This window comes from Euprymna scolopes, chromosome 32, assembly GCF_053919585.1.
Source record: "Euprymna scolopes isolate OS-2025 chromosome 32, ASM5391958v1, whole genome shotgun sequence".
Classification (NCBI taxonomy): Eukaryota; Metazoa; Mollusca; class Cephalopoda; order Sepiida; family Sepiolidae; genus Euprymna; species Euprymna scolopes.
This window is the reverse complement of record NC_136513.1, coordinates 57,652,315-57,940,672: the sequence shown is the minus strand read 5'-3', so window position 1 is coordinate 57,940,672 and position 288,358 is coordinate 57,652,315. Positions and strand designations below refer to the sequence as shown.

The following is a 288,358-nucleotide window of genomic DNA, read 5'->3' as shown; positions in this document are numbered from 1 at the left end:
CTTTCCATCATGATAGAAAGCATGACCAGTCCTCACTTGTACCAGCTGATGAGATGGTAGGTCGTTTGACTTTTTCTACCTTGTTGCAGCTCGCAGTACTTGCGGGAGTTGTGGTGTGCACTAGCCCATAGGTTGTCAGAAGTGCTGCCACAATTGCTGCGTCAAGATCAGCTGGCTCGAAGTCACAGTCGGGAATCAGGGATTTTACCACTGGCATCCTGCTGGTGTTGTTGATCTTCTGCTGGTGATGATGTTGGTCTAGTGGTCTCTCAGTTGGTGGAATCCGTCCGTTATAGGCATTACTGTACCTCCATCATAGATAAATAGGCCGATACTATTTTCAGATAATAATTTATTCATCCAAAATGATGGAGGTCTGAAACATACAATGATATTATGATAACATGAGTATAACATAACAATTCAACTATCTGTTGGATAAATCTAAGATGCACTAATGGCTGGATTATTATTATGTAATACACTATCCTCTAACATTAACTTTAGCAACAATTAATTTTTTTTTAATTATTTGAAAATATTAAATTTTAATTTAATCTGTAGCATGAAAGACACTCTGAAAATACTTTATTCAAACTGTGTGATACTATCTCTGAACAACATTCATTTATCTAAATTTATTTTGTTTAAATAAATTTTATTCTTTTACATTAAAAACATCTCTTGTATTTAATTTGCCCTTGTAGGGAGGTAAGCAAATAGCAAATTTTTTTTATGAAAAATAAAAGTTACAAAAAAGATTTGTATGTTGTGATACTATATTTAATTTATATAAAAATAAAAGTTATAAAAAGATGTGTAAATAAAATAATGTATTTTTCAAATCTCGTTTCTTTATATTTTTTGCTTGTATTTCTGATTTTATTATGCATCAAAAATTACCTCAATCTAATTTCCTTCTTCACTGATCTTCAACAGGAGACGTAATTGTCATGAATTTTCAATTATTACGTTGGTTTCTTTTATTATTATTTCTTTTTTGTAAATATATAGACGCACTTTACATAAAAATCAATCCTGGTCGTAAATAATTTTATTGATGTTTTTATGGATAGTGTGTTTATTTGCAAAGTTTTATAATAAAACTATTTCATCCAAAACTGAAATTTTCGACAAGAAGCGAACTACCAAAAAGCCTTGGGTCGCACCAGACTTACCCAAGCTATGTGACGAAAGGATAGACTGCAAACAAACCAAGTATAAAAGTGGTGAGTGAGCAGACAAGTATATGCGAGCAAACAAGTAAGTCAAGATGAGCATGCTTAAAGCAAAGAAAGACTGGATCACTGATCAGTGCAACGATATTGAACGGAACCTCGAAGCAAACAACACCAAGAAGGTCTACCAAGTAGTGAAGGACCTCACCATCAGCAAACAAGGGCGGCCTAGCACCATTTTCGATAAAAACGGGAACACTCTGACCGAGTCCAAGGACATCTTGAACAGATGAACAAAGTACACCACAACTTTATACTCATACTCTATTATCGTTGCGCTACATACAATCTGCCAGAAGATCTGGGAAACAAAAGAGTGACCAACACAATGGACTCAATCTTTAATGATCACCCTACCTAAGAAAGACAACCTACAGCAGTGTGGGGTATATGGTTAGAAAAGAAGAAAAAAAAAACGTACCGGGCATATCTGCATCGCTCTTTTGTAAAGAAGAAGGAAAGGATGGCCGGCGCATTTGTATACACAAAAAGCATCTTGGGAAGGCAGAGCATGATGGGAGAAGCTATTATTTTTTTTATGTCTCTTCCTTTTTTTTTCTAGATAGGAGAATATAAAAGCAGGGAAAAATTCCCTGGGGGAGCAGAGAGAAAAGAGTCGTGAACATCTTCTCTTGAAAAGAATTTTGTATTGCTGACATTCGGATTGTGCGGTGTGACATTGGTGGCGAGAGGCCAGGTGTGGTCGATTGGAAAAGAAGAGGGCAGAAACGTGCTGTTGTCGAGAGAGTGACTCACTCCTTCCCGAACCCCAGAACCGAATCCTGATTATAGCCCTAGAAGCTATTTTGGCGAGAAGCAGATTAACATGGTTGACTGGAGACTCTCAACTCAGATGTTGAGACTCTTCACTGAGGAGGGTGACCTAATTAAATGTCTGGAAAAATTAAAGATGGTGGCAAGGTTGCAAAAAATCACCCTGCTGCCACTCTACTTAGAGGGGGAAGCCCTCACTATTTACCAGCAGATGTGCGATGAAGATAAGGGAGACCTTGCCTCAGTGGAGCAAAAACTGAAATTGGCTTTCGCCGAGAGTCCATTTGAAGCACTCGGCAAGCTTGCAAGTTTGTAGGTCGACAGGCGAGTCTATTGACGTCTTTGCTGCAGAGATCAGAAGACTCGCAGGATTGGCTGGTTACGTGGGGAGGAGTCTGGAGATGACGGTAAAGCTATACCTAGTGAATGGCTTCCCAGAAGAAATCTCCGCGAACATGCAGAGAATCACTGAGATCAATACGATGGAAGTGGACGATCTCTTGGTCCACGCCAGAGTCCTAGTCAAGAATGTCAAGGGCCCAATCGTGGCTGCACCTGTGAGTGGAAATAAGTGCAAGAGGCCCCACTTGAATGACGAGAGACAGGCAGCGAGGCGACAGGAGGGGATGCCTGCTATCAAGTGCTTCCGGTGCCAGGGTCCTCACTTGCTCAAGGACTGCAAAGAGCCGAGATCGGGGGTCATCTGCTACCTATGTGGACGAGTGGGGCACATTAGCCGCTATTGCGTTGCTGCATGGGACCAGGGAAACGAGTGAAGGGGAGCCATTGCGCCAGTGGTTCCCCCTTCTATGTGCAAATGGTGCACAACAAATTGTTGCCTCAGTTACTGGTAGTAGTCAATGGGAAGAGAGCCATGGCCCTTGTTGACTCAGGCTGCACCACGACGTTGGTAACGAAGAATGTCGCTAGATCATGGAGCAGAACCAGGAGTATTAAGACCGTGGATGGCAGGGAGGTGAAATGCCTGGGAATACAACAGCGGAAGTACTGGTGCAAGGTGTACCTATTGGACTACAAGCCCTGGTGTTGGATCGTCTGGTTGGTGATGTTGATGTGGTTTTAGGTGTAAGTGCGATCAACCAACTGGGGGGGGCGCTACGTTGAGAGTGGGCCAAGTAACTTTTGGACGCCTCAGCGCAGTAGGAATGGCAGGAGTGGAACGTGATAGAAATATCAGAACACAAAAACCAGAGGCTTGCTGCATCGAGGAGGAGGATTTCCTGGCGAAGTTCGATGGTGAGAGGCGGATGGTGGAATGGAAATGGATCTCCGGGCCTCAGGAACTATGAAATAAAGTTAGCTGCTACGAGAAAACACTGCGAGGAGAAATAAGAAAAGGATTCGAGGAAGAAGTGGAGAGGTGGATACAGAAGGGAATTCTGAAACCGTGGACAGGGGAAGAAAAAGGAGTGCTACCATTACTGGCGGTTGTTCAACCCACAAAGAATAAAGTTAGACCAGTACTGGATTTCAGAGAATTAAACAGATACGTAGCCTGCCACACTGAAAAGGGAATTGATGTATGCAAAGAGGTGATGAGGAAGTGGAGGAGAATGAAGCAGGCCACTAAGATTGTCGACCTGAAGTCAGCTTATCCCCAGATCCATGTAGATGAAAAACTCTGGAAACATCAATTGGTCCGATACAAGGGGAAGTTGTATTGCCTGACGAGGTTAGGCTTTGGGCTGAGCTCATCCCCCAAAATTATGACTGCCGTGCTGAAGACGGTGCTGAGTAAAGACTGTACAGTGGACAAGGCCACTAGTTTGTATATTGACGACATTTTCGTGGAGGAAGCAGAGGTAACAGCAGAGAAGGTGAGAGACCATGTCGCAAGATATGGGTTGATTGCAAAACCGGCAGAGTCCTGGATGGAGGAACAGCGTTGGGGTTGAAACTATGCCGAGATGGCAAAAGAAGCCTTGTCTTTAGACGAGGGAATGCAATACCCGAAATTGGAACCGACCTGACAAAACAAGAACTCTTCTCAGTCTGCAGGAGACTGGTGGGACACTATCCAATCGCTGGCTGGCTCAGGATAGCATGCAGCTTTATTAAATGACAAACGGGCACTGATGGCTGGGAGGGCCGTGTGACTAAGGAGGTCACGAACATGCTACAAGAAATCATTGCGACTGTGGTGTTTCTCACTGAGAACGCAAACGCCAAGTTTGTTTTAAGACTTTATTCAGCCGAGAGCCGACCGCCAGTGTCTACATGCTGTCTCTTTCTGCACCGCCCATTTTTTCCGGTGTTCCCCCTGTTATCGTCCCCTGTGTACCTACGTACATTACATCTCCCTCAAAAAAAGAAAGGTCCATTTATCATGGAAAAAGGTCAGGGTAGACTGCCCTTGTGTCCCTTTTGTGGTCGAGGATTATTCTGCCTCAGTATGTGACCATTGAAATCCCCCCCCCTTTTTTTTTTTTTAAAGTTAAGAAAAAATAAAAGGTAATTGTTCAATCTTTAGTCAATCCGGACTAAAAGAATTCGGTGGTCTTATTGTACGGCCGATCGTCGTGGCAGGGCTAGTGGGGTATGCTCACTCACTTCTCTATCTGGCTGCTCATAATCGGGCGAATTCTCATGTGTCAATGGAGTCTGTGGATGTGTGTTATTTTCTGTTGCCATATCTGGAGGCATGTTTAGTTCCATGAAAATGCGTTCTGGATTGTTTTCACTTGGGGATTGAGGTACTGGCTCGGTGATACAACGGCGAGACCTGATGTGATCCTGATGACGACGAACCAACCAGCCATCCTGCAATCTGATTAGAAAGGATAAAGGAGATACTCTTTCCAGAATGTGACCAGCCAACCACATGGATCCGGAACCAAAGTTCTATGCAAATACTGCTTGGTCTTCATCAAATGAACGCATCTGGGCAGATTTGTCATGGTGAAACTTTTGACATTCTTGGTTGTTATATACAACACTTGAGGTGACGGGCTTCATACGATCCAGATTGGTGCGCAATCTTCGCTTCATCAACAACTCTGCTGGGGTAGATCCCGTTGTTGTGTGAGGCATTGTCCGGTATGTCAGCAGAAAACGGGATATCTTTGTTTCCAGAGTTCCTCCCGACATTTTTTTAATACCGTTTTTAACCAGCCCAACGGAGCATTTGGCTAGACCATTTGATGCCTGATGATGTGGACTGACAAATTTGTGTCTGATACCATTCCGTTTCATGAACTCTGCAAATTCTGAACTGGTGAAGCATGGGCCATTATCACTGACAACAATGTGTGGGAGACCATAAGTAGCAAAACAGCACCTCAACCTTTCAATTATAGCGGCTGAAGTAGCTGCACTTGTGGTATAGACATCAACCCATTTTGAGTGTGTATCCGTAATGACAAGCAGGTATTGGCCATTGTAATCAGCATAATCAACGTGAACCCGCTGCCAAGATTCAGCTGGCCATTCCCAGGGGTGTAGTGGTGCCTTAGCAGGTAGGCTTCTGGAGCACTGGCAAGGGTAACAGTTGTTCACCTTTTTTCGATGTCAGCATCTATTCCAGGCCACCATACATAGGTCCGGGCGAGGGCCTTCATCTTGACTATGCCAGGGTGGCATTGGTGAAGCTCGTCCAACACTCTGTGCCTGAGATGGTGGGGAATTACCACTTGTGAACCCCACAGCAGGCACCCCCCTTTCAACACTTAGTTCGTTTTTACGAGTGTGAAATGGTAAATACGGAGCATCATGTGGGAGATTGCACCCTCCATGTTGTGTGGCTTGAACAACCTAAGAGAGGATGGGGTCTTTGCGTGTATGAGCACAAATGTCAGTCAAGTCAACGGTGGAATTGTCCAGGTGATCCATAAGATGTATAATGCAGCCTGGTGTTGGGACATCTAATGCTTCCTGTAGGGGGAGACAACTCATTGCGTCGGCAGTGACGATGTGTGAACCAGGCCTATATTCTATCGTGTAATCATAAGCACTCAACAGTGACCAACGTATTATTCTTGGTGGCAGGGTGTCCAATGTTGGCTTTGTTGGGCTAAAGAGGCTGATAAGTGGCTTATGATCCATAATGATACGGAATGCACGTCCAAATAAGTAGTGATGAAACTTTTTAACCCCAAAAATAATACTCAGTCCCTCCTTGTCCAACTGACTATAATTTTTCTCAGGTGACATTGTTCTCGAAGCAAAAGCAACAGGACCGTCGGCAAAGATGTGCGACAAAACAGCTCCGACACCATATTGACTGGCGTCACAGGTCAGTACCAGTTCCTTCTTTGGGTCATAGTGAACCAGGACATTTGTGGTCTGCAATGCATCTTTGGCTCGCTGAAAAGCTGTTAATTGGGGGGTGTCCAACGTCCAAGAGATACCTTTCTGCAGTAGATAATAGAGGGGGCCCAACTTATCTGCGACGTTGGGGACGTACCTAGCGTAGAACTGGAATAAGCCCAAGAAAGCCTTAAGTTCAGTCACATTGCGTGGGGCTGGTGCATCCCGGATGGCACGGATCTTTTCTGCTATAGGGTGAAGGCCTTTAGAGTCAATCCAATGACCTAAGTAGGTTACGGAGGGTGCCATGAACTTGCACTTGTCCAGATGAACACAGAGACCAGCTTCTGAGAGTTTCCCTAACACACGCTCAAGAGTGATCAAGTGTTCCGCGTCTGATGATCCTGTAATTAGTATGTCGTCCTGATAGCATACGACATGTGGTTCATTTGCCAACAAATTGTCCATACAGCATTGATAGATACCAGGAGCTGATTTTACTCCAAAACTGAGACGGTTGAACCTGTAGAGACCCTGTGGTGTATTGATTGTAAGGTACTGCTTTGAGTTTTCCTCTAACGGAACCTGCAGGAATGCTGATCTCAAGTCAAGCTTGGTGAATTTCTTTCCCTGCACCAATTTTGCATACAAATCATCAATCCTGAGGATAGGGTACTGGTCGAGATTTGAACATTTGTTTATTGTAGTTTTATAATCTCCACACAACCGTATTATTTGGTCAGTTTTGACAACTGCTACTATAGGGGCAGCCCATTCTGAGTATTGTACTGGTTCGATAATACCCAGATGCTCTAGTCGATCCAGCTCCTTGTCAACCTTTTCATGCAATGCAAAGGGCACATGTTGAGCCTTGCAGAATATGGGCTTTGTTTTCGGGTCAACACTAAGTTTTGCTGTGAAACCCTTCAGTGCGCCCAATTCATCCTTGAAAACATCGGGGTATTTTGCAATAATGTCTTCAATTGCAGGGGTAGCATTTACTGCTTTCAGCTGATGGATGCGTTTCCAGCTGAGCTGCACTACTCATAAACAGTTTCTACTAAGAAGTGCAGGGCCAGAACCAGGAACAATCACTAATGGCAGACGAAACTGTCAGCCATCATAGTCTACCGACACTTGACACGTACCACACGGCGTGATACTTTCTCCCGTGTAGGTTGCTAGTTTCTGTGACATAGGCTTAAGTACCGGCTTATCAGGTTCACACCATAGTTTTTCAAATGCATTGCGGCTGATCAATGAAACAGCAGCTCCGGTATCGATCTCCATGTCGACATTGCGACCATTTATGCCCACCAACACCATCAGGGGCTCGGTTTTGCTATTTGCTGGCAGGTTAAACAGCCTATGCACCGAGACGCAGTCGCTGCCTGTATCTTCGTCTACTGGTTCTTCACTGGTGACCTTGTGGGTTTTACGATTTCCAGCTCTGTCGTTGTACTTCCGCGTCAAACAGGCTGGTGAAATGTGACCGGTTTTGTGACAAAAATTACACGTTGCCTCTTTGAAATGACAGGAGTCGGGGTAATGTTTTCCATTACATCGGAAACATGGTCTTTGTTTTTGTCTCCGTAGTGGAGTAGGCTGTTCAACCTGGTTGACTTTCGTCTGTATTGTAAAATTGGACGTTGAACAGGCTGCCATGTCACTAACATTCCTGTCTGCACTTTCCATGGAGAGAGCTATCTGTCGGGCATAAAGAAATGTTAGTTTCCTCTCGGAAAGCAGTCGCCAACGTATTCGGTCATCCATCAATCCAACGACGAGCAAATCTCTCAACATCTCTTCTATCGCATTTCCAAACTCACAAAACTTTGTAATTTTTTTTAAATGAGCAATAAAATCCGAAATGAACTGACCTGGTTGTTGGCGGCACATGTAAAAGTTGAATCGCTCAACAATTACGGACGGTGTTGGGTTGCAGTGCTCTTTTAACGAGAGCGAGAGTTCCTCATAACTTTTGTCTCTTAAGCTGTGCGGCATAACGAAATCCTTCAGCAAAGTAAATGTTTCTTTCCTGGATCTTGTATTTCGTTAGCCTCAAAATAATACTCCAATCTTTCTGAGTATGTGTCCCAATCACCTCCACTCGGCGAGAATTCATCGATTTTACCATAAGACGTCATGTTTTTAAAATGCGTGTGTGCAGGTAGAAATATGTCGCTATTTAATTTCTATTAAACGCGATGTTTTTCGGAGAAAAAGTTTAAATAACTTTCCCCTTTATGAGAAATGATCTCATCCTCGTTGCCATGTGGTGTTTCTCACTGACAACGCAAACGGCGAGTTTGTTTTAAGACTTTATTCAGCCGAGAGCCGACCGCCAGTGTCTACATGCTGTCTCTTTCTGCACTGCCCGTTTTTTCCGGTGTTCCCCCTGTTATCGTCCCCTGTGTACCTATGTACATTACAGCGACAGTGACGAAAGAAAACCCAGTAAAGGGGAAATGGTACATCAGTGGCAGAGACGTGGGGGGGGGGATTTGGTGCGATGCTAGTAGTCTGGCATTGGGCATCATATTAGAGATGGGAGGTGTAACTGTGGAAGATGTGGCATGGCTAAGAAAGAAAAACGACTATTCCCATATCAACATAACCGAGCTAGAGGCCGCTATGAAAGGAATCAATCTGGCCCTGAAGTGGGGATTGAAAACGATTGAAATCAAATCCGATTCAGCAACAGTAGTTTCATGGATCAGGTCGGCAGTGACTGGCGTTTAGAGAGTTAGGACCAGAGGTGCTGCAGAAATGCTGATCAAGCGCAGGCTTGGAGCACTCGCAGATTTGATAGCGGAATTCCAGTTGAAGGTATCTGTAGTTCTGGTCCCATCAGAAAAGAACAAGGCGGATTCGATGACACGGGTAAAGAAGGCCTGGCTACAAGAGAGAAAAGAGGTTTCCTCAGTATGCTGTGCAGGGGAGAAAGTTAAAAAGTTACATGAAATGCACCACTTTGGTCGAGAACGGACGTTATACCTGGCAAGAGAGATTTACCCGGAAACAACCAAGAAGGAAGTCAGAGAGGTAGTGGAGCACTGTCAGGAGTACCAATCAATAGACCCTGGACCATCCAGACATGAAGCAGGAGAGTTACACATTGTGGAGGACTGGAAGCGATTGGCCATTGATGTGACCCATTATCGCCATAAGCTGTATCTGTCGATGGTCGACTGTGGACCAGGAAAGTTTGCCATATGGAGAGAGATCAGGGCAGAAGCTGCATAGGTGATCAAAGGCGTCATCGAAGAAATATTTTTGGAGAGAGGGCCAGTTGAGGAACTATTAATGGAAAATGGCCCTGCTTTTCGATCAGAAGCCTTTAAAAAGGTGTGTGATAAGTGGGGAGTAAGGCAATTTTTTAGGGCAGCATATCAGCAGAGCGGTAATGGGATAGTGGAGAGGAATCATCGCACCATCAAGGCTGCTGCGGAAAAAAAGCAACATTTCACCCATGGAGGCGGTGTTTTGGTACAACATCTCACCAAAAAACAGACAAGATGAGACAACTGTACCTCATAAAGCCATCTTTGCATATAAGTGGCAGCACCCGTGCAACAAACGGTAGGAATTGAGTGTGAAGAAGCTACCATTAAAGTGGGCGAGGAGGTGTGGGTGAAGCCCCCCAATACAAAATGTACCACTCGCTGGGGGAGGGGGGTCGTAATGGGAATGCAGTCGAAGAACAACGTGATGGTGAATGGCATTCCCCAGCATATCCTAGACCTGCGTCGTGTAACCCTGCAAGGAATGGACGAGAAAAGTGACACCAGTGCTCACAGCAGATGGAAGCACACTTAGCTGCTGTGGAATAGGAATGGTGCAAATGAACCTTGGTGTAACGCGAAGCATTAGCATAGAAGTTTTAGTTGTGGATGGATACTTGCTTGGAGTTGATTTATTGCTTGGGCTGGATGAAATCAAGCAACTGGGAGTAAAGGTGAGGTGATCTTCCCACATTTCAGCAAGACCAATTTTGCTGCTATAACCAAGCCTGACTTCTCTGCAGAGTATGAACAGAAGGCTCGGAAGTGGACTACATCATGGAAATTGGGCTGGCGACCAACCTCCACTTACATTGAGAAATAGACTTGCAGCCCAACACCAGTTCATGTGGAATATGATCACGAGCTGCAAACGTGGATTGACAGTGGTTGGCTACTGCCATATCCTGAGGATGAAATTGCACCCCAAAAGATCTAATTCCCCTCATGGCTTTTGTGCAGGAGAACAAACAGAAAGTTCAGCCCATTATGAATAACTGGGAGCTAAATAAGTATGTGGACGTTCATATGGCCAACGCGGATGTTTGCTTACAAAAATTGAGGGAATGGCGACAACAGGGACCAAACGTTGCAGTGTTGGATCTACGCCGAGCCTATTTGCAAGTACATGTTGACAAATCTCTGTGACCGTTCCAAACAGTAGAGATAAAGGGACAGCGATATTGTCTCACCTGCCTCGGAGTTGGGCTTAACGTTGCCCCTTTAATAATGCGGGCCATTGTCAATACCGTCCTCAGCCAGGATAAGACTATAAATGCGGCTACATCTTCGTATATCGACAACATTTTTGTGAATGAAAGTATGTGTTCTGCAACCTGTGTCAAGGAACATTTGGAGAAGTTTGGTCTGGAAAGCAAGAGCCCAGAACAGCTGCAACTGGGTTCATACGTATTGGGATTACATGTCCAGGAGGAGCACGGAAAATTGTTATGGCAACGTGGAAGTGACCTTCCAGCAGTGCCTGATAAACTTACTTGCCGAATTGTATTTTCAGTGTGTGGGAAACTAACTGGTCATTTCCCGGTGTGTGGCTGGCTATGCGTCGCCACAGCATTTGTAAAATGAAGAGCAAATATGATGATGACTGGATGGGATGATGAAGTGCGAGACCCTATCCTAGCATGGATGATCGAAGACATTTGTTTGAGAGCAGCCCAGGACGATCCAGTAAAAGGTGATTGGTGTGTCTATGGAGAAGATGTTACAGTGTGGGTGGATGCTAGTTCCATTGCTAAAGGTGTGGTTGTGGGAAGCAATGGTTCTGTGGCAGAGGACGCAAGCTGGCTCTGAACAGTGCATGAAGACAAACACATAAATTTAGTTGAGCTTGATGCTGCGCTGTGAGGCGTGAACCTTGCATTACAGTGGAAAGCCAAAACCATAGATCTACAAACGGGCTCTGCCTGTATATATTGGTGGATAACCGACACCTTGTCTACACAGACGAGAGTGCATGCCAAAGCAGCCTCGGAAATGTTAATTAGGCGTCGCTTGTCCACGCTCTGAAATTTGGCCTCAGAATATGCACTAACAATCGGTGTAGGGCTCATTAAGTTTCACAATAACAGAGCTGACCAACTTACTTGAGTACTACAGCGGTGGTTAAATGAAATCTGTAAAGTGACAGAACCCAGAGAACTTGTGTGTGCTGTGGCCACTGAACATGAACACATGTCTCTGATGCATACAATTCATCGGTCTAGTGGACATCCTGGTGTGGAAAGAACATGGTACTTTGTTAAGTTAGCAAATCCACTAATAACTGAAACTGAAGTGGTTGGGGATTGTAAAGAATGGCAGTCCATAGATCTAGCCCCTGTGCATTGGAAGCTAGGTAGGCTTGATGTTCCGGAAACCTGGAGCAGGGTTGCCATGGATATAACCCATTTTGGCACTCAGTTGTACTTTATGTTGATAGACTGTGGCCCTAGCTGTTTTGCCATTTGGAGGTAGTTGTACCGACAGGATTCTGTTAATGTCATTAAGCAGTTGCAAAGTATATTCTGTGAAAGGGGGCTGCTGACCGAATTGCTTACAGATAATACCATAGCATAAGGATGACAAGACGGCAATGATGGCACCTGCAAATGTGCTATACAATTATAAGATCCGTATCAAGGGTATCGATAAAGTTATGGTGCCTGACACAACAGTTGCTAATCCATACAAAGAGGGAGATGTGGTTTGGGTGAAGAATCCACAGGGAAGATGCAGGACGCAGTTCGGCACAGGAACAGTGACAAAAATAAATAGCCAAGACTCGATCTCAGTTAATGGAACCCATGCCACATAAAGGATGTGTGCCCAGTATGCCTACGTGATTGCATAATCAGTGATGAACTCACCTCATCAGATGATGAAGCCTCACTGCTGTACAAAAAAACAGATGAAGAAAGCTCTTCAGAAGATGACGCACCGAATGATCCAGAGCAGGGAGAGTTTAATGATGCGGTAGACACAGGCACCACTGAGGAAGCTCCTGAGATTTTACCCTTAAGGCGAGGTACCAGGAGGAAACAGCCTGCCCAGCATTGTCATTTGTGTGATCTCAAGATCAGGGAGGAGTGTGCAATCATGTGCAAAAGCGCACAAGTGTAGGAGTTGGGCCTACTGCAGTGAAAAGTGAACCTTTCGATTATAAATCAAGTCCACTAATGAACTACACCCATCATATCAATGTTTTCTCAATCATTAAATCATTTCTCTCCGATAGGCTCATAAGAGTAGTGGTAGATGGACAAAAATCGGAGGCCTGCAATATAAATGCTGGAGTCCCTCAGGAGTCAATCCTGGGCCCAACTCTCTTTCTGATCTACATCAATGACCTCCCTAAACACATATTTAAATCATTCATTGACATCTAAGCTGATGACACGACCATCTACGGCAACACATCAAAGGCTGTAAATGACAAAGTTCTCTCTGATTCTCTCTCCTCTGATCTCGAGCGCGTGGTTCAGTGGGGGAAGATGTGGCTGGTTACCTTTTAATGCATCCAAAACCAAACTCCTATCCTTACATCATCAACGCTCTGATCCCCATCTGGCATCAATTGTGATGGATGGCTCTCGTCTGGGAGAGACTCCGTGTTTTGACAAGTTTCTGGGTTTGACCTTTACTCCTGATCTGAAATGGAACACGTACATCAAGTCTGTTGCCAAGGTCGCTGGAAAGATGGTGGGATCTTTCTACCACTCCAGAAGATATCTCACTACTGATGCAATTATCTATCTATATAAAAGCCAAGTACGTCCAAGGATGGAATACTGTTGCCATATCTGGGCAGGGGCTGCTAAAAACAGCCTATCCTGCCTTGACAGAGTACAAAATAGACTTCGTGGCTTAGTGGGGGATGCCCTTTTCTCTACCCTGCAACCTCTCTCCCACAGAAGAGACATTGCGAGCATATCCTTGTTTTATCGTTATTTCCATGGCAGGTGCTCGTCTGAACTCCAATCTCTGGTCCCCCCTCGCCAATCTTTCACAAAAAACACCCGTCTAGCTGAATCCACTGTGAAAAATTTCCCCCACTCTATATCTGTGCCTAAATCAAAACGCGGATTCCATGAACAAAGCTCCTTTCTTAGAACTGCACGCCTGTGGAACTCTGTTCCGTCTGCCTGCTTCCCACCGGACTACAACTTGGATGTCTTCAAGTCCAATGTTAACAAATTCCTAATGAATCGCCCCCTTTAGTAAACACTTCATCAAATCTCCACACTAACGTAATGTACTTGCAATAACCCTTATCCCTGAGTGGCTTCCGGCCCTTGATAAGTGGTGATCACTGTGTAAAAAAAAAAAAAAAAAAAAAATGCCCCAATGAAAAGAACAAGCTGATAAGTGATTTGGGGGTTTTGAAATACACTTCTTTAATAACGTGTTTCGCGTTATTGGATTTTCGTATCATGGCGTGTCGATTCAGCGGGATTGTTTGGTTCTGCTTGGGAACGTGTGTTTCGATTCAACAGTATTTGTTCATGGCATGGCATATCGATTCAGTATTCAGAATTGCGTGGACAAATTTGTTAAAGACTGTCTCGTCATATGTGAAAACAAATATATATATATATATATATATATATATATATATATATATAGATATATATAGATATATATATATATATATACTCCTCTATATATATATATATATATATATATACATTTTTTTTCTGGCACTCTCTCCCTCGTGTAGTGACATCGAACCTTAATCTAGCAACGTTGATATAACAAAAATGTAAGGGAGATAACTATTTAACTTGTATTTAATCGATATAATCACCTATTTCAAACTCATTTTAGTGACGTTAAAGTAACAATAATGTTATATTAGGAATAAGTGTATGGTGGCAAGAAGGAACCAGACAAACAATATAGGTTTAAATCTTAAATGATTGATTTCTCAATCGTTTATTTAGAAAAACAAACTTAATGAAACCAAAAACAAACTAAAGTGTTTAAATTTCGTAAGGATGTAGGAATGTTCAGGAAAGAAGATTTTTGGCATAAAGTTAATGTTTGTAACTTCTTAGGAGAGAAAAGTCGGGCGCTAATAGGAAACATGATGAAATAAGAAATGTAAATGCTAATTCTCGCTGTTGTTGCTTCCATGTGGAGAAGTTGATGAATGATGCATGCGAAAGTGATTTTTTAACGTCGAGAAAAAGAAATCTGACAGAGCCAATGATTACCCCGTGCTGGTTGAGTGACTATGATTCTGGGCTCAACTGATTGGTTTTGGCACGTTTGCCCCCTTTTTATAGTGGACAGACTGACTCCAGCGAGGGCTGTTAGGGAAAATATTTTGATATTCTCTTTCCTTGCAATGTGATTGGCTGAAAACACAAAACCCTGTGCTTCCAACCATGTCAGCGAAAACAAGGCGAGCTCTAGCTTTTACGATCACGATAATTGCATGGGTATATGCAGCAACTGTATGCGCCACTGAAATATTCAATGATGTATTTGCTGCTCCTGCTAATTTTGTTGCTTTCTCGCAAAGAAAGCTTCACAAATCGAAATGAGATCTCGTATGCACTTCGTAACAATAATGTATGGGCGATAACACTGTTTACACTTCTCTTGATCCATACTTTTGTGAAAATCAGTGGGATTTGAGTTTACATTTGAGCGAAAGTTGATTTAATCAATGTAATCCACCATTTCACTATAATAATGTCTATAATAATGTAAGGGAGATAATGCTAAATAATATTTAATCAATATAATCGCCTAATTCAGGGCCCTCTATTTAAGGGCATTAATTTAAAGAAATATGTACGGGATTTAACTAATATCAGCCATTAGAACCTATACTAGTGGCGTTAATATAATAAAAATGTAAGCGAAGTAACTGTTTAAGTTCTAGGTATGTGCAAAATGAATGGCTAGTGCTCAAAATATATAAACATTTTGATCCCTCCCTTCACTTAAAAATTTACCAAAAATTAGGAAATTAACGAACCTATAAAATGCAAATGGTTTTAATTGTTTACGCTCTTTCTTTATCCAATTCATTTCAAATAGGCTCTCTTCCTCACTATCTAAAGCTACCAACTTTTAACATGAAGGTGTTAAATCAAGAATTTTCAATCAATACAAATCTTTCAAAAATCTCAAAAGTAATACCTATATGTATATATAGTGTTGTATGACCGGTTTATATAACGTTTATATATAAATATTTGTGTTTGCCTGTGATCTTCTATATATGTTGAGTGTATTTATGTGTTAATATGTGTGATCGTCTGCGGTGTATAATGTTCGCTGTGGCTGTGTCAGGGGTGTGACTGTTTACACAGATACATTATACTATGGTACATGCAAAATGAATAGCCAATGCTCAAAATGTATAAATATTTTGACCCTTCCCTTTACTTTATTTTATTGAATTTTACTCATCAAAAATCAGGAAATTAACCAATTTTAATGAAGCATTTATCAAATAATGATCATGGAATATAATGAACCCATTATTTTTATTTGAATCTTAGTGGAAATGTATTATTTTGTTTAAACAAGAAACACCTTTACTAAAGTTATGGTTTTCAGTACTTAAAAAAAATGAATCAATTTATTTTGGCTTTTTTTTATGAAAATAAAGCATCGTAAATCGTAACAATAAAAACAAAAATTTTTTCAGGCACATTACGAAAAAAAAGCCTTTACTAAGAAATCAATATAACTCAAAGAAAAATTAATTTCTTGAACTATCGATATTATCATTGAATTACGCATTGTTTATTTAATTTTCACACAAAAAATATAATGGAAAAAAATATTTCCTCTTTATAGTTACATTTTTAGCCTAATTTTTATATGCAAGATTGTAATATTTTCTTTGCATAACATAATTTTTATATAATCTTGAAAAATACAAAAACAATGAAAAATTTTAAAGCAGAAACACACAAAAATAATTGAATTAAAAAATAGTCAAAATTATACAAACGTTCACAATAGAAATGTGCGGATGCACGGTTGGAAAATAAGGAAAAACAGTCGGGTTTGCAACACCCCTCCCTCCCTCCCTCCAACCACCCGATGTCATTTTCAGATAGCCTTTTTACTTCCTGATGTTTTACGCTTCCATAGAACTCATGCTAGACGACTTTTCATTAGTTTGATTGTGCGAAACCAGAATCTCTTGCTCTTGGGGGCTAATTAAGCTATTTTTGTACAAACAAAGTGTTTTTTTATTCAATATCTTAAGACTTTACTTTACTAATTATCTTTGAAATAGTAAAAAAACAACTAATATTTATCTTTCAAGGTTTTTTTACAATGAATTTATTTAACTTTAAAATTTAGCTGAACTTGTCAGTTTTCAAATGTCTTTGTGAAAACATTTTCTATTATAACTTTTTTTTTTTCACGTGTAAATTTTTTTTCCTATTGGAATTTCATTTTTCGAATACAATCATTAGAATTTCATTTTTCGAATGCAATCAAAAAGTTATCAGAAACGTACAAAAAATTATGATAACCCGGCTTTCGAAACTACGTCCCTCTATCAGTTTTCACCATTAATGCACGTACCTCCATTGCATATATAGATACAGTTCCCATGAGACTTATGACAGTTTATAATCAGTTCCTTATGAGACGAATAAACATACCTTTTTGTAATAGCAGCACATTTACATATCGTTCTAGAAATGCTTCTGAAAATGCAAACAATTTTCTTCTTCCAAAACTGATGACAACCAAATTAGATTTCACACATTTAACATATATTTGTGGCTTCACAAAGAAAGAGAAACTGAAAAAATTGTTATCACACATGGCAGTACGACTGCAACAACCCTTAGGTCAACTGGGCAATAAATGTAGACGAAATGCTTCCATCTATCTAACTCAATATGGAAAATACTGCCGATACAAGTACTGTCGACATAACCCAGCATGATCCAAACAAGACCGTCTACACAATCCGGCATGGTCCTGAACAATTTTATCAACATGACCTGATACAATCCTGAACAACTCCATCGATATGATCCCGAACATCTCTGTCAAAACAACCTGACACGATCTTGAACAACTTTGTCAAAATGACCTGACACAATCACAAACGACTTCGTCAAAACGACTTAACACAATCCCAAACAAATCTGTCAAAACAACATAATATGATCCCAAACAACTCTGTTGAAATGACCCGACACGATTATGAACAACTCCATCGATGCAAAGTAGCAGAGCAACCTCATCAGTCACTTACTGAACGACTCTGGCATTGTATTTTATTGCCTTTGGATGAACTCATTATCATCTTTGGTAGGCCTGACTAAGACAGTAACACATCATTCTTGAGTGCTTCTGCTGATGCTCGTCTCACTCCTCCTTGAACACACAAATAGCAATGTTGGGCAGCCTGCTTTTTCCTGGTACTTTGCCTTAACGGTACAGGTTCAAGAAGTTCCTTAGTGGCGTTTTCGTCTGTTAAATCATTGAACTCCTTCTATTTAGATCCTTGGGTGCATCAGTCTCTGAGGAGCTTTCTTTAGTGGTTTTTTGTATGGGACTTCGTCATCTGAAGAGGAAATGTTGTCACGGATGGAGCAATCATTTTGGCACGCTGGATCCACATCGTTTTTGTTAGCTATTGATTTTCATCACTGTACTCGTGCTGAACTTCAACGTATATTTTCCCATCAGATTCTTCATGCAAATAGCATCTCTCTCCTTGTATAGAATGCAACTGCATTATCAGGCACCACCTTTTCATCGATACTCTTAACATGAATCCTATACGTGTATATACATTCGCAGGTGCAGTCATAGTTGTCTCATTGTCCTTAGGCGTAACATTGTGTCCTTACACTGCCTCCAAGATCGTGCACTATTTTCTTGCCATAATATACTTTATTGTGCAATGGGACCTCTTGATTATTCCATATCTTGATGGTATGTGAGTGTACTGAAATCCATGTAAACTTGGCAAATCTGTTTCCGCAAAACTAAATTAAAACCGCTTTCAGGACTGCCAGCAACCACTGTAAAAGAGTAATAAAGAATGCAAGTGAGTTTTATGCTCAGTCCTTAAAGTCCAAAGTAGCTGAGCAGCAGCTCGCTTCCCACCAGTTTTGGCAAATAGCAAACAAGGTCCTGAACAGAAGCGTGTGCTCTATCCTAACCATCATTAGTGGACCTGATGTAATCTCGTCAGCATCAGACAAAGCCAAACTCTTTGCCAAGAACTTTGCAGCTAATTCTACCCTATGCGATCAAGGCCACCAACTTTCCACCTGTATCTGAAAACATGCTATACAATATGCAAATATCTGTGTGTGATGCTGCCAAGCTAATCAAAAAACTTGATTCCAATAAAGCAACTGGCCCTGAGGGCATTTCAGTTATAGTGCTGAAAAAAACTTCAACTAAAACTAGCTCCCATACTTACAAAGCTGTTTAAGCATTGTCTTAAGGAGAATTGCTTCCCAACACTCTGGAAAACCTCATTAGTATGCCCTGTATTAAGAATTCAGGTGATCAGTCATCTCCCTCTCAATGCAGACCAATAAGTATCCTATGAATCATGAGTAAGTTGCTGGAATCTGTGTTAAATAGAGAGAAATAGTCAACCACCTCAGCAAAAATAAACTTCTTAGTGACATGCAATATGATATCCGTTCTGCTAGATCTACAGCAGATGTGCTAACAGTTATATCTCAAAGGCAATTGCTCTTGACATATCAAAGGCCTTTGATAGGGTATGGCATAAAGGTCTATTCTACAAGATCTCCAGTTAAGTATAACTAGAAACGTCTTCTCACTTGTCAAATCATTTCTCTCTGATAGGTTCATAAGAGTAGTGGTTGATGGGCAGAAATCAGAAGCTCATGGTATTAATGCTGGAGTCCCTGGGGAACTCCAGCATTAATACCATGCACATCTACATCAATAACCTCCCAAAGCACATCCTAAGATCATTTGTAAACATTTATGCTGATGACACTACCATCTATGGCAACACTTCAAAGGCCATAAATGACCAAGTTATCTCTGATTCTCTCTACTATGATCTTGAGCATGTGGTAAAAGTGGTGGTTGGTTACTTTTAATGTATCTAAAACCAAGCTTCTGTCTTTTTATTATCAACGCTCTGATCTCCATCTGGAATCAACTGAAATGAATGGCTCCCGTCATAAAGAGGCTCCATATTTTGACAAACTTCTGGGCTTGACCTTTACTCCTGATCTGAAATAGAACACGTACATCAAATCCATTGCCAATGTAGCTAGAAAAATGGTGGGATCGTTCTACCACTCCAGTAGATATCTCACTGCTGATGCAGTTCTCTACCTATATAAGAGCCAGGTAGTCCAAGGATGGAGTACTGTTGTCACATCAGGGCCGAAGCTGCTAGAAGCAGCTTTTCCTGCCTTGACAGAATTCAAAATAGACTTTGTAGCTTAGTGGGGTATGCCCGTTTCTTTTCCCTGCAACGTCTTTCCCACAGAATAGACGTTACAAGCCTGTCTCTGTTTTATCGTTATTTTCATAGCAAGTGCTCGTCTGCGCTTCAATCTATGGTTCTCCCCTCACCAAACTTTCATGAAAAACACTTGTCTAGCTGAAACCACTATCAATAATTTCCCCCAATCTTTATTTGTGCTTAAACCTAAACGTAGATTCCATGAACAAAGCTTCTTTCTTGGGACTGCACACTTGTGGAACTCTATTCCGTTTGTCTGCTTTCCAGCTGACTACAATTTGGTCATCTTCAAGTTCAACATAAACAAATTCTTGATAAGCCGTCCTCTTAAGTAATCCAATTTACCAAATTTTCACTACTAACGATTATTACAATATTGTGACATTGACTACTGTACACTTATTAATCTTTATCCTCGAGTGGTTGCCGGGCCTTGATAACGGTTACTACTGTGTAAACAAAAATAACTCTTAACAGTATTACTATTTCTCTCTCTTTTCTCTTTCTCTTAATCAACATCTGTCTTTAATTCTTGTTTTCCTTTTTGTTTATTGCCTTCAAACTCTCTCTCTCTCTCTCTCTCTCTCTCTCTCTCTCTCTCTCTCTCTCTCTCTCTCTCTCTTTAAGCCCCTTTTTTCTTTCCCTCTGTTTTCCTTTTCGTTAAATTTATCTATCAAGCCTTGTGGGAGATTTGCCATCCAGCCAAACAACCATGACAATCTTTTACTGTACGTTTTTAAAATCAAATGCACGAATAGAAAATACAGCCTGTCTAAAATCCTCTTTAACAGATTCTAATCGGTGATAACTTTTGATATTTCACTGGAGATTGTCATCTCAATTATCACTGAGAGGCCTATTTTTTTCTGCTATCTTTGAAAAATACATATTGTTTTATTATTCTTCTAAAGCATCTGGATTCTTTGACCAAGTGTCAATACCTCCGATAGCACCTAACCCACATGATCACTAGCAAGATAATCTGGTGCGTCCAGGTAAATGAATATCTCGTTACTTCCAAACTTATCTTTCATAAAATCTTCTGCCAAACACTTGGGCATTCCAATGAAGACTGTTATCCAAGCAATGAACCCTCACTTACTTAGTGTGTGACTGATCTTGTAATAAGAGCTTGAAAAACTTAGGTCAGGTGACGTTCTCTGTATTATGATATTTTCCAGGCAAAATCCCATGTGCAGAATTTGTGATTCTGTGACATTAACAGTACCTCCCACATTCTCACAAACAAAAGGAAATATCAAATAATTTGTCAGCCAGAAGAGTTACGGCCCAATATGACACATTGTCTCAATTCAGACCAGTATCCTCATAAAATAACCAAGTGAAGCACACAGACAGTATAAATGACTGAACACAACCACCAAGATATAGATGGAGAATACTTTTATTGCATAATAGGTTTCAATCTCTCCCCAAAGAATCTTCATACAATACTCAATAGGCCTAGAGAGGGACGAACATAAGAAGTCAGTAAATAAAATAAAATATCTCTGTTTTCCTTTTATCTATAAGAAACGATTACTCCAATCCAAAAATAATAAGAAGCATATTTAAACATGAATCTTATATGCAATTAGCTTGGCTATCCAATGGGAGTGAATAGGGCTTGGAGGAAGGGGGAAGGTGTTAGAAAACACAATGTACTTAGCTGGATGATACATGTGGTATTTAGATAAAAGTGCAATGTCTAAAAGAAGTAATATTCCAATTCCAAAGATTTCTGAAAATTTAGTACATGACAATATCGTTCAGGTATAGTCCAATCTTTTGCTTACATCTCCTTCAGCGGAATCCGCATTCTCTCTCTCTCTCTCTCTCTCTCTCTCTCTCTCTCTCTCTCTCTCTCTCTCTCTCTCTCTCTCTCTCTCTCTCCAGCAAATATTTCCGTAACATAGCGGAAGATCAGTTCTTCCATTTAACATTACTTTCAGCAGGATCAAGTGTCCTTCTCTTCATTAAATATTTATGTTGGCTTCCCTTTGGTGAATAATTCCTCATAGCATAACAGAAAATAAGTTTTTTCCAGTTCACATCTCCTTCAGTAGGATCAACATTGACTTTCTCCAGTAAGGGTTTCCATAGGCCTTCCTTTGGTGAGTAGGTTCTTCGTGGCATAGTGATAGATCAGTTCTTTTACTTCATATGAGGTAGCCACGCCTTTTGCATACCAGTGCCATGTAGCAATATCTCTTTTTCATCCTTGTGCCATGCAACAACAGCTCCTTTACCTGCTTATGCAGGACAGTGAAGTCTATATTTAGTTTTGCCCTTTACTGTTAAGTCCATCCCTTGTGGATCAACTTGGGCTCATGATTTTTAGGGCAATTACACCATGAATTCACATCACAGCACAGTCAATGATATATCAGACTTTCTGCATTTTTACTGCCAGCTGCTGCTGACTCAAATGAATTCTTTAAACGATTTTTGCGCAATGTGCTCTGATTCGCACCAAAATTATTCTCGTAATTGTTTCATTCCTGCTTGCTTTATCTTTGGGAGGGTGGATGGCATAAATAGTGAAAGAGAGAGAGAGTGGAAATACACTGTGATATGTAAGGAGTTATATATTTATGTTATTTCTGCTGCAATGTTACCTGTGAGTGTTTGAAGGAGGGGGGGGGCTACCTGTTTAATAATTATAAAAGAGGGCAGGGGTCGTCTGGCTTCTGTATTATGGCCTACTGTGAGTCCCTGTCCTGATATATGTGTCTCTGTACAAATCTAAACTATTCATCGACCCATTGATCCTTGAAGTGCAAGAGAAAAAAATGTTCAAAATTCAAAATTATTTGGAAACTATATTGTCTTTTATTCTTAAGAATAAGAATATAAAATATTAAGTTAAAACATATTTATTTGCAATGTTCATATACAATAATTTTTGTACATCTATTTTTGTCTATAAAAGCGTTGACGTTTTCTTTTTGTCTGACTCTGCTTAAAGTAGTATATACCTGGATATGTTGAAATGCCAGTTTCTTTAAATAAATCGATATTTTATCTAATGTTTGTCCCTGGGATTTTTTAATTGTGATTGCAAAAGCAGACATTAATTTTTCTGCTGTATAAGTAGTAATAATAATAATTAGTTTACTATCTAACATATTGAACAATTTTCAATTCAGTATGTATCCCTTGCTAATTACATATACATTCTATCTAAAGTATTGAGCACTGTTCGATTCAACATAAAACTTAATAAGAGAAAATTATATTTAAACACATACTAGCTGCATTTACAGTATATAAGTAAATTTGCATTCAGAATCTACCATGTTTCATGTGGCTAACTGCATTATTACACATACATCTAGGAAATTAATCAATATTTTGTCTTCACTGTCGGACGATTTCTCGTATCTAAGAATTTTAAGTTCCGCCTCTTTTAGTGTTTGACTCACAGATGGCTTCTCAGACTAATCTGAGCATAGAATATGCATGGGTAGAGAAGGTAGGCAAAGGAAGGAGTGACTGTTCTGCTTGTTTTGTTTTGTTTTTTTTGTTTTGTTTTTTTTGCCTGCTTCTTAACTTCCACCATTTTTTTCCTTTATGTTTTATATTGTTTAGTACCGGATATGATAGATTGGTGCCACAGGTGCCGATCCTGGACTGTTGTTCCCCAGGTGTGAATGTCAAATGCAGTGTTTTTTTAGGCTGGTTTTGAGTTGGTCTTTGTAATTTAGAGGATGGCTGATGGGTCTTTTTCCTGCAGCTACAGTGTTTGTCAAGGGAGCCTACTCTCATCCATTTTGAGGATGTGCCCCAACCAATGGAGCCTGTGTCTCATGATAGTGTCGTTAATACTGCAACTGTTTGCTCTCTCAAGGACACTTGTGTTGGTTATGTAGTCATACCATTTGATGTTCAGTATATCTCAAAGCATGTCCTGGTGGAATTTTTCTAATTAATTGAGATCACGAAAGAGATATTTTATATATGTTTAAAATGGAAGGTTTACAGCAATAGGAAAACAAAGAATGTTTGTGAATATTTTAGAGTTCTTGTAAAAACAAGGACGTTCATTAGCTGAGACATTCTGGATTGATTAATTCAGAGCTGTGAGTTTCAGGGGTCAGAAAAATCGTATTCAAAACTTCTCTGCTCATTTTTATGAATTATAATTCATTGAAAATTGTTTATAAGAGTCAATGTTTATTTGATGTTGTATTATAATTGGACTTCAGTGAAAAAGATTAGGATATTTAAATGAATAAACTTTATACAGATTTGCAAACGATAATAAGTCAATGAATTGTGAGTGTGTCTGTGTGTTCTTTAATGTTTGTATGCATGTGAGTGGATTGAGATGTTGCAGTGATGGGTGCCCAGCGACACTGATCTACAGATTCGGGTCAACTGGGTTCCACTGGTTTATTGAAGAAAATTTTGGCTTTTAAATAGTTTAGGTAGCTCCCAGAAAAACCATCCCAAAAAAATTCAGAAAGTTTTCTGATTGGTCCAACATATAATTATTTGTTTTTATTCAGGATAGTGTATGTGTAGACGACATGTACAAACGTTTATGCATTTTGATATTATATGTAGATGTATAAACAATGATCACCACAGAACTTCCTGCCGAGATACGGAGTTGTATTTGTAGTATTACATAAATAAATAATTTTCTCTTTTGTAAAATAATCTTTTATATATATATATATATATATATATATATATATATATATATATATATATATATATATATATATATATATATATATATATATATTGTTTGTTGTTAAAACAGTTTTGTTTTTTTACTGAATTTTGTAAGTTGCTTTTGCTTGAGTATATATATATATATATATATATATATATATATATATATAGAGAGAGAGAGAGAGAGAGAGAGAGAGAGAGAGCGAGCGAGAGAAAGAAAGAAAGAGAAAGAGAGAGAGAGAGAATAAATGACAAAAATTTATATTCCAAAATTCATGATGTTGACCATCTTATAATTTCTTCCTTTAATTCAGTTGGCTTATAAAATTCCTGACAGTATCTTACAGTATATATATATATATATATATATATATATATATATATATATATATATATATATATATATATATATATATATATATATATATATTGGATAGGAAAAATGTAAAGAAGTATTTAGCTGTGTTTAAATGATTTTTATTTAGTTATTGAATTATATTTTTGTTTCATGAAACGGTATTTTTGTTGTGTTTTGAACGATTACTATTTCTTTATAAGAATTATTTTCTTTGTTTTTTTCTTGGAAAATGAATTGTTTTTGTTTGAAACGTTTTACTTTTGTAGCTATTGTGAGCAAAACGTTTTTAGTGAGGATTGTTGTTGAATTTTAAGTGTTTTTCTTTTGGAGTTAAGCAAAACTTTTTTTTTTTTTGCTCTGTGAGGGTTTTTGTTGTTGATTTTCAAGTGTTGCTTGATTTGTGCGATTCTTCAGATAGGATTTTCAAGTTAAATTAAATTTTTATAGTATCTTTTGTTTATTAAATAATTAAGTGAAACTATAGAATAGTTAAAACAAACACCCCCTCACCATGTTAAAAATAACAAGTGGGTTCCTAAATAACATTATTTCAGCATGGCCCATATTCTGTATAAGTACCATTTATGTACTAAATGTGTGTGCATGTGTGTGGGGGCACATTGAGATAAAGTGTTCATTGAGAATTTTTCTAGTAGAAAGTCTTGGCATTATGTATGTATATATGTATGTGTTTGAGTGGAGAAAAGTCTCTACATACTAGTGTTCTCATTTGTGTGTGGAATAGAGAGAGAGATTCTGGTAGATATTGTCTGTAGAAGGTTGACAAAGAAAAAGAGAGATAGTCTGTGCATCATTCAGGAAGCCGCCAGCCAGATAAAGGAGAGATAAATCAAGTTTAATGCCACCTAGTCATATGTGTGCTTCAAGAAGGGAGCAAGTGTTGCAAGTATCCACTTCTTATTGAGAAAAAGTTATTTCAGAAATTTGTTTTCATGTATTTAATAATTTATGTGGGCTTTAAAAGTTGTATAGGAATGTGACTTTCTTCCCAAGTCTTGTCTGTGTTTTTGTACTTTGGTCTATTGAGGTATATTCACGTGGAATATTCAATTCCTCTCTGGAGTTGGAATCAGTGTAGGTATCATGTATCTGTTGGCTTAACTGTGATTTTTCCATGAAACCAGATTTTAGTCCATAAATGGATTTTTTTTTTGTCATTTTGGGAGGAGGATAGCGAAATTTTTTTCTCCCTTTCAATTACTTTTAGTATTGTGGTTATAATGACAAAAAGTCAAAAGACTGCATTGCCACAGATAAATATATATTCAGTATCAAATAGTGTCTTGAGTATCTGTACTTGTCTTACTGCTTGTCACACAAAGGTGAAACATAGTTTTGACATTCTTACTTTTAAGACATATAGACATGTAGTTGTACGGTGTACATAATTTTTGTTGTCAAAATATTGCCCAGGCAAAGGTAATGTTATCCTGAAAATTATTTCAGCTAGTGCATCACTTAATGCATGTTTGATAACATTTCTATTTGATAGCAGGACTAAAGACAAATTATTAATCAATTAGATGTGTCAATCTCAATGCAAGAAATGCTTTCAAACATCTGAAATCACTTTACCAGACCACTGGAGCAGTTGTTCGGATGTGTTTGGTGCCTAAAAGAAGGTTAAATTTAGTGAAAAGCTTTGACTGGAACTGTCTCTCTGTCAGTTGTGATGAGTGCAGGTATACCATATGTAGCTATTCACTCTTTCAATATGCTTTTGGTTACTTTATCTACTGTAATGTCCTTTAATGGGATTATAATGGACCAATGAGAATCTTTAGCAAATAACAGTAGTTATGGCAAAGTGGAAGAGGCCAAACAATGTCAAATCATTTAAACTGGAGTCCACGACATCCTCAACACAATCGATGTTCACACAGCATTCTTCCTCTTGCAAACTGTTTTGCAATGTCCAAACTTCTATTTATGTTAAGAAGTGGACCATGTTATTCTGAAGACAACTGCCAAAATTCTTTGTCGTTTCCACCAGATAAATTTATAACATGGACTTCGACAATAAGCGATACACTCAGACTACTCTCAACTAATGATCTTGGAATGTTATTTGGGATATCATTGATGATTACCATTACAGATATTCTATAACTAGTAACCTTATGAAGCAGGCCTTTGATATATCAAGAGCTATTGCAATAGATTAATTGATTCTGCATGATATTATAGCCAGCATATCTTATGCCACTGATACTGCACTACCAATATTGGCTTCTTCAATCCATGTTTCAGCAGGTCTTGTTGATTGGATTCTTTCGTCGTGGTTTGAAATCCTTGTCTTCAAATTAATTAACAGCTATTCTAGCAGCTGACTGATCTCAACTAGCAATCAATTCCAATATTTTCCAGATTTCGATACAATTATCGATTCCAATTCTGATTCTTTTAAAAACTTTAAATATTTAGTTACACAGTTGTTACTTTTTTTTTTCGGACAATCATAAAAACCCATATAATATATGCATAGATTTTCCCAAACACAAAAAAAAGACCTGAGGAGAGGGATCTATAGATTTTAGTTTTACTGAGAGTTTAAAATCAATAAATACTTTTCATTTTATCATTAGTACCAATTTTAAATGAAAAACAAGTGAAAAATCAATTAAAAGAATCGTTTTTTTTTCTGCTTCATAATTCCAATAAATTGTGTCGATACTAGTAGTGTGACGGGACACCGGACGATGCCGGGTGTCCCGTTCAGCTAGGTGAAGATAAGAATGCTTATGGCCGGGGGGGGGGGTGCTGATACTGTGTCAAAGATTAAGACAGACGTTTATGAGGTTTTCGGGAGACATGGTATCTGTTTTAATGGCGGAAAAAAAGAGATAAGTCTGAAAATGGGAATTTCTCACAAAGAGATTATTTTGCTAGTTGGATCTGGCAAGAATGAGTTTTAACTAACGTAATTGATTCGGACAGTCTCGAGAATTTGGGTTCCAAAATGTCTGCGCGGAGTCGGGGACCCGGGGTGTTTTAACTCGGAGACCACCAAGCTAGTTTGACAGATATGTTCACAAAACAATAGAGAAAGGGAAAAGAATAAGAAAATAGGGGGATAGAGAAAGAAATTCACAAAAGAAGAAAGAGGGGGGAATAGAAGATAATGGAGAAAAGGAAGGAAGATGCTTTTGATAAACAACGATCGCCTACTCGAAAATAGATAGAAGGGTTTTGGCAGTCTTTGGCTAGTGAGCGAAGCGTACACATCGGTTCTCGCCCCGCCTGGGGTGAGAGGGGCAGAAATCTCAATAAGGACTAACTTGAAAAGATCTTGTTCTTAGCTAAAGAATTAACCTGATATCTCAAGTATACAACCTGCATCAAGCGTGGATAATGAAAACATGACTTTAAACAAATGTAGAATGATTGCAAATAATTATTTTATTTGGTTTAAACGAAAATGACCTCAGAGTTTTTTCTTTGTTTTTCGATTGCCGGCATAAGTGAAGATGCAGTTTATTTCAGGTATGCCCTGACGCCAGACGACGAAGACACATACACAAAACCAGAGTGACGGCCGAAGAGGACAATGTTGCCACACGGACTTGGGGTCATGCACGTTTAACGTGCCTTGAGCAGCGGAGGTATGTTTTCCAGTGACCAGTGCGAGTCTGGTCACGCTGGAGGGGTCCACCACTAGAGGACGCATGCCCGGGACACGAAAGTGTCACATTCACGTGCCAGTGACATATATCTGTTATAATCTGGTGCCGATGACTATCACGATCTGTTGCCGTGACTCTTGTGTCACAACGTGATGCGCGTGACACGTCCCGTTACAGTAGTAAATATTAAAATGAAGTGTGGGGATTTTTAATTCAAAAGGAAAGTTGAATTCTCATATGTGAGGAAGTAGGGATTGTACCCAAAGATAAACACAGACAGTTGAATTGAGAGCAACAGCTTTTGAAGATAAGGAAAAACAACAGTGCATATTAATTGAACAATTTAACTTGGGCAAGTAGTAAAGAATGATATACGACAGAAAGTGGTGAATATACAAAATAAGAATTTTTGTAAAGACGTGTCTTTGCAAGAATTTATATTGAAGGAGATTGCACACTCGTTTTCTTCAATTTTGATTCTTTAGGTTGTGAAAGATATGGCTTTCATCTTCAAACTGTCTTCTGGAGCAGAATATTATTCCCCTTATATGAATATACAGAGTAGGTGGACTTCTTGTAGGCGAGCAATGAGGAGACGTGACTTGATCTTATTAGCAGGTAACTATTTGCATTGACTGAACAGAAATATTTAGGGTTATTGACTCAGAAATTTTAAAAATTCTTTTATTTTGATGAAGCATATGGCGCCTTCTTCAACAATACATGTAAAGATGGAAAAACCAAACATGGGATGATTATCTTCCGTCGTGGAAACTCCATCAGCATTCATTCAGGGCCACTTCAGATAATTAGTAATAAACAAACCCCTTCTCAAAGGGTGAGAAGGCAAAGCCTGGGAGGGGGGCCTCTTCGAACTTCACAGAACCATATCTCAACCACAGAGAAGGAGGCATCTCAACAATTTCCTTGTTCTTTATACCGTGAAAAGAATAGCCTTCATCTGTAAACTGCATTCTGGAGCTTCTCCTGTAATGTAATCAGGCTGATGGCAACCAAACATAATAAATCTGGTAAAAAGAAAAATGGCTTCCTGCGGCTGCCTTTTGGAGGCTCTGTCGCAATTCAGACATACCATCATCTGAGTTAGTATGGTAAGTGGAAAAATGGAAAAGAGGTTGAAACGCTCAGTATTTGAGTTTATTTAGACTCATGTGACCTCTCGGAGAGCAGTGACTAGTTTGTTTTTGTTTTGTTTTTCTATTTATTGCTAAGAACCACTTCATTTTTTATACAACACTTTATTAAAATATTTCATAAAGAATGAGGAGGAGTCCTTGAAAACATTGTAGCATAAAGCCAAAAGGGAATGGGTGGGGATGGAGGTCGGGGGTCATACACTTTGTCTATTCCCTAAGCTAGTTTTTCACTCATCATAATACCTCATTCACTCTGGGGACCTAAGTTATTGAAAATATCGCCATATGAATTAATGTTTTTCGAAATTTTATTTACAAAAGCGTAATAGACATTTTTTTGTTTATGAACCAAAAAATATAATTTTTTTTTAAAGAATCAAATAACTATGTACAAATATAAAAGAAGCAAAACGAAAAATGTCGAATGATGGGGAATGGGATATTACTAGGCCTTAAAAACACCCCAAAATAAAGAAAAATAACAGTAAGAAAAAGAAATGAACTAAACAAAATGCTAACTATATTATGTTAGTGAGGGCCCTCTCAACTTATTCTAGTTGTTGAAGTGCTCGCTATTTTCTGGCTATTGCCCAAAATAAGAAAAGACACTTCCTGTGAGGGAGTGGGCAGTCTACGGGAAAAGCTGGGAGGGGTTCTTGGGGTGTGTGGTGACCTTCAGAATAAGTACCATCAGGGTATGCCAAGGAATGAAAATAACTTTATCAGGAAAAGACATTCTGGAGATATTCTAACACCTAAAATAAATAGAGGTTATTACTCATTCTCACAGCTAACTAAGGAACGTTTCTTTTAGACTTTGCTGTAAGGTTGGTGTTTGCCATGTTTAGGCAGGGAATATATACTCAAACTTGTTTTGAACAAATGTGCATAAACTAGCAGTGTGAATCCACCTATGCTTGAAAACCGCAAGAGGCAACCTCCTTCTCCCACATCTGATTTTGATTTTAAGCTAATGCTTAAAATGCGAAATCAGATTGTAATGAGAAGGTAGTGACCCTCCATGCCCTATTTCTATGTATGAAACCAACACTACCAGTCTAGTTATGCCTAAGATCACTAAGAACACCATTTGTTTCTCCCTGGGCCACAATGGACCCGTGTTGTAGACAATTGACTCCAAATCCAGGCACATCACCCACTCGGAGATGATGTGAGCCATTACCCTACTGACATACGTCCAGAATTCACACAACCAGAAACAGTTGAAGAAACCATGTTCAACTGTTTCTATTTCGTCCTCCAAGCAACGTGGGCAAAAAGGATCGATACTCTAACTAATCCTGAAACATATGCGATTGAGGCATAGTGCATTACAAACCACTCGCCAGGTCAGAGAATATTTAGAATTAAGATAACTCCTGCCTGGTGCCCAATTCCACTGAGAGTGGGTCCCCTCCCCTAACAGCTTTAACCACTTCACTATTGGGTCCGAAGCAGTTCCCACCACTAAATCCCAATGGCATTCCACCAAGTGATCAGGGATAAGGTTAGAAAAGCAGTCCTGACTGCAGGGCCCCACACAGATATTTCTGTCAGAGTTGCTAATCTCTCAGCATGTTTTTGGCTTGTCAAGTCCGGCATTCCTAAGCCCCCATGAATCAGACATTGAGTGCAGACCTGTCTACAAACAGATGGCTTCGCTTCGTTCTATAGAAGTGATAAGAGGAGATGCATTAACGCTATGAAGCGATTCACAGGCAGAGGCAATACAGACAATTGGTAAAGGATCAGTAGAAAGATGTAAGTGGCGCACACCTCTGCTTTACTTTTAAAGGAAAACCCCCTTCAAAGCCAAATCTTCACAGACACTTTGATCTTTGCCTGTACTTCTGACCAATTTTTGTCCAACTTGAGACCCCATCCAAACCACACGCCAAGGATCCAAACCAGGCCATCAGTCCAATTGAAACAGCCTGGTAACACAGCTGCACCACTCCAGGTAGCCAACCTTAGGCCATTGGATTAGCTCATGTTGACTACGGCCCCTCTAACCTCTTCATACTGCTTGAGTGCCTTTACAATAGTGCAAATCTCTCTAAGACTCGAGACACACATTGTCACATCATTGGCATACACAGAAACTCTGGCATGTGCACTGCCAGGAAGAGCAATTCCATGCAGGGCCGGTCTAGTCACCCCCACCCTTAATTTGCACAGGAAGGGTTCCAGTGTAAGGATGTAAAGCAGAAAAGACAACAGACAACCTTGAAGTACTGACCAAGAGATAATGAAGGGTTCCGAATGCATCCCATTAACTTCTACAACTGTCGTTGGACGAGTATAAAACTGGAGATCCATTTGTGAAAGGCTGGATTAAAATCTGCAACCTCTAGAACAAACCCCAAGAAGCCATGGTCGAGCCTATCAAAAACCTTAGACTGATTTAAATTGATCAGCGTGGCTTCAGTGTCGTCTTTTAACTCCTCTATGATCGTGTGAACCAAATGTAAATTGTTTTGAATTGATCTCCTCTTCACAGCGTAATTCTTATCAGGTTCAACTAAGTCAGTGATAACGACCTGCAACCAGTTCACAAGAACGCATGCCAAAATCTTTAACTCTGTGTTTTAAAGAGTTATGGGCCTAAAATCATCTAGTTCCCCCAACATATGCATCCTTCTTCAGAAGTGTGACGACTTTTTTGGTAACATGACCAGGTATGGAACCTATGTCAAGCCAGTAGTTAAACACACCCATCAGAATCAGAACGAATATGTGTGACAGGCTCAAGTAGAGTTTGTAGGTCAGACCATCGAGTTCTGGAGATTTGTTGTAGCTGACCTGCTTTAGCACAGCAACTACCTCACACTCTGTAACCCAACCATCACAACTAGCTGCTCAGCCACCTCCAGGTGGGGCAAGCCAGCCAAATAGTTGCCAAACTCCTGGCAATGAAGTCTTGACAGCTGCGTGAAGTGATCAGCAAAATGTTTCCAGAACCTCTCACAAATCTCCAAAGCCAATATGAGACTGTGTTCTTCCAGGCTCTGAACTTTATGAAAGTAGTTACCCAACTTGTGCCAGAGTGTATATCTATGCTCTGATGTATCAACATTCACAGCTTTATTAGACACTCTTTCTAACCTAGCTCTAACTATATGACCCTCATACCACTTGTTAGCCGTGTGTTTCAAGTCCCTCTTGCACCTCTTTGTAAGGAGACTTCTTGGCGGGAGGGCTTGGCTGAAGCTGAAGGAGTTGTTGGTGTCTTTTTGCCAGCCTTGACCACTTTGCTCCAGTCGTCCTTGTTGGTTGTTGTCGATGCTGTTTCTGTTGTTGTCCCCTCCGATTGTTTTTAGGGAGTGCTGATGTTGTCTTTCAGCCCGGAGCCGGAGCAGCAGGGGTTTTTGGGAGGTGGGGGGTCTCTTTGGGCAGTCTTAAGGCAATGCCAACAATTGGGCTTCCTGCTCTCTACAATTATGCTGATTGTCCAGGTATCACATCTGAGCGATGGCAGGATTTTATTAAAGCCGTTCCGGTCCAGTCTCGTTTTTAATGTGTAGTCCCCAGCCATAAGGTTTTAGGTGCTACAAAACCTAGATGACTGCCTTGACATTCCTATATTGACTGAAAAGGGTGTCAATCTGCTGGGCATTGATATAACAGGGGATGCCAAAGACCATAACTGAGGTACATCGCTGGCATAGGTACTCCAATATGAGATGGATATTTTTCCATTTCATGTCGGACCTGGACAATTTATCTGCTTCATAACATCCCACATGGCATAGCTCCTGTCGAATATATACTGAGCCAGGATCTTCAGATCCCATGGAAGGTCTCTTTTAAGATCCCAGTCAAGCTTTTCTTTTTGGAGTCAGTTGATATTAGCGAAACAATTCGCTTTGCCAGCTCTTCTATGGCTCCTGGAGGTGGTTTGATAATGTTGCTCTCCATTAGGTTTTTGTATGTGGAGTCGAAGAGCTGACGATATTATTGTGGCTCTAGTTGTGACTGGGGTCCCCATACTGCTTTTGGGGATGTCTCTTTCATGGGGCTTGTCGTTGGTGGCATGGCAGAGGTTGCTGGCACTGCAGGTGTCTTCTGTCCAGGTGGAATAGTTCCGGTATCCAGTGTTACAGATGTTAGTATTGGCCACTCCTCTGGCGCAGTCTGTGGAGTTTTAAGGTTGATGCCAGATCTTTGGTAGCTCCCCTCTTGACAACCCCATTCATTTTGGTTGGGGACCTGGACTTTCTTATTGGCAGCTTCTTTATGGAACTTTTACCACTTCTGCCATTGTTGTTGCTGCTCCTGCTGATAGTTGTTTACGCAAGGAAAAAATCCATCATTCAGGTCCATTATTCTCTGGATGGCAGCTATCCGGTTGCAAAGTCTTCTAGTGATGTCTGATCAGGGTCGGTGGCTGCCTGTTTTGGCAACTTCATAGATCTGGCTGGCCTTACTCCTGTCCCCAGGAGCATGTTTCTCCGATGGGCAAGCAAGCTAATAGTTGAAGCCCATCAGCCAGTCCATGCATGGATCCACTGGCCCTCATTACTCGTCCCAGCTAGAGATGATGCGTTGGGGCTGGCGATATCGAAACAATCTGGAGAGTAGCCACACAAGGTGACTAGCTCCTGTCTATTTACAGTGCAGGAAGCAGCACCAGAAAGATTGGCATCTGGCAGGCTGGACAGGTCGTGCCTGCTATGTCGTCTGCCTTTCCTGTGGGTACCACTATTGGGAGTGGTACCTTGAACCGAACTGGGGGTGGGGGCTCTGGGTGTGACCCCTCCCCCTGATTGAACGAACCAAACTTGGGACACTACCGGATGTAGTGTCCCCGACTGAACTTTGGGTACTACCAGGCTGAACTGATCGAACCAATTAAATCACCCGAACAGGAAGGGCCATAAGGCGTCACCTTTCCAGCATCATTCTTTGAGGCAGATGCCGCTAGGGAGCAGGGGAGTCCTTCACCGAACCCACTAAACCGACTGCGCATGGGGAGGAACTATGAAGGGTTGTTACTCTCTGGAGCATTGTTGTGAGTGGATGCTCTGTTGAACATCTGTAGTGCGAAAGGCCCACACTGACTCGCCGATTCAGAAACCGAGAAGACTTTAACCGTTTTACAGGCGCATTGGTCTCCAAGGCACCTGCCAGTTGCTTAACTCAGATGGGTTCCTTGGATGCTGTAAGAAAAAGAAAGCAAAAAAGTTAGTGATTTCACCAGAAGACAAGGGCACAAAATAAACAATGGAAAAACAAAAGAGTGGATTGAAGAAGGGAAGGAAGAATAGGGAGAATTGCACCCAAGAGAGGGTCTCTTCTCAGCAAAGGCTTTAACCCAGCGCAAGAGGCTGGGTGGTTGGTCTTTGGAGTCTTGAAGACAGGAAGCAAAGCTTCAAATAGAAAACTTAGTTAAAACTATCTTTTCTATTTGAAAAAAAATTGGGAGCAGTGACTGGTTACCTTTTGATCAATCCATGTAACTCTTAAAGTTACAAGGGAGAAAATCTTTGACCAATCAATGAGTGCCATATAAATTCCAATAGTAAAATCTTATTAAATAAATTGAGAGAGAGAGAAAGACAGAGAGACACTCATATCTTTTTCTGTTTTCATTAAAACACACTTTTTATTTAGTTCAGACACACCTAACAATTAGATACAAAACAAAGACATTTTAAAACATGAATTTCACTTGAAAATACTAAAGTAACTCAACGTCTGATCAGCTGTGCTCGGAACACGATGTTAATCACGGAGCTCTGCCGATTGTGAAAGCCTAACAGGCTCTGCTCAAAGAAAAAATGTTTTAAATGAAGGCAACATCTAAATATACTAATTTTAAAATAAAAATCCAAGAAACGACGACCTACAGTTACAAGTTTTTTGCTTTATTTTTTTATATATACATAATACATTTTTTAAATGTAATTCCTTTCGTTTTCTTGTCCAACGAACCCTACAAAACAAAACATATATACAAAGTTTGTTTTTCTTTATGTTTTATTTTTTGTGTAACAATTAAAAACACTTTTTGTTTACACCAAACAGATTATTATCTGGAAGTATTGGAGCTGCAAGAGTGAGCTCAGAAGCCACTGGAGTGAGCTGCAGGAAACTGGTAGACTGTAAAGGGAAGTTCCAAAAGGCAGGCAGCAATAGAGAGTAGAATGTGCATTGCGTTCTGCCACCCTGGTTCTCACAGTGACAATGCCAACTCAACGAGAGTCAAATCAAGATGTGAGCGCTCTAAGCTCCCAAGCTCAACTGAGGATTTGCTGTGAAAGCCACTAGTTTTATGGAGAAATGTTCATGATACAAGCTACACAGCCAGTGATGGTGTCACTAAACAACAAATGATTATAATTAATTTCACACCATATTACTTACAGTTAAAAGTTTCTTCAGTGTTTATTAACTGTATATATTTTTATCTAGGTTCGAAATAATAGTTAATTTTTTTATTTAGTTTGTGGAAGATGAAGTTTTTGTGTTTTTTCTTTGTTTTAGAAAACGTTCATTGCTATTTTCAGTGCGCGTGATTGTAGCATATTTCCAAGAGTGACAAGTTTCAGCCGACAGCATGTTATTGTTTACAAATATAGGAGTGGTTAGCTGGCAAACCACAAGGCCCTATCCTTGGATAATTTATTGTGATCAATTACCAAAAGAACAGATGTGGTGGACAGTCGTATTGAGGGTTTGTGTAGATGTGTGCGAATGTATCTGCAAGGATTTTCGAATTGATGAGTGCAAAGGTCTGCATGGTTGATAAGAAGATTCGTGGTGTTCATGCCTTAGTATGGTTGGTTGAAAGTGATGAGTTAGTGCAAGTGGGTTTGTAAGATTGTTTGTGTTCTTAGTTTGCACATGTGTTTGCAGGGTTCAAGAGATCAGTGCAAATGATTTTGCATCTATCGATTGTGCCATTTGTGTTGTGGAATAAAATTTTGAGATTGGTGGTACACTATGGTCCAAGTCAGTTTCACAAGGTTCGCAAGTGAGTCTGCAGAAACAAGTACAAATGAGTTTGTATTGGTGTCGAAACATGTTGTGATTGCGTCCCCTGTGCATTGATTGAATCAACTAACTTCCAGTCATTGAATTTTTAATGTGTAACCCCTCCTTTGAGAAGGTGGTTAGAACTCTTATTTATCTGGAATTCTCGGCTTGTGTCGTCTAGTCTTCTCTGAGGTTGTTACATGAAATCTGGTACGCTGAAAACGAATATCAAAGCCGCAGGCAGGAAGAAAGACAAACTCATGTAGTCTATTCTACTGAAGCTTAATTTTCACAAACTTATGTACAAATGTTTTACAAATCTCAATCAGTTCTTTGTAAGTTTTTTTCAAAGTCTCAAATCTCTTCACAGACAGCGACAGACGGTTGGATGAGGAGGGGAGGGGTCCCCTCTCCAGGGAACGGCATTTCTATACGATCTGTTTTCCCCGAAATCAATAAGCAATCTGCTTAATTTTAGAGCGTATCGACCTGATGTGGGTGGAGTGGAAGTCTCTCCAGCCAATCAAATCACGCTAAACCCTAACGATCTGAGACCCAATTCAAGACCAAAATCCCATAACCTTGAGGTCATCAGCCATCACTCAGCCAGTACAATATGGTCTTCTAACATTCGACGCATTTCCTGTTGTTGAGTTTTTCCCAAATAACAAAATATCTCAGGCTTTTCCAACCAAAAAGCAAATATATCCATTTTGACAATGAATTAAAATATATCTATATTTATCCACCCTAAATTCCTGAAGCACCTGCCGTTACCTGGGATCGGACAAAAAGCTATCTCAGCATAGTCCTAAAGCTCCTCAATGGGGGATTATGTCACAAATGTGCATGTTGCAGCTTAACTCATCTTGAACTGGTGCAACATCTTCCATTGCGGTTGCTGATGATATCCATGTATTTTTATGGTGCCTGAGGGTTTGGTTGTCACACCTGTCATTGGAGAGACTTGGTAGGTCTTGAAGAGAATTGTTGATGCTTGTTGAGCTTAACATTTTACATTCAGTGGTTCTGGGCTGAGTTTGTTGAGATGTTTAATAGTCGTGGTTGGTCAAATCTGGGCAGAATGTTATTTCTTCACTTGTCTGTGTCTAAAGGATCATGTTGGACTTTTTTATCTTCTATGACAGCCGTTTTGCCTGTATCTAAAAATCATGTCGGAGTCAACACTTGGGGCAAAGGCAGTGTGAATATGCTAATTGATCATAAACTAATAGAGTATACATAAGGCAAAGAGGTAACAGCAATAGTAAAGAAGAATGACAAACACAGATTTTTATTTTTACCAAGAAATAAATGAAAAAACATACAGCCATACATTCACACTGAGCTGGAGTGAGAACAGACATATCATGAGGTTAAATTTCCTGGGTCCTTTAGGTAGGAACTGTTAATCGGAAGATAGTGAGCACAGATATGGGCAATCGGACATCAGTGGGCACTGGAATAGGTAGTCGGACGTCGGTGCACACTGGAACAAGTAGCTAGATGTTAGTGGGTACTGGAGTACATAGCTGGACATCATGGGAAGTGGAACGGGTAACTGGACATCAGTGAACACTGGTATGGGTAGCTGAACGTCAGCAGATGACTGGAGGAGTTCGAGCTACAGGAGTCAGCTGGGGAGCCACTGGAGTGAGCACTGTAGGAATGTGTATCACACACATGTAGTTTGTGACTTGCATAATTAGTCTGTTGAGGTACTCTGAAAAAAAATATTTGAGTACTGCTGCTGCCTCTGATCCACACAGTGACCAGGTCTGCTGACTTGACAAGAGTCAAGTCAAGATTGGAGTGCTCCAAGTTCTTAAGTTAAACTAAGGATTTGCTGTGAAAATCGTTAGCTTTATGGAAACCCGTTAATGATACAGGCTACATGGCCAGTGATGGTGCCGCTAAACAAAAAATGATTATGATAAATTTCACACCATATTACTTATAGTTCAAAGGGCCTTTGATGTTTATTAACTGTATTTATTTTAATCTAAGTTCAAAATAATAGTCAATTATTTTTGTTTAGTTTGTGCAAGATAAAGTTTTTGTGTTTTTTCTTTGTTGTTTGAAAACATGGATGTGGTTTTTAGTACATGTAGTCGTAGCATATTTCTGGTAATGTCAAGTTTCAGCCAACCGTATGTTTTTGTTTACAAACATAGAAGTAGTTAGTTGGCAAACCACGGCACTTTACCAAAATGCATAACTAATCTCTAATCTTTACAACCACTTTTAAAGCACTTACACTTTTTATCCACTTGTAACTATAACTTACCAAAGCCAAACTAATGTTTTTATTATTATCTTATCAATTTGTTCAAGCTGAGGATAAGATAACCTACTTAATGCCAAACATTCACTCATTAACTCAAATATTCCAACTGAGAGATCTTTTTAAGATTCTGACAGTAATTGTTTGAATTTCTCTTGGTTCACTGGGTATATTTGCCAGATAGCTTTTGAAATTCTTTTTCATGAGTCCAGTTGCTCCTATAATTACTGGAATGATGGAGATCTTCCTAAGATTCTAGTTTCTTTTCATGTCATACAAAAGAGCTTGATAGTTTGTTATCTTTTCCCTCTTAGCTCTATTTAACCCAGCATTATTGGGGACATTAACCTTAATACCTCTTACAATGCGTTAAACAACTTTTGTAAATGATGGACTTGACAATGAAATTATGCGGAATGAAGGAATGACAATGTTACATGTTGTAACATTGGCGAAGTGCTATGCTCTATAGCATGCAAGCCTCTACTGTTACACATTTATTCTCAATAAATTCACATTCCTTTACATTTAATGAGTTGTGTTATTAAGTTATTTACTATTTTAGTGTTGTTTTGCTTTGTACTTACGGAAACTTATGTGGAGAGATAGCGGGGCCAAATGAATTTATATTTATTTCGTTTCATTTTACAGTTCATATGGTAATTTCTTTTGGAATTTTATTAAGTATGTAAAAAAATAAAAGGTATTTATTTATTTATTAGTTTTTTTTTTGTTTTTTTTTGTTTTTTTTCCAGCAGCTATTTTTAATTATATGATTCTAGGACGTGTGAGGTTTGTAATTTACCCTGCACATTGCAACGTAATTATTATCCATAAAAGATAATTTCAGAAGAGACTGGAGTGGTGAAAAGCTCGTAAAAGAAAAAAGAAGAAAACACTGACAGGAACACACAGGATAAAAAAATTAAAAATAAGTGTTGCAATTATTTAAAAAAAAAAAGAAAAAAAAAGGAAAATTTCATTTTATTTCGTTTCATTTTTCAACTCCAGTTCCATGCTTTTGTTCTTAAATCAACTTTGAAACAAACTATTTTCTTTTGCGGAAGCAACTAAGCAATTAGTCAAGATTACCAAGATTACAATTTTAAAAGTAGTTTACATAAAAATAGTTTTTATTTCAACTTTTATAATAAAAATATATTTATCTATACTCTTATAAATTTGTTGGGATTTTTTGTGTATTGATATTCACATTAAAAATCACTTTTTCCTATTTATTAAAAAGAAAGTACAACTTTGTTATATATAGGTTGTGGAATTGCATTCATCTGCAAAAGGTCTAGCTAATTTGCATATTCTTTTAAACATTCACTGTAATTAATTCCCTATTAGTTTTTTTCGGTTTTCTTATGGGATGATGATTTTTAGTTAACTATTATGTGTAATTATATTCATGCAGATATTGTACATGATTTTTACTTGCGTAATATTTATATAAAAAGATATACCAAATAAAAACCTCTTTCTATATATATTTATGTATGCGTATATATATATTTGTTTAAAAAATTTTGCCTACCAAACTCCTCTGTCAGTTTTTGGTCTATAGACATGAAACTTAATATATAGGATATTCAAACCTATGCAAAACTTTATATTTGGGTTTTAGCCGGGGAAAATCGTGCAAAAGTGTGAAAATTAAAAAATGGAATTTGTCAGGTGAAGGTCGAACAACAGCATTACGAATATGCATGCGTTAAATAATAGCTATTAGTTCATGTTTTAATTTTTAGCTATGTAGCACCCAAACATGAAAATAAATGACATCAGCAAATTAGCAGCCTTGATGCTCCCTCTACAAACTGGTGACCCTCAACATCAGCATAATGGCAACATGCAACTTCGGCACTCCATACAAACAGGTAAATCCCGGCTACAAACTGGTGAACCCCGACTTCAGTAAAAAGGCAACACGCAAATTTGGCGCTCCCTACAAACTATTCGTGGTTCTCATAAAGTTTCTTATGCGTTTTGTAAAAAAAAAAATTGTGGATCACTTCATTTACAAAAATTAACGCGTGAGCAGAAAACAACATTACAAAAAAGAAGCAAACATATTCTGAAAGGAAGAAAAGAAAAGAGAACAAAACTAATCTTTATTTCCAGTCCTTTAATAAAATAGTACAAGCTGGTGACTTTCACTTCAATAAAATAGTGACACACGCAACCACAGGCTTCCCTCTACAAACTAGTGACCTGACGACATCAGTAAATCAGCAACACACAGCCATGGACCTCTTTAAAAACTATCAACTCTGGTTCCAATAAGTAGCGATTCATATTAATCATCACTCCAAAATGGAAAATTAAACAAAACAAGTCTTCCCTATGAACCGGACTCTGACTACAGTGAATTGGCGGCACACACAACCTCAGTTCTTCCTGCAAACTGCCTAGATTCAGGCAAAATCGGGCCACGTACACAAACAGTCCTCCTATGGATTAGCAGTCCCATAGACAGCACATTGGAAAATTCGCCCACCAACAGGATTTTACCAACATTGTTGCCAGCGATGATTATCAACACCTGTTTAAACCCAGATCTCCCATTAAATTTGTGATATAATGGAGACAAATGCTCTAACATCAATTACGGCAGTACAGGCCACATTGAAGATACTGCCATTTTTGGCACGCAGTGGAATAGCCCTTAATCCTACCTTATATGGTAGAGTCAAGCTACGAAAGTGAGAACCCTAATCCTACCTTATACAGTAAAGTAAATCCATGAAAGTGAGAACCCTAGTCCTATCTCATACAGCGATATACTGAAATAATGAGACAAGCACATCGGATTCTTTAGCAATCCTGATACATTTTCACACATGCATAAAGAAGCCTCTTACAAGTACATTGCATTCTTATGCAATGCCGATTCACCACATGCATAAATATTGATGGCTTTAAAGCCATCAGACTGGTAAAGAGGGAGTTCGTTATCAGAGAGATGTCTTTTACGGCATATCAGCCTCATGAGTGATTTAATGCCGACCATTTAAAAGAAAATGATCAATATATGTAGTCAGTTTATTCTGAATATCAGTCCTGGATATGACCTAAAACTATATCCGATGGTGAGGCCCCACCTTGCGGGCCTTGGGGAGTGTGGAGCCACCCTTTAATTGCCATTGCTCCCAGGTCCACTCTGACCCAGAGTGGTAGTACCTGTTAGGGTCCCAACTATGGGTTAAATAGAATCTGACTTTAAAAAAATATATACTCCATTAAAAATCGTTCCTCAAAATAACTAGATTCGGCATTAAATAACCTGAAAAAGGTTGATATGCCGTAAAACAAAAACAACCAACCATCAAGCCATCAATATCGTTGATCTACTACAGATTGCAGCAGACCAAGGAATGATAAGGAATTTTATAACCTACAACATTCTGCTTATCTATCGCTCAGCTCCTCGGTATACTCCAAAAGGACACAAACGTCCATAATGTTCCTCTCAAACACAGGTGGCTCATTCCTTTGAAATTGCACCATTTACCTCATTAGGAAATCACACACCACAAAAGTTAGTAACATCACATTTCTTTTGGACTGCCATCAACCAAGATATACCCTTCAAACAGGGGCAGCTATATCACATTATATGGTGTCCACACTGATTTGATACCTACACTTAGTGAAATATTTTTATTCTTCTCCTTATTTTTTTTTTTACAAATGAGTCACTACTTATGAAGGCCCAGAGGCCACTCTAGAATAAGGGTTAATGAGTGTACAGTGATCAAAGGGAACATATTAAAGTAATTGTTAGTACTGGAAATTTGGTAAATTGTATTACTTAAGGGGACGGCTCATCAAGAATTTGTTTATGTTGGACTTAAAGACAACCATATTGTAGTCAGTTGGAAAGCAGGAAAACAGAACAGAGTTCCACAGGCGTGCAGTTCTAAGAAAGAAGCTTTGTTTATGGAATCTAAGTTTAGGTTTAGGCACAGATAAAGAGTGGAGAAAATTATTAATAGTTGTCTCCGCTAAACAAGTGTTTTTTGTGAAAGTCAGGCTAGGGGGACCATAGATTGGAGCTCAGGTGAGCGCTTGCCATGAAAATAATGATAAAGCAGAGACAAGCTCGCAACGTTTCTTCTGTGATAAAGAGGTTGCAGGGAAGAGAAAAGAGCATCTCCTCTCCCCAGGCTACGAAGTCTATTTTGAACTCTGTCAAGGCAGGATAAGCTGTGTTTCACTTAGTAAGGGGGTATGTAGTGACCATCTAACCCAAGTTGCTTATTACATTAACAAAAGAATTTGTACGGTCGGAATCTAGTCGTTGCAGGGACAATTGGACTGTATCACCAACCATCCATGCAAACCTGTATTGTGCAAGGAAACACCGTTGTAATGCATCACCTTCACACACAAACTCATGAGACTACATTTTTATCCCTTCGCGTAGGAATACAGTAAACAAGTTAAAACGTTCGAGAGAGCTGGTATAAAAATTAACACGCCTAAATTTAAACAGTCCAGGAGGCATTTCCACAAGTAACCATCACCGCTGCCCGTGTTTATCACATATGCCAGACTCCATCTATTTATATGTAAGACAGCATCACCAAGAATGCCACAGACCAGACAGAGTTCTCTCAAGACACTATCATCGCCACCTGTTATGTCATTGGAATTGAACTCTGAAGGACAGTTAAAGACTACCAAATTCAAACAGCTGTTCCGCAAGTACCAGCAATGATTCCCTGATTTACAGACAGTCTTTCACAGACTGAATAACTGGCTCAAAATTACCATTATGCATACTCAACTGCTAGTGCCCAAATCCACACAGATTAAAGTGTCCAATAAAAACTGCAAATAAATGAAATATTCTATTTCTCATTAAGGAAGCTAACACTAGCAACAATAAATGAATATTCTATGCTTACAAACTTTCTCTCCACAGTATTTCACATTCATAAAGTTTTCTTCATTAAATTATGCTAACTTGATACCTTCCCCAGTCTCAAAGGATTTCTTCAGTCACTTAAAAACTATCAGCCATGCATTCACAATCAAGTAATATTCTTTTCTCACTTGATGGATGTTCCCAAATCTTTACCTTATAAAAGATACACATCTCACCGTATCATTAATGGACTCCAATCTTTTTAATTTCCTCAACATGGGGGGACAGAGCACGTTCAAGAACTCTGACTTGCACCTGAAGCACACAAAAAAAAAGATTTTCTTCTGGTTAATAAAAATTGTTATTTTAAACGTTTTGAATTGTTCTAGAGTTGTACCTGTTCGCTGACGGTTGTGTGTGTGTGTGTGTGTGTGTGTTGCTTGTCAAAGAAAGGTGTTTTGACTCACACTCTCGACTTTGTCATGAATTCAAAGATTGATCGATTCATCTTCCCTCTATACATTACTTAATATTAAAAAAACTATGGTATTATTTTACTTTAAGGCCCGTCTCACATTCGTATAGAATGATATATATATATATATATATTTTTTTTTTTTGTAGATTTCGGTGTACTTTAAAAGAATATGATAACCATTTCCGTCGCAAATTTACCGTTTGCATGGTATTAACTCTTGGACTATTTTCTCACATTTCACAGCTTTTATTTACGATATGCGTGAGCGCACAGTAGCATAAACGAAGGGCTATTGAATGTGCACTTGCATACCAAACTGCCTTCTCACATAGTGTAGTAATCTTTGGCCAACATCAAAAATTAGATGTAAAACAAGTAGTTTTTCGGATATTAAGCCATGTACTTCTATATCTTATCAGTGGTGGCCATTTCTGTACACACAAGCGCGGGCATATTTTTGATGTGTGCGTCAAAAATATGGCCGCGCTTGCGCGTATAGAAATGGCCACCACTGATAGCATTGTTGCAGACCAGGATATAATAATACCCTAACTCGCCACAAGAAAATAATGAAACGAATGGAATTGAAGGAAACAAAGACTCAATTGATGGATATGATAAACGTGTCATTTATTTACTGTTGAAAGAATGAATGTTTTAGATATAACATCTGTTCATGTCCGCGTGGGTGTAACCATCGTTCGTTGCGGGACTGGTGTTGTAGTTAGAAAAGGAAATGTGTGTTCATCTCAAGTTCGGGTCACTATCGTTTGTTCGCGCATGGGAAGAGAAGTGAATAATGTAATAGAACGAGAAATGGCAGTCCATCGACAAAGAAAAGGATAGAAGGTTGACGTCAGTTAGCAGTCAGCTACGCAAAGGTGTTCTCAGGGACCAGTAGTAGATAGAGAGAGAAAGAGTGAGAATGTGTACGTACGGTCTGTTAGCTTTTTGCCCCACATAATAGTAAGTGGTGTGAGGCACGCGTGTGCGCGTGCCTGCCGAAATGGCAGTGGTTGGTGTGCCGACCAACCACCTCGGAAGGCAGGTTTGAAAAGGGCTGGAAACAGCCTGTCTCTTCCTTTTATAGGTGTTTCCGGTATGTCTTTTGCACATGTGTGGATTTCCTTTGAAAGGAAGTGACGTCGTCCATCTATGTGAGTACGTGTGCGCGTGTGTGAGTACATGTGTGTACGTTAGCGTGTGTATATACACGTGAATGTGAGTGTATGTACGCGAACGTGAATATATGTACGTGTGTGGACGTGGGCGCGTATGTTTGTGTGTGCGTATGTATGCGACAAGTAATATAGCTTGAAATGTGAACACGTGTTTTTGTGTGAGACTTGAAAAGGCTCGCGCAAAATATAGAAGTACATGGCTTAATATCTGGAAAACTACTTGTTTGCGACAAAAATATGCGCGCTATTACGTGTATAGAAATGATCACTACTGATGACATAAGGAATTACATTGCTTAATATCTAGAAAACTACTTGTTTGTAACAAAAATATGCGCGCTTACGTGTACAGAAATGGTCAGCAGTGCTAACATAAGGAATTATACGTATTTGTATACAGATTTTTCTTTATTTTTTTTTTAAATTTCCTCGTGTCTTGAAATATTAAAGCAGAAAAAAACAAACTTTATAGCCAATAAACAAAAGATTTACCCTCACTAGGTGGTCAGAAAGTGGGTGCTCATTTTAAGTTTAATTTACATGGAAAAGTGATCACCAACTTTTGGAAAAAGTCATTTCTTCTTATCATGAAAACTATTTCTCTGCGACGGAAATGGTTAGCAGATTCGTTTTTAGCACACGAAATCTACAAAAAAAAAATGTTTTTTTTTTCTATATGAACGTGAGAAGGGCTTTAAAGTGAAATTTTACCAAATTTACTTACTAGCATTAATAAAAAATACAAGGCAACAATAATAAAATGGCAATACTAGAATTCGAGTTTTATTTTGTCGAGTGGTGGCGGGTGGCCATTCGGCTGTTGTTATTCGTTAGCGGATTTTATCTAACTATCAACAGCCATGACAGCTGATTCATATAAACACTAAAATAACATTATCAGTGTGTGTGTGTGTGTGTGTGTGTGTGTGTGTGTGTGTATGTATATATATATATATATATATATATATATATATATATATATATATATATAGAGAGAGAGAGAGAGAGAGAGAGAGAGAGAGAGAGAGAGATAGATAGATAGATAGATAGACAGACAGAGAGAGAGAGAGAGCGAGTGAGTGTGTGTGTGTGTGTGTGTGTGTGTGTGTGTGTGTGTGTGTGTGTGTGATAATTTATTAAGTTCACTAAAGGGAAACCAGAGAGAGAAAGACAAGAGAACATTAGACAATAAGCCGAATACAACGTTTTAAATTTTTAGAAATTACTTTATTTATAATGCTGTGGTATTTAAAAATAAAGAATTTAAATTCTTTTATATAAAAAATAATATAATAAATAAATTTTAAGGGTGTGTACTTATGTATACGTGTGTATGTATGTATATGTGATAATTTTACGAAACTAAATCTTAAAGATATAGCACTATTTTGTTTTGTACGAAACTATGGCTTTATTTTAATTATATTATTTTAAAACGAGGTACAAAAGGCAGAAGAAACATGGCTGCTCTTCGAACAACAACAGAAATCCAAAGAGGAAATATCGAAACAAGTGCTTGTCACTGCCAGGACAAACTTCTGGGGTAGCAAATGATGATCTCTCATTCGTCCCAGGCGGCGTCATCGACTGCTTCTTCTTCAGCATCTGTGACATCGTCTGCCAAAGTACGATCTTCGAAAGAGTTGTGCCAAGAACGACTTTGTTGTCCCCAAGATCGGACCCCAGCCAGTTTCAAATGCGACAAATGTGGCACTTTCCAGTGTCGACATTGCGAAAAGAAAATCCACAAAGACTCCAAGTTTCTGTGCCACGAAAGACAATTACTGGTGCCTCCACCATCGTCAAAACTCTGTGCTAACCCTTCTTGTCAGGGTCAGAATTACGCCGACGTCCACTGCGACAATTGTAAAATAAATCTCTGTAACCAGTGTAATGAGATTTTGCATCGAAATCTAAACATTTCTTCAATTTCACCGTGTAACAATAATAATAACACCAGCAGCATTTTGTCTGCTACTGGTGACAATTCGAATAATAGAAGAACAGGGGCCACTGGCCCCCAGGTTCAGCAACACAAACGAATAAGGTTTCGTGATTACGAACGAAGGCTTCAGCAACAACAACAAAAACTCCAAACGTTGTCCATATCAGATCAAACCCCTAACGACAAACAAATCCCGAACCCTACTCCCATCCAAGCTAATTCCGGATCTTCTCAGCCAGCTACTCTACACTTAACCCCTCAAACAACAACTGGTTCGTCTTCGAGTTCTGGTAACATTAAAAACCTCGGCCCCCATCAGGTTATCAAACCATTGTCCCCTCTCGGAGACAATGACGATTCTTTAACTTACGTCTCCCTCCCTCAAGAGACATTGTTGTTTCAGGCAGCGCAAGAAGGCTTCCCTGAAGAAAGCGGACCAGTGACGAATAATCCCGAAATGTCCTTTTCCAGTGCCCATTCGGATTCTAGTATCCAAAGCATCCCTGATATTTGTCTCACGGAATTGGGGGTTGACCCCAATAAAATCCAACATTTGGGCCACAATTCGGACAAACAGAAAAAAGTAAACAACGCAAAAGAAACAACTTGTTTTAAATTGGTCGACGAAGATGAACAGTTATTGGTGAGAATATTTTTGTTTTTCTATATTGCATGTTTTTATTGAGTTTTGTTTATTTACAACTCGTCTGACTGGTTGGCTCTGATATGACTGGAGCTCTTTCAGAAATGAATTTTTTTTTTTTTTTTTCTTTTTCATATTTAATGAATGGGTATCCAAATGATTTCAGCGGTTGTTTTACAATCCAGAGGTAAGAAAAGGTTGTCAAACTAATATAAGTGTTATCAAAAGTAAGATAAATTACTTCCAAGCTGAATAAGTTCTTAGTGTTTTTGTTTTTTAATTGTTCGAAAAACAAGTATTGAACACTACGTGCGAAGAAAAAAATGGCTTCGGAGTCTCTTTACATCTTTGAAGTTTTGATAAAGAGTTTAAAAGTAAAGCAAAATGGTGGTAAAAACCCACTCAAATGTTACTGTGACATTGAAACTCAAAAGTTAGTCAAAACTTCAAAGATATAAAGAGACTTCGGCCATTTTTTTTTTCTTTCTTTCTTTCTTTCTTACATAGCGTTCAATAATACTGTTTTTTCGAACCGAATAAACATTTAGATTAAATAAAAACACTAAACCTCGGTTAGGTAGAAAAGTAAATTATCTTGCCTTTGACTTTTTTTTTTTTTTTTTTTTTCCTTTGACTGCTTTTTCTTGCCTCTGTGGATTAAAAACAAACCCGATTTCAGTACTTACAAAAGAATCCAGAATCTGTCCCAGAAATGGACCGATGAAGCAGTTTACGATTTGAAAGCTGTCGGAAAATTCTTACTATATCACCTGGCGTAGTCCCCCCCCCCCCCCCAGTTTTTTTTTTTTTTTTTTTTTCAGTGGATTATTGATTGGATACTAATAAACCAGATTATCTATAAATTCAAGTCATTATTTCAACATCTGAAAGGAGTTCTCACTTTTTAGTTACAACGTTATAGTACATCAATCCCCCATTTTGTAAACACGAAAAGGAACTGTTTTTTTTTTTTTGTTACTTGTGCACTTTCGCTACCGTGCTGAAATGTTATTTCAAAAGCCATCCTTAACATGAGGGTGTTTTGTAATTATTCTGTGCTTCCACCTTACAATTTAATAAGATATCGTGACATTTGACTTTAATCTGAAATAAACGATTTAAAAAATATCGCGATATCAAAAGTGCATAAGCACTTTTTTGGGTATTATTATACAAACACCGTGACAGCGTTAGGGTTAGGGGTTAGGGTTAATTCGCTGTCACGGTGTTTGTATAGTTTTACCTTTTTTTCTTCTTCCTATTTTTGTAAACACAAGTAGGGTTTTTTGCGTGTGCTGAAAAAAATGAATAGCACATTTAAATTTTCCGTAAACTCGTTTTCCGGATATTAAGCAATGTAATGTGGCCATTGTTGTGCATGCATATTTTTGCCGTCCTCTTCCCATGTTAAGAATGGCTTTCGAAAATGTTATTTCAACACTGTACCAAAAATACACAAGTCCCCCACTTTTGGTACTCATGCAGAGAGTGATCCGTGCTGAAATAATATTATTTCAAAAGCCATTCTTAACATGGGGATGGGGGGTTTTCCTATTCTGTACTTTAACCTTACAATTGAATAAAAAAAAAACATATCCTAAAACTTTAATTAAACGTGGAAATACGATTTTAAAAAAATAGCGCGGATCATTCTCTGCATTAGCAACCCCACTTTTCATCAACGAAAAAAATAAATTCGAATAAACTCATTTTTCATAAAAAATAAAAAGCTATTTTTTGTCATTGAGAAACAATATTTCTGAATTACAAATATGGTAGGTTCATATCATTTTTATTTTCTATTTATGATTTGGATTTTCCCGCATGTTTCTTGGTTATAAACTGGGGGATCGATTTACCAGAACGTTGTAACTAAAAAGTAAATGCCCCTTACAAATGTCAGAATAATTACTTTTTTTATATAATCTGGTTAGTGTCCAATAACCCACTGAAAAAATTACGGGGGGGGGCTCGTTCAGGTATACCACCTACCCCTCTAAAAAAATAGGAATTTTAAAAATAAATATTTAAGATTTTAGTGGGAGATCATTTTGTGTATGAATTTAACGTAAAATGACCAACCCACTCTGAACCAGTTAGCGGTAAAATGAGACATCTAATTTGGGCGACGGAAGATATTTATTTTTTCCACTTTTATAGGAAAACTAGCCTGGGTGTTTGGAGGTGTTGAGCAAAAAAAAAAAAACGTGGTCGTAAGAAGGCTCGAACTTGTGACGCGAAGACGGAAAAGAAAGTGCTGTATGTAAGGGTGTTGGTTAAGCAAAAAGAAAAAAGGAAAATAGCAAGCACAAAAAAAAAGTTAGTAGCAAGCAAGCTTGAACCCGTAACGCACCAGAGGAAAAGGAGGTGAAAAAAAAACTGTCTTATTGATGCGCTCACCACAATTGAGACGTCACGGGCAGTCAAATTTAAAGCCCATTTAACTGCAAAGTAGAACTTTCATTGATTAAGAGATAATAAAAGTAAGGTTTACTGGTGTGTAATTTTGTTGTATTGCATTCATCCTAGGTGGGTTAAACTGGCTTTCTCCAAAGAAGGAATTATCAAGGAAATATAAAATTCAGACGGTCTCCAGTTGCCTGTATGTAATTTATTGTCTTTGACACCTAGAGAGATAGGGCAAATTCTGGCTATCAGCCAGATGGCAGAAACAACTCCATTACTCAGTTAAAGGTTGAAAAGGGCTGCTAAAGGTTCAGATAGTGCAGATGAAACAACCCATAAAGTTGATCAGTGTAACCCATCTGGACTTTGCCTTGTATTGATATCCAAGAATACAAGCTGCTTCTTGATCTCAGCTTGAATGATGGTGACTGACCACATTAGTGGTGCTACCTTGTGTAGCATTGCAGGTTCTCTACCATTGTCTTGGGAAATATTTATTTAAACAAAAAAAAAAGAATTAGAGGTTCTAAGAATTTAAGAGGAAATTAGTTCTTTCATGAACAATTTTAAACATTGCTTCACAAAAGATCATGAATTCACTATTCGGTCTTATTGTTTCCTAGTTCAATGATTGTTTTCATTTGTCAGCAAGCATAATTTTTTCTTTCATAGATAAATGCTTAGCATTACCGGTAAAGATTCTACCCAGGCTTTTTAAGTCCATTTACTTTTGGGGTTTACGATGATCCAGTTCTACATTGCAAGTTAAAAGAATGTTAAGAAATGTAAACTTTAAGAATAGAGCAGAAAGCCCGACTCCATTAATTTTAATTTGAAAATGGCTGTCACATAAATTTTTAATGAACAGGTATTTATTCAAATTACTACATCGTTGGGTATATTCCTTCACCCTCAACTGGACCCTTTTCTACAGTGAGGGGTCGCTTTTTTTGCCGATATTTTCGAAAGTCGTCCCCTCTTTTCGATTAACTCATTTTAATTTTAACCTACATCACTTCCAGTTTGGTGATGGCACAACAGTAAAAACATCACGTTTTTTTTTTTTTTTTTTTTTTTTTCTTCTTCCCCATGTTCTTTTCCTCCTTGGCGGTATGGGTTCAAGTTTGCCTGCCTTCTATCACTTTTTTTCTATTTGCTCAGCACACATCTCCAAACACCCGGGCAATGCTAGGCACTCAGGCTAGTCTAATATGAAAACATAAAAAATGAATAATTAAGTAATGAACATTTGTTTTTAAAGGAATTCGAAAATTAACCTTCATGTAGTTGCTTGCATATCCAAAACTGAGTATATTAATTTTGTTTTAATCTTTAAATAGAAAAAGTAGGATTTTGATATCCATGTCAGTGAGAAAAACTCTACTTTATAGATGTATATAAAAATATTTCTGTGTGCTGGAACGTTTTCATCTTAGTTTCTACAATTATGTAGAATTTATGAAGCCAATCTAATAAAAAAAAACATTAAAAAATTAATACGTAATTAATGCTTTTTTTTTTTTGTAAAGGATATGCAAATGAGTTAACTTTCATTTAGTCGCTCACATATCACAATCATTATCATTTATACTACTTTGCTTCTACTTAAATTCATAAACTGTGACTTATAAGCAGTCTTGGAAGTTAATGTCTGCAATGATGCTGGGTTAAACAGCTGAGGGAAAAAATATGAAGGTCTTATGTACAAGATGAAAAACTAGAATCTTCGCCAGGTAACAACCAGACTCGCGAAAAATTTAAACTTCCTGGCAAATGCATCCTCATGATCAAGTGCAAGAGATACAAACAATTGCACTTAAAGGGAGAGTTGAGTGTTTGGCATCTGGCAGAATACTCCATCCCAGCGAGAACAAAAGAAAATTTTAAAAAAAGAAATGAACTAATTTTTCTTTATTAGTAGTAGGCTTTTATAAGTAAAAACATTATTTTGCATTTTAATTTATATGCTTTTGTGTACATTTACTTTTGTAAATTAGATAACTAATGAGTCATTCCTTCTAAATACTCACAGTAGGTATGACCATAATAATCAGAAATTTCGACCCCCCCCCCCAAGTACCACCACATACACACATAACAAATAACGGTAAAAATTTGTAAAATAAAATTGATTCATTGTAATTTTGGCAGTATTCTCAAAGATTGTCAAAAAAATTCTTTTTACTCTATAAAACCGGAGAATTTTTCAAAAAAGCTAAAAACAGAAAAAATGGAACCACATATTTTGGCGTAAACAGTGAAAACGTGATTTTTAATTTTCTCAAAAATCAAATTGATCAATTTTGTTAATTTTAAAACACTTTTTGTAAAAAAGGCTTAATTACTTATAAACTTAAATAATAAAAAAAAAAATACACAAAACTCTTTTCTCCCCCACCCCCAAATGCAATCTTATCAGGGTTTTTTTGGGGGGGGGGGCATCTTTTTTCTTTTTTTCTTTTTTTTTTATACATATTACAATATACTGGAATTATGAAATAAAATATATTTTAAGTTTGGGTCACAAACGTTGCCAATTTATGATTTTTTTTTTTTTTTTTTTTTTTTTTTTCAGAAAAAGTTGGAAAATATTTCAGTTTTACAAAATTTTAAATTAACATTTGAGTTTTACCCATGTAATTTCAAATGATTTTCAAGATTTTTTTAATGATTGAATTTTTCAAGGTTCGAGAAAAAAAATGAAGATTTGGTCTTAAAATTTGAATCTTACTGTTAATAATTAAAAAAAAAATTTTTTTTTTTTTTAAATCGATGCCGTTTTGGAATAGTGAATAATTAAAAATAAAGAAATCTAACGTGAGTAACTTTTTCTACAGAAGGCTAATGACCCAATGATCTGTTAGCACGTTGCTGATAAAAACGAGTAATGCTACTATTTTTATCAGAACAAAAATATTTCTGAGCCAAATAACTGAAACGATAAGAGTTAATTAAATTTCTTTGTGTACGACATGTTTTACAATCTGTTAAACGAAGTCCCATTTATAAGAAATATTAAGTCCATACAAAATTTTGAATTGCAAATATGTTTCCAAAAGTTAATTTAAGGATTTAAGATTTAAAAAAAAGCTCAGTTTTAGGAATTAAAAATTTTGATTTCTTAGAATAAAGAAATATAATAAAAAATTAAAATATTACTTTTTCGAATTATAATTTGCTATATTGGAAATTAATAATAAAGGAAATTGTCAGTCAACGGCCTCCATATCAACATGAAACTAACGGTTTTAGCTGTTGTACATGACATTTTTTCTGGACTTAGACATTTAAAGGTCTTTTCATAATATTTTAAGCCAAAGGCAAAACTTTTACTGTTATATTTCACTTGTCTAATAATTGAACAAAGATTTTACAAGATATAATGTATATTTGTACAGTTTTCTTTTCTTTATTTATAATCTTTAATGTTGCCTGTTTTTTTTTTTTTTTATTTTTTGTTTTTTTTTTCCAAAATCGAAATTCACTTCTGTCATATTTTTGTGATTTAAGCTTTTCATTTTCTGCAACTTTAATCAAATTGCGTCTGTTTTATATAGTGTGAAATGTTTACATGTGGTTTAAATCCTGATCCTTTTCAATATAGAGTAAAAATTACAATGAAATAATTCCATTTTACTAGTTTTACTTATATTTTTTGTTATGGGTGTTGAAAATTAGTGTCATACCTAGTTAATAGGAACCTTGAGAAATAGCAGTCGTTGAACAGAGTGAGGGAGCAAGAAAAAGATATCTTCAGTTAATTATAAATTATAACTAATTATAACTATATAGAATTTTTTCTTTTATTTCAAGTATAAATATACTTCAGAGCTTAGATATTTTATCATTTTGTTAAAGTATATGAAAAAGATTTAGGGGAAAAATATTGATAAACTCCATTTAGTATAATATACCAGCAAAAAACTTCAAGGCAACTTTTAACCCAGTTTGGATTATTCTTACTGTTCTCATTTTTGTTATTCACACAGTGTTTGGGCCAATGTAACCTCCGACTAGGTATCCCAAATTAGCCTAGTTTAGGATGCGAAAACTGGTAAAGTTAAATTTCCCTCAACTTCAACTTGCGATATCTTGTTTATTTTTTGGGTTATTTTGATAAAGTTTTGATTTTAAATAAAATTTAATCTCTTTGCTTTATAGATATCATTATTTTTCTTGTGTCTTTTAATAATTTTTTTCCAGGTCACTTCAAGTTATGTCACTAATTTTGGTGAACGCGGCTTAATTTTTTATAAACACAAAAAATGTTGGTGTTTTTCAAATTTGGTATGCGCAATATTGTCTCTAGGTATAAAAGATAGTACCATTTTTAAAGAAAAAAGGTCACTTATCAATATGGTGAGCTTAAAAATAGGGTTTTAAGTTTTGTTTTTTCTTTCACAAAAAAAATCCAACTTGAAAACTTCAGTGAAAGAAATATGAAAGAAATTCAATTGAAAAAATTCCGAAAATCGCACCGTTTTGTAGAGAAATATCTCCTCTTTAATAATCTGTTGGTGTCATTACTACGCTCATAAATCAAGGAATGCCACTAATAAAAATGAATATACCTACACATTGAGATTTACAACTTAATGTCAAGTGACCGTATCAGTATCATAACGAAAGTTAACTGTCAGCACGACCCCAAAAACATAAACAACTTGTTTCACTATGGATTGTTTTTGTTTAAAAGTTATAGAAAATTATTGTTTAAAATATTCTTAGTGCAACGAGCACGTCAATAAAAGAAATGAAAATTTATAATTCAAAACATGTCAGTTGTTTATTTTTTTTTATTTTTTTTTTTTTATTACATTTTCACCTCAAACAATGCATATTGCCACTTTGATGTAGGGGGCTACTATCAGAGGCCTAAGTTCCAGGGGTACAATGTAGGGAGTTTAGCAGCAAGTAGTCTGTTCACCTTACACTTGAACTTCTGCATGTCAGTACAGTTGGAAGCAGGAAACCGGAAGAGAATTCCAAAGTCCTACCATTCTGGGGAAGAAGCTATTAGAGTAAAAGGCTTTCTTACATCTAGGGATCTCAACCGTGTAGGGATGGGACTTTGCTGCTTGTCTGGTTTATCGGGGGTATTTTCATTGGGGCGGGGGGCGTACAAGTGCTTGTAGTTCATTCTTTCAAACTTTCATATGTTCTTTGCTTTATCTTTTTGGTTGCATAAACTTCAGCATGTTAAATTATCTTTTAAAAATTAAACTGGGTACATTTTAAATCAAAACATTTTTCGTTAAAAAAAAAAAAAAAAAATTAACAAAATATAGCTAAGTTTTTAGTTACGTGCAACAAGTCATGTGTAAATAAAAAAATTAATTTAACGTAAAATGTGCATTTTTTGTTTATGTTCTATTGGGGTGTTTTTGTTAAATTATTTTTTGATTACACTTAATATTTTCAGTTATTTTTTATGTGCACGTGGCGCATAAATGAAAAAATTAATTTCACTGTAAAAATATATATTTTTTTTTAATAATTCCCGAGATGGTACTTCTACAGTTTATCGCCGAAAATGGAAATGCCAATTTTGTTTTGCACATCTGTTGTTAAAATCTGAGGGAGAAATCAGTATTTTAAACTATGACCAAAGTTAGAAATAAATAACAAAAAAATTAAACTAGATATTAATTACTTTTTGAAAGAACTATGAAAAAAAAAGTAAATAAAGTGAAAGAACATATATCCATAATTATTTAATTGAAAATATTTCAATTTAATTAATGAAAATGAGAATGTTTTTCATGAAATGTATATATATTTTTATTAAAAATAGAAAATGAAATGACATTCATAATTGTCTAAACTGGGTGAGCAACATTTGAAAACCAAAACATTTACTGTATAAAAATTTATCAAAATATAATTGTAAAAACATTCATTGAAAAGTTTGCGTAAGAAAATATAATTTTAATAAAGCAATTTTGTAATGAAAGCAACATTGGATTTTTATAAAATATTTTTTTTGTTTTTCCGAACAAATAAACAATTTAAATAATTCATTTTTTTGAATTAAAGCAATTTTAATGGGTCAACAGCAAATTAATTTAAATGAAACTGAAAAATCATTATCTAGTTTAATTTTTTTTGTTGTTATTTATTTCATGCTTCAGCAATAGTTTAAAATACTTATTTCTCCCTCTGATTTTAATGACAGGTGTACGAAAAAAAATGGTATCTCCATTTTTGGCGATAAACTGTAGAAGTACTCCTGAGACCTATATGTTCTATCAGGTGTTTTTGATAAACTTGAACTGAGATATCTTCATGTTGTGTTACGTGTCAAAATCAACACCAGTGGAAATAAAATTCAACTGGGAACTGCTCTCTTTGACTAAAGAAATCCAGTTAATTCATCTCCACCTCCAAAGCAACAAAAAAAGTCCCTTAGTGAATCTGCTGAACATTCAGATAACTTCTGCAGTTGTGATATCTTAGGATATCTTCAGTTATTTTTTATTTTATAGCAAGCCCCACTCTCCCTAATGGTTTACTTCGACTTGCACAACTGCCATTGCTCAAAGGCAGCATGCATACCCCAGATTTAACCGACATAAGTCCAGTTCAAACAAACAGAAGTATATAGAAGCTAGAAGTAACATTAAGAAACAAATAGCGACAGCTAAGAGAGAATTTACTGAAACCACTAAAAAACGCATCGAAGCACAAAAATTAGGAAATTGTGACTTCTGGAAAATCTACAACAGTGTAGTAAATAATGGGCAATCAACAATTCCCCCGCTAACCAACAATCACGAGGTTGTTTGCTCAGCAACCAACAAGGCTAATATTCTTTCCAGCCGGTTTGCCTCGAACTCCACACTGGACCCTACCAACCACACCCTGCCTGACTTTCCTTTGCGGACAAACGCCACACTAGTCGATCTAAAAATCACCCCTGCTCAGGTACACGCTATCATAAAAAACCTTGACACTTCAAAAGCATGTGGACCTGATCTCATCCCAGCTGTGCTATTAAAACGTGCTCAGCCGAAGTAGCTCCAGTTCTCTCCAAACTCTACAACAAATGCCTTAATGAATCATGCTTTCCAGGCTGTTGCAAAACTGCTTCTGTGGTACCATTATTCAAGAATTCTGGCGAAAGAACTGACCCATCAAATTATCGCCCCATTAGCCTCCTCCCACTTTTCGCCAAAATATTTTAGACCATAATTAACCATGCTCTAGTCCGGCACCTTACAGATGCTAAACTTCTGACTGACAAACAATATGGATTTAGACATGCCCGTTCCACAGCTGACATCCTCACTGTAATCTCTGAACATATATGCCATTCACTGGACAAAGCGAGGGAGGGCAGAGCAGTAGCTCTAGATATATCTAAGGCTTTTGACAGGGTATGGCACAAGGGTCTCCTCAGGAAAATTAAATCATACGGTATCACTGGTAGAATACTTAACATAATTAAATCCTTCTTAGATAAGAGAAAAATCCAGGTTGTCCTCGACGGTCATACATCTAAACAGTATGATATAAATGCGGGAGTGCCTCAGGGGTCTATCCTTGGACCTCTATTGTTCCTAATATTTATTAATGACCTCCCCGACAAAACTGCCTCTGAGATGGGTATATATGCTGATGACACTACACTCTATAACAGGCATGACAGGAAAACAAATGAACACATATCTAAAGAAATGGCAAAAGCACTAGAGGATGACCTCCAATCTGTAGTGGAATGAGGACATAAATGGATGGTCACATTCAATGCTGCCAAGACAAAACTGGTTTCCTTCAATAATTACAAGAAACCTTCTCCACCACCAATAGCAATGGCCAGTGACTCCCTGTCTGAGAGTACATCTTTCAAACTGCTTGGCCTAACGTTCACAGGAAACATGGGTTGGAACAATTATATTGAAAACATTGCCAGGGCTGCTGCGAAAAAGGTAGGCTCTCTCTACCATGCTAGAAAATTACTGACACCTGAAAGTATCCTGTACCTCTATAAGGCCACCATTTGCCCATGTATAGAGTATTGTTGTCACATTTGGGCTGGTGCATCTGCTACTAGTCTCTCGCTCCTAGACAAGGTTAAAAAAAGAGTCGCCAATCTGATAGGTCCTGAACTGGCATCTAAGCTTCAGCCTCTGTCCCATCGACGAAACGTTGCATCCCTCTGCCTGTTCTACAAGTATTTTAATGGTGAATGCTCTGACGAACCGCAGACACTTGTGCCCCCACGACGTAGACACCCTCGACAAACCCGACAGGCAGCTAAATCCCACCCCCACACAGTAGAGATCCCTAGATGTAAAAGATCTTTCTACTCCAGTAGTTTCTTCCCCAGAACCGCTAGACTCTGGAATTCCATTCCAGGTTCCTGCTTCCCTAACTGTACTGACATGCAGAAGTTCAAGTGCAACGTGAACCGACATCTTGCTGCCCAAATCCCAACATAGTGCCTCAGTAGTTGCTGCCCCTGATAGTAGCCCCCTACACCAAAGTGGCAATGCGCCTTGTTTGGTGTGAAAATGTAATTAAAAAAAAAAAAAAAAGTTATGAGCATAAAGGACAATGGGTTGCTGTCTACTATGACACCAACTTTTACATTTGCCAAGTCATTGAGGTTATATCTGCATCCAGCACTGTAATAAAATTTTTATCACAAACCAAAGGTAGAAAAGATTTTTTTTCAATGGCCTTTGTCAGGTGACATCGCACAGCTAGTCAGCATTCGTTTTACAAATGGGGTTTTGAAGTAATGTCAGTATCAAGTGATGGTAGGATTTGGAATGTTCTCAATATATCTACCATAGCAGAAGCTTATGAAAGAATTCTGAGAGAAAATCTATAAGGAAAGGAATTGTAGTAAGACCTCTGCCTATAAAATATCTTACTTGTTTACTTGTCTTTTAAGTTGAAAGTTTTTCAATGCTTGAAAAAAAAATTACTTGTGACTTTTTGTATACCAAATTTCTTAATCTTATTGTTGTCTTTGATTGAGATTGTCGGACTGACTTCCTCATCTTGGTTGTTATTGTCATAACGTTTCGGCCGTTTTTGCCCTCCGGCCTTTGTCAGGTGTTTTGTATCGAACTGGGGAACCGTTTGTTAGGAGTCTCGAACCCAACCCTTTATTATTATTACGGGGGTAGCGTGTTCGGACTCCAGCTAGGCTTTGGGACATAGTTGCTGATTCTCTGTTTTTGAGTGTTACTTTTTCACTGCCTTCGTTCAGGATTGAACTCAGCACCTTTGGGTAACTGTAAACTTTGATACGTCTAGGACCACTCGGCCATATGTCACTAGGACAATTCTTAGTTGGTTTTTGTTAATGTTAAACCTATGTTGTTATTCAAGGTTTTCTCTCTCTATCAGAGGTGTCCAAATTGCATACAGCTCTATGCTTAGTTTGCTCAGTAGGTTGTTATGTCCGAGCATGTGAGCTGTTTCTTTAAGTTTTCTCACTTTCCAGTGGGTCTCTCTGCTTATTATTTTTACTTCATCTCATAGGGGGCGATGGTCCCCCCTCTCCATCCAGACATGGTTGGCTATACCCGATTTTCCCGTCTCCCCTTTAGTTACCGCTTTTTGGTGTTCTTCCACCCTTACAAACCTTTCTGCAACTGCATGGGATGGAGTATATGCAGTTTTTGGTCATGTTCTCCATGCGGGGCTTCACTCGTACCAGGTGTCATCTGAGTGTTGACTCGCTCTTGAATACCATCCTGATGTTGTAGGGGGCACATATTCTCTGAATCTTTTCGGAGATGCCTCGCATGTATGGTAGGCAGACCGTTGGAGGTTTTTGGGTTTCATTCTCCTCTCTTATACTATTAACACGTCTGGTGGATAGTATGCTATCGGGGTAGTTGTTACGACGGAGGGTATTCTTCAACCTGACCATTTCTTGGTGGTATGTAATGGTGTCGCTACTTATTGTCTCTGCTCGATGTTGTAAGCAGCGTGCGATTCCATGTTTGATCGAAGACATGGCCTTAGGTTCAGCTCCCTTAAAGCCCACCATGTGGCTAAGATACGTTGATGACACCTTCATACTCTGGCCCCATCAGGAAGACATCCAGGCTCTCCTAAACCATCGATACAGTTCACAATGGAGAAAGAAAAAGATAACCAACTGGCCTTCCTTGATATACTCATATCACGCACAGAGCATGGGTTTAAGACATCCGTATATCGCAAGCCTACCTTCACCGGACAATACCTAAACTTCAACTCCCATCACCCATACAGTATCAAACAATACAGTATCAAATTTCTCCAAAATAGTAATCCTTTCGAGACCCACATCCTCCCCAAAAACAGCCTTTCTTGGGCATACAAAAATGCATGCGCCGTTTTACCTTTTATATATATATATATATATATATGCTTTCCATATCTTTACAAAGAGAGCATGGAACTTTTTTACCAGCACATGCCCACCATGCTTGTACACTTCAGGCAGAATTGGATCCTTTGGTGACAGGGACTTGCCAGAAGCAATTTGTTTGATGGATTCCCATACCTCCTGATAAGCAGGTTCCAATGACAATTCTGGAATATCTGGATTCTGAGGAATAGAGGACACGACATCGCTGTCAATGACAGATGAGGTGTTTTAGACAGTTTCAAAGTGCTCCTTCCAACGATTGAGAATATCTGATTTATCAGTCAGCAATGCCTCTCCATTGGCTGTGCTTAATGGGGAAACACCACTTTTCTCAGGACCAAATACCTCTTTCAGACCATCATAGAAGGCTTTCGTGTTCTTGCTGTCAGCAGCTCCCTGCAGTGCAATTGCCTTATTGTACCACCATTGTTCTTTCATAGCTCGGAGAGCTCGTTGTACCTCACCTTTACACTTTTTGTAGCCCGTGTGCTTCACTGTTGAGTTTTTGTCCTCAATCCAACATTTGTGAGATGAGTGCATTTGGTTAATCAGTGCTTTAACTTCATCGTCACTTTTGTCAAACCAATCCTGGTGTTTTCTTTTCGGTATTCCAAGGACTTCTACTGCTACAGCTTGAGTTGCTTCTCACAATGCTTTCCAAGAAGATTCAACATCATCAGTTACATCAACACTCTCAAGGTTTTCATCAAGCTTATTGGAGAGCTCAGTTCTCTTTTCCCTGGATTTAAGAGGCCGCACATCAATGCGTTTGGGGACTGTTGATCTTGTAACTCTGTGCCTTCGCACATGCAACGACAGTTTACTTCTGAGAAGGGCGTGATCCGAAAGATAGCAAAAAGTGTGGAAAGAGCGAGTGATTTTGAAATCACTCATGTGCTTCCGCTTTGTTATGACGAAGTCAATAAGATGCCAGTCCTTTGAACGAGGATGCATCTATGTCGTCTTCCGATGCACAAGTTGTTGGAATATGGTATTGGTAATACAGAGGTCAAACTCCCTACAGATTGTAAGAAGTCGTAAACCATTTGCATTTACCTTGCCTATGCCATGCTTACCAAGTACACCGGTCCACGACAGATTGTCACTACCAACACGAGCATTGAAATCGCCAGCAAGAACGAGTTTATCATGGTGTCGAACTCTGGAGAGGACATCACGGAGGGTATCGTAGAAGTCATCCTTCTCTTGATCTGAACTGGCTAATGTTGGGGTGTAACAACTAACTAGCGTCACCCTGGTGTTTCCTAACTCTAAGGAAAGAGTTGCCACACGATCAGATATGCCTTTGGCCAAAGACGATAAGGACTTTGCCATCTTGGATTTAATGGCAAAACCAACGCCTGATTGGCGGGGTTCATTTTCTGCCTTTCCTGACCAAAAGAAGTCATATCCACCCTTTTCCTCTCGAAGTTGAGAATTGCCAGGCAAGCGAGTTTCACATAAGACAGCAATGTCAACATCATACCTTTGTAACTCAAGAGAAACAAGGGCTGTCTTGCGCTCGGGTGCAGCATCATTATCCTGGAGGGTACGGACATTCCAACACCCTATTGAGAGATTCTTTGTTGAAGTTTTTTGTCATATTCTCTACAAAAATAAGGGAGTCAAGAATGTCTGTGACAACCATCGGGGGATATCTCTGCTTTCAATTGCAGGAAAGATTCTGGCTAGGCTCATTCTAAACCGAATCATAAATCGTCTCGTTGATAAGGTGTATCCAGAGTCCCAGTGTGGGTTTTGGTCGGGTCGCAGCACCATTGACATGATATTTTCCTTATGCCAGGTGGCAGAAAAGGTCCTTGAGAAAAATCAGGAATTGTATATGGTGTTTGTTGACCTGACGAAAGCCTTCGACACTGTGAATCGCGATGCTCTTTGGCAAGTTTTAAGAAGGCTTGGTATTCCAGAAAACATGCTGAATGTGATCATTTCCTTTCACGAGGGGATGAAGGCCAATGTTGTCTCAGATGGTATGATGTCTGATCCATTTGATGTTACGAATAGGACCAAACAGGGATGTGTAATTGCGCCAGTCCTCTTTGCGCTCTTCTTTTCACTAATGCTGAAAAATGCATTTGATGATTTGGACACTGGTGTCAAGTTTCAATTTCAGTCATCCGGTGGCTTATTTAACGATCAACGGTTTAAGGCCAAGACTCTTCTTCGCACCGAAATTATTCGCGACTTGCTCTTTGCTGACGATGCCGCACTGGTAGCCACATCCTTTGAAGAAGCCCAGGTTCTTCTTGATCGATTTTCAGCCGCGTGCAAGGCCTTTGGCCTGACAATTAGCATAAGGAAGACTGAGGTAGTGCATCAGCCACACCCTACTCCAAAACAAGTTGAAGGCGTAAAGCAAAATCCACCAGAGTATAGATTTCCTGCGCACAAGCTGAAAGTCGACGGTCATGATATCCATTATGTCAAGTCCTTTCCTTACCTTGGTAGCAAGGTGAACCAGGGCGGTTCTCTTGATGATGAAATTGTCAACAGGATTGCTAAGGCCACTTCTGCCTTTGGAAATCTTCGCCGTCGCTTGTGGAACGAAAGGGGTATTCGACTAGACACAAAAATCCTTGTCTACTATGCTGTTGTTCTTTCCATTCTTCTTTATGGATCTGAGTCATGGACCCCATACAGACATCATATTAATCAGCTAGACGTTTTCCACAAAAGCTGTCTACGCTCCATATGTGGTCTTAGCCTTCGCGACAAGGCATCAAATGCCGAATTATTCACAAAATGCAAAATATCTGGCATTGAATCATTCCTTATTCAATCGCAATTGTGGTGGGCTGGTCATGTATTGAGGATGCCCGATGACAGAATTCCAAAAATTGCGATGTACAGTCAATTTGAGGGTGGTAAAAGAATTGTTGGACGTCCTTGGCTTAGGTACAAGGACAAGTTAAAGAGTAACTTGTCTGCAGTGAACATACCATACAGGAATCTTGAAGATAAGTTGAATGACCGAAAAGGATGGAGATCAAGGTGTTTTGAAGGTCTCCAGAGGTTTCAATCTGAAAGCTTAAGGCAACTGAAAGAAAACTGAGTAAGAGCAAAATGACTAGCAGCTGCACCAATATCTGCAGCGTTAAATCCACATTCATGTTCTATTTGTGGCCTTGTTTGCAAGTCCCTTGCTGGGCTAAAGTCATCAGAGGCAAAAGCATAAATGAGTTTTAGAAATATGGATTGTCCGAACCTCATACGTCGAAAGCGACGGGAGAGTCCATCATATATTAAATGTAATTTATATGGCCTTTCCTATTCATGTGGTAACCTTATCCTTCATCTAAACTGTAAAGTCATTACGTTCTAGGGAGTGGTTGACTTGATATTACATGTCCGCTTTCTTTTTCTGACAAAATTTGTTAATAAAAATATTTCTAAACTTTAACTTCCCCCAGGGAAAATGTATTCCATACTACCTCAATATCCACACGCTGAGGAAATTTGAGATTTAAAGTTGCAATTACTTATTTTTCTAACATTCTCTACTGTGGAAAAATTACCACAGAAATACTAAGTTGAAGAAAGTTTGACTGCTGTGTTGCATTCAATCAGTTTGTGTCCTTGTATCCTATCCATTTGTACATGTTTTTGCATTCTGAGATATGTTCCCTCCACTAAATTACTTGGAACATAGGGCATTATGATTTAGGATTGTTTAATAGGGGCATTGAGCAGCAAGATGTCTGTTTACATTGCATTTATACTTCTACAAATTAGGAGTCAGAAATAGGGAGAGAATTCCGAAGTTTAGCAGTCCAAGGGAAGAAACTATTAGAGTAGAAGGCTTTCTGGTATCTGGGGACCTTAACGATGAAGGGGTGGGATTTTGCTGCTTGTTGGGTTAGTAAGGAGTGCAAATGTCTGGTGGAGCATAAGTGCTAAGAGTTCATCAGAGCAATTTCTATGAAAGTATTTGTAAAACTGGGACTGAGATTAGAGCTTGGCCGATAGTGTGAGACCTATTGTAACAGAGCGCATATGAGCATGGAAACTATTGACAGCAACAAAGGATGGCCAGCATATGAAGAGATTAGTAGCAGTAGTCAAAAACCCACATAGGCAAATTAGGAAGTATGCGCAAGAAGGAAAAAAAAAAAAGCAACGTGCTCAGAAAGAAAGGCGACGACAAAGGAAATGTGCATGTAAAGTTGCAGATGAGAATTGGCTGGCTATGCTCGGCATGCGGTTGGAAGGAGAAATAATGGTAATAAAATTTTTTTTAATGCTGATATGGATTTTTAATTTATTCCCGTCTTGTTTGTTTGTTCATTTGCGACATAACTGCCAGATTTGACACTGTCTAAAGAGTGAGAATAGTGACGGATGTACCAGTCCAAATGTAGCAACAATACTCCATACGTGGGTAAATTGTGGCTTTGTAAAGATATAGGATACTCTCTGGTTTGAATAATTTTCTAACATAGAAGTGACACTCTCTTTGTGGCAGCCTTGGCAATGTCCTAAATATATTTATTCCTATTCATGTTGTCTGTGAATGTTAAGCTGAGGAGTTTACCTGCAGGTATTATTTGTCATGGCAATTGGTGTTTCTGCACTCTGTGCGTTTGTCTTTGTATTCTGTGAGCATGTATGTGTCCTGTCTATGCCTGTGGTCATTGCTTCCTGTCTTTTTGAAGAATTTAAAAATCAAATAAAGAAGCATATAATCAAATGTCTGAACATGGTTGGTCTTTCGTCCTCTCTGCTGAGCCTTCACAACCAAATAAACACTGGTGCTGACATTTTTTTTTTTTTTCTGTACTTGTTTTTTGGTAATCTCTTGTATTTCTGTCAACAATGTCAGCACTTTTTTTCAAATGCTTAGAATGCTTGAAAGATAAATAATTTTTCAAAAATACAAATTATTTCAAAAGTTCTTTTAATACTTGTAATTCAAAACCGCCAAGAAATCAATTAATCAATATTCAAATGTATGAACAATTTATTGTAATTAAAACTTTCAATTTGTCTTAAAATTCTATCAAATAGAATCATTTTGAATTTAAAAATACGAAAAATTATCAGGAAACCTGGTATTGCCTTGGATTCCAAATGAACATTATATCCTCTTGCCACCAAACCTAGAACATGTTATGTGGAGCTGATTTGAACTTTAACATTCTGGGTTGCAAATAATTTGCCTTTTCAAACTTTATAAGGTGGATGATTCACCTGTTTGTTGGTGGACTAAGAATGGCTCTAATGTTCAACCAATACTGCCTCTACCGAATTCTGCAGGTCTGCTGGCACCTTTTTTGTCTCCAATAACAAAGTTGACATGATGCAAGATTATCTTCCATCAATCTTTTAAAGAGGATTCTTAGCTAGTCGTTATGCTGCAGGCCACAACAATGGTGAGTTCATTTCTGAAGCAATAACTGAAACTATTTCAAGGTTACTAAAGACACCCAGGAGGCCAGCTAAAGACATGGTTGCACATCATCCTATCAAAACGGATGTTAAACTTAGGTCCAGTCCACAGATCTAAAGTATTCACCAGGCTGCCCATCAGTCTCTACTGCTATAGACCATCGTGTGACCTGTGTCGTTTATCTAAAACCGTGTTTTATGGGGAGGGAGGTTCAAACCATCCTTGGTGAAATGTCTCTAGTCCTCTAGTATTTGCATCATTAGTCAGGGGGCCATTCATGATAACTGGTGTTTACTTGTGGTGCTGTAATTTGGAGATGTTCAGCTGTTGGTCCATCTGACTATATTGGACTTTATGGATTATTGTGGAAATCAAAATACAACCAGTGTCTTGTTCCTACTTTCAAACTATAGGATCCTGACATTGAAATCTGGATTGATTTGGATGAGAGAGGCTGTAAAATAAAGTGACATTAGATGAGATGTTTGGTAAATTTAGTTTTTAACGCTCTCAAGACATTCCTAACATTCCTGAGAAATGAATAAAGATCTTGGTGTACTCCCCCCACTTTGAATCTATTTAGATTTCTACATTTTTTTTTGTTTAATTTTCAACAAATGAAAGCGAAATGTTGCCTTTCTTTTTATTGGATGTCTGATATGAACGCTGCATAGATCATTGACTTAGTTTCAGAATATGAAATATGCTGTTATCATTCCAAAACCAGGTGTATTTATTTCACACTCATAGTATTTTATTCTTGTTAATGTATGTTTTACATGTATTTTGAATCTGACATATGCTCCTTAAAAAAAAAAAAATGGACTCCCCCCCCCCTTTGGAATAAAAAGTATATGGTGAAGGAAAAATGTTGATAAAAGAAAATGGAAAGCTTTTAGTTCACAAAATCATAAAAAATAACTAATAGACTATAGAGGCACCCTTCTAAAAAAATAAAAAATCAAAAAAAAATCATTGGATTCACCACCCACTAGGAGACGCTATTTTATAGTGCTATATTTGATTTATCAGAACTGTCATACTTCTGAAGGTTTCATATTTAGGTTAAAAATTAAGTTATCTCTAGGAGATGCTATTCGCAAATATTAAAAAAATCACCTTGGGTTTAATCGGATCCAATTTCCCATCCAAAATTCTAAACTGAATTTACAAAACTAAAAGTACTTGCATTACAAAGTTAACTTTCAACAATACATATTTATTCCTCTTGTGAATAACTTAATTTTAAAATTGTAATCTTATAAATTCTTGATATTAAAATATTTTTACTAGCACTAAACAAAACCCTTATTAATTTACTATACATGATTTACCTACAGTAAACTAATTTTTACATTAAAACAACAAAACAAGATAGATAACTGACTTTTCTTGGGATTGTCCTTACATTAGAGATTCAAATCTCTAATTCTTATATAATACTAGCCTGTGTGTCTGGCATTGGGTGTTTGGCAGTGTGTGTTGAGCAAAAATTAAAAAAAGTAGTAGTAGTAGGCAGGTATGTTTGAACCCGTACCACGAAGGAAGAAAAGAATGTGGAAAAAAATGTGACGTCTTTGCCATTGCGTCCATCGCCAAACCGGAAGTGACAAAGGTTTAAATTAAGGCCAGTCAATTGAAAAGAGAGGATGACTTTCAAAAATATCGGCAAAAAAAAACAACCCCTCCTTGTGGAAAAGTACTCAGTTGAAGGTGAAGGAATTAATGTTTTTAGCCAATTTTTTTATATTTGTCATCTGAAGGGTCGAGCTTTAAAACGATACCGAGCTCGTGAAAATCCGCTGTCTCTGTCAGAAGTTTTAGGGAGGCAGACATGCATACATACATTTAAACAGACGAGTGAGATTTTTATATAATATATAAGCTAAACGTTTTCAAATTTAAATGATTTTCAACATTTGTTTCATTCATACCCTTATTTTAAATATAAAATTATCTCACTAATTTAATAGAAATCAACATTAAAAACCAGGTAAAGGACAATTATCACTACTTGAAATTTCATGTTAATTACTCCCTATGCAAACCCATTTTATATTTATACTGACAAATTTCCATGTAAACAATTATTTCCTTTTAATATCTAAATTTCTTTTTTAATTACAATTTTTCATTTAACTCTCCGTCTTGTGTGTGTCTTCCATGATAGAAGCGTTGTTTGGATTTTAAAATATGTATAATGTTTATAAGCCAAATTACAACGCAATGTTAAAATAAACAGTACTTATGCATCCTTTTGAACCAAACGTAACTCGGTGTTCGGCTTGGCTTTTGCCGGAACATGTCAACAGCTTGGGTTTATGTAGCAGAATTAGCAATAATCGAAATGAGGGAAAATAGAGAGCTTACCTCGGATACGTCTGTGTTTCAGGCTGAGCGGAAGAGAGTTCCAAGATGGCGTCCATGGGTTTTTATTAGCGTTGACCCCATGCAATTCTCGTAGAATCAGGTCTACTTTCGCGTGATTATGCAAATGGATGGATAAAATCACCCCTGCTCAGGTGCATGCTATCATAAAAAACCTTGACACTTCCAAAGCATGTGGACCCGACCTCATCCCAGCTGTGCTATTAAAAAAGTGCTCAGCCGAAGTAGCTCCAGTTCTCTCCAAACTCTACAACAAATGCCTTAATGAATCTTGTTTTCCGAGCTGTTGGAAAACTGCTTCTGTAGTACCAGTATTCAAGAATTCTGGCGAAAGAACTGACCCATTAAATTATCGCCCTATTAGCCTCCTCCCACTTTTTGCCAAAATATTTGAGACCTTAATTAACCATGCTCTAGTCCAGCACCTTACAGATGCTAAACTTCTGACCGACCATCAATATGGATTTAGACAAGCCCGTTCCACGGCAGACATCCTCACTGTAATCTCTGAACGCATATACCATTCACTGGACAAAGCGGGAGAGGGCAGAGCGGTAGCTCTAGATATATCTAAGGCTTTTGACAGGGTATGGCATGAGGGTCTCCTCAGGAAGATTAGATCTTACGGTATCACTGGTAGAATACTTAACATAATTAAATCCTTCTTAGATAAGAGAAAAATCCAGGTTGTCCTCGACGGTCGTACATCTAAACAATATGATATAAATGCGGGAGTGCCCCAGGGATCTATCCTTGGACCTCTGCTGTTCCTGATATTCATAAATGACCTCCCCGACAAAATTGCCTCTGAGATGGGTATATATGCTGATGACACCACACTCTATAGCAGGCACGACAGGAAAACAAATGAACATATATCTAAAGTAATAGCAGAAACACTAGAGGATGACCTCCAATCAGTAGTGGAATGGGGACAAAAATGGATGGTAACGTTCAATGCCACCAAGACAAAACTGGTTTCATTCAATAATTACAAGAAAACTTCTCTACCACCTATAGCAATGGCCAACGACTCTTTATCTGAGAGTACGTCTCTCAAGCTCCTTGGCCTAACGTTCACAGGAAACATGAGTTGGAACAATTACATCGAGGGCATTGCCAGGGCCGCTGCAAGGAAGGTGGGCTCTCTCTACCGTGCTAGAAAACTTCTAACACCCGAAAGTATCCAGTACCTCTATAAGGCCACTATTCGCCCATGTATGGAGTATTGCTGTCATATTTGGGCCGGTGCATCGGCTACTAGTCTATCGCTCCTTGACAGGGTTCAAAAGAGAGTCGCAAATCTGATAGGCCCTAAACTGGCATCTAAACTTCAGCCTCTGTCCCATCGTCGAAACGTTGCATCCCTCTGCCTGTTCTACAAATATTATAATGGTGAATGCTCTGAAGAACTGCAAGCACTTGTGCCCCCACGACGTGAACACCCTCGATAGACCCGACAAGCTGCAAAATCCCACCCCCACACTGTAGAGATCCCTAGATGTAAAAGATCTTTCTACTCCAGTAGTTTCTTCCCCAGAACAGCTAGACTTTGGAATTCCATTCCAGGTCACTGCTTCCCCAACTGTACTGACATGCATAAGTTCAAGTGCAACGTAAACCAACATCTCGCTGCCCTAATCCCTACATAGTACCCCAGTAGATCTTTCCCCTGATAGTAGCCCCCTACACCAAAGTGGTAATGTGCCTTGTTTGGGGTGAAAATGTAATAAAAAAAAAAAAAAAAAAAAAATTCCAAGCCGCTATAAAGGCAGGACGCTGGAGAGCAGTGACGAGTGTCCGGCAGATTGTGTGTAGGTGGTTCTGACAATTGGATTGTTCTTTGTGACAAACCATGTCTCTGCGAGAAGCGAGTTTTTTGGGGGGGGTTTTCTGCTTCTTTTTTTCTCTACAGCTATTACAGCCCAGAAATCCCTCTCTTCTAGAGGTGGGCGATACTATTTCCTATCTGTGTTCCTGACTTCTTTTTTGCCTACATTTTTTTCTTCAAGCTATTTCGGCCCAACTATGGCGAAGATGCGGATAAGCAGTGATATTATCAAGCCGTTCTATGGCAAGGGAGACGTAGCATGGCTGAAAAAAGTGAGACTTGTCACACAACTTCAGCAGGTGGATGATATAGCGTTTGCTACCTTTATATCTGGAAGGTGATGCACTGGCCCTCTACATGGAAATGGAGGAGGACCATCAAAAGAAGATAGACCAGATTGAGGCCCGATTAAAGGAGGCATGGATGTTTACGCCAACAAAATCAGGCAGTTGGTTGGATTGACCGGATTCACAAGAGATGGCTTAGAGAGACTCACAAAAATGACTTTCATCACTGGGTTCCCTGATGCCATCTCAATTCCTCTTCAACAGGTGCTGAACATCGAAGCCCTGACCATAGGGGAGCTAATGTCGAGAGACAGAATTTTCACGACTGGGGAACAAAATCAGGACGTGGTTGCGGCCACACGCTCACCCAACAACAGGTTCCAGAATATTCCTGTTAGTGTGACCTATTTCAAATTCAATGTTAAAGGCTACCTTGCAAGGGACTGTCAAAAACGCGGAACACTGTATTACTGGCGCAGTGAGAGTGGACACTGGGCTCGGAACTGCTCGGGGAAACGGGCAAGGGGAGGATGCATAAACGCCAGTCTCCTTCCCCACCAAGATGCGAACACAACACTCTCGGTGATAAGCATTCATGTTGATGGGACGCGATGTTTGGCGCTTATTGATACTGGATGCTCTAGGATGATTTTACATGCAGACCGGTGCTAGTCTTGGAGAAAAACGAACGTGAGTGTCAAAACGATTGGTGGAATATCCCATGCGGGCTGCGGTATTGGAGCGGTCTCTGTATCCACTAATGAAAGTGTGTCTGCCAGAATCGATGTGTTGGTGGTGCGTGGCAAACCGCTGGGGTTTGACTCCCTTCTAGGGATCGACGCCATAAAAGCTCTGGGAGGTGTCGTTGTCGAGCCTACAGGACCAGTGCGGCTGGGCGGCAGGAAAAATATTAAATGTGCAGCCATTTCTATTAATATTTAATATTCACCTTTCGCCATAAAAAACGAACATGGACCACATCGTGGAAGTGGTCAGAGGACGTCCCCCCCCCCCTGAAAGGTTACACAATCGAATATCAGAATACCCAGTGCCGACAGAAATCCATGAGGAATACACGCAGGAGCTCCGCACCTGGATAGATAACGGTTGGCTCATGCCGTACCCAGAGGATAAATTGGGGCTCTCCCAAAGGCCTAATTCCCCTGATGGCTGTGATACAGCAGAACAAAGCCAAAGTGCGCTCCGTAATGGACTACTGGATCTAAATCATTACGTAGATGCATTTACGGCCAACGATGATGTTTGTGCAGCTAAGCTGCGCGAATGGAAGCAAAAAGGTGCTAACATGTCTCTACTGGACCTCAGGAGAGCATACCTACAACTCCGGGTCCATGAGACACTGTGGCCATACCAGACTGTGGAAATCGACGGGAAAAAATACTGTGTGATCTGTCTGGGATTAGGCTTGAATGTGGCTCCTCTGATAATGAGAGCAATTGTCAGCGAAGTATTATCTCAGGAAGAAGTTGTAAGCCACCCAGCATCTGCTTACATTGATGATATTTTTGTCAATGAAGACGTGGTGCCTGCGACCCATGTAAGAGAACATCTAGCACAGTTCGGGTTAGAGTGCATGAACCCGGAGCGGTTGAAGGACTGTGCACGGGTGCTTGGATTGGTGGTCAGGATGAAATGCAGTGAACTGCGGTGGAAGCAGGGAAATGCAATTCCAAAGGCTCCCAGCATTGTTATGCGACGAACAATGTTTTCCCTGTGTGGTCGACTTGTCAGGCACTTTCCGGTGTGCGGTTGGCTTCGTATGGCTTGTGGAATACTCAGAAGGAGAGTAAGTTTGGTAATGAAGGGCTGGGATGATGAAGCAAGGGACGCCGTACTGCATCGTATGATGTTTGTAACCTTAGAATCTGTGCAGCAGAACGATCTGGCCCGGGGAAATTGGTGTGTGGACGGCAAAGAGCTCAATGTATGGGTCGATGCTAGCTCCCTAGCAATTGGTGCAGCCTTGGAGATTCGTGAAACTGTTGGAAGATGAATGTTGGCTGCGACCTGAAAATGACTCTCAACATATCAACTTAGCCGAACTGGATGCCGTATGTAAAGGCATCAATTTGGCTCTTCAGTGGCAGAGCAAGATGCTACACATAAAGACAGATTCTGTCTGCATATACCATTGGGTCTCGGACACACTAACTTGAAAAGTGTGAGTATGCACCAAAGTAGCGAGCGAGATGTTTATTAGGAGGCGACTAAGCACTCTCAAGGAGCTCATGAAAGAGTACGGGCTGACAGTGGACGTGACGCTGGTTCCATCAGCACAAAACATCGCTGACCGATTGACACGAGTACCACAGCAGTGGTTTGAGGCAATGAAAAAGAAAAACAGGCTTGACCCGGTGATAGGCGCGGTTCACACAGATGAGCTGGATGAGTCAAATCATGGCTATTCACAAAGATAGTGGACATCTGGGGGTGCGACGCACTACCTACTTTGTTAGAAGTTGCCCAACCACGACAAAAGCAACCATTAAAACAGTCATACAGAAATGTGAGGAATGTCAATCCATTGACCCAGCATCAGTCAGGTGGAAAAAGGGAAAGCTGGAAGTTAACGAGAATTGGAATCGATATCAAGTATTATGGCACCTTCCATTTTTTAACTCTAACAGACTGGTCCATCGCGTTTCTCCATTTGGAGGAAATTGGCGAGGCAGGACTCGGCAAGCATGATTCATCAGTTGGAGGCAGTGTTCCTCGAGTGTGGCTTGCGGCATGAAATCCTTTTAGACAATGACCCGGCTTTCTGCAGCAACACGTTCCAAGCATTTACACATAAATGGGGAGTTCACTTGCGATTCCGTTGTGCATACGCTCCAGCCAGGAATGGCATAGCGGAGTGATGTCATCGTACAGTGAAACAAATAGCGGCTAGAATGCGCTGTCCCATACAGGAGGATGTCTACTAGTATAACATCACACCAAGAGACGACACATCTCCCTTCACTGCGCCTGCCCACAGGATTTATTGATACGAAATTTGAGTAAAGAAGACCAATCTCACAGCTCTTACCAGGTTGGAGATCGCATGTTGGTCAAAAGACCGCAAAATCGATGTACCACGAGGTTCAGCAAGGGTGAAGTGATCAAGGTAATCAGCCCTCAATCGATTTTGGTGGACAGTGTGCCTTGCCACATGAAAGATCTGCGCCCTCGCCATTATGTTGTTACATCGAAGGAAGAGGAAGACTCAGACAGTACGATATCTTCTGAAAGAACAGAGAGTATGATGCAGGATGATGAAGAGGATTTTGAGCCATATAATGCACATACCGAAGAAATGGAAGAGGGACCACCCGTCTTGACTTTACAAAGGAGTACCTGACAAAGATGGATACTGCCCCCCTGCCCTGATTGCGAAACACCGCCTATGGAACAGACTGGTGGCAATAACAGTGATAATGAGGAAGATGGCAAGGAGGAAGTGCTGTCTCCGGTTCTTCGAAGAAGTACCCGACAAAGATGACTGCCCCCCTGCCCTGTTTGTGATCAGGGGGGAGTTTAGCAGAATTAGCAATAACCGAAATGAGGGGAAATAGAGAGCTTACCTCGGATACATCTGTTGTGTTTCAGGCTGAGCGGAAGAGAGTTCCAAGATGGCATTCATGGGTTTTTATTAGCGTTGACCTCATGCAATTCTCGTAGAATCGTGTCTGCTCTCGCGCGATTATGCAAATGGATAATTCCAGGCTGCTATAAAGGCAGGACGCTGGAAAGCAGTGACAAGTGTCCGGCAGATTGTGTGTAGGTGGTTCTGGCGATTGGATTGTTCTTTGTGACGAACCACGTGTCTGCGAGTAGCGAGTTTTTTTTTATTCAATTTTCACCCCAAACAAGGCACAGTGCCACTTTGAAGCAGGGGGCTACTATTAGGGAATTAATTAGCGGGGTCATTATGAAGGGAGAAGAGTAGAAAGATGTTTGTTAACATTACACTTGAACTTCTGCATATCATTGCAGTTGGGAAAGCAGAATCCCGGAAGGGAGTTCCAAAGACCCGCAGTTCTGGGGAAGAAACTATTGGAGCTGTAATAACCATAGAGAAAAAAGAAATCCCTCTCTTCTAGAGGTGGGCGATACTATTTCCTCTGTTCCTGATTTTTTTTTTTTTTTTTGCCTACTACATTTTTTTCAGTTTAGCTACTTTCTGATGTAACCTGGCGATCAGCTAATCACAACATTGTGCACCAAGTTGAAACTTTGTGCATATGCTAAGCAGCAGACAGGAATCTGGATATCAGTTGGAAAGGGAAATAAAAAATGCATTTCTTACATGCAAGTCAGGAAGAGTAGAGAAGATCTAAAAAATGAATTTAACCATGCTTTTTGTCAACAGCGGGAACTAATGACAAAATCAATAAAATGTGCAACCTGCAGCCACAAGTGCATCCTAGCAAAAAGAGTGAGCATTACTGACGGCTAAAGCTGGAGATGTGGGAATGCTAAATGTTGATAGTGGACAGCAATCCAGACAGGGACCCTTAGCTGGAAGATTGGAATTCTAATGTTCAATTTGTAAGGTTCTTGGATTTTGAGCTAAATATAAGAATTTTTTGTTTAATAGCCACACCAACATTTGCATTTATTTATTATTGATCACTGGTTTAAGATTTTATTGGATTTAGGCCTTTAATGTACCTTTTTTGAATACTTTTTTTTTTTTTTTTATATTTTAGAAATATTTTGGGATCTGATCATTGAGTTTAGGTTTTAGAATTGAGAAATACAGGGACATAAAAGGTTATAGAAAAGAAATATATATTAAATATCCAGTTTCCTTTTTTCACCCTGAATCCTCAGTGTGGAGATGATTGTTCTGCCAGTCATACAACTGAAAGCCCACGGACTTGAGTTAATATTTTAACTTTTGCCTGAACTTTTAGGACAAATGCTGCCACCAAACCAACCATGATGAAGGAAAAGAATTTTAGATTAATTCTACTGAATTTTAGTTTCTTCTGTATTTCTTTGAATTGGTTTTTTTAGTAAAATCTTCAATTTTAAAACCAATTATACTTTAATGAACCCAGGATCAGAAATTACTAAAAGGACTCGTTTTGGCTCAACACTTGTTTCTTTTAATTTTGGTTAGTGTATAAATAAAATGATACAAATATACAACTGCTTCTGCAGCTATTTTAAAAAAAAATATTTTTTATTTAAAAAAAAAAAAGCTATTTTTAAAAAAAATAGCTATTTCAAGTAGCAATACACATGAAAAATGTAAATGCTTAAAATATTTCAATGGCATACATAGAAAGAGCTTGATCTAAGAAAAAATCTTGTCAGATTTAAGTGTGATCAAAAATAAGGAAGTTATAAACATTTTTGTGCCTGTCACATTTGGATATTTTTCCTCTTTGACTGTATGCATTTTTCTTTTGCCACTTCAATAAAAATGTAGAATTTTTAAAACAAGATTAAGCAATGAAATTTGTTTATAAGTGTACTTTTGTGCAAGGAATCGGAATATGGCAACGAAAACTTTCAGAAATTAATGGTTTTTAAGTAATCTGTAAATGCTCATATGTTGTAATGCCATAAAATTCCATGTATTCGTTAAGTTAGAACTCAAAAGTTGTAATTTGCAAGAAGCTGACATCTAATACTAGGACTGTTAGAAATGAATATATTCGCCAGATTTCTTTGGTATTATTGTAGATTAACACTTGCTAAATCATCCCCTACTTGTGGTTCTCCCCTTTTTTAGGTAATTACATATGAACACACTGAAAAACTTTGTGTAAATTAATCTTCAATTTTAGGGCTATGATGACGTTTTAGGGCAATTAACCATTTTTCTTTCTATCCTGTAAGAACTAGCTCCCATACTTAAAGCTGTTTGTGTCGTCTTAAGGAGAATTGCTTCCCACCTCAACTGGAAATCTCGTAGGATTAGTGAATTTCTTGATGGAGGCTTCCTTTCTAGGGTAACTCTCCTTAACATATCAAATGCCTTTGATAGGGGATGGCATAAAGGTCTACTCCACAAAATCTCCAGTGACAGTATAGTCGGAAATGTCTTTTCAATTAAATCATTTCTCTCTCTCTCTCTCTCTCTCTCTCTCTCTCTCTCTCTCTCTCTCTCTCTCTCTCTCTCTCTCTCTCTCTCTGATAGGTTCATAAGAGTAGTAGTTGATGGGCAGAAATCAGCTCACACTATTAATGCTGAAGTCTCAGGGGTCCATCCTGGGCCCAACTCTCTTCCTGATCTACATCAATGATCTCCCAAATAATATCCTAAAATCATTTGTAGACATTTATGCTGACGACACTATCATCTATGGCAATGTTTCAAAGGTCATAAATGACCAAGTTGTCTGATTCCCTCTGATCTTGATCATATGGTGCAATGGGGAAAGAGGTGGCTGGTTAATTTGAATGCATCTAAAACCAAGCTTCTATCCATTATCAATGCTCTGATCCTCGTCTGCCCTCAATCGAAATGAATGACTCGTTTTGGGGAGGCTCCATGTTTTGACAAGCTTCGAGGTCTGACCTTTACTCCTGAACAGAGATGGAACGTGTACATCAAATCCATTGCCAAGGCTACTGGAAAAATGGTGGGATCATTCTACCACTCTGGTAGATATCTTGCTGCTGATGCAATTCTCTACCAGTATAAGAGCCAAGTATATCTAAGGATGAAGTACCGTTGCCACATCTGGTCAGGAGCTGCTAGAAGCAGCTTATCCTGCCTTGAAAGTTCAAAATAGACTTTGTAGCCTAGTGGGAGATGCTCCTTTCTCTTCCTTGCAACCTCTTTCCCACAAGAGACGTTGCAAGCCTGTCTCTGCTATAGGGTTATTTTCATGGCAAGTGCTTGTCTGAGCTCCAATCTATGCCCCCCCACCCCGTCCTTTCACAAAAACACACTTGTCTAGCTGAAACCATTATCAACAATTTCCTCCACTTTTATCTGTGTTTAAACCTAAATGTAGATTCGATAAACAAAGTTTTCTTAGAACTGCATGCCTGCTGAACTTTTTTCTGTTTCCCTGCTTTCCAACTGATTACAATATCGTTGTCTTAGTCCAACATGGACAAATTCTTGATGAGCCATCCCCTTAAGTAATCCAATTTACCAAACTTTCATTGCTAGTGATTACGACATGTTCCCTGTACACTCATTAACCCTTATCCTAGAGTGGGCTATGGGCTTTGATAAGTGGTAACTTCTTCGTAAAAAAAAAAAAAATTTTTTTCTTTTTTTCTTCACAATTGTGTTTTTAAGAGGATCTTGTAAAAGGAAGCTTGCCACTCTGACTTTGGGTTAGTGGTAGGGCTAGGGGAAATTACATGTGAACACCCTGAAAATGTGTGCATTCTTTTTTCTAATCATTCCTTTAAGTGCAATTCTCTCTTGCACTTGGCTCATCAAGTATATTTTCCTGCATCTTCAATCTGATTTTGATCAAAGATGCTGGTGAATATACACAATCACCGAAGTATGACAAAATATGTTTCTAATATTTTTACATATTTTTGATTTTGAAAAATGGCAACTCTTGATCCTATAGGACAGGATTCTTGTGATTGAAGGACTTGGAAGTCAGGATTTAGCACCCCCACTTTAGCTCTTACCCGGGCCAAGGCAGGTGACCCAAGAGGCCCAATCCAATCAATTGGCTAATCATGTTGGCCCTTTTTCAAATCTATAAAATCTGAATTAGGACAATATTAAGAAAACATGGATATCCCCTTGCTATGCCTGGGTGAGTAATTATCTTGAATGAAAACCTAGGGACACAAATTTGAACAAGTATATTGGTTGTGCAGTCCTGGTGTTACTAAATGAATGGGTTCCCCCTCTAGACACTTCTCATGAGCTTAAGGTAAGTGGGAAGCATAGCCAATGAATTCAAATCTCTACTTATAGGGTCTGACAAACTCTTAAGCTAACGCAAATAGTTTTGAAATTATGCAAAATATTACATCCAGACACTGATACTTATACAGACCCAGATAGTCAAAAAAGTTACCACTTACTATCCAACATGCATAGTTCTTGAGTCGGATGACAAGCACATCTCACGACAACTCTCACCTTTCATAATTGAAAAATATCTCCCAGCAAATGTGGTTCCAAAATCAATCAAAACAATATGTAACAATACCTTGATAGAAGTAAATAAACAAGGAGTATGCTGAACTATTAAGAACCACCTCCCTACACAATAAAAATAAGAGCCTACCCCCCATAAATCTCTCAATACTTCAAAGAGTGGTGAGAAGCCCAGAACTAGGTAACTGCACAATAGATGAAATCAAACAAAACTGAAAAAAGTGTACTAGATGTAAAAAGAATCACTAAAGAAAAACGGTCAAATACTCAACACCAGTATCCTTACATTTAACTCTCCCAAACCTCCAACAAAAATTAAGATCGGGTATATAACAGTGGATATCTATATCCTTAATCCACTTAGCTGTTATAATTGCCAGAAGTTTGAGTACCACAAGGGAATTATGTAAAAATTATGGACTGAACAAATCTGACCACGGGGAAGAAACTAGTCAATGGTTAAAGTGTATAAACTGCCAAGGAGAACATTCTGCTCACCTGAAGAATGGAAGAAAGAAAACCTGAAAATTAAATACACCCAGAACATCTCCTTCCCATCTATCTATACAGTTTGCTCTTATTCAACAATAACCCTTATCATTGCAAACCACTTCCAATTCTGAGTGCCAAAAATGTAACTTCCTCACAAGAAAACTAGCAAATATGAATCTAAACAAACTTCTAACCTTCACAAAAGTACTATCATCTACACAACATTGACGCAGATCTCCACAAAGCTTGCCAGATCATAACCGGAAACTTAAAAAGCACACATCTACCAGCCCTATATCGATTAAGTGGCATACCACCACCTAAAGTCCGCCGGGATATAATTGCGAGAGTTGAGCGTACTAAACAATTCGAAGACCCCAGACACCCTCTCTATGGCTACTCGGAGGTGGCTAGACGACTTGTGTCCCGGCAAAGCTTTGCCACAGTGGAGGAACTACCGGACACTCCTACATCCTCTTACCGGCTGCAGATGTGGAGAGAGGTAGACCCTCAGTCTACAAATATAGCACTGCCAGAGCCCAGTGAAACCTTACCACCTGGCACACACCTGTCCCGTTCGGAGTGGGTCACTCTGAATAGGGCAAGGGCAAAAGTTGCAAAAACTGGCGACAACCTCCTCATGTGGGGTTACTCTACAACTGCTGAATGCCCCTGTGGTGCCCAAGTTCAGACCATCGAGCACATTTTAACATCTTGCCCACTGGGGCCCAACTGCACGGACGAAGACCTCAGTGTTGGTAATGAAACCGCACGCCGCTGGTTGAAGAGATGGAGCGACAAGATATGAATGAATCTACACAACAATCTAAACAATGTTCACCCCAAAACCTTACTTGCACAACAGAAGATTCTAAAGAACAACAATTACCATCACCACATGGTTTTAAAGTAGAAAAACTACCACAAAATACAAAAGTCCTTCCAAAATCAAGACTATCAAGATCTAAAAAAAAAAAAAAACTTGCCGTATAGAAACTACCGACAAAACCCAGTATAAAGTCTTTATATAATTCTAAACATTTTTACAAACCACATCAACAATCCCAATCCAGATAAACTCAAACAAAAAGTATAGATAAAACACCTGTTATGCAACAGATAAAACAGAATTGAAAGTAAACCATCAAATTACCACAAACAAATCCGATAGAATGGAAGATATTCAAAATCACAAGACCGACACTGAATCATGGGTCAAATGGAAACTGAAAAAAAAAAACATAACACAATAGAATTGCCCAATGAACTAATTTCAGATGATACAAATTATGTAAATGTACAAACAATGTCTGCCATAGAATGACATACTGCAGTTGATTTGCTATAAAACCCAACTTCCTCCTTCAAAATTAAAAATATTAGGAAAAAAATGTTCTGCTGTTTTTAGCGTTCTTTTTCAAAGTTAATATTTTCTATTAACTGACCAAACAACATACTAAAGACAAATATACATAAATGTAAGTAAAGATTTTTTTTTTTTTAGGGGGGGGGATACAAATGGAGCTTTTCTTTAATTTACACCCAATTTTTGATAGTTGAACATTTAGATTTATGCAGGAGGTAAAACAAATCTATACCAAACTTAGGGACAAAATATTTTCATTTGATTAGTGGCTGTGTGGATAGTGTTCACCTACAGTTTCAATATTTCAGGATTCAAATCTCATTGTCGTCGTCCCCCCCACACTCTTTTGCCAACTAATTTTTACCAAATACATCAGTTTGACAAGCTCTTGCATTTTTTAACTTTTTAATTCAGATGAACATGTCTCTGCTCAAACAAAAACTTATTGATCGAAATAAGCACCATCAGAATCAGCACCCTTTTCCAATGCAAGATGAGTGTATTTATGCCAGTAATGTAAAAATCTTGTGTTCTGGTTGCAATGAAGTTGAAGGCATTTTTAATATTGCTTAGGTTTTGAAATATTTCTCACACAGAAAGTTGTTGAAATGCTAAAAAAAGTAGGAAAATTGGGCCCTTTCTGTTGACTGATGCTAGGTGTTGCATTTCATCAAGTTGTTGACACTACTTCTTCGCCTTAATGGTTTTGCCTGCATTCAACAAACTAATCGGTGAGACCAGTCGCAAACAACCAAACAGTCAGTATGACCTTCTTTTAGTGCGACTCTGGCTTTGGGAAGTGTTGTGGAACTTCGTTGGCGTCTAAACACTGAGCGAGCATAGCTGGTTGTCATAAAAAACCTACTTTTAATCACAAGTCACAACCCGGTCAAAACGGGGTCTTCTTGCATAAGAGATGACACTTCATAATGGTGTTTCTCTTGGTTGTCATTCAATTCTTGAGGCACCCATTTATCAATTTTTTTTTTCTTTTCAATCTCAAGTGATTGGAAATTGTATGTTACGTCTAATTCTGTAACAAGTTCTCAAACAGTTCCGCATGGATTGGTTTCGACTAAAACTCTTAATTGATCGTTGTTAATATTCAATGGCTTACCACTTGCTCATCATCTTTAAGACTTTTGTTGTCGCCACAAAATGTAAGACATCATTGTCCTGTGTGTTCAGACCAAACGTTCTGTTGATATTGCGAGGTGTTTCAGCAGCTTTTTGGCCTAGCTTGGATTGAAAGTGTACGAATTTGCTTTTTCCATTTTATATTCAACGTTCTGAAAAGATTGTAAAACGATTGTAATTTAAACGATTAGATAGAGCGGAAAATAATCTTTAAGATGATATAAGGTAAAGGTATAATGAAAACTTATTTGAAAATAATCATTTGAAATCAAAATTAAAAATTCCACAAGAACTTAACCTAATAGATCATAATCATAAGCTTGAATGTACTTTAAAAAAAAAAATTGTTTTGCAATTTAAAGTAAAAAACAACAAAACATTTTAACTGATGCATAGGAAAGAAAGGTTTGATAAAGCTGACACTTCAGCTAGTATGTCTATTCTCAAGTTAAAAACTTCATTTTAAATGAATTCTTTGTATTATCAATTATCAGAAGAGATTGTTAATGTCATGGTTACTGCCACAAACTTTGGAATCAATGAACCAAAATCTGATTCAGTCAGAAGTATTATACAGGGTGACCCAAAAAAACGGGCCCCAACTCTAATTAGGCCCTGTTTCTTAGTGTTTTGTCTGAATGAAATGAAACTTTGGTCATAACTAGTTTATTATATTCAAAACATCACATCAAAACACTAGGGTCTTTGGCCTTTTTTCTCCATTGACTGTAAAATGCTCAGAAAAACAATTGAATGTCCTCTGTTTTTTGGGGGTCACCCTGTATTCGTTCATGCATGAATATGCTCTATCCATCCACCACCATACTATGGGTAAAATAGCAACTCTTCATGAATTAATAAAACAAAAGGTAATTGTATTTCAGTGTTAAAATACAGATTATTGTTCTAGAAACCAATTAGACTGGACACAATTGTTTTTCTCATTGTGCACAAAAACGTCCTACATTTTAAATGGTTTTAAATTTAATACTCTGTATAGTATTGTTTGGTCTGTCACACTTTGTCTGAAATATTTTCTGTGGTGCCTAGATGTAATCTGCTGCCGATCCTTACATCTAGGCATACTTCTTTCGGGATTTAGAATAAGGTGTTTTTGATCTGTATGTATAATAACCATGCCATGATCGGATGAATGTATAGCAGCAAATTATAGAGAATCCCTTCATCCATTCTGATATAGCATAATATGGAAGAATTTTCGATGCTTTACGTGCTAGGTATCTCAAGTGGTTTGCCCATAAACAGTGTGATGAGAATTATGGAAATAATTTTCTAACATGGAAAAATAAAGGAAAAATCAAAATTATTTATGTATTCATGAACATTTCAGCTTTTTCAAGACTTTGATTTAAGAAATAAAAAATACAATACAATTTGGAAATATAGATTAAATATGTTCAAATATTGTACTTGTATATTTCTTAAATCATCAGTCTTTAAAGGCAAAATGTTGATGAAAAACCAAAGCTATTTATATATTCATTTTTCCATATATTAGCAGCGGTACCCGGCATTGCCTAAGCCAAAAGAAAATGAAGTTGCAATGGACTACACTTGCTGAATGATGTTTTAATTTTTTTCTGTGCAATAAGTTAATCTGAAAATAATCCACTGATGTCGGCCCACTTCTACAAATTTAGAATAGTGGCATGTGAGTGAGGAAAGTTTTTAAAATATTTGATTTACGTAAGTAATGTTCATGCCTTTAAATAGTAATCTGATCTTTAAAATTAATCTTCAGCTAAATCGACCACCCATTTAAAAAAAATATATCAAAATAAGGAAAAATTTGTTTTAATTTAACCGCTGATTAAAAAAAAAAATGCCAAGTAAATAATACAAAGTACGAAAAAATATAAAATCTTTTAACCCTGTTTACATGCAAAAGTTTACAGAAATAAACTCTTTCAAAAATTTAAAAATAAAAAGGTGAGCGTGAACGTCAAAACAATAGTTACGAGATAATCCTCCAACACATTTGGGCATGGTGATGTTTATACCACAACATTGCAAGTTTCTGTATTAACATATCTGTTCACATATGCACAGATGTTGAAATTGTTTAGAAAGACTATTTTACATACCCCTCCTCCCCCATCAGATTCTGCGGTCGTTAAGGTAGGAAAAAATATTTTGTTCTAAATTTCACAATATGCTTCTGAGTTCCTATCCTTGAATACTGTACCAGAATGATTAAAATTGTATTTCAAAATTTTTAGCAAGACCTAGATACAGGCGTTTGCTCTTTATATATTAGACTAGCAGAGATGCTCAGCGTTGTTCAGGTTCACAAATAAGAAAGAAGTTGCATTTGGGCATACCTGCTATACTAAGGATGTTGAACACTTTTTCATTACTATGTCGATCCATCATGGGCAACGTCGATACTCCCACCCCTATCCAAGTATATGGAGGGTAGGGGGCATTTAAAAGATATGGTGAACCTACTTTAAACCAACAGATAAAAACACAAATGTAATCTCTAAAAACGTACCTGACCACTTCCTCCCTAGATTCTTCAACAAACTGGATACAAAGAGAAGCTATTGAGATATTGAGCACTTTATTATATACCAGTTTAAGAGAATTTCTTAAATGCTGCCTCAGTCTAGAAAGATTTCTATTTATTGTCCGTAGCAACAGCCGTGTTACTTTGAGTAATCAGTATAATCCGTAAACTTAAGAATTTTTTTTTTATCTATCCTTGAAAGATAGGATAGAAAAACTTAAAAATAAAAAAAAAATGAAATGAATTCAATTTTAAAACTAACAAAATAGAATTTTTTAACCAAAATAAACATTGTTATTAAAAGAAAAAACAATGACCCTAAAAAAAAGCAAACTCTAAGCGGTCACACTATCCATTAGGCTAACCTTGCAACAGCTTTGACGTTGCAAATTCTTACTTAACAAATGAAGGTAGGAATCCTGCATGTGTAGATTGTAATTGTGAAAGAGATGAAGGCCAGATGACTACACTTGCTAATTAATTTTTTGTTTGTCTGTTAATTTAACTGTTTGCTGAAAGGAAAATCCACTGATGTCGGCCCACTGCTATGAATTAGGGTTAGGTTTGATTTACATAACCCTCAGTTGATTTCAACCACATATAAAAATGCCAAGTAAATAATATAAAGCACAAAATAAAATTTTAAATCTTATCCCTGTTTAAATACAAAAGAAAAGTAAAAGTCCACTGTAAGGGTAAGGTGTGTGAGCTTCAAAACTATGAGCCAACCCTCTAACCCAATCGGCTATGGCGACCATCACATGACATTCCAAATTCTTGTATTTAACGTATGCGAGAGACGAATGGTGTTCACACATGCACAGATGTTAAAATATAATTGTTTTTGCATAACCCTCCCCCCCCCCATTAGATTTTGTAGTCAAGGTAGAAAAAATTAATTTTTTCTGAATTTTCGATATTACACTTCCAAAGTATTGATGATTCTAACAATGCCATATTCATGGTTCTTTTTCTAAATCTCACCCCTTCATTAAGGTTTCTAGATATTGAAAAATCTACTCTAATTTCTTCCCTCAGTGCTAAACTTTGGAATTCCCTCCTTGTTTCCTGCCTCCCTGGTTGTACTAACATGCAGAAGTTTAAATGTACTGTGAACAGACATCTCGCTGCTTAACTCGCAATATCCCCTGTTAGACATGATCCCAAATAGTAGCCCTTATTTCTAAATGGCAATATGCTTTGTTTGGAATGAAGATTTTTGAAAATAAACTTTAGAGATAAATCTGTTATTGTCCAAGTTGACTTATCTTATCAAATAGTAAATATTTGTTTGTAAATATCTGATTTGGTTGTAACTTCACTGTAGTGATAGCAATACAAACGACCTTGTATGTAATTCATAGGTGTCTTCATCTTGTTTTTATCAAAGCTATACACACATATCTGTTACCTTTGTTTCTAGTCTGTTGCATCTGTTTGCCTTTCCTCTTTTTTTCCTCTTCTATTAATCCCAAACAATGCATATTGCCACTGTAGGGTAAAGGGCTACTGTGGTGGTGAGTGATAAAGGTTGTTGTCATGATCACGGTTTTTGATAATTTTTGGAGGTCCAGTAACCTATTTGTGGCTTCCTTCCACCTTTTGTCCCTAGTTATGCATGATTAATAGAGAAAGGACAACCTCAACAACTAACTGGATCCTAAGTTTTTGTCTTGATCTTTTCCATTGCTTTGTGGTCTGTTCTGTTTCTCTAGATTTCTATCTGTTGTCTGGAGATCTCAAAAGGTTACCTGCCCAAAAAAATGTTTTGGTAGGTAAGTATGAGGATCGAACCCGAACCCTTGAGGCAAAGTTGTAAATTAAAGTGTGAAAAAAAGAGTGCGACAGTTTTAACCATTCGGCCACCGCGAGATGCTAACAGAAACACATTTTAATTTATTTAATTACTTGGATTTGGCAGGTGCATGTTTTAATGACTTAATGAGGTCAAGTTTGACTGCGGAATAGTATTTCATTTACTGCGGGAACGCTTTTTTTTTATTTTTATTTTTCCAAGATGTTATAGGAAAAAGACTAACCCACATGCGGCGAGCAACAAATGTTGAATATTTATCTTCCCGAAGTCAAGCAAATTAAATATACAGGCGAGCTCCGTTAACTCTGAGATATTACGATTTACATGTGATATAAAAAGTTTTAAAAAGTTGTTAGGCGACCGACCGCTTCTCTGAAAAAAGCCTTTTGTAGACACAGAAAAAGCGAACACACATACATACATTTTCGCTTTTCTATTTATAGATTTAAAAAAATCGGATTTAATTGTCTGCAATTTTCATTCAATTGAACTCTTTCTATCAAAAATTTTAATGCCACATTCATAAAATCTTCTAGGGTTTTAATTGGACAGGTAGACTAATTCATTTTTTTTTTTTTTTTACTGGAAGTCTTAAACTCAAATCATTTGGGAAATATCTACTTGGCTTAAACCTGACATAGAATATTTTTAACTAGTCAGTTGCTACTAGGAGGTTGGTGAGATTAGCTATATATGGTCTTCGTACATAAAGGCGTTAAGAAACATTGTTTTCATCACCCCTGTGGGGATAGTCAAATAAGAAGCAATTCTTAGTGAAGAAAAGAGTAATTAGTCAAGTTAACAAAAATATGTAGTTAGTGTATGTATGTATGTATGTGTGTATATATATATATATGTGTGTGTGTGTGCAATGCACACAGGGTGATGTGATGCGCAAGTGTGTTAGCTATAAGGTAGCGTCTTGGCTTACGCACCATCTCGCTCTCAGCAACCACCACTGGCTAGCCTTGCGCGAAACGAGAAGCCGAGTGCATAAGTCTTCTCCTGTCAGTACACAGCCTCTCCATCATCAAGACCTCTGCTGTGCCTCCTCGTGGTTACACACGGTAATTGGTTGTCATGCGACTCCAGGCTGAATCAGTAGAGGATCTCGGAACAGTAGGGAGTCCCAGAGGGACTGTGCTACGGCCCACCGACGTGTGGACATGCCCTGACACATTACCAATCCCTATCCCAGCCATGGGTCAAATGGCCTCACTGCCTTGTGAGAGCCATGGAAATGGATAAGGCTAGGGGAGCAACCCCGACAGAAACGACGGAGTGGAGCCCCTTAGGCAGTTGGATGGCATACTTGCCTCCCTCCGGCAGCTCCTGCACCCTTGTTCGTCCCCAGCCGTCTCGACTATGTCTTGCCGTTGGAATTGGGCGGGCCAGGACAAGAGAGTGAGGCCGATGCATCACAAGTCCCCCTCACTATAATCCAAATCCAGCGCAAGTCAGGGTGTCAAACATTGCGTCAACACCAAGCCTTGTGGCGATGAGCGAGCGGCAAAGCAGCAGGTGTGGAAATCGCTGGGAGCTGTAGCTACAAACCTGCACACAGGCGGCCCAGAAACTGGTCGTACTCCATTCGACCGAAGCAGTGAGGGGGTGCAGGCAACTGGCTGGCCGACCGAGCAGTCCTTTTCAGGATCTCTCTGCTCGCCTCCATTGCATGAGGACGGGGCGATAAAAGGAGCCCTAAACATAGCTGCTTCAACATCACCCCTGGCCAGCATACCGTGTCTGGCGGGGTTTCCCTCACAGCGGTCGAGACATGAGAAAGAAAGGGTTGGTGCTTACCTTAGCATCCTGGAATGTTCGTACTTTGCTCGACAACACCAGAGCTGACCGACCCGAGAGAAGAACTGCTCTCGTAGCAAGGGAGCTTGCCCATTATAAGGTAGACATCGCAGCCCTCAGTGAGACTCGCCTCTCAGACAAGGGTCAACTGACAGTCAGGTGGCGGCTACACCTTTTTTTGGAGTGGACGCAGCAGCGAGGAGCGCAGAAAGGCTGGCATGGGCTTCGCCATCAAGACTGAGCATGTGAGGAAGCTGGTCAGTATCCCGGACGGCATCAATGACCGGTTGATGAAGATGCAACTCCCGCTCAGCAAGGCAAGAACCGCCACACTGATCAGCGCCTACGCACCAAACATGACTAACCCCAAAGATACCAAGGACCAGTTCTATGAAGATCTGGAAAGCCTCATCTCCGCTGCTCCGCAGAGAGAGAAGCTCATCGTCCTCGGCGACTTCAATGCCTGCGTTGGCACGGACCATTCCACTTGGGACCGGGTCCTTGGCCACCATGGAGTGGGCAAGTGCAATAGCAACGGCCTACGGCTGCTCAGCCTTTGCGCTGCACATGACCTTTCCATCACCAACACCATGTTCCGCCTACCCACCCATAGCAAGACGTCGTGGATGCACCCACGCTCCCACCACTGGCATCTGATTGACTACGTCATCATCAGGGTAAGGGACAGGAGAGACGTAAGATTGACCAAGGCTGTGTGTGTGTGTAGTGCCGACTGTTGGACAGACCACCGCCTGATCATATCCAAAATGTGCCTCTACATCCAACCCAAGAGGCGACCTCAGGGCCAGAAAGTCACAAAGCGCCTTGACCTAGAAAAACTTAAAAGTCCAGATGTCATCCATGAGCTACAGGAAGCAATCAACGACAAGCTATCTGTCCCCCTCACCATCTCAGACACTATTGAAGATCAGTGGGCACACCTCAGAGACTCCACCTACTCCATCGCTCTCAAAATCATTGGACCCAAGCAAAAGAAGCACCAGGACTGGTTTGATGAAAATGACTCTGAGATTCAGCCCCTCCTGGAGGAGAAATGCCAACTTCTCCGTGCACATCAGAGTGACCCCAAGTGTTTCGCAAAGAAAGCTGCCTTCATCAACATCCGCAGCAAGGTGCAGGCCAGACTCTGCTCCATGTAGGATGCCTGGCTTAGCGCCAAAGCAGATGAGATCCAGGAGCATGCCAATAGCCATGATATGAGGAAGTTTTACGATGCGCTGAGGGCTGTCTACGATCCCCAGTCCTCTAGCTCCTCCCCCCTGCTTAGCTCCGATGGAACAACTGTCTTGAATGACAAAAAGCAGATCCTTGATAGATGGGCGGAGCACTTTAACAGCGTGCTAAACTGACCATCTTCCATCAACGATGAAGCCATCGACCGACTACGCCAGGAGCCTATCAACGAGGAGCTCGACATCCCACCCTCGTCAGAGGAAGTAAGCAAAGCCATCAAGCAACTTTCCTCTGGGAAGGCCCCCGGCCCCGACTCAATTCCAGCAGAAGTATACAAAGCTGGTAGACCTACACTGCTTTTAAGACTGACAGAACTCTTCCAAACCATGTGGAAGAGTGAAGAATTACCCCAAGATTTTCGTGATGCTACTATCGTTCACATTTACAAACGCAAGGGAAATCGTCAGTCATGTGACAACCACCGCGGGATATCCCTTCTTTCCATCGCTGGTGCACCTTGAAGATGGTCGTCTTCCCGAGAGCCAGTGTGGCTTTCGAGCGAGCTGCGGGACGACTGATATGATCTTTGCTGCACGCCAACTGCAGGAGAAGTGTGTCGAGCAGCACCGGGGCCTCTACACCACATTCATCGACCTGACCAAGGCCTTCGACACTGTTTGCCAAAATGGCCTCTGGCAGATCATGGAAAAATTTGGTTGTCCAGACAGGTTCATCGCCATTGTCAGGCAGTTCCATGAGGGCATGACCGCTCGTGTCCTGGATGACGGCGACCCCTCAGAGCCCTTCCCTGTGACCAACGGGGTCAAGCAGGGCTGTGTCTTAGCCCCGACGCTCTTCAGCATGGTTTTCTCTGCCATGCTCCAGGACGCTTTCAAAGACAGTCACTCTGGCATTGTCATCAAGTACAGATGTGACGGGAAATTGTTTAACATCAGGCGAATGCAGGCAGTCACGAAAGTGAGGGAAACCATCATCAGAGACCTTCTCTTTGCCGATGACTGTGCCCTTAATGCCCCAAATGAGATAGAGATGCAATGTCAAATGGACGGATTCTCCACCAGTTGTGACAACTTTGGTCTCCCCATCAGTACAAAGAAGACAGAAGTTATGTACCAACCCGCCCCAGGAGATGCATACCATGAACCCGGCGTCACTGTCAAAGGGCAGAAGATCCATGCTGTGGAGCAATTCACCTACCTTGGCAGCACCCTCTCCCGCACCGCCAACATTGACATTGAGGTTAACCATAGGATCTCCACAGCAAGCAGTGCATTTGGAAGACTTAGAGACAATGTGTGGAAGAGGAGAGGCATTACACTCGCAACCAAACTGAAAGTATACCGAGCGGTCGTCCTGACAACCCTACTCTACGCCTGCGAAACTTGGATGCCATATAAAAGACATGAAAAACAGTTGAATGGCTTCCACCTCAGATGCCTCCGTAATCTTCTCAACATCCGCTGGCAAGACAGAATTCTTGACACAGAAGTTTTGACGCGCGCAGGGCTCCATACCATCACCACCATAATCCGCAAAACCCAGCTCCGGTGGGCAGGCCATGTCTATCGCATGCACGACAGCCAAATCCCCAAACAACTTTTCTATGGAGAACTCAGCCAGGGAAAGCGGAATGCAGGGGCCAAAAGAAACAATATAAAGACTGTCTGAGAACGTCCCTAAAAGACTTTGACATCAGCCCCCAGTCTTGGGAGAGTCGCGCTGCTAAACGTTCGGCCTGGCGTTGTCATCAGCCTAGGAGCTGACAGGGCAGAGAATCAACGCATGACACATGACCAGCAGAAGCGCAAGAGGAGGAAGGAGAGAGCTGCCAGTTCACAGCCTGCCGATACCGCCTTCACGTGTCCAGAGTGTGGAAGAGTCTGCCGAGCACGGATTGGCCTCATCAGCCATCTCAGGAAACCCCTGATGCCGAACTGATTGATACCTTGGTCATCGTCGACTTCGATGGACGAGCAAGAAGAAGAATATATATATATATATATATATTGATGTAATGAAATAACCTAACATCCATTCATAGATGAAATGAACTATGGATATATTAACCCTCTCACGTGACTGAGGCAGAAGCAAAAAGACAGGAAGAGAATATGAAAATATGTTGAGTAACTCTTATGTCACATGTATTCCTTTGTAAATAAACCCCTTTGTCTTTCACCCAGAACCCCGTGTTTCTTGCTGTATTCTTAAAGTAAGGATATAACAAATAGCAACAGGATCCGAATTCACAAAAAGGAAACTTTAAGCAAAAAAGATATTGGACAACGAATGGAAAAAAATACTGCACGGAAAAATTCAAATACTGAAAAAAAAAAAAAAAAAGCTAAGACACAAAAAAATTTTTTTTAATTCAGTCTGTTACGGCCTACTGAAAAAAAACAAGAAGAAATTGACATTTCACGAAGCACTAAAAAGAACAATTTTTCTCAGAACAGATGAAAGTTGTCCATTTCAAATTCTTTTTGTTTCATAAGAAAAAATATGGCGGAAAAGAATGCATGTATGCTGTTGGTTCAGTGTCAATTTCGTGTGTGTAACCCCCTCCAAAAACCTTATCTACAAAAAAGTGTTTGTTTTTTTTGTTTTTTTGTGGCTAAAAAAAATCTATTCAGTGAATTTATTTAATGCTTTGTGCAGATACTGTTAACCTTTTGTTTTATTACTGTGTTTTAAAAAAAAAAATTCTTCAACATGGAACAATTAGCAGAGTTTATAAAAACTATACAATTAGCACTGGCGGCCCAACAAAGCCAAATGGAATTTTTACAAAGAACAGTTAAAACAAAATGAAGTATTAAAAACAATATTAATGAAACAAGAAAAAAGGATTGTCAGTTCACTCCGGAAGGAATTTCAAATTCGCTGATAGAATTTTTATATGAACCAACTAATGGCTTAACGTTTCCAGCATATTATTGTAGATACAAAAATATTTTTTCCAAACGATGTCAGGCCTGGTTGGATGAAGAAAAAATTAATTTACTGTTGCAAAAACTGGGTTCCCATGAAAATACCAAATATGCCAATTTTATACTCCCGGGGAAACCCGAAGATATTTCTTTTAAAGAGACTATAGAAATTTTATCGAACATTTTCGGGGAGCGGGATAGCTTATTTTATACTCGTTATAGGTGTTTAAATATTTTGAAACAAGATGAAGATTTTATCGCCTATGCTGGGAGAGTAAATGCCAAATGCAAGTTATTTAAGTTGAAAGACCTAAAAGAGGACGTGTTTAAATGCTTGATATTTGTGCAAGGATAAAGAGATTTGTTCTAGGATATTATCCATTATGAACCAAGACATAGAAATAACCTTCCAGAAAGTTACTGAGGAATGCCAGAAACTGTTAAATTTAAAACGGGATAATACTAGTATCGAAGAGAAAAATGTTGACAAAATACAAAGTGACCACTATGTGAAAAAAAAAATACTGTAAGACATGTGGAGGAAAGAATCACTTCACAAGAGTGCTACTTCAAAAGCAAATATGCTATAAGTGCAGGTGTAAAGGACACAGGTCAACAGTATGCAAAAAAGAAATACTGTAAGCCTGAAATATAGACCATTGATTCTAAAAAAGAATCCATGTATGGTAAAAAAAGGAAATATATTGAAGTTAGAATTAATGGCCAGAAAGTAAGCGGTCTTTTGGATACTGGAAGTGACATATCCTTAATTGATGAAACGACATCAAAGAAAATTGGTTCGCCAAAGCTGCAAAATACAAAGAAAATTGCCAGAGGAATGTCTGGAAATAGATTAAAATTTAAGGGTGAATTTTATACTAATGTGACCCTGAATGAAAATACTGTAAAAACTAAAATGTATGTGATATCCGGAAAAAATTCTAATCTATTCGGTATAGATTTGATGATACTTTTCAATTTATGGGAGAAACCATTAAACTCATTTTGCAAAAGAGTAAATTTGACAGGATCTGAAAGTCCCAAACTGCCAGGAAAATTTGTTAGGGATTTGAAGAAGGATTTTAAAAATGTATTTTCTGAAGGTCTGGGTTGCTGCACTAAAACGGAAGTGAAATTTGAACTGAAAGATGAAGCAAATCTGTGTTTAAACCCAAAAGGAAGGTTCCATATTCGGCATTAGAAACAATCGAGAAAGAATTAAAAACACTCGAAGAAATTGGAGTAATAAAAAAAAAAGTGAATTACTCTGAATGGGCATCACCCACAGTTTGTGAAAAAGAAAAAAAAAATCAGGGTATGTGGAGATTTTTTGACGGGCTGAATGATTGCTTAAAGGATCATAACTATCCACTCCCTACCCCTGAGGAAATATTTTCTAAGTTAATTGGAGGAAAAATTTTCTCAGGAGCATATTTGCAGGTCAAAGTTCACAAAGATTGTTCTAAATACCTGACAATGAATACTCATAAAGGATTATTTTCCCTAAAACTATTGTTGTTTGGGTTGAAAGTAGCACCAAATTTATTCCAACAAATTATGGATACCATGCTAGCAGGCTTGGATTTCGCAATGGCTTATTTAGACGACATTTTGATAAGAAGCAAAAATGCTGAAGAACATAAAAACCATATTCGTAAGGTATTCGAGAAAATAGCAGATTATGGATTTAAAGTGGCTTTCGAAAAATGTAATTATGGTATGGACAAGATTGAATATTTGGGACAAATAATTGATTGGAAAGGTAGAAGACCTAACCCAAACAGGACAGAAGCAATTAGACACGCCTAAACCAGAAAATATAGTGAAGTTAGTCATTCTTGGGTCTAGCAAACTACTATAATTCTTATATCCCAAATATGTGTGAACTAAGAGCACCATTAAATGAATTATTGAAGAATAAAAAATGTCTCTGGACAAAAGAATGTGAGGAAGCATTCCAAAAAATTAAAAGATGTTTGTTATCGGATCTAGCGTTAGCACATTACGATCCAGAAAAGAATTTAATTGTAGCGACAGATGCGAGCGAATACGGTTTAGGAGCAGTGGTTCTACACAGAATGGAAGATGGGTCTACTAAACCAATTTCTCACGCCTCAAGGGTTTTAATACCCGCTTAAAGAAAGTACAGTCAGATCGAAAAAGTGGGTCTGGCGATTGTGTATGTCGTGAGCAAGTTTCATAGATTCATTCATGGAAGATCTTTCGTCTTGGAAACGGACCATAAACTATTACTATCGATTATTGGTTCGAAAAATGGGATTCCTACTCGTACGGCAAATATATTACAGAGATGGAGTATTATTTTGCTAAATTACGATTTCCAAATGAAACACCTAGCATCTAGTAAAATTGAACATGCAGATGGTTTGTCGAGATTGATCCCCAGTAGAACTGAATTTGAAGAAACTGTTATAGCAGCACTAAAAGAAGAAAATGAACTAACAGATATATTAATAAATACTGTTAGGGAACTTCCTGTTAGACTTGAGGAAATAAAGAAAGCAGCGAAAACAGATAAATATATTAACAAGATAAAAAAACAAGTGGGACAAGACAAAAAGAATAGAAAAGGATTAAGTGTTTCCATTTTCTATGTGTGATGAAACTCTGATGTATGCAGACAGTGGTAATAACGCAAGTATTACAAAAGAAAATCCTAAAAGAATTCCAGATGGCACATCCTGGAATCTCCAGAATGAAGGTCCTAATGAGATGATTCACATACTAGCCTGGAATGGATCAGGACATTGAGAAAATGGTGAAATTATGTAAAGGTTGCCAACTAGCCGCGAGATCTCCCCCTCCCCATACATTCAAAACTTCTTAGCAAATATATAGGATAACACTAAATCCAAATGCTAAATTATCCCCAGCTGAAATTATGTTTGCCAGGAAGGTACATTCGGTGTTCGACTGGTTAATCCCAAGAGAAAGAGTAAAAAAAAAAGTATCAAGGATAATGTAAGGTACAAGACTTACAATGACGGGGATAAAGTTTTCTTCAAAAATTATCTTGGAAGAAGGCATAATCTCAAGAAAAATTGGGAGAATGGTTTACATTATAAAAGGGCAGACTTTTTTTCCACAAAAAACATATTAACCAACTGAGACTCTGATACATAGAAACAGTCAAAAATCAAGAGTTACCAATGGAAGTGCTATATGACACTTTCCATATACAACCTCCAAACAAGGAAGTACCACTAACTCAGAAATCCATACACTCTCCAAAAGTAAAAAAATCGGCAAACACAAATGGTGAGGAGAAGTGAAAGGAAAAGGACCGAATTTTTTGGACAAAGGCTAAAAAGGAAAAAATGGTAGAAGCAAAAGTCTATGGAAGAATTTAGCTTGGGGGGAAGGTGATGTAATGGAATAACCTAACATCCCTTCATAGATGAAAGGAACTATGGATATATTGACCCTCTCACGTGACTGAGGCAGAAGGAAAAAAGACAGGAAGAGAATAAGAAAATATGTCGAATAACTCTTATGTCACATGTATTCCCTTGTAAATAAACCCCTTTGTCTTTCACTCATAACCCCGTGTTTCTTACTGTATTCTTATTTGCAGTAAGAATATATATATATATATTATCTAAAAGGAAATCCATCCCAGATGTAGCAACAGTACTCTTAGGACTTATTTTATTTTTTAAGAGGTCTACTTTAAACCATTAAATAGCTTTACAAGATTTTTGAGAGCTTGCCACTCTGACTGTTAGTAGTAGGATTTAGGAACAAATTTTTAAGGGAGTGTCAATCGGAAGTAGAGCAGTGTAAGTTTTTTTACTAACTCTTCAGCATTATATCCCCCCGCCCCCCCAAAAATACATAGAATTTATCTCCCATTGCAAAAAGCTTAACTGCCATAAAAAGCCAGACTGGCTCAAATATGAGGGATCATTCTTCATTAAATTTCACATGCAGTGCGAAAAACATTGCTCTCCATGTCAGAGTTCTCGATTCCAGATTTTGCCCTTAGCCATCCCAGCATCTTAAGAAAATCTTTGAATAAAAACGAAACATTAATGAACATGGTTTGTTTTTGTTTTCATTACATTGGATTAATTCCTTAACTATCATTCCATTAAAAACTGACAAGTTATAAACTCTTGACTTAGAATGAGTGCTTTGTCAATTTTATGGTTTAGTATCATTAAAGTTGTGCTCTGTCTTCAATCCTGCACTGAATAGATAGTATAATACTAAGTTCGCTGCATTTTATAACAAAGGCCAATAGAAAATTTCAGCGCATGGTTCGGTAGTTTCAGAGAAACAGATACAAAGGAATCTAACATAGATAATTATTTTAGATTTTTTTTCTTACTAATTACTGCACCAATTAAGAGGTAAAGGAGAAAAATCAAATATTTTCACATTTTGTTTTTTTAGTATCTTACTTTCAGGAGACCATGACGACTGCGTTAGTCCTCACAGGCTTACAGCACTATTTACTTACTTTTGGATGAAGACAAATTCAATAAAAAAAAATCCGTTTTCAATGTAGGGAAAATCCAGCTCTCAAAACCACGGGTATCTTCAGCATGAGACGAAAATGAAAATTGTTTTAGTCTAGAAAAAACATTACATTTTGATGTTAGTACAGCACAGTCTACTGTAACTGTGCAGGTTGATGCAAGGATGGTAACCCCAATTGAAATTGGTACAATTATAGTAACAAATTGAGGTTGCAAGCACTGCTCCAGCATGCCGTTTGTAGTTGCATGTCATGAGTAGACCTCCTTTGCATGCTTCCATGAATAGTTTGGTGTTGTGATTCCTTTACGGTTTGGCACTCTTTCTAACAAAAACATTATCTTTTAACATGTCCTCTTTGTATTAACATCATTAATCTGCCCACCAACCAGATCTTACTAAAGCATCCCAAGCAGCAGCAGCAGCTATCCAAGCTTCATAAAAAAACTCTTCACTTACAACTTTATCCTTCAGTTTCATCATTATTATGACTGTCTCCATCTGTAGATCTTTGGGGCCGGGCAACAAATGTCAAACAAAGACCATATGTGGGGGCAGCCCCACATATAAGTTATTGGTCAATGTAGGGGAAACCCTTCATACCAATTGTCACTATCCAGATCCCCTACTCCCCAGAGAGCTGGTCCCCATTTCACCCTTCACTCTCCACATTAAAAAAGCAGCCTTGTGCCTAATTTGCTCAATGGGGAAGCAAATAAATACTATCTGTAGATCTTACCACTGAAATCATTGCTAGATGGCTCTGCATAATTCATCACAATTGTGATGACCAATCAGACTTCTACAGCCCTCATCTAGAATAGCAGCAATGTTATGATAGCTTCTTGTCCACTTGCTATAACATTAATCATCACTATCACAGCAGCAATTGAGACAGTAGCAGCAGCATCAAAACCAAGAACTGTCAAGAAAAGATGACATTTTGACCAGAAAAAATCCTCATCCTATAACAACCCATCCTTTCCTAATGGTTCACTGAATCCTTAACTGTTTTGTGAAAGATGTATATTTATTTCTTTGAAATAAAACCTACCTGTGTGTTTTGTTACACATGCGTTAGATTTTCTTCCCTTTTAATCTTGTATTGTTCATCATGTATCTCATTCATTTACTTTTTATTCCTTGTTGGCATGAGTCATGTCTGTTTCTTGTTGGCATGCTGTCACTATAATGGCACCATTTGAGATTAAATTTGATATGGATTTGATTTAATGTGTTCATTCTACTTGGATATTCAATTTTTTTTTTTTTTTTTTTTTTTAATCCAGATTGATAATGAAGAAGATCTCTTGCGGAAACTCGCCTGCAACAGTGGCAAAGGCGGCAACACCTTGGTGAAAGTTGTCTCTATTTTTGGCAATACAGGCGATGGCAAATCACACACACTCAACCATACATTCTTTGATGGCAAAGAGGTGTTTCCAACATCTACCTCTCAGGACTCCTGCACAATTGGTATTTGGGCTGCCTATGATTCCAGAAACAAAGCCATTATTATTGATACGGAAGGCATGCTTGGCGTAACAAAGAACCAAAACCAGAGGACCCGCCTTTTGCTGAAAGTCCTTGCCATCTCTGACATCGTAATCTACCGCACCAGAGCTGAAAGATTGCACAATGATCTCTTTTATTTCCTGGGTGACGCCTCAAATGCTTACGTCAAACATTTTTCTGAAGAATTGAAAGCTGCTAATAAACGGTGCAATTTGAATCTCTCGCTCTCAACAATGGGTCCTGTAGTAATCATCTTTCACGAAACGATGCATACAAAAGTGCTTCAGGCAGGTAAGGCATTTAATTTATATTTGACTAAAAAAAATTTTTTTACTTTTTTAGATTGCTTAGAATTTAAAGAAAAAAATGTGAAGAATTTGAATTAGGAATAAACAAAGATATTTTGTGAGGTTTTAAAACTTGAACCTAAATAGTATTTTAGCTGATATATACAGAATTTGATTCGGACTTGCCAACTTCTTGATAATTGTATCGGGTTATTGGCACTATAATGTACTTCACTGCAGTTTATTTAAAAATTGCAGTAGTGTATGCATAACTGATATGAAAGTATCAATTATGACTGAAAAATCCAAATTGGTAAAGCAAATAATCTATATTTTAATTGAATAAAATTTTCTTTTTCCTGTATAAGTTTTTAAAAATGTGCAAATAAAAATTTATAACTAAAATGACTTCACTGCATCCTGATCAATGCCGGATAAGTACAGCTAGTTTATATTTTTAAAGATATGCATAAAGAATTTTAATGGTTTAATGTTATTATGTATGGTACAATAACTATTAATTTATACAAAAGATTATATGAATATTTTTAATTTGGATATCCAGAGCCAATAAATAATCACCCCACTCTCTCAACTGAGGTTTTATTTTATTAGACACTATATACTCTTTTGAGAAGAGAGCACTTTACCAAGAAATGAATATGGTGAAAGATCATCTGTGATCCATTTTCTGTCTCTATCATTGTTGGATAATCAAGGCATGTTTTTGTGAAAGTTGCAGTTAAATTTGAAATGTTTTTTTTTTGTTGTTGTTTTTTTCCAAAATAGCAAAGAGGACTGGGTAGGTGTTAACTTTTGTGTAGTGTTTGGTCACTTATTTAAATTGATTCCAACAGTCATTGCTACCAAACAACTTATTTTTTTTAATTAAAACAATGTTTTCGTAAAATAAAATAACATTGACATTAAAATTGAGGGAGGGATAGTCCAACTGGAAAGATTGACAGAAGTTTAAAAAAAAAAATAAAACTTTTTAAACTCTATTTTGCAATCCATGGCCCCGGATAATGTTAGTACCCTTAGTTTGAAATAAATTAAAGTATTTTATATAACCACATTCAAAACATACATTTAACATTTTTACTTTTATCTTTTGTTTCTGTCTCTTTGCTTAATTTTATCCTTTTCTTTCTTTTTGCCTTTTTCCCCCACTTTTTTTTTTTTTTTTTTTTTTAGGAACTCATTTTGGATTGTCATTGTATTCTAAATTGACATATTTAATCAGATGTATAACATATTGCATGTGCAAATATAATAACTGTAGTGGAGTTGGAAAAGGTGAAAGTAGGAACACGACGACTTGGTGAGAATAAGAACATTTATATCAAGCAAGGGTTAGTGGTACAGAAAAGGTTAGTAAGTCTGTGGGAGTAGTCTCTGTATGACATCCAGATAGCTCTCATTGAGCGGTCTAGACTTGCTGATTATATGCCTAATGGACAAGTCCATCTTAGCGGTTATGAGGGTGTGTATGTGACCCCCCCCCCCACGCTTCTTTGTTCCGGAGGAAAAAAACGTTAATATTTCTTTTTTTTTTTTTTTGGGGTCGATAAGGGGTTCAGTGACCTTTCTCTTCCTTGTCGATCGGCGCTGTTCTAAGTTTGCTTGGAGAGGCTCGATATCGAACATATGATATAACGTATCACTAGCTTCTTCCTCGACTTAAGATGTACCTTTGCCATCATCATGACAACATCTAATTTGATTTGGGTGTCTCTTGTGAGTGGTGGTAGGGCCTAGAACGATGTAGGTTGTGTTTCCAATTCTTTTGTCAATTGTGCCCTGTTCCCAAAACGATGTATTGTTTCCGTATGCTTTAAAGAAAACTTTTTCTCCTGGGTTATACTTTTTTTGTTGGAACGGTAGTGGTCATACCTGAATTTGTTTGTTTCGGCAGTAGTCTTTCGAATACTGGTCATATTTTTCGTACAAACATGGTCTCTGCAGGAGACATTGCTTCAGGGGTATTCGGGTTCGGTGTAATCCTGTAAGAACTGTTGTAAGGCCTTATCTGAAGGTGTTTTCCCATGATCTTCTGTTTTGTGGAGCAAATGAATTCATCTTCTTGGGCTTCTCATTTTATTTCATGTAGGGTAACTGCTAGTTCTTTAATCATATTAACTAGCGGAGCGAATTGTACATTCCTTTTTTTCCTAAAAATTTGCTCTGCATTGGGTTTCAGTTCAAATTTGTCTGTTGCTTTCCTACATTTACCCAGACCCGCTGAAAAAATTTCAGGAAAAAGCTTTTTTAGATCCGCTTTAAGTTCTTGTTTTTCTGTAGAGAAAGATTCTACTTTTTGGCAAAAAATCCCACAGATTAAATTCCTGAAACCAATCGGTCCCAAACAAATTTTCTATGTTCTTGAGCACAAATAATTTAAGTTTTTTTGTTGTACCATTAAAAGTGACATTTATAGTTAGTTCTCCTTCAAAATTTATTTTTTCTCCAGTTACCGTTTTTGCTGACTTGCCAGTTTTATGCATAGTCAGCCTATTTAAATTTCTCCACATCTGTAAATTTATTGATAAATTCGACCCTGAGTCTCACTGTAATTTAACTTCCTTGTCTAAAATTCTTACTAAGACGTATTTTCGACTTATTTTTGTCTTTCTTATTCATTCTTATCTGTTGAACCCGAATTTTATTTTTCCTCTGCTGTTTGCAGTGTAAGCTTTTGTGTCCTAGTTTTTTGCAATCAAAACATTCTTTGGTGCGAAAAAGACAATCCTTTGACCAATGCAAGTTTCCGCAGCGAAAACATGGGGTTGAAGGCTTCTGGTTACCTTGTCTTTCGTGCTTGAGTGGAAGATAGCTGCCAATTTCCATTTTGTTTTTTTGAGAATACCCCTTAGTTGTTCTCTGTATGTTCTTTATGTGTGCAATACCAGCTTCTTCAATGTTCTTTGAGTCTTTCTTGATACTAATGATCCTTTGGCAAGCTTTCGACAGCTTTTGTACAGTTAAGCCTGGTTCACTTTCCAGTTTTGACAAAACTCTTCAACAGATCTCAGTCTCTTGCCGAAATTAAACCCTGGACGAATATGAGGCACTTGAAATCATTGGCACTCAATTCTGACAATTTAAAATCGTCACAGCATTTGTTAACAATTGAAGCAAAAGTCAAGTAGTCCACATCGTCTTTTTTCGTAAGGTTCAAGCATGTCCACCATCTATGGAACAGCAATGTTTTCAAACTAAATAGTTCAGTTAGTCGTTTAACAGTTTCCTTAACCGTCAGATCACTAGTCTTTTGTGGCAAGATATAGTCGATGAATTTGTCATGTTCCGTAGCCCCTAATTTGCTGAGTAGCAAATGGACTTTTTTTTTGGTCTGCCCAATTTCCACGGTCGATATTGTACAGATCTTCATACTGTCTGAAATACATTTCAAATGTTTGATTTTCTTCAGGACAGTAGGTGAAATTATTTATTATTCTTAGTACCGCACTCTGGGGAAATCCTGTATCGCTCTCTGTAGCTTGATTCCTATTCATTAAAGCCTGGAGTAGTGCTTCAGTTCTCTCTTTTTGTTCTGTTTGTAATGCAAAGAGTCTGTCATCAGCTCTTTTGCATTTGGATCATTCTTTCTTCTGCCTGCTGTAGTCTATCGTCAGCTTTTCTTTGCTGGTCCATTTAAAATGCAATTAGACGTGTTATCTTCTCTTTCACATCTTCCATTGTGTCTTTCTTTTATTTTCTCAAAGAGAAAAAAAAAATTCTATTCTTTTAAGGGAATTTGTCACTTAAAAGTTTTCCCTTGCGGTGACTTCCGTTTATAATTTATGGACTAGTATACTCTTCAGTAGCTGTAGCAGAAGTGCAAAAATTATAGATTAATTTTGCATACAATTATTTACTTGTTGACACGTGTTCCTTTTGTCTCAGATATGCCAATAGTTCGGAAATGGAGACAGATTTTTTGTTTTACCGTAGAGAAAAAAAATATATAATATACAACATAATATAAAATATACGATATAACACATACAATGTAAAATATACAATATAAAATATACAAGTGGACGTGTTCAAAGTTACGGTTTACAAAAAGAAAAAAAAATTTCCAGGTTCCTATTTTCAGTAATAGATATCATTGCACGAGCAGTATTTTTTCTCGCTCTGCTGGCGAGCAAAAGTTTAACAAACCGAAAAGTCTTTATTTTAAAAAGTGCTTTAAAAAATTGACAGGTGAAAGAAAGGAACAAAATAGAAGGTATCATTTCCTTTCAATGCGCATGTGTGCCGTTGCAAAAAAAAAAAAATGGGGAGGAGGAAGCAAAAAAAATTTCTTTTTTAAGTCATCAAAAACAAAAAAATGGCTTCCCAGCATGTAAAAAGAATATTTGCCTTTTTATCACACTGTCTTTCTTCCTTTTCTTCTCTCTGTATAGTTCAAACAAACAACTAGTCGGTCACAATGCCCACTTTGTCATAAAACAAGAATTCATTTCCCGAAATTTCAGTAACAGAATAAAAAAAATCTTCAACATGTAATTTGCATAAACAATTGTGTCGACCCATTCTACAGCAAATTAAAACAAGATTGCTTTTTTTTTTTTTAGCAAGCATGAAAAAAAAGAAATTCTACTTACGATTTCTTTGAGTAGATAAATTTAAGTGTAGACTTTTTATTTTTATTTTTTTTATGCTACAATTTTTCCTCGTTGAACTTCTGTTGTTTTGCGTTGTAATTTAGTTTGCAATTTACCCTTTCGTACGTTTGAAAGTTGAAGTGTTGTGCGTGAGTTCTTTTTAAAAAATTTTACATCCTTGTCGCCATTGTAGTGGAGTCGGAAAAGGTGAAAGTAGGAACACGACTTGGTGAGAATAAGAACATTTATATCAAGCAAGGGTTAGTGGTACAGAAAAAGTTACTAAGTCCATGTGGAGTCGTCTCTGTACAAAATCTGGGTAGCTCTCATTGAGCGATCTAGACTTGTCCATTATATGCCTAATGGACAAGTCCATCTTAGCGGTTATAAGGGTGTGTATGTCCCCACAACAATAACCAAATGTCTTCGGAGTTAAAGCCTAATATCAGTAGTCAGCAATGTAGCAGATTTCTGACAGATTCTCTCATACTCTCATCACAACTTTAGGCATAGAAATTCAAAATTACTAATTCATAAGAAAATTAGTAAATTGTGATATGCATCCATAGCCTTGAGCCCCTGGAGGGGTATATGCCATCTACAACTTTGTAGATGCTTTTGTAGTGAGGAGTTTTTTTCGTGGTGAGGGTGCTGGCCCCATGCTCAACCTTCCCAGAAGGTACATACAGCGCTTAGCCTTCCCAAATGGTCACCCATCATTGGCCAGGCTCAACATTGCTTAACTTTGGTGATAACAGTATGATTGTGCCGTACTTGTGACGTCATGAAGGTTTATTTTGGAGTAATGTATTAAGCATAGTGGCTGATTGAGATTAGATAAAACTCTCAACAGGAAATGGAAAAATGTTTTATAAGGTGGAAATAAACTTTAATTTGTTTACTTGACTCACCCCTTCCACGGCATCAAAGTAGGAGTCCAGTGCCCCCAAAAGGGTTACTCTGGATGGGTGCAAAATTAGTCATGATTTGGCCTCGTCGGTATTCCCAATAAATCGACCATAAGTCAAATTAGACTCCCAAAGATTAATATCATGGATGATGGCCGCCATAGACCAACTAGAACGGATACTTCATTTTTATCCCAGCCTAAAGACAAGATAGCTACAACCAACAGGAGTTAGAAGCTTGTACTAAGATGATTAAAAATAATTTCATATGAAAAAAAAATGTGCGTCTCTCAGATATAGCAAATTTTCATGAATTAAGATTCTCTAAGAATTTGTAAATAAAGGATTGTTAAAATGATAGAAAAATGGAATTTTTCTATAAAATTGGTTTACAAAGATATTTGGATACACTTGAATGTATGTGGCTAGACATAACTTTGAATTTCTCCTTTTGTTTTAAGGAATTACATAGTGGTTATGTCAACTCCTAATAGTTTTAGCTATTGTCATTACTGTATATACCACGTGATGATAGCCACGCTCAGTGTCTAGTCGAAAAGTGATGGAATTGTAAGCATCTTTATTGCTGTCTGGTCTGCAACCTGTAAAGACCCTAGGATCGATTCATAGAAAGGTTAGGTAGGAATTGCTATGCTGTCTAGCCTGAGTGATTGTTGTATTGTAAATACCCTCCTCCCTACCTCCATAAAGTGGCAAGTAATTCAACAAAAAAACTATAACAAAAAAGGAAATAGTTCATCAGCAGAATAAAAGTATAAGTATTAGTAGAAAGACAATAAGGAGAAGGTGATTCACCAAGGCATACAAAGGTGATTAAAGATGGGGATGTTTAATGAAGGTGTGGCAGTGATTGGAACAAAGGATCAGACACAGAGGTCAATATATTTAGGTTAGTCAGTTAAGAGATCTCAACAAACCACTAATGTCAATGTTAGCATTTAGTCAATGGTATCACACACTCACACATACAAAGTACAACAATTATCTGCAAAATGTATTGGTTGTTTTCTTCAGTTTTTCTTGCATTGTCATTTTTTTTTTTTTTTTTACTTCTGAACCTGTGTTCACCCTCTTGGCAGTTGCCAATATGACCTGGCCAGAATAAAAAGAAAACTACAGTACACATAGCATTAGGGTGGCAATTTTTAGGAAGGTTGACATGGTTTCACTGTGACCAAACAACTTTGGGATTTTACACATGAAGAGAGCAACCTTAGTGACATGGCTCTAGCTGGATCTAATATTTTGACCTAATCCAACTTGCATAATATTTACAGATATTTCATTTGATATTTCTGAAGAATTGATGTTTCTTGAAACTTTAGTTTTTGTTTTTTCTTTATAAAGGTGCTGATCCTGTTGAAATTTCATTGAGGGAACGCTTCAAGAAGCTTGATAGTAGTTTTGAAGGATTCAGTGACCTGAAATATGTTGGTGTTCAAACACAAGTGCCGCCAACTGACTTTAGAAGTTTACGTCAAGTTGTTAAAGAGCAACTAAACAATCGGTCCATACGTTCACCTCGAAAACCAGAAATTATTTTCAAAGTCCTTAAAGTAAGTAAAATGTTTGCTTATACTTTTAAGTTTTATGATTCTATATAACAGACCTTGAATTATTGAATCTTTTTGTTGTTTATTCTTATGCAATATAAACAGACACCATGATTATAAATATAAAAACTAAAAGTATGAACCTTTCAAGTTGCATAATCTTATTTGCTGTAGTATGGGTTTGTGTTAGTTTCAGTGGTGAGGAGTATGCTTTAAAATACATTCTGGTGCACACACTCTTTCATGAACATGCGGCCTTTCTTCCTGGTTTTCCTTTCTCCCTTTTTCTTATGCAGCTAAATCTTTAAATCATTTCCCTTTTTTTTCAACACAGTTACAAACTAAACCTTAATAGTCATCAAATAAGGGTTTCTCTCTCTCCGCCCCTGTGTGTATCTCTCTCACTCCGCCCCCTGTGTGTTTCTCTCTCTCACTCCGCCCCCTGTGTGTTTCTCTCTCTCACTCCGCCCCCTGTGTGTTTCTCTCTCTCACTCCGCCCCCTGTGTGTTTCTCTCTCTCACTCCGCCCCCTGTGTGTTTCTCTCTCTCACTCCGCCCCCTGTGTGTTTCTCTCTCTCACTCCGCCCCCTGTGTGTTTCTCTCTCTCACTCCGCCCCCTGTGTGTTTCTCTCTCTCACTCCGCCCCCTGTGTGTTTCTCTCTCTCACTCCGCCCCCTGTGTGTTTCTCTCTCTCACTCCGCCCCCTGTGTGTTTCTCTCTCTCACTCCGCCCCCTGTGTGTTTCTCTCTCTCACTCCGCCCCCTGTGTGTTTCTCTCTCTCACTCCGCCCCCTGTGTGTTTCTCTCTCTCACTCCCCCCCGTGTGTTTCTCTCTCTCACTCTGCCCCCCCCGTGTGTTTCTCTCTCTCACTCTGCCCCCCCTGTGTGTTTCTCTCTCTCACTCCGCCCCCCCTGTGTGTTTCTCTCTCTCTCTCACTCCGCCCCCCCTGTGTGTTTCTCTCTCTCTCTCACTCCGCCCCCCCTGTGTGTTTCTCTCTCTCTCTCTCTCCGCCCCCCCCCCTGTGTGTTTGTCTCTCTCTCCGCCCCCCCCTGTGTGTTTCTCTCTCTCTCTCCGCCCCCCCCTGTGTGTTTCTCTCTCTCTCTCCCCCCCCCCCCTGTGTGTTTCTCTCTCTCTCCGCCCCCCCCCCTGTGTGTTTCTCTCTCTCTCTCCGCCCCCCCCCTGTGTGTTTCTCTCTCTCTCTCCGCCCCCCCCCTGTGTGTTTATCTCTCTCTCTCTCTCCGCCCCCCCCTGTGTGTTTCTCTCTCTCTCTCTCTCCGCCCCCCCCTGTGTGTTTCTCTCTCTCTCTCTCTCCGCCCCCCCCTGTGTGTTTCTCTCTCTCTCTCCGCCCCCCCCTGTGTGTTTCTCTCTCTCTCTCTCTCCGCCCCCCCCCCCTGTGTGTTTCTCTCTCTCTCTCTCTCCGCCCCCCCCTGTGTGTTTCTCTCTCTCTCTCTCTCTCTCTCCGCCCCCCCCCCTGTGTGTTTCTCTCTCTCTCTCGGCCCCCCTGTGTGTTTCTCTCTCTCTCTCTCTCTCTCTCTCGGCCCCCCCTGTGTGTTTCTCTCTCTCTCCGCCCCCCCCCTGTGTGTTTCTCTCTCTCTCTCTCTCTCTCTCCGCCCCCCCTGTGTGTTTCTCTCTCTCTCTCCGCCCCCCCTGTGTGTTTCTCTCTCTCTCTCCGCCCCCCCCCCCCTGTGTGTTTCTCTCTCTCTCTCCGCCCCCCCTGTGTGTTTCTCTCTCTCCGCCCCCCCTGTGTATTTCTCTCTCTCTCTCTCTCTCCGCCCCCCTGTGTGTTTCTCTCTCTCTCTCCGCCCCCCCCTGTGTGTTTCTCTCTCTCTCTCTCCGCCCCCCCCTGTGTGTTTCTCTCTCTCTCTCTCTCTCCGCCCCCCTGTGTGTTTCTCTCTCTCTCTCTCTCCGCCCCCCCCGTGTGTTTCTCTCTCTCTCTCCGCCCCCCCCCCTGTGTGTTTCTCTCTCTCTCTCCGCCCCCCCCTGTGTGTTTCTCTCTCTCTCTCCGCCCCCCCCTGTGTGTTTCTCTCTCTCCGCCCCCCCCTGTGTGTTTCTCTCTCTCCGCCCCCCCCCTGTGTGTTTCTCTCTCTCCGCCCCCCCTGTGTGTTTCTCTCTCTCTCTCTCTCCGCCCCCCCTGTGTGTTTCTCTCTCTCTCTCGGCCCCCCTGTGTGTTTCTCTCTCTCTCCGCCCCCCCCTGTGTGTTTCTCTCTCTCTCTCTCCGCCCCCCTGTGTGTTTCTCTCTCTCTCTCTCCGCCCCCCTGTGTGTTTCTCTCTCTCTCTCTCTGCCCCCCTGTGTTTCTCTCTCTCTCTCTGCCCCCCTGTGTGTTTCTCTCTCTCTCTCCGCCCCCCTGTGTGTTTCTCTCTCTCTCTCCGCCCCCCTGTGTGTTTCTCTCTCTCTCTCCGCCCCCCTGTGTGTTTCTCTCTCTCTCTCCGCCCCCCTGTGTGTTTCTCTCTCTCTCTCCGCCCCCCTGTGTGTTTCTCTCTCTCTCTCCGCCCCCCTGTGTGTTTCTCTCTCTCTCTCCGCCCCCCTGTGTGTTTCTCTCTCTCTCTCTCTGCCCTCTGTGTGTTTCTCTCTCTCTCTCTCTGCCCTCTGTGTGTTTCTCTCTCTCTCTCTCTGCCCTCTGTGTGTTTCTCTCTCTCTCTCTCTGCCCTCTGTGTGTTTCTCTCTCTCTCTCTCTGCCCTCTGTGTGTTTCTCTCTCTCTCTCTCTGCCCTCTGTGTGTTTCTCTCTCTCTCTCTCTGCCCTCTGTGTGTTTCTCTCTCTCTCTCTGCCCTCTGTGTGTTTCTCTCTCTCTCTCTCTCTCTCTCTCTCTCTCTGCCCTCTGTGTGTTTCTCTCTCTCTCTCTCTCTCTCTCTCTCTCTCTGCCCTCTGTGTGTTTCTCTCTCTCTCTCTCTCTCTCTGCCCTCTGTGTGTTTCTCTCTCTCTCTCTCTCTCTCTCTCTCTCTCTCTCTCTCTGCCCTCTGTGTGTTTCTCTCTCTCTCTCTCTCTCTGCCCTCTGTGTTTCTCTCTCTCTCTCTCTCTCTCTCTCTCTCTCTCTCTCTCTCTCTCTGTCTCTGCCCTCTGTGTGTTCCTCTCTCTCTCTCTCTGTTCCTCTCTCTCTTTGCTTAGGCAAATTTGTTTCCCCAACACCCACCCACCATCTATCTACTAAAAATTGTGCCGATAAAATTTTAGCATAGACAAAATTCCATGATATAAACATCAAAAGCTACCCTCACAAAATGTCCAGAATTAAACAAAATAGAAACATATATCCCCAGGCTTCCTGAACTGCCAAAAGTTCGGCCACTACAAAGAATATGGCACCAGGAAAACAGTATACCCAAAATGTAGCAGTGATGAACAGCAGGAAACAGAATGCCGACGAAACATAAAAATACATCATTCCAATTCCTGAGCCAGGAAAGGGCCACTCCAACCCTATCGTCCCATCGCTCTAGCAAGTTGTATCTGTAAAACAATTGAAAGGATGGTTGATACAAGACTGATGTGGCATCTAGAAAAATATAACTTCTCCAGACTCCAAAGTGGATTTAGACAAAACCAAGGTACTAATGACTAGGGGTGTGACAACAGAATATTCTTTGCATTCTTTTCACTCTCGGGTATATATCAGACACAGACGCGATTAATCAACAGAGAACCACATCCATCTATATAAAAACATAAGATATTAACGGATATATACTCAAGAGTTAAAACACCAAAAACATATGCTGTTGTCACCATCTTACTAATGACCAACTTATTCGACTAGAAACATTTTTCTGTAACGGTCTAATAAGAAACCATGTGGTGTCAATCTTTTTTGATCTTGAAAAAGCGTATGACACCACATTGAGGTTCGGCATGCTGAAAGATTCATAATATGGGAATCAGAAAACCTAGTTATGTTTAAGAATTCCTATCTTACAGAACATATAAAGTATGCTTGGGAAATGTAACATTAGACCAATACATGCAAGAAACAGCGGTACCACATGTACTATGTCACCCTATTTCTAATTAAAATCAATGATATAACTGAAACTGATAACATGGGATTTGAAAAACCCTATTCGTTGATGACTTCTCTATAACTTACTCATCACCAAACATGCTAACTATTGAAAGACAAATGCAACATTGTTTCAACAAAATAGACCATTGGATTAACCAAAATGGATTTAAAATAAAACCACATGTATCCACTTTTGTAGGAAACAAAAATACCACCTTGACTCACAGCTTAAACTAGATGGACAATTAATACCAGTAATACAATATACAAAATTTTTAGGAATTAATTTCGATAAATTAAACTTGAAGGAGCACATTAACAACTTAAAACAAAAATTCTTAAAAACAATAAACATCTAAAAAATAATATCCAAACTAGACTGAGGAGCAGATCAGGCTACAATGCTCAAAATATACCACTCGCATTTCGGATCCAAACTCGACTATGATTGTACCATATACAGCTCCACTCACAAATCCTACAAAAAATACTAAGCATACAGAATCAAGGTTTGAGATTCAGCCTGAGAGCTTATCGAACCTCAACAGTGAAAAGCCTGCATGTAGAAGCTCATGAACTACCCCTACACTTAAGATGGGAAAAACTAGCATTGCAATACACAAAACAATCCTGAAAACCTAACATACGAAACTACCTTCAACCTATAATTTACCAACTTTTATTCAGGGAAACCAAAAAGCATACCCTCTTTTGAACACAGAATCAGAAATAATACTACAAATTAATGAAAAACCGGACAACAGAATTAGACAGAAAATAAATGACAGACCGCCATGGACATTAAACAAATTAAAAATTGACCTAGCACTCACTAAATATAAGAAACCTTACAATTTTAACAAACAGGAGCAATTTTGGAGAACTCAGAAAAATATGAAGAACATAAAGAAATATACACTGATGGGTCGAAAACCATAAATGAAACAGGTACAGCATATACAGATCGGCAAAGCCAATACCAAATACAACTGCCCAATGATATTTCAATATACACAGCTGAACTACAAGCCATCAAAATGGCACTCAAATACATCAGACAACAACAAGCAAGAGTTTATAATATACAGATTCCCTATTTTGTATCATGGTCTTTGAAGGGGAAAAAAACCAAGCATCTGTTCATCACGGAAATCATACATGAATATAATCAAATAACGGAAAAGGGCAAAATAATTGTAATAACCTGGATACCAGGCCATGTTGTCATCCCAGGAAATGAAAAGGCTGATAAACTGGCAGAGAAGCCATAAACCACCAAATCATAAAAATATTAAAATACCACAGGTGGACTTAAAAAGAAAAATTAATGAACTTCTGGAAAACAGGTGGCAAGAAGAGTGGAATAGGTGCACAGAAAACAAAAAGCATGAGCATCAGCCTTAAATCAAAAATGAAAAACAACGCCTTGAAGGGAGGAAATTGTACTGAATTGAACACAAATTGGACACACAAAATTGATTCCTACCTAATCAAAGCAACAGAAGCACCAAACTGTACACTCATCAACCAACAAATAACAATCAAATATTTACTGACACTGAAAAAGACACGCATCCAGAAGAAATATTTCGGAACAGCAAGCATTGGGAAAGTATTGAAAGAATTATAAAGTACTTAAAAGAAAACAATTTAAACTCCTGTAAACTAATCTATTAACATTTTTACTCTAGAAAATCAAACACTTTAAATTTGAAAACAATTTTTCAGAAAATCTAAATGATCTTGTTTTAAAGAAATTTAAAATTTTTGATGTCAATAATATTTTTCTTGACATTAAATACACCTCTAGAGTTTGAAATGTTTTAAACAAACACCTTCACTCACTCTATCACTGTCTCTCTTTCAACCCTCTTTCTCTCTCTCTCTTCAACCCTCTCCTCTCTCTCTCTTTCAACCCTCTCTCTTTTCAACCCTCTTCTCTCTCTTTCAACCCTCTTCTCTCTCTTTCAAACCCTCTTCTCTCTCTTTCAACCCTCTCTCTTCTCTTTTCAACCCTCTTCTCTCTCTTTCAACCCTCTTCTCTCTCTTCAACCCTCTTCTCTCTCTTTCAACCCTCTTCTCTCTCTTTCAACCCTCTTCTCTCTCTTTCAACCCTCTTCTCTCTCTTTCAACCCTCTTCTCTCTCTTTCAACCCTCTTCTCTCTCTTTCAACCCTCTTCTCTCTCTTTCAACCCTCTTCTCTCTCTTTCAACCCTCTTCTCTCTCTTTCAACCCTCTTCTCTCTCTTTCAACCCTCTTCTCTCTCTTTCAAACCCTCTTCTCTCTCTTTCAACCCTCTTCTCTCTCTTTCAACCCTCTTCTCTCTCTTTCAACCCTCTTCTCTCTCTTTCAACCCTCTTCTCTCTCTTTCAACCCTCTTCTCTCTCTTCTACCCTCTTCTCCTCTCTTTCAACCCTCTTCTCTCTCTTTCAACCCTCTTCTCTCTCTTTCACCCTCTTCTCTCTCTTTCAACCCTCTTCTCTCTCTTTCAACCCTCTCTCTCTCTTTCAACCCTCTTCTCTCTCTTTCAACCCTCTTCTCTCTCTTTCAACCCTCTTCTCTCTCTTTCAACCCTCTTCTCTCTCTTTCAACCCTCTTCTCTCTTTCAAACCCTCTTCTCTCTCTTTCAACCCTCTTCTCTCTCTTTCAACCCTCTTCTCTCTCTTTCAACCCTCTTCTCTCTCTCTTTCAACCCTCTTCTCTCTCTCTTTCAACCCTCTTCCTCTCTCTCTCTCTCTCTTTCAACCCTCTTCTCTCTCTCTCTCTCTCTTTCAACCCTCTTCTCTCTCTCTCTCTCTCTTTCAACCCTCTTCTCTCTCTCTCTCTCTCTTTCAACCATCTTCTCTCTCTCTCTCTCTCTCTTTCAACCCTCTTCTCTCTCTCTCTCTCTCTTTCAACCCTCTTCTCTCCTCTCTCTTCAACCCTCTTCTCTCTCTCTCTCTCTCTCTTTCAACCCTCTTCTCTCTCTCTCTCTCTCTCTTTCAACCCTCTTCTCTCTCTCTCTCTCTCTCTTTCAACCCTCTTCTCTCTCTCTCTCTCTCTCTTTCAACCCTCTTCTCTCTCCTCTCTCTCTCTTTCAACCCTCTTCTCTCTCTCTCTCTCTCTCTTTCAACCCTCTTCTCTCTCTCTCTCTCTCTCTTTCAACCCTCTTCTCTCTCTCTCTCTCTCTCTTTCAACCCTCTTCTCTCTCTCTCTCTCTCTCTTTCAACCCTCTTCTCTCTCTCTCTCTCTCTTTCAACCCTCTTCTCTCTCTCTCTCTCTCTCTTTCAACCCTCTTCTCTCTCTCTCTCTCTCTCTCTTTCAACCCTCTTCTCTCTCTCTCTCTCTCTCTTTCACCCTCTTCTCTCTCTCTCTCTCTCTCTTTCAACCCTCTTCTCTCTCTCTCTCTCTTTCAACCCTCTTCTCTCTCTCTCTCTCTTTCAACCCTCTTCTCTCTCTCTCTCTTTCAACCCTCTTCTCTCTCTCTTCAACCCTCTTCTCTCTCTTTCAACCCTCTTCTCTCTCTTTCAACCCTCTTCTCTCTCTTTCAACCCTCTTCTCTCTCTTTCAACCCTCTTCTCTCCTTTCAACCCTCTTCTCTCTCTTTCAACCCTCTTCTCTCTCTTTCAACCCTCTTCTCTCTCTTTCAACCCTCTTCTCTCTCTTTCAACCCTCTTCTCTCTCTTTCAACCCTCTTCTCTCTCTTTCAACCCTCTTCTCTCTTTCAACCCTCTTCTCTCTCTTTCAACCCTCTTCTCTCTCTTTCAACCCTCTTCTCTCTCTTTCAACCCTTCTTCTCTCTCTCTCTCTCTCTTTCAACCCTCTTCTCTCTCTCTCTCTCTTTCAACCCTCTTCTCTCTCTCTCTCTTTCAACCCTCTTCTCTCTCTCTCTCTTTCAACCCTCTTCTCTCTCTCTCTCTTTCAACCCTCTTCTCTCTCTCTCTCTTTCAACCCTCTTCTCTCTCTCTCTCTCTTTCAACCCTCTTCTCTCTCTCTCTCTCTTTCAACCCTTCTTCTCTCTCTCTCTCTCTTTCAACCCTCTTCTCTCTCTCTCTCTCTCTTTCACCCTCTTCTCTCTCTCTCTCTTTCAACCCTCTTCTCTCTCTCTCTCTTTCAACCCTCTTCTCTCTCTCTCTCTTTCAACCCTCTTCTCTCTCTCTCTCTCTCTTTCAACCCTCTTCTCTCTCTCTCTCTCTCTTTCAACCCTCTTCTCTCTCTCTCTCTCTTTCAACCCTCTTCTCTCTCTCTCTCTCTTTCAACCCTCTTCTCTCTCTCTCTCTCTTTCAACCCTCTTCTCTCTCTCTCTCTCTCTCTTTTCAACCCTCTTCTCTCTCTCTCTCTCTCTTTCAACCCTCTTCTCTCTTTCTCTCTCTTTCAACCCTCTTCTCTCTTTCTCTCTCTTTCAACCCTCTTCTCTCTTTCTCTCTCTTTCAACCCTCTTCTCTCTCTCTCTCTCTTTCAACCCTCTTCTCTCTCTCTTCTCTCTCTCAACCCTCTTCTCTCTCTCTCTTTCAACCCTCTTCTCTCTCTCTCTTTCAACCCTCTTCTCTCTCTCTCTCTCTCTCTCTCTCTCTCTCAACCCTCTTCTCTCTCTCTCTCTCTCTCTCTCTCTCTTTCAACCCTCTTTTCTCTCTCTCTCTCTCTGTCTCTCTCTTTCAACCCTCTTCTCTCTCTCTCTCTCTCTCTCTCTCAACCCTCTTCTCTCTCTCTCTCAAGCCTCTCTCTCTCTCAACCCTCTTCTCTCTCTCTCTCAAGCCTCTCTCTCTCAACCCTCTTCTCTCTCTCTCTCAAGCCTCTCTCTCTCAACCCTCTCTCTCTCAACCCTCTTCTCTCTCTCTCTCAACCCTCTCTCTCTCAACCCTCTGTGTGTGTGTTTCTCTCTTTCCTCTTCACACCTTGCTACACACTTTACTAGCTTATAATCTGAAAATGATGCCTATTGCTAATTTACCTATTGAATGAGTTGTACACAACCACTATTTCCTTCAGATAACCTGCGATAACTTGCATAGATTTTTTATTATCCCAATTGAGCATTTTTCAGTTAATAAGTGTTCATTTTTATCTGTCTTTGCCAAAGTTTTTTTTCTATAGAAAAGGTGACATTTGTTTACAACTCTGCCAAAACTAGAACTATTTTGGAAAAAAAAGCAAATCTAAAGCACTTCTATATGCCACTGTGATAGCAAAGAAACAATAAGAATGCACCAAGAATCTGAGTCCTGCCAAAAGTTGAACGCTTTAAATTTTTTTTTTTTTTTTTTTACCTGATTTAATTGTAGCACTTACAAATGCACGAAGATTCTAAGAGTTTCCAATTTTGAGTATTCAATTCAAAAAGTTAGCCTATTTAAAAGAGAAGACTTTGTTTTTTTCTTTTTTGTGGCAGTGTGATTGCAAATAATTAAGACAAATGCATAAACAATGCTTGATTCTTTGTACATTGTCAAAAACTGAATTTTTTAAGCAGGGGTGTGAATATTGTTGGTTAAAGCCATCGCTGCGATTCATTTATCATTTATTTTATACAGCTTAATTTATTTTATTTCAAATTTTTTTTGGCATTTATCTATTTATATTTTGTCATTTAAAATCTAAATCACTAATCTTTATCAAAGTTTAGGTTTCTTTTCCTCTCTTAATGTTAGCTGACTAATTAGGTGGGAGGCATTTTGATCAAATGAAATGGTGATTCAATATTACCCAGCATTTCATTGTTTTGGTCAATGTTTAATTACTAGGGATTAAGTGCTTTAGCCATTATAAATTTTATTTTTCCTATTAAATTCTATAGTAAACCCCCATCTCCCAATAGTTTATTTCTACTTGTGTAGCTGCCATTGCTCAAAGGCAGCGTGCATACAACATTTAACTGACAGTACAGACAAAAATTTATAAAAGCTAGAAGTACTGTAAGAAATAGTGACAGCTAAGAGAGAACATATCGAAACCATCAGAAAACGCACCGGAGGACAGAAATTAGGAACTCATGATTTATGGAAAATCTACAACAGTGTAGTAAATAATAGGCAATCAACAATTCCCCCACTATTCAACAATCATGGGTATATTTGCTGATGATGCCATGCTCTATAACAGGCACGAGGTAAAACAAATGAACACATCTAAGGAAATGGCAGAAACACTACAGGAAGACCTCCAATCTGTAGTGAAATGGGGGACAAAAATGGATGGTCACATTCAATACTGCCAAGACAAAGCTTGTTTCCTTCAATAATTACAAGAAACCGTCTCAACCACCAAAAGCTACAGCTAAAGATACATTACCTGAAAGTACTGCTTTCAAACACCACGGCTTAACATTCACAGAACATGAGTTGGAACAGATATATTGAGAGCATTGCCAGAGCTGCTCCAAGGAAGGTGGGGTCTCTCTACCATGCTAGAAAGTTAATTACGCCTGAAAGTATCCTGTATCTCCAGAAGGTCACAATTCACTCATGTATGGAGTATTGTCACATTTGGGCTGGTGTATCTGCTACTAGTTTCTCGCTCCTAGACAGGGTTAAAGAGTCACCAACCTGATAGGTCCTGAACTGTCATCTAAGCTTCAGCCTTTGTCCAATTGATGAAATGTTGCATCCCTCTGTCTGTTCTACAAGTATTTTAATGGTGGACGCTCCGAACTACAAGCCCTGTACCCTTTTGGCGTAAATACTCCTGACAAGTAGCAAAATCCCACCCCTACACAGATCCCTAGATTTAAGGCCTTCTACTCTAATAGTTTCTTCCCCAGAACTGTTAGACTTTGGAACTGCCTTCTGGGTTCCTATTTTCCCAACAGTACTGACATGCAGAAGTTAAAGTGTAATGCTCAACTCCCTACATAGTATCCTTGCAACTTATGGCCGCGATAGTAGCCCCCTACATCAGTGGCACTGCCTTGTTTGGGGTGAAAATTGAATAAATGTCTTGCCATGTCCACCTGACAAAATTATGAAGAGGTGGTTTCCCTCTGTAACGATCTGTTTAGACACTTTCTTATAGCATTACTTCTGTGTTACATTCTCAGCCATGTGTCATACTTTGTTGCTGGTTGTTCTTGTATGTGCTCCTGCATGATTTTTCCACACTGAAAGCTCTATTTATACTTTAAAAGGACAAATTAAAGATAAAATTGTAAGATTTATTCAAATTAATCTGTTCCAAATTATTGATAAATGAAGGAAGAGAGATCAATAATCATTTAATCATGTGCTATGTTCATTTCATTTGCCTATCTCAAGACTATCTTGTCTATCATCCTCTCTTTCGATTCAAGATATCAGGTTGACTTTGATCAAACTTTCAGTGATTTACATTTTCTGTTCTCGGCATTATATCTAGCTCACATTTAGACCCTTATTCTGAACAGCTGTGTTCTAAAATTCATAATGATCAGTTGATTAGTTTAGAAGTAAATGATGTACATGCAGCATATACTTAACTTTATATAGATTAGATAGATTGAGAGATGACAAGTTAAGATGATGTAGACATGCATCATAACACTACATACAGAGCTGATACTCTTTGGCTATCATTGGGGACACTCTGCTGGTTGCTTGTGAAAGAATTTTAAATCGGATTGTTAAAATAATCATAGTAGCAATACACATGAAAAAATTTAAATGGCTTAAAATATTTCAATAATGGTATCTATATAGAAAGAGCTTGATAAGCTAAGAAAGAATCTTTTTAAATTTTTAAAATCCAATTAATATTAAGGAAGTTATGACTATTTTTATGCTCTGCGTGTTTGGTTATTTTCCCCTCTTTAAGACCATATGCGTTTTGTCACATTTTTTTAAACTACTTTTTCAGTAAAAATGCTATATCTTTGTTAAAACACAAGACTAAGCAATGAAATTTACCATTTAAGTGTATTTTTGTGCAAGGAATCTGAATATGCTACTGAAAATCTCTAGAAATGAATGGTTTCCAAATAATATTCAGTAAATGCACATAATTATGCTGCGATTGCTTAAAAATGCCATGTCTCCATTAAAAAAAAAAGAAGCTAGAGAACTCAAAGTTGAATTGTAATGCATTTTATGTGCCAAAACTGAAATCGAAATCTAGGATTGGTTAAAAATAAATATATTGCAATATTTCTTTGGTATTATTGTAGATTAATACCTTCTGTTACCTCTCCCCATCTGATCACCTCTCCCAAATATGTGATTCTACCTTTATAGACAATTGCATGTGAACAACTTGAAAAAACTTTAAGATAAACAAAAATTATTTTAGAATTTAATATAAAATGATTTCCCATTTTGAATCATTTGAACGTTTTAGGACAGTTACCCTCCCCCCTTTTTTTTCCTATGATAGATAAATCCTGGGTGCTTTGTTTGTTTTCTAAAAGGCGATTATGCATGGTTTTAAGAGGGTCTTTGTGCAATTATGAGAAGGTGGGTAGGTTGGCACTCTGACTTTGGGTTAATGATAGGGCTAAGCAAAATTATGTGAACATCCTGAAGACTTCATAGAAACAAAACAAAAACAATTGTAGAATTTAGAGTGGGGGTTGGTTTCACATAAATGTAAAATAATTCACCATTTCAAGACAATCCTAGCGTTTTAGGACAGTTGACCAATTTATTTTTTTATGGGAGATTAATCATGTACACTTTCCTTTTTTAAACGTTTTTACGCTTATGAGCTCAGAGAGGAAGTTTGTTTAGTGGGGAGTTCTGCCACTTGTACTTAATGTTATTGTTAAGGCTAAAGGTTTTAGGAGGCTTGCCACTCATACCTAGGATTAGACATAAAATTAAGTGAGTTTGTGTTTGATACCCATTGTGAAACTTTACAAGAATTATGACAAACAGAAAAAGATAAATGTTATTTAAAAAAGTGACATCCCTCTTACAGAAAACATGACGCTTGGAAAAATATCAAGTATTTTTGTCCCACCTATTTAAATATAAAAAAAAGTTTTTGCTAAAGCTGACAAATTGCTAAAAAAATTTGATTTAATGTTATTTTGATTTTTAATTACATTTCTTGTCTTTTTCTACAGTTTTTATTTTTTAACTGAGCACCTCCTACAAATATTTAAATATTGATTATATTTTTTTATTTTTTGAAATAATCGGGTAGATTAGTTTCCATTTGATAATAATTCACTGAAAACATTTTTTAAAGGACGAAAATTAGAAGTGTATACCGTTCGTACACGTGAACCAAAACAATTGTATTTCACATCTTCGCTTGTTCAAATTTACTACTACCCAATTTTTTTAAATATTTGTATGTTTGATAACAAAATAGCTCATGTAAGAAATATTTTTATAACCAGATTTTCAATTAAAAAAAAAAAAATCGATCTGGAATAAAAATAAACAACAAAAACAAAATGTCTGTTTACGCCATGCTTATCGCTGCTGCTATTACTAATACTACAGAAGTTTTGATTCAAATTCATAACGATTTTTTTGGATATCATGTTTTTAAATTGCTACGTACCACTAGAGAAAACACTGTCCAATCATCTTTTTAACGAATAAACATAGTAAAAAGATTGTTTTATTTAATAGTGAGTGTCCGAAGAAAAATTTTTTCAAAATTTTCCATACTCGTTATTTTGAAATCATTTTTTTAACACAACAAAAAAACGAGTGGTCAAATGAATTTCGGACACTTCAAACTATTAAAAATGACATCTCTTTTGGCTAATTTCCAAATTTCATTAAAAAATTCTTAACAGAAACACAATACGAGTGTTTACAAATCCGGGAGGATCATTATAAAATCTTACCGACAATGATGTTTTATAATGTTCACATTTTTATCACTTTATTTGCTTAAAACTCTAAAAATATATAATTTATGTTATTATTTACTAATTCATTTGAAAGTATATTCATTTCCGAACAAAACCATGGTATTTTGAAGACTTAAAGTGCTTTGGTTTTTAAAATATGGCTATTTTAGTAGAAACCCCTTGAAATCTGTGATTATCCAAAGTGTTTTATTGGGCCATGTGTATTGCTACTCATAGACCAAAATGTACCAGCAAAATGGTTAATTTTTTTGTCCAAGAATTTGAAGTGATTACTTTAACTCTTATTCATCCCTGCATAAGGCATATTTCACTTGCAAATAAAGGGCTACTATTTGGGACCATGCCTATAAGGACATTATGTAGGTAGTTGAACAATAAGATGCTTCTTCAGATTGTATTTTAATTTCTGCATGTTAGTCCTGTCAAAAACAGGAAACATGGAGAGAATTCCAATTTCTAGTAGTTTAAGGGAAAATTATTAGAGTAGAAAGCTCCCGGCATCTAGGGACCTACTGTAAAGGTGTAGAATTTTGCTTGTCGGGTTATTTTATGTTGCGGGAGCTCAAGTGCTAAGGATTTATTAGAACACATTTCATTAAAGTACTTGTAAAAGCAAGCACATAGATACAATATTAATGATGGGACAGTGGTTGGAGCTTGGTCAACAGTGCAGTTTGGGGGGGGGGTTGCATGTGTGTTTGGTTGGGGTTTTTTTTTTTGTTTTTTTTTTTTAACCCTTTCTAAGAGGAACAGACTAGTGATAGATGCATCAGCCCAACTATGGTAAAAATACTCCATGCAAATGCAACTGGTGTCTTTGAAGATACAGGATACTGGCAGGTGTGAATAATGTTCTAGCATAGTAGTTGAAGCCCACGTTATTTGCAACAGCCTTCGCAATGTCTTCAATGTATGTTCCCTTTCATGTTGCTGAAGAACTTTCAGGTAGTGTTATTAGTCCTGGCAATTAGTGGTTAAGATTTCTTGTAATTGTTAAGAAAAGAAGCTTAGTCTTAGTAGAATTAAATATTACTATCCATTTATACTGCAGACTCTAGGGCATTTTCTAAGGTTAATTTTTTGGAAAATTGTAATAAATTTATTTGAATTTTGATGGTACTTTCTTAATTCTTTAGGTTTTGAATGGTAAATTTAGTGGTGAAATTGAAAAGCCTGATGCAATCACATTCCCAGACCAATATTTTACCTGTACTACGAAGTGTCTCTCCTGCAAGTAAGTGTTTTTTCACAGAAATGTTTTAATTTTTAAATGACATTCTCCTCTGTTGCAATTTCCTTTCTATTTGATTGCCCTTTTCCTGATAAAGGAGTTGTAACATTTGGATTAGCTCTGATTGCCTCTAACTCCTCCAGAAATTTTGGAGTTTGACACCCATGTCTTCAGATTTTTTAATTTGCACCACTGATGGACATCATAAAAACTAAGAAATCCCGAAACTTTGAGCATCTAATCCCAAGCAGTTGTCAATTTAGAAAATTTCTTTTGCATAAATCATTAGAGATGTTGCCCGGGCACCATGTTAATAACTTATTCTTGAATATTTTCAGTTTAAAAACATGTAATCCTGAAAATTCACTTAGATAAGTTTTGACATGAGGAATCCAAAAATGGCATCAAATTTGCTTAGAAATGGAACCTATATAATTTTCAGATTTTTGAAATTTTTCACATATGCTTCAATATAGAGAAAACTTTTTTATGCAGACACTATGAAGTACCTCTGGACCAAAAATGGTAAAACTTTCTTTTATTCACTCATGGTGCCTATTCAAAATTAACTTTGTTTTTCCGAGGGTTCAGAAAAATACTCCATTATGGGGAAGCGACTAATTTGGATATGTGAGATGAAGTTGAGGGAACTATCTAAATTTATGCAAGATTAATATTAAAATAAGTCTTAGAAAGTAAAATTTAAATAGTAAAAAAATAACGGTCACACAGTAATTAAATATTTCATATAAAAACAAACTTTGCAACAAAAAAAAAACGAAGATAACATTATCTACTGTAGCGGAATTGACAATAACCAAAATGGGGGGAAATAAAGAGCTTACCTCAAATACGTCTGTTGTGTTGCAGGCCAAGCAGAAGAGAGTTCCAAGCTAGCATCCATGGGTTTTTATTGGCTTTGACCCCATGCAGTTCTCGCAGAATCATGCAAATATATCATTCCTGGCCGCTATAAAGGCAGAACACTGGGAAGCAGTCAGGCAGTGTTTTTGTAGATCGTGCGTAGGTAGTTCTGGCGGTTGGATTGTTCTTTGTGACGGACCACGAATCTGCGAGAAGCAAGTTTTCTTCTGCCTTTTTTTCTGTCCCTTCTTCTTTCTCTACGGTCATTACACCCAAGAAATCCCCCTCTTCTAGAGTTGGGCAGTGCAGGGCAAAACTGACTATTTCCTATCTTTGTTCCTGATTTTTGCCTACTACATTTTGCTACAAGCTATTTCGGCTCGACTATGGCGAAGGTGCGGATAAGCAGTGATATCATCAAGCCGTTCTCTGGTGAGGGAGATGTTGTAGCGTGGCTGAAAAAAGTGAGACTTGTCGCACAACTTCAGCAGGTGGATGATATAGCGAGTTTGCTACCTTTATATCTGGAAGGTGATGCACTGGCCCTCTACATGGAAATGGAGGGGGACGATCAAAAGAAAATAGACCAGATTGAGGCCCGATTAAAAGAGGCTTTTACCGACTATGGGTTTGCAGTATACAGAGAAATAACTATGGTCAGATGGATTGGCGAATGTGTGGATGTTTACGCCAACAAAATCAGGCAGGTGGTTGGATTGGCCAGGTTACAAGAGATGGCCTAGACAGACTCACGAAATTGGCTCTCGTCACTGGGTTCCCTGATGTCATCTCAATTGCTCTTCAATAGGCGCCGAACATCGAAGCCCTGACCATGGGGGAGCTAATGTCGAGAGCAAGAACTTTGACGACGACTGGGGAACAAAATCAGGATGTGGTTGCGGCCACACGCTCCCCCAACAACAACAGGGCCAAGAATATTCCCGTTAGTGTAACCTGTTTTAAATACAATGTTAAAGGCCACCTTGTGAAGGACTGTCGAAAACGCGGAACACTGTGTTACCGGTGTGGTGAGAGTGAACACTGGGCTCGGAACTGCTCGGGGAAACGAGCTAGGGCAATCTCCTTCCCCACCAAAATGCGAACACGACGCTCCCGGTGACAGGCATCCATTTTGACAGGACACTGTTTGGCGCTTATTGATACAGGATGCTCTAGGATGATTTTCGATTTTACATGCAGACCGGTGCCGGTCTTGGAGAAAAACAAACGTGAATGTCGAAATGATTGTAATATCCCATGTGTGCTGCAGTGTTGGAGCAGTCTCTGTATCCACTGAAGGTGTGTCTGCCAGAATCGATGTGTTGGTGGTGCGTGGCAAACCGCTGGAGTTTGACTTGCTTCTAGGGATCGATGTCAAAAGCTCTAGGAGGTGTCGTTGTTGAGCCTACAGGGTCAGTGCAGCTGGGCGACAAGAAAAATATTAAATGCGCAGCCATTTCTATTAATGAACCGGATTTCATCGCCACCTTTTACCATCAAAACCAAACGTGGCCCGCATCGTGGAAGTAGTCTGAGGACCACTCCCCCTGAAAGGCTACACAATCTAGTGTCAGAATACCCAGTGCCGACGGAAATCCATGAAGAATACACACAGGAGCTCTGCACCTGGATAGATAATGGTTGGCTCGTGCCGTACCCAGGGGATAAATTGGCCCCCCCCCCCCAAAAAAAAGGCCTAATTCTCCTGATGGCTGTGATACAGCAGAACAATTTACAGCCAACGCAGATGTTTGTGCAGCTAAATTAAGCAAATGGACAAAAAGGTGCTAACGTGTCTCTACTGGACCTCAGCAGAGCATACGTACAAGTACAGGTCCATGAGACACTGTGGCCATATCAGACTGGAAATCGACGGGGGGAAAAAATACTGTCTGACCTGTTTGGGATTCGGCTTGAATATGGCTCTCCTGATAATGAGAGCACGTAAGCCTCGAAATAAGAAAAAAGAAAAGTAGGCAGGCAGGCAGGCTCGAACATGTAATGCGAAGGAGGAAAAAGTGAAAAAAGCAAACCGCTTGACCTCACGGCCACCATGACATACGACTTCGCTGCCGTTCAAATTAATACTAGTCATTGTGAGCGCGTATGATAACTTTGCAAAAATGTTGATGAAAAATTTATCCATCCTTGTACAAAACTACCCAGTTTAGGGTAAAGGAATTAATGTTTTTGACCAATTTTTCGATATTTGTCGTTCAAAGGATGGAGCTTTAAAATGATACTGATCTGGTCAGGATCTGTCACATGTATCGAAAGTTTTCGAGAGACATACAACACATATTTTGCCTTTTTATATATTAGACAAGCCTGGGTGCCTGGCGTTGCCCAGATGTTTGGAGGTGTGTTGAGCAAAACAAAAACGTGGTAGCAGGCAAGCTCAAACTCGTACCGTGAAGGAGGAAAAGAATGTGAAAAAATAAAGTGACATCTTTGCCACTGCGTCATCGCCAAACTAACAGTGGCAAAGGTTTAAATTAAGGCTAATCACTCGAAAAGAGGGGATAATTTTTTAAATATCGCCAAAAAAACGACCCCCTCCTTGTAGAAAAGTGGCCAGTTGAGAGTGAAAGAATTAATGTTTTCAGCCAATTTTTCAATATTTGTTGTCCAAAGGGTCGAGCTTCAAAATGATACCGATCTTGTGAAAATCTGTCACCTCTGTCAAAAGTTTTAGGCAGACCTACAAACATGCATGCATGCATGCATTTAAACAGACAGGTGAGATTTATATTATAGATGATTCAGTTCCATTGCATATATGCGACATATTTTATTGTTTTATAAGTTAAATACCAAATTTTCAAGCATAAAAGGCAAAGACTGCTTTAAAACCTATTTAAAGAAATGATCAAGATTTAAGCAGCTGTTGTGGTTCAGTAGCCAAAATTGTTAAACTGATTGAACGCAGTGTAATTCTAAATAATTCTGATGACATTGGATCAAAGCACTGTTGCATATCGGACATTTTGATGTTCTGATCATTTTATTATGAATGGTGTAATAGCCACAAACTTTAACCTTAATAGTAACTCTTATGCAGTTGCTAACTTCATCCATGTTATAAATCTAATATATAAAAAGGCAAAATGGGCGCGAGCGTTTGTGTATGTCCGCCAAAGGCTTTTTGCATCGGGGCTCTCGCATCAGTTAGATTCTGCGAGAAGTTTTCGCATACTTCCCAGATTTCTTCCCATACCATTTTATTTTTTATCGAGTTAAACAAAATTTCCACTGGCATCGTCTTGTTTGTTTGTCTTTTTCCTATAAAGCGAAACTGTTCGAAAAAGCGGCAAAGCATTCTTGGCCTTCGGGCCAGGATTGATGCTTCACTGAAGATGATTGGTCTTTGGTCAATGTAGGGGAAACCCTTAATGCTGAGACAATTATTTATTTGGATACTGCCAGAGTGCCACCTTTTTTTTTGGGGGGGGGGTACCCTCACATTAAAATTAACCTTTTGTCTAACTTGCTTTAGTAGGGAAGCAAATAAATCCCAAGCATTTAAATCATACGTTCGATTGACTATGCTTAAATTCGACGCACGCAACTTCTACTTGCACGATGGCAACATCGACTAACATGTTACATTTTTTTTTCATCTTTCCCTCCTTCGCATTACGGGTTCAAGCCTGCCTGCCTACTACCACATTTTCTTTTTAACCTTACCTTTTTTCTCTTTCGCGTTACAGGTTCCAGCCTACTACCATTTTTTTTTTTTTTTTTTTTTTTTTTTTTTTTTTTTTTTAAACACCTCTCTCCACCCTGTTGTTACCCCCCCCCCACCCCACCAGGCTGCTTTTTATTCCCACCCTGACTAGACCACCGCAACATACCGGGCAATGCCAGGTACCCTTGCTAGTCATAAATAAAACTATTTTAAATTTATTCGGTTAAAATTGATGAGAATAACGCACGTAGATAATGTTGCCATATATAGATTTTTGTTGTGAAGTCTGTTTTATTGTAAATATCTGATCTCTGTGACTGATTAAATTTTGATATTTAACGCCTACTTTCCAAATTTTATTTCAATATTGGATTTTATATAAATTTAGATGGTCTCACCAAATTCATCTTACATATCCAAACTAGTTGCTTCCTGCAATAGGGTATTTTTTAATCCCCTGAAAGACTTGATTTTGAATAAGATAGAAAGTTTTATCATTTTTGGTCCAGAAGTACTTCAGTATCTTCATGAATGTCCAAAAAAAAAAAAAAAACAGGTATCATCTTGGCTGCATTATTTTTCCTGATATTGAAGCACATGTAAAAAATTTCAAAATCTGATAAAATTATATAGAAGACTTCATTTCTAAGCAAATCTGATGCTACTTTTGGATTCTTTATGTCAAAAACTTATCTGAGTGAATTTTCAGGATTACATGTTTTTAAACTGAAAATATTCAAGAAAAAGTAATTAACATGTCGCTTGGGCAACATTTCTAGCAATTTATGCAAAACAAAACTTTTCTAAATTGGCAAATGCTTAGTTAGATGCTCAAATTTTCAGGATTTTAGTTTTTGATATCCATCTGTGGTGTAAGTTACAAAATTTGAGGACATGGGTCTCAAGCTCTGAATGATATGACATGTGTAAAAATTGTTCCAAAATTATGCCCGATTCAATATTTTTAATAGCGTTATTGGATACTAGCAAGGAGATCAACATTGCTCAGGATTGAATGTGGATCAATTGAAACCAGTGAAATCGTTCAGTTTTCAATCAAATTTATTATCTGCTCTAGTCAGGGACCCACTCTGCACTGGAAGGAAGCTTCACTTGCCTCCCTGCAGTGACTTAGTCCACAATACATTGCACTGTAGAGAACCTAATTTTATAAAATTTTTTACTTAAATTAGTTTAAAATGCAAAAAGCTAAGTATCATGGCTCAATTGTGCTCAAAACAAACCTTAATTTCAAATGAATCCCTGTCTTATCAAAGAACCTACTGTTGATTTTTTTTTTTTTTTTTTTATTTTTTTTTTTATACTGGGCCCTTCTTCTTGTGTGATGATAAAACTTCTGAAATGCACCTGTGATGTTAGGCTGTATAAGGGTGTTAACTTTGAAAATATCCAATTAAAGCAACAGTCAAATTTTGACCAATTATCGATTTTTGATATTGAACCAGAGGCATTCTAATACAAAACCTATCTAAGAACACTCCCAGACACAAAGTACATTTTGTGAAATTTCAAAAACAAGTACCTTTTTATATATAGATATAAATTAGCAAGGATATCCAGCATTGCCAGTAGATGGAGCATGAGTAATAAATGATTGGATTTAATTCTAACAATCATTTGTTTTTACTGCTCTCATCAACTATGAGACAGACTCGATGTGCAGTAAACTGCAAGCTGAATGCGCACAACGGAATCCGAGAAAAGAGGGGGGGGGGGCGAACGACATGCATAGAAAAAAAAAACAGTTGTGAACAGAAGAGAAATAGCAGACGACCGAGAAAAGAGGGGGGGGGGGGTGAACGACAAGCATAGAAAGAAGACCAGTTGTGAAAAAAAAGAGAGAAAAAAAATAAAAGGAAAAGAAATGTAGATGGGCAAGAATGCGGGGGATACTTCTTTTGGTCAAGAAAGCAGTAATCACTAATTGCCCATGACAGCCCGCTGAGCGCGTGGGTGGCGGAAGATACCAATGAAATCCCAATTAACAAAGCGACCATTGTCGACTGGCCTGGGCGGTAAAGTGACCCCTATTGGAGGGACGCGTGGCCTTTGTGGAATTGGATTCAGCGGTTTTTATGTTCTCTCAGAAATAATTGAGACATTTCTGTTTTTACGACATGTCAAGTTCCATTAGGCCCGTGCCGGCCGAGATTGAGAACGCCCGAATGCCAACAGAGGAAGAAAGATAGCTCCTTTTTTGGGTATAGGCCACCTGGCGAAGATTTGAGTGACAGCGGTTCCAGCATCCTGATTGGCTAAAGGGCCGAATGAGAGAAAAAGAAGATATTTAGCTCCCGCCCCCACAATATAAGCAGCGAGTTTTGAGAGACTGGGACACACACAGACCGACAGACACGGAGTGACATCTGCTCCCCTGAGCTCGAACGAGCGAAAAACCACCTCATCGATTGACCTGCCACGTATTTTAGTCTTTATCGAAAACGAAAGAACTTTGCAGTTAACAAACGGCCAGTCCCTAACTTAACAGCGAATTACAATTGTACCCGTAATTGAAATACAAGGAATTTTGAACAAAAGAAAACAACTATTGACTTGGTCTTTTCAATTGTTTTGCATGACAAGTCTCTATCAGGTACCGGCCGCTGACATTCTCATCAGAAGACACGAGGAACAATCAGGGTACATCCACCACTAGGCGACACGCGGGTGACGTAAGTATCACATTTCTGGAGCCGCGGACACAGGAAAACACGTCAAAAAAAAAAAAAAAAAAAAAAGAAGCGACGTGAGACCGAATAACCACGGGCATAATTCTTTCTCCCGTGTCTTCTGAATACGCGAGACCGCTGAAAAAAAGTTAAAGCAAACCCAGGGAAAACAACGACCAAAACAAGAAGGGAGAAAAAGAGAGAAAGCCAAAATTGAAAAAAAAAGGGAAAGAAAGTAAATTCGAAACCAAAGCGCATCTTGAAAAAAGAAGAAAAAAAAACGCCACGAGTGAAGCCAGACGACAAACTTTAATCAACTGATTATAAAGTCTGAACAGCTCGTTAGTCATTCATCCACCAGTCGCAGAAGAACACAAGTGCAACAGACCGGGTAAGTCCATTTTTTTTTTTTTGCTGGTTCCCTCTTTTGTATGCTTTGCTTTCAGCGGCTGTCTGTGTTTTGTGTTGGGTGCTGTTACACCTTGTAGGGGGCGATGAGTAGTAGGAGTGGTGGAAAAAAATAGATAAGACAATGCATTCTCAGGGAGGATTCGGGGCGGGTCAATCGATGGGGGAGGGGTCAGAGCAGACTGTTGAGCTGCAGATGACCATGGAGCGGCCACTGTGGGGAATTAGCATACCCGCATATGGGGGAGACCCGAGGGGAGTCAAGGAGTGGTTGGCGATAATAGAGAAAAAAAGATTAGTGTATGGGTTGACAGAAAGGGAAATGGTTCTGCTAGCCTGCGACGGTGCAACCGGGGTTTCCTCGGAATATATATGCAAATGCTTGGAAAGTAACCCAAGCATAGCCTGGTCTGATTTTCGCGATCAGGTGAAGAGGAAATTCGCCGGCGAAAAGACCACGGTGCAGGCGGTGCGCGACTTGTTTCGAATAGAGATAGCCAACGGGGAGGGCGTGGATGTACTGGTCGACCGCATGCAGAAACTGGCGGTCCTGGCATATCCAGTGTGCGAACACCGCGAGATGCCCACAACCCAAGCAATGCTAGTTGACACGATGGTGGATGCATTGCGGGACGAAGCGACCAAGATGGAGGTGCTAAAGAGTTGCCCAAACACTCTAGAAGAGGCGCGCAGGGTGGCGAAAAACTATGCCTGGTTGCAAGCACGGATAAGGGAGGGAAGGTCCCGAGGTGGAAGTGAAGAAGCGGAAGGCAGAGAGTGTCCAGAGACCAGGTCAAGGCCCAGAGTCATGGGGTATTGGGGAATAAAAACAGAACCCAGAGAAGGGACGGGGGATCCCCGATATAGGTGCTATGATCGCACCCAAGGCAGGAACAGTTATATGCTGGACCTGTAAGGATGAGGGACATCGGTCAAGTGTGTTCCCCACTGTCTACGAGAGGACACCCCGACAGAATGGGAGAGTCAGAGTGGGCATCGTAAAGACCGAACTGAACGCGTGTCAGAGAAGAGGCAAAATTGACCGCTTCTCCTACAGCCACCAGTCCCACAGGTGTTGGCGGTGTGGAGACCTGAGACATATTAGGAGGGACTGTCCTCACCGAAGGAAAAGCCACTCGAGGGCGAAAGATCCTCTGGAGAGAAGGAATCAGAACCAAACCCCACCCCCTCGGCGAATCTGTAGAGAAAGAGAGGTAGGGCAGACAGGTAGGGTTGGAAAGAAACCACTGTCACAAGTTGCGATGCTCACGGGAGCGGGGTACCAGGAGAGAACCCTGAAACAGGAAAAGAGGAGAGCCCAGGTGTTCCCTCCGCTCACAAAAAAGGGAGAACTCACCTGTAATGTGACGATAGGAGCCACGCAGGTGAAGGCTCTGGTTGACACCGGAGTGATAATATCCCTAATAGACGCGGACGTCTATCGGACTGTAGCAGGGAGGAGAAGGTTGTACGGATGTGGGGCTCAGTCAGGCCGACGGTAGCTGGATGTCGGTGACAGGGAAGGTATGGCTACCCGTACGAGCGGCCAGAAAGAAAGAGAATTTCCCCCTGTATGTGGTACCCGGGCTATGCAACGAAATGATTCTGGGAGAGGATTGGCTCCGAGCGAGGGGAGCCACTCTGAGTTTTAATCCAGACACGCTAACAGTGAGAGGGGTGAAGATACCACTATGTGACACAAGGTCTGTCCCTCTCCCTATGGGAGCTGACAGCAACAGGAAGCTTTCCCCAAGAACGGTCGGGTCCTGTATGGGCAAGGTGGATAGCACCAAGGAACAGGGAGGAAAATTGTCCCAAGTCAAACGGGTAACGACGTATAAGGTTAATAAGGAGGGAGTAACTCCTACAGATCCAGTGGTCTGAGAATCAGGGACGGTCCCCAAGGCGACGACCGATAGGACGAATAGGACCAGGAAGGTCAAGAAGAAAAAAAAGGCAGCGTTTACTGGACAGTTAAGACAGGGTGACCAAGTTTGGATGAAGGAGACGGGTAAAAAGATAAAGAATTCTGGGGGTAGTCAAACGCGAGATGAGGACAGAGTTCCTGACGACTATAGGAACGACACCGAGCGACGGTTTAAGACGAGAGAGACAACCTCTATAGAGCTTAGAAATATAGAGACGGACGGAAGGTTGGAACGGGAAATTGCAGGGTTCCACTCCACCAGCTATAGGAGGTCACGAAGAGCAGCCGCGGCTCATGGAGAAAAGACAGTTGAATGGCAGTTGACCGCAGAGTCAGCTGAGGAGTCGAGCGAATGGGATGAAGAGTGTCCAATACCCATCTCCTGGCTCCAGCAAATGGGGAGAGGTTAACCGAGGCTGCCGTTGAGGGGAGCAAGGGACTCCCTGTCCCAGGAGTAGTGTGACGTCCTTCCACCAAGGACTAGTGGGGGTTAGTAGGACAGAGACGGGAGGTTGGAGCAACATCTCCTGGTTGAAATGTGGTGCAATTGTTTTCTCTGTGGATGCATGGAGGGCCCCCATGTGTTCGCACTGTTGGCAAATTATGTCGCGGACTGACCTTGGAGGTAGCTAGGGACTGAAACGGAAAGCTTCAGGATGGGGGGGGGGGGCAGAAAAGAGCTATAAGTAATTGAGAAGTATCTCGCAGTGATTAAATTGGCCAACGGAGAGAGTAATTTAGCACGAGAAAGTCGCGTATTGAGCGAGAGTGTCTTGGGGGAATTTAAACTGTCGAATAAAAAGGGCTTGGCCTGAGATTTTCCCAGTTGAAGGAAAACTGTGATAATTAAATCGTGGAGAAGCAGTTGGACTGTAGAGAGAACCACGTGATGTTATCGGCACTTACCTTTGAGAGGAGGCTTAAGTAATTTGAGCAGTTCGTGAACTTTGATGAAACATTTTAGCGGGACGTCGGCTGTATTTTTATGTAGCGATGTTGAACGCTGTTGTGAGAATTAAACTGTGCAGAGGTGTGTTTTGTGTATGCAGCGAGAAAGAAAAATGGAGATATAAGCTTCCGAGGGTTGAATTGATTTTTTTGAAAAAAAAAGAAATATATTTTTTCACCTCAGTCGGATTCGAAACCGACGGTACTGAGGGCAACTCAAATTTTGACTGCGTGACAATGAAGTAGCCTGACCTCGAAGCACTCAAAGATAGGTAAATAGCTGTGGAGATGCGACTTGACCACGACATGCTTGGTTCGGGTCTTTGCAGCCACCAGAGTACCACATTTACTCCGTTTTCGTTCCGCTGACTTCAGTCGTTGCAGAGTGGATAGGATTGAATTTCAATAGGGCCATCCATCAAGGAGGGATGTGGCAGCCTGAGCAGGTGCTGGTGATATTGTAGTGGAGCAGAGTTGCATCCACGATTAGGAAGCCAAGTTGGTCCAGTGACAGTTGGTTGGACTGAGCAGGCGAGGAGATAAATAAGGATGAGAAATCTCCTCAGCGGAGAAATTAGAAACGATAGAGAACAATCCGAAAGTGCTGGCACCGCTGGCGAAAATAGTGATTCTGTGCCAAATGTCACCAGGGTGGAGGTGGCCGTGTTGAGAGGATAATTTTTCCAGGTGCAGACATTTAGAGGAGAAGTGACCAATATAGTTGACGTCATAATGACAGGACTATTAGAACTGGACTATCTGGTGTAGACATATTTTAAATTGTTGGCTGTGGCCGGCGGGACAGTCGCTGATGTTAATCTCGGAACGTGTATGTGCGCAGTTAGGTGTGTTGTCATCGGGAAACCTGTACCCCCAGCATAGTGGCCCCGGGAAGGTTGAGAGACGTGTTATTGAAAATATGGGTTGAGCGACTGCATGATTTAAGGTTGCCTGTGGACCTCGTTAGACAGGCACTGCAGTGCTATGTTGCACTGGGGAGGGGGGTGCGCACCACCAGAACGCAGACGGCCGGGCAGCTAAGCGAAAAGAAGGGCGCCAGCGGATGCAGCACCCGGTTCTGACGGACGCGGTGGAAAGAACAGTGAACGAGTCGGTTCAGATGCCACCCAAAATGACTCTTAAAATTTTAAGAATGTAGACCAGAGACAAACAGAAGAGAGAACACACCTATATATATATATATATATATATATATATATATATATATATATATATATAATATATTGCCCTGTATTTAAGAATTCAGGTGATAAGTCATCTCCCTCTCAATACAGACCAATAAGTCTTCTCTGTGTTATGAGTAAGTTACTGGAATCAATATTAAATAGAGAAATAGTCAACCACCTCAGCAGAAACAACCTTCTTAGTGACACACAATATGGTTTCCGCTCTGCAAGATCTACTGCAGATGTGCTGACGGTTATATCCCACAGGATTAGTGAATCTCTTGACAAAGGCTTCCTTTCTAGGGCAATTGCTCTTGACATATCAAAGGCCTTTGACAAAGTATGGCATAAGGGTCTACTTCACAAGATTTCCAGCTACGGTATAACTGGAAATGTTTTCTCAACCATTAAATCATTTCTCTCCGATAGGCTCATAAGAGTAGTGGTAGATGGACAAAAATCGGAGGCCTGCAATATAAATGCTGGAGTCCTTCAGGGGTCAATCCTCGGCCCAACTCTCTTCCTGATCTACATCAATGACCTCCCTAAACACATACTTAAATCATTCGTTGACATCTATGCTGATGACACGACCATCTACGGCAACACATCAAAGGCTGTAAATGACAAAGTTCTCTCGGATTCTCTCTCCTCTGATCTCGAGCGCGTGGTTCAGTGGGGGAAGATGTGGCTAGTTACCTTTATGCATCTAAAACCAAACTCCTATCCTTACATCATCAACGCTCTGATCCCCAGCTGGCATCAATTGTGATGGATGGCTCTCGTCTGGGTGAGGCCCCGTGTTTTGACAAGCTTCTGGGTTTGACCTTTACTCCTGATCTGAAATGGAACACGTACATCAAGTCTGTTGCCAAGGTCGCTGGAAAGATGGTGGAATCCCTGTCTTATCAAAGAACCTACTGTTGATTTTTTTTTTTTTTTTTTTTTTTTTTTTATACTGGGCCCTTCTTCTTGTGTGATGATAAAACTTCTGAAATGCACCTGTGATGTTAGGCTGTATAAGGGTGTTAACTTTGGTCAAAATTTGACTGTTGCTTTAATTGGATATTTTCAATTATCGATTTTTGATATTGAACCAGAGGCATTCTAATACAAAACCTATCTAAGAACACTCCCAGACACAAAGTACATTTTGTGAAATTTCAAAAACAAGTACCTTTTTATATATAGATATAAATTAGCAAGGATATCCAGCATTGCCAGTAGATGGAGCATGAGTAATAAATGATTGGATTTAATTCTAACAATCATTTGTTTTTACTGCTCTCATCAACTATGAGACAGACTCGATGTGCAGTAAACTGCAAGCTGAATGCGCACAACGGAATCCGAGAAAAGAGGGGGGGGGGCGAACGACATGCATAGAAAAAAAAAACAGTTGTGAACAGAAGAGAAATAGCAGACGACCGAGAAAAGAGGGGGGGGGTGAACGACAAGCATAGAAAGAAGACCAGTTGTGAAAAAAAAGAGAGAAAAAAAATAAAAGGAAAAGAAATGTAGATGGGCAAGAATGCGGGGGATACTTCTTTTGGTCAAGAAAGCAGTAAACACTAATTGCCCATGACAGCCCGCTGAGCGCGTGGGTGGCGGAAGATACCAATGAAATCCCAATTAACAAAGCGACCATTGTCGACTGGCCTGGGCGGTAAAGTGACCCCTATTGGAGGGACGCGTGGCCTTTGTGGAATTGGATTCAGCGGTTTTTATGTTCTCTCAGAAATAATTGAGACATTTCTGTTTTTACGACATGTCAAGTTCCATTAGGCCCGCGCCGGCCGAGATTGAGAACGCCCGAATGCCAACAGAGGAAGAAAGATAGCTCCTTTTTTGGGTATAGGCCGCCTGGCGAAGATTTGAGTAACAGCGGTTCCAGCATCCTGATTGGCTAAAGGGCCGAATGAGAGAAAAAGAAGATTTAGCTCTCGCTCCCACAATATAAGCAGCGAGTTTTGAGAGACTGGAACACACACAGACCGACAGACACGGAGTGACATCTGCTCCCCTGAGCTCGAACGAGCGAAAAACCACCTCATCGATTGACCTGCCACGTATTTTAGTCTTTATCGAAAACGAAAGAACTTTGCAGTTAACAAACGGCCAGTCCCTAACTTAACAGCGAATTACAATTGTACCCGTAATTGAAATACAAGGAATTTTGAACAAAAGAAAACAACTATTGACTTGGTCTTTTCAATTGTTTTGCATGACAAGTCTCTTTCAGGTACCGGCCGCTGACATTCTAATCAGAAGACACGAGGAACAATCGGGGTACATCCACCACTAGGCGACACGCGGGTGACGTAAGTGTCACAACTATAGTTCCCCTTCAAATGCATAATCTTGCTCAACCAATATGGATAATTGGATAATCCACTAATCATTATGTGACACAAGAGATTATACTAGGAGCTGCTAGAAAAACTTTATCCTGCCTTGACAAAGTTTAAAATAGACTTTGTAAGCTAGTGGGGGGGGGGGGTACCCTTTTTTGCTTTCCTGCAATCTTTTTCACAGAAGAGACGTTGTGAGCCTATCTCTGCTTTATTATTTTCATGGCAAGTGCTCATCTGAACGCCAATCTATGGTCTTCCCTCACCAAATATTCATGAGAAACCCTTGTCTAGCTGAAAACACTATCAATAATTTCCCCCATCTTTATCTGTGCTTAAACCTAAATGGAGATTTCATGAACAAAGCTTCTTAGAACTGCACACCTGTGGAACTGTCTTCCGTTTGCCTGCTTTCCAACTGACTACAATATGGTCATCTTTAAGTCCAACGTAAACAAGTTCTTGATGAGCCACCCCCTTACGTAATCCAATTTACTAAATTTACACTTCCAATGATTACTATGATATTGTCCCTTTGACTACCGCCCTTATCCTCGAGTGGCCTCTTGGCCTTGATAAGTGATGATTCCTTTGTCAAAAAAATGGATAAAAAATCTGTTATAAGTATTCTGTTAGAGAATGGAGCTTCTTCCTTAAAACTGCACACCCGTGGAACTGTTTCCCTGCTTTCCAGCTGACTACAATATGGTGATCTTCAAGTCCAATGTAAACAAATTCTTGATGAGCTGTCTCTTTAAGTAATTCAATTTACCAAATTTCCACTAACGATTACTAAGATATTCTCCCATTGACTACCATACACTTAACCCTTATCCTTGAGTGGCCTCCAAACCTTGATAAGTGGTGACTCTTTTGTTAAAGTCTTTCAGACTTTAATAGTTTTTGTGAAAAATGTCTGGAACTTCGAAGCTTGTATTAAAAATTTTTTGGACTTTAAATGATTTTTTTTTCCAGTGCCAGATGCATCCGAAGTATGAATCATGATATTGATCACGTTCACCACGAAGCAGAAAAGGGAAGGAACTGTCAGTTTCAGCATCAGTATGAAAACAAAGTCTTGTTGTGCAAGGTAAAAATTGGAAAAATTTTGTTATGCATTAGCTACACAAATGCAATCACATTTCAGTTTCATATCACATCTAACTTTTAATTTGTCTATTAAGTTGTACCCAAACTATTTTATCTTTATTTGCTATAATACTTTGTTAAAAATCTTACAATTTTCAAATAGATGACTCAAGCATTCAAAAAAAAAATAGGACAACTATTTATCTCACAAGAAAAATTCTATTAAGAATGAACAAATTACATCAAAATTAGTTTTATTTCTATTATGTATTGCACTTTGCATCAAATGACCACAAATAATTTTCACTTTTTATATCACTATAAGTATGGACCTTACAGGCCCAAATTATAATACATTAAATTATTTTTTGTCACCAATATGAATTTAAAAATAAATTGTTTTAGACGCTAAAATAATTTCCAACACTATTGATGATATTTACCCATTTATTATTATCTTGTTTGAATTCATCTTTTTGAAATATGACAAAGCAAATCTGTTATACAAAACCTATAATTATTTCATGGTAATGTTTTAAGCTTTATAAGAAAGTTTAAATTGGTCAGTTAGTAGAATGTTAAGCTGTACATCTTAGTTTTGATTTCCAACCATGACATCTACATTTTTTGTTGTGAATTTATTAACCCTTTATAACTTGGTTGAATTAATTTGTTCAGTCATAAATAAATGAATATAATGGCATAAAATGGGAATTGATTCAAACCAGCCTTGTACATATTAGTTCAGTATCTGGCTAAATTAATGCAATATTTTTTACTTCTAAAAGTAGTTAAGATCTCTAATATTTTGAAATGGGACAAATTCTACAGTGTATTTATGTTTCAGAAAATTGTGAGCGACAAACTAACAAAATCTGAAATATTTTGTCTTTGGGCCAGTTTTTTTTTTTTTTTTATATAAATATTCTAAGTTCAAACCATTGTGCTAGGCACTTTTTTTTTCTTATATAAAAGTTGTGTCTGTGTACATTTCCCTACACAATAACTCTATCGATTTTTAGTCTACAGATTCGAAATTTGATATACAGGGTACTGAGATTTGGGAAAATCATTGTGATCGGTTTTCGGCCAGGAATTTTGCTGTTAAGGGGTCAAAGTTCAACGATTTGACCTTTGAGAACTCTACCAAACTCCTCCGACAATTTGAACTTTTATATGTAGGTTCCTTGGACATGGATCTAACTTGATTTGAGCCCAAAACAATAAATTTTAAGGGATCAAATTTTAAAAAATTAAACTTTTTTTTTTGTTTTGTTTTTTTTGCTCAGCATACACCTCAAAACACCCGGGCAACGCCGGGCACCCATGCTAGTATATATATAAATGGCTAATTCATAAACTAATTAACTGATCATTATAAACTTTGGAACACAGCCTTTAGGCATAAGGATTGATAACATGGGTTATATTTAGTTTTATGCAAAGGGAAGCCCTTCCTGAAAATTAAAGGATTTATTTTTAAAATTTCCACACTAGCTATTAGCTATCAATTAATATTCTCCAAATTTCAGTTTCTCTGGATTATCTTAGGTTTTAAGGAGGCATAATATGGACACATTTTGTTCTTCCATTTGAAAATTTTTAATTTACATTAAATTTGATCCATAGACATAAATTAAGATTCCCTAAATTTCATTTTCTTTTAAGAACCTTTAAAATTAAATTAGACATTTTCTAAAATCAAAATCCTGTAGATTTTGTTTAAAATTGCTAAACGGATTTTAAGTACTTATGAAGAATACAGACCGTGCTATTTTTAGATATGATTTTCCAGTTCAATTTTTATAGTATCTTTTTATTAAATTGTTAGGTGAAAGTACAGAATAGTTAACCCCCTTTCTCCATGTTAAGAATAGGTTTCTAAATAATGTTCTAGCATGGTTCGAAGTACTGGATTTGAAATATATAAAGTTTAGCATCATATTTTGATTTTAACCTTTGTAAAGATGTATGTGTTCTAAAACTGTTCCGTGTGAGGAATTAATTTTGCCCATCCTGGCACAAGTATTGTTTTACTTATGTGCAGCATTTATTTCTCTTAATTTTACTTTCTTTTCAACAGCAATGTTACTTTAAAAGCGGCAAAAATATCATCGTCGTTCCCAAAACTTCTGCTTCATCCGATAGTACTTGGTTGGGATTTGCTAAATATGTTTGGTCTGGGTAAGTAAATTGATCACATTATTTTCTTTGCTTTTGATACCTCCACACATATTTTGAAGGCAAGATTTGTCCATAGGTTAGTCAGTATGTGATTGTTCAACTGCGGTCGTGGAGTGCTGGAGAGATTTCCCTCCCTCCCTCCCTCCCTCCCTCCCCCCCTCCCCCCTCCCCCCCCCCAAACAAGGCACCATGCCACTTTGATGTAGGAGACTACACCTGCATTTATATCATTATTTAGAAGTATGACCATCGAGGACAACCTGGATTCTTCTCTTACTTAGGAAGGATTTAATTATGTTAAGTATTTGTCCAGTAATACCATAGGAGCTGATTTTCCAGAGAAGCATCGTGCCATACCCTGTCAAAAACCTTAGATATATCTAGGGCTACTACTCTACACTCCCTTGCCTTATCCGGTGCATGGTATATACATTCAGAGATTAGTTGGAATATCTGCAGTAGAACAGGGCTTGCCTAAATCCAAATTGCTGGTCTGACAGAAGTTTAGCAACTGTAAGGTAGTGAACTAGATCTTGATTAATTATGGATTTAAATATTTTGGTGAAAAGAGAGAAGAGGCTAATGGGCAATAATTTCATGGGTTAATTCTTTCGCCAGAATTCTTGTAAACTAGTGCCACAGAAGCAGTTTTCCAGCAGTCAGGAAAGCATGATTCGTTAAGACATTTGTTGAAGAGTTTGGAGAGAACTAGAGCAACCTCAGCAGAGCATTTTTTTAATAGTACAGCTGGGATGAGATCGGGTCCACATGCTTTATGAGAGTCTAGGTTTTTATATTATGTACTTGAGAAGGGATGATTTTCAGATCATCTAGTGTGATTTTTACATATGCTTAATGAACTGCGGCCTGAACTTCAAGGTGAACAGTTGGAGTTTGAATGCCACTGAAGATGGATCATGGTTTTGACCAGATCAAGAGCCCTTGAATAAAGATGAATTAATCAACCAATGGAGACAGCCTCAACAGATGAAAATGTGGACGTCATCATATAGAGGGCAGTTTCACACACACCCAGATTCCAACTGATATGTATGTGAAGTATCAGTACAAAATTTACTTTGCAATCTAGTGAAGAGATAATCTCTTCTCTAATAACCCCGTTCTCACACAAAATATTTCTAATTTTTATCTATTCTTATTATTTCCATGGAAAGTGCTTAACTCTGCTTTAATCTCTGGTTTCTCCTTGTAAGACTTCCACAGAAAGAGCTCTGTTTCTTACCACCACTACAACAAACTTTCCTTTTTTTTTCTCTGTATGCCTAGCATCAAACTGTATCGACATAAAAACTTGACTTTACAATCTAGTTAGAAATAATCTTGAGTTTCCTACAGCTCCTTTCTCACACAAGACAGTGCTAGTCTTTTTCAATTCTAAAGTTATATTCATGAAAGGTACTAGACCAGAGTTCCAGTCTCTGGTTCCTCCTTGTGAAACCTTCAAAGCAAGAACTTCTTTTCATACCACAATTAAAAAGAATTTACTTTAGTATATCTAACATCAGGTGGAATTTCTATAAACAAAGTTTGTTTCCAAGAACTGTACATGTAGAAAACATTACCATGGGACTACTTCTCTACAGACTACTACATGGCTATCATCAAATCAATGTCAAATATTTGATCATAAACCTTACCTGTAATTTTAATCTATATTATATTTCTTTATCTGTTCCACTTTCTGATACTGTGTCGATCTGACTGAAGTTTTGTGTGGACTTTTGTTATAAGGTGCAGCAAACTAAATACTATGGTATCGGTTTAATGCACTAGGATTAATAAGGATTAGTATTTAATGCAAAACTGAGCACAAATTTAACCATATTTGGTCACAAATTTGGCATAAAGCACTGATTCTAAATCAACAAGCTATAACCTTATCTTTTAACAGTACTCTTATGATATTCTTCAAGCCGGCAATCTGTCCCTCTCATTAATTCTTTATCTTCAAGTGACTTTTGGCCTTGATAAGCAGTAGCTCATTAGTAAAAAAGAAAACTGATGCAATACTATAAAAAAAAAACTTTGATACCAGATAAATGTTCTAATAGTTTGCATGTCGGAAAGTTTTTAAATCTGACATTATCAAGAGACTGCTTTCATGCTGACTACAACATGGCCATCTTCAAGTCAAATACTTCATCATAAACTATGCCCATAAGTAATCACTGTTTATTCTGGCAATCTTAAATCCTTTTATAATATTCATTATTAAACCAAAAATTCCACCCATCCCATTAACCATTATCCTAGGTTAGCTTTTGGCCTTGATAATCAGTAACTTTCTAATTTTAAAAACTCGTAATTTTAACAAACTATACTACTTTATATACCATAAGTCGACGATACACATTTTTTCTGCACATGCGCTAATTAAGTTATAGGTTAAACTTTATTTTTTGCAATTTTTTGATACATATGGATTTGTTTTATGCTACCGAATAAGGCTGGAGAGCTGTTTCAGTTGTAGCTGATAGCACACATATTTTCTTTTGAAATTGTATTAGGTACAATATAATTGAGAATTGGCTCTATAATAAATCTGCATGAATTAAAATATAATTAAGCATATTTTATGATCGGGCAATGCCAGGCAGCTTGCAGTAAATAATAGATGTCCCAATAATTTACTATCAGAAACTTTAAATTGAAAAGAACAGGGGATTATGGGAAGGGGATGAAAGTCAAAGGAGTGCAGTGCAAAAGCTAAAGTAAAAAATCTAGTAGTGTGAGAGGAAGGAGAGATCTAAGAATCGGATATGTAGCTAGGTGAGAACAAAATACATCAAGAAAAATAATACAAAAGAAAATTTGAACAAAAAAATATTAATTTATACAAACTCCACAACTTAAATTTTATGGCATGTTTTTTACTGGTATTCAACATCTATATATATAAAAGGCAAAATGTGTGTGTGTGTGTGTGTTTGTATGTCTTGCAAAAACTTTTGACAGAGGCCACGGATTTTCACCAGATAGGTATCCCTTTCAAGCTCGAACCTTCGGCCAACAAATATTGAAAAATTGGGCAAAAACATTCATTCCTTCATCCTCAACGACCCTCTTTTTTACAGGGAGGGGTGAAAAAAATGGTATCTTCATGACAAGATGGCTTCTATGCATGCGTCAATACGCGCAAAAGATGTACATTGAATTTGTTTAAATGTTATAAAAACCAACCTACTTTCGCCCACGCGTTTACAGCACGCTGGGTTAAGTGACAGCGTCATTACCTAAAGACTTCAGGTTCAATCCCAGTTATCAGATATATTTTCTGGTGCTACCAGATCAGGCTGTTTAGTGGCTTCCTGAGATGAAATGCACCTACATTAAACTTCTGTTTTGTTTTCTATTCTCTTTTGTAAAACTTATGACCTTCACCGAGGTGCGCGACTTGACACAAAAAAAACAACTTCTTAATCAACTGCTAACGCACGTGTCACTGTAACGTCCAATTACAACAACTACAACCTTCTCACTCGACCTGCCTTTTATACCACTCTCTCAATCCCTCCTCTTGCGCATGTGCCCGGAGATTTCTGACAACCTCGAGACTTCCGCTTATAAAAACCCAAGTTTTGTTGTCGCGCATGCCTACACAAGGCACAAACACGTGGGTGTTTGTTTTGTTGGTAAGTACTACACTCCCCCCTGATCTGATGATCACATAGAGTGCACTCCGGGGGTGGCCTCTTAGTTCGCTGGCTTCTGCGAAGGGTGGTATTTACAATCTCGGATTCAGGTTCTGGTTCTGGGTGTGGTCTTGGTTCTGGTTCTGATCCTTCCTGATCAGACGAACTACAACTACCACTCTCTTGCTTGGTGGCCTCACTTATCAGCAGCTCATCATCTGATGATTTATCGCTCTCTGTAGTTGTGGGATGTACTGTAACGTGCATCCAGGAGATAAGCGCCCGCGTGTTTGCGTATTGTGTGGGTACGTGGGAGAGACGGATAAGGGGAAAAAGACTTACCTCGAGACCAGCTCAGCGTTACCGACCAAAAATAGAAAAGAAAGACCAAGATGGCGACCGCCGTCTTTTGTAAAGTATGATGTCTCGCAAAGTCACACGAATTCTCGGAATATGCAAATTTAGCCGGCCTAGAACGACGATAAAAGCGGGTGAGGGGAAAGATGTGGGAGAGTGACGATTGAGTTGGCTGGGGAATCGTGTGGCTGTTGCTTCTTGTGCCGTGTTGAGGATATCTTACCGTGTTAAAGAGAGAGTCAGGAGCCATCTTGAATTTTTCCTTACACTTTTTCCTTTACAAGCTATTCCGGCCATTTGGCCTCTAGGACTATAACCGAGTCGAAATTTGACTTAAAGCTCATACCCGAGTTTGACGGGTCCACGTCCATCGTCGACTGGGTTGAAAGGGTCGAGCTGACGTGCGACCTTTGTGAGGTGAAAAGGGTACACACTGTGATTCCCCTGAGACTGGCTGGGGGTGCCTTGAGTGTATATCAGCAACTCAGTGCTGCCGAAAAGGGAGATGTCACCGCAATTAAAGCTGCGCTGTACAAGGCATTTGCCATGGATCCTTGTACGGCCTATGAAAAATTTGCTTCCCGAAAACTTCTACCGGAGGAAAGCGTGGACGTTTTCTTCGCTGAGTTAAAGAAACTCGCAGTTCTGTTCGGTGGAGGGGTGTCAGAGCGGACGCTCGCGTACGCGTTTGTGGCGGGCCTTCCCACTCGGGTGAAGCAGCTACTGAGAGCCTCAACCAGCGTTTCAACAACGACCATGGAACACTTGATGGAACGTGCTCGAGCCATCATCAAAGATGAGGAGGACCTGGGGGAACCAGTTGTGATGGCGACACAGACAGGCCAGATTGGCGCTCGGGAGATTCCGAATCAGAACCCTGCAAGCAATGGGAAATGTTTTTGCTGCGGCCGACGCGGACATTTTGCAAGGAATTGCACCAACAGGGGGCGTGTGTGCTGTTTTAAGTGTGGCGGTTTGGGGCATTTAGCCCAAAACTGTGCGGGAAACGTATCAGGGGAGAGGACGTCAGCGCCGCCCTGCTCCCCGAGCAAAATTTTAACAAGGCGCAACCAGTAATGACCGTCTACGTAAACAGGATACCCTGCTCAGCACTTCTCGACTCAGGCTGTTCGCATACTATAGTGAGCACCAGGCTGTGTCCAAGTTGGACTAAGAGGAAGATCAAAGTCACCACGATAGGAGGCGAGACCCAAACATGCTGTGGAGCTGGAACTGTCAAGATCTACATGGACACCGGTGCAGCCACTAAGATCAATGTGCTCGTGACCCAAGGAAATCTCCTGGGGTTTGACCTGTTGCTCGGATACGATGCCATCAAGGCGCTGGGGGGAGTCGCAATTCATCGGGATGGAAAGGTGCGATTCTTAGAGGCCCCAGTGTGTGCAGCGCTCCATATCGATCGGCCGGATTTTACAGTGGACTACGACTCGTGCAAGAGGGCCTGGATTGCATCTTGGAAGTGGACCGAGGGAATGGCACCGACTAAACTCAAGAATGGGGTTGCAGAGTACCCTATACCCAGTGAGGCCCGAGCAGAATACGAAAGGGAACTAAAGGCGTGGATCCAATATGGCTGGTTAATCCCCTACCCTGAGGACAAGCTTGGGCCTCCGAAGGGTCTAATACAGTAGATGGCAGTAGTCCAGCATAACAAGTCGAAAGTACGGCCCGTGCTGGACTATAGGGAGCTTAACAAGCATATTGAAGCCTACACTACCGATGCTGACGTATGCGCCAGTAAGTTGAGGGAATGGCATCAGAAAGGCACTAATGTCTCAATATTGGATTTGCGAAAAGCCTATTTACAGGTGCGAGTTGATGAGACGTTGTGGCCGTTCCAGACAGTTTGGTTCCAGGGGCAGAGGTACTGCCTTACACGCCTTGGCTTTGGCCTAAATGTGGCACCACAGATCATGAAGACTATTGTCAACACAGTATTGTCCCAAGAAAAGCCCATGAGGGACTCAACGTCAGCTTACATTGATGACGTATACGTCAATGAAGATGTACAGTCTGCGTCGTGTGTCAAAGAAAAGTTAGCTCAGTTTGGTCTGGAATGCAAGAATCCCGAACGTTTAAGGGAAGGAGCGCGTGTATTGGGATTGGATGTTTATGAAGAAGATGGCACCCTACAATGGAGGCGTGGCAGTGAAATTCCAAGCATCCCCAACCTCGTTACAAGGCGGACCGTTTTTTCTTGGTGTGGAAAACTTGTTGGTCACTTACCGGTCTGTGGCTGGCTCCGCGCAGCTGTTGGTGTGATTAAACGCAGAGCAAATTTAACAACCACGGGTTGGGATGACATATCCGATGATGTCCTACTAACTTTGATGATTAAGGAGACACTGGAGAGAGTGAACAAGAAGGACCCTGCCTGTGGGCGGTGGTGTGTTAACGGAGACAACGTAGGTGTGTGGGTTGATGCCAGTTCTTTGGCGTTGGGAGTATCGTTGGAGCAAGGAGGAAACGTGTTCGAGGATGCGTGTTGGCTGCGGCCCGTAACAGATTCTCAGCATATCAACCTGGCAGAGCTGGACGCTGTTGTAAAGGGGTAAATCTGGCCCTGCAGTGGCAGTCTAAGAAGTTCACCTTGTACACAGATTCTCTCTGTGTCTACCACTGGGAGTCTGACACACTTTAAGGACGGACACGAATCCGTACCAAGGCAGCAAGCGAAATGTTAATACGGAGAAGGCTAGACACGCTAAAAAACCTGGTATCTGAGTATGGGCTATCACTGAGTGTCACTCTGGTGCCATCACATTGTAATCGTGCTGACTAACTGACCCGTGTACCTCACAAATGGTATGAAGCCGCGAAGATGGGAATGGAGATTACTGCTCGATCTTGTGCAGTTGCAATCGACCCATGTCAAATACAAAAAATTCATGCACAGAGCGGACATCCGGGTATCAAGAGAACCCTTTATTTATTTTGTGAGGCGTGCATACCCAGCAGTGACCAAGATGGATGTCAGACAGATCGTCAGAAATTGTGAGGCTTGCCAGTCTATTGATCCTGCACCAGAGCGATGGCAGAAGGGTCGCTTGGAAGTTGAGAGTGTGTGGCAGCGGCTGGCCATGGATATTACCCATTACAGTGGCAAGCCCTTTCTAACTCTCATTGATTGCGGGCCTACGAGATTTGCGGTGTGGCGGCAGATGACCAGACAGGATTCAGCAAATGTTGTTCGCCACCTATCATCCATTTTTTTTGAGCGAGGTGCGCCGGAAGAGCTCCTGACTGACAATGATGCAGCGTTTTGTAGCCAGCAAGTCCGGCAGTTGTTAGATGAGTGGGGCGTCCGACTACGGTTGCGATGTGCGCATGTGCCGTCAGGAAATGGCATTGCTGAAAGAAGCCATCGCAGCATCAAGAGAATTGCTGCCAGGAAGCGATGTACTATTGCGGAAGCAACATATTGGTACAACATTACGCCAAAGGACGGGACGTCCCCTTCAACCGCACCTGCGAATGCTATTTACACGTACCGAGTCGGAGTGAAGGGAATCAACACTACGCAGCCAACCGACAAGGGAACATATAACAGATATGAAGTGGGAGATCCAGTGTGGGTGCGGCCTCCAGGAAATCGGTGCACCGACAAGTTTAAGCGAGGACACATATCTGGAGTGATTAGCCAGCAGTCTGTTTTGGTCGATGGAACCCCACGACATGTGCGAGATCTTCGCCCAGCTACCGAGGTGCGTCATACAACTACAGAAGAGAGCAGTGAAGCGTCTAGCGATGAGCTGCCGATGCACGGATTCAGTGAGCCCCTTCCAGAGACTGATAGCGATACTTCATCTGATGAGGCGGAACCAGATCCAGAGCCCGAATCTGAAACAGTGAATGTACCTCTTCGCAGAAGCACACGCACTAAAAGGCCCCCCCCCCAGTGCTCTCTATGTGATCATCAGATCAGTGGGGAGTGTAACGTGCATCGAGGAGATAAGCGCCTGCGTGTTTGCGTATTGTGTGGGTACGTGGGAGAGACGGATGAGGGGAAAAAGACTTACCTCGAGACCAGCTCAGCGTTACCGACCAAAAATAGAAAAGAAAGACCAAGATGGCGACCGCCGTCTTTTGTAAAGTATGATGTCTCGCAAAGTCACACGAATTCTCGGAATATGCAAATTTAGCCGGCCTAGAACGACGATAAAAGCGGGTGAGGGGAAAGACGTGGGAGAGTGACGATTGAGTTGGCTGGGGAATCGTGTGGCTGTTGCTTCTTGTGCCGTGTTGAGGATATCTTACCGTGTTAAAGAGAGAGTCGGGCGCCATCTTGAATTTTTCCTTACACTTTTTCCTTTACATGTACTTCATTAGCTGGGCGAAGATCGCGCACATGGCGTGGAGTTCCATCAACAAGGACCGACTGCTGGCTGACCACTCCAGATATTCGTCCTCGCTTGAACTTGGTGGTGCACCGGTTTCCAGGGGATCTTACCCAAACTGGATCCACTACCTTGTATTTGTCATGACTCTCCTCGTCAATTGGCTGGACAGTGTCAATGCCCTTTATCCTAACACGGTATGTGTGTATGTCATTGGCCGGTGCTGTTGTTAGTGTCTTCCCATCCTTTGGTGTGGTGTTATACCAATACGTGGCCTCCGTAATGGTGCATTGCTTTCTGGCAGCAATTCTCTTGATGCGATGGCTCCTTTCAGCAATGCCATTCCCTGATGGCACATGAGCACGTCGCAGTCGTAATCGGACACCCCACTCATTCAACAACTGCTGAACTTGGTGGCTACAAAAAGCAGTATCGTTGTCCGTCAATATCTCTTCCGGCGCACCTCGCTCAGAAAAGATAGATGACAGTTGGCGGACAACATTCGCTGAGTCCTGCCTGGTCATTTGCCGCCATACCGCAAAACGAGTGGGTCCACAGTCGATAAGGGTTAGAAAAGGCTTACCACTGTAATGGGTAATATCCATCGCTACTCGTTGCCACACATGCTCAACCTCCAATCGCCCCTTCTGCCATTGCTCAGGTGCAGGATCGATAGACTGGCATGCCTCACAGTGCTTGATAATCTGCCTGACATCTGCCCTTGTCACTGCCGGGTCCACACGCCTCGCAAAATACAGTTCTTTTGATACCTGGATGTCCACTCTGCACATGAATTCTTTGTATTTGGCATGAGCTAATCGCGCCAACTGCGCAAGATTGAGCAGCGAACTCCATGCCTGTCTTCACAGCTTCGGTGAGGCACACGGGTTAGTTGGTCTGCACGATTACAGTGTGATGCCACGAGCGTTACACTCACTGACAGGTCATACTCCGATACCAGACTCTTCAGGGTGTTTAGCCTCTGCCGGATTAACATCTCACTGGCTGCCTTAGTGCGGACTCTCGTTCGTCCCGAAAGAGTGTCGGACACCCAGTGGTAGACGCAGAGAGAATCCGTGTACAAGTGCAACTTCTTTGACTGCCATTGCAGTGCCAGATTTAAACCCTTCACAACAGCATCCAGTTCCGCCAGGTTGATGTGTTGAGCATTATTCACGGGTCGCAGCCAGCACGCGTCTTCAATTACGTTTCCACGTTGCTCCAATAACACTCCCAATGCCAAAGAACTAGCGTCAACCCACACATTCACAGTGTCCCCATCGACACACCATTCTCCACGGGCAGGGTCCTCCTTGTCAACTCTCTCTAGGGTTTCCGTCGTCATCAGAGTTAGAAGAGCATCATCAGATACATCATCCCAACCTGTAGTTACTAAACTTGCCCTGCATTTGATAACACCCACAGCTGCTCGGAGCCAGCCACACGCTGGTAAGTGACCAATAAGTTTCCCACACAAGGAAAAAATAGTTCCCCCATTGTAAGATGTGCTCCAGTTCACAAGAGAGAATTTTATTGCTGTTCAAAGTATTGCCATAGACGGTTATTGAATCTGTAAATATCAATGAATGATCTTAAAATGTGATTTAGTAAATCGTTGATAAAAATCAGGAATGGATGCTTGAGGTATGTAAACATTGATGCTATAAGCTTAAAACTTCTGTCCATCAACAACTTTTATGGATCTGTCAGAAAGAAAGGATTTGATAATTGTAAGGAAATTTCCAGATATTCTATAGCTAGCAAGCTATATGTTGAGTTTGTTCTAAAAACAAAGCCACCCATCAATCTATATATAAAGTAGTAGCGTTTGTGTGTTTGTCTGTGTGCAAAAAACCCTCATGTTCAAAGAAATGTAAAGGCAATGTGTGTACACCTCTCCTGGTGAAGAAATATTAATGCCCATAATAGGATACTTCTGTCAAAGGAGACATTGTTTTATGCGTAATTTCTATATATAGCATTCTTCAAACCACATCTACATTGAGGTTTTTTTTTTGTTTTTTTGTTTTTTTTACACAGTGATCACCACTTATCAAGGCCCGGAAGCCACTCAGGGATAAGGGTTATTGCAAGTACATTACGTTAGTGTGGAGATTTGATGAAGTGTTTACTTAAGGGGGCGGTTCATTAGGAATTTGTTAACGTTGGACTTGAAGACATCCAAGTTGTAGTCAGGTTGGAAGCAGGCAGACGGAACAGTTCCACAGGCGTGCAGTTCTAAGAAAGAAGCTTTGTTCATGGAATCCACGTTTTGATTTAGGCACAGATAAAGAGTGGGGGAAATTTTTCACAGTGGATTCAGCTAGACGGATGTTTTTCGTGAAGGATTGGCGAGGGGGCACCAGAGATTGGAGTTCAGACGAGTACCTGCCATGGAAATAACGATAAAACAAGAATAGGCTCGCAACGTCTCTTCTGTGGGAGAGAGGTTGCAGGGTAGAGAAAAGGGCATCCCCAACTAAGCCACGAAGTCTATTTTGTACTCTGTCAAGGCAGGATAGGCTGTTTTTAACAGCTCCTGCTCAGATATGGCAGCAGTATTCCATCCTTGGACGTACTTGGCTTTTATATAGATAGAGAATTGCATCAGTAGTGAGATATCTTCTGGAGTGGTAGAAGGATCCCACCATCTTTCCAGCGACCTTGGCAACAGACTTGATGTACATGTTCCATTTCAGATCGGGAGTAAAGGTCAAACTCAGAAGCTTGTCAAAACATGGGGCCTCTCCCAGACGAGAGCCATCCATCCCAATTGATGCCAGATGGGGATCAGAGCGTTGATGATGTAAGGATAGGAGTTTGGTTTTAGATGCATTAAAGGTAACCAGCCACGTCTCCCCCCACTGAACCACGCGCTCGAGATCAGAGAAGAGAGAATCAGAGAGAACTTTGTCATTTACAGCCTTTGATGTGTTGCCGTAGATGGTCGTGTCATCAGCATAGATGTCAACGAATGATTTAAGTATGTGTTTAGGGAGGTCATTGATGTAGATCAGGAAGAGAGTTGGGCCCAGGATTGACCCCTGAGGGACTCCAGCATTAATACTGCAGGCCTCCGATTTTTGTCCATCGACCACTACTCTTATGAGCCTATCAGAGAGAAATGATTTAATGATTGGGAAAACATTTCCAGTTATACCGTAGCTGGAAATCTTGTGAAGTAGACCCTCATGCCATACCTTGTCGAAGGTCTTCATGATTTGCGGTGCCATATTCGGCCCAAAGCCAATTCGAGTAAGGCAGTATCTCTGACCCCGGAACCACACTGTCTGGAACGGCCACAATGTCTCATCCACTCGCACCTGCAAATAAGCCTTCCGCAAGTCTACTATAGACACATTGGAGCCCTTCTGGCGCCATTCTCTCAGCTTGCTGGCACACATGTCAGCATTGGCAGTGTATGTCTCAATGTGTCTATTGAGTTCACGATAGTCCAGCACCGGACAAACATTTGATTTGTTATGCTAGACTACCACCATTAAGGGAATCGGACCCTTGGGTGGTCCCAGCTTATTGGGGTAGGGGATCAGCCATCCATCCTGGATCCATGCCTCAAGCTCCTTCTCGTATTTATTACAGGCCTTGTCGGGTATCGAATACTTTTCAATGCTATTCTTGAGTTCGGTTGGCGCCCTTCCTTCTGTCCACTTCCACGATGCAGTCCATGCTTTTTGGTGATGGTCGTAATCCGCCTTAAAATCAGGCCGATCAATGTGAACTGCAGCACACACTGGGGTTTCCAAAAACCGTACAGTCCCATCTTTTCCGACAACAACTCCCCCCAGTGCCTTAATAGCATCATATCCCAACAGTACATCAAATCCCAGCAAATCCCCTCGCATCACCAGCACATTAATGTCTGTGGTCACACCAGAGTCTGTGTGGACTTTGACAGTTCCGGCTCCACAGCAAGCTTGCATATTGCCACCTATTGTGGTTACTTTGATGTTCTGCTTTGTCCAGTTTCGACACAACTTGGCACTCATGATGGTGTGTGAGCACCCGGAGTCGAGAAGAGCTGAACAAGGCACTTGGTCCACGTACAAATTTATTGTCGGTTGCGCCTCAATTAAATCTTGTCCAGACGTCTGCCCCCTGATGCATTTCCCGCACAATTTTGGGATAAATGTCCATAACTACCACATTGGAAACAGCGCAGGCGCCCCCGCCCCTTGTTAGTACAACTTCTTGCAAAATGGCCTCGCTGGCCGCAGCAGAAACATCTCCCATTGGTCGTGGGTCTCAAACTGGGACTCTTTTCAGCATTAGTCTTGGTTGCCTGCGCCATCATTACAACCGGTCCCCTCAGGTCCTCCTCATCTCTGATAATGGCTCGAGCGCGTTCCAACAAATGTTCCATGGGCGTTACAGATACGCTGGTGGAAGCCCTCAACAGTTGCTTAATTGCAATTCTTACCTCATGTTTTGAAAGGACTAAAAGATAATATTAAATAAGAAAAGAGGATTAAGGCTACTGGTGAGATCTCTATAAAATAAAATGCACTTACTGTCCTACAGATGTGGAAAAAGCTATTATGAATTAATATTTCGTTTAATCAATAAGAAAATTATATGAGGACACAATATTCAAACATCAAATACAACCTGGCAATGCCAGGTATTTCAGCTAATATATTTTTAAAAGGATTGGTGCATGCGAGTCAATTTTTATGTGCTTGGTAAAATCCTAAATTACTCATCTTACTATAGAATATATAATGTGCACATATTTGTTTTTTAACTATATCATTTACAGGATGCAACCGAAATTGTACCATACTCCTTCAAAGAAAGAAGCATAATTTTAAACTAATGCTACATTTATTGAATACCTGTCTAGTTTTTAATGTGATTGTATAAAATGTAAAGAGAAAAACTTAATTCTCCTATTGCTTTATTTTTGAATGTTTTTATTCGATATTTATTGAAATAAAAAAAATGTATTTTTTTCTTTCTTCAGGTATGTTCTAGAGTGTCCAAATTGTGGTATTATCCACCGAAGTCATGAATTTTGGTATGGAAATAAAGAGGTTGAACAAGTTGCACAAGTAATACTCAGTCATGTTTGGCCTGGAGTGAGTTTTTTGTAATACCTAATCACTAACCCATCATGAAAATCTGAATTTGATTCCTAAATAATGATTTTGCTAAATATATTTAGATATACTTTTATTTTATTGACAGTTTTCATGTTTTATCATCCATGTAGATACGATCAATTTCATAAAATTTGGCCTGTCATAAAAAAAAAACCCTAGGAATGTTGGAAAAAACAACTGTTGTTTAAGAAAAACTAAATTCAGTTAGTTTTTTGTTTTTGTTTTTTTTTTCCTAAAAATAAAATTCTGTGTTCACTATTTAAGATGAGAAAAACAAATTCTGTGGTATTTTATAACGCTGGTGACTAAATTAACCACAGCAGAAACAGCTGTGGTCATTGCACACTCTCAAACCTTTTGTGAAGCAATGACAAATCTGAGGTAATCAACAACTAGGTTTCCATTTTAGAAAATTCATTTCAATTCTTGATTTCTAGAAAAATTAACAACTCTACCTCTGCTGCAAAAAAATCTTAATCCACCTATGATCAGTTACAAAAAAAAATCTAACTCAGGGCCTGATATCTTTCTTTAGAGAATCATAATACATTCACTTAGGGTAAATCCAAAGGTTTATTTATAAAGGGTACATTATGAGAGTCTGACTAGTTTGGTATCTCTCGAACTCTCTAATCCCAGAGGAGTATATCTACAATGTCTATCTTATTGTCCAGAGGGGTGTTAGGTCATTCCATTATAACACCTTCACCAAGCTAAATTCATCCGAAGAATTTGGCTTTACCATTTAGTTCATATTGAGCTTGAACCAGAGCATTCAGCCCTTTTCCTTTTTCTTTCATTTCTCCTTACAGTTTGCATTTGTGAATTCTTCGATTTTTGGAAAGCGACTAGTTTTTGTAGTTACTGATACTTCTCTTGGTATTTCCTTGTTTGGGGGGTTCAATTTGGAAAGTGTCGTACAACACTTCCATTGGTAGCTCTCGGTTTTCAACCATTTCCGTGTATCTTGGTCTCAATTGGTTTGTCTTTTATGGGAAAATGTGCATCCTTTTATGATGTAGACCATTCTCGATTCTTTTTGAGACTATTCCATCTTCCCAAAAACTCCTTCCTGCACGATAGCTTTTAAAGAAAACTTTATCACCGTCCTTATACATCTTGTACTTTGCATTATCTTTAATGTTTTTCTCTTTTGTCTTGGAATTAATCGGTCAAACACAGAACATACTTTTCTGACAAACATTATTTCAGCTGGTGATAAATTTGCATTAGTATTCTGGTTTGGCGTTATCTTATAAATTGTTAGGAATTTTTTAATACACTTTTCTTCCGTGTCGATGTTCTTTTTCAATGCTCTTTTGAAGGTATCCACAAACCTTTCTACTTGCCTGTTTAGACCGAGGGTTATAAGTTGGTGTTGTGATATGTTCCATGGCCAGTGACTCACAGTAGTCCTTAAATTCTTATCCTGTGAACATGGTATCATTGTCACTAGCAATTGTTTTTGGTACTCAAAAATGACCAAATACCTCGTCTAACACCTTTTATAGTGTTTGCAGCTGAGGGGTGTTTGTATTTATAAACTAAACAGACTGAATTACGTTTTTGTTTTGTTTTTTCTTTTGAAAAAAAAATGTACTTTTTGTGTTTTAGCTTTGTGTTTGTGTTATATTCTTTTAAAAATTTTCTTTTTCAGTTAGTTCAATTATTTTAAGTTTTTAAAATTTATTTCCGTTTAGACTCAATGGTTTTCTTTTCCTTCAATCATGCGCATTCTTGAATTCACTTTCTTTTTTTTTTTTAATTCTTCTTAGAAATTTTTTCTTTTTTTTCTGTCTCTAAAATATATGCTCATCTTTCGTCACCAAATGATATATCTTTCTTTAGATAATCATAATACAGGACATTCACTTAGGGTAAATCCAAAGGATACAATGCGAGAGTCTGACTTATTCGGTGTCTCCCAAACTCTCTAATCCCAGAGGAGTATATCTACAATGTCTATCTTATTGTCCGGAGGGGTGTTAGGTCATTCCATTATAATAGGGCCAATCCCAAAATTTATAACTCAACTATGACTGAACTTTTAAGTTCTATAGTTAGATGAAATCTGTTTAACAAAGGAGATAGTTTTTTTTTTTTTTTTTTTTTTTTTTTGAAAATTCAACTATTAATACTGCAAAAATTAACTTATGTTAACTAGCCGTTTCATATTAAAAAAATTTCAACTCCTGCAAAAAAAATCGATAACTTCTAAATCTGACATCTCTTAAACTAAAATTTAATTTCCATACAGATAAGAACTTTAAATGTATAAGGTGGAACGATAAAATTGTCGCCCTAAAGAAAATGGCACTACAACTTTATTTTAAAACTTTTATTAAAAAAAAAATCAATTCAGGTAACTTGATTATGTAGTAGAGCTGACATCTATTCAATGTAGCCACCTTAAGCCTCAATTACTGCCTCTATATGGGGGTTCGGAACTGGGAGCATGCCAGCTGGAGCTCTGAATACTCGGCGAATGGTGGCGATCAGGCTGGCTTTGGTGTTGTGGGAGGCGTGTTGGTAATGTTCAGGGGCGGGAGGAGAGGGGGGGCAGTAAGAGAAGGGTACAAAGTTGTAACACTCCTTCTGAAGTTAAATCTGGGTCTGAGCCAAATCCTGCTGCCACACCCAGGGTCTGCTAGCAGCCATCTGATTGCGCCAGGGGATCCCCACATCGGGTACAATTTTGTGTTGACTTTCAAGCTAACTTCAAAGATGTAAGATGACATAATGTGGCCCTCACTTGAAACCACACAAAAGACCATAACCATGGCTGGAAACTTTGTTTTCATCACCTTAGGCACGTTCTTGTTATTTGTGGCAATCCAACAATGGTTCTGGCTGTTGTGCATCTGGTCTTGCCAGAAGTTCTTTTCATTTAAAAAGAACTAGAGCATATTTGGCTTCTTGGGATGCTTCAATTTGTTGAGCAACCTGGCGGACTTGATTAGCCTAAGGTTCTTTGTCTTCTCTGTCAAAATCTGGCTTGCCTGCCACCTGTAGAACCTACACTTCAAGTCTTCTTTTTCACATGTGTTTAATTGCCTAACTCTCAGGCAATCTGCCAAATAGGCTGCTGAGAAGTTTCATCGATTGCCTGGACCGTTTCAATAAACTCCTTGATCCGGGTCTGCCTGGTGGTGTTATCAGCCTTGGCCTTCTGCTCCACCATCTCCAAAGGGTCATCCAATGCATTGAGCTGTTCCCTCTAGTGTTGAACCATCCGGATTAGCATTTTGAAAGTGCTGGCAATGGTCCTGTTGTCATAACTTGGATCGGTAGAGAGCATGACTTGTACAGTGCCGCATCTCTGATCTCATTGTGTCACTTTCAGACATGATAGAAGGCTCTTATCGCTCTTGGAATTTGTACACAACTGGCCAACTAATAGATGGTCTGCAACAAAAAAATAAAACTGGTTTTCATCAAACAGAAATGGAATCCTGTCTTTTCTAGGATGATTAGCCATCAGATTATGACTATTCAAAGTTTGTTAGAAATAAAAAAAAATTTCTTGTCTGAAGCCATTCCTCAAAGTGTGGGGTATATGGTAAGAAAAGAAGAAAAAAAAAAAAACGTACCGGGAATATCTGCATCGCTCTTTGGGAAAGAAGGAAAGGATGACCAGCGCATTTGTATATGCGAAAGGCATCTTGGGAAGGCAGAGCATGATAGGAGAATTCCCTGTGGGAGCAGAGAGAAAAGAGTCGTGAACATCTCTTGAAAAGAATTTCGTATTACTGACGTTCGGATTGTGCGGTGTGACATTGGTGTGGTCAATTGGATAAGAAGAGGGCAGAAACGTGTTGTTGTCGAGAGTGACTCACTCCTTCCCGAACCCCAGAACCGAATCCTGATTATAACGCTAGACAAAGTACATACAATATAACTTTTTTCAATATTTTCATTTTTTAATGTCTTGATTAAACTCAAATCAATATATACATATTAGTGATGGGATGATTCCAAAATTTTCCCCCGATTCCAATATAATTACCAATTCTGTTCTAAATTCCCGATTCCGAGTACAGATCCCAATTCTTTTAAATATTTTTAAAAATATTTAGAGATTGATACTTTATAAAAAATGTTCAAATGACAGTACAGCCTCCATTTGTCCACAAATATTTTGTAAAACATAAAAAATACACTTGGGAGTGGGTATATATGACAAGAATAGATCTAAATATTTTTCTTGAATGTTACTTTTTGTGTCGCAATTTTCGCAAGTCACGTACATGCAGCAAACTGAAACTGTTTAAAAACATTATTTTGCAACGTCATGACGTCATAAGCAGTTGTGGTCCGATGGGCAAAAGCATTTGTGAGTAATTTTTTCCTTGTTTCAGTTAGAACCTGCCTACTTCAGCCAATTTTTTTTTATTTTTGGTCACACGGACACTCGCTGCTATTTTGAAAGTTGTTTTGATTCATTTATGGAGGTGGGGGTCCAGCGCACAGGCTGCCAACATCTCTGGAGAAGTTGTCACTTCTTCGATTCTTTTCTTGAAGTTGCTCAATATCCTTCCTATAGCAGCTGTGTCCAAATTGAACTTCATGTCCACCCGGGCAATGCCGGGTATCCATGCTAGTCTATCCTTTTATAAATTTTCTTTTGTCTGTGTGTGTGTGTGTGTGACGCGGTTTGTCTCAGCCTACAAGCAATCCACTCAGGCAAGTTAGGTACCAAAATGAAGCTTATGACCCAGCGGATGTTTTAGTGATATTTATGTCTGTTTTGTGTATGAAAATGCAAAAAGATAACGATTTACTAAACAATGTTTTATTTACTGGATACTTTTCCGGTATTCACCGGAAGTTATTATCTCCCTTAATTAATTCGATTTACTGTGTGTGTGTGTGTGTGTGTGTGTGTGTGTGTGTGTGTGTGTGAGAGAGAGAGAGACGGATGGATGGATGGACGGTTCGAAATGAAGCTTATGACCCAGCGGATGTTTTAGTGATATTTATATCCTTGTTTGGTGTATGGAGATGCAAAAAAAAAAAAATGCAAGTAAAATAACGATTTACTAAACGTTTTATTTACTGGATATTTTTCCGGTGCAAGGACTCAAGTTTGCCCAGCTGGGCAAACCTAGGTTGTTGTTATATAAAAGGACAAATGTCTTTTAGTGTATGTGTTTGTATATCTGCTAAAAACTTGTCATCCACATAAAAGCGGCATGAATGTGATCTTGTTAAAGAGTGAACTCCCTGGCACATAATATTGAAAAATTGAGAACAAAAAAAAAAACGTAAATTATTTCATGTAGAAATGTCATTTTGTTTAAAGTGGAGGTCAGTTAAAATCTTGGTTTCAATGCTTTGTTAATCGTCAACTTGTTTTTTCATTTTAAAAAGCTAAATTTGCAATGTGATAACCTTGACATCTTTGTCCAATTAATAGTGTTTGCTTAAGAACTTAAGTTTTGCCAGTTTCTGTGTCCAGCACGCAGCATTTTTTTTTTTTTTTTTTTTTTTTTTTTTTTTAACGTTTTCTCTATCTTTTTAAAATTCTCAACTTATGTGCACCCACCACACAGTATTTTTTTTATCTTGTAATAACATAAGATAACACCCTTTCTTTTTTTTACTTTTTTTTTAACCATATTTTACTGTTGGGTAACGCCAGACGCCCCCCCCTCCCACACACACACACACACACACACACTAGTCTATTATATAAAGGGCAAACGTCTGTATATGTGTTTGTATGTCTTGCTAAAATTTTCAAAATCCAATTGAATAAGAATGATTCCAATATTCTTAAAGGACTGGGACTCTGATGCATAATGTTAAATTTAGAACAATATTCATTTTCTATCTTAATGACTGCAGAATTTTATGGAGTGGAGAGTCACATGAAACGTCTTTTTCTAAATGATTTCAACATCTCTGCATACGTGAACCATTCACCTCTCGGATACATTAAATACAGAAATTTGTAACATAGTATGACCATCGCCTTAGCCGAATGGGTTTGAAGGTTGTTTCAAAACTATTAGTTTTTGTGTTCGCATCTACTTTAAAGCGGCCTTTTTTCTTTTTTTAAACGTTTTTGAAAATGTTTATTTCGGTAAGCTTTTGCATAAAAGATTTTCATATTTTGTTTTGTACTTTGTATTTTTTACTTGGCAAGTTATTTTTATTGGCGGTTAATTAAAACAAATGTTTTTCTTATTTGGGATTTTTTTATTGGCAGTTGGTTTAGCTGAAGGTCTTAAGGTCAGATTAAATACATGAATATTATTTACATAAATCACATTTTTTTTCTTAATCACATGCCCATATACCATATTCATAGCAGTGGGTCAACATCAGTGGATTTTTTTTTTTCAAACTGACATAAGTAAAAAAATAGATTAAAATAAACCATTTAGCAAGTGTAGTCAAACGCAATTACATTTTCTTTTTTTTCTTTTTTTTTTTATGTCCCTAGCAACATCAAGTACCTCTGCTAGTTAATAATAATGGCAAATTTATAGGTTAACTCCTTTTTAACTGAATAGCTTCCATAATTTTATTTTTTTTCATGGCTGAAAGAAAAAGTTTTTAGAATTTCGAGTAAGAAATATAAATTTAACATAAAATGACTGTTCCAGTCGATTCTAACTTTTTTTGAGGCCCTTCACAAATTTTTTACCATTAGTCTAATCACTTAAAAATCAAATTAAAATACTGGTAGAACATTACGTTTTCTTCAAACTTCTAAATATTTTCCCTATGTATTTTATCCCAAGATTTTAATACCCATTATAAGATTTCCATCTATTTTTCACTTGTCTAAAGTAAAAAAAAATACAAGGAAACGTTATTTCCAATGAATCCAATGACCAGATTAGTGTCAAGTCGGCACTAGTGAAATGAAAAAAAAAAATTGTTTATATCATTTTAAATCTAATAATAAACTAACTTCCTGAGAGGCCGTATATAGATGTTTAGCAAATAGGTGCAAAAAGGTATACTTGGAGAATAGGCAAGTGAACTCTAGAATGTTTACATTGTTTACAATAATTGACTAATAAAAAATATAAATTGCTCAAATAAAAATTAGTTAATGATAAATCTGGGAAGAGAATTTATAACCTGTGGTTCTGTGGCCCTTAGTCTTATGTAAATGAACGACTTTTAACAAATTAATGTTTCATTTTCTTTTTCCTCAAAAAAAATTAAAATCATTTTGGGAATCGGAAATTAGGTTCAAATTTCCCCAAGAACTTTTGATTTCCAATTAATCATTTCAACCTGAATTTGTGTGTGCGCGCATACTAGCAATATAAATGAAAAAATTGAAATGGCTTAAAATATTTCAATATTGGTATATATAGAAAGAGCTTGATGAGCTAAAAAAAAATCTTTTTAAATTTTTTAAATCCAATTAAAATTATGGAAATTATGACTATTTTTGTGCCTCACATGTTTGGATATTTTTCCTTTTTTAAGACCATATGCGTTTTGTTACTTTTTTTTTTTTTTTTTTTTTTAACACTATTTTTCAGTAAAAATATACCTTTGTTAAAACAAAAGATTAAGCAATGAAATTTACCATATAAATGTATTTTTGTGCTAGGAATTAGAATATGCTACTGAAAATCTCCAGAAATTAATGGTTTCCAAATAATCTGCAGTAAATGCACATAAAATGCTGCAATTCCTTAAAAATGCCATGTGTCCATTAAAAGAAAAGAAGTTAAAGAACTCAAAGCTGAATTGTAATGCATTATATGTACAAATAACTGAAATCGAAAGCTAGGACTGTTTAAAAATGAATATATTGCAATATTTCTTTGGTATTATTGTATTCTGATGCTACACTTCGCCTTTTCTGTTCTGTCAGTGAAGGAGAAATTCTTCATGACTGAGACAATTTTTATGTTTGTTTCTATCTAGATTGCACCTTTTTGGGAGCTGGATTTTCCTCACATTAAAACCAACCTTGTGGGGAGGCAAGTAAATAGGAACTTAACTAGAAACGTCGCAACTGTCAATATTTAAATATTGATTTTACATTTTTTTTTTTAATTTTATATATAATTGGGTAATTCGATTATAATCCGTTGAAAAAAATTGTAAAAAAGCACAAAAAAAAAAAAATGGGGTACTGCTCACACACGTGAAGCAAAAAAATCATTTCACATTTTTTGTTTTTTAAAACAAAACACTTTAATTCACTGTTAAAAACTGATGCAATGGATGTAAGTGCACATAAGTTACATACTTACAAAGCTTATTTACTTGTCTTGTCAACCATATAAATATTTTGAAAATTTGACCAGAAATAATGCCAGACTGGTTGGGATTGCTTTAATTATATATTCTGATAACTGAATAGTTCTAATTAAGCTAATTATATTATGATAACAAAATAGCTCGAACATGTAAGAACATTTTTTTTATATTCATATTTTCATTTTTTAAATTTTACAAAATCTTACTGAAAATGCTGTTTTATGATAACATTTTTATCACTTTATTTGCTTAAAACTCTTAAAATATATCATTATTTATTAATTCATTTGAAAGGATATTCATTTCCAAACAAAACGGTATTTTGAGAACTTAAAGTGCTTTGGTTTTTAAAATATGACGATTTTAGCAGAACCCCCTTGAAATCTGTAATTATCCAAAGCGTTTTATCATCCATATGTATTGCTATACACACACACTTAGGCCATTTTAAAACAGAAACACAATTTCATACTAGGGTAAAAATTTTAAATATGAAAGTTTTCAACGTTTTTAATATTAAACCCGCTATATTGATAAATGGTCTATTTTCTTTAAAATAGTCTTATCAAATATGTACAGATACAGAATATTCTGTGCATATATCTGGTTGACAAGTTCTTGCGATTTTTAACTTTTTAATCTCGGATGAACATATCTCTGCTCAAACAAAACTTATCGATCGAAATAAGCACCATCAGAATCGCCACACTTTTTCCAATGCAAGTGTATTTACACCAGTAACCTAAAAATCTTGTGTTTTGGTGGTAATAGTGTTTTTGATATTGCTTAGGTTTTTTTAAGCATTTCTCACGCAGGAAGTCGAGATGCTTGAAAAAGTGGTAGGTGAAAGGTCTGGAACGTATGGCGGATGAGGCGGGTTTTGTAGTCCAATTCATTCAACTTTTGCAGGGTTAGTTTAGCAATGTGCAACTGGGCATTGTTGTGGAGAATTGTGGAGATGCACTTCCTCCATTTGTTGCCAGTACTTCTCTGCCGTAATTTTTTCTGCATTTAAAAAAAATTAATGGATGAGACCAGTCACAGACCACCAAACAGTCAACATGACCTTCTTTTAATGCAACTCTAGCTTCGAGAAGTGTCGTAGAGCTTCGTCAGTGTCTAACCACTGAGCCGAGTGACGCCAATTGTCACAAAGAACCCACTATTCACCTTGTCACAACCTAGACAAGAAACTGGTCATTCTTGTTGCATAAGAGATGCTTCATAACTGTCTTTGGTTGTCGTTCAATTCATGAGGCACACATCAAGTTTTTCTTATTTCCAATCGCAAGTGGTTAAAAATCGTCATATACGTTGCCTCTAATTCAGAAGCAAATTCTCAAACAGTTGTGCATAGATAGGCTTCGACTAACGCTCTTAATTGATCATTTTCAATAACTGATGATCAACCACTACTTCAAGACTCTTGTCGCCATCACAAAATTTCTTAAACTACCATTGTGCAGTGTTCAGTAGTGATTCCTGAGCTGAATCTTTCATTGATATCGCAAGCTTTTTCTGCAGCTTTTCAGCATAGCTTGAACTAAAATAAGAAAATTGTGCAAATTTGCTTATTCCATCTTTTAATCGACATTTTGAAACCTTTGTTTTAAAACGATCATAATTTAAACGATTAGATAGGGCGAAAAATGCTCTTTAAAATAATATATAATGTAAAGGTATTATAATGAAAACTTATTTCAAAATACATCATTTGAAATCAAAATCAAAAATTCTGCAAAAATTTTCAACCTAATATTTGAAAAACACTAACGTGTGGAAAATAAATTGTTAGTCACCAAAAATAGTAACCTAACTTAATATGAAAAAATATATTAGGAATTCAGGAGAAAGAATTATACATTCATAAGGAAAAGGGATTAAAGTTTGTTTACATCTAAATTTTAGTTGAATAGCTTAAAAAATAAAAATAAACAAGATATTGAAAATTAAAATTCATAACCCATGTGTATCTGTTTTTGCATTCTAAACTAGGCTGGTTTGTGAGATCTTTGATATTTAGATCTCAAATTTTTTTAATATTTGAAACTTTTTGTCTTAATTTAGGACCAGCATAATCTTCAAGGTAGTCATAATGCTGCCCGTAAGCTTCTTGATAGCTTTCATTACGTTGCCAACACTGTAACTAGCGTTGGTGCCAAACCTACCAAAGTGTTAGCTGATTGGATGACTGATCAAATTGCTCCAAGTTATTGGATACCAAATGCCCTTATTGCTGTAAGTTACTTTTAAATTTGATTTGTTTTTCTATTTCAGTTTTATTTATTTTGATTAAATTTACTTTTTCAATCGCGATATATATTTTTCTATTTTCAGCATTGCACAAACTGTGAAAAATTATTTGAAGGAAATGAACAGAAACACCATTGCCGTGCATGCGGACAGGGATTCTGTGATTCCTGCTCTAGTAACAAGGATCCTGTGCCTGAACGCGGATGGGGAGACACTTTGGTTAGAACATGTGATAAATGTCATGCAGTGAGGATTAGAGGTAAATAACATTCCAATATCTACATCCATATTTACATTGTCTTATAAAGTTCTTAAATATTGAAATGAAAGGAATGTCTAGATTCCTTTTTACTAAGGAGCCATTAGTTAAAGATAAAAGTTAATGTGATGGATAGATTGTCATTTTAATGATTAGGAATATAAGAAAATTGAAAATGAATAAAATGGGAAAATATTTGATTACACATGAAACTTTAAGTTAAATTTTCAGAATATGAAGTAAGAAAAGTTCTATTTTTATATGGTAAAATCCAACCGATTCGTGTAAATCTTCTGATTAACAAACAGCAAACACAGTGAGTTCAAAGATTCACATGGGCCAGTTGAATTTTACTGTATAAAATTATAACTTTTTCTACGGACTGTATAATACCAGAAAATGAGATTTATTACCTGCAAGATGTTACTATTGCTAAGGAGTTTTGCCTTTTATTCTGGATGCAAGATTCAACAAATTTAAAATTTACCTTCAATGTTGGAATATTTAACCAGTTTAGAACATATAACAATATTCATTTCTATTCCAAGACACTACTCGAATCAGATACCTGAATTGCATATTCTTTTTATTGTTCAAGCCAATTTTTCCTGTTATCCTTTCCTATATTTCTTTAAAAGATTTTAATCTTTAATATATTTTCAATGTATGTGCTAAAAAGCAAAATTATGCCTATCTATAATATTTTGCTAAAGGCATTCTTTTGAGGAGATGAGCCCTACATCGAAAATCCATGTATTCCGTGTTCAAATAAATTGTTTTGAAAATTCTATATTTTACTGAAAAAAATTTAAATATAAAATGTAGTATAATGAACAATTTTATTTGGCTGGGATTGTTTAATATAAAAATGTTTCTGTCCAACAATATTTTGTAAGACTGAACCACAAGATTAATTAATCTGAGATTTAATTCATCTAGTAATATATATTATTGAATGGCTTTAGGCCAGGTGAAACAGGTCTGAATATCAAATCTTTCAGATAAAATAAAATTAACTGCTGAAATTACAGCACTGAATGCCTGTAAAAAGGTAGGATTATTTAAGCATTTTGTTTCTGATTACATTACTTGGAAGTTGTAGGATGTACATATAATGAACACAGAAACACAATAGGAGTCTCCTTACATACCTATCAGAGGAGCTTTCATAGGTAATTGTATATTTGCTTAAATCCCCCTCTGGTCATTTAACATTCCTTTGTCAAGAAGTGAAGTGCTGTTTTTGATATGTAACTTCACTCTCCAATCCTCATGGTTCAACAGGTCAACTCTTTCGAGATTCCACTCTGCATGCTCTCGTCTAATCACTTGCTTCAAGTTTTTCTTGGCTGAACAATTTTTTTGTAATTTAAGACGGGTTTCTGCAATAGTTGATCCTGGAGAATAAATGCTCCATATGACCTTATCAGTATAATAAATTTGTCCTTAGAATAACCTCTTTGCTGATAAATCTAATGCATTTAGCCAATCCCAAACTTAAATGTGTTGAGTTTGGTCAGATATCGCATTAGATCTGATCATGGAATTGTAATTGTACTACTGTCAAGCGAAAAAAGACTGGGTGCGTACCCAGCATTCAATACCATATAACATGACACTTCAGACGCAGATGCTATACAACTTACCATGGATGTGGAGGGGAACAGCTCAAGATGTTATTACAGGAATCACTCTCAAGTTTGCATGCCTTGATCTTTGTTATTATTAGGGCTAGGACAACAGCATAGTCTTTTCATTGTTTTGACTCTCGAATGTGTATCCGTTGATATCTTGTATGCTTTTATATAGTGATGTGGTTCTTGGTTGATTAACTGTCTAACTGTGTCGGATATATACTCAAGTCAAACCGATGAAAAGAATATTCTGTTGTCCTAGTTATTATACAGAATTGTACTAAAAATATTTAATGCCAGGTTGATCTTTTTGTTTGTTTTCTTTTTAAAATGCATTTCTGATGTTTACTAAAAAATTACAAAACCTTCATGAAACAGAAGGAAAACTAAAATGTTTAGTATAAAAGGATATCTACATAAGTTATTCATTTGGCTTTTATCTTCATTTATATTCCACAACCAGCAACAACTCCTCAGACTCCCATGGGTGCAACCCACAATACGACACCTGTGACAGCACGGAAAGTTGGAGAAGTATTAGGCAGCACAATTGGAGCCATGGCATCCATTGTTGATTATCCATTTGGTAAGTTAGAGTAATAAATGTAGACCCCTGTTTCCCGTCCTCCCTGTTTCCCGTCTCAGTCTCTTCCTTATCTCTCCCAACCGTCTTCATTTGTTCCCACCTTCTGCCATCTTCCTATTGCCAACTATCTGGGCTGCATCTGTTGCAATCCTGGTTCACAGGACCATAAATGCAACCCAGCCAGGGCCAGGTAATACAGAGGCAAGAAAATGTGCACTAACCCTAAGTCCCGATGGCTACTTTTGAGTCTGTCCAGTGATGGATCCTATAGGGGTGACCAAACCTTCACTCGTCACTGGAAAATACCGCTCTAATGCTCAGGGCATGCAAAATGTGCATGACTCTTTGTCTGGCCATTCGTCATCAGATGTTGCGGTTTGGAGTTCCTCCTGTAGATACCCTGGTGAATGGCTGGTTTATCACTTCTTTCAGTGCTGTATTTCAAATCAATCAATTCAAAAATAACTAGAGCTCATTTTTTTTATAAACGAGAATAATTATTCACTGAAAGTTACAAAACTCTGATCATTCATAAGTTGTGACTCTAAATGCAAATGCTCTGGGGACTGGAGACTTCCATTAGTAAAGTTATGACAAATAACTAAGGCTTGTCTCTACAGTGTAGATTCAGGATAAACTTTGTATAAGGGAAGTTAAATTCTTTGGATTCTTAATGGCTTCATGATGCAGGATGTTTTTAACTTAGGTTTATTTAGACAGCTTCCTATTTAGGAGGTAGAGCTTTTCAACTTGGCTCTTCAGGGGAGGGGGAGGGTCTGGCCCTTGGGCTGGAGCTCAAGGAGATGCATACTCTTCGATGCCAGCCAGCAAAAATCTTTCTCAAAACACAATGGTTTTCTTTTATTAAACCCTAATTCCAACCACCATTTCTTTTGAGAAAAGTACCTTCTGATTAATTTTTTTACATAATTCTTTACAATGGAAAATTTAATGGGAATTGGTTTTTAAATGTGAAAAGATTTGTAATGTTTTATTACAAATTGGGCTTCAGAATTCCAAAATCTAAAAACATTTAAAAGTAAAGTGTTTTTTTTATAAATAAACTTAAAATATTTATAAAAGCATTCTGAAAAAGATTTCAAAATAAAAAGTAAATATTTTTTGTATTAGAAAACTATTTTTTATGTAAACTTAAAACTGGAATTACATGAAGATTAATCCTGAGGTATTTTCATTGGTATACACCAACATGACTTCCACTAAACAGAAAGAAGTCAATGACCTTTTTAATTTACTCATCTGTTAACCAAAGAGCATGTTGGCTGAAGTAAAAACAAATATTTAAGATTTTGAAAAGCAACAAGACTGTCTGAGCTATGTGCGAAATAGGTATAATTGGGTTGCATTATCATCTAACACAATAGCTTTGGAATATGTATTTAGGCTTAATCTGTAATACAAATTCTTATATTTTTAAACGAAAGAAAAACAAGCCCTTTTACTAATAAAATCTTATATTTAAATGATCTACACCATTGGGGAGGTCTAATCTTTTTGTGGTCTGTAACTTTTTTTTTTTTATCTTGCTTTGTTCTAATTTTAGGTATCATTAAGGACAGTGTCCGACCTGCTTACTGGATACCAGATGAAAATGTAACCAATTGTGCGGTTTGTGATGTTGAATTTGGACCAAAGTTTTCAAAGCATCATTGCCGTGATTGTGGCAAAGTGGTTTGTGACAAATGTTCTGCTGAGAAGCGAACGGTCCCTCTGCGTGGTTGGGATTACCCAGTCAGGGTGTGCGACAACTGCAAAGCTCATCATGCTGCATTATGATCACCATTGCCTTCACTCTCACTCTGCTTTTTCTCTTTTTTTCCTTTAACTTTTTTTGTGTCATTTTGTTCTGGTTCTTTTTCTCGTGTTCTTTCTTTTATCACATATCACTCCTTGTTTTCTTTTCATCTCGCCTCTGATTACCATTTTTCACTTGGGATTATAATTGGCTTAAAAGATACCATCACAAAGCTATGCAGGGTGCAAGGAGGTAGGAGCCTATACCACTCCCTATCGCCAGCTATGCATAAAATAGTAACCTTTGTACAGTTAATTGTCTGCAATTAATCCTTGATGATAGGTATTTGCTTTCTGCATGAAATGATCCAAAAGGTTTTGATATGCCGTAAACCAGACATCCTAAACAATGTCAATTTTAGTTCTCTATGTAATCAAGATGGTAGATTTCAACTAGACTGGCATGTGAGCCAGTTTAGCAGACTAAATACTACTGTCTAGTGAATGCCCTCCATGATCTATAGTCTTGTGCCAGCCAAACCTTTTTTAAATAATATTTGTATATGGAAATCTCAATAGATTAATTTAGCCCGCAATAAGCTTAAGTCTCTACAAATGAATAGGCGTCTTTTTTATACTGATTTTCAATGTTTTTTTAAATTCATGAATTGCGATGTAAGACTGCAGCTGATTGTTTCTTTTAAGGATCATTTTCAAAATAAAGTTGAATTATTATTTTTTTTTTATCAGTATATTTCAAATGCAATTTAATATACAAACTTTTTTAAAATATTGCATTATGAAGTCTGTTCATTATGTTTGACTTTGAATAATGAAAAAGCAATAGGAAATACATATTCTACTTGCAATCAACTTTCATTCTTCTTTTACAAGTATTCAATGTGGCCACTACCTGCAGCACAATACGAGAAGAGATTAGTAGAAAAAACATTTTTAATACCTATCCCTGAAAAAAATCTCCTACATTGAGATCTGGAAATTTTGTAGGCTAAGTACAAAAAGCATTGAATTGTAAAATTTCATCTGCTTCCTCTTGACATTATTGGTAAGTGCCTGAACAAGATAGTTTATAAGGTTTCAAATGCACATGTTAGATAAGAGATGGCAAGTTGGCTTTGACTGGAATTTTCAAACATAGCAGGGATTCTCAATCTTTGTTTCTCTAAAAAAAAAAATTTTTTTTTTTTTAAATCCAGACACGCACTCTCGTGAAACTTTATGCAATCATTATTTTTAATATAGGGTGGATTAATATTGAATAATCTGGAAACTAGGAATGTGTCTTATGTGAGAAAGGGGCTGTAGAAAACCAAAAAGATTGTCACTAATGTTTGACTTTTTGTCTTAAAATAGTCGACTTCTAGAGTTACAGTTTTTAAAACTATTCCAAAGTTGAAAAACAGATAGTTACGTTTCCAACCCGTTTCCCAGACCAGCAAGAACAACACGCATCACTTCTAGACCTGTTTCTGACCAGAGTTCCCAATGACTGTATAACGAATGCCCACAGCCCTCTTGGGAATGCCAATCATGCAGTGGTAATGGTTGAAATCGCCCTAAACTCTAGAGCCAAAACTGAAGAGCCACTGCTCAAAACAACAAGATATAAAAAGGCTAACTGGGAAGCCATCAGGGACCTCATCAGGGACTCTCCATGGCAAAATATCTTTCCATTTCCTGCTGAACATTGCGCTAATGAGACCACTGAATGGTTCAAAGTGGCAATTGAAGCACATGTTCCCACACGCAAATTCTATAGCAAACCCCCCTCTCCCCAATGGTTCACTTCAACTTGTGCAGCTGCCAAAGCGCAAAGGCAGCATGCATACCGCAGATTTAACTGATATTGACTTCCAGTTCAAACAGACAGAAGTACATAGAAGCCAGAAATAACTGTAAGAAAGAAATAGCGACAGCTAAGAGGGAATTTACTGAAACCACCCAAAAACGCATCGAAGCACAGATATTAGGAACCCGAGACTTCTGGAAAATATAAAACAGTGTAGTAAATAATGGGCAATCAACAATTCCCCCACTATCCAACAATCATGAGGCAGTTTGCTCAGCAACTGAGAAGGCTAACTTGCTTGCCAGACGGTTTGCTTCCAACTCCACACTGGACTCTGCTAACCTACCCCTCCCTGACTTTCCTTTGCAGACAGACGCCACACTAGATGATCTGAAAATCACCCCTACTCAGGTGCATGCTATCATAAGAAAGCTTGACACTGCAAAAGCATGTGGACCTGATCTCATCCCGGCTGTGCTATTAAAAAAGTGCGCCGCCGAAGTAGCTCCAGTTCTCTCCAAACTTTACAACAAATGCCTTAATGAATCTTGCTTTCCTGCCTGCTGGAAAACTGCTTCTGTAGTGCCAGTTTTCAAGAATTCAGGCGAAAGAACTGACCCATTAAATTATCGCCCCATAAGCCTCTTCCCACTTTTCGCCAAAATATTTAAGACCATAATTAACCAAGCTCTAGTCCATCACCTTACAGATGCTAAACTTCTGACTGACCAACAATATGGATTTAGGCAAACCCGTTCCACAGCAGACATCCTAACTGTAATCTCAGAACGTATATACCAGTTACTGGACAAAGCAGTTGAGGGTAGAGTGGTAGCTCTAGATATATCTAAGGTGTTTGACAGGGTATGGCATGAGGGTCTTCTCAAGAAAATCAGATCATACGGTATCACTGGAAGAATACATAACATAATTAAATCCTTCTTGGATAAGAGAACAATCCAGGTTGTCCTTGACGGTCGTACATCTAAACAATATGATATAAATGCGGGAGTGCCTCAGGGGTCTATCCTTGGACCTCTGCTATTCTTAATGACCTCCCTGACAAAATTGTCTGTGAGATGGGTATGTATGCTGACGGCACCACGCTCTATAACACACAACAGGAAAACAAATGAACACATATCTAAAGAAATGGCAGAAACACTAGAGAATGACCTTCGATCTGTAGTGGAATGGGGACAAAAATGGATGGTCACCTTCAATGCTGCCAAGACTAAACTTGTTTCCTTTAATAATTACAAGAACCCTTCCCTACCGCCAATAGCAATGGCCAATGACTCTTTATCTGAAAGTACATCTTTTCAACTCCTCTGCCTAACGTTCACAGGAAACATGAGTTGGAACAATTACATTGAGAACATTGCCAGGGATGCTGCGAAGAAGGTGGGTTCTCTCTACCGTGCTAGAAAGCTACTAACGCCTGAAAGTATCCTATACCTCTGTAAGGCCACCATTCGCCCTTGTATGGAGTATTGTCATATTTGGGCTGGTGCATCTGCCACTAGTCTCTCGCTCCTAGACAAGGTTCAAAAGAGTCGCCAATCTGATAGGTCCTGAACTGTCAGCTAAACTTCAGCCTCTGTCCCATCGACGAAATGTTGCATTCCTCTGCCTGTTCTACAAGTACTTTAATGGAAAATGCTCTGACGAACTGCAAGCACTTGTGCCCCCACAACGTAAATACCCCCGACAAACCCGACAAGCAGCTAAATCCCACCCCTTCACAGTAGAGATCCCTAGATGCAAGAGAGTCTTCTACTCTAGTAGTTTCTTCCCCAGAACAGTTAGACTTTAGAATTCCCTTCCGAGTCCCTGCTTTCCAGACTGCACTGACATGCAGAAGTTCAAGTGCAATGTGAACAGACATCTTGCTGCCCAACTTCCTACACAGTACCCTTGATGCTTATGTCCCCAATAGTAGCCCCTTACAACAAAGTGGCAATGTGCCTTGTTTGGGGTGAAAATGTAATTAAAAAAAAATTAAAAAAAAAAAAAAAAAGCTTTTTAGATATTATGTCTAACAACTAAGTTTAAAAATTTACAGGACGTTTTGTAGTATATCTGGTCATGCTGTGCACTTTTTTTCACGTTCACCAGATGTAAGTACATTAGAAACAATCACAGTAATGTACACAAATAAAAATTGTATTTACATATGAAAAAAAATATATATTGTACAGAAATGAATCCTAAACTGAAGATTCCCAATGATATTGGACAGATGTTGATGAGGACAATAATCCAAAGAAAAAAAATGTAAATATGGATAAATGGAATCAAATGCAGCATTTTTTTATGTTCTTGACTTTAATGTTATCAGCCATTTTTTGATAAAAAATTGCGGGTCTCTGAAAACTTATTTGCTTGACCCATGTAAATTACACTGTATTTCAAATTTTTAAAGAACTTTTATTTATTTTCTGTTATCCAACACATGACAGCGTGTAAAACACACATTGAACCAAATATGATTATTGAAATATAATTAATGATTATAAACGATTTATACTCCCACAATGTTATCAGCTGTTTTTTTTTTTTTTGTCATCGTTTTCATTTTTTTTTATTTTCTTCATTCCTCTTGCTAATAAATCAGCACATCAAGCCTAAAGTCCATTTGAGGATCAGGATTATCCAGATTGTCATTTGTTTAACTAAGAATGAAAGCATTGGAAACCAATGGGTGAATGATTACGTAAGAGGACAGTATGGCAATTATTTGTTGATATTGAAGATGATCATGTTGTAGTCTGCAGAAAACCAGTCTTGTAGTAATGTGTTCCATAGATAAGTTCTTGACAAGAAACTGTTTATGGAAGTTCTGTTTTGATTTCAGGTACATAAGGTTTTTTTCAATGATGTTTTTTTTTTTTTTTTTTTTTTTTTTTTTTCTTTACATCAAAGTTCAAAGGCTACTTGAGAATAAGGGTTAAATGATTGGACAGGTAGATGATGAAAAATCAGGGGGATTTGTAATAATGGGTGTAACTGGTCAGAGGTTAAGATGGCTCAACAAGAATCTATTTTACATTGCCTTTTTCAAGTCCAATGTATAGTCACCCAGGAAGCAGTTCCACAGACAAGGAAGAAATTTTGCTCATGGAAGTTCTAGTTTTAGGTACAAGAGAGGAAAATTATTGATAATGTTTGTAACTAGACAAGATTTTAATGTTTTATAGAGGAAGAGACCCTAGATCGGAGCTCAGTTGAGCACCTACTATAAAAATAACAAGAGCAGTGAAAAAACTAGCAACATCTTTCTGTAAGTATCTAAAGAGAAGAGATCCCCCACTAGATTTTAAAGTCGGGTTTTGTAATCTGTCAATGCAGAAATAAAGTACCCTGTGTGCCCCCCCTCCTCCCTGAGATGTGGTAACACTACTCCATCTTAGTATGTATACAGGTGAAGGATTGCAGCAGAAGTAAATACTTTGAGGTGGTAAAATATTCCAACCTTTGTTTCAGCAACCTTGACAACGAATTTGATGCAAGTCTTTCATTTCAGGTCATTCTCAGCTTCCTCAATTCAGAGCCATTAGTTACAATTGGGGCAAAGTGAGGATCAGCATTGATGTTGAAAGAAAAGCTTGGTTTAAGACATAGTATTAACCAGCCCCCTTTTTCCCCCCATTGTAAGATGTGCTCCAGTTCACAAGAGAGAATTTTATTGCTGTTCAAAGTATTGCCATAGACGGTTGTTGCATCTGTAAATATCAATGAATGATCTTAAAATGTGATTTAGTAAATCGTTGATAAAAATCAGGAATGGATGCTTGAGGCATTGATGCTATAAGCTTAAAACTTCTGTCCATCAACAACTTTTATGGATCTGTCAGAAAGAAAGGATATGATAATTGTAAGGAAATTTCCAGATATTCTATAGCTAGCAAGCTATATGTTGAGTTTGTTCTAAAAACAAAGCCACCCATCAATCTATAAAGTAGTAGCGTTTGTGTGTTTGTCTGTGTGTAACCCCCCCCCCCCCCCATGTTCAAAGAAATGTAAAGGCAATATGTGTGTACACCTCTCCTGGTGAAGAAATATTAATGCCCATAATAGGATACTTCTGTCAAAGGAGACATTGTTTTATGCGTAATTTCTATATATAGCATTCTTCAAACCACATCTACATTGAGGGTTTTTTTTTGGGGGGGGGGGTTACACAGTGATCACCACTTATCAAGGCCCGGAAGCCACTTAGGGATAAGGGTTATTGCAAGTACATGACGTTAGTGTGGAGATTTGATGAAGTGTTTACTTAAGGGGGCGGTTCATTAGGAATTTGTTAACGTTGGACTTGAAGACATCCAAGTTGTAGTCAGGTGGGAAGCAGGCAGACGGAACAGTTCCACAGGCGTGCAGTTCTAAGAAAGAAGCTTTGTTCATGGAATCCGCGTTTTGATTTAGGCACAGATATAGAGTGGGGGAAATTTTTCACAGTAGATTCAGCTAGATGGGTGTTATTCGTGAAAGATTGGCGAGGGGGGACCAGAGACGCTCATTTGCATATCACATTAAATTAAATCTATTTAAATAATTAGCTCGATATTTCTTATTCAACATAATAGCCTCGTTTCAACTGTATTATTCAAAAATATAATTTAATTATTTAGTTTATTTTCATTTCAATTTATATTTGATTTAACTTATTTTATCTGAAATCTGACACCGTTTAATTTTCAAACCAGAAAACCAAAGGGGAATAACTGATAGTTTAATTCTTTATTATTTTTATTTTTAATTCGGAGGAAAATTTTTTCGCTTATTCTTAATTTTTAAGTAACCTTTTCTATTTGTTACTAGACTACCCATGACCCGTTAGGTCAGTATGTTATATTAGCTATGGAATTAATGTATGAGCGTGGCACTTGTGACCCAAAGAAAATAGGTTTGGTGACATAACAGAAAAATTTCTATGAAAGTATATTAAAATAAAAAGAATATAGATAGATTTCTAGGAGTCATTCTGTTTATAATTGTTTATTTTTTCCAAAAATAAACAAACTTACAGCCATCGAATTATAAGTGGTTTTCCATACTTATCGGTAAATGTGCACTGAACAGATACCATAATACTTAGTTAAATTCAAATTGTGATATATCTTTCAATTTAAACGCAAAAAAAAAACAATTGGGATTACATTAGAAATATAAAATGACAAAAAAATTTTGTTTTTGGAATTAATTTTTGGTAGATTTTTTTTTTTTTTTTTTTTTTTTTTTTAGGCACCCTCCCCCCCCTCAAATCGCACGAGCAATTTTTACTGAAAAAGTTGTAATGATTTATTTTTAATTATTTTTTTTTTTTTGGGGGGGGGGGGTCTTTCCAGTGCTCAATATCCGGAGAATAGTTTCTTCTCTTTGTAGCCCTTCTGCTGAAATATCTGGAGAGGGTATCACATACTTCTTTTTTGGGACGATTACATTTGCATGTTTTCATCCGTTCTTTTATTTTTGTTGTGGGGTATCCACGTTGCCCATGATGAAAATGATTAGTATACAGGTGTGCTTCAAACGGAATTTCATGTCAACCCAGGCAACGCTGGGTACCCATGCTAGTAGATCAATGATCCAGTATATTAGTCAGCATATCAGTTGTTGAGCTTGCAGGATGATATTCATACTTTGTCATTGAATAGGATGTTTTGCTGAGGTAATTGACAAATTTCCGATTTATCAGATTCCAGCAGCTTACTCATGACTAGGACAAGAGAATATTCTTTTCATTGATTTAACTATCAAGTATATATCCGACACAGTTAATCAACTGAAAATCACATCACTCTATATAAGATATCAACGGATACACACTCGATGGTCAAAGCAATGAAAAGAATATGCTGTTGTCTTAACTCTACTCATGACACACAATGGATTTATTGGTTTGTACTGTAATGCAGAAGATTGATCTCCAGAAGTTTTAAATACTAAACAAGTTGGAAAATTTTTCTTTTAAGCAATTCTTGAAAAGCTTTGTAAGAATGGAAGCTAGTTTCAGTTGCAGCTTTTTAAGCACTGTGATTGAGATGTTTGTATTACTTGTTTTGATCAGACTATTGTTTTCATCTTGAGTGTTATTTGTGCAATGTTTCGGTTAATGTCGCCTTCGACCTTCGTATCCATCTTGGAAAAGAAAGGAGAAAAGTTACTGGCTCTGTTTTGTATTCTTGAAGTTTTTTGGGGTTTTTTTCTGCAATTTGGTATATGAAATGTTAAGCTAAGGTGTTTGAACAAAGTACTTTCAGGTAATGTATCATTAGTCATGGCCATAAGTGGCTGAGCAAGTTTCTTGTAGTTATTAAAGGAAAGAAGCTTAGTCTTAGCAGCATAAAATGTTACCATCCATTTTTGTCTCTATTCTACTAAAGACTGTAGGTCTTCCTCTAGTGTTTCTGCCATTGCCTTAGATACATGGTTATTTGTTTTTCCCCTATCTGTTATAGAGCATGTTGTCAGGAAATACACATCTCAGGACAATTTTATCAGGAAGGTCATTTATAAGTATCAAGAATAATAAAGTTCCAATGATTGACCCCTGAGGTACGCCTGCATTTATATCAGTTTTGACATAGGACCATTGAGGACAACCTGGATTTTTCTTTTATTTAAGGATTTAATTATATTAAGTATTCATTCAGTAATACCATATGATCTAATTTTCAGGAGAAGACCATCATGCCATACCCTGTCAAATTCTGTTCCAATTGACTCCTGAAAGAATAAATATTTTAAAAACCTGTATCTATATTTTGTTAGCGGCAATGCTGAAAAAGAATATAACAGCTTTATGGGTGTGTTTTGTATAGTTTCTTACTTTTACCTGGATCCTCACAGACAACTTTCCGTTCATGAAATGTTTTCCATCTGGATTAGTTGAATTGCCAAACCTTGCAAATATGAATGTATTTACTTAACAAAAATAAACCAAAATTGATACATTGCTGAAATCTAAAAATCAGTCTAGCATATTAGGTTGTGGCACATACATTCACTACATTGATTGAGTTATGCTCATTTGCATATCGCATTAAATTAAATCTATTTAAATAATTAGCTCGATATTTCTTATTCAACATAATAGCTTCGTTTCAACTGTATTATTTAAAAATATAATTTAATTTAGTTTATTTTCATTTCAATTTATATTTGATTTAACTTATTTTATCTGAAATCTGACACCGTTTAATTTTCAAACCAGAAAACCAAAGGGGAATAACTGATAGTTTAATTCTTTATTATTATTTTTATTTTTAATTCGGAGGAAAATTTTTTTCGTTTATTCTTAATTTTTAAGTAACCTTTTCTATTTGTTACTAAACTACCCATGACCCGTTAGGTCAGTATGTTATATTAGCTATGGAATTAATGTATGAGCGTGGCACTTGTGACCCAAAGAAAATAGGTTTGGTGACATAACAGAAAAATTTCTATGAAAGTATATTAAAATAAAAAGAATATAGATAGATTTCTATGAGTTGTTCTGTTCATAATTGTTTATTTTTGAAAAAAAAAAAAAAACTTACAGCCATGGAATTATAAGTGGTTTGCCATACTTGTAGGTAAATGTGCACTGAACAGATACCATAATACTTAGTTAAATTCAAATTGTGATATATCTTTTAATTTAAACGCGAAAAAAAAACAATTGGGACGCTGAAAACGTACACAGTAAAACAATATGTACCACACCATACCACAGGTTTCTCATATCAGCTAAAGTATCAATTTCATGGTTTCTTTCATTATTGCAACAGAAGAATTTTCCCTCAAAATCGCAACTAACATTTTTTTTTTTTTTGTTTTTTTTTTTGCCAGTTTAGTTTTTTTTTTATTTAATAACAGATTTGCAAATGCAAAATTTTAGCTGAACCAAATCAAAACCAAAGGGCCAATCTCAATTGGAGAGATAAATTCAATTGACTGTCAGACACAGAAACTGTGATACCCAGAAGACTAAATCTAACTCCTCTCTCCTATCATCTGCTTGAAATGTGTATTTTTAACCAGAAATCTTAGATGGCCGATCTTTACCAGTCATCCCCATTTGACCACTCAGAAGTTGAAAAATTGAGATAATGGCCAGTCTGCAACCACTTCAAGAAACCTAACTGCAGACAATCTCGGTATGAATCCACATTTAAAGGAGGACTTATTTTATTTTCATCCCAAACAAGGCATATTACTATTAGGAGTTACTATTTGGGTAACAGGGGACTAGAGTTGAGCAGTGAAATGCTTGTTCACATTACATTTAAACCTGTATGTTAGTATAGTCAGGAAGCAAGAAACAAGGTGGGAATTCCAAAATCTAGCAGTTCGAGGGAAGAAACTATTAAAGGTTTTCAGGCATGTAGATTGCAATGGTGAAGGGGTGGGATTTTGCTGCTTGTCAAGTTCAGAGTATGTACGTTAAGGGGCACAAGTGCTATGAGTTCATCAGAACACATTTCATTAAAGTATAAAAAACATGCATAGGGAGGCAATGTTGGAGTCTGGCCAATAGTATAAAATTTGACTATTTTTTTTCCCCATCAAAGTCTTGGTGGGCAAATATAAAATCAAAGTTCATTTAAATTTCTTCCAGACTCCCCCCTCTCTTTTGGTTGAACGACTTTCACTTGTAGCAAGTTAATTATTTGCATGCACTACAACCATGCCACCTAGTGTGGAATACTTGGAGCTCATCAGCCTTAGAAGGTTGTCCATTTAGAGAAAGATAAACCCTAATTTCAAACCTCTACTCTCTTGTGGAATACTTGCCCAGGAAAGGTTTTGCATTTTATTTTACTTGACGGTGACAAAAATACAACTCGCCCCGGGCAAAAAAAAAAAAAAATATGCTCACGTTTCACAGTCCCATATTTTTATTGTAATGAACTTGCTATTTTTCAATCAAATCAATTAATTGCCTCCTCTAGTTAGGAGCCACTTGAAAGAGGTGTTAGAATTTAGACATTGAGAAGAGTGGATGGGTTAATGGTTGTCTCTCCACACTTAAGAGGGAGCTGATTTATCTCAAAATTGGAGACTAGAATTAACTACCCAAGCAAAGATACTCACTTTCTATTCTTCTGTGATCGACACCTGGAAAGTGCAGAAAACATAAAACCAACCATCATCTTAAGAGTTGGAATGCATTCACCCACAGATTCCAGGTTCCATCCGAGAACACATGAATTTCTAGGTGGACCAAAAGACCAACGACGCAGTTGAAAAGTTGATGAGATGTGTTTATGCTATGTCTGCCACACATGCACACAACACATTTAGACAATCACGGAACATAAATAGACTGCAACACGATAACTTAGAGTTCAGGTAGTGAAGAAGACACTATATAGACATTAGACATGTTACAAACAATTAAACAACACATTTACATGAACCCTCCGCTACAAATATGTCTGTACGGTGATTTGGTAACCAGTATATAACGGATCTATCAAGTGAAAAATTTGAAGCCACTACAACTAAAAAATTTTTCTCTATTGTCTGACAAATTGATAAATATATACCTCAACCTGAGATTAATGAGATAAAGTAGAGGGCCATAAAAATGGTTGAGGTTGACTTCAACTCCCAAAAAGACCAGGGAAAACACCATGAAACGCAGTGGAGCCAGGAAGAAAAGTGGACCCATATATGGGCAATGGAGTATACCAAAGCTAAATATGCAGGGCTGAAAGAACAATGTGCAGAATGGCAAAGAATCTTCTACCACCAATGCCCATACAAAAATAACATCTCAAACGGAAGACTTACTTGTCAGAAATCCAACTTCCTGGTGAGTGGAACATTCTCACAGGATGAAATTACAAAATTAAAATGCACTTATCAGATGGCTATAAATAGGGATTATCCAATCAACAACCCCGTCCCCATGCAGGAATCCTGCCAGATTACCAATATATATATATAGCCCAGAAAAAAAACCCTGCATCAGAAGCATGTGACACAATGGAAAAATCTCCAACAGAAGAAAAAACGCCCAACAAAAGCTCCTCACCCTGTCAAAAAAAAAAAAAAGATCACTACACTCTGAGGAGAGGACAGAACCAAACCACTTTTCAAAATTCATTGATAGATGCAGAACAGATTGTGCCAGAAAACATATTGGCCAATCAAATTGAAAAAACTAGGTATCTACCATTACAAGACCGACCCAGACTGGTCCAAATAAAGATGGCCAAGGCCTTCAAAAACCTTGTTGTAAAAGTGAAAGATGCTCTTACATGACTGGTACCAACAGATGCTTCCTTAACAGAAATTAACTATGCAACATATGGGACAGGATGGTTTATCCAAACAAAACTCCTTTCCAAAAGAAACCAGTCTGGAAAACTAAACTCCAAAAAAGGGGTCAATCCTGGGCCCAACTCTCTTCCTGATCTACATCAATGACCTCCCTAAACACATACTTAAATCATCCATTGATATCTATGCTGATGACACAACCATTTATGGCAACACGTCAAAGGCTGTAAATGACAAAGTTCTCTCTGATTCTCTCTCCTCTGATCTCGAGCGCGTGGTTCAGTGGGGGAAGACGTGGCTGGTTACCTTTAATGCATCTAAAACCAAACTCCTATCCTTACATCATCAACGCTCTGATCCCCATCTGGCATCAATTGTGCTCTCGTCTGGGAGAGGCCCCGTGTTTTAACAAGCTTCTGGGTTTGACCTTTACTCCTGATCTGAAATGGAACATGTACATCAAGTCTGTTGCCAAGGTCGCTGGAAAGATGGTGGGAGCCTTCTACCGCTCCAGAAGATATCTCACTACTGATGCAATTCTCTATCTATATGAAAGCGAAGTACGTCCAAGGATGGAATACTGCTGCGATATCTGGGCAGGAGCTGCTAAAAACAGCCTATCCTGCTTTGACAGAGTACAAAATAGACTTCGTGGCTTAGTGGGGGATGCCCTTTTCTCTACCTTGCAACCTCTCTCCCACAGAAGAGACGTTGCGAGCCTATTCTTGTTTTATCGTTATTTCCATGGCAGGTGCTCGTCTGAACTCTAATCTCTGGTCCCCCCTCGCCAATCTTTCACGAAAAACACCCGTCTAGCTGAATCCACTGTGAAAAATTTCCCCCACTCTTTATCTGTGCCTAAATCAAAGCATGGATTCCATGAACAAAGCTTCTTTCTTAGAACTGCGCGCCTGTGGAACTCTGTTCCGTCTGCCTGCTTCCCACCTGACTACAACTTGGATGTCTTCAAGTCCAACGTTAACAAATTCCTAATGAACCGCCCCCTTAAGTAAACACTTCATCAAATCTCCACGCTAACATAATGTACTTGCAATAACCCTTATCCCTGAGTGGCTTCCGGGCCTTGATAAGTGGTGACCACTGCGTAAAAAATAAAAATAAATGTTCTCAGAAAAGATATTCTGGATATCTTCTTTTCTGTTGACCGAAAATCCCTGATAAAATTCTAAAGAAGGTGACAACTTTAAAATCCAGATACTCTCTTCAAACTACAAACCAGCTAAGAACCCATATAGTGGAAAACCAGGCTAAAGTGAAGGGCTTAGCTGCACAAATAAAAAATAAAGAACAAAAAATTGAGTCTAGGTCCATAAATAGATTGTTTGACAGAAATCCAAGGGTGATGTACCAAAATATCATTAGAGATGATATCACATCACCACCAACACAAGAAGAGATCAATAAATTCTGGAGGCCACTGTATGAGGACCCAAAACAACATCAGGAGAGGGAGTGGATAAGCACAATAAAAGGAGCTGTTGGTGGCAAAGAAAAAATGCCAGTGTTGGAAATTACCAAGGCAGCTGTAAATAAAAAAAAAAATAATCACGTATAGAAATTTCAAAAGCCCAGGAATTGATAATATCCCAAATTTCTGTCTGAAAAAGCTAATGGCACTACACCAACATTATGCCCTGGCATTCAATCGAATTATTGGTGGTGAAGAAGAACCACCAAAATGGCTTACTATTAACAAAACAACTCTCATACCCAAGATCCAAGAAACATTTGCTAAACAAATACCGACCTATCTGCTGCCTTTCAACTACATACAAATGGCTGACAGGAATAATTGCTGGTGCAATTTATCAACACTTGGCCAATGGTGATTATGTTGGAAAGGAACAGAAAGGGTACACAAGAAACAAGCTTGGGAAAAGGATCAACTTTTCCTGATACAAAACCACCCTGGAAGACTGCAGGAAGCACCAACGAAACCTATCAATAGCCTGGATTTATTATAAAAATGTATTTGACAGTGTGCCTCATTCCTGGATATTGTTGTGTTTGGAGCTGTATAACGTCCAGGAGAGCATAAGATCTTTTCTTACAAAATAAATGACCATGTGGCAAACATCCATTGCTCTACACTACATGGAAGGGACAATATAGTCTTCAAATATTAGCATCCAGCAAGGCATTTTCACCACTATCACCACTACTATTCTGCCTTGCAATCGATCCACTCAGCAGGCTTCTAAAAAATGTGATGCTGGATACAATCTCAGTAGAGGCAGAAGAAAAGATGAGAGTAAAAGAGTGAATCATTTACTTTTCATGGACGATCTGAAACTATGCAGACAGAAAAACACCTTGTCTCCCTGATAGAAATTGTGAAAAACGTTCTCAGATATCTGCATGGAGCTTGGATTTGACAAATCTGCCAAATGTACAATAGAAAAGGGCAAAAAGACAACATCTAAACATTTTTGGATCAGTGATAGTCTCATTGAAGGTTGGGGAGAAAATGCCACATATAAATAGCAATACCAGACACCATAATGTTCAGCGCTGGACAAGGCACACACTGCTACTTAATTTGACACTCATGGTCTTTAAATCAGTAATAAGTACATTTCTCCTACCGCCATCAAAATAAAACGTATATAACTGGATTCACAATAAAATTTACTTTAAAATAGTATTTTAATATTTTTGTTGTGATTTGAATATTTGAAAAAAAAAAAAAGATCGCTATTTAAATCCGACTATTAACAATGAAACATGTAGCGGAATTGGCAATAACCGAAATGGGGGGAAATAAAGAGCTTACCTCGGATATATCTGTTGTCGTGTTGCGGGCCAAGGGGAAGAGAGTTCCAAGATGGCGTCCATGGGTTTTTATTGGCGTTGACCCCATGCAATTCTCGCAGAATCGCATGTGCTCTCACGTGATTATACAAATATATAAAGGCAAGACGCTGGGAAGCAGTCAGGCAGTGTCCTGCAGATTGTTGTAGGTGGTTCTGGCGGTTGAATTGTTCTTTGTGACAAACCACGAATCTGCGAGAAGCAAGTTTTCTTCTGCCTTTTTTTTTTCTGTCTCCTTCTTTCTCTATGGTCATTACAGCCAAGAAATCCCTCTCTTCTAGAGGTGGGCGGTGCAGGGCAAAACTGACTATTTCCTATCTTTGTTCCTGATTTTTGCCTACTACATTTTGCTACACATAGCATGCCCACTGGTGATAGATCACTTTTTGCAAACAAGCGATCGGGGTGCATTCACATAAATACTCGAAGCAGAAGCTGTATCCATCGACAATGTTTCTAGCTGTTTTAACTAATCACAGAAAAGAATTGTCTTTGCTACTGATATGAACACAACATGTCTTTCCAATCAAAAGTTAGAATATCTCAAAGTTGATGCTTTGTAGTACAAAGATAATTAAAGATAGAAACTGTTCAAATGCTATTTTATAGCGAATATATTAATTTCTTTGTCCTAAAATTTGAAAATAATTGGATAAAACTTATTATGCACACATCAATAAAAGTAATGACAACTGCATATAAACATGAGAATACAAACATGTGCATTGTGACGCGCACTAAAAAATCTGTAAACAAGTGTCTATCAACTAACTTAGGAACACAAAGTATTCATTTTGATTTTGTTATTATTTAGGAAACATACGTTTTAACTATGGACAGGAAAATAATTTTTTTTTGAAAAAGAATAACTGACAATGAACATTGTTGTTTTTTCTTTTTGCTTGTTTTTTTTTTGTTCTTGGTTTTCGAGCCTCTAATACAACATCTCAAAGTTAATGCTTTGTAATACAAAGATAGAAACTGTTCAAACGCTGATTAATAGCGATTATATCAATTTCTTGTCCTAAAATTTGAAAATAATTGGATAAAAACTTATTATGCATGAATCGATAGAAGTAGTGACAACTGCATATAAACATGAGAATTTTTCTGTGCCCAGACGCACACAAAAAATACTGTAAACAAGTGTTCATCAATTAACTTACGAACATAAAGCATTCATTTTATTTTTGTTATTATTTAGAAAATATAAGTTTTAATTATGGAAAGGAAAATAATTTTTTTTTTTTAATTTCTTTGAAAAAGTATAACCGACAATGACCATGCTTTTAAATGAGTTAAAACACAAACCTCTTATCCAGTTAAGTAAAAGAATAACTGTCTATGGATTGTAAAACAAACCCAATAATTTAGTTTGTTTTACAATCCACAGACGTATGAAAAAGTGGTCAAAAGACAAATATATAACAAATAAATGTTACCAAAGGCAAGTTACTCTTCTACCTACCTCAATAAATTTTCGGTGTTGTAAATGTTTATTCTGTTCAAAAAAACAAGTAGTGTCAAATGTTACATGAGAACAAGAAAAAATGGATAAAATATTATACAAAATAGTGGTAGAAACTCACCCAATAATTATCATGGTAACTTGAAGTCATTAAAATGAAATTTAATTATCCTAATTAGTTTAATGTACTTGAAAACATTATAATTATAATCTGTACAAAATTTCCTTTCATTTGATATGCTACAAGCCATATTTTGTTAATAATTTCTTTGAATCGTGTCATGGTGGCCATCTTGGATTTCCTGGTTGCTATCTTGGATTTTTCAGTGTAATGATGAAAAATGATAATGTCCATCAGAATATTTCACATGATGATAAAGCCTTACCTCCGATTTTTTAAACTGTTTTTATGATGCTTCTACTTAAAGCCGTTAAAATGAAACTTAATTATGCTAACTAGCATGCTAATTAATTTAATATACTTTAAAACATAATTCTGATCTGTACAAAATTTCCTTTAATTTGATATGCTACAAGCTATATTTTGTTAATAATTTCTTTGAATCGTGTCATGGTGACCATTTTGGACTTCCTGGTCGCCATCTTGGATTATTTATAATGTTATAATGGCAAATGATAATGTCCATCAGAATAATACTTCCTGTGAGGATAAAGCCTTACGTACCATTTTTCTTAGCTGTTTTTATGTTTCTACTTAAAGCTGTTGAAATGAAACTGGAATATGCTAATTAGTATGCTAATTAGTCTGTAAGTTACAAAGTGAGATGGTCATAAATAACGTCAACTGAACCTTCATGGTATTATGATATGTTCAAAATTTCATCATAATATCTTAAAAAGATCTGAAGATACAGCTTTTTAAAGATGGGTTAGTCTGTAAATTGTGCGAATTTCCTACCATTTTCAGTCACAAGCTTATATGCATTTGAATAGGACTTACTTAAGGCAAAATGTCCAGTGAACCACACATTTATTAATACTTTGAATGGTCATAAATCCAGTTCTCATGAGCCAATTTTAAAAAACTAAAGATATTTCTTTGTTTTTATGCTCTTTTCAATAATGTTTGATTTGAGTTTATTCAATCTAAAGAAAAAAATGGTGTGGTATTGCTAATACAAATACCTCCGTATCAAGGAAAACATAAATGTGGAACATGATAAAATAAGATGTAGGGCAGAACAGGAATATACAGTGTGTCTGAAAAAGATCCTTAAATCTGAACAAAGCTCCAAAAACAAAATTACCACTATAAATCAGCTTACAATACCTATCATCACATACGGTTTTGGCATTATAGACTGAACTCAATCTAACATGAATAGTCTTGATACAAAAACTAGAAACAGCTATTCCTACATAAAATAACTACTGAAACCAATGCATGGACAGAATATATCTACCATGAAAAGAAGGGGGTTTAGGCCTCACTGAATTCAACCATGCCACTGTAGTAAGCATGCGTCAATACATTAGAAAGTCATATGACATGACGATGGGAATGGTGAAAGACCATGATCATCTTCCTCAACAAACCTCAATCACAAAGTTTGCTGAAATCATTGGAGGAGTACCGGAGAACACTGTCGAGGTACACAATGAATCAGTGACACAAACTGCAAGAATGAAAAGAAAAAATACACCGAAATGGAGATAGAAACAAGAAAACAAGGATGGAAACAACATAAGAGAGCAGGGCAGTTCCTAGAGGAGCTGAACCAAGAGTACATAGATAAAGATGCTTCACTTCAATGGCTCAAGAGTGGAAGACTTCTATTTGATGAGGAAAGATTCATTGTATGCCCAGCAAAATCAGGGCTTACTCACAAATGGATTTTAAAAAAATGGCTGGCCTACAAACAAATGGTTAGTGTAGGTTTTGCCATTCGGCGATTGAAAATCCAAGTCACCTAATGTCAGGATGCCAAACTGTTGGCAGATGGCCTTTACGCTGCCCACTATAACAAAGTATATAAATACCTCCATTGGAAGATGTGTGGAGAGATGTAGCTCAATAGATTGTCAAACATATGGGAACATGAACCACCCACCAATGACATGAAATGAAAAGGTGACTGTGTTCTATGACAAAGATTTACAGGTGGCAGATATATAAAAGATAAGGCCATCGAGCTAGACATTGTGATATGGAACAAGCCTGAAAAAACTGTGCTTATTATTGATGTCACCATCACAAATGACTATGGCGTTAATAAAGTTGAACGGGAAAAGATAACCAAGTATCAGGACCTCAAGAATGATTTAAAGATAGTATGGTCTCTGAAAAAAATAGACATTATATGGGTTGTGATAGAAACGACTGCCTTAATGAGAAAATTTATTAAGGAGTACCTGGAAACAATTACTGGAAAACCAAGCTGAAATGAAATACAAATTGCAACTATCAAGGGAACAACATCTATACTAAAAAAAACCCTTGGATATAAATCTAAATCGTAATAAAATTAAGTGTTAGCTCCAGGAGCTTTGATCTCTTAAAAATTACTCAAGTAAAATAAAGGAAAAAGAAAATTTTGGAGGGAGTTGTTTGTTAAGGTGGAGTTGTAGGCAAATCGCCAGGCAAGCAGTTCTGCCTTCTCAGTTGCTGGCATGCAACCTTCTGGTTGTTGGATAGTGGAAGAATTACTGATTGCCTTTTATTCACTACACTATTATAGATTTTCTATTTTTGCAATTCTATAAGTTCCCTGGTTATTTCAATATGTCTTTTTTTGGCTATCACTATTTCTCTCTTACAATGATTTATAGCATCTATAAATTTTTGCCTATTTGTATATGACATGACATACAAACTAGCAAAATACATGCTGTCTTAGTGCAATGGCAACTGCATAATCTGTAATGAGTGGGGCTTGCTATCATACTTCCGTGTAGGAACATATGCCTCAATGCCTGCTTGCACCATCCAGTTGTCTCATTCGCACTGTTAAGCAGGAAGAGAGAAAATATCGGTTCATAATAAAGCATCTTTGATGTGTTCTCTGATGGCTTTCCAGTCAGTCCTTCTGTAGTATTTTGTCATTTTGAGCAATGGCTCCTCACTTTTGGGGTTAAGATTTAAGTGTGATGTCCACTGATACCACTAAGGGATCTACATTTCCACTTCCACTGTGGTCATCCGATTCAAGATGTTGTTCTCTAGTTAAGGAGAGGGTGCTACGAATATAAACTCCAAACCCGTGCATATACCTATCTGAGTCCTTGCAGCAGAGAGGGAGGCATCCTGTCATGTTAAAGTAGTTAGACGGGATTGAGGACAGTAGGTTTGTTTCACTTAATGCTAAGATATTTGAGAAATTTACTAAGAGGTAAAACTAAATCCTTTAGGTTACTTCTAACCCCACGGATATTTGTGAATGCAAACCTCAAGAGAGTAGGCAAATTGGTTTTATTTAGGGGAATACCTAGTTTGATCATGATATTTGTTTGGGTTGTCATTTCATTACGTCTTTATTCAATTTCTGGTGGGTGGGAGTGTTGGGCAAATGGGCCAGTTTTGATGCCAAATATACACAAAGTGATCCATTTAGCAGAGTCCTGCCTAGAAAGTTGTGGCCTCATGGAAGCCCACCAGAGATAGCAGCAAGATTTCTTTCCATGTCTGACATGGCACTACAATTATTCCTATATTATACAACTGATGATAGAGCAGCCGCTGTAAGCACTACCAAAGAGTTAGGGCTTGTGTACTGTCAGTCGTAAACAACAGTCAGATAAACTGTTAATCAGGTACCTTCAACGTCTCAGACAAGACCAGCCCAGACCAGCCGAACGAGCACAAATGGCATGCAAGCAAACCTAATTTGCTCAGTTTGTGAAAGAGAGAAAGAAATTGGGAATAGGGATAGGGGAATGGCGTACAAATGTCTTAGTTAGGAAACAAGGCCAAGCACAGGGTGGTTCTGGTGTCGCTAATAGACAAAGGAGTGTGAAAGCTGGCGATAGGCAGAGCCTATCTACACTCCTTAAGCAATTTAGGTTTGCAAACTGGAGAATTTGTTCGAGGCACCAGCTCTAGGAAGGTTGTCAACCATGACTGGGGAGGCCTCCCTCTGCCATTTTTTATATTAGTTTTCTTTCTCCTAGATGGATGACCTGCCAAGATCTATAGGTCCATCACACCGAGAGGGATAACTAGGCACCTGGTTTCTACACATTCTCACAGGGATGAAAATATTAAGTATCTAACTTTAAAATTTTGCTCTGTTCTAAATAAATAATTTGGAGATAGATTTCCCCATAACATTAAGAAGAAATCGTGTATCTATTAAGTATTGTGAGAAAACCAAATTGTTTTCGTAATTAACTTATTTTAAAATAAGTGCATAGAATATTAATAAGTACCTGGATATGTAAGAAAATACAAAGCAAAGAAACAAAAGAAATAGTAGGATTAGATTTACATATAGAGGTTACACAAAACACGGATAGATATATCTACTTAACTTGGTGTCTTTCAAGAGACCTAGCTAGACCATGTTGATCTAGCTAACAGACCTGTGTTTCCGCAAATTTCGGGTGCAAAGATTACTGTCTAGTTGAGAGCAGCAAGAGGGAGGGAGAGAGGGTCTTCTTTAACTCGTCCAGTAGTTTTAATATTTTCTATCTTGTATTTAATTTTAAAACATACAAACTCATTTTCCAAAGGTGATGAATGCTAGAAAATAGATGCGCATTTACAATTTCTCTAATATATATATTAGTTTTTTTGGAAAAAGAAATCCAGCAGAGTGCTCATTTAAAAGGAAAATCCGAAATGTAAGAGCGTATTTATATTTTGTGTACAGAAAGTTGTTAGATGAGAAAAACCATTGGTACCGTCGGTTTCAAGCTCGATAATAAGGATCGTTTTAGATATCCCTATCAAGCTCTCTTCAGCCAATATTCGTCTCTATATACGTATGACTCATTCGATGTCAAATTGACAGTTGGTAAAACCATGTCCGACACAGATTTTTTTCAAATTTGCTACACTTATAGATATCCATGAAAGGAATTGAATGGCACTTGTCAAATATCTTAAGGTCAAGGGGTTCCTGAGATATGACCTTGACCTTTTTACTAAAATGTGAATTTTTAGGAAGAAGTGACTAACTTTAAAAGACGATATCTCTGTTGTTTATGGGCCTACAAAGTTCATTCATATATCATTTTAAAGTACTTGGATAGATCTATAGTTTTATTAGGGAATATTTTTTTCAAGGTCAAATTAAAAAAGTTGACCTTGACCTTAACTTTTAACCTGAATTATCTCAAAAACCGTTATTTCAATTTATTTTAAATTTGGACAGAAGATTTGTTTATCTTATGACAGTATATATTCCAAATTTCATGATGGGCATTTCACGAGAACTATTGTTACAAGCGTTTTAAAGAAGTGGGCAAATTCAAAATGGCAGAACTTAGTACCTGCGACTTCATATGAAACATTTTGATATTTCCCAATATGGTCAAGCTATTTTGATGCTGATTAATATTTACATAAAGACTATGGTCAAAAAGTAAAAAAAAACAAAAAAAAATTCTGTTGATGAAACTGAATTTTATTCATTTGTTTTATTTTTTGTCTTTGTTTTTTTAATGCAACACAGATTTTGTTATGGAAAATAGTGATATAATTAGTGTTGAGGCAGTTAATCAAAATTTAGAATATCTAGAACTTTTTTAGGTATCAGAATCAAAAAACTTATACGTGACAAACCAATGAAAAGTAGTATTTGAAACTTATGTGACAAAACAATTCCAAAACATGTTAAACATTTCTTTTGCTTGTATTAGAAGATATGTAGAACATTTATTTTTAAGCCACTAGTAAAAATAAAAGCTAAGAACACATGATGTGGATTTATTTTAGCTGTGTGAAAAAAACACATAAAACATGATCTTTTTCCTGCCTGGTCCTACAGTATTAACAAATCTGACAAGAAAGTGCTAAAAGATATTAAAATACTTTGATTTTTCAGTAAGTGAAACTTTTATTACCTCTATGTTAGACATCTTTTAATTTTTGAAGTCACCGTTTCTTTACTTGAGACTACTGCCTGTTATAAAAATAAGTTCTCAATATATTTAGCAGCGGGATTGGTGAAGATAAAAAGCAATAAAAAATTATTAAAAAAATATTGAAATCGTTTTGCCAGTTGAGTTTGACTTGGAACAGATAAGACATGAAAATTCATGCTACAAGATTGACATTTTGCCAGTCACCATAAAAATGTAAGTTCTATTTTCATTACTTTTATGTAGAATTTTAGTAGATATTTTTATTAAAATGGTGAACCTGTAGTACTGTCACTCCTACTAAAAATATCTTTCCATTCAGTTTCTTTCTATTTTTCAGTAGATTATTATTGAATGGACATTTATATGCAAGATTATTTAAGAAAAAAAATTAAAAGTTAATATTTCCACATTTGTAAGGGATGCTCACTTTTTAGTTACAACGTTATAGTAAATTGATGTTCTATTTTGTAAACACGGAAATGAATTTGTTTCTTTTGCCTATTTTTTGTATTATGTATTTTAGGTAGTGTGCTGAAATAACATTATTTCGAAAGCCATTTTTAACATGGAGAGGAGAGGGTGTTTTGTAAGGACCTCCAAACGTTTGTGAAGAATTTTGTACATAATCCCGTGACGTCAGACTTGTGTTTACTTTACGAAGTATGGAACGGCAGAAACAACTTAATGCTTTTTTAAAACCCTTTGTTTATCTTCTTCAAACGGCAAGTAATAAATAACCTTTGTTATAATTTTGTTAGGTTTTAAGTTTTACACAGTTTAATGATTAGTAATATTATAAACATTTATATATTAACTATAAAATACGGTTTTACTAAATATTTACAGCTGTTCCTTTGGTTAATTATGGGTTTCCATACTTTATTTGGTAAAAAGGGACAAACTAGAAACCGTAGTGATCTTTGAAATAGTTTATTTTTTGCACAATAATATTTTTCAATCGTCCTTAATCTGGCGATGAAATAGATGGCAAGAGTCATGTTTATATTATAATTTAGATTTTAAAAAAATACTGTGTTTAAATTTTATTTTAATATTATGTTGTAACAGAATATTTTGAAATAATGGAGTTTTAATCTTTTAAAAATTAATTAACTTTTAGGAAGTTTTTTTTTCTTCACAATTCAACAGGAGAAAAATAACGTTATTTGAAAAAAAGAATATAATAATATTAAATTTATATTAATTTTTTAATTCCAAATTCAAGGTAAGTTTTTGTCCAATTTGTGCATTTAAAATGTAAAAAGAAATATTTTGTATTTATTGGAACTCTTATCTTTCATAATAAATAGTAATTTCGATCGACTTAAATATATTTTGTTAAAATTTTGAAAAGAATTATTTAAATTATTCACATCAAAGCACCAAGAGAAAATAGGCTTCTCTAAATTTGCCAAGCTTAGGCCAAAAGAATGTGCTAGCAGGTGGTACCGGGGCTCATACTGTTTGCATTTGCACAATCCATCAGAATATAAAGTTGATGATTACAGGATCTCATCTGGCTAAACTGACTGAAGGAGAACGTCATCATTTGACAGATTCCAACCAATGCATACTTGCTGTTACATGCAATGAAGCATCGACAAATTGTTACTTGGGTGACTGCTCATCTTGCAACAAACTGATGGATGATTTTGTTTTGTATATGCAAGAAATTTTTCAAAAAAACTAAATTGATAATTTTGTATACAAACAGTGGTTATCAACTGATAGAACCATTCTACAAACTCTATCACAATCTACAGAGGAATTTATTGAAACTTTCCTTGCAGGCCTTCAAAAATGGAAGAAGCACAATCAAAATTTTGTTCTGATAGAAAACGTTCTTTAAAGTTTGGTGAAGTCTTAGCAATAGCAGATTTTTCTGAGAATTATTCATCTATTTTGCAAGATTCAGCTCAAGGATTCCACTGGAATAATGATCAAGCTACATTGCACTCATTCATCTGCTACTATAGAAATAGAATTGACCTTGAGCATATTAATTTTGTTATAATATCTGATTGTCTTAAGCATGATGCAGTAGCTGTCCATTTGTTTCAAAGGTTCAAAGGTTATAGAAAAATTAAAAGAACAAATTTTGATGTACAAAAAAATGATATATTTCTCTGATGGGCTGTTACACATTATAAACATTTAAAAAACTTTATAAATCTGTGCAACCATAAATCTGATTTTGGTATTGATGCAGAGTGGCACTTTTTTGCTATTTCCCATGGGAAAAGACCATGTGATTGGTTAGGTGGCACTGTAAAAAGGTTAGCAGCAAAAGCTAGCCTGCAGCAACCCTATAATAACCAAATAATGACGCCAAGGCAGCTGTATTTTTATGCAATAAAAAATATTTCTGGAATACATTTCTTATGTTCCTCAACTGCAGAATGGACAAAGGAAGCAAACATTTAGAAGACAGATTTAGCAATTCCTCCACGATTATAGGAACACAAAAATTACATACTTTCATTCCTGTCTCTCAGAGAGAAGTGGAAATAAAAACAGTGTCAACACAAAAGAAAGGAAGAGTAATTCGAATCACAAAACAGAACAATATGGAGTTCGAAGACATTAACGGATTTGTGACAGCACTTTATGAGAGGAATTGATGGTTAGGATGTGTACTTGACAAAAATCTAGATAATGGTGAGGTGAAAGTAACATTTTTACAACCAAATGGACTCTCTCCACCTTTCTATTATCCATCACATCCAAATATATCAATTTTGAAATATTCTGATATTCTTAGCTCAGTTGATCCAATAACTGAAACAGGAATATCTTATAAACTTTCAAAAAATTAGATGAAAAATGCATCATATATTTTAGAAAGAAAGATTATGAAAGAAAAATCTAAATAAATACTTTAATGTTCATTATTATAAAAATGTCTCAGTAAAACAGATTTTTCATTTTGAAATGCATCCTAATGAACACATGTTGAGTTCTTGTGTATATAGTGTATACTCAAGACTTCTAAAAATGTCAAAGAAACTGTTTACCATCGCCATCAAATGTTGTTTATTCTTTTGATACTATAACCTAATTAAATTTCAATGCACTTTTTAGAAATTTTTATTGCATCACTTTCTGTATCAAAATCTGTGTTGTATAAGAAAAGTATGAAAATCATAAAACAGTTTGACTTCACAACCAGAATTTGCATAAAATTTAACATGTCAAGAATTTTTAAGAACATGCATTTTAAAAATTTTTCATTGAAAAAAATTACCAATAAACAACAGAAATTGCCTTTTAGTAGATTTAGAATATTAATCATTGAGAAAGATTTGTTCACCATTGAGATCACGTTTTATCATATCTCTATATAAATAAAATGAACTCATTTTTCCCGTGGAATTTTGACCTTAATAGGATTAAAAATCAAGATATTTCATGCAAATATAATATGCACAAACAACAGAACAATATCTGAGGTGTGTTATAGGCTTATTATTTCTCAAATTCCTCGATAATCTTAGATTTCTATACTTTTTCTGCTGAGAAGTCACGGCCAAAATCGGTTAAGATCAATGGAAGTGGTAAAATATTTTCTCTCTAATAAATTCCTCCTCCCCCTGCCACCACTTAACACCGTTTGGGGATCGTTCACAAGGAACAGTTGAGAAGAGAACACCGGTTTGGCTTCGTAGTTCTTTCATGTGAAGTTATTTAAAATCACTAAACTAAGCTGCAGTGCTCTGTGGCGTAGTGGTTAGCGTGCTGGACAATTCACATTATATTTTCACGTTCGCGCCGACCTACCGTAGTCGTTTTTTTTTTTTGTTTTTTTTTCCTAAACAACTGGAATGGACTTTTCTTGGTGGCCGAACTGTTAACGTTGCAGATGTTTTTTTTTTTTTTTTTTTTTCACACTTTATTTTCCTACTTTTACTCATGACTCCGGGTTTGATCCTTCCTACTTACCTACCATAACATTTTTTAACCCCCCCCCCCTCCTGGAAACAAACACTCGGGCAACGCCGGGTACCCCCGCTAGTAATTTAATAAACCCTTAACACCATTCATAATTCCTTTTTTATTATATATCACTTTTTCCATAACAAAATCCGTGGTGCATTAAATAAAAAAGGTGCTTATGCACTTTTTGAACCATGCTATTTTTTAAATTGTATTTTTAGCTTAATTTAAAGTTTTATGACATGTTCTTTTTTATTATTAAATTGTTAGGTAAAAGTACACATTAGTTACAAAACACCTTCCTCTCCACATGTTAAGAATGGCTTCCGAAATAATGTTATTATTTCAGTATGCTTAAAAAAAGTGCACAAGTACCAAAAAACAAATGAAGAAAATTCAGTTTCATCAACAGGATTTTTTTTTTACTTTTTGACCATGGTCTTTATGTAAATATAAATCAGCATCAAAATAGCTTTACAAAGATATCAAACTTGACCATATTGGGAAATATCAAAATGTTTCATATGACGTCACAGGTACTACATTCTGCCATTTTGAATTTGCCCACTTCTTTAAAACGCTTGTAACGATAGTTCTAGTGAAATGCCCATCATGAAATTTGGAATATATACTGTCATAAGATAAACAAATCTTCTGTCAAAATTTAAAATAAATTGAAATAACGGTTTTTGAGATAATTCAGGTTAAAAGTTAAGGTCAAGGTCAACTTTTTTAATTTGACCTTGAAAAAAATATTCCCTAATAAAACTATAGATCTATCCAAGTACTTTAAAATGATATATGAATGAACTTTGTAGGCCCATAAACAACAGAGATATCGTCTTTTAAAGTTAGTCACTTCTTCCTAAAAATTCACATTTTAGTAAAAAGGTCAAGGTCATATCTCAAGAACCCCTTGACCTTGAGATGTTTAACAAATGCCATTCAATTCCTTTCATAGAGATCTATAAGTGTAACAAATTTGAAAAAAATCTGTGTGGGACATGGTTTGCGCCCCCTCAAAATTTGTCGATTTGACATGGAATGAGCAGTACATATATATCACTAACTTAAACAAGATGACACACGAGACAGAAATCTAGGAAAGAGTTTTAAGCAAGTAGATAGCACAGAATATGAATAAAATGATAAAAAAAAAGAGATTAAATTTTTTTTAGTAATATTAATCTGAAAGACAGATTAAGATATGGTTAAAAATTGTTAATAGATTAGTAGTATAAGAATAGGAAAAAGAAATGTTCAAGTAAGATCCAAAAATGGTGTTAGGATTTTATATTTAGTTCTGAAGATGGGACTCTATATCCTTGAATCCACAAAAGGGAAGATATGAGAAGTATCTACTGATATAGTTTTAGGTAATGATATAAATTGATTTAAGTACTTTTCATATTGGTGTAAAATCAAATAAAAGGTATCAAATATGAATTTTTATATCCAATAAGTAGATATTATTAATGATATAAACATAACTTCAATCCAACCAGATATAGAATGCAGATATTAAGTATGTTACTTAAAGTTCTTTTAGGTTCTAAAGTTAAAAAAAGACTAAATCTCCCTAACAATAAAACACAATAATGTAATTATGTATCAACATGGGCAGCAGATTCACTATTTTATATTCATTTGGATTAGAAAAGTTGTTTGAAACTGGTTAAAAGATAAATAAGAAAATACAGTATTAATGCATTATTAAAATACAAAGATGGAGTTAAGTATTAAGGAGTTTAAACAAGTGAAGATAATATATAACACATGAGAAATATAGGCAACATTCTTGGGGGGTCAAAATAGCTGTCCATTTTTAAATTAGGAAGAATTTTTCCTGTTTTCTTGGGCAAGAAATTTTAATTGTAAACATTCAAGACATCGAAGAAAAAAAAGAAAAAACTGGCTATTTTTAGAACACATTTGTTAAAGAAGAAAATAAAATTTAAAAATTCAAAATGAATTCGGTTATGTTTGCATTTTGTAACGCTTAATTTAAAACATTTTTCCATTAAGGAAAAAAATTGTTAAACTTTATTTACAAAATAAGGAATTGTTTTTCTTTTGATATTTTAATGATTGTTTCTTGATCTTTGTTAAAAATCAATATTGTTTGCATTTCATTGTTTCACATTTTGTGAAACAATGAAATGCAAACAATTTGGTGCTTATTTAATGTGGTAAATGAAAAATCTGGCAGTTCAAAATAACCAGATAACTTATGAATATAATTATTTATCAGTCGAAAACAGTGTACACAAACAAATTACTGAAAATTATTGAGTAGAATTGTAATAAAAAATAAAATTAACTATTTGGACTCCATGAACTCAACTCTGGACAACAATTCTACCCAAGAATTTCCAATAATTTTTGGTGAACATTAATATTTTCAACTGATAAGTATTATCCATAAGTATTTTTTGCACTGCCATATTTCACATGTATCAACAATATTAATGAATAAAACCCTGAGAAACTTAATATTATTCTTTAATGCAAAGAAAAAAAAGGAAGAAAAACTTAACTTATATGAATTTGATCAAATGTAACAAAAACATGTCGGCTTCCCAACAGTTTCCATGTATTCCTCTTTCTGTGTGATAGCAAACCTTCATTTAAAAATGAAAAAGTTGTTTTCCTTTATTTAGATATATTTTTGCCAGAAATTTCATAAATCTATTTATTATTTAAGAATTAAAATCATCAGTATTTGTGCATTATAATTTGATATCTAAAAATAAATGCATTTTAAATAAAAATGCTAATAAATGTTATGTCAGAATTAGTAAAAATTACAAGAATTATGGAAAATGATCGAGTAGATCTAGAAGTATTTTTACAATTTATTAATTTACCATTTTTTTAATTTGAAATCATAAAAGTTAAATGAAAACGAGAGATAAATCAATTTGTCATACAGAATTAACAGCAATAAGAAAAAGATAAAATTGCATTATTCATCAAATTTTATTTTTTCATATAATTATATTTTTACTTGCTCATTTTCTGTATTTTAAAAATTTTCACTAGTTTTGTATATGATTAATAATTACATTATAGTGTTTTTACTTTAAATTTTCAACATTAAAATCACAATAAGTTATCTCCCTTACTTTGCCAGAATTAAACAACACAACTAAAGGGCCGAGATCCTGCAAATAAATTAAACAAAAATAAATTTAATGTGTAATATCTGTTTTCTGTTCAGGAGAAATCCTTTTAGACTAGAACAATTTTTGTGCCCTTTTCATAGGAGCTGGATATTCTTTATATTAAAAAAGAAACATCTGCGTCACATCGAAGGTGGTATGTAAGAAGATATGACATATCACTTAAAAACAAATGGAGATAAATTGTATTAACATGTTCAAATTTGCAGAAGAAAAAAATAAAACAACAAAATAAGCAACAGAATTATTTTAATAAATGGAAAAAAAATATTTAATGAAAAATTGCGAATTATTTTTTCTTCATGGCTCGTTTGCCTTCACCTTTTTTCGGTTTCACTTTTCCTCTTAGAATCCGCAATCGTTTCATTTCATCAGTGAAATCCAAATGTTCATCTCTGGAGGAGAAAGAAAAAAAAAAACTTAACACAAAATATTTACAATTTTTTTACTCTTCTTTAACTTTAACAAGGAATGCAAGGGCTACCATTTGAAACCATATCTACAAGTTTAACATTGTAGTTACATTCTAACACGGACCTAACACTGTAAAAAAATCTCACAAAGAAAAGAAATTCGACTGAGTTTGAAATAAAAGGCATTTATTCTTGGTACTTTCCAAACTACACCTGCATCTTGGTTTTACAAGTCTCTTCATTCGATATGTGATTAACAAAACTCTGCCATGATGATGCATGCTTTTTCTCCTCCGCAGTCAACAGCTCTGCTCAAGTCCAGTCATCACCATCAGTCATCAGGTTTTTCAAATCTCTCTCTGCTTTTCTTTTCTTCTCTTTCTTCATTGTGATGAGAACTCTCGCCACGACCTGGTATTTGTATGCATGAGTCGCCATTGCTGCTAGATACATCTCCATGGTTTCATTAAACAGGGGCACTATAGAGAGTTGAGCAGAAGATGTCTGTTCACATAGCATTTAAATTTCTGCATGTCAGTACAATCAGGGAAGCTGGAGACTGGAAGGAAATTCAAAAGCTTACCAGTTCAAGGGAAGAAACTATTAGAGTAAAAGATTTTCCAACATCTAAGGATTTCTAGAATGAAGGGGGTGAGATTTTGCTGCTTATCAGATTAGTCAGGTGTATTTATGTTGAGGGGCAGAAATAATACAAGTTTGTCAAATCACATTCCATTAAACAGGCACAGCGATGAAACACAGCAGAGATGGAACAAGATTTGGAGTTTAGATGATAGTGTGGGACCTGTTAGGTTGGAGATTCTTTTTTGGGCCCTGTCTAAGACAGAGAGACTAATCGTAGATACACCATGCAAGATGTGGCAAAAATATTCCATCCATAAGCTAATGGTGGCGTTCAATATTTCTGAAACAAAATTTATGGTTGTTTTTATTTGTAAGTTTTTTTCTGTCTTAAATACTTTTGTTCACCTCAAATACAGCAAATTGCTACTGAAATAAAGGACACATTTGTAGAAACAAAGAGGGGAATTGAGAAGCAAGATGTTTGTTCCTATTGATGGTTAATTATACAGGATTCGTACAGATTTTCAATGTCCATTTTCAAGGACTTTTCCAGATAAACCTCAAGTTTTCAAAAAATAATTTGGGGTTTATATTAAAATCTACAGCCATTCAAAAAAAGTAGTAAAAAAAAATCAATAATACAACAAATGTTACCATAGTCAATAACAGTTACATTGCAACTTACCTGCATAATATTTTTGATGTTTTTAAGTAGTTTTAAATGCTTTTTATTTCATCTCAAATATTAACTTCCTTTATGGCTTTTAAATTTCCAACCAAAATGGCTGCTGTATACCGGTGTAGTGAAGGTAGGTTTGATATTGGCTTTCATAGTATCTAACCATGTTTTCAGTTTGGTCTCCTGAGTGTCTTTGCCAATCTTGATGTGGTTCTGGAGCTATTGCCTTGTGGATGAACTCTCCTGTGTTGCAGTGTGAAGCATGGCTGAATCAATGAAATTTCCTCTTTAAAGGCATTTGGTTAAGGAGAATCATCCTGCATCACATCCAGATTTGTGTATTGCAGAGAAAACGGTGCCAGCAGATCTGTAGAATTTAACAGAGGCAGTATAGGTCAAACACTACCAACTTTTTGAAATCTGCAAGTCTCACAGCCATAGAGAAAGATCATCCAATCAAGCACCTAATAAATTTGGACTTTCATACCAATTGTGATATTGAGATGAGACCACAGATGGGGTAACAGAAAGCATATCGGGCATTGTTGATTCAGAGGTATTCATGGCAACAAATATTGAGCTCAGATATTTGAAGTGATCGACCTCTTATAGAGTTCCCCCATCAATAAGAATCTATCATTATTTTATAATTTTTAATTGAGAGTTTTATGTTTGGCAAATATCTTTTTAGAGCCATACTTAAAATGATATTTACCAAAAATAAACTCATTTTATTTTTTAAATATTTCCTTTTAAACATGAAAAAGAAAATAAATAGAAAAATAAATAAATAAATGAAAAATTACAAAAAAATATTCAGATGTTCAGACTAAATCTTACAAGTATTTCTTTAAAATTTGAATTTTCGTCACACAATAACAAATCTACATGATGCAAAAATAGAAAATCTTTGTAAAAAGAAACAATTATATACATTGAAATCATGCACAAATATGTTAATATTATAACTTTAAAAAATTATAATGGGTACTGTGTGAAAGGAGAAATCCTTAAAGACTGAGGCAATTATTTTTTCCCCTCAATCCAGTATGCCCCTTTTGGGAAAGCTGGAGTTTCCCCACATTTAAAACTGACCTTGTGTCTAACTCTACCCTTATTTGGAGTGAGTGAATTAGCATTGCACTTCCAACATCTATTAGCCAATTAGGATCGACAAATAAAAGTGTAAAGAAAGTAATCATTTAAATGCTAAGTGGATCCAGCCAAGGTTTTCTAAAAATAAAGACCATCTGTATAATTATTTTGGCTTGATCTGACTTGTACTTTTTAAGTTATTTAAAAAGATTTTTTGTAAATATTACTGAAGTAATTTATAAACATGCCATGTGTTATCTCCTCTATAGGTGGTTAGACACAAGGTCAAACAAGGTTTTGAAAAGCCAGCACACCAAGAGAAGCCTCCAAAAATGCCTAGGTAACCCCACCAGCATTATGTGATTGGGGTGTTGCAGGTGATTAGCAATAAACTTTCTCAAAGAGAAAAGGTAAAGTCAGAGAGAGTGGACATGCTAGAAGTAAAAAAAAAAAAAAAAAAAACATACCCCAGCCCAACCTGGCCTTCGTAAAGCCTATCCATTGAGTCTCATTTTTCTGCTGACATCACAATGATTGGTACTAACAGTTGCCTAGCGAGACTCCAAAATACCTTAAATGAACCGCTACTTTCAGGGGATTAATAGAGGTTCTTTAATTTTTTTTTTCTATTAACTCTCGCAATCAGGATCACAATATTGAAAAAAAAAAAAATACTGTACTGTAAATTCTGTTAAATATATTTTGTGGTAACAAAAATGATAATATTACTACAAAAGAAAATTTCAAACATCCAACTAAATCATCCAACAAATTTTATAAATTTGATTTTTTTTTCATTTATTAGTAATTTTATTATTTGTATTAAAATTGCTTGAATTTTATTTGTTCTATTTTTTAATCAAGTTTCCCATTTTTATTTTAAACTTTTTTCATTTTAACTTAATTTATTTAGCATTTTTATTTTTTCATTTTAAAGTAACTTATTACTCATCATGTGAATCTTGAAGTTTTAGAAAACTTTAAGAAAAAAAAAAGCTATTATTTATTATTGATATCTAACTTTTCAGTGTCTCAATAGCACCAAAGTGTATGACATCATTTTCCATCGAACAGACCTGCTTAACGACGAACATGGCCTGACAGATACAAGGCAAGTGTCTGATTGTCAAGGATGCAGGTATGACCCACACCCACCCAGACTGTGCTACCAGGTAAAGTATGTATAATGAACATGAAGTTTATTTCTAGAAATCTAGTATTAATTTGGCTGTAGCATTGTTGAAATATAAATATGGCCATAGAAGTCTCAAGTAATTTGAAATTGTATTATTTGTATCACCTGTACTGAACCTTTAACCACTAGACGACTGTCACTTAGAATTAATTATACTCAGCACTTTTATCCGTTGTGCTATGATTTATTGAAGACAAGTTATATCTGATGGAACAAAAGGAATCTACCCTGTAGATTAAATAAAGGGTTTTATATATATATATTTTATTATTGGAATATTTTGAGATGAGTAATTTGTATATTTATTTATTTGTTATCTTCATCTTCATAGTTGTTGTTGTTTCACCACGTTTTGGCTAACTATTCCTCTAGCCTTCTCGTGGATAGAAGCGTTGAATCTCTACAGTTCCAGGTGAGCATTGTCTGAAGATAGCAGTTTCAATCCTACCCAAAGTAGGCCAGAGGATTAGTTGACCAAAACATGGTGAGACAACAACTATGGAAAGCAGTAATTACTGAGGATACAGTTAAGAGACTCAGCATTCCTATTCAGTCGCAGTTAACCACCTGAAGAAGACTGAATGAATAGTTGGTCGAAACATGGTGAAAAAACAACTATGAAGATGAGGATAACAGTCCGCAAATAAATAAATGGTTCTATTTGTAATTCTGTACAGATTCCCAAGTTCCAGAAGATGCACCCGAAGAAGGTTGGAAGTTACATTAGCTGAAACGTAAGAATAATATCGAAGATGAGAATAGTAGTTCGAATAATTCAAATTATCAATCTTATCTAAAAAAGTTTCGAAACATTCAAGTGGCTATTCGATATGTGACGCAGAGAAGAGGGGAGCCAGGGAAAATATTTGCTAGCATCATTATGTTAAAAGATTTTTATTCTTATAATATCCTTAAAGCAGTTGACATGGTAGGTAGGTAAGTAGGTAGTTGGTTCAGTCATGATCGAGGACAACCTGAATTCATCTTTTTCCAGTAATCATTACTATTACCAACATAAATTATTGTTAAGGAAATAAAGTTGAGAAGTTAGTAAAAATAATTTATTTTAGTTAACTTACTCATTTGTGACTGGTGTACGCTAAAGATAAAATTAATATTTTAAAGAAGCCTGAAAAGTTCGCTTAAACATTAATTCTGAACAAAACAGCTATTTTTTAGTCAATTTAGTAACAAACGAAAAATGGCTACTTTATTTAAAATCAGTATTTACACAACTTTAAAGTCTTATAATTTCTATTAAGTATTTTTAATGCAAATAAGTCACAATGACAAGCTAACGCAAAATCAATTTTTTTTAGATAATAGTAATAATTAACCATACAAATTCCAGGTTAGCAGAGAACAAAGAAAAAACAAAGATTCGAGGTTGGACTTTGTACACACATATTAACCTCTGATGGAACAAAGAAAGAAATTGTCGATAAAAGCAGAAGGTCCGACAAACACAAGGAACAGAAATGAGAGAAAGACGGAGAGAGGCATGCAATTGTCACGTTAACTTACCACTCCCCAATCTCCACCTTCTACCACCCTTGCTCAATACATCCTACTACCATTGACAGGCAAAATAATAAATACAGTTTTGTGTATTTAAACCATCTCTGTGTTTGATTGTCAAAACTGCTAGAAGAAGCAGAGTGTATATATTTATTAGCAGCATGCATCTTTGTAGAAGTGCAACAGACATGATTATATATACGTGACAGCAATAAACAGATAAATCGTTACAGAGAGAATTGACTATACAACAAAAGGAGGAAACCATTCCTTTCCCTGGATTACTCCGTTTAACCATGGTCCTCACCTTATAATGTCAAGTATTAGCAAGAAGACATCAAGTACTATTTTTAGAGTATGTAGTATAACTCGACCGAATTTCCCAATCCATTATCAAACATGCTAACCATTATGCCAAATAGATAAAGGAAATGAAAAATCTTATCTTACCTGAACAGGCCATGGTTCCGGAGCCGTAACATAAGGGAGTTGATTTCTCTGGTAGGGGGATAATACTCCACAACATGGGGATCCATATTATAGGGACGTTCGCTAAAAAGTCGAACAACTTTCATAGATTTCTTGGTGGTTGGCCTGACCACGTCTCCAAATATACGAGCAGCCAAACGTGACATCCTTTGGGCATATGTAGACGCCATTACTGAAGGCTAAAAGTTAAAAAAAAGAAAAAACAATTTTTATAACTTAAAGGATTGACTAAGATTCACAGATGGTGCAGGCAAAAATTGCAGGATATATTGAAGATTTTAACTCGGACATTTTTTCATAATTACTTTTGTCTATTTTTGGAAGCTATGTTAAGTCAAAGTTATTTTCTGTTCATTCCCAAGCTTTATAGCCAACCAGTGGTATTAATCCGAGGGGGGGGGGGGGGTGAATCAGCGTCTCCTGAAGGAGGAAGTGTCTAATTTTCATGTCTTAATTAAAAGATGGACATTTTCTGTTTTATTGAGTGATCAAGAAGAATTTTTAATTTCTTTTTCGATTTTTATTGATTTTTCATTTTGCAAATATCCCGAATTATAATTAAAGATTAGCCTTCTTAAGTGTAGAGTCATTCTTGTAATAGAAAATTTATCCAAAAAAGGATGGCAAACTAAATAATCATCATAGAGAAAAGAAAAATTATCAAATTGTGAATATTAAATGTAGTTGATCCAGCAAAAATGGCCAGCATCAATTCAGTCACAGAAACTTTGACTTGTAAAGAATTCCAGATAAAGAATTGTAATATTAATCCAGTCAGGATCAGTAGTGGACCTCTTCTCATCAAAATGAAAAGCTTGATTAAAAAATTCAAAACAATCCAGTATATTCTGGTACCCAATCGGTTCATTCTTAACATCCTTGGTTATAAATATAATCATTCAAATCTTTGTAACCATACCCAACATTATGTCAAAAATATTGCAACAAGCATTTTCCAACAACCTAGTAAAAAATAAAAAACCTCCCAAGCACTAACTCTGTTTGAATGGAAAAAGACCCCCAAAAAGATACTGCTTGTATTAACTCTTTTTTTTTTCTTCTTCTTGGTTTCAGAGAATTTTTGCGGGGTACACCCAGGCTTAGGATTAGTGATAGAATCAAGAAAGGGTTTTTATTTTTAAGCTACTAAGATTTTGGGCTATGTCCAAGAATTCAGTACACAAAGTTAAGATGCCAGAAGTGGACTTGGTTTACCTAAATATGAAATGGAAGTCACAAAGCATGAAACGAAAAACAGAAATAATATGAAACCAGTTCTTTTATCATGAAACAAAAAAAATAATAAACTTATTTTTTACATTTCTATAAATATTTCATACATTATTTATGACAAAATTTCTTCATTTATATATTTTAAGAAACTTTTTTATACAAATTTATTCATTTTAAGAAACTTTTATGCTTAAAATAAGTTTATTTTGATAACACAAGTGTTAATAAAAAACATTTGTACATTATTTATGGCAAAATTCTGTGATAAAACTTGTGAAAGAGATAAATATTATTTCAAAAAGACACTATTTATAAAATGTAAATAAAAATTCTCATAAGTTTTTTTTTTCATAATAATAAGTGTTAAACAACACAAAAGCTATTTATAAAAATGTAAAAAATGAAAGTTTATTATTTTTTTTATTGATTCATGATAGCCCAAGAAGTGTTGAAATAATTTTTTTTAAATAAATTATTTCCATATGGTTTTGTATTTCGTTTCATGTTTAGTGACTTCAATTCCATATTTAGGTAAACAGAGTCCACTTCTGTCATTTTAACTTTGCACACTGAATTTTTGGACAAAACCAGATTTTGTTTTAGGAGGGTGGGTATTGGCACTGAGACTTAGGGTTAGTGGTAAGGTTAAAAGGATGTTGCCAAAAAAAGGTTTTGTTTAGTTCACTATAGACTACAATGTAGCGACTTCCTAAATTAAAAAAAATGTATATAATAATATAAACTGCAACGTAGCGACTTCCTAAATTAAAAAAATATATAATAACTATAGACTGCAACATAGCGACTTCCTAAATTAAAAAAATATATATAATAACTATAGACTGCAATATAGCGACTCCCTAAATTAAAAAAATGTATATAACTATAGACTGCAACGTACAGACTTCCTAAATTAAAAAAAAAATGTATATAATCACTATAGACTGCAACGTAGCGACTTCCTAAATTAAAAAAAATGTTTTGATTTCAAAAGAGGACAACTTTGACTTGCCACTGCTATGAAAAACAGACTATAGTTAAATGTAGGTACTGCATGATATCCCCACCATGTTCTTTTACAATATTGCGTTGTTTTGTTAACTATTCTGTACTTTCACCTAACAATTAAATAAAAAACATTTACATTGACATTTATTGGGTGGGTTTCTAATAGTATTTGGTATAATTTTTTTATTTTTAACTCATTGTCAAGACCATTTTTTTGAATCTGTAAAATAAAATCGTTTTTTTTTTAACAAAGGATATCTCAGAAAATAGGGGTATATTTTGGGCCAGATAGAGATGATTTACAAAATTGAAAATTGGACTGGTCCCAAAATGCATAAGTTCTGGTCGACTATGGGAATTTTTATCTTTTACAGAAATCCAAAATCTATACAAAAAATTTTCTTCAATTTATTTCTGAGATTAATTCACTCAATTTTTTCTTTTCTTTGAGGGGAGTAGTAAATACCAGCCATGAATTCTCTTTAAGCATTCAATGGCTACACCCCAGATTAAGCTCTCTTTTGGTGGGGATGGAGGTAAATACCTACTCTCAATAAAGCTATATTTAAATACCCATATAATACTTAGTTTTGTTCATGAATAGACATCAAGTGTATGATACTATACGCCAGTTTAAAAAAAATTGAAATTTGTACATCTGAATTTATAATTCATGGCGTAGGGTAAAGAGATACATCAGATTTGACTGCATAATCAGAAAGAGCATACAATTTTACATAAAAGTACCAAGTTTCATGAAAATAGCTTGAAAAATACATAAATGGTGGCGAAATTACCGAATTTTTGGAAATGTTGAGGTCCGTAACTTAGCACACTTTTTCTCAAGAAAAATGTCCATAGAAAAGCATAAATTTTGGCACTTAAAATTCTCATAACTTTTGAATTACTGATGATATTTGCATAATTCGGTTTTAAGCATCTTTTACATAGCTCTTTTCATGCAAGTTGATAAAATAACAATTATCTAAAAAGAAAAAAATCAACTTGTAATGCTAGATTTAGCATTCTTATCCCGTTGTGGTTAACAACCTGATGAAGGCCACAGGAATAGTTGTCGGAAACATTGAGAAAAACAACAACGATAAAAGATGAGAATAGTCCGCAAATAAATAAAATAAACTTAATATCCATGTTGAATGTAGTAACATATCCCAAATCATGAAAAATAATAAGATAGACAATTAAAATTAATTATTAATGAAAATAGTTTTCAAAGTAATTTCAAGTTTACACATGAATAAACATTATTAAGTCAAGGTAAGTAACTGATGTCCGAATTGTTACAATTAATGGTGAATATTACAATCATGAAATCGTTCATGTACATGTTTTATGTAATAACAGTAATATTTAGCTAATCACGACATGACAATTAAGTAGATAACATTGCTTTTAGTTGAAATTGGCATAAAAAGTAGATAATACGGATGTACCGATTATGAACTTGACCGATTACTGATTAACCGACCAATTACTGACTAATCAACCGATTAATAGATTTTCTAATGCCAAGTTATCAGCAAATTTTGTTGTCATAAATGATATTAATATTAATTATATTGGAAAGGAAGACAAATTAACTCACTCTTTTGTTTGCCAGTTGCCAAATTTATCAAAGAGATATGCATCCCTAAACCATATTTTCAAATGTAGATTTTTACAACTGCACTAAACTTTAGGCAAATAGATGTAAGCATATGAAAAATTTCCCTCCTTTCTCATCCTATCGAATTATCATTATTATTTTTTACTTTAAATCATTGTTAAAGAAAATTATTGCTTTACCTTTCAGTTTTCATGTTGAGAAATTGTACAGTAAATTGCAACGATGTGCGAACCGAAAATAAAGCATTCTTCATCAGTCATACTATTGTTTCTCATTTGAGGACTTTTGCTACCATTGCATATATATTTTTATTTTTCTGCTTTAGATAATGTATATTTTATTGAGATAAATTACTAATTAGATATCAGACATAAGTAATTTAAATACGTAAAAAAATTAACTAAATATTAAAAACAACAACCTTCATTTATTATGAAAGGCAATCCCAAGAACAAGAATACAACTGCTTGTAAGTTATTTCAAACTATTACCGTAAACTGGGGTGACACTGGCCACCCTGGGTGACTTTGATCCATTAAAATAAATATAAATTAAAATAATAAGTAATATATGATCTCTGAATTTTAAATATAATTTCCAGGTCCTATACGATTTCATAATTTTACAGATGCGCTGTGGCGTGGCAGCAAATATTTGCTGCAGAGTTATTTAAATTTTTTTTTTTTTTTAAATTATTTTAATGGCTTAAAGTCACCCCATCCTACGGTACATCAAAAGGTGGCAAATCAGTAAAAACTTTTAAAATGATGAAATATGTTAAACTATCTTAGAAAAGTTTGTTCAAAAGAAGCAAAAGTTACAAATAAGAAAAGGAAGCACAATGAATATTCAGGGACTGACACTCCAGAAACAAGTGGCAGCAACTACGAGCTTCCAGTGAAACACCAAGCTACTATAGAATCAATATTGGTCAAAAAGAAAATTTGGGATATTAATAATCACAGGTCACAAGAGATTCATTATCTTATAAGAGAAATGATTGCTGTTGATATTAAACCATAATCTGTAACATGCGACATTAGATTTAATAGCTTGTTGAAAACTGTTCAAATTACAGCATTTTATCAAAACATACCTCACTGCAAAATAATTTTTGATATATTTACAAAAGTAAAACAAAAATTCAACTGTTGCTTGCTGAAATTAATGTTCTATGAACTACAGGCAGTTGGACAGCTCCAACAAATAATGCTTTCTTTCCAAGTTTGGCAGGTCATTGGTTTTCAAATGACTTTGAACAGTGCAGAGCTGTGCTGAGAGTGATTCCATGCACAGGTGCAATAATAAGTGAAGAATTACATAATGTTCTGGATGAGTATAAAATCTTCAATAAAATTTTCTTAGTCTTGCAGGATTCAGAAACAATTATAGTTGCTAATGTCAGAGAATGTGATTTAGAATAACTATCATACATTGTAACTCAAGCTGTGAGACAATCATTTCAGCTCATAGAAACACAGTTTCTCACTTTAATTAAGGGTAGGCTATAGAAATAAAATGTTTCAAATAAATGCCAAAAGTGGCTTATTACCTTTATTTATATGTAAATAGATGGGAACAAGTGATTTTGTTCAAAACGGGTCAAAATTGGAGGGTCGCTGGCCCCAAACGTGATTTGACCGCATTGACGCGTGAAAATGGCCCAAATTTCGCCCCCGAACACACTTAATCACTTATTGAAAGCCACAGGGTGCATTTTTTGACTATAAATGCATTTGTATCATTAAATCTAACATTCCCATTGGCTACCCCACAAGTATAGGGTTTTTTAGGGTATCTCAGAGTCCAAAATGGGTCAAAATTACCCCAAAATTAGCCAAAAATGGTCGGAAATCACGGATTTTCCAAAATGCACCTCCCATGGGCCCAAAGACACCTCTACATGGCAGAAACTGTTGGGAAATGCTTGAAGCAGGCACTCTCCTAACTTTTGCACTGTTAATGAGGGGTATAAGGACCTTTAAAAGGGGCTAAATATGGCCGATTTAGCCAAAGAGAGTCAAAAAGTCCCTAAGAATCAACATAGGTTGTCAAAAAGGGGCTTAATTTGAGTTATAGATGGAAAATTACCAAATAAGGAAATGTTTTCTTTCTGTAACAATGCAATGGCATCTTTAAATAGACACGATAACATTGCATTGCATTAATTGTGAATTTGATTGAACTTTGCTTTCTTTTTCAGTTAGTAAAATGCAATGAACATGGCTGGTATAGCAGGGCAGATTGACGAAGATTATAATTACGACGATTGGACTTATCTTCTGCTTGATTCTCTTCCAACTGAGGCTGAATGTCTTCAAGCTGTGCAACATCATGCTGCCAAATATGGTACCACGACACAGAAAAATCATATTCACCAGTTCTCCTTGCGATTACTACAATTGTGGCAGAAAGCCTTTGGAAGTGATGTTCGTTATATTACAATACCTGGGATAAAACATAAACTTGATTGATCGCTAAAAATTTACGACAAAGATGTCTACAAAGCAAAGGGTTCCAGACGTGTGAATATGATTAAATGGAAACGAGAGCACCATGTCCTTCTAAATATACTTTCAAAAGATGTGAATCCTGATGAATTTGATGTACATGAACGAAGATTCTTTGTCGATCAAAAGTCTCTCTCTCGCAAATAGCTCATTGACACTTTCCACGTCGATATGGAACATGAACGGTTTCTGGCAGAGCAAGAACTGAAGAGCAGAAGACATTGAAAATTCAATTTTTGTCATGCAATGTCATTGGTGCATGGAACTTGACAAGACGAAAACCAGTATTTGTGCTAGAGAATAATGATGTGATTGACGAGCTCTTTAATGCATTATATTGATATTTTACTATGATTTTAAAGTAATGTGAAGTGAAGCTGTGTCTTGAAATAACAAAATAATTCCTTTGCTAATTACTCATACCTTTTATCAAGTTATTCAATATATTGGTTACAAATCGAGAAATAGCGAATCGAGGGCCATTTTCATCAATTTTGGGGTAACTATGAGAACAATATGAATTCAGACTCTTCTTGGACAGCATTTTATTGACATTTAATGTTCAATTTACAATTAATTACTTTCTGAGAAGTTGATGTAGTAAAGTTATGATGTTTCTAAAAAGTATCATTGATGAATGAACTAATGATTCATATGTTATGTACCGTAAAGCGTAATTTTGTCATTTTTGGATTGTTTTGACCCTTTTTACATCCCCCAAAGATCTCTAAATACCCTAAATACAAATGGATAAGATAACAGGGTGGTTATTTCAGTCTTCCAACTGTAAAAAGCCATACAGGAGTGTTTATAGGAGCCCGATGAGATATAATACCTGCATTTTGGGGATTATCCGTGATTTTCGTTCATTTTTGGCTAATTTTTGGGTAAATTTGACCCATTTTGGACCCTTAAGATACCTTGAAAAGCCCTATATAGGTGGGATAGCCAGTGAGAATGTTAGATTTAATGATATAGAGCCATTTATGGTCAAAAATTGCACCGTGTGGCTTGGGAGGTGCATTTTGGAAAATCCGTGATTTCCGACCATTTTTGGCTAATTTTGGGGTAATTTTGACCCATTTTGGACTCTGAGATACCCTAAAAAGCCCTATACTTGTGGGATAGCCAATGGGAATGTTAGATTTAATGATACAAATGCATTTATAGTCAAAAAATGCACCCTGTGGCTTTCAATAAATGATTAAGTGTGTTCGGGGGCGAAATTTGGGCCATTTTCACGCGGTCAAATCACGTTTGGGGCCAGCGACCCTCCAATTTTGACCCGTTTTTAAAAAAAATCACTTGTTCCCATCTATTTACATATAAATGAAGGTAATAAGCCACTTTTGGCATTTATTTGAAAAATTTTGTTTCTATAGCCTACCCCTACTTTAATCGCTTTCTATTAGCAATTAGTAAATTAACTGAAATACAGGATCAGCTTAATTTGGAAAAACAAACTCATTCAAGATGTGATCACATGGTGGAATTCAACATATTTATGCTGAAAATAAATTAGGAACAACAAAAAGCTCTTGTAATGTCTGCTGTTGATAAGATTGCTAACTTAACAACAAGTCCCCCATATCAATGGGGACTTCTTTGAAAAAATATCCAGTTACTGAGTTCATTTGAAAAAAATCACCAAAGAAGCAAGTTACAGAACATCAACCACATTAATGATAATACATACAAATTTAGCTCTGAGGTTATTTCTCTCAAAAGCTGTCGAATCTAATTCTAGTATTTCTGACTTTAGTGGAATCCTTCTTACCATTGTTGAACAATTCAGGTTATCAATGGAAACAAGATGTTCATCCTATCTAAATGATAAAAACTTGTGTATGTCTACTTTCCTAGACCCATGATTCAAATATTAATTTTAAAAGATTGGCATAGAAAACATTTAGAATTGGATTCTACATCTATTTTTCACTGATGATCAGCAGTATACACTATCCTGCTGAGGATGACGAAGTACGAACATGTGTAAATTACAACATGACAACTTAGAAAGCAACTGACAAAAAAGTAACCAGTAAAAATGTCACAAACGATGCTTTCATTACTCCTAATATAAGCAGATAGTAGGAAGTAAAAGTACAATTATTTCTAATTCAATTTCGGCTTTCATTTTTGAGGTGTGAAAAGTGAGTATTGCATCATTTATAATAGCAAAATTGCACTGATGGACAATTTTTAAAATGTCATCAAATAAAACTGAATAAAATGACAGTAAATATGAACATTCAATATAATTCTATATATAATGATTATTATGCCTGTTTTTTAAAACAATTCCAAGTGCAACTTACTTCATTATAAGTTGATAAAAATGCTGATATGTTTAATTTTGATGGCGGAAATAAAATATCAAATGTCATAAACATATACTAATTTCAAAATTATATATCACAAAACCTATAAAAGATCTGGAATATTGCATGCCTACTCAATACATATTGTAGAATGCTATATCCAAATGTCAGCTCTTTACACCATGTACTTCTTAAATAGCATCCTCAAGAAAATGCAATAAGTTTATGTAGTATTTTTCACTTTGTTTACCATGGCGATGTAATCAAGTAAACGTACATGTTCAACATCAATTTAATTTTAATAAAAGTAAGAACTGCATGTTATCAGCAATAGAGTTCTTTATACAATTAGTATTTCTTTGCAATTCTGTTGAATTCTTCGCTTGGCACTGATTACATTTGTCCATTTAAGGTGGTTCCCTCAACCTCTTCCCCAGTCAAACACATACAGAGAAAAAACTTCAGCTGTCCTTCTTCAATGCTTGTGGCACAAATCATTTGTTTTGTATTGTTTATTAAATTGTTGGGTGAAAGTACAGACTAGTTAGAAAAAACACTCTCTCCTCCACATGTTAAGAAATGTGTTTCCAGAAAGTTCTCTGCATAAGTACTATTATTTTTTTATTGTTTTATCATCTTCATTTTATTTTTGTATTGGCTTTGTTTAAGTTAACACTATGATTGTTTACAAATGATTTATTTCTAGTTTGTGTGGACTGTTCTGCTTTATGCCCAGAAATAGTCCTTTCTGATCAATGTTTACCAGTTTTAAAATAAGCAAATGAACTTGGCTGTTTTTCAAAATAATATATTTTTTATCTGGTAAGCATTAATCAGAAAGGACTTTTTCGTGGCATATATGTAAAGCAGAATGATTCACACAAACCAGAATTTTTTAATAAGAGATTCGTTCATTTTTTTTTCATATAAGAATTTGCGACGCTATAAAATTCCTACCTTAACAACTTACTATTGGGGACTTGTTCAAGAAATTGTCCAGTTACTGAATCCATTTGAAGAAATCACAAAAGAAGAAAGTCACAGAACTTCAATCATATTAATAATAATATCTACAATTTTAGCTTGGAGGTATTTATTTCAAAAGCTGTCGAAGCTAATTCCGATATTTCTGACTGCAGTGGAATCCTTACCACTGTTGAACAATTCAATGAATCAATGGAAACAAGATTTTCATCCTATCTAAATGATAAAAACTTGTGTTTACTTTCCTAGATCCAAGATTCACATTTAAATTTCAAATGACATGGAAAACACTAAGAATTGGATTCTATATCTTCTACTTTTTACTGATGATAATGAAGCAGAATCAGCAAGATACACTTCTTCAAGCTTTATTGAGGGTCAAGAAGATCAAATTGAAAGTAAAACCGTATCTCTTTCAAGCCTGTTTGATGAATTAGCTTTGAATAAGCGTACAGTACAAATCAAAACTTAGAGCAGGTAGAAGCTGGAAACTGCAACTACAACAGAAATACAATCTAAACTCAAAAGGAATAAATCCCTTACGGTTAAGTGCACAAAAGAACTTGACCATTACATAGCTTTACAACTACTCGTAAGAGGTGATGATCCATTTCAGTGGTGGAAGTAGACAGAGGAGACCTTACCACTGCTGAGTAAACTGGCTTCAAAATATTTAAGCGCACCACCATCTTGGAGGATGAGAGGTTCTTTAGTACAGGTGGTAATGTGTATGAACCTATGAGGAATAAGCTGCTTCATGAAAATAGAGAAAGTTTAATATTTCTACATTACAACTTAAAAGTATTCAACTTTAAATACTGAGGAGAGTATGAGAGCAGAGGAGGCAGCAAGAATAGAAGACGAAGTAGAGCAGCAGCAGGCGCAGAACTTCAGCTTATAGTTATTCACTTAAAGAATTACAATTTGTACTTTGTAGTTGGTTTGTAATTTCTTTTTTTGATCTAATTGTTTAATTATATTCATTTAAGAATTAGAAATTGTATTTTTTAGTTTTATTTAATAAAGACAAAATGCCATAATAGTGGCCAGACACTTCACAAATGTTAAATTAGCAGTTACTATGTTAATGTGTCAAAGCTATCTGATAGGTCACTTGACAGTGATGAAATAATTTAAATATAATAGGAAAGAGAAAAGTAAATGATTAGCCTATTAACTGGCAAAGTGGCTGATTACACGGTACATCCCTAGTAGATACTATTGGTTTCTAAGGAAAATTCATTTTTTTCGACTTTCAAAATAACTAAGAAGCGCCCGATTTTTATTATGTGTTTTGATGAACCTGTACAATTCACCACCCTTATATATTTTTTCTTTTCATCTTTTTTCAATTGTTTAGATACAAATCTACCAGATTATCTAAAAATAAAATGCAAAAAATTCAATATTTAAAGATTTTTTAGGGGTGCTCAGTTTCTAATACCACACTCTAGTAAATCGATCCCTATTTTGGAACCAGTCGACATTCGAAGGACAAACTGGCAAACATATTCACCCATTCGTTTTAAAAAAATAAGTAGATTTTTTTCCCTCCCATATTTTCATACATTTCTTACAAGTTGTGGTGATGCAGAAGAATAAGTGACTTGAAGTTTGCTGCAAAGTTTGTTATTTTTTAAGGGTATTTGGGTATGTCTTGAACGAATATCAAATTTTTAATTGTCATCGACAAATAGTTTTTAGGATATTAAAACATTTATTATCCAATGTATTCCATATTTTTTCACTTGTCACCACCAGGATTCCGTTCCCAGGTGTCACGGGACGCCACCCACGACAAACTGGTGACCCCATTGAGGGACTTTTACTCTCTGCAGGGGGGTAGCTGGTGTATTCTAAAGCCCCACCGACAGGGCAAAGGGAGGAAGTGGAGGGAAAAAAGGGGGGGGGGCTGTTGTTTTTGTTTTTGGTTTTGTTTTTGGTTTTGTAGAACATAATTAAGTTTTACAAAAGAGAATAGAAAAACAAAAAGGAACATCAATGTAGGTGCATTTCGTCTCAGGAAGCCATTAGACAGCCTGATCTGGTAGCACCAGCTCAGTTTGTGAGAGAAAGAAAGAAATTGGGTATAGGAGAATGGCATTCAATGTCCTAGTTAGAAAACAAGGCCAAATATATAATTTATTGCGGGGGGGGGGCCATTAACAGGTGCTTCTGCAGTTAATTAACCGTTTTTCCATAAGTAATGTGCCGACATTTACCATTTCACAAAAATTCTATTTACATTGGGGAGGGGGCGGTGGTGGTGCTTGGGCGCACGCGCACCCTAGCAGCACCACCACCGCCCCGCCCCAATGTAAACAGAATTGTTGTGAAATGGTAAATGCCGGCACATTACTTATGGAAAAACGGTTAATTAAACTGCAGAAGCACCTGTTAATGGAATACCCCACCCCTAAAAAGAAGGAAAAACATAAAAATATGTTTGGTGGTTATGTTTTTTCAAACCACCCGTGAAAACTTTATTTTTTGATAAATTAAAAACATTTTTTTAACTTTCTTATTTGAAAGATTTTTACGCGATGTGACGACACCCCACTTACGCCCGTTTGCACGCGAACATATTATGTAAGAAAAACACTACAGGAAGCGGTGAAATTACACAAAATAGTCCCAAGGTCTAAGGATTCATACCATGCAAATGGTAAATTTGCGGCTGGTTTGATTATCAGATTCGTTGTCAGCGACTTCGAATACCCCTAAAAAAAACAAATTAGAGTGGTTGTGGCGTAAGGTAACATTTACCAAAACACTAAAAAAATTATTCAGTTCGGTGGAAAAGTAACTTACATTGCCTTTGATAACATTTATTTGTTGTATATTTGTTTAGTAATACAAACCAAAAAAGTTATCTCTTTAATCAAATTTCGTAATGTTTTGGATATATTGCCATTTTCGAGATGACAAGTAACATAGTTTTTATTTAAAAGGACACATTTAAAAATCAACCGCTGTAGTCTAACTGTAGACAAACCCTGAATTTAATATCAATCTTATGGATTTTGTTTGCGTATTTTAAATTTCCATGACAAAAAAGAAAAAATACACATGGGCACCCGCACCTCTATTCAAGTCAAGTTTAAACAACGTAACTGGATTCGTAAAAGTTGGGCTTAAAGGATTAAAACAATTATCTTTTAAAATGTGCAAACCAATGATCAAAATACGACTTTACACGAGAAATTATTTACATACCTTTCTTTTGTTTTCTTGTAAAACGAAATTCTAAAAACACGTTTCACCTTGACGAACACGCCATGTTAATTGAGCAAGAAGGGGAGATCACTCTGGATGTTTTGCTCTTTCTTGCTAAAGGAGAAACCGGCCCCTAATGATTCACTCCCGTTGATTTGCTTTTTTACAAGAATAAAGTTAGAAACCAGCTCAGTAGTTGGCGTTTGGACATTACAATTGAAAGTTCTAATAGCGGAGAGGGGACAAATACTTTTTTAGATTCGTCTTGTTTTTTCCACGGATTATTATCGAATGGGTACTAATCTACCAGATTATCAAAACAAAAAAAGTCAATATTTAAGGAGTGCCCAGTTTCTAATGCAACGTTTTAGTAAATCGATCACTTATTTTAGAACCACTCGATGTTTTTAAGCCAAATTTAGTCTTTTTTTTTTTTTTTTTTTAATTTCGTTTGAAATTTGCCCTTTTCCGATTCTTTTATATACATATTTATGATTGTGGCGCTGTTGTACACATTGTCATTATGCCGAGAGAAACAACTCTCGTTTACTAAGAAATTCATTCATTTTTTTCGTCTCATAATTTAGGACGCTTATGCAACGATATTTTATTAAATCAAAACATTAAAAAAAAAAAAAAAAGTGTGACGAATTTTTTTATAGTAACAAAGTTGATAACATTAATAATACAAAATGCAGTCTGTACACGACGACTATTTAGAGAATCGTTTCTGTTTTCATATCATAATTTTACGATGCTAAAACCCACGATATTTTCATTAGATGAAAACTTTTTTTTTAAAGCTGCGGCAACCTTTTTCTACATTTTTTTACAACTACTTTTTATTTTGATTGAAAAGCAAATGTTATGGTAAGGTTTAAAAAAAAGTAGTCTTTAACCTTAAAAAATACAAAGAATGAAACTCTTTAATAAAACAAGGATGAAGCTTTTAAAGCTGCTGCGGCGACTTTTTTTTTACAGTAACAAAGTGGCGCTTCTACACTATTGAGACGAAATTTCGGAAATCGTAATACTGAATTTCACATGAAAACAATGGTGTCTATGTATTCCTCGTATTTTTAAGATGATTATATCCAAAAGTTACGAAAATCGATAAGGTAGAAAATTATTTATTAAAGAAAATAAAAATAGAATTTGATGAAAACGATTGTAAGACACAGTAGAGTTCAAAAGGGAGGCAATTTTCCGTTTTGATTTAAACAAGATGGCGCCAATTTTCACCTGTTAAAACGATTAAAGTTTTGTTTCATAATTCAGTAATATTCAGGAAAGTTCGACTGCATAATTCGGAAGCTACCATTGTAACTTATTAGAATTGACAAAAAAAATTCGTTGAAACCATTGTTTTTTATCTGAAAACTCCATTTATTGACCACAAAATCTCGTCCCAGTTCTGTAGAAGCGCCAACAAAGCTTATAATATTAATAACACCAACATCTATCTAGTTTTTAACATTACAAAATATGAAAATGTGACGATAGTTGTAGAGGTTTTGTACCTTTTTTGTAATATTATTAGTGTGAATGTGTAATATTAAGGAGGCGAAACGAAGCGTGTTAATTCACGGAAGACATCTTTATTTTCTAAGGAAAGTAACGTGTACAGCACGAATTATAAACAACAAGAAAAGATAATCCATATGTTGACACCCCTCTTTCACAAGAGAATTTTTTGTTTAACCAGAGGTTGCTGGATGAGTTTTTACAACTGAACTTATCTACAGATCGTTTCTTTGGGGGGGGGGGGTTATGATACAATCTGATCTTGTGATTGTTACAGATGGTTTGTTTGTACTGGACTGTGTGATATATGCAGGACTATGTGTTTCGGCAGATGCCGGGTAGATGCTTACACGCATATTGGGAGTTTCTGCAGGATGTGAGCCTGGTACATTGGGTGGTGTGACTTGAGTATGATGCGAGGGTATATTATGTGTAATCGATTGTGTCATATCGGATGTGTGGGCAACTTTCTTGAGATGTCTGCGGTTTCTGCGAAGAATCTGTCCTGATGACGTCTCTACAATGTAGGAACGTGGTTCAGTGCAGGCTTGTCTAACGGTCGCTGGAGTCCATCTTCTCGTCTCTTGGTCTTGTACTCGTACTCGCTGTCTCTCAACTTCCAGCACGTCTTCTCCCAACAGGCATTTTATTAGAAAACTCTTCTTAACACAGGGAGGGAGAGGCTTTGTTAACTATTCTGTACTTTCACCTAACAATTTAATAAACAAAAGATACCATAAAAATTGCATTTAACTTGAAAATCGTATTAAAAAAAAAAAATAGCAAGATTCGTAATCTGCAAAAGTACACACACACACGTTTATTATACAAACATTATTGGTCACATATGCACATACATACTTCAGCGGAATCTCAATTTAGAGAAACCCACCTCATCAGGCTGAAAAGAATGTCGCCTCTTTTAGGTCTGATGAGGTTGGTCTCTCCAAATTGAGACTCCATTGAAACACATATGCACATATGCAACCAATAATGTTTGCATAATAAGCATACTATTTATCTGCTCTGTCCTCTATTGAGGACTCTTTAATAAACACACAGGTTTCAGTGGATCTACATCTAGCAAACCAAACTAACTATATGCAGTTAAATGGGCTGGTAAACAGTAAAACAAAATAAAATAAATACAATAAGCAAAAGTTTAGCTAGAATTCGTCACTGTCAACTTTCTCTCTCAACTTCCAGCACATTTTCTCCCAACCACCTCTGCCAACAGGCATTTTATTAGAAAACTGACCCCATTCCATTTGCGTATGTGTGCAGTGGAAGATGAGATCTCGTGAGATTTCACGAGACAACACCTTAGAAATCCATGGCTGCCATCTTTAATTTCTCTCTCTCTCTCTCTCTCAGATCCCATCCAAAGGTAAGTTGTATAACCACACAATACACACACACACACAAGCGCTTTCTTCTTTGATTATTACATTCAATGCTACAGTCAACAACACCAGTGAACCACAACAGATATGTAGATCACAACACATTTGTTAGGCTATATCCACATTTATTCCAACATCTTCTGGCATGCCAAGTACCTTCCCAATTTCAAGCAAACACCATTACAACATCGCTTCGTGTGTGGTCATTGACCCAAATGACATGTTATCCTCTGCCGAGAAGCTGAAATTTCAACAGCATTATTCAGAGTTTATGAAGTTTTTGGAGAGGATCTACCTGGGTATAGCAGCTTATTTGATCACTTCAAGGCTTCCATTAACATGGATCCTACTCAGCCGCCCCAGCTTCGAGGCCGACTTCAATGAAGACAGACTCTGAGAACTACAGCTTAAGTTTGATGAGTTAGAACACATTGGTGTATTTTCCCGTCCAGAAGATATCAGAGTAGCAGTGGAGTATGTAACGCCATCCTTCCTTGTCAAAAAGCCTAATGGAGGACATCGCCTAGTTACTGCATTTTCCAACATTGGTCGATATGCGAAGCCTCAGCCATCTGCCATGCCGAATATTGACGCATCAGAATCAGTTCTGGCTAGTAGAGGAATATGTTGCAAAGTTTGCTGTTGATCTTTACTGTAGAGGGAACAGCATTGAGGACCTATAATCAGTTTGGTGTAGAATCCTTGTAATTTTATCTGTGACTCAATGGGGACCGGGCGATGCTGGGAGACCTTGTTGGTTGATTAAAGAACAGCTTGTAGTCTGGGTGGCCCATTGACACGAATTCAGGAGAATTCACACGACTGGACTCTAACGATGATGATGATGGTTTGATGTTGTTTTAAACAGAATACGTCTATTTCTTGGTGGATAATCAAAATGATCTCCCCTCCCCGGGAATGGATACTACAGTGCATGTCTACGCCAGCATAAGTCATAAAAATAATTCCGAAAATTAACAGATGGACTCGTGTGTTGAGGAACCACCTGGGCTGACATGTGTGGCGGAACCTTTGTGATTAATTGAACGTGATGGCTCGTGTTCCTGGCAAAAGGACGTTATTACCTTACTGACGTGTTGAGAGAAGGGTGGGTGGAGAGAAGATGAGAGAGGAAAATCTCTTTTTTCCTTTTCTTTTGCTTAGATAAATGTAAAGGTCGCTTTTTATTATTTTCTTTTCTTTCTCTTCTGCAACCAAGCGGTCAGGGCCCGGCAGGCCCCCCCCCCCGCTCTGCTGATTAGTTGACCACCACTTGTGGGCATATTTGGGGAGGTGGGGGAGTTACAGCTAGCGATATTGATAAAAGGAAGTGTGGAGGGGATGATAGAGACTTTTTGCTGCTACGCGCTTGGCCGACACGACTTGCGTGTCTCTGATCCTCCCCCCCCCCGCATACTGACGATAGAGAAAGCTAAGTGCTTGAAAAAAAAGGAAAGAAAACTGTCAGCCCTAGTGTTTGCATGATTAGGCCAGTGTGTAACTATCATTTGTAAGGTCGAAAGCAATAATCAATTCTATGTTTAGAAAAGCCAATTAAGCTTTGACTTTTTTCTTTATTTGAAAACACCCTTGTTGAATGCAATATATTTCTCAGATAACCCAGGTGACCTTTTGGGAAACTGATTCAAAAGCGGAACAGGAGAGCGAATGACAGTGACGGAGACGAATTCGACCACTAGACGAAAACACAGGTGACGCCACAGGTATCGGCTACAGATGCATCTCAACCCTCAAGCCTGTGCACCTGAGCCGCCCTGTAGGAGTCACAATCTCTGGCTAATTTAAGACTATAATATGTTCTAAGCAAGCAACCGACCTTGGATGGATGTGGACCTCAATTGTATTGCTACACTCCTGTATACTTCCCAGGACTGTGAAGGATCTATAATCATTCTGAGGAGCCTACAAGGTCCTTAATTGTGTCATTCCTAACTGATCCCACTTTCTTAGCTATTTAGATGAAGTCACTGCAGGAAAAGAGTCACAAGATGCTATAAACTGGTCTGTCAACTTATGTGAGGCATTCTTTACTGCTCAGAAGCACCTTACTTCGGCAAAAACCATTCATGTACCCTGTCCTGCCAACCAGTTGTGGATTGTGACTGGCGGTTCTGTCAGACAACACAGTATTAGTGCCCTGATGTATGCAGAAAGAGGGAGACTACCGCTCTGTGGTCATTTTTCTGCAAAACTACATGGTCATCAACCCACCTGGTTATCATGTGAAGTCGAGTCGTTGGCTATTGCTGCAGCGATCAAACATTTTGGCCCATATCTGATTTAGTCAAGATATCATCCCACTGTTCTCACCGATAGCAAGCCCTGTGTTCAGGCCTATGAAAAGCTCTGACAAGGCCAGTTCTCAACCAGCCCAAGATTAACATTGTTCCTATTTCCAGGCTTCTGTTCAACATCTTGCAGGCAGAGCAAACTAACCTGCTGACTTTGCCAGCCGTAATGCTCCTGAGTTCAGGCATCCAACATATCAGGTCTTCTCCTTCTTACGGTTGCAGGAGGAGGTCACTGTATTTAGGACTTCCCTTGTGGAGATAATTAAGGGATCATCAAACCTCCCGTATACCAGCTGTCCTACATGGAAAGAAATTCAAAATGACTGCTCAGACCTTAGACGAACACAGGCACACCTGATGCAGGGAACTCGCCTATCACAGCGACTTAATAGTAATAAGGATGTGAAAAGATATCTTCAGACTAATTATTTGTCAAAAGGATCCTCTTCTCCCATAACGGGATGCAATTATTGTCCTGCAACATCCCCTACATGCCTTACTGATAGCGCTGCATATTAAGCTGGGACACTCTACCAAACACCAGATGCAACAGGTAGTGAGCCAGTATTTCTATGCCTTGGACCTGGCTGAAGCTATGAACAAAATTGTATCCTCATATTACCAGTGTGCTTTATTGAGCAGCTCCCCACTTGTAGCTGTTCCTCAGTCCTGTGAAGACCCCCGAATGCATTCGAACTTAGGTTTGCTGCTGATATCATCAAAAGAAATAGACAACTGATTTTTATCTGATGGGAGTATGTCAGCTGTCCTACATGGAAAGAAAGTTTGCACTCCTCATTCCAAATGAGCAAAATGACACATTGTGGGAGGCTATTTTAAAGACCTGTTTGCCCATCAGACCCATCATTAATCCACCTGTTGTCGTAAGGACAGACTCCGCCTACAGCTTCAAATCCCTTCAAAATGGTGTGTTTCTGCTTACTCACCATATCTCAATAGAGATAAGTGACCCTAAAAACGTCAATCGTAACCCTGTTGCTGAAAAAGCTCTCCAAGATATCCAGCGAGAGCTCCTCAAATTGGATTCAGCTGGTTTGCAAGTCTCTACACTTTCGCTCTGTTCAATGTTGAACATTGAACTGTAGGTTTGGATCACTCAGTTATCCCCCAGAGAAATCTTGTATCACAGGGACCAGTTTTCCAATGAATGCATTCACTTCAATAATATGGATCTTATAGAAGAGCAACATCGTAGGCACAAGGCCAACCATGTTTACAGTGAGCGGTCCAAAGTTCTCAACCACTCACGTAGGCCTTATATGGAGGTGAATGTTAGAGACATTGTGTACCTTCACAATGACCTATCAAAAAATAAAGGATGTGAGCAATACTTAGTTTAATCCAAGCAAGATGTACTTTTTTGTTGTTCTTTTAAATTAGATTATTTTATTTATTGATCTTTTATCTTGAATTTGTGATGTATAAATCTGAGGTGAGAAAAATAATTATTTTCATTTTAATAAACATTTCAAAATCGGCGGGTGAATTTTAAAAAACCGTTTGTCTAGAATATTATATTCAGTTTATTGGAAAGAGCATAAAATTTCACATTAAACTTGCAAATATTATAAAAATTGAACCAATAGCAAAAATTCATAGATTTTTAAATTGAAAAAAATTTAACTCGTAAAATTCAATTCATTTTATTACATAGAAAAATGGCTGCATGAGCACGTGCAGACACTTTTTAAACACTATTTAAAAAAATATATTTCTATTATTTTTCAAAAAACTTTAATAGTTTATTTTTCCATAAAGAAATTAAACAAGCCACTTTAAAAAGAGAAATTACGAGTTTTGTATATTTTAATTCCAGTTTTGTGGTAAGGGTGTAAAAAAATTCCCAAAAAATTCCAACACACCTACGTAGCTTCTTTTTTAAATGTTTTTGTTATAAAAATATCATTAATTTGTTAGATTTAGCGTTGTAAATTATGATATGAAAACGAAATGATTCCCTTAATAGTTGCGTAAAGACTACATTTTGTATTATTATTGTTATTAACTTTGTTACATCAAAAAAATCTTTTTAGGCAAATTGAGTACACAACAACAGATGACAAAAGGAAGCATCAGTAGACTCTCTTATTTTTAGCCAGAACAAAGCATTGTCAACAACTCTACGTTGTTTGGACCAACCTCTAAATGTCTCTTAGAATACAACCAAAATCCTCCAGTTACTCTAGCCCTGGGTTTGACTTCAACGATGAGACACATAAGTCCATCATGGCTACCACCAGACGCATGTAGAATTAATATAACACACACACACACGCACAGACATCTACATAACTACTTACACACAGCCTGACTGATACGTGTGCGAGCCTTTTCTAGTCTCGCACAAAAACACATATTCACATTTCAAGCTATGTCATATACATACGCACATACAAACATACGCGCCCACATCTACACATGTACATATAGACGACGTCACACATGGACGACCTCACTTCCGCTTTCAAAGGAAATATACACATGCGCAAAAGACCACCAGAAACGAGTATAAAACAAAGAGACAAGCTGTTTCTAATCCTTTTAGGACCAACTCTCGACCGGGAGGCGCACGCTCGCGCACGTTCACGTCCCCTGCGACTATGTATGGGGCACAAGCTAACAGACCGTATGTACGCATTCACACTCTTTCTCTATCTACTACTGTTCCCTGAGAACACCTTCACGTAGCTGACTGCTAACTGATGTCAACTCTCATATCCACTTTTTTGTCTACACGTTGGACTATCATTCTCATTTCCACTACAACACTCACTTCTCTTCCCACGCGTGAACAAATGATAGTGACCTGAACTTGAGATGAACACACATTTCCTATTCTTTCTATAGCACTAGTCCCGCAATGAACATTGGTTACACACGCGCGGACATGAACACATGTAATAACTAAAATGTTCATTCTTTCAACAGCAAATAAACGACGTTTATCTTATCCATCAATTGAGTCTTTGTTTCCTTCAATTCCATTCATTTCATTATTTTCTTGTGGCGAGCTAGGGTATTATATCCTGGTCCGTTACAAACATTATCATGTGAACATTTTTCCTTTTCTTACAGACCAGACAGTATATTCATCCTCTCTTTCATATATGAACTCCTCTCTACTAACAAGGCATTTATTTACCACCACATGAACTTTCTAACCTTTCATTGTCCATAATCATGGCTGTATTTCTTTATTTCACTCTTATATTATTTTTTATTTACACATTTATGAAGATTACAATAAAGTGGTTTTAAATGTTAGAATGAGACTGTCTTTCTATTCTGCACTCTCACAATACTTGCCTTTTCCAGCTCTTGCACCATGACGAATTTTATTTTGCAAATAGAATCAACACACCTGCTATGATCCTTCCTATTACTAGCCATTATTTCTACGTCTGTTGCAATTCTCCAGCTAATACATCATTGTCTTCAAGGAGTATTGAACTATATAATTTTGTCATTTAGTCTTTACATAAAATGAGTCATTTATGACAAAGGTGGAAGAATTGCTGTTTTCTGGGTCAGAATCTATTCAAACACTTATCATTGGTTAGTTTTTTTACTTTTAAGTAGTTTTACCTCTTTACATTAAGTGGCTTCATGCCTTGTCCGGAGTGATTTCTATATAAAAAAACAAATGCATGGCTCTCCTATAATAACTCTCCAGCTAGCACTTGATACAAATCGACCGCAGCTCAATACAGCCATCCGGATAAAGTTTTAGTATCACTCGAAACACTGTCACAGTTTGAGATCTGTATGATCTTTCCTGCAAGCTATTGCTTCCACACCTGCAATTTTCACATCCTTATATATAAATTTAAGTATGCTTCATATATATTGAAAAAGGGGTAAAGCCCTTTGTGAAAATTCAGATTACCTCTGATGTTTTGTGTAATTTTAACATTAGAAACTGGAAATCAGTTGATAAATATTCTACCAATTTCAGTTCCTTTGGGGGTATTTCAAAAAGGTTTTCATGAGACATATGAGCATAACCTCATTTGAAAAATTCAAATATATAAAATACCATCGAATTTGATCCATAGTCATTAAACTTCAATTAAGCAAGACTCCCCAAATTTCAAGTTTTTCTTAAGACACTTTAGGCTTTAAACCTTAAATTCTAGAATCAAAATCATGTAATGGATTTTGATCAAAATTGGAATAAGAATGATTGAGATAAGGTTTAGTATTATTATATAATGATTTTAAATCTTTACAATGAGACAAACTGTCCCCCCTATTTTCATATAGGTTGTTTGAGGCCCCATCTCTGGTTCCTTATATAAAAGACTTGTAAGAAGAACTCATCTAACTACAACCACTGTAAAAACTTTTCATGAGCAGAGTTTTTTCCATTTGTAAAATCTAATGCCAAGAGATCGTTTCCCAGATTATTACAACATGGTCACTTTCAAGTCTAATGTTAAATTCTTGTCAAGCTATTTATTTAAATCAAATCTTTATCATTTCACACATCGGTTTCAATCTTAATGTGTTGTTCATTACCAACTGACAATCTAATGAATCGTTATCCTGGTGTTGTTTTGAGGTCTTGAGAAATGGTGTCACATTAGTAATTAAAAACAAAAACAAAATGTAGCACAGAATAAAAGAACGAACATGAAAAATCTTATTTGAAATCTGTAAAGTACAAAGAAAATGTTAGAAACATTTGAACCCAGAATAAACTAGTCAAAAGTTTGTTAAATTTAATGAAATTTAAGACAATGGGTGATCCAAGTTTCCTCTAATCCATTCATTTTGATTGTTAAAGTGATAAGATCCATACTTTAGGATTTTTATGAATTCAATAATAAAACATTTAGAAACTAAATCAAAATCCATTGTACCTTTAATCAAGCAAATGACCACACAGAAAGTGTGATAAGAAAAGGAGACACAAAAAAAAAAAAAAAAAAAAAAAAAAAAAAAAAATTGATAGGTAATATATACTAGACTTTTTAGCCTGTTAAAAACGGGCGAAAGTAATAGCCAGTTTAGTTAGAATAATTGTTCCTAGGCTTTTTTTTTTTTTTTTTTTTTTTTTTTTTGAAAACATGGCAGCACACTATTGAGCTCTTTAAATTTTCATGACACACCTATCACAACTTGTAATTTCCACCTATAATCTCTTTGTGGCACCCCAGAAATCATTCCATGACACACCAATGTGCTGTAGCACAGTGGTCGGCAAACATAATAGGTGTGTAAACAAATAAATAAATGAATAATACAAATAAAACAATAATAATAATAAAATAAAGAAAAAGAATATAGATAACTTGAAAGCCCATTTCTCTCCAGATCTGCATATGCATTTATTAGACTCATTATATAAGCTTATGTAATCACTTTGGGCTTGCAGTGATCAAAGGCATTTGGGAGATAATATTCATTAAGATTGATTCAGCTATATGTATATATATATTACTGAGCACTGTTATATAAACATAGATTCTCCAGATGTTTTATCCAGGAATAGAAACTTCATACATCGATCAATGCCTCCGTTCAGTCTCAAAAGACAAAGGATACCTCTGTAAAGGCAGTTGCATGTGCAATTGTGAGGCAAGGGTCGCGCAATCCTTAATCACACCTCTCCTGAATCGACACTGTTTGTGTCCAGTGGCAAGGAGAAGACCAGGACGACTGGAAAAAATGCCAAGATAAGCAGAGAGTACATACAGCACCTAGAAGTCCCAAATAGTCACCCATTTAGTACTGACCAGGCTCAACGTTGCTTAACTTCGGTGATTCAGCGAGAACCAGCATGTCACCATGATTATGCTGTATTTCATATATACAGAACTTTACAGAAAGGAAAGCCCAAGCCAATTATTTTGTGCAAGCTGTATTCGGCAAAAATTCCTCTAAGAGCTGCATTTCGATATTGAATTTTTCAACAGGTTATTTTAAAGGGCAAATGTTCTTTTTAGGGGAAGGAACAGGTGTATATATATTTTAAAATAAAATATGTATGAGATACATTTGAAAGCAATATTATGAAAATGAACAAATATTTACTTGTTTAAAAGTAATATTTCGGCACTATATGCTATCTTATTACTGAGCACTTATATACATACAGCTGAATCTATCATGTCATCTACCACGAAAAACAATCCTGACAGACACACACATATATATATATATATATATATATATTAGTGTAAAACAGATTTATAGCAAGTATGTTACACAGAAAGTTGCTTGGCAACTTTCCTTAAGAATGAAACACAAACGTTTCTCTGCAGCTTACTTGACATAAATATATTTTTATACCACTACAAAGCTCTCACGTATTGAGTAGTGTTGAAGTAAATGCTGAAAACTATAAGTAATATATCATTCTATAATATCAAAGCAAAAAACGAGGATAAAATTACAAATTAATAACACCAAAAATGTATCTATTATGAACTGTCCAAAAAAAGTAAAAGTTAGACAAGTTTGAATATATAGCAAGCACTACTGCCCTAGCTTCATCTGTTTTATCCAGTGCATGGCATGTGTATTCAGAGATAACCGCTAGTATACTTGCAGTAGAATGTTGGTTGGATAGTAGTGAATTTGATTGCCCATTGCTCACCACACTATTAGATTTTCAACAAATCGCAAGTTCCTAATTTCTGCAGCTTAATGCATTTTCTGGTCATCTCAGAATATCTACTTTTCATTGTGGCCATTAGACTATTACAATGGTATTACACTTGTTGAATGGCTTTAAAAATGACTTCCAGACTAACTTATGTCTAACCAGGTTTTTATCTCTAATCCAATTACTTGCTCCCATATTTTCTTTGGCCTTCCCCTGCCAACTATTGTAATAAATCAAAATAGATTTTAAATTTATTTGTGTATATAAAATACGTTTTTTTTTAATCAGTTTCAAATGTTAAAAAAATATACATTTTAAAAATAGGGAGAAATTTAAAATTTATTTGCAAAATATAAATTTGAACATTCAATACATTTTTTACAGTTTCTAAATAAATTAGATTTTCAAATTAAAGCTTTTTTTTTTGAATTTGATTGAAAGTAAATTTATTTATTCATTATTTGTTGTTTAAAAAATTTAAACAATTGAAGACAAAAAATGCTGCAAAATTGTCCACCATTTTATAGATTTTCCTCTCTGCTGGAAACAAACCCAGATTGACAAATTGTTGAAAGGACTGATTATGGCATCAGAGGAATGTGGTTCTTGGTGTGGCACCATTATACATGATGATCCCGCCTCCAAAATGTTAACAACATTTATGGGTGGTTTTCTGTCGCAAGTCAACACTTGAAGAAAATTCATCTTTCGACCCGTTTGTGTGGTATTTCCTCATCATCTCCTTTAATAAATAACTGAAAATTAAAAATAAAAAAAATAAAAATCAAACAAACTTTAAATTATCAGAACAAAGAACACGGGAAAATACTTTCATTGTCTTTGATGTGAATCGGAGAAGAACTTATGTTTTAGTCTGCCCATTAGTTATGTTGTATACCATGATGCCCATGATTTTTATGATGACGTTATTTCTTAATGCTGTGGCTTTTTATTTTATACTAATGGGTAACCACTTATCAAGGACAAAAATTACACTATAACAGACATGAGGGGAAAATGAATGAACACATATCCAAGGCAACGGTGGAAACCATAGAGGAAGACCTCCAGTCTGTAGTGGAATGGGGACAAAAAATAGAAGGTAACATTCAATGCAATCAAGACTAATTTTCTTTCTTTTAAGAAACCTTCTCAACCATCAACAGCTCATGATACATTAGCTGAAAGTACTTCGTTCAAACACCTCAGCTTCACGTTCACAGGAAACAGGAGTTGGAACAAATACATTGAGGGCATTGCCACAGCTGCTGCAAAGAAGGTGAGCTCTCTCTACCGTGCTTAAAAGTTACTTATGGCTGAAAGTATCCTGTACCTCTACAAGGCCACCATTCGCCCATGTACGGAATATTGTCACATTTGGACTGGTGCATCTGCTACTAGTCTTCCACCCTTGGACAGGCCTCAAAAAAGAGTTACCAACTGAGTAGGTTCTGAACTGTCAGCTAGGCTTTAGCCTCTGTCCCATTGATGAAATGTTGCATCCTTCTGCCTGTTTTACAAGCATTTTAATGGTAGATGCTCTGACAAACTACAAGCCCTTGTTCCCCTCTTGACATACCCAAAATCCTACTCCTACACAGAGATTCCCAAATCCCAGAAAATCTACTCTAATAGTTTCTTCCCCAGAACTACTAGACTTTGGAATTTCCTTCTAGGTCTTGCTTCCTCTACGGTACTCACATGTATAAGATCAAGTGTAATCTAAACATATCTTGCTGCTCGACTTCCTACATAGTATCCCTGCAATTTATGTCCCAGATAGAAGCCCGCTACATCAAAGTGGCACCGTCTTGTTTGGGATGAAAATGCGATAAAAAAAAAAAAAAAAAAAAAAAAAAAAAAATTTGAGGATAAGGATTAATAAAACTGTCAATTTGATTATGAACAATACTATTGTGACAGTGTCATTGGATGTACTAATAATGATGATGTTGATGGTGATGATTATGATGGAAAGAAAGAGCATTGTTAGGAAAGGTTGTTATATCAATTTAATGCACACACTCACTTATTTGTGGATATTGATAAATCAGAAATGTTTTCTATCATGATAATTTCTGTTAACATAAACGACCATTAAAAAAGAACACTAGCTAAAAATGGAACATTCCAATATAAAGGTATCTGTTGTGGTGTTAGTTGTTGAATACTTGATAAGGAAGATACAGTAACAATTAAATATGTATTAACATAAAATAAATATACATAAAAGGTAATTGAGCAATATCTTTGCTTACTAGTAGATTAGCAGTGACAACCATATTCTTCGCATGTCTGTTTGACTCGTCTCATAAACCGGTTCTAGATACCCAGAAGTGACATCATTGAATAGTTCATTATTCCAAATAGTAGAGTTGTGTTCCCAGCAGTATCTCAAATAAAATGTCAAACATAGCACCTTTTGTTGATTTTACAAGTTCATCTGAATAGCGCCCCCCCCCCCCCCCGTGATGAAAAGTAGTTAACCAAAATCTGGGTGGTCAAAAATTATTGTTAGGTCATCTGAAATGTAGGTCGGATGTTAGGAGTTTCTTTGGATAAGGAAAAACAAAATGGTGGGTACAAAGTCAAGTGTCTATTAATTATTGTCCAGGGAATTTGATCACCCCAAAAAGATAACCAAATTATTTTTACGCTTACAAAATAGTACTTAAAAAATAAACCCTTATATGCAAATGAAGGATAGACCTTCCTCACAGTGATGGTGAAAGGTAGAGACCCTCCTACATGATGGAGGGTGAAGGCAATGAACCCTCCTATTGGGAGTGGCAGATTAAGGAAGAAAAGGAAATTTTTTTAGAGCTTGAGAATTTCAAAAGCTGCCTGAAATTGGTTTTGTGAGAATTATGAAGTGGAATTCTAGGAATCGGAGGCGGGTTAAGCTCACCTGATTCTCAATATAATGAAAGGCAAATACTCTCGGGGACAAACTCTGCCGACTGCCTGGGGGGTTTTCACACTAGTCGAGAGAAACCCCTGACATGAATCTATTCTAAGCCCATGAAATCTACACTGAAGAGACAAGCCTGGCTTTACTAATGGAAGCCGCCAGTCACAGAGAATTTGTATTTAGAGTCAAAGTTTTGTAAGTTTCAGTGAATATTTATTTTGTTTATATAGAAAAATGACCACTATTTTTTCTTTGTTGATTGTCTGTCAAATTGAAGGTACAATTGATTTCAGATTTACTCTGACACCAGACTGTGCAGACACAGACCAAGTCATTGTAAGAAAAGAACTCAGTACGAAGTCGAAGCAACATACAACCAGCCAAAGTAAACAGTGTTGCCACACAGACTTAGGGTCATGCACGTTTTGTGTGTTCCAAGCATCTGAGCAGTATTTTTCAACGACCAGTGAAGGTCTGGTCACCCTTGAACGGTCCACCACTAGGCAAATTTAAAAGTGTAGCCACTGGGACTTGGGGTTAGTACACATTTTCTCACTTGTGTGTATGACGAGAACCCGCCCAGGGTGGTATTACATTATGAGAGGATTGGAAATGATTGTTGGAAAGTGAATAAATTATAAGTAGCTGGAAACAAACAATAAAAGTACAACATTTAATGAATAATTTAAGTGTCTTGAATGATTCACAATTTCAAATATTCATCACTTATAGAGGCCAAAAGATATTTGAGGAAAGTAACAATGATAAATTGTCGATTGAGGATTGAAAATAATGAATGGATATAGACAAAATTTGATTACTGAAGACGTTTGCCAAATATTTGTTGACATTGGATTTGAAGGTGATCATGTAGTCTGCAGTGAAACAGTTTAGCAGTAACATTCTACAGATGGAAAATTCTTGGAAAAAAACACTGTTCATGGAAATTCTATTTGATGTAGGTCCAAGGATGGAGTACTGTTGCCACATCTGTGCACGAGCTGCTAGAAAGGACATCCTGCTTTGATAGAGTTCAAAATAGACTTTGTAGCCTTGTAGGGGGATGCCTTTTTCTTCCCTGCAACCTCTTTCTCACAGAAGAGATGTTGCGAGTCTGCTTTAACGTTATTTTCATGGCAAGTGCTCATCTGAGCTCCAATCTATGGTCCCTCTCTCGCCAAACTTTTATGAGAAACACCCGTCTAGCTGAAAACACTATCAATAATTTCCCACACTCTTTATCTGTGCCTAAACCTAAATGTAGATTCCATTAACAAAGTTTCTTTCTTAGAACTGCATGCCTGTAGAACTGTTTTCCACTTGGGTGCTTTCCGACCAACTACAATATGGTTTTCTTCAAGTCAAAAGTAAACAAGTTCTTGAGTCGTTCCTATCAAGTTAACAAATTTACCGAGTTTCCATTACTAATGATTACTATATTTTCCAATTGACTAGTACATTATTTAACCCTTATCCTCGAGTGGGATTCTAGGCTTTGATAAATGGTGATGCCTATGTAAAAAAATGTTAGTTATCTGGAGGAAATAAAGAGTGTTCTTTGCAATTGTGATAGATGTTCTTGCTGTGAATGTCTTACAAGGAGAAACAAGAGATTGGAGCTCAATTGAGCACTTTCCATGAAAATAATGGTCACTGTATATTACTCATAACGGGAGGGGAGGGGTGCACGTTCATAACTAATGTATTTGTGCATATCCACACTAAATCTGATGAGATTTAAATGATTCTACAGCCAATTCTATAATCTGAAAATATCCATTACATCAATCAGAGAAACCCCTCCCCCCTACTAAAAAAAATAAATAAATAAATAAAACAAATGATTAAAGATAAGTGTTTTTTTAAATCTAATACTTACGACATCGACTCTTTAACCATCTGATTATCTTTCACGGACATATTTGACCAAGCCAAAAAGTTATGTTCTTTGCAAAAAGTGTCCAACTCTTTGTCTGTTGCATGATGGGAAGGGAGGTCATTCTAAAAAAGAAAAAAGAAAAATTTAAAAGAAAATAATTAATAAATAAAATGAAAATTAAAAAATAACTTAGGTTTTTTAATTATTCATCCAATGGGAAATTAAAATTCATGAAACTTAGTGATATGTTTTTTAAACTTTTTTTACTCTTCTTCACCCCCAAACAAGGCATAATGCCATTTGGATGTAAGGGCTACTATTTGGAACCATATCTACAGAGACACTATGAAGAGAGTTGAGCAGTGAAATATCTGTTCACATTACATTTAAATTTCTGCATGGTCGTGGAAAAGCAGGAGATCGGGAGGGAATTCCAAAGTTTAGCAGTTTGCGTGAAGAAATTATCAAAGTAGAAAGCTTTCTGGTATCTAGGGACCTTTACAATGAATGGATGAAGTTTTGCTGCTCGTTTGTTTAGTTAGGGGTATTTACATCAAGAAGACACGAATGCCTCGATCTGTCAGAGCATAAAAAATGCTTGTAAAACAGGCACAGGGGTGCAACATTGCTGCGTTGAAGCAAGGGTTGGAGCTTGGTTGATAGTGTGTAATCTATTAAGTTGGAGACTTTTTTGGACCCTATTGAGTCATGGTCCCACTTGAAAAAAAAAGACAAAATAACTATTGACAGGAGTCTTGAACACACAAAAGCTTTAGGCGGAGAGAAAACAGCAGAAAGAATTTCACAAGCTTGCAGTTCTTAAAAAATAGCTACTAGAATCAGAAGATGTGTTATTTGTGTTAAATATTGGTGGGTACCTTAGCTAGTATAAATATCAGTTAAAATATATTTGTTCAGATTTCCTGGCCTGTGTTGTAAACAGTATATATTCCAGATATGAGGTTAAGAGGGAGATCCTGCTAGGAAATAAGCAAGGTTTACATGAGAATAGGAAGTGACAATAAGTAAGGAGAAATGAAGCAAGTCATACATTTGAAAGAATAGTAGTTACAGATCAAAAACATTCGCTGAAAGCCTTGATGAAATGTGTTTGAAGATGGTATAACAAAATGTTTAAATACTAAGTCATGTGTTTTATAAGACTAGTCCGTTTCTTTTTGCCTCTTCTTCTCTACCATCTTTTTAACTTTGCAGCTTACTGGACGATAAAGTTATGGTCAATTGAATAAATCATTCTTCTAAAAGATTCTTTGTTAGCTTAAGTGCATAGTTAACTTGAGCATGAGATGGCTTTAAAAGCTAACGAATTATCCTCAATCCTTGCAGGAGGTGTATAAATGCACACAGGAACACTAAAATATAATTTTAATTAACTGAAAAATTAACATTAAAGGAATTTTATAAACAAATAATTACATAGGGATTAATGAGATGTAACATTTGGAGATATTTGGTTTTAATATTAAATGGTGCTACAGTTGTGTAGTTTTGTACAGTCGCATTCTCCACTAATGATACAATTAAATGCTACTTCTGATGAGAAAATAAAATTCATGAACTTTGCAGTGATAGGTTTTTGAAGTTGTGTATAAATTGATTGCTAAATAAAAACAATTTCTTTAGTCATAGTTGAAATAACCAGAATTATTCTTTTGGGAGATATTTGATTCCAATGCTATAAAATTTTCAATTCCAAGTTTCCTTCTGATTATAAAGCCTTTTGAAGCATTAGGATGTTTCAGGAGATATCTTGCTGGTGTGACAGGCTGAAGCAGGCTCAAGGTGTTCCTTTGAATAATGACGATGGATAGTTGCTTATAGAGCCAGGTTATAAATTTGCATCACAAAAAAGATGAAAAGAAACAACAGATTAGATAGACAAAAGAAATTGGTTTGTAGATTACCTTATTTGCCAGAAGAATGCACGGAACTGGTGTAGAGTCAGGAAGCATACATTTTAGGTCCAGATCTTTTTTCCAAAGGGCAGCACTTTTGATAGTCTCCTTCTGTGTAATGTCACACATGATCACACAACCAAATGCATCTTTGTAGTACACCCGTGTCATGGATGTGTAACGTTCCTGGCCTGCAAAGACCAATTAAAATTTAAATACAAATTTTTTTATCCCACATTTTATATTTTCCATTTTAACTTATTTATGCATTTAATTTCTATATATTTTTCATTTGAATCTATATACTGACAAAGTAACAGGTCAGAACTCGTGCAACATTCAGTACCTCTGGACTTTAAACAGAATTATGTTTAGTGTGCATCAGCAGTGTTATTCGCAAATAAGTCACATATCTTTCAATAGCTTCAATAATATCACTTGTGTGAGATAGATGGAACAACACTGAAAGAAGTCAAGTCGAAATTTACATCTCAAAAGCATGGGCTGCATTGGATAAGCTAGTCAGTATGGATTTCAAGACTAACTGACAAACTGTAAAGCCAGTTCTTCAGAGTAGTGGTGGAGTCTGTCCTTGTTTATGGTGCTACAACCTGGACACTCACCAAAAGATTAAAAAGAAAGCTAGACGACATGTACACTCGTATGCTACAAACAGTGTAAAATATATCTTGACATCCCACAAAGCAGCAACTTTATGGCAACCTACCTGCCATATCTACTATCATCAGGGAGTGATGTCTACGATTTGCTGGTCACTGCCAGAAGGGCAAGCAAGAACAGATGAGAAGTGTATTGCAGTGGGCTCCACAGCACGGGTGCACAAGTATACGGTGACGTAGATCCATGTACATTCAGCAAATTGCACATGACACCAACTGTGATCATAAAGATCTAAGGCAGCTGATGGAAGACAGGGAAATTTGGAGAGAGAATCACATTGGTCCGGGCAAGGAGCCTGATCAAATAGATTGATAGATGCTTAGTGCTGAGTTAAACAGAATATAACATTGAATTACTCTCTGGGACATTATAGTGTTAAACTTAGAATACTTTTCAATTTTCTAGATTTAAGCCTTCATTAATGCATGCAAAAATTAAGGAAATTTACTGAAATTTATGGAATCTGTATAATTCTATATTTAATTTATTCCTTATTTTCTTGGTTAGAGTCTGAAACATGGCTTTGTGTAGCAGATAAACATTGTATTAGAAATACCAAGATTGATTTATGGAATTTACATTGAACACACACTTTTCATACTACCTTATTTTGTATGTTGCTGAGAATTTATGCAGTTGCTATTAGAATATATATAACCTAAAGATAAAGCCTGGTACTGTTTGGAAAGGCATGCTTTTAGGAGCTGTATGTCAAACAAACACGGCCTTTTTTGCAATCTAGTACAAGTATTCTGCATATGTAATATGATTATTTCTATAATTGTTCAGACTCAAAATCATCTTGAAACCATTTAATCATCAACCATTACAACAGGCTCCAAAGCATGTGGACCAAATTTTATACTTGCTAAAAAAAAAATTTAAAAAATTAAAAAAAAAAAATCCAAATAACACATCAATGCAAGTGTGGCCCAGGGTTGAGATTTAAACTTATATTATTCCTCGTCTTCATAAAGGACTGTCTTGATTCCATTGCATCAGAGATGGAAGTTTTTGTTGACAATATGATGAAATACTAAAAATATTGATTTATAGAATTTAAAAAAAGAAATGTCAAAAAAATTAATCTTACCAGCAATATCCCATAATTGTAGTCTTATAGTTTCCGTTGGAGACCACTGGATTAGTTTTAAACCAAAATCCACTACAAAACATGAAAAAAAAAAAAAAAAAAAAAGATATTTTAGATGTCAGAGTATCACGAGGAAAACACAGACTGACACATTCCATTTTTTTTATTTAAAATTTTTTTTTTTTTTTTACATGGAGGTTACCACTTATCAAGGCCCAGAAGCCACTCGGGGATAAGGGTTATTGTGTGTACAGTAATCAATGGGATAGTATCGTAGTAATAGTTAGTATTGGAGATTTGATAAAGTGACATTACTTAAGGGGGAATTTGTTTGTGTTGCACTTGAAGACATCCAAGTTGAAGTCGGGAGGGAAACAGGCAAGTGGCAGAGAGTTCCACAGGCATACAGTTCTAAGAAAGAAGCTTTGTTCATGGAATCTACGTTTTGATTTAGTCACAGATAAAGAGTGGGGAAAATTATTGACAGTGGTTTCAGCTAGTCGGGTGTTTTTCGTGAAAGATTGGTGAGGGGGGGGAACCAGAGATTGGAGCTCAGACGAGCACTTCCCATGGAAATAATGATAAAACAAAGATAGGCTCACAACGTCTCTTCTGTGGGAGAGAGGTTGCAGGGAAGAGAAAAGGGCATCCCCCACTAGGGTACAAAGTTTATTTTGTACTGTCAAGGCAGGATAGGCTGTTTTTAGCAGCTCCTGCCCAGATGTGGCAGCAGTACTCCATCCTTGGACGTACTTGGCTTTTATATAGATAGAGAATTGCATCATTAGTGAGATATCTTCTGGAGCAGTAGAAGGATCCGACCATCTTTCCAGCAACCTCGGCAACAGACTTGATGTACGTGTTCCATTTCAGATCAGGAGTAAAGGTCAAACCCAGAAGCTTGTCAAAACACGGGGCCTCACCCAGACGAGAGCCATCCATCACAATTGATGCCAGATGGGGATCAGAGCGTTGATGATGTAAGGATAGGAGTTTGGTTTTGGATGCATTAAAGGTAATCAGCAACATCTTCCCCCACTGAACCACGAACTCGAGATCAGAGGAGAGAGAATCCGAGAGAACTTTGTCATTTACAGCCTTTGATGTGTTGCCGTAGATGGTCGCATCATCAGCATAAATGTCAATGAATGATTTAAGTATGTGTTTAGGGAGGTCATTGATGTAGATCAGGAAGAGAGTTGGGCCCAGGATTGACCCCTGAGGGACTCCAGCATTTATATTGCAGGCCTCCGATTTTTGTCCATCTACCACTACCCTTATGAGCCTATCGGATAGAAATGATTTAATGATTGAGAAAACATTTCCAATTATACCGTAGCTGGAAATCTTGTGAAGTAGACCCTTATGCCATACCTTGTCGAAGGCCTTTGATATGTCAAGAGCAATTGCCCTAGAAAGGAAGCCTTTGTCAAGAGATTCACTAATCCTGTGGGATATAACCGTCAGCACATCTGCGGTAGATCTTGCAGAGTGGAAACCATATTGTGTGTCACTAAGAAGGTTGTTTCTGCTGAGGTGGTTGACCATTTCTCTATTTAATATGGATTCCAGCAACTTACTCATAACACACAGGAGACTTATTGGTCTGTACTGAGAGGGAGAGGACTTATCACCTGAATTCTTAAATACAGGGCAAACTGATGAGGTCTTCCAGGGAGTCGGAAAGCACTTCTCCTTAAGGCAGCGCTTAAATAGTTTTGTAAGTATGGGAGCAAGTTCTGGTTGAAGCTTTTTTAACACTATAATTGGGATGCCATCAGGGCCAGTTGCTTTACTGAAATCTAGGTTCTTGATTAGCTTGGCGACCTCATGCACGGATATTTGTATGTTACCTAGCTTGTTCTGTGTTATAGGAGGAAATATGGGGAGTTGATGGCCTTTGTCGCATAGGGTAGAATTAGCTGCAAAGTTCTTTGCAAATAGTTTGGCCTTGTCTGATGCTGACGAGATGACCTCTGGTCCATTGATAATGGTTGGGATAGAACGCACACTTCTGTTCAGGATCCTATTTGTTATTTGCCAAAACTGGTGGGAACCAAGCCGCTGATCAGCTACCTTGGATTTAACAGACTGGGCATATAGCATGTGCGCATTGTAACAAAAATCACTGACACTCGAACTTGAAGCCCGACCGATAGAAAATGAAAAGGTGACATGCAAATTAAGACGTGATCAAATTTAGACATAAAAAGCTGATATTTCTTTATTGGTGAGAACATTTTTTGTTGACCGAGACGTTTGAACGTACAGTTAATTTGCATGTCAGTGGGAAGAAAGATGGATTTTCTACAACCCCTAAGCAAGAAAAGAAAAAGGATTGTCGTTTTTGCATGTGTCAAAACATTGCAAACTGAAGAAAACCTTTTTTTGGCATGAACATTTAACAGCAGATATTCGCCAGTTGAAAGGAAAACTTTAAACACTTCAAGCTATTTTGGCCATTATCATGGCGAAGATATGACTAAGCAGCAAGATAGTGAAGCCATTTACCGGTGAGGGAGATATAGTGGTATGGCTAGAGAAGTTAAGGTTGATAGTGAGACTTCAAAAGATAGATGTGGCAAACCTACTGCCATTGTATATGGAGGGGATGCATTGGTCCTGTACTTGAAGATGAGTGAAATTGACTAACTGGACATTGAGCAGATGGAGACTCGATTAAAAAAGGCATTCACGGCTGGCGTGTTCACAGCCTATAGGAAGTTAGCTATGCTGTAATGGATTGGCAAGTAGGTGGACGTTTACACGAACAATATCAGACGGTTGGTTGGACTGGCTGGTTTTGAGGGAGAAAAACTTGCCAAACTGGTTTTTGTCACTGGGTTCCCTGATGCCATTTCCATCGAACTCTAATAGACACCAAAAATTGAAACCATAACTATGGCAGACTTAATAGCAAAAACAAGGGTGCTGATGTTAACCAAAGGCCAAAGCTTTCACGTGGTTGCAGCCGTGAGTCCATCCAATGGTAAATCTGTTGTTTCTATTGGGAATAGCCCTGGCAGAGGAGTAAATTGCTACAGATGCGGCTGCAAGAGTCACATAGTGAGAGATTGCTGAAGATGTGGTATCAATTGCTACCAATGCGGCAAGGTTGGACATTGGGCCCAGGACTGTTTGGAAAACAGAACAAGGGAATAAGGCATCAGTGCCAACCTACTCCCTGACCAAAATGTAAATGCAGTGCTCCTGGAGATTGTCGTCTACGTTGATGAAATGCGGTGTTCAGCATTAATTGACACAAGATGCTCGCACGCAATAATAGATGTGAATCAATGTCAATCCTCGAAGACAGCAAAAGTGGATGTCCTGACTATTGGAGGCTCATCCCGTGCGTACTGGGGAAGAAGAGTAGTCACTATTTCAACAAACAATAACTGATAGGATCAAGGCTCTGGTGGTGCATGGTAAACTGCTGGGATCTGATCTGTTAGGCATCAATGCAATAAAAGCATTGGCAGGCATCACTGTTGGACTTATGGATGCAGTCTTGATTGATGTTGGGAAAGTCTCCACGCGTGCGGCTATCTCCATCAGTTAACTTGACTTTACTGCTACATTTGACCATCAGAAACAAGCATGGATCACAGCATGGAAATAGGCAGATAACTGCTCACCTGAAGGACTGCATAATGGAGTGCCAGAATATCAAGTGACTGCAAAAGTTTGACCAGATTATGATCAAGAACAAGGGTTGGCTTGTGCCATACCCAAAAGAAAGACCCCGATCTCACACGGGATTAATTCTGTTGATGGCCATGATGCAGCAGAATAAGGTAAACAGTGCATGGACCACCATGAACTTTACAATCATGTAGATGCATTCATAATGAATGCAGAGGTTTGCATTGCTAAAATGTGCAAGTGGCACTAAAAAGGGGCAAATGTGTCCCTGCTTGACCTCTGGAGAGCATATCTCCAAGTACGAGTCCACGAGACACTGTGGTCATACCAGACACTAGAGGTCGATAGAAATAGATACCGTCTGTCACGTTTGGGGTTTGGCTTGAACGTGACTCCCCTCATTATGAAGGCTATCATTAGCAGGGTGCTATCGCAGGAGGAAGCTGTGGACTGCGTGATGTCAGTTTACATCGATATCTTTGTTGAGATGCAGGCACACCGTCTTCATCAAGTCCAGAAACATTTGGCTTGATTCGGGCTAGAATGCAAGGACCTGGAACAGCTTGGGGGCGGCACATGCGTACTGGGACTGACAATCCTAAGAGAGCATGGTGTCCTGTGCTGGAAATGAGGGGAAGTAATCCCAGAAATTCTCAATATCATAACTCATGGATAATCATAATTCATGTATTTTCCTTGTGTGGAAAGCTCATCGGGCACATCCCAATATGTGCGTGGCTGTAAGTGGCATGCGGAGTAACAAAGAGAAGAGCCTGTTAAATCACGAACAGCTGGATTGGCAAGGTGACAGACACCCTACTCCGGCATATGCGAGATTGGATGCAGTCAATCGGAATGATCCAACTTGTGAGGGTTGGTGTGTGGATAGCAAAGGAAAACTTTAATTTTAACAATTCAAGTAAGAACACAATTGTGTGCAGAAAGCAACTTCCATCAAAATATGAGCAATGCTTTTGAAAAAGTGGGAAAATTACTGTTTTCTGTGCCAGAATCTATATCTAACTCTTAACATTGGCTAGTTTAGGACCATGAACTGGTATTTGTTTAACTTTTTACATCAGGTGACTTCATACCTTGTTTGGAGCGATTGAAAAGAGGAAGACTTGAACAACAAATGGAAACAGCTAGGACTGCTACCACTTATTTCGATTACTCTATACGGTTCATATACAGTGAGAATCCCTAACTTGTAAAACTGTTTTTACTTTCCATTATTATTCTAACTAGCCTGGTTGCCCGGGTGTTTGGACGTGTGTGTTGAGTAAAAAAGAAAAAAAAAAGTGATAGTAGGTAGGCGGGTTCAAACCTATGTCGCGAAGGCAGAAAAGAAAGTGAAAGAAAACCTGACATCTTACCCCTACTCCATGACGTGACCGGAAGTTTGGAAAATTGAAATTAGTAAAGTCATTCCAACCGATATGATAACTTGCAAAAAATGCGCTGCAAGAAAAAGCGACCCCCCACCAAAAAACAACCTTGTAGAGAAGTGTCCAGTTGAGGGTGAAGAAATTGATGTTTTTGGTCAATTTTTCGATGTTTGTCATCCAAGGGGTTGAACTTCGGAGCGATGCCAATCTCATGAGGATCCGTCGCCTCTGTCGAAGGTTTTAAGCATACATACGTGCATGCATTTGAACAGACAGGTAGGATTTATATAATAGATGGACCATTTTTCATAATTTTATTAATTTATACTGATTTCCGCATTCCCCTAATTGCTTTTTTTAGATTGCAGGTTATCGCCCCAAACCATCACAGTGAAAGCCAGATTATTTCATTTCGGTCGCAGCAGTGTCGGCAATTGTTCAAGGATGGCAGTGGCCACCAACAACAACTGTAGTTTGCTTTTTTTGCAAGGGTGGTGGTGGTGGGGGGGGGGCTTTCACCCAGCAACGCCAGTTAATGGGCCCTGCTAATATGTAATATATTAATGTTCACATTCTATGGATGTTCAGCGTAAATGGTGATGCCCTGATATTATTGTATCTCTTTTGTTAAAACTGCAAAAGTAATTATCTAAGCTAGCAGGGACGCCCAGCATATCCTGGTCGTAAAATGTGCTTAAATATGATATTTTAATTTATGCAGATTTCGTATATATTATTATAGAGTCAATTTTCTATCGATTCTTATATATTATAAAGTTGTGATTTCAAAAATAAAAAATATATATCCATATGACTTGGATGCATCAGCTTGAATCGAAACCGAAACCAAAACTTATGAAGAATTCTTGGTAATATTACAAGAAATGGAAGGTCATAACAATTAAACGACAGTCATTTGGAAGAAAAAAGGTGTAAGCATGACACACAAAATAACAGACGCCATCGTATTGAGATGATGACGACGACGACAGTCCTTAAAAAACTTGGCAAAACGATTAAAAAGAGATCCACCCAATAAGTGTGACGGTGACATGAGTATTTTGTTTATTTTTGGATTTTTGGGAAATTTTTGACACCACGAAGATAAAATGTTCTTGTCAGCTTAACTTACCTACTTGGCACTACTTGTTTTTCGAATCAAATAAAAGCTTTAAAATACGTTAAAATACACAAAACTTATCCACGTAGGTAGAAGAGTAACCTATCTTGCGTTTGGTAACATTTATATTTTATTATATTTAAATGTTTTACCCTTTTTTAATGTTTTTTTTCGTTTGTTAACTTCTCTAAATGCCCAACCTTAATAACAAGAATAACAATAAAGATTAATAATATTCAACAGCTGCTTGTTAAGATACAGTAAACAGATTGATAAAAAAAAGTCGTTTTCGCCAGGAGCAGTGTTACGTACTTAATTGCCATGTCATAGCAATATATCCAGAAGTTGTGAAGATTCATCGAGTAGAAATTATTTCTAGTTAAAAGTAATTTTCTTAGACTTTATAAAGTAGACAGTGGCAGACAGTGCAGGGGACATAACTCTGAAACGAATATTTTAGATTACTTGTGTCAGGGTTTCAATATTTTTTTTTTTACTAAAAACACAAGGTACTTGTACAGTTTAGTCAAGACATTAAAAAATGAAAATATCGAACAAAGATTATATTGCACGTATCCGTTATGGAACGAAGTTTTACGAAAAATAAAAAAAATAAAAAAAAATTAACTTTTTCATCAAGTAGTTTTTTTTTTTTTTTTTTTTTTTACAGCGAAAAAACAATTTATTATGATACCGAGCAAAAGGTTCGATTTTTAGGAAGAAAAGATAGAATTAAAGATGGGGGGGGGGAGTATCGGTGCTTTACATGGAGTTATCTCCCCGTGGCGTGTTCAGCAAATTTCACAATGGCTGACTTCAACACGCTCCCATAAAACGTGTTTTTCCGCTGTAAAAAACTACTTGATCAAATTAAATGAAATTTTTTTTCAGAGATCATCAGTCCAAAACAGATACGTACAATATAACCTTTTTTCGATATTTTCATTTTTTAACGTCTTGACTAAACTGTACAAGTACCAAACACAATATCAGCTGTTCTATGATTATTCGTAATTTTTGGTTATTTTTTTTTTCTACGTGGCAATTAGGTGCGTAATTTTTTTTTTTACTTAAAACGATATATTAAAAAATAAAATTTAAAAAAATGAAAAACATTTAACAAAAAAAAAATAAAACCAGACTTTATTTTCTAAACGTTATTATGAAAAAAAAAAATTTGCAACATGAGGAAAGGTAACCGGAAATGAAGTGAAAACTGTAATCATAGAGATAACCTTAATCTATAATATAAAGCTGAATGTGTGTGTATCTGGTCACGAATAGGCTCCTATATGGTTGACTATTTTAAAAAACTGATTACATATAATGATAGATGTATCGAGACACAGGAATGGGTATGTTTGATCTGGCAGAACAGTGGTTCATTAAAATTGTGGGGTCTGCATTCGTGCTTGGTCCACAAAGTATGGAAATAAAAAATTTAAAAATTAAAAAAAAACGTTTACAAGTGTTTTTGATATAGATGTACATAAGAATACTTTGATAAGTATGTTTTAACTTAAATAGGGATGGTATAATAAAATTGTGGGGTTTGCGTTCGTGCCTGGCCTCCATAGAATGGAAATATGAAAAATCTTTATTAAAGTTTGTGCCTATCTATCTGTGTAAGTATACTTTGATAATTATGTTTCAGTTAGAAGAAATATGGTATAATAAAATTATGGGGTGTTCGTTTGCGCTTGACCTCCATAGAATTGAAATATGTCACAAAGTTTAACAAGGTTTTTTTTTTAATATAGATCCACAGAATATTGTGATGAGTGTTTCAGTGTGAACAGGTATGGTATAATAAATTATGGGGTTTATCTATTTTATTTTTACTTTCATCATATTTTGCTTTGGTTTTGATACCCCCAAATTCGAAGCTATCTTTTTACAACCCATCCTTTTCATAACCCATCATACTTTCAGAAATCAGAGTCCATTTTCTGTAGGCTGTTTTTGAACCCAGTCAACGACGGGTACTTTTGCTAGTAAAATATAAATTAATATTTAACAAAAACTACAATATAAAATTGTAGTGGACTGGTGGGTATATATTAAATATATTCCCCAGTCGTACAAAATTGGTAAAATGAATTGTTTTGAGAAAGGAACGAACAACGCGTTTATAGAAATAAACGATCTAGAATTTATTTCATGAAGAAACAAATGAAAGAAAAGGGTACAACACGTGTTTAGTTTGGCGTGTGTCTCTCGCTGTTAACTGGTGAGAAGGAAAGTCTATTGTTGTAGAGAGAGAGAAAGAGAAAGTGAGAAAGTCAATCCAGGCCATGGAGATTGAAAGCGTGTAAGGTGTACGTACTGTCTGACTCTTGCCGCACACATAGTGGCAGGGGATGTGACGTGCGCAAACGCATCGAAAGGAGCGGATGGTCCGTCGACCACTCAGCTCGGGAGCTGGTTCGAAAAGAAAGAAACAGCTCAGGTCTCTTGCTTTTATAGTTGTTTCTGGTGGTCTTTTGCGCATGTGTGGATTTCCTTCAAAGGGGAAGTGACGTTGCCCATATGTGTGTATGTTAGTGTGTGTATGTACATGAAGGTGAGTGTATGTACGTGAACATATCTACATGTATGTACGTGCGCGCGTATGTGTGTGCATATGTGTATGACAAGAAAAATGGCTTGAGATGTGAATGCGTTTTTTTGTGCGAGACTAGAAAGGGCTTGTACAAAATAATCAAGGCCATTTTTTTCCTAGTCTAAGGGCAATAATTCCTCATGGAATTTGAAAGTCATAGATCCATTAATTCGCAGATTTATTGGATTTGATGATGAAACTTTAATTTTAAATTATAACATAGAATATCAAAGCGAGAAATGATTTATTTATCTTTGTTTAAAATAAAATATTTGGTAAAATAAAAATATTCCTTTCACATGATCGCCATATTGGAAACAAAATACGACGACATGACCTTGACATTGTTTAATATTCGTTTTTCTCTTAAAACGATTAAAAAATAAATAAAAATACAAAAAAATAATGTGCGATTGAATAAAAAAAATCAATTACAAACCAGTTTAAAAGGAAATTTATTATCTCTAAATGTTTTGGTAAATATCCAGATACGCTACAACAGAACACTGACCACTTTTTTTTTTTTTTTTTTTTACATAGGCGTCACCACTTATCAAGGACGAGAGGCCACTCAAGGATAAGGGTTAAAGAGTGTAGAGTAGTCAAAAGGACAATATAGTAATCGATAGTAATGGAAGTTCAGTAAATTTGTTAACTTAAGTGGAACGGCTCATCAGAAACTTGTTCACGTTGGACTTGAAGACAACCATATTATAGACAGCTGGAAAGCAGAAGAAATTCCACATGCATGCAGTTCTAAGAAAGAAGCTTTGATCATGGAATCTATGTTTAGGTTTAGGCACAGATAAAGAGTGGGGGGAATTATTGATAGTGTTTTCAGCTAGATGAGTGTTTCTTGTGAAAGTTTGGCGAGGGGGGGACGGACCATAGATTGAAGCTCAGTCGAATACTTTCCATGAAAATAACGATAAAGTAGAGACAAACTCGCAACATCTCTTCTGTGAGATAGAGGTTGTAGCAAAGAGAAAAGGACATCTCCCACCAGGCCACAAAGTCTATTTTGAACCCTATCAAGGAAGGACAAGTCCTTTCTAGCAGCTCCTGCCCAGATGTGGCAACAGTATTCTATCCTTGGACGTACCTGGCTCTTATATAGATAGAGAATTGCATCAGCAGTGAGATATCTACTGGATCGATAGAAGGATCCGACCATCTTTCCAGCGGCCTTGGCAACAGATTTGATGTACATATTCCATTTAAGATCAGAAGTAAAGGTCAAGTCCAAAAGCTTGTCAAAACTTGAGGCCTCCCAAGACGAGAGCCATTCATTTCAATTGATGCCAGATGGGGATCAGAACGTTGATGATGTAAAGATAAAAGCTTGGTTTTAGATGCATAAAAGTAACCAGCCACTCCTTTCCCCATTGTACAACGTGATCAAGATCAGAGGAGAGATAATCGGAGAGAACTTGGTTGTTTACTGTCTTAGATGTGCTACCATAGATGGTAGTGTCATCAGCAAAAATGTCTACGAATGATGTAAGGATGTGATTTGGAAGATCATTAATGTAGATCAGGAAAAGAGTTGGGCCCAGGATGAACCCCTGAGGGACTCCAGCATTAATACTGTGAGCTTCTGATTTTTGTCCATCCACTACTATTCTTATGAACCTATCAGAGAAAAAGGATTTAATAATTGAGAAGACATTTCCAGCTATACCATAGCTGGAGATCTTGTGAAGTAAACCTTTATGCCATACCCTATCAAAGGCCTTTGATATGTCAAGAGCAATTGCCCTAGAAAGGTTGCCTCTGTTGAGAGATTTGCTAATCCTATGACATAACTGTAAGCACATCGGCTGTAGATCTAGCAGAACGGAAACCATATTGTGTTTTTTTTATATAGGTAATTGAGGTCGCTGACAATGAATCTGATAGTCAAACTTGGAGCAAATTTACCGTTTGCATGGTATTAACCCCTGAACCCACAAACTACTTTCCACCATTTTGCAGCTTTCGTTTACGCTATGCGCGCGCTGTAGCATAAACAATGGCTTCAACAAGCAAACTATCTTCTCACATGGCGTACAAATCTTCCACGGAAAATTTAAAATTAGCTGAAAAAAAAAAAAAAAAAAAAAAAAAAAAAAAAAAAAGGGAAGCACTCCCAGTTGGGGAGAAGAGGGTCATTTAATTGGTTTTTCTTCCTGGAACATAGAATTTTTAAAAAGTACATAATAGCACTTTTTGGGTGGAAAAAATTACGGACTGACATTTTTGAATGACTTACAATTAAAGAAAAGTACAACAAATTGGGGGACTTTTTTTTTTTTTTTGTCTCACAGTTTTTAATGCGTTCTTTTTTTTGCGGGAGGGGGATTCAATTATAGAACTTATGTGGCTTAATAGGTGCTTCTGCAGTTTAGTTAACCGTTTTTCCATAAGTAACGCACTGACATTTACTGATTAGAACACCAGTTAACATTTTTCAAAGATTTTACTGCTCACGCCCCCAATGAAAGCAGTAAAATCTTCAAAAAATGTTAAATGGTGTTCTAATGGGTAAATGTCGGTGCGTTACTTTTTGAAAATTTGAAAATTCTATGTTCCAGGAAAAAAAAAAAAAAAAAAAAAAAAGCAATTAAATTACCCCCCCCCTCCCCAACTTGAAGTGCTTTCCTTTTGTGTTATTTCTTTTTCAGCTAATTTTAAATTTTCCACCCAAAAAGTGCTATAATGCGTTTTTGAAAATTAGAAAATTCTATGTCCTGAAAAGAAGAAAAAAATAAATAAATTAAATTACCCCCCCCCCCAATTTGGTTTGCATGTTCTTTTTCATCTAATTTTAAATTTTCCGTGGAAGATTGGTACGCCATGTGAGAAGCCGTTGTTTATGTTGCCGCGCGTCACGTAAACGGAAGCTGCAAAATGGTGGAAAGTAGTTCGTGAGTTCAGGGGTTAATACCATGCAAACGGTAAATTTGCTCCAAGTTTGACTATCAGATTCGTTGTCAACGACCTCAATTACCTATAAAAAAAAAAAAAAAAAAAAAATTTTTAAATTAGAGTGGTTGGTATTCTGTTGTAGCATTTTTTTTTTTTTTTATTCAATTTTCACCCCAAACAAGGAACTGTGCCACTTTGAAGCAGGGGGCTACTATGAGGGACTTAATTAGCAGGGTCATTATGAAGGGAGATGAGTAGAAAGATGTTTGTTCACATTACACTTGAACTTCTGCATATCAGTACAGTTGGGAAAGCAGAATCCAGGAAGGGAGTTCCAAAGACCTGCAGTTCTGGGGAAGAAACTATTGGAGTAAAAGGCTTTCTTGCACCTAGGGATCTCTACTGTAAAGGGATGAGACTTACTAGCTTGTCGGAGGTAGTTACGTCGAGGAGGTACAAGTGTTTGCAGTTCGTCAGAGCATTCACCATTAAAGTATTTGTAGAACAGGCAGAGGGATGCAACATCTCGTCAATGGGACAGAGGCTGAAGCCTAGATGACAGTTCAGGACCTATCAGGTTGGCGACTCTCTTTTGAACCCTGTCCAGGAGCGAGAGACAAGCAGCAGATGCACCAGCCCAGATGTGACAACAGTACTCCATACATGGGTGAATGGTGGCCTTATAGAGGTACAGGATACTGTCAGGTGTAAGTAGTTTTCTAGCACGGTAGAGGGAGCCAACCTTCCTTGCAGCAGCCTTGGCAATGCTCTCAATGTATCTATTCCAGTTCATATTCCCTGTAAACGTTAGGCCGAATATTTTCCTATGTTTTCACTGACCACAAACCTAACGACAATCAGCATTTTACTGCAAATCGCATCACAATATGACCTAAACATCCATCAAATGGACGTAAAAAATGCTTATTTTAATGCCCCAATAGACTGAAATTTATATTACCCCTCCAGAAGGATTTATAATGAAAAATAAAAATAGCGTGTGGCGAATTAACAAGTCATTATATGGTCTAAAGCAGAGTGCTCAGTGTTGGAATACAGTATTTCATGATTATATTATTAAACAACAATTCAGACAATGCGCTGTAGACCCCTGCTTATATACCCAACACAAAGACGATAAACTACTGATTTTGGTTTTGTGGGTCGATGATATATTAATCGCATCAAATTGTGACATAATGTTAACCGATGTTAAGAACAAATTAAGTAAAAGATTCAAAATGACCGATCTTAGCAAAATATCCTGGTTTTTGGGGATAGAATTTACTCAAAGCAAAGGACTTGTTACGATGACTCAATCGAGATACATCGACAAAATACTATTAAAATTTGGAATGGGAGAGTGCAAGAAACGTTTTACACCGGTCGAAAATGATAATAAAAATATACACACAGAATCTGAAATAATAAATGACAAACAATGACAGCAAAATTATACGTAGTCTTGTATACTTAATGCCTGCGACCAGACCCTACATATGCTATACAGTTACAAAACTCTCACAAAAATTATCACGACCGACAATGAAGGATTTAAACAGAGCTAAACAAGTCCTGCATTATTTAAAAGGAACTAAAGAACAGAAGTTAGTATTTAGAAAATCAAGAACTTGTGGATATTGTACAACTTACAAGTTTTAATGTGAACAAAGCCATTTCAGGACTAGTTCTTTTTGCGCTAGCAACCTAACAAGGAGGAAATGTCTACTTATAGAAAGTAGAAATTGTTTTCATTACTATTAATCATACCTGATACGTAATTTCTGTGTATAACATCTCAAATCTATGCATTAATATGGGAGAGGAGACTATTTTCAAATATCTTCCTAAATTTGAAATGGAGCAATGGACTAGATATTAATAAGTCCCTCGTACCTAATATATATATATATATATATATATATATATATATATTTTTTTTAACCTCTTTATCTCTGACCTTTTTAGTTTTATTTTATTTTTTTTTAAATGGAGAGTAGATAATGCACTGTGGATCTGTTATCGGCAGCTCCAGTAACTCTCGTTTCTCCTTATTTGTCCTTCAGTCCTCATTTCTAATGAGTGATTTTTCTGATAAAGGTTGAAGAAAAAGCTGCTTTCCAGATCGGCAGTACTTGCGTAAACAGTAGCCTGAGATGTCGGAAATTTTCTGTTTCTATGTCTATCCTTGTGGCCATGTCACTAGTAAGGGTGCTGGAGGTAAACATTTCATCTGAGCTGACGTTATCTGCCTGAGAGTCAGGTACCCGAATCTTGGATTAACCACTAAAGAGGCTGTCCTATCAGTAGGTGCCAAGTACTGGGGCTGTTGTATTGCCATTTGATGAATGGATTCTGGACAATGCAGTAGTTTCTGGTGGGGCCTCTCGATGCCATACGAGTAATTCTTACAGCTTTACCTTATGTGCTACAAAAAAAAAAAAAAAAAAAAAAAAAAAAAAATCCTGTCTTTTTCTCTTACTTTCCCTCTCTAACCAAGTCTGTCGACCTGTTCCACAAATCCCAAAACCTCAACATGAATTATCTCCAGAAAAAAAAAAAAAAAAAAAAAAAAAAACACGAACAAACCTAGAACCCCATCCTCCGATGTAGACCCCTACTACAATGTCTCCTTTTCTAACATCAGGGGTCTACGTTCCAACCTTCCAGAGGTTGAAACCCAACTGCAGGAGATGAAACCGGACATATTGTTCCTAAGCAAAACTGGTATAAGGCTGACCACTTCGCTAGAGGAGTTCATAATTAATGGATACTCTAACTTAACATCTAAATCTGACCCCCAAGATGGCCAGGGCATGGAATATGTGCCTACATTAAAGATGACTTTCCGTGTGGTAGGGATATCTCCAGAGAAGACCCTAATTTACCTTATATATGCTTCCGGGTTGCACTTGCTTACACCACTGCATTTATATTTGCCCTCTATTGCCCCCACATCAGTGGAATTACTATCTTTAAGAGTATATCTGAGAAAATTGACCTCATCCTGTCTGCTCATTCTTCAGCTAACATTCACATCTGTGGTGACTTCAATGTCCACAATGTGGAATGGCTGACCTACTCAAACAAGACAGCTGATGAGGGGAGGTTCTGTCATGATTTACCCATTGCCTATGACCTCACTCAGATTGTTCATGAACCCACTTGCGTGCCAGATACTACCGATCAGTATGCAAGCCTTCTAGATCTTTTTCTGACAACTTCCCCTGAGCTATGTTCATGTTCTGTTCTATCTCATCTGGGATCTTCCGACCACTCGGTTGTATCAGTTAAGATAAAAATAAAATGCAACAAGTCTTCAGACGTACCTCTCCACCGTATTGTATATCGATACTCTATGGCTGACTGGGATAGCTTCCGTACATTTATATCTGATCTACCTCTGCATTCCATGTTTAAAAAGAATGTTCTCTATAGTATCAGACCTGACTGAATGGTTAATTGTAGGTATAGACCGATTCATACCATCCAAAAAATTCCAACAAAAACCTAACAGCCAGACATGGTTCTCTCCAGAATGTGCTGCTGCCATTGTGCACAGAAATCACTTTTTCCATAGCTACCAACGTAAGAGATGTACTGAGACTAAAGCTACTTTCAGGACTGCCAGCAACCACTGTAAAAGAGTAATAAAAATGCAAGAGAGCAATATGCTCAGTCCATTAAATCCAAAGTAGCTGAGCAGCAGCTTGGACCCCACCAGTTTTGACAAATATCAAACAGGATCCTGAACAGAAGCGTGCATTCTATCCCAACCATCATCAATGGACCTGAGGTCATCTCATCAGCATCAGACAAAGCCAAACTATTTGCCATGAACTTTGTAGCTAATTCTACCCTTTACGACCAAGGCCATCAACTCCCTGTATTTCTTCCTATAACAGACAACACGCTATGCAACATACAAATATCTGTGCGTAATGTCGCCAAGCTAATCAAGAACCTTGATTCCAGTAAAGCAAGTAGCCCTGACGGCATTCCAATTATAGTGCTGAAAGCTTCGACCAGAACTTGCCCCCATACTTACAAAACTGTTTAAGCGTTGGCTTAAGGACAATTGCTTCCCAACACTCTGGAAAACCTCATCAGTATGCCCTGTATTTAAGAATTCAGGTGACAGGTCGTCTCCCTCAGTGCAGACCAATAAGTCTCCTGTGTGTCATGAGTAAGTAGCTGGAATCCATCTATATATATATATATATATATTATATTATATTATATATTATATATATACATATACATACATACACACACACATTTGCTTGTCTCACAAACTTTTGACACGGGTCACGGATTTTTGCCAGATAGGTATCCTTTTTAAGGTCCAACCTTCGCCCGACAAATATCGAAAAATTGGCCAAAAACATTAATTCATTCACCCTAAAATCATCAGTTTTCTATAGGGAGGGGTCAGCAAAAACCATCCTCTCATGACAAGTTCGCTTCTACACATGCGCAAATGATGTCGGAACAGAACAAAATATTCTTACCGTGTCGAAACCCAGGAAAAGAACATGTGAAATTGCTCCAGAAAAGGTTTAATATTTATGAAGCAATTCTGGTTTCTGATTGCTTGGTAGCAGAACGTGAATTAATTTGATTCGTCAGTTCTTAGCAGCATCGTTTATAAATAGAATCGTCCGACTGTGTGGGATCATACCCCATTATAAGTCCAAAATATTGCAACATCCTCCCTATTTTTTATCTTGGGGAAGTCCCTTGTGTTTGTTCTGCTCAAAAATAAATATATATTTTTATATTCACTTAGACATAACAAAAATTAGAAATCATTTGGATCTTAGAATTTTAGCATTTAAAAAGACACCATTTTTAATTGTGTTTAAATGTCAAAAAGGAAAATTACAAAGAGTTTTTTTTTTTTTTAAGCAAAAGTATTAGTTACGCATTAGTAGGTTAAAATGTTAATACAAATAAAATGGATACAGTTTAACGTCTTATCCAGGACTATTTATTTATTTTTTTTGATATATAGAAATCTATATACTCTGAGCATTACCCCTAGGGTTTTCCGCTGATATTCATGCAAAAAAGTAAGAGCCTTCTCATGAGTGGAACTTCGCTGGTCTGTATTTTTAATATATAGAAATCTATATACATACAGGGCAGTGAAAGAAAGAAAAAATATCTAGTCGAATTCCCCAACAAGTTTTAAGAAAAAAAACGTAGCTTTATCCTTGTCGCCGGTTTCGTAAATACATCAGCGATATTTTGTTCTGATGATATGTAATTCAAAATAATGGATTCCTTTTTTATCTCGTTTTTTTATGAAATGGTATTTTATATCTATATGCTTAGATCTTTGGTTGATTATCGTGTTCTGTGCTAAGACTATACTGGCTTGATTATCACAGTTAATTACTATGGGGCTTTTAGTTAATTCTGGCTCTAAAATCGTCTTTAGGATATTTTTAAGGTAGAGTGCTTCCTGGGTCGTGTGTGTGATCACGATAAATTCAGCTTCACACGTGGAGAGAGATACAATCTGTTGCTTTTTAGATTTCCATGAAATAATAGGCCCATTTTCTGAGAGTCTGAAACAATATCCAGATACACTCTTTCGATCTTCGTCGTTTGCCCAGTCTGAATCCGAAAAACCTAATTTTAGCGGATTTCTTGATTTTCTAAGTACTAACTTCTGTTCTTTAGTTCCTTTTAAATAACGTAGGACTTGTTTGGATCTGTTTAAATCCTTCATTGTCGGTCGTGATAATTTTTGTGAGAGTTTTGTTACTGTATAGCATATGTAGGGTCTGGTTGCAGGCATTAAGTATACAAGACTACCTATAATTTTGCTGTATTGTTTGTCATTTATTATTTCAGATTCTGTGTGTATATTTTTATTAATATCATTTTCGACCGGTGTAGAGCATTTCTTGCACTCTCCCATTCCAAATTTTAATAGTATTTTGTCGATGTATCTCGATTGAGTCATCATAACAAGTCCTTTGCTTTGAGTAAATTCTATCCCCAGAAACCAGGATATTTTGCTAAGATCGGTCATTTTGAATCTTTTACTTAATTTGTTCTTAACATCAGTTAACATTATGTCACAATTTGATGCGATTAAAATATCATCGACCCACAAAACCAAAATCAGTAGTTTATCGTCTTTGTGTTGGGTATATAAGCAGGGGTCTACAGCGCATTGTCTAAATTGTTGTTTAATAATATAATCATGAAATACTGTATTCCAACACTGAGTACCCTGCTTTAGACCATATGACTTGTTAAGTCGCCACACGCTATTTTTATTTTTCATTATAAATCCCTCTGGAGGGGTAATATAAATTTCACAGTCTATTGGGGCATTCAAATAAGCATTTTTTATGTCCATTTGATGGATGTTTAGTTCATATTGTGATGCGACTTGCAGTAAAATTCTGATTGTCGTTAGGTTTGTGGTCAGTGAAAACGTAGAAAAGTATTCTTTACCGTAAATCTGAGAGCACCTCCTTAGCAACAAATCTTGCTTTGTACTGTTCTACGCCTGATGCTGCACTCTTTTTTGTAAAGACCCATCTTGTAGAAATAACATGTTTATCTCTTGGGAGAGGCACTACCGTATAGGTATCATTTTCGGTTAAGGCATCTATTTCTTTTTTCATGGCAATTTTCCATTCATCACAATGTTCTGAATTAATTGCTTCGTTGAAGCTTTTTGGTGCATTTTCCATTGAATAGCAATAGTCGATTTGATAATCTTTTATATTGTCGACCACAAAAAAATCGGGTCGTCTTCTATTTCTTTTGGGATATCTTTCGACTTTATCATCATCATGGACACTCTCATCTCCATCATTTTTATTGTTTTCGTTTGTTCTAATTATTTGAGGTAATATAATTTCATCCTCTTCATATGACGGGTTTTCGTCTATAAAATTAAACGTGTCTGAATTTTACACACCGGATTCTTTTTATTTTATTTTTTTTGGGAAAAAATATTAAATTGGCTGGACTGTTTTTATCGTATCCAAGAAATATACCTCTGTCGGCTTTGATATTCAATTTACTCTTTTTCTCTATATATGCGAAGCAAGTTGAACCAAATATATGCATTCTGCTTAAATTTGTTTTTTTTTTTTACTGCAGAAAGATTCATATGGAGTTTTAGAGAGTGTTTTGTTAAAGCACCTGTTGCGTATATAAGCTGTCGCCATAAGTGCATACGTCCAGAGGTTTTTAGGGGGTTTTGATTCAATGAGTAGGCATCTTGCCATTTCAAAAAGTGTCCGCCACGCACGTTCAGCAGTCCCGTTTTGGTATGGCGATCTAGGAGCTGATGTTTCATGCCTGATATGATGGTTAATTAGTAAAAAGTTCAAAGTCTTTATTGGTGAATTCTGTACCGTTGTCAGAGTGAATACACTTGATTTCACCGTAGGGGGCCATGTCGGCTAGATATTTCTTAGTTGCTAGCAGGGTATCAGATTTGTTCTTTAAAAAGTAAACCATTATTAAACCTGAATGGTCATCTACGAAATTCAACACATATCTATAATGTTCTCTGGCTATTGATTCTACGGGACCGTTCAAGTCACAATGCACCATTGATAGGATTTTTTTGGCCTTTTTGTCTGGTATCTTGTTTTGATAGTTTGTCATTTTCCCTTGCATACAGATATCGCAGTTGAAGGTTTTTGATGTTTGTATTTGCATTCCATCAACTACAGTCAGCAACTTTTTGATATCAGGAATATTGCAGTGTCCAAGAATTTTATGCCATGTCTGTAGATCATGGCAGGCGGTTTTTGATGGGACTACGCTATTTAAATAATATAGTCTTTCATTTTCTTTAATGTCGAATACAGTTCCATTCGGGTATACTAGTTTTGATTTATTGGGACTAAAGTTTATATTTGCACATTGTTTTGTGGCAGCTTGTACAGAAAATATATTTTGTTTAAATTTTGGGATTAGAAGAGCGTTTTCTAGAATACAGAAACAAAGTTCACCTTTATTGTTCTTTAGCGAGATTTTCGCATTGCCTCTTTTCAAAATGATATCATTGACTCGACTCCCGTCAGCTAGTTCTACAAAATGATTTTGTGGCTTAAAGTTGGGATCAAAATTGATAAAATCAGATTCCTTTGTAATCACATGTGCCGTGGCCCCACAATCGACAAGAAAATTATTATTGTTTGTTGAAGCATCAAATGTACACGAAAATAAAAATGTATGTTCGCTAACAGAACTCTCTACATTTTTAATGTAGTCGCCATTTTGAGTACTGTATCTACATTGGAAACTCTTGTGATTAGGTCGTCCACAATTATAGCAAATAATTTTTCTACTTTTCTTAGGAAAAAACTTGCTTTTTGGCAAAGTTGCATTTTTTATTCCTGGCATGGGTATAATTCGATTTTGGTGTTTTTATGTGTATTTTTAAATTTCATGATATTTGTGGATTCGTTTTTTTCTGTGATCATTTTTTCAGTTTCTTCGTAACTTCTGAGTGCTACCTTGAATTGGCTAAAAGTCATGGGTTTTTCTTTCTGGGTTATCACGGTGGTAAATGGCTTGAAATCACTCGGTAATCCCTTAAGGACCATGGAAATTAACAGACTGTCACTTATAACTTCAGACATTTTTAAAGAATTTGCAGTTGTCTCGGCTCTTATAATACAATCAGCAATAGTTTCGGCTTCCATTCGTTTTAGAGAGGTCAGTTCAGTGTACAAAGAAATAATTTTGGGTTTTCCTTTCGATAAATAATGTTCTCTCAATATGTTTAATGCTTTGCAGCCGTCGTCCAGGGCTTCTCTCATTACCAGTGATAGACTTCGGTCATCTAAACACTGTATTAATTCTGCAAAGACAGTTGCGTTCTTTTCAATGAAGTCGGGGTCGTTTCTGGTGTCAGGTTGTGTTTGTAGTACTTTGTGTAGCTTTTGGATTCATAGATATCCTAGAAATTTAACTTGCGACAATTCGAATTTTGATTCGGATCCATCCAAATAAAGACGCACACTGGGTGCATAACCTCTAGAAGTGTAAGCCATTTTGAGTTTCAGAACAGTTTCAGATGGTCCGCTGTTACACACAAGTCCTGGGAGGTGACTTGTTTGTAGTAGACAGTTCCACACAACAAAATATTCTTACCGTGTCGAAACCCGGGAAAAGAACATGTGAAATTGCTCCAGAAAAGGTTTAATATTTATGAAGCAATTCTGGTTTCTGATTGCTTGGTAGCAGAACGTGAATTAATTTGATTCGTCAGTTCTTAGCAGCATCGTTTATAAACAGAATCGTCCGACTGTGTGGGATCATACCCCATTATAAGTCCAAAATATTGCTACATTAATAATTTAATATTTAAAAATATTTACTTGGCTTATTCTTATGTTTTGATTACAACCCCCACACCTCTAACCACCCAGGCAACGCTGGGTACCCCCCACCCCCGCTAGTATTAAATAAAGCAGAAATAACCTTAGTGACTTGCAATATGGTTTCCTTCTGCTTGATCTACAGAAGATGTGCTAATGGTTATATCTCATAGAATTAGTGAATCTCGACAAAGGCTTCCTTTCTAGGGCAATTGCTCTTGACATATCAAAGGCCTTCGATAACCTATAGCATAAAGGGCTATTTCACAAGATTTCCAGCTACGGTATAACTGGAAATGTTTTCTCAATCATTAAATCATTTCTCTCTGATAGGCTCATAAGAGTAGTGGTTGATGGGCAGAAATCAGAAACTCACAGTATTAATGCTGGTGTCCCTCAAAGGTCCATCCTTCTTTCTGATCTACATTAATGATCTCCCAAAACACATACTTAAATCATTCATTGACATCTATGCTGATAACGATAACACGACCATCTATGGCAACACATCAAAGGATGTAAATGACAAAGTTCTGATTCTCTCTTCTCTGATCTTGAGCACGTGGTACACTGGGGGGCGGAAGAGGTGGCTGGTTACTTTTAATGCATCTAAAACCAAACTCCTATCTTTACATCACCAATGCTCTGATCCCCATCTGGCATCAATTGAAATGGATGGCTCTCGTCTTGGGGAGGCTCCATGTTTTAACAAGCTTCTGGGATTGACCTTTACTCCCAATCTGAAATGGAACACGTACATCAGGTCTGTTGCCAAGGTCGCTGGAAAAATGGTGGAATCCTTTTACTGCTCCAGTAGATATTTCACTGCTGATGCAATTCTCTATCTATATAAAAGCCAAGTACGTCCAATGATGGAGTACTGCTGTCATATCTGGGCAGGAGCTGCTAAAAACAACCTATCCTGCCTTGACAGAGTAGAAAAAAAAAAAAAAAACCCTAGTGGGGGATACCCTTTTCTCTTCCCTGCAACCTCTCCCACAGAAGGGATGTTGCGAGCCTGTCTTTATTTTATTGTTATTTCCATGCGAAGTGCTTGTTTGAGTTCCAATCTCTGGTCCCCACCTCGCCAATCTTTCACGAAAAACACCCATCTAGCTGAAACCGCTGTCAGTAATATTCCCCACTCTTTATCTGTGCCTAAATCAAAATGTAGATTCCATGAACAAAGCTTCTTTCTTAGAAGTGCACGCCTGTGGAACTCTCTTCCGTTTGCCCGTTTCCCACCTGACTGCAACTCAGATGTTTTCAAGTCCAACATAAACAAGTTCCTGATAAAGTGTCTTACTTAAGGGGGCAGTTTATCAAATCGTCAATACTAACGATTACTACGATACTATCCCATTGATTACTGTACACGCAATAACCCTTATCCCCAAGTGGCCTCCGGGCCTTGATAAGTGGTGACTTCCACATGAAAAAAAAACAAAACAAAAAAAAAAGCAAGAAAGCAAGCACAGACGGTCCACAGTTTTATAATTATTAAGATTCCAATACTATTTTTCTGCTTGCTATAAACAGTCAGTTTAAACATTGTTGACAAGACACTATATCGTCTTTATGTAATCCACAGGATAGATTGTTTTTGTGTCGTCGACTATATTTGAAAATGCATAGAATAACATTTTAACCCATATCTGAAGATAAGATACGTTGAAAGAAAAAAAAAAAAAAAAAAAAAAAAAAATGAAAAAAAATACATGTTTTTGTTGTGGAAACTGATAAGTGTTAAAAACAAAAAGGTAATTACGATGTCGGGTAAAAGATATGATCCATAAACCTATTTTCATTTTTTTATCTTTCAACACATCCTCAAGTATGGGTCACAAAGTTATTCTATGTATTTTCAAATGTAATTGACAATCTCCTTCAAATTCTGAAAACTAAACATTTGTGAATAGGCTCACAATCATGCTTTCCAGCTACGTCAGATATCTATCATGAAATACTTTACAAGTATTTGAACTATACATATATATACACACATATATACACACATATACACACACATATACACACACACACATTAGCAGGCCACCCGGCATATCCCAGTCATAAAATATGACTGAATATATTTTGATTAATGCAGACTTCGTATTTATTATTATTATATTGAACCCAATATATAGTAATAATTTTAAGTTTTTAAAAAAAATAAACAAACTTGTGCACCACCACTGAGAATCAAAACCAAAACGTTTAGTTCACAATTTACTTTTTCCTTTGACATTAATGCCCGAGCTATGAAGACATGTTTGCTGCAAGGCTAAAAATTAAAATATAAACCAATAGCTATTACGTTACGCATGCATATTCGTAATGCCGTCATTCGATGTTCACCTGGCAAATTCCATTTATTTAATTTTCACACTTTTGCACAGATTTTCTCCGGCTAACACCCAAATATAAAGTTTCGTATGGGTCTGAATATCCTATATATTATGTTTCATGTCTGTAGACCAAAAACTGACAGAAGTTTGGTAGGCAAAATTTTTTAAACAAATATATATATACGCATACATAAAACAAAGGTTTATTTACTATAACCTTTCTATGCAAATATTATGCAAGTATAAATCATGTAGAATATCTGCATTAATATAATTACACATAGTTAACTAAAGATGATTCCCCCATTAGAAAATCAAAAATACTAAAAGGAAATTAATTAAAATGAATGTTTAAAAGAATATGTAAATTAGCTAGATCTTTTGCAGATGAATGCAATTCCATGGCCCATATAACAAAGTTGTATTTTCTTTTTAAATAAATAGAAAAGGATTTATAATATGAATATCAAGATACAAAAAACTAAATTTATAAGATATATATATATATATATATATATATATATATTTAGAATGTGAGAGATTATATAATTATTTGCATAGCCAAACATTGCAGCTCACAAGAGCCATGACAGCCAACAAACCGGACGCCAAGACTCGAGTTTCACCTTCATTTGGGCTCATCACTTAGACATATCCGAAGTCTGAATTCAAAACCTGAGCCTCTTGCATGTGAGGCAGTTTACTTGATCTGTGTTAATTAATAGACTTTCTCATGTGTGCTGTGTTTGCTCATGTGGCAGAATACTCGCCTCGCATGCAAGAGACTCAGATTTAGAATCCCAAGTTCGAATATATCTGACTAATGAGCCCAAATGAGGGTGAAACTAGTTTTGGACTACCAGTTTGTTGGCTGTCATGTGAGCTGAGACGTTTTTCGGCTGTGGAAATAATTATATAATCTCTCACATTCTGAAACTTCTATTACTAATTGCTCGCTAGGTTAGCATGTCGGATGATATCGTCGTAGCGAGTATAAAACTCCTACTTGTGAGACATGTGGATTATAGCTTGGTTGGATGACTACATCCCTAATTTGAGATGAAGCAGATCCATTCCACAGTCGGATTTCGCTGCGGTTTGCTTGACCTGTGTCAATAGACTTTATTGTGTGTGGCATGTTTGCATCTGAGGCGAGTACTATGCCACATGAGCAAACGGCTCAGGCTTCAAATCCAGAGTTCGGATAAGTCTAACTGATGAGCCCAACTGAGGGCGAAACTTGAGTTTTGGACTTCTGGTTTGTTGGCTATCATGACTCTTGTGACCTGCAACATTGTCTGAGGAAATCATATAAGTGAAATTGTGTGTGTGTGTGTGTGTGTGTGTGTGTGTGTGTGTGTGTGTGTACATTTCCTACAAAACTACTGTCAATTTTCAGTCTACAGACTCGAGATTTGACATAAGGGGTACTGAGATTTGGGAAGATCTTAATCGGTTTTTGGCCAGAAATTTGGTTGTCAAGGGGTCAAAGTTCAACGATTTGACCTCTGAAACTATCAAACATCTGCCAATTTTGGGTCTAAACACTAAATTTTAGATGTAGGCTACTTGGACTTGGATCAAACTTTAATTTGATTTGAGCCTAAAACAATAAATGTTAAGGGGTCAAAATTTGGGTCAAAGTTTAAATTTTTTACCTTTGCTATCTTTACCCAAATTACTCAGCCAATGTTTGGTCTAAACATTTGAAATTTTACATAAAGTGTATTCAGACATGCAGCAAGCTTTTTAAATCAGTTTTGGGTGAAAACTTGGCTGCCAAGAAGTCAAAGTTGAAAGAGTTGACCTTTGCAGACTACCAAACTTCTCTGCCAATTTTGGGTCTAAACACTTGAAATTTTAGATGTAGGTTACCTGAACACGAGTCAAAATATACATACAAAGTTATGAACAGTACATAGAGCCTGAGCAAAGCCGGGCTGAACTGCTAATATATATATATATATATATATATATATATATATTAGCAGTTCAGCCTGGTTTTGCTCGGGCCTTATCTCAACTACGAGAAATATTGTTGAAATTTTAGCATTTATTTTTTTTACATTTCGTAACATCCGGCCATATTATTTAACATCATGATCTATACATGCGAGCTTAGGTGACCAACTTTCAATTTCAACTTTAAAGTGTTCAACAATAAGAACAGTTTTCTAAAAGGGGCTGACATAATTATTACAACAATAATAATACTCTATACTAGCAGGACCTGTGGAAATTCCAGAGGGGACCGATTCATATGTAATATATTGATGTTAGCATTCTGTAGATATTCAGCATAAATGGAGACGCTCTGATATTATTGTAACTATTTTGTTAAAACTGCAAAAGTATTTATCCAAGCTAGCAAGGACACCCGCCATAGTCAGGTCATAAAATATGCTTAAATATGATATTTTAATACTTGCAGATTTTGTATATATTATTATAGAGTTAATGTTCTATTGATTATTATATATTATAAAGTTGCGATTTAAAAAATTCGCAACTATATGACTTGGGTTCATCAGCTTGAATCAAAACCGAATCCCAAACTTATATATACATTCATAACTTTAGTTCCTTCAGCTATAATCGAAGCCAAAAACTTATGAAGAATTCTTGATAAAATTATTTATAAAAAAATAGATTAAGTGCCATCAGCCAAAATCGAAATCAAGACTTAATTCGATAAGATTATTTAAAAAAAAAAAAAAAAAAAGATTTCAGCGCCATCAGCTATAATCAAAACCGAAACCAAAACTTATGAATTCTTGCTAAAATTATTTATTAGAAGAAATGGAAGTACATAATTAAACAACCCGGATCTAAGCATGACACACACACAATCGTATTAATATATAGATATCTATAAAAGTGAAAGTGTGTATGTGTGTGTATTTCCCTACTAAACTACTGTCAATTTTCACTCTACAGACTCCAGATTTGACAGGAGTATTGAGATTTGGGAAAATCTTTAATCGGTTTTCGGCCAGGTATTTGGCTGTCAAGTGGTCAAAGTTCAACGATTTGACCTTTGGAAACTCTACCAAACTCCTCTGCCAATATTGGGTTTAAACACTTGAAATTTTAGATGTAGGCTACTTGGACATGGATCAAACTTTTTAATTTGATTTGAGCCTAAAACAAATGTTATGGGGTCAAAATTTGGGTCAAAGTTAAATAAATTTGACCTCTGCGGTTTACGAAATTACTTTGCCAATTTTTGGTCTGAACATCTGAAATTTTACATAAAGTGTATTCAGACATAAGGCAAGCTTTTTAATCCGTTTTTGGCCGAAATTTTGGCTACCAAGGGGTCAAAGTTCAAAAGATTTGACCTTTGCGGTTCTTATTAAACTATTTAACCAATTTTGAGTATAAACATTTGAAATTTTACATAAAGGGTATTCAGACATGCAAATTTTTTTTAAATCAGTTTTGGGGCGAAAATGTGGCTGCCAAGAGGTCAAAGTTGAGAGTTGACCTTTACAGACTACCAAACTCCTCTGCAAATTTGGCGTCTAAAGATTGGAAATTTTAGATGTAGATTACCTGGACATGAGTCAAACTTTTTAATATAAATATGTGCACATAAAGTTATGAACAGTACATAGGGCCTGAGCAAAACCGGGCTAAACTGCTATTGTGTGTGTATATATATGTACTTTCCTATCATGCAAATAAAAACATGCTGGCCAAAACATTTTCCAATGCAAAAAGAAAGGAAAAAAAGCCAATAGCAAGTCAGACCTCAACTCACCGCCGTCTGAAATAAAAGCATAACTACTGCTTTACAGTGTGACATTACATCGCTTGGTAGATAGGTAGTAATAACGGATTTAGCAGTTTGATGTAAATGCCAATGAATTTTTTTTCTTATAAAGAGATAAACTAAATCTCTTTACCTTGACCGAAAAGCTCTAATGGAGGAAAAGAGGGGTGGGTGGGGATTAAAAAGATTTGAGCATGACAGTCACTTACTTACATATATCAGTCTAAATGTAGACTGTCATAATTTCATTTGGCTATACAACATTAAAAAAAATAAAAGAAATACAAAGGAAAAGTAAAAATATTTTGAAATAAATTCTATAATTTTTTTGAAATTATTTTTATTTATGACTAGCAGGAAAACTCGATGTTGCTCGGGATTGAATTAGGATCACTATGTACATTTTCATTATATTCATAATACCATATTACTTTTTTTATTATTGTTTTTACTGATGCTCTCCTGGTTCTCCCCCCTCCCCCAATACAGTTAAAAGAAACTGAAATGTTGATCTTATCTTATACATAAGGTTTAAATTTCATTATAATAGGACATACGTATTTGAAGTTTAAAGGAGATTTTATCCCTATGGGTTAATTTGAGGTGGAGGTACATAGATATTCGGCACAAAGAGAGTAACAAAGATTTGGTGCCACTTCTATTGTCTTATCTAGAGAATTTTATACATATAGAAATTCCATCAAAATATGATATACTAGCATGGGTGCCCGGGTGTTTGGAGGTGTGTGTTGAGCAAAAAAAAAAAAAAAAAAAAAAAAAAAAAAAGTTATGACCCTCCTTAACATTTGTTTTGGGCTCAAATCAAGTTATTAAGTTAGATCCATGTCCAAGGAACCTATATCTAAAATTTCAAGTGTTTATACCCACAATTGGCAGAGGAGTTTGGTAGAGTTCTCAAAGGTCAGATCGTTGAACTTTGACCCCTTAACAGCCAAATTTCTGGCCGAAAACGAATTACAAAGATTTTCCCAAATCTCAATACCCTGTATATCAAATTTCGAGTCTGTAGACTGAAAATTGACAGAGTTATTGTGTAGGGAAATGTACAGACACTTCCACTTTTATAGATATGTAGATTTGAAATTTTAAAGGGTGTTTCTGCCTCTATACTTCTTTAGGTTAGGTGGGAACTTAAAGATTTGGGACCACTTTTATTGTCTTTCTCATGAAATGTTATACATATAATTGAAATTTCATAAAAATATTTTAGGTTTTAAGGGATTCTGCCCTCATAGCCCCTTTAGGAGTACACAAATTTGAGAACACTTATTCTCTTCCACAGTAAATTTTACATAATGCACTTTTAGATTTTATGTACATTCTTTAACTTTTATTTCTATGGAGAGAACACAAACATACATTGAGTTTGTATGTGATTATATATATATATATATATATATATATATATATATATATATAAAATAAAAATTACAATTAAATTTATCAAAATGATCCAAGATGGTAAAATTAAAGTATATTATAAATATTAAAGAATTAATATAAAGTTATCTCAGCCAGATGTAAAAGCTTGATAAAACCAAATAGGAGAGAGCTTATAATCCGATCCCGCATTTTGCTAATTCCTACCCTCTGATGAGAAGGAAAGTATTTCTTCAAAACTCTGCGGATTAAGGACTATCCACTTATCTAGTGTTTCCTTTTCAGATTAATTGTTTTTAACTCATTTCAAAGTGTTTTTTTTAACATGTTTTATTAACTGTTTGCTCGTGTGTGTATATATATATTATACATTTGCACTAAATAAGAGAGGGAGGCCTCTGCAGTCCTGGTCAATGACCTTCCGAGAGCTGGTGACTCAAATTACCAGTTTGCAAACCTAAACTGTTTAAGGAGAAGATCGGCTCTGCCTATCGCCCTGCTACTCATATGCTCTGTATTTAGGTGGATCTCAAAACTTCTCTGCAAAAACTGCAATGACATAACTTTTTCATCTCTCCTAATTGGGATATACATGCGATTAGAGATTGCTTGTAAATTTGATATTCCTATGAAATTTTTAGTTCAACCGGCCTAAGGTGAATGCGGCTTAAAAAAAAAAAAAAAAAAATGTTAGTATTTTGGGGTGGGTTAAGTTATCCATCCCAGGGCCACTGACCCAATGTGGTAACATATTAAGGTTCCATCTATGGATTAAATAGAATCTGTTCCAGACAAAAAAGTAAACTGACCCGGGTATCTGTAGGCAAGGTGGTTGCTCCTACACTACCCCATAACCTGAAATCAATCATCCCAAACATTTCCACTTTTTTTTTGTCTATCCTATTTTCTATCGAGAATAGGAAACGAATCTTGGGTCTACTTTCAACAACCTCATAACGCTTACTTCCCTTATTCCTCCATAAAAAAAAAAAATAAATAAATAAAAAAATAAATAAAAAAAAGTATTTAAGTTCTCCCTACCCTAAACAGTTCAGAGCATCACAAAACTGCATATAGTGTTATAAGGTCCAAATTTGGGATAGAGTGGAGTCGCCTCTTATTTGTCATTAATTAAATTTAACAATTTTTAAAAATTTTCTTCATTAGCACATAAATCTTATCAATTCTGATACAGACAATATCTGATGGGAATGCTTGAAATAATTTCAAATACAAAATAAAGCCCAAAATAAAGCCATAAAATATGTGATAGATAGAGCCAACAGAAGACTTTTAGAGTCAGCACTAATATTAAACACTAATACTATTATGCAAAGAAAGGACTTCTACCATTTAGCCCCTAGTATAGGGAAAATAATAATCAAAGAACAAAATATAAAGACAGATCCTGGTTAATTCATACTATTATCCCAAACTGTTTTTCCTTAAATAATTTAAACAAAATGAATAAGATTAGATAGAAAAAATGTACATAAGTATTTAAATAACGTATTTCCTTTTCACTGTCGTATGGTCCATGATCGTTTTCTTCTGCATTTTTTCTTTTAATTAATATCCTGAAGATGTCCCCTGAAATAGGGATGAAACGATCACCATTTTATAAATTCATTCAGTCTTTCTTTTTTCAAAAAAACACACATATATATATATATATATATATATATATATGAGAGAGAGAGAGAGAGAGAGGAGAGAAATTATGTAGATTAAGCTACATAAAGGTATCTAAGCAATTTGAAATTGATACCTATTGATTGATAAGGCATTTTCATGGAAAGTGTTCGAATGAGCTTCAATCTATGGTCCCCCCTCACCAAACTTTCACAAGAAACACTCGTCTAGCTGTAAACACTATCAATAATTCCCCCCACTCTTTATCTGTGCCTAAACCTAAACGTAGATTCCATGAACAAAGCTTTTTTCTTAGAACTGCACGCCTGTGGAATTGTCTTCCGTTTTCCTGCTTTCCGGCTGACTACAATATGGTTGTCTTCAAGTCTAACGTAAATAAGTTCTTGATGAGCCGTTCCATATAAGTTATCAACTTTACCAAATTTTCATTACTAATGATTACTATAATGTCCAATTTCTACTGTACACTCTTTAACCCTTATCCTTGAGTGGCCTCTTGGCCTTGATAATGTGGTGATGCCTATGTAAAAAAAAAAAAAAATCTGATGAGAATACAATGAAAGCAATGGCTTTAAAAGAGTAAATAATTGACTCTTCGTTTTGACATTTCAGCCTACTGGATAATCAACGTCTGAATAAATCATTCATCTTCTAAGATTATATCGTTTGGCTTTTGCTTGCAGCTAACAAAGCTGATTTCAGTCCTTGGAGGGACAACATATACCAGAATGAAAACGCTAGCCAAAATACAAAATGATTTTACCATGACTACAATACAAATAATTTAACTAATTAAAAGAAGTAAATGATTGCATATGGTCAACTCAATAACTCATCTAAAAATATTCCACTGTTTATTCAATTCTGGTGAAAACGTTTTTGATTTCAATAAAAAAGAAAAACAATTCGGTTAGGTGCTTATGTTGCACCTGTCAGATGAAATTACCTCATTGTAAAAGATTTCAATGTTCACAGGCTATCACATTGTTGTCACAAATATTTACAGTAAAAAAAAATAGGGGTAAACTACAAAATACAAAAGTTTATTCTATATTATATTTCTCAATCTATCTGTCTGTTCATTCCCTTATTTCTCAGACCTTACTCCACTAATCTGGCTGAAATTTTGTATGGACCTTTGTTATGATATCAGACATATGATAGAGAATAGTGGTGCCATTCTAGACAGTTTGGAAAAAGCAACCTGGCTGACGAGATATGTTTAATTATGTTACTAATCTAACGAGAATATAATTAAGGAACTAACAGAAAAAAATAGAGAAAATCTCCAAAATATGGTTCGATTTTATATATATTAGCAGATGGCAGATGCTCGTCTGAACTTCTGTCTACAGTCTCCCGTCCTGTAAAAACATTTGCAACACACTCATCTATCTACAACAACTGTCAACAATTTCTTACTCTGTGCCTAAAACTAAACTACCCATCTGTAGAACACAATATTGCATGGTTTCTTCCTAGCTGACTAATGTGGTCATTTTCAGGTATAATGCAAACAAGTTCTTGTTGAGTCGTCTTAAATAATTAAACCCTATCCAAGTTCAAACTTTTACCCATCAGTGTGTTGTCTCACTAGCCACTTGAAACTCATTAACGCTTATTCTCGCGTGGCTTTGGACCTTGATAAGCGGCAGCTCTCTAGTTAAAAAAAAAAAAGGACATTTCATCATTTATTATATATCAGCAGGGCTACTATATATATATGCTGTTCGGGTGAATAAAAAACAATAAGAGTTCAAAAAACTAATATATTTTGTATACAACTACAAGAATATCCATCTCCAAATGGATAAAATCAATTTCCCCATACAAAGAAATTTTGTATCACTTTTATGTCCCCTTGCAAACATTAAAATCAAAATATAACCAGATTTTAATTTTGATCAAAACCCATTAAATGATTTTCATTATAGAAAACATCTAAAATCTAGATTAAGTTTATGGAGACTTCAGAAATTGAAATTCAAGGAATCTTCCTTAATTGTTGTCTAATGCATGCAGATCAAATTTAATGTAGATCTGATATATTCGAATTTTAAAATGCGATGTGCCCATACTATGCTCCTTCAAAATACTTCATGAAACTGAAATTTGGAGAATATCTATAAATTTTTTAATACTCATAGTTAACATTTCACAAAAATCAGAGCAATCTGAATTTTCAACACATTCATAAAAATAAATTTAACTAAATATAACTCACATTATAACCCATTACACCTAGCATAGTGATAGATTAATTAAGGAGTGAATCCTGTACATATAAATATACAAACATATACATTACTTTATACTTAGATACATCACAATACAATTGGGTCCTGAACAGCTCTTGGAAATTTCACTGTTGAATGAACTCTTTGTCCCAGTATTTTTTTATCCCTACATGACACTCATGGGTACATCCTTAAAAGCGAATTCCGGCTCCTGACCAAAGAGCCTCAGCAGATGAACAAGAGACTTTCATGGGCTTCTTAGCATCAATGCCTAGTAAAGCGCTCATGCACACACCACTTAATGAACGCACATGTATGCAAATTCATAGATACACACACTCCTTCACTAATAAAACAGAGCCACGCTACTTACATATGTAAACACATGGCATTGTTCGATATTTATCTCCCTCCCACACCAAGAAAATGTGACACAAGAGTTAGAAAGTGGGACTGAAGGAACAGCACCCCTGAGGAGGAGTGCTCTGGCTTGCAAAACTGCCTACACAGATCTATTAGCATTCGCTCAGGCAATTAGCAATAAACCAACTCCTTCTCAATGCGAGAAGGTAAAGCCCAAGAGGGTGGACCTCCTAGAATGACACATGGCCAGCAACATATAGGAATTAACAGGGAAAAGGCCGTTTCAGAAATGGTATAGACTTGATTTTGGTGTCAAGAGTAAATATTCCATAGCTGAATCATCATGGCATCAGTCCAAAGAACACACGTTCTCACTAAGAAAACAAAAGTACATTAATGCACACAGTTTTATGCCTATTCATATACAGTTGTATAAACGTACATGGAGACAGCCAAAACAAAACACACATACTCAATTTCTCTGTACAGAAACACCTTTATTTTATTTCTCCAGAATGTTCTAAGACTCATTCTTTATAAATATTTATCTTCCATTGTCTTAAAATTGTATGGATAGACTTTTTTTCACAAAGGAGTCCCTACTTATCAAGGATCAAAAGCCATTCTATGATAAGTGTTAATGAGTGTATGGTGGTCACCGAGGCAACAGCATAGTAATCATTAATGGTGGAAATCAGGTATAATTTGATTATTTAAGAGGATGGCTGAAGAACTTGTTTGCATTAAACTTAAAGATGACCATATTGTAATCAGCTGGAAAGCAGGTCAGCAGAACAGTTCTACAAGTGGGAAATTCTAGGAAAGAAGCTTTGTTCATGAAATCTGCATTTAGATTCAGGCACAGATAGACAGAGAGGGGAAAATGTTGATAGTAGTTGTAACCAGAGTGTTTTGTGAAAGTTTGGCAGAAGGGAACCAAAGATTTAAACTCAGACAAGCACTTTCCATGAAAATAATTATAGAAAGCAGAGACAGGCTCACAAGGTCTCTTCTGTGGGAATGAGGTTGCAGGGAAGAGAAAAGAGCATCACTTACTAGGTTTTGAAGTCAGTTTTGAACCGTCAAAGCAAGATAGGGTGCTCGAAGCAGCTCCTGCCCAGTTGGGGCAACAGTACACGATCCTAAGAAGTATTTGGTTCTTATAAAAGGTAGAGAATTGCATTGGCAGTGAGATATCTACTGGAGCAATAGAATGATCCATTTTTCTGGCAATCTTGGCAATAAATTTGATGTATGTGTTCTATTTCAGATCAGGAGTGAAAACCAGTTCCAGAATGAAGGTCAGTTCTTCTCCAAGATGAAAGCCATTCATTTCAATTAGGCCATATGGGGTTAGAGTATGGAAAGATAGAAGCTTGGTTTTAGATGCATTAAAATTAACTAGACACCTTTCCCCATACCATCATGTGCTCAAGGTCAAAAGCGAGAGAATCAGAGAGATCTTGATCATTGCCAGTTTTTGAAGTGTTGCCATAGATGGTAGTATTATCTGCATAAATGTCTACGAATGATCTAAGAATGTGATTTGAGATATCATTCATGAAGATCAAGAGAGTTGGGCCCAGGATGGAACCATGAGAGATGCCAGCATTGATACAAGTTTCTAGTTTCTGCCTATCAGCAACTACTTTTATAAACATATCAGAAAAGAATTTGAGAAGACATTCCTAGGAAATCTTGTGAAGTAGATCTTTATGCCATACCCTTTGGAGAATGGATTCAAGACCATGGAGTAGCTTCGGGTGGGCCTCTCTATGCCATATTAGTGAGAAATGTTAAGGCTTTTTGTCTTCATGTTCTGCAAAAATCATCCCCAGCCCAGTTTCTTTTTTTTTTCCTTCTTTTTCCCCCTGTTCTGCGCTAACAACTCTGCCGACCTCTTCTACATATCACCATATTACAAGATGAAAAGTCTCAAGAAACAAGATTAAACTCAGAATTCCAACTTCCAACATTGATCCAACTAGTAGATTTCCTTCTCCAACATTAGAGAAGTTACATTCCAACCTACCAGAGTTTAAAATCTAATCACAGGAAACAAACCTATTGTCCCTGTACAGAATTGGCATTGGATCGATTGTTTCTCCGAAGGAAGTTTGCAACATCAAAATCTGACCCCCAAAATCATCATGGGCATAGAATATGTGCCTACATTAGGGATAGCTTTCCATGTGGTAGGGACATCTCCGGAGAAAATCCTAAATTTCCCTATATGTGCTTTTGAGTAGCACTTACAACATCATGTTCATTTTCTGTCTATCACCTCCACAATAGCAGAGTTACTATCGTTGAGAGTAACTGAGGAAATTGACTACATCCTGTCTGCTCATACCTCGGCTAACATTCACATCTGTGGAAATTTCAATGTTCAATGGCTAACCCACTCAAACAAAAGATGAGGAAGGGTAGGTTCTGTCATGATTTCTCCATTGCTTATAACCTAACACAGATTGGTCAAACTCACCAATTACAACTATCGTTACTAATTCTCATCATGTACCTGTCAAGCTAAATAATCCTTATCCTCGAGTGGCTTGTAGACATTGGTTAGCTATGAGTCGTTTGTAAAACACACACACACACACACACACACACACACACAGAATGTACAATTAAAAATAAATTGAATTTTTCTTACCTCCAATTGTCCATTTGTAAGTGCCTCTAAAAGAATTGTTGATATATCTTTGGACGAATGAAGTTTTCCCAACATTTGGGTCACCAATAATCAAAACTTTTAGCACGATTTCACTTTCCTTCCCTTTCCCAGACATTTGAAGAACCAAACTGACTAATATTTACTTAAATTATTTGTAGGCGAATAATTTTAAATTATAACAAGCAAAATGATATCCAGTGATGCAAATAATCCATGTTTGTTAAAAGATCCATAATTGTTTGTTCATTAATAATTGTTTGCTGAGTTTGGAAAATTTTTTTATCCAAATGACAACAGGCAGTATTTATTGCAGCTTGTAATCGAATCCAATGTCTTTTTGTTTTGGGTCATTCAGAGTTCTTGTTTGAAGTCCCACCACCAGTCTCTGTGATACAAAAGAAATTGACCACCTGAAATGTTAAAAATAAGGTTTCAATAAAATAAAAATATTTTTTTAAAGTTATATTCAATAACTGGGAAAATACTTTCCACGCCACAACTATAAGTGGTGATGTATAGGTGACCGGGCAAAAACCCATTACAATAAGTCAAACACAGACTAAAGCCTACCAACAAAACTAAATTTCTAAAAATTAAAACTTAATATTTTATTTATTTTCTTTTTAAATACAAATCTTTCTTTTGACAAACTACCGAAAAACATTTTTGTCAAGGAATAAAAATTACTTATAAATATTTATTGATAATTATTTTTTTTCATTTTTAAAAATTGATTTTTTTCATTGCTGATTTATCCATGTTTGAATTATCGTGGTGAGTTTTTGACTGGTAGGCTTTTATCTGATCACCAATATCAGAGCAGTCAATTTTATATTTAATGTGTTATTTTTTCTTTAAAATAATTGTTTTTAAAAGAATTATTTAACAAAATTAAAACAAGACAATTGTCCATATTAGAGTCCCTATTTACTTGCATCCTCAGGAGGCAAGAACCCACGGTATAAAAGATAAAGTACTTGGTAAGATTCAGTTGTAAGTTACACTTTTGTGGAGGTTTACGGTTCAATCTTCAGTGTGAGCGATACTTAGAATACAATTGTGAATTACTTAGGACTTCTCTCCAGTCATGGCTGATAGAATAAGAGCATGCTACCCTGTGGATTAAATAAAGGGCTTCACTTAAAATTCCATACAGATTTCGAAGTTTAACAAGCTACACCTGAAGAAGGTCAGGGGGTTACATTAACTGAAACATTGTGAAAATAACACTCAAAATGAAAACAGTAGTCCAAAGAATCCAAATCATACAAATATTGAGAAGTTTTCACATCTGTCCTGCTGACTTGGTAGGCCGGGAGTAGGCTGTATAAAATTTTTTTTTTTTTTTTATGTGTTAAAAACAAAACAAAATGCAAGCTGTGAATGAAAGCACAGAGTCCAAGAAGGTTCTAGTTGAAAGATGTTTTTATTCATAAGAACACATTGAGTATGTTTATTTCGGTCTCATCTTGTGCATTTATGTGTGACTAGCTTGGATGCCCGGGTGTTTGGAAGTGTGTTAAGAAAAAAAAAAAAAAAATGTGATAATAGGCAGGCAGGCTCAAACTCATAGTGCGAAGGAGGAAAAGAATGTGGGGGGAAAAAAAAAAAAAAAGCGTGACGTCTTTGCTGTTGCGTCCCTCACTAAACCAGAAGTGGTGAAGGTTTAAATTAAGGCGAGTCAGTTGAAAAGAGGGGATGACTTTCAAAAATATCGAGGAAAAAAGCGACCCCTCTCTCGAGAAGAGTGCCCAATTGAGGATGAAAAAAAATTAATGTTTTTAGCTAATTTTTCGATATTTGTTGTCCGAAGGTTAGTGCTTCAAAAATGATACCGATCTCATGAAAATCGGTCGCCTCCATCAAAAGTCGTAGGCAGACATACAAACATACATTTAAACAGACATGTGAGATCTATATTATAGATAAGCATGAAGCGTGTGTGTATTAGCATGCCTGTTTTGTGGGTGAGAGAATATGTACTAACTTGTGTATGAGAGAGTTTGGCTAGCAGTTCATAATGCTAGTGCTGTGTATACTTATTCATGAAAGTCACTTGTATTTTTGCTAAAGCAAAACACATTTAAAATGAGTAAATATGTTAGCATAAGAGTTTTTACATGGTATCATACTGCTAATTGGAACGTGTGCATGTATGTTTTCTGTGAAAGAAAAAGGAAAGGAAAGAGGGAAAGAAAGCCGAGTGTTTGGGGTTTTATAGTATGCACTAGAATTTGGAGTAAATATTCCCACTTCTTTAGTTGTTTGGAGACAAAAAGTAAGTGATTGGAGATTTTGACAAATTGAAAGACCATATGTAAAAACAACATTCACTGGTACTCCTACTTCTAACACACTGGCATTAAAGTAAGTATCTATTTTACAATAAAAAATTTAGCCATTAAAAACGATTCTACTTTTGGTGGTTACATGTAACTAGCCTGAAAAACTGGGCCTTAAAAAAAAAAGAATTAAAAACAGAGTGGGGATCAATTTAGCATATAATCTTAATGTAAAATGATTACCCACTTTCTGATCAGATAGTGTTTCAAGGATATGTAATCAATTTTTATTTTTAGTTAAACATTAGCCATTTACTTAATTTCTTGGAAATCAATAGTGAGTGTGTTTGGAAAAAGGTTATTCTCTATATTGCCACCAGACGTAGGGTAGTTAATGGTAGGGTTAAGAAATGGCAGGCTATTCATTTATGTTTTTAGGGAGTGGAGGTATTGTCCATCTTTTTGATGACATAACCTTTAGAATTTAGAGTGGAGGGGGTCATTTTTGCATATAAATGTAACAGAAAATTATGATTGATTTCTGGTCCAGCAGTTTCTAACTATATAGCATTTAAAGGACAGATAACATTTTTTCAAGAGATATATTTTAATGTAAGTAGGTGTTTTATTTTGGTTGGAGAGAAGCATATTAATGCCGAAAAAGTTGATAACTGGTATTTTATCATTTAAAAAGAAAATAGCTATTATGCTTTATGATTATTATATGCATGCACGCATCTTCACACTTATCCTATTTACAAACATAAAATCTTGTACTCCTTAGCGTACATATTCCCAACTAATAGCAAAATCTAACACCTTCGCTGTTAAATTTCTGAGATGTCAGAAAGCCGCCTACTCTAATAGTTTCTCCTCAGACTTAGACTGCTAGACTTAGGAATTCCCTCCCTGTTTCATGCTTCCGATGATATTAACTTTCAGAAGTTAAAATGTGATCTGAATAAACATCTCGCTGCTCAACTCCCACGTTACCAAATAGTAACCTTTTACAATAACTTCTTTAAATGATAAAATGTAAATTACTTTTTATAAACTTTTTCAGCATTAAAAATAGCTCTTCCCAACCCAAATAAAACATGCACATACATAAATTTTACATTCTTTGAAAATACATGTTCTAAAAACACTATCTGGTTCGAAACTGCTGGCCCAGAAACCAGTGATCTTACATTTATATGCAGAACTGGCCCCCTATTCTAAAAAATGTGTGTGTGTGTGTTATATGAAATTTAAAAATCATTTTGCATTTTCTTTTTTAAATGTTCAAAATGTTTAAATATTTTATAAATTTGAAAATTTTTTTAAATTCTTAGTATTTCATTTTTTTTTTTATAAATTATTTTGTATATTCTTTTAGTATTTATCATTTTTTGTCCTTTCTTTTACCCGCATTGTATCGCTTCTATAAAATAATTTTTTGCAATTCTAATTTGGATGTTTTTCAAAGTCGGTGTTATCTTTTTACCTTTACTTTCGTATAATACAGACTTTTTCTCATCTGACAAGAAACATTTAACTTTGAAATGCCATGGCCTGAAGAGGTTTTTCTCATTCCTATTTCTGTAACCCTTATTGATTCGATAATGTAAGCTCTTATGTAACTTTATGCTTTACCTTCCTAACTTATTCTCCTATATAATATTTTACTGCAGAAATTCCCCTCTGGACCATAGGTTTGCAATAACAGATACCACATACTAATTCATTACATTTAGGCTATTAGATACTATCTTATGTAATGTTCAAACACAATTTTAGGCACATTTAGTTATAATAAAATGCTACATTGCATCTTAGGAGCAACACCATCACAATTGTGACATCTATAGAGGAAGGAATCCCTATTTTTCTCTATAAATATTTAGTCCTCCTACTGCTACCAAGACCTATTCTATATTTCTCTACTATACTTTCATTGCACCCATCATAACTAGTTATTAGCTACATACACAATCTTTCCATTACCTGATTAAAAAAATAAATTATCCCTTCTCAATCTGCCTCATCTGATTAGCTGAGATCAGACAATTCTATTATTCCAGAATCAACTTCTTTATACATGAACTCTCAAGCTTCCAATCCTGACAATGCTATTTTTTTTTTGTTTTGTTTGTGACAGACAAATTATAAAAAAATGTATTTATATATAAAACACATTAGTCCCAACGCTGAAATAAAATCAGGAAAAAAATTACATTTTTATTATTTTTTTATCATTTCATATTAGACTAAATTTACGATGACAAGGCCGCCATATTGCTTTTAACAATTGTCCTTTCTAAACTTTAGCCTTTTTAAGGCCAAATTTGGCCTTTTATACGCTCTTAAAATGGTTCCATGAAAGAGCATAAACAAATTTGCTTAAAAAGGCCAATCTGTCAAATCTTAGAAAAGCCAAATTATAGAAGCAATATGGCCGGCTTGATTGTCATATTTAGTCCAATAAATATGAATTCTTTTCTAATGTGTTTTATATAAACAAATAGTTTTTATACTTTCTGTGTGTCTTATGTTCCGAATCCGTCTATCAAATTATTTACGCCGCTAAACTACATATTTACCCTAAATTACATTACCTACGGAAACACTTTGTTATATATATATATATATATATATATACATACACACTTTTCCAGACTAGGAACATAAGAGACAAATGCCTGTTCAAAACGGTCATCGAATCAAAACTAATTTTTAATGATTATTTGGATTTATTATGAAAATTTACGTTCATAAATGCAATTTATTTTAAGTAACACATTTTCGTATAATAAAAACTTATACATTTTAGAATTTTCTTAGACTTATAGTGAGCTGTTTAGACCTGCCAAACTAGCTTTGTCTGCATCAAACACACAGAACAAGCTGTGTGCAGTAGCACACACGCATGGAGCAGAGTGCGTGCAGGCATCACACGGCTTCCAGTGACCTTTGACATTAGGCTTCTGTCCCCTCTTTTTCTTCCTCTTTTTTGCTTGACACCAAGCCGTGCACACGTATAAACCATGCGCTTCATAAGCATGCAATCGGAGAGCAACAACAGAAACATGAGGTAGGCTTGCATATTTTTCATATAAATTGTGTTGCAGACCAGGATATAAAATACCCTAACTTGCTACAAGAAAATAATGAAACTAATGGAATTGAAGGAAACAAAAACTCAATTGATGGATAAGATAAACGTGTCGTTTATTTACTGTTGAAAGAATGCATGTTTTAGATATAACGTGTTTATGTCCGCGAGGGTGTAACCATCGTTCGTTGCGGGACTGGTGTTGTAGAAAGAAAAAGGAAATGTGTGTTCATCTCAAGTTCAGGTCACTATCGTTTGTTCGCGCGTGTGAAAAGAAGTGAGTGATGTAGTGGAAATTGGAATGATAGTCCAGCGTGTAGACAAAGAGGATAGAGAGTTGACATCAGTTAGCAGTCAGCTACGCGAAGGTGTTCTCAGGGACCAGTAGTAGATAGTAGATAGATGTTATCTTTTTGTCCCACATAGTAGCAAGTCGTGTGATGATGCGCGATCGGTCAAAAGCCGAGCCGAAAAGAAGGAGCCGCTTATTGCTCTTTCTTTTATACTCGTTTCCAGAGTGTCTTTTGCGCAGGTGTGGATTTCCTTTGAAAGGAAGTGATGTCGTCCATCTGTGTGCGTACGTGTGTGAGTACATGTGTGTACATTAGCGTGTGTATATACACGTGAATGTAAGTGTATGTACGTGTGTGGATGTGGGCACGTATGTTTGTGTGTGTGTATGTATATGACAAGTAATATAGCTTGAAATGTGAACGCGTGTTTTGGTGTGAGACTAGGAAAGGCTCGCACAATTGTTATCTGTAAAATGCTTACACAGAGCTAATGCAATATGAAAAATCCAAGACATAATTAAGCTATATATCGCTCGTGTAAAATATGAACTTAAACCTCTATTGGTGCACACTTCCACAGAGGTCAACATGTACAAGCCACAATCATACTCCTTACGTGACTACCCAATTATTGCACTAATGTATAAACTTTGTTTTGTTTTAAATAAATAAATAATGTAATTTTATATATACTGGTATAATGGTTTTCTTTATTGCTAAGTCATAAACATGCTTTCTATAGCCTCGCAACAGACTTGTGCAGTCACTCACACACTTGCGCAAATAAACGAACCTTTATTCATTTCAATTTTCCCTGCATATTTTACAAAAAAAGTTTTGCCAGCAACGGCACAATTTCAAATACGCCCACACACTTTTCTCAACCATCAAAAGTAAAAACATTTTTGGCAGACGTAGTTGAAAGCACCATCACGTGACAAGTAGCCAATGAGAAAATTAAGATCATCTTTTTCACGATTTTCCAAAACCAAAATATTAGCAGTAGCAATCGTTTTCTGGAGCCGGCCAAAAATGTATAAAACAGTCGTCTACTGAGAGATTTCAGCTTCTCTCTCAGCTCGCCTTGACGACTCAACGAGAATTTGCCTCTCGTGTTAACACCGTCACCGCCAATACCGCCATGCAGACATTAGCGCATTCATTCCACACATCTAAATTAATAACAAATCACTCTTCTCGAATTACTTTCCTCATGGGACTTTTTAAGCTAGGCGAACTTCGCCAGATAAACAAATTTTAAATTCATTTTATTACTTTCATACAGGACTTTAACCTTCAAAACTCATTAATTCCACGAAGGACTTTCGGTACTTGTACAGTTTAGTCAAGACATTAAAAAAATGAAAATACCGAAACAAAGTTTAAATTGTATGTATTCGTTAGAACGAAGTTCTCCGAGAGAGAGAGAAAAAAAAAAAAAATCTTTAATTTCGTCAAGTATTTATTTATTTATTTATTTATTTTTTACAGCGGAAAACCCCGTTTTTATGAGAGCGCGTTGAAGGCGGCCATCTTGGATATAAAAAAATTGTTTGAATTTTAGAAATGCCATAGGGAGATAACTCCAGTTAAAGCGCTGACACCCCTTCCCATCTTTAATACTAGCTTTTCTTCCTAAAAATCGCACATTTTGCTCGGTATCATAAATTGTTTTTTTCGCTGTAAAAAAAAAAAAAAAAAAAAAAAATACTTGATGAAATTAAGTGAATTTTTTTTTTTTTTTTTTTTTCGGAGAACTTCGTTCCATAACGGATACATACAATTTAAACTTTTCGATGTTTTCATTTTTTAATGTCTTGACTAAACTGTACAAGTACCGGACTTTCACCTAACATTTTTAATTGCAAAGACTTCGAAAGAACTTTCGCTAGTTGGATCTTTGTGTAATCACATTGTTTTCGTTAAAAAAATAAATAAATGCGGTGCATTTACATCACGAGGTGTCGTTTTGTTTCATTCTTTTTTTTTTATTATTTTGTTTGGGGGCGAGGAAATTTAATTTTACTTAAATTTCTGGTCCCCTAACTTCATTCAAAAGTTCGTTTATAAAGAAAAAGGGAGTTTTTTTGGGGGGGGGGTCATTTTAATATAAATGTAAAACGCCTGTTACAATTTATTTCGAAATTATAATTATTTTATAAAAACAAATATAATTCAAATAATTCAAGTTATATTTTATGTTATTGTGCTAATTTAGTGTGCTTGTTTTGCTTTTAAAAATAAGTTACATTACGCAAAACTTTAACATTTCCTTTAAATTGTCTTCCCTTGTTCCAGGTGGAGTTCTTAAAAAAAAAAAAAAAAAAAAAAAAAATTGTCCTCTTATATAAAAAAGTAGTTCCCGCCCTTTGTTCAAACTAATTATATCGACCACTTCTTTCTGAAAGCCCTATTTTGATTGGCTAGGATGAAGCTCCTTGGACAACAAACATTTAATATAAGCAGAATTCTGGAAAAACAGATTCGGCCTCTTTTTGAATCAATCGTCGGCCTATAGACAACTATGGAAAATCTCTCCTAAATTTGCCGCCGAATTTTGATTGAACTTTTTCAGGGAGCCGTCCAAGACTTTTGGACGATAAAGAACTTTTTATTGGACTTCTAAAGCCGCAAACACAATTAGTTTTGCAAGAACCTTTTCTTTGTAATATTTTCAATTTAATATACATAATTTTCTCCAATTCTTGTGTGAGTTCAGCAATCTTTATTTCTGTATTTCCCACTTCCTACTTCAACAAGACACCAGCTCCCGGCAATCGCCATACTCTGAACCTTTTTTTATGTAGTCGTTTTAGAGTTAAGGTCGTTAATATTACGTAATATCGGGATGGATTCATTCTACTCTAAGTGATACAAAAAAAAAAAAAAAATCAGGTAAATGTTTACTTGGTTTCCATCTTAATATTTTCATTTAAAATTACCTTCGAGGGGTTTCTGGTTGAAAATGAATATTGCATTTAAAATTTTCCGCAAATAAGTAGTTTTCTGGATATCAAACAATGATTTATGTTATAAGTGGTGGCCATTGTTATTACTACCATGCTAACTTGTTTATCATTTAATAAGTAAACTTGCAATACCCTTCGAAAACTTTTCATTATTTAACTTTTAACTTTACCGCTTCCCGTAATTTTTGCATATTGTACTAATTTCGACATGACAAGTAGATACCATTGATTTAAATTTAAATTCAATATTTCGATTTTCGTTCTAATACGGAAGAAGCGTCTTCATTTTAAACATGTTTGGAACTCTTTACTCTTCCCAATTTTTCGTCTAAAATTTTAATCACGTGATTACGGTGTAGCGCAGTCGCAGTATCACTTGTGGATTTAGCTGAATACGATATTAAAAAATCACTTTATTGGTACTTATGCACTTAGGTTACCGGGCTGGCGGGTGTATTGTAACTATTCTGTACTTTCACCGTGTTTTGTTATAGTGAAGTGACTTATCACATCGCGGGGGAATCTTTAGCAGACATTTGAAATAAGAATGTTTTAAAAAGTGTGGTTCATGTGTGTGTGTGTTACGTAGTTTTTAATTGATTAAAAAAAAAAAAAAGTTTTCACGAGCGGTTTACAAAAACATGTTTTGCGTTCTTTTTTTTGGGGGGGGGTATTCAATTATAGAACTTGTCTAGTTTAACAGGTGCTTGCTTCAGCAGTTTAATCCGTTTTTCCCGTTTAACCGTTTTCCCCTAAGTAACGCGCCGATATTCACCGAGTAGAATACCGTTTAACATTTCACAAATTCTGCGCGGCCGCCACCACCACCCCAGTGTAAACAGTAGGCACCGCCAAAAAATGGCCGCAAAATCAAGTTGTTTTTTAAAACTAAATTACATTTATTAAAATCCATTATTTCTGAGTAACTTTTTTTTTCCAGAAAGATAAAACCCTGAATTTTATCATATAGAAAACAGAATAATGTAAAACTTTTTCTACTATTTTTAATTAAATTTTAAATGTTAAATTTTCCCAAAAAATTAACAATTGACATTTGTCTTGCACAAAAAACGTACTTAAATATTTAAAAAAAAAAAAAAAAGTTTTTTTAAATAATTTATTTATTTATTGTCTAACTAAGATTTAGGATGATTTTCCAAGAGAATATGCAAAAATATAATATAAGTACCTGAATTTCAAATAATTCCACTTATTCATATAGGTAACCAGATATTTCGCGTCGATACTCTTTACGTTTGCGTTTGATAAGGAGAAAACTATGGAAGACCAAACAGGCCAAAAAAACTTATTTTTCAGTGACGAAAATTTCAATGTATTAAGCTGAGGCTGGCCAGTACCAGATGGGTGACCATTTGTATGAGTTTGGTTTTTAATGTGTATGTGTGTGTGGGGGGGGGGCAATTTAAAGCAGAATAAAAAAAAAAAATATTTCAGCGCGTTTGGTCCACCGTAGTCGAAAGGCGGCAAACGTTTTCAAACGGGATCGAAAAAAATGATGCTATTTTTAACAAAGGGCACAATATTTATCGAATTTTTTTTTTTGTATCGATTATTCAAAGCATGCCCTGTTTAATAATGGTCATGCATTATTCGGCTTGCTAAAAAAAAATTGTTAATTTATTTATCAAAAATTTTAAACTGGCTTTTTTCGTATAAATATTAAAAAAAACTTTATCTTGCTTAACTTAAATTATTTTACTTGACATATTCACCGAACTTCACACTTCAAAACTCAAAAGCGGGATAATTAAACACAATCGAAGTTCCGATATTCAGACGTCAAAATAAGGTATGCAAACAAGTTTTTTTTTTTTTTTTTTTTTTTAATCTATAATTCTGTCCCTTACAACAACACGATATGTTTTGTTCAGTTTCAGATGATTATTGTAAGCATATTTGTTCCCACTTCAAAACAAGGGGGGGGGGTTGTAAGCAAAAAAAAAAAAAAAAAAAAATTATATATATATATAAATACCGTTTATGAAAAATAAGTACACTGTTATAAAGTTCATTCTTCTCCTAATAATGGCTGAAAATTTCGTATTGATCGGATAATTACCTGATTTTTGGTAGATTTTTAAAAAGACGGTCCGTCAAAAAGTACTGACCTGCCCCCCCCCCCAGTTTTGGCGGTGCTTAGTAAAAAGTATGTGAAATTTTAAACAGTATTCTACTCGATAAATGTCGTTATTTACGACTAAGGTATATTAAACTGCAGAAGCACCTGTTAAATTACACAAGTTCTATAATAGAATACCCCCCAAAAAATGGAAAATGTTTTTTGTAAACTCGTGAAAAGATTTTAGCTCACAAACTAGATAAAAATCTTTTAAACTTTATTTTAAATGTCCGTTCAAGATTCCTCCGCGATACTTCATTACACACGAACGCATCATGTAAGAAAACACTACTGAAGGCGGTGAAATGGCGTAAAATAGTCCCGGGGGGGGTCATACTATGCAAACGGTAAATTTGCGACGGGTTTGATTATCAGATTTGTTGTCAGCGACTTCGAATACCTATGAAAAAACAAATTTGAGTGGTGATCCTGGTCCACTGGTCGGTGTAGCGTACCTTATATTTACTTCTGAAAGAGAGAGTAGAGTCGTGGCTACTCTCGGTGGTCGTGGTAGAGTCAATAGAGAGAAAAAGGTAATTAATTAACCAGCCACATTTAAATACTTGGTTATATTGAATTCAGCTTTAAGATGGCTACCATTAAAACAGTAACCAAATTAGTTATAATTTCGTCCAGTTAATAATTTTTATAACAAAACAGTGCATTAACCTAATTGTTCGACCATTTAATTGAGACAAATTGTTATAAAACTAGAACTAAATTGATTAAAATAAATGTTATTTGAATAGCAACTATCTTAAAGCTCACGAGAAACAAATTTCCGAAGATCATTGAAACTATGATTAAACTTTATGTTAAAAAAAAAAAAAAAAAAAAAAAAAAATACACACGACTTTTATTTCATGACAAAAATACAATTTAAGATTTAAAAATTGGGTACTTATGTATTTTTGGTATTTCGAAAGCCATTCTTAACCCATGGAAGGGTGTTTTATAACTATTCTGTTCTTCCACTTAACAATTTAATAAGATATTGTGAAACTTGAATTTAAGCTGAAAAAAGGTTAAAAATAGCGCAGTCGCAGTACTAAAAATACATAAGCACCAAAAATTGCCATCCAAAATGTGCACGAAATAGGCGAGAACACCCCCTACGCTACAATTAAGAAAAAAGGGATCAAAGTCCGTAATAAAGCACATTCAAACATTTCTTTTTTACTTACTGTTGCTCGTTCTGTCTCATACTCATCTTTAATCAAAATGGTTAAAACTTTGTGATCCATAGTAACCGTTTTGCCACCAGAAATACTTTCAAAATAAAATGTGATATATAAAACAAATCTTAATTCATTTCATGACTTTTTTTTTAAGTCAAGTTTTGTTAGTTCTTTTCGTCATTTGCTAATAAATTAAACGCGCACTTTGTTTTTGTTCCAACAACTGCGGCAGTCGACTGAACTGCCTAAAAACCTGATATTAATTATTATTTATCGTAAATTAATCTCGGGTGCAACAAATACTAATTGGGCATTAGTATTGTTCAGTGGAACAGTCAATTTTCCTATTATTGTTTCCAAACAACAATACTCCCCAGTCCCCACCCACCCCCAAAAAGATTTATTTTTTTACCTTAAAGATAGAAAGGCACGTGACGACGCTATTTCTACCAGGTGCGCCATCGAAACGGATTAAAAAATACAATAAAAATATATAAATATAAATAATATAATAGATGAAAAAAAAAATACAAGTGGTTCTAAAGAATTTCACTTTATATTAAAATATCTGGTACTAGTGCAATTAATTGATCCGTGCTGAAATCATAACGTTATTTAAAAAGCCATTCTTAATATGGGGAGGATGTTTTGTGCCTATTCTATACTTCAACCGGGTTTGTATTACTGTACACATAGATTCGAAAAAGTTGTCAAAAAACAAATATGTAATAAATAAATGTTATCAAAGGCAAGATAAGTTACTTTTCTACCAAACTAGATATAATTCACGTGTTTTCATTCAATTTAACATGTTTATTCAGCTCGAAAAACATGCAGTGTTTACCGATGCATTGGAAAATTCAAAATGGCGGCCGACTCTCTCTTAAACACAGTAAGTTCGGGAAAAGGTGTTATAAATAATAAACTAGACAAAATACTGTTAGAAATTCTCTCAATATATATTACCGTGACATAGGTTGACATATATTCGGTGTTTTTTTTTATAGTATTTTGTCTAGTTTATTATTTATAACACCTTTTCCCGAACTTACCGTGTTTAAGAATCTATGTGTACAGTAATACAAACCCCTTCAACCTTACAATTGAATAAAAAAAACATATAAAACTTTAATTAAACTTGGAAATACGATTTAAAAAAATACCGCGGATCAGTAAGTGCACTAGCATAAAAAATCTGTATTGTACCTGTAATATATTGGAGAGGATTATCTCCCTTGCACTTCAATGAACTACCACTAGAGGGCGCGACAGTCTTTAAATCTGTTCTTTTGTAAAATAAAAGGACCGGGAGACGATCTTTCCCTACGAGACGTACCGTCTGCCGATCTATCTATAATGTTATTTTGTCTTGTGCATTTTTATTCATTATGCATTGTTAATGTTGATACACTTCAATTGGCGACGAAGAACGAATAATGCGGAGGAGTAACAAGACAATTTAAAATTAAAAGCGAACACCCACACCAAATCGAACGAGGAAAGTTGCCGAGTAGCGGATAAAAATGGCTTTATTAGGCACCATTGGAGAATGGAATAGTGCGGAAGAAGAATGGTCGCACTATATTGAGAGAGTAAAGTTTTTTTTTACTCCCAATGATGTGTTGAATGAAGGTAAGAAACGTGCTATATTTTTGTCGGTTATTGGGGCAAAAAATTATGCTATTCTCAGGGGTTTAGCCGAAAACAGGCCAGAGCAGAAAACATTTGAAGAACTATGTATTCTGATGGAGAGGCACATCAGGCCGGCCCCCAACGAGATACATAAACGTTTCTTATTCAACACGAGAGACAAACAAGAAGGTGAGTCCATTAGTGAATATGTGGCCACACTGAGAAAAATGTCGGAACATTGCAACTTTGAAGAAAAAGTAAATGAACACATACGTGATCGTTTGGTTGTGGGAGTGAAAGATGAGAAGATACAGGAGCGCTTGCTGGGCGAAAGAATGCTAACTTTGCACAACGCCATTGAAATAGCAGTGTCTATGGAATCGGCAAGGAAATATTCCAAGTTGATGTTGGGAGCACAGACGAGTGGAAGTGAAACGTCCGTACACAGGTTACCATTAAAACGAGTGTTATCGTTGTGGAAGCACTGGCCACCAAGCGGACAAGTGCCAGTTTAAAAACAAGGAATGTTTTAAATGCAGGCGAATAGGGCATACTTGTCGGAAGTGTAGGCAAGAAGAGAGCAGACCTCCTAGCTCCGCAACACGAGGTAAGGAAAGCAGGATGGTGAACAATGTGGAGGAAAATTGTTGTGAAGAAATGGAAATAAGTATGGAAAGGCTAGACTTGCACACAGTTGCTAACCTTCGGACACCACCAGTATTAGTGGAACTGCTAATTAATCAAGAGAAAGTGGTCATGGAAGTGGACACTGGAGCTGCATGCACAGTAATGAGCCTAGAAAAATTCAATAAAATTGGCCAAGTTCGTGATCTAAAGGAAAGCCATGTCAAGTTGAAAACGTACACTGGTGAATTAGTGAAACCACATGGGACCACAGACGTGGAAGTAATCCAGGAAGGGTTAAAGCATCGACTACCTTTGCTGGTGGTGAAAGGTAATGTACTGACACTTCTTGGCCGCAACTGGTTGAATAAGGTAAAGCTGGATTGGAGAAGCATGTTTCCTTTATACCAGGAAGATTCCCCTTCAAGGTTGGAAAGGCTTTTAAAAGAATTTGATTCGCTGTTCAGTGAAGAAATGGGGTGTTTAAAGGATTTTAAGGTCAAAATACCCATTGATAAAACGGTGAGTCCCAAATTTTGTCGGGCAAGACCAGTACCTTATGCCATAAAAGCGGATGTGGAAAAGGAGCTAGATCGCCTGGAAAACCAGGGAATTTACAAAAGAGTGGAATACTCTAGGTGGGCTGCCCCCATTGTACCGGTTGCCAAAAATAATAATGAAGGCATCCGGATCTGTGGAGATTACAAACAAACAGTAAACCGGGCATCACCATGTGACTATTACCCTCTTCCTCGGACAGAAGATATATTTGCTACTTTGAAAGGGGGTCAAAAATTTAGCAAGCTTAACTTGAGTCATGCCTATCAGCAGCTGGAATTGGATGCAGAAACCCAGGAACTGCTAACAGTAAACACTCACCAAGGATTATACCAGCCCACCAGACTACAATTTGGGGTACACAGTGCTACAGGGATTTTTCAAAGGGAGATGGACAAAAGATTGAAGAACATTCCTTTTTGCAAGGAGCGTGTGGATGACATCCTGGTTTCAGGTAGTGATGACAGTAGTCATCTGAAGAATTTATACAGTGTATTTGCTGCTCTAGATAAGGCCAGGTTAAAATTAAAGAGAAGTAAGTGCAAGTTTCTCCTTCCTGAAGTGACATATCTGGGTTTCAGAATTAGTAAGGAAGGCATAGCGCCTCTTCCAGACAAAGTAGCCGCCATGACAGAGGCACCTCGACCGCAAAACATCACAGAATTAAGAGCCTACCTAGGGGCACTTAACTATTATCATAGTCATTTGCCAAACTTATCAACTATACTTGAACCGCTTCACAACTTAATGAGGAAGGGTGCTCCCTGGGTATGGGGTGCTGGACAAACCAGGGCTTTTGAAGAAACAAAGAAAATGCTGTGTTCTGCACCTCTTTTAACTCATTTTGATCCATCTAGACCGATTCTGGTGCAAGTAGATGCTTCTCCTTATGGACTGGGAGCTGTAATGGCTCACAAAATGGAAGATGGAAGGGAGAAACCAGTATGCTACGTATCACGAACGCTGTCTGAGGCAGAACAGAATTATGCGCACATTGAGAAGAAGGGGCTGGCCCTAGTCTTTACGGTGAAAAAGTTGCACCAATATCTGTATGGGAATAATTTTACGTTGTTCACTGACCACAAACCGTTATTGGGGTTGTTTGCTGAAAACAAGCCGATCCCTTCTCTTGCTGCTGCCAGAGTTCAACGCTGGGCCATATTTCTGGCTGCCTATAATTACAGGTTGGAGTATCGTGCCGGGTCCCTTAATGGAAATGCAGATTGCCTCAGTCGTCTTCCAATCAGTGAGCAGGAGCAAGATGTCACACCTAATTCTAACAGGATACACATTATGAACTTGGTTGATGCTCCAGTGACTGTGGCGGCAGTGAGATTGGAGACAAGAAGAGACCCTACTTTGAGTCGAGTGTACAAATACATCCTGAATGGCTGGAGTAGGTGTAGTCCAGACACGGCAATGAAGCCCTACTTCAACAAACGGACAGAGTTGACATGTGAAGATGGTACCGTATTATGGGGGAGTAGAGTAGTAATTCCGGCTATACTCAGAACAAAAGTGTTGCAGCAATTACATCAGACACACATAGGGATCGTATGAATGAAGGCCCTTGTTCGCAGCTATGTGTGGTGGCCAAATCTTGATGCAGATATTGAGAGAGCCGGTAAAGCTTGTGGAACCTGCATACATTATCAAAGCAACCCCGGCAAGGCTCCCATTCATTGCTGGGAATATCCAAGTTCACCATGGGAGAGAGTCCACTTAGATTATGCGGGTCCATTTTTGGGGCACATGTTTTTGATAGTAGTGGATGCTCATTCAAAGTGGACTGAAGTTTGCATTACAAAATCATCTTCTACTATGACCACAATTGAAAAATTGAGAGGGATCTTCGCAACTCATGGACTACCAGTATTAATTGTGAGTGACAACGGTCCCTGTTTTACAAGTGAAGAATTCAAAGCATTCATGAATGCTAATGGAATTCGGCACATTTTCACAGCTCCTTACCATCCTTCCTCGAATGGACTAGCAGAACGCAGTGTACGCACCTTCAAGGAAGCGCTTAAAAGGATGAATACAGACGGCAAGGCAACACTTGAAACCAAGGTGAACCGATTTTTATTCACTTATAGGATAACTCCAAACTCATCAACTGGGGTTTCTCCTGCCGAGCTGATGTTCAAACGGCAGTTACGAACAGCGTTTCATTTGGCAAAGCCAGACACGTACAAGGCTATGGATGTAAAAAATAAAATGGAAAGGGGGAGCAAGGTAATGGTGCCGCTCCGTGAATTTAAAGTAGCCGATCCTGTTCTTGTGCGTAACTATGGATCTACTCAGCGATGGATTGAAGGTACCATTACCAGACAGTTGGGAGCAGTGAATTTTTAAGTGGAAACCGGTAGAGGGCTAGTAAGGAGGCATGTGGACCAGCTTGTGAAATTCTCATCACCAGTAGGAGTGGAACTTACGCCTGAGATACAAGTTGATAATGCTGCAAAGAATCTTGAGAGTTTCGGCACACCTGAAGTTTCCAGCACACCCGACAGTCCTGAGGAAAGTTTAATACCTGAGAGCAGGCATATGGAAGAGGTTGCAGAGACTCCAGCAGTGGTAGAAAAATCGGCATCACCACCCTCTCGCAAGTCAGGGCATATTCGGAGACCACCAAAAAAATTTGAAGACTATGTTCGTGATCCAGAGTAAGATTGAAGGGATGTAATATATTGGACAGGATTATCTCCCTTGCACTTCAATGAACTACCACTAGAGGGCGCGACAGTCTTTAAATCTGTTCTTTTGTAAATAAAAGGACCGGGAGACGATCTTTCCCTACGAGACGTACCGTCTGCCGATCTATCTATAATGTTATTTTGTCTTGTGCATTTTTATTCATTATGCATTGTTAATGTTGATACACTTCAGTACCCGGAGTTACCCATGACGGAAAGAAAATATCATGCACTAAAAATGGTAAAATTTTACATTAAGGCCCGTCTCACGTCCGTATAAAACAAAATATTTTTTTTGTAGATTTCGGTGTGCTAAAAACGAATCTGAAAACCGTTTCTGTCACAAAAAATAGTTTT

The 288,358-nt window shown here is 37.1% G+C and overlaps 3 protein-coding genes across 4 annotated transcripts; 1 reads left to right on the top strand and 2 right to left on the bottom strand.

Moving 5' to 3' along the window:
- Nucleotides 1–47,061: 47,061 nt before the first annotated feature.
- LOC145256380 (zinc finger FYVE domain-containing protein 1-like) lies at nt 47,062–167,017 on the top strand. The gene is made up of 11 exons (XM_080115209.1): nt 47,062–48,248; nt 98,122–98,638; nt 105,527–105,735; nt 120,637–120,734; nt 135,770–135,884; nt 137,967–138,067; nt 151,417–151,531; nt 161,861–162,031; nt 162,131–162,305; nt 164,403–164,525; nt 166,090–167,017. The coding sequence occupies exons 1-11, from the start codon at nt 47,211–47,213 to the stop codon at nt 166,320–166,322; spliced, it is 2,895 nt and encodes a 964-aa protein (XP_079971335.1). The 5' UTR covers nt 47,062–47,210; the 3' UTR covers nt 166,323–167,017.
- A 29,040-nt stretch (nt 167,018–196,057) lies between these two features.
- On the bottom strand, nt 196,058–214,900 carry LOC145256379 (small ribosomal subunit protein mS33-like). The gene is made up of 3 exons (XM_080115208.1): nt 214,699–214,900; nt 201,761–201,978; nt 196,058–196,220 (listed from the first exon to the last, which is right to left on the bottom strand). Exons 2-3 carry the CDS (start codon nt 201,967–201,969, stop codon nt 196,115–196,117), a joined length of 315 nt encoding a protein of 104 aa, XP_079971334.1. The 5' UTR covers nt 201,970–201,978; nt 214,699–214,900; the 3' UTR covers nt 196,058–196,114.
- Nucleotides 214,901–226,889: 11,989 nt separating this feature from the next.
- Nucleotides 226,890–282,922, bottom strand: LOC145256377 (ras-related protein Rab-29-like). 2 transcript variants are annotated; one of them, XM_080115207.1, is made up of 6 exons: nt 282,904–282,922; nt 270,515–270,945; nt 235,049–235,120; nt 233,284–233,465; nt 231,359–231,480; nt 226,890–227,323 (listed from the first exon to the last, which is right to left on the bottom strand). In XM_080115207.1, the coding sequence occupies exons 2-6, from the start codon at nt 270,648–270,650 to the stop codon at nt 227,218–227,220; spliced, it is 618 nt and encodes a 205-aa protein (XP_079971333.1). In that variant the 5' UTR covers nt 270,651–270,945; nt 282,904–282,922; the 3' UTR covers nt 226,890–227,217. The 2 variants fall into 2 exon arrangements, with proteins under 2 accessions (XP_079971333.1, XP_079971332.1); XM_080115206.1 differs by lacking the exon at nt 282,904–282,922 and adding an exon at nt 282,498–282,881.
- Nucleotides 282,923–288,358: the final 5,436 nt, after the last annotated feature.

Coding starts and splice junctions, on each gene's coding strand:
- LOC145256377 (XM_080115207.1), bottom strand. CDS start 270,650: ATGTCTGGGAAAGGGAAGGAAAGTGAAATCGTGCTAAAAGTTTTGATT. Junction 231,481..233,283: donor GCATTCTTCTGGCAAATAAG/GTAATCTACAAA, acceptor TTTCTTTTTTAG/AATGACCTCCCTTCCCATCA. Junction 227,324..231,358: donor ATGGTTAAAGAGTCGATGTC/GTAAGTATTAGA, acceptor TTTAATTTTCAG/TTATTTATTAAAGGAGATGA.
- LOC145256380 (XM_080115209.1), top strand. CDS start 47,211: ATGATGATCTCTCATTCGTCCCAGGCGGCGTCATCGACTGCTTCTTCT. Junction 105,736..120,636: donor TTATTTTCAAAGTCCTTAAA/GTAAGTAAAATG, acceptor TTAATTCTTTAG/GTTTTGAATGGTAAATTTAG. Junction 135,885..137,966: donor ACAAAGTCTTGTTGTGCAAG/GTAAAAATTGGA, acceptor TCTTTTCAACAG/CAATGTTACTTTAAAAGCGG.
- LOC145256379 (XM_080115208.1), bottom strand. CDS start 201,969: ATGGCGTCTACATATGCCCAAAGGATGTCACGTTTGGCTGCTCGTATA. Junction 196,221..201,760: donor CGGAACCATGGCCTGTTCAG/GTAAGATAAGAT, acceptor TTTCTCCTCCAG/AGATGAACATTTGGATTTCA.